General features: G+C 42.2%; 1 protein-coding gene across 18 annotated transcripts; it reads right to left on the minus strand.

The window, feature by feature from the left end:
• Nucleotides 1-1,271: 1,271 nt before the first annotated feature.
• Nucleotides 1,272-172,827, minus strand: neo1a (neogenin 1a). Of its 18 annotated transcripts, none has more exons than XM_030414312.1 (29): nucleotides 172,216-172,827; nucleotides 112,919-113,242; nucleotides 82,971-83,246; nucleotides 81,347-81,497; nucleotides 68,248-68,384; nucleotides 56,379-56,533; nucleotides 56,143-56,263; nucleotides 36,235-36,469; nucleotides 34,672-34,826; nucleotides 31,896-32,044; nucleotides 29,856-29,994; nucleotides 29,496-29,545; nucleotides 26,584-26,728; nucleotides 24,077-24,187; nucleotides 23,410-23,604; nucleotides 22,226-22,321; nucleotides 18,211-18,443; nucleotides 13,275-13,413; nucleotides 11,800-11,907; nucleotides 11,251-11,445; nucleotides 9,619-9,651; nucleotides 9,311-9,376; nucleotides 8,976-9,111; nucleotides 8,628-8,872; nucleotides 8,023-8,115; nucleotides 7,544-7,714; nucleotides 5,643-5,930; nucleotides 4,145-4,230; nucleotides 1,272-3,589 (listed from the first exon to the last, which is right to left on the minus strand). In XM_030414312.1, the coding sequence occupies exons 1-29, from the start codon at nucleotides 172,304-172,306 to the stop codon at nucleotides 3,437-3,439; spliced, it is 4,476 nt and encodes a 1,491-aa protein (XP_030270172.1). In that variant the 5' UTR covers nucleotides 172,307-172,827; the 3' UTR covers nucleotides 1,272-3,436. The 18 variants fall into 18 exon arrangements, with proteins under 18 accessions (XP_030270172.1, XP_030270170.1, XP_030270176.1 ...); XM_030414310.1 differs by having other exon boundaries at nucleotides 4,145-4,248; XM_030414316.1 differs by having other exon boundaries at nucleotides 4,145-4,281; nucleotides 36,235-36,403; nucleotides 172,216-172,826.
• Between the last annotated feature and the right edge of the window lie 79,602 nt (nucleotides 172,828-252,429).

Below are 252,429 nucleotides of genomic sequence, written 5' to 3' on the forward strand. Positions count from 1 at the left end.
GAGTATCTAAATACAGGACATAAAACAGGACTGAGCTGTGAAATAACTTATGAAACAGTCTTACCAATTTGTGTTGTGCAATTAACTTTAAGTTTAATTAAGGCAGTTCTAACTATCTATCTAAAATAAGCCTAATGTGATGCTTTTTTTTTTTCAACTGTTTGAGGCTGAAACACAGCTTTGTGTCCACATTCATGTCGACCAAATGTTTTAAACCTCAAGATGAAGCCTCAACTTCAGGAGTAACAATTCTTTTCATTACAAATTAATCTATTTTCAGTCAACTAGTTTGTTTGATCTATAAAACTAAAAGTCACTCAAGATATTCCACAGAACCTGTTTCAAGCGGTTGAGTGTAGGAACTATTTTGTTTGTACTGGGCCGGGACGACATATCGATACAGCAATATATCATGATACTTTCTCTTGAGATGCATTTATCGATGTGTTGGCACCAATATTTTCATTAAGACATGCAGCACACGTGATGATGACACACGTGAACATGGACACGCTGCAGTCCGTGTGTGATAAAGAGGAACTACGTCTACTCGTCTCATCTCAGCAGGTGTCAAATCCTGTGATGCTGACGACACAACCCAGAGAATGAACACATAATTCCTGCACTTTGCATTTTTAATATCAATATTAAATATATATATATCAATTACCACACAATCGCTGGATCTTGATACTATTGTTATTGTGGGCAACGTTTTATGAACCGTATCATATCACGAGTTATTCCAGCACCTACTTTCTACCAAACTACACCCACCACACATATCTCTGCACAGAATAAAGCGTGCATCTATTTATCTCTCATGGACTAGGGGCTCATGATCGTGACAGCTCAGGATGGAAGTTACTGGCGTATTCCATTAGCTAGCATAGTTGGCTTAGATAGCTAGCCTGTCGCCCATGGGCGTCTAAGGTGATGTGGTTGGAGGGTGTGGCTTGGTTAAGAGAAAATAGTTCCTACATGAAACTACTCACAAGGACTGTGGATTATCTTGAGTAACTAGGTCATGATTTCTGGATAGAGACATTGCTGTTCTTGAGAGAGCCATCTAGTTCCAATATATCAAAGAGAAGTCAGACATCTGTATGCACAAAATCTCCCAAACTCAGCAACTAACACCAAAACTATTCAGATGACTGCAGGTCAGAATAAATTGATTGTATTGATTGTATTCTGGATTTTTGTGTGAAGTGTCTGTTTAACAGCTGAAGGAGCTCCAGGTCACGTGTGATGAAAAGAAGACGAGCAGAAACATTTACTTTGTTAGTATTCATAATAGTTTGTATACACAATGTATAGGAGCACCAATAAAAAAACATATTTTTTTCCAAACCTTTTTTTCAACATTTTTTAAAAAGCCACAGATTTTGTTTTTTTTTCCTACAGAAAGCAAAGAAAGCTCTGTACATGAACAAGCAACAACAGAATTCCTCATCGTGAGTTGCGGAGTGAAACAACTCGGCACCTCAAATTCATATCATCTCTGAAGCAAAAAAATGAACATAAAAAACAAGACCAGCTGCCTGCTGCTTACCTAGGACACTACGTTACACAAACAGCTTCTGATATTTAAAACACAAGATATGTAAGAAATGTACTTTTCAAAAATTGTGAAAAAGTGCAATACAGGTTCAACTGTTTACAACTCAATAGATTTCCCAAATGGAGTTCGGTCCGTTTCTCCCCCGTTTGTTTTCAATCATTTTTTACCCCAAAACTTGTTCCTTGTTGAATCCATAGTTAAAATCTCTTACAGTTATATTGACATTCATGACGATGTACATTTATGAGAAACATGGTATTCACAAAAGTAGAGCAAATTACTATGATTGCGAATGACAAATTCTTTGGGTAAGAGGGTAATGAATGAAAAACTAGTTTCTTAGATGAACTTTTTTTTTTCTTTTTACATCAGATTTGTTTACAGAACAAGCTTCTTTTTTTTTTTCTTCTTCATACAAAAACTACCATGTAAAAAAAAATCCGGGAGTCCCATTCAAAAGGCCAACATCTTTGCATCATAGAAGATTTGTAAAAGAACCAGGGCGTCTGATGAAGAACAGCAGAAATACAGCAAACACACTCCGCTGTGGGGAAATGCACACGTGGTTCAGCAGTACAGACGTCTGAAACCAAATATTGGTTTTTTGGAAACGTTACACACACATTCGACCGAACTTCTCGTATAAAAGATAACTCGTCTGTTGCAAGTGATTGATTGATTGACTGGGTGCCATGTGAGTTTTTTCCTTCCTTTTTTGTGTTTTTTTTTTTGTTTTTAGGAGGGGTGGGGGTCAGCGCCCTGAGTCCTTGGTACCCCTGACCTGTGAGGAGATACTGTCAAGTCCCACAAACCTACACAGAAACTGCCATGGCAGTAAGTGACAGCACGACACCCGTGGAAAGTCGAGTCGTCTCGACCGCCCGACATACAAACACGTTGGTAAGGCTTTTAAAACGGAGCTCCCACAACAAAGAAAAGACTGAGAAAGAAGACGTTTTAATGTACAAAGCGGGCAACACAATGCCAGAGAAGAATGTACTGTAGAAACACATCGGGCTTCTCTCCCCTCGTGATATGAAAACTGAGCATCAGGACTCCCACTCGCATCCAAATAATAATAAATGAAATACGGGAAACATCAAAGAATGAGGCAGTTTAAAAAAAAAAAAAAACACAACATATGTACATGTTTATAAGGATATGTGTGTAAAAAAATAATACAATAACATAAAAAATAATAAAAAGTCATGGCACAATATATGACACAAAGGGGTAAAAACAAAGAAATGTTTATGAATAATGTAGGCTTGTAAAGGAGGGGGCTGATATCCAATGTTCACTTCACTGAAACGGCCCAATAGATATACAAAATGCACAAAGAAAACACTAATCAAACAAACACTGTGTGGACTCGCCGCATGAGCACCAACATCAAAACCAGCATATTTTTGGACTTTCTCCTTTTGACGTGACACCGAATCAACCGCCGTCTCATCCCGAACACAAAGAAAATCTATCGCACTTATTTTTGCTGAGGAAAAAATCTCACAATCTTCCGGTTGAAAGCGACCAATGTTTTAAAAGTTCATTGTCTCTGAGAATGGTTCTTCATAAAAAGATGAAGCGTGTCACTTTTTCTTCCCTCTCATGGCGATCTCCTTCCTGAGACTGAGCAAGGTGAGCCGGAAAAAAGTTCCTAAGTTTCAGTCTGGAGTTTTGTTTTTTGTCTGCAGGGGGACGAGAGAGTTTTCTTGGGCACAAGAAGCCATTTTGTGTCCAGCAGCCTCTGGCTCCCAGGGTTTATGTTTGGGTGTGTTTGTTTGACTTTAGAGAGTGTGTGTGTGTGTGTGTGTGTGTGTTTGCGGATGACAGAGACTGTGTGTCTGCGTTTGTGGAGGTGTGTGTGCATGCTCATGGCGCTGTGGTGATGGCGTTCAGGTCCTTCATGAGGCCCTCGAGGTGGGCCATCTCCTCGGTCAGCTCGTCGGGCTCGTAGCTCTGAGGGAGAGGAACAGGGTTACTGCGAGGGGCGGGGGAGGGGCAGGGGGGGAGGGAGGCAAGCACCTGGAAGGGGGGGAGGGAGGGAAGGAGAAGAGAGGAGAGGAAAGGAGAGGAGGAGAGGGTCAGTCAGGGAATCTCTCACAGAGGACGGGGGAGTCGTATGGGTGGGGGGAGTCGTATGGGTGGGGTGAGGCGAGCTGGGGGGGATGGGTCAATGGGACTGAAGCCACGAAAATGAAGCAAAAGCAAAACATCCAGAACCAAAGAGACGCCAACAGATGGCCAACAGCCAACCAAGGATTACGACATGGAGGTAAAAATCATTCCAGTGATGTTAAGATCAGTTGTTAAATGAATTGATCAAAAGGCAGCCGCCACAAATAAATGGTGAGATTTGAAATTGGAAAGAATAAAAAGAGAGAAAGAACAAACAGAAAATGTGGTTAAAACCAATTCAGTTTAAAGTGTATAATCCAGTGCCCAAAGGAATCTGACATGGATCTGGAAGGAGTGCGTGATCAGTATAATTCCTTAAGATAAAAATATTCCATGTTCACCACCATCAGGCCTAAACACGCTGCAGTCCTACAGGCAGCCAGTGTGGGGCGCTGTACTCACGCTGTCTACATCCTCCAACATCTTGCTGGTCTCTGGCACATCGGGGGCATTGGGCACAGTGACGATCATCGGTGTTCTTGTCCTACCTAGTGTTCCAATAGAGGCTGTTTTAACGACATGAGGGTGAGTGGGAGGCCCTGAATGTGACACACAAACATACAAATCAACAACAGTCAGTGAAGGCAACAGATGACACTGCATTTAACCAGATTATCTGATGAATGATTACCACATAGTGCATCATCAATCCTTTTCATCAGAGATCCTGGTCTTTGCCCACTCACAGTCTGAACAGTCTTGATGACCGTCAACTGTCTTTTTAAAAAAATATATATTTTATTTTTAATTTTTTCAAGAACAAAGTTACAGTTACAAACTGACAAAACAAAACCAAATCAAGGAAAAACTCATTATCCACAAGGTGGCAGAGTAAAAAATGAAATGAATTCACAATGACAGGACAATAGACAGTGGAAAAATAAAAAATAAAAATAATAATAACAACAACAACAACAATAATAATAATGATGGTAATAAATGAATAAATAAAATACAATATGCAATAATTGAAGATACAGAGAGAGACAGGGTAGCATCACTGCTCATAGATCATGCCAAGCCAAGCTCAAATGCGGGGAAATCAGTCAACCTGGTGTGCTGGTAGATTTTCCATACAAATTAAAAATGGTTGCCATATTTTGCAAAAAGTCTTACTTCTTTTGATTTTTTTTTGCTATTGATTTCACATAGACACATTTTAATTGGAAGGGGGGGCGTCTGATTTCCACTTTGCTGCATTACATTTCTTAACAATTGTCAAAAGGATTTCTGTAAGTTTCTTAGCATAATTTGTCTCAAGATTGGAATTAGTGAATTTCCCTAATAAACAAATTCCAGGGTCCAGTGGAAACGTAACTCTGTGGATGTTTGATAGAGTTTCACAGTTTAGAACACTGACAGGTAGAATGAAGGAATGTTCCTTCCTCCGTGCCACATCTAAAACAAAGAGGTGATATACTGGAGTTGTATTTATGTGGGGTAATATACAGCTGATGCAGGAAGTTGAATTGTATCAGCTTATACCTAGCATTTAAAGTAGAGGTGACCCCATCTCTGCACAAGTTCCTCCAGAACTGCTCCTCAATAGTTATTCCCAGGTCCTTCTCCCATTTAACCTTTGATCTATCCATAACTGGTATTGATAAAGTCGACATAAGAGCTGTATACACCCTTGAGATAGTTCTAAATAATGGTTGGCCAGCACGACACAGATGCTCAACTGGAGACGTGAGGTAAATTCCAGTCTCCTTTTTGATTGGCTCTAATAAAGTCACATAACTGGAGATAACTAAGGAAATCTTTATTTGTCAAAATGTAGTTTTCTAGAGACATAAATACTAAAGAAATCCTTCTATCTTAAAAAGTTCACAGAGTTTATACCAAATTGTCTGTCAAACAGTCTTGTGCGTGTGTTTCAGGTGCGTGTGTGTGTGCTCACCGGTCTGAGCCAGCAGGGGAGTGCTGGGCAGAGCAGGCGACTCGTACGTTGGATGACCGGTGGCTGGGATCGCAGGTACGGCGAAGCTCTTGAGCGGGTGGGCGTGGGCGTGCGGGTGAGCCGGGCGGTGAGGGGGCAGGTTGCTGGAGTAGCTGGGCTCCTCCTCCGTGGTGGTGGAGCCGTGATAGCTGCCCTCGGGGTCGGCCATGATCTCCGAGGGGCAGGAGGCCTGGGAGGAGGCGGTGGCTGGAGGGAGGGGCTCCGAGCTGGGGGTGTTCCTCACCGACTCTGGAGACGCAGCAGAGATGATGAGCAGATGAGTTTAAAGAGTCATCTTCAGCATCTTATGATATCAACTGTATTACAGACAAACCTATGATGTTTATAATACTCACATTGTAATGACTGATTTACTTTATAATAACCATCATTAAAGGGATATTCCGGTGTAAGTTTAATCCAACCGTGAAACTGTGTTAGACTCCCTCTCGAGAGATCAAGTTAGCAGACCGCGAGTTTTATCAACCTCAGAAACGACCGCACCACAACAATACACTACAGTAAATGGATCCAAATATAAACCGCCACCAAAAAGCCATAAATAATGCTCAGAACAGCACCAAACTTCAGCAACATTAGAAATAGGGTCTCAGCACATAGTCCGGGGCATCTAACCTCCGCTAGCTTAGCTGGATTTCTATTGGGAAGCTAAAAACAGATTTCAACTCTCCTCCATCAGCTTCCGGGTCGGGGAAGTCCCGACGCGACGATTACCGAGTGCGGTTAGAAATGCTCAATTCTGTTCTTTTCCCTGCCCGCTCTCGGTAATAACTGTTATAAACTGGCAGGTAAGACACATATGACCTTTGACTGCTTTTCCATGGAGTCATAATCATACATTTTCATCCATGAACCGCGGAACTCTACTGCACTCGGTAATCGACTCGTCGGGACTTCCCGTCAACAGGAAGCTGCTGCAGAAGAGTGGTAAATTTAGTCAGCTTTTCAGTAGAAATCCAGCTAAGCTAGTGAAATTTTAATGCCCCGGACTATGTGCTGAGACCCTATTTGTACTGTTGCTGAAGTTTAGTGCTGTTCTGAGCATTATTTGTGGCTTTTTGGTGGCGGTTTATATTTGGATCCATTTACTGCAGTGTATTGTTGTCATGCGGTCGTTTCTGAGGTTGATAAAACTCTGTAAATTAGCGGTCTGCTAACTTGATCTCTCGAAAGGGAGTCTAACACAGTTTCACGGTGTGTTAGACCATGGATTAAACTTACACCGGAATATCCCTTTAATAAATGGTTTATTTGTAGTTGATTAATCTTCGGTTAAAAGTTATCCATTCCATAATCCACTTATTCAACAACTGTACAGGTATATACACATAGTTTTAATGTTACAATCTAAATCATGTTTATAGATGAATACAGTATAAGGAACAGTGAAATAACTTAACTAAAGACTAATTAACAACAAACTGACCATTGATGTCTTCTTTAACTTCCTAATCTATAAACATAACATTTTTGAAGCTGCAGCCACCGAGAATGTTAACCTGCTCTTTACTTTACAAGCTATATAATCCATATTTTTGGGCCATCGATCAATCAGTCGTTGAGTCCCTAACTGTTCCTGGATTGTGAGGAAACAACCAGACGGCACAAAGCTTTAATGGTTGGCATGTCAACTGCATTCCTGATGACAAAGTTGAGTTTATGTTGTTAAAAGCCGAGGTGAGCAGAAGAGAGCGTCAAAAGAGAAGAACGGTTAGTAACACTGTGGAACACTAAAATATGAACATGGCAGCTTCATGTCGATGAATGAGGAAATGAGAAATCAATGAATGAATATGAGCCTCTGTCCTCCTCCTGTTGTCCAGCAGGTGGCAGTGTCTCACCTGTAGAGTCCACCCTGTCTAGATGGGAGATGGGAGAGGCGCAGGCGTGCGGGCGAGGGTGCCCGCTGCCCTGGTGGTAGAGGTAGCTGCGTGTTGGTGACACCAGGCTGCCCATGTGATAATGGTGGTGATGGTTATCAAGGGAATGGATGGGGTGAGCGCTAATCACAGCTGTGAATGGAAATGGATACATACACACACATACAAACACACACAGGACGAGATGTTAAACCGGCTGTAATGATGGAGATGTTGGAGTATTACTGGTGACACACACACACATGCAGTTCTCTTTAAACACATCTGAATTCTCTCTCCGTCTGTCTCCAGATTCAGGAGGGAGGACATTTAGAGAAACACACAATAACAGCGAACATTTTGTATGAAGAATGAAATGTAATTTAGCATGAGATATATTTGGAAATCCGAAATCTTTGTGCTCCTACAGTTCTACTCATCACTCACACACACACACTTACGCTGAGGCGGCTGTGAGTCAAACGGCATCATCATTTTAGGCCTCATCCCTCGTCGGCCTGCTAGTGTAGACATGCTGTCCTCTGATTCGTGGCCTAAAAGGTACGGTGGAAACCAGCCAATCAGAAAGTGCCGCTTCTCTATTAATCTTTTTGTGAACGATCCATCTGTAGATCTCAGGATCATCAATCAGTTTATATCACTGGGATTTGGTTGGATTTTTAAACGTCACACTTCACATTCTTTTTCTATGAAGTGATTACACTGAGTGGATTAACTGCACCTGCAGAAATTGCAGTTATGAGTATAATGTATGAAAAGCATGAAATGTTGTTCATGATTATCACAAACACCACAAAATTCTGCAGAACTCCTCCGGCCGTGCTTCTGGAAGCAAACCTGAGGTTTTAACACATTTCCTGCCTGAAAAAAAACAACAGTTTTCTTAGTAAAGCTTCCAAAATGTACTTTCCAGTCTGCCAGCCAAACCCTCGAAGTTTGCACAGTGTTATTATTCATGTAAGCTCAGGCAGTAAGGTGGAAATTTCACTTTGATCCCATTCCCATAACATCAAATTTTAAGTCTTCCCCCCTGGGCAAGACTGACCACGGTAGGAGTTGCGCCGCTGCTGCAGGTGGGGGTTGTTGTCCAGGCTGCTATCGGCCGGCGTGATGTCCTGGGAGGTGCGGGGGATGGGCGTTTCTGTCATGACTGGGTTGGGGTCTGGCGACTTGTCCATGGGCTTCAGTTCCAGCCTCTCGTGGTGAATCCAGAGATCCGGTGGCTTCAGGTCTTTGGAGTTTCCCTTGTATTTGTGGGAGCCGTTTGAGGACTTGGAGGCAGCCCGCTTTCTGCAAGAGAGAGCACGGAGGTAACGATGAAACACTGATCTCATTTACAGAGAGATGGTGGCCAAAGCAGGAGGAGGAAGCTGAGTGTGACTGAGCTTCTTACTTCTTCTGGTGGGACGTGGTGCGGCGGGTGCACAGGAAAGCCCCGACTACCACAACGATGATGGTGAAGGCTCCCACTGAGATGATGATGATGATGACCAGGATGTGATTTTCACTTCCTCCCACCCCTGATTTACCTCGAGAGGAGAAAGACTGGATTAGGCTCAATGCATGTGTAAGTACGTTTTTAAGAGACACCAACAGGGGAACACATCATATTTTAATACAACAGAAAATATGGAACCAAACTGGCAGGTTTCAAAATGCACAGAGGACAAGTCCAACTTTCATACAATCAGATCATGATTTGAGAGTCGATGGGTGGGAAAAGCTTACCAACTCCATTGACAGGGTCCTGTGGTGGGTGTCCCTGAGGCCCATGTTTTGGTGGAACATTTGAGGCTGATTCAAAATAGAAAGAAGACATGATCCCATGAAACTCAAGTGTTTTTACAACCTCTTCTGATGTCACATTTACTTCTCTGAGATATGTTATAATCTCAACATTTCTACAAGCACAAACAGATTTTGCCAATCATGCAGCCCAAGTTCTCCTCAGGCCAGGAGATGGAAATCTTTACAAAGAGAGAAACACAAGGTGCAGAGTCAGCAGTGGAAGACAAAAGTGTGGAGGGGGAATTTACCTTGGTCATTAGCCATTTTGTCAGAGGACTCAGCTTAACAGGCCAAAGGAGAGCAGGGAGGGAGAGACAATAAAAAGCAAAAAACAGGTTAGCTGAAAAGAGCAGCAAGGGAGATGGCGATAAAGCCAGAGTCGAGAATTGTGAGGGAAAGAGAAAAACTAGAAGATTGAGAAAAAGTGAGAAAACAGCAACAGTGTCCGACAGACCGAGCTGACAGCAAGAGCAAAGCTTCTAAATACAAGTTTTATACAACTAGTACATTAAAACACGCGCTGACTTTCTTTAAGACACCCCAGTCAACACGTTATATTAGAGTCCTTGTCCAAGACTACAGAAGTGTTAATACAAGCAATATAAACAGCTTTATTTTCAGATTATAGGAAACTTAGAAGATATATGTTGACTGAACATTGATAAAAGCCTTATGAGTTTCTTATAACTGTATAACATTACAAATACATTTAGTGAGTTTAACTTACCTATTATATTATTGATAAACCTCTACTAAGCTTTGGTGTTTCTTTTTTAAGACATAATACATCATTTATTATGCCCTTAAAAGCATTTAGCTATTGAATCTACTGAATCTAACGCATTAATTTCACACTAAACATGAATGTTTTTGGCATTTTTATTCACACTCAGAGACTTAATGTTAATAAGCAGCTCACAGGGACTTATACAGACCACATTAGCTCTTAAATACACCTGGTATGAGGACTTGAATGTAAAGTGCTGGATGCAGTCCTGTCAGAATATTTGGATAAAAAGAAAATTCAGCAGCTACAATCTGATCTGAAATGTCTCTTGAGGTAAAACTGTCTGACCAGTCTTGCAGTAAGTGTTTCATCTCCAACCAAACAACACGGCCTGGGAAACGATCAGTGTCTCCGCTCTCAGGATACTTTGTCACCTCATCACGAGAGTTTGCCTAAAGTGTTGACTAGAAAACTTAATTAAGTCAGGACTTCCAGCACTATATGTGGTTGTTTGCCATGCTAGAGAAACGCCACATTGCTAGAATTTGATTTGTGATATTATATAATGACAGGCTTTGTGTCATTAAACATTTAACCATGCAAATCCTCCACCAGGTGAGATATGTTTGAGTATGAGAAGCTTTGTTATGCCAGTGAAAGTCAAATGTTAAACTTCATTAGTCTATTCTTTTGGACAGTCGAGGGCAGAACAACTGTACACGCTGAGACCAATTAAAGCTCATTTAAACACATTTATCTGTTACTCAAACTGGACATTCTGGACTGCATTTCTTTGTCTCACTGGAACCTCAAACAACACACCTAACCCCCCGCAGCCTCCCGCAACCCCACGCAGCCTCCTGCATCCTTGTGCAGCCCCTGCATGATCCTAATGTAGAGCTGTTATCCTTCTGAATGCCAACTAATGACGCTGTTATGGCAGCTATGACATTTTAGCTAACAGCTGCCCATTTACACATTCAGCAGATGTCAACATTAGCATTCACTCTGAGTCGAATTTGTGGCAATCTGACTAATGTAGACATCCATTCTGTCTCTTTAGGAGTCCACCAACTCCTGGGAGGAATTTATGACTCGAATAGCAAGCTGTGATGATATATGTATAGTTATACTCCCATCTTGTCAAACTTACTCTTTGGAGTGCGGAAGTGTACGGCCTCAGACATCGGGCCCATGCCCTTCGAGTTGCGGGCCTGGATCTTGAAGTAGTAGGTGGTGTCCAGTGTCAGCTCCTGGATCTGGTGGGTCAGACGGTTACCTACCACCGGTTCAATCACCCAGTCGTGGACTTCAGCGTTTACATCTGTACTGTAGTAAATGATATAACCTACAGCAGGGAGAGAGATACATTTAACATTCAGTGCCGTGCAAAATAAGATCAACTATGATGTGTTGGTGCTACTTCTTCCAAGTCAAACTGCACAATCAGAGTCATGTATCTGCAATATATCTAGTTTTAATAAAAGGGCTTAAGTGCAGTGATCAGATGGAGCTTCCTCTCTGACCACTGCTGCATAAAAAGTCTTAAAAGTGCAAATAAAATACATTTTAAATTGGACATTTTACATTATTATCATTTCATATGGGTTGTTTTCAGTCCAGAATATTTTTTTGTCATATATTTGTTAAACGTGAGCAGAGATTCATTCATCTGTGCCACTGTGAAAGGGTTCAGACTCACCGGTGATCTTCCCGTTGGCCTCAGAGGGAGGCTGCCAGTTGACGATGATGGTGCGAGGTTTGTTCTCTTTGCTCACCACCGTCACGTCTTTCGGGGAAGAGCTGGGAACTGTGGGAGGGTTGAGACTGTTAGTATGTGATATGAGTAACCCGTGTGAGCGTTTGCATACACGCACATACTGAATACTGTATGTTCTCTCTATATGTGGCCTATTGTTTATCACTTCTTTATACTTGTGTGTGTGTTTTTATGACCTTGCAGATGTAATTCAGTTGCACGCAGACTCTTGCGCTCACACACAAACCCCTGGCTGGGCACAAATGAAAACGAGCTGTTCTCTCTTAAACATAAACAAAAGAAAACCTCTGCATCTTTGTAATAGTTTAATAAATCACAGTTCAATAATGCATTGAAGAAGCAGTTTAAAGGAAAATTAGTTTTTGTTTTCAATGCCTGGTTTATTGTCAGGCAACTTTTAGCTCAGCAATTACAACTTATAATGTCGAATGAGCTCCGACACTTTTCAGCTCACAAGTTCAATATGTTCAACACTTGGCACAGAGCGCTGCAGGAATTCTATACAGACACTCGGGGGATTGTATGTTCTCAACACAGGCTGGAGACGGATTTAAAAGGACTGTATGTTGCCATGGTGACAGCAGTATGAGTATTATTAACACTGATACAGTCAATTTGTGCACTTTTGCACCAGTTGACTCAGGGGAGGCTGTAATAATCTTTCCTTCTGTGATTTTTTTACTCTTACATGCCTGAAGTTAACACAAGTGCTTCTCTCCTTTACGTAAGCATTTACTGTCATTCCTCAGCTACTGTGCCGAGCAAAAGGCAACATAAAGTTGTGACCACTCAAGTTCAACATTAACAGAGTAATGACCCAAAACTAGAACAAAATGTTTTATGTTCGTTAAGCTTGAACCCCTAAAAGACTCAGGTCTCAGTCAGTATTCTCCTCAGGCCGAGACTCCGGGCCAAGGCTCTGCAAATCAAGAGAAACATGTAAACAAATACGTTGTTTTAACACAAAACCGTAATATTATTATTATCATTAATATCATTATTATTGTTGTTGTTGGTTCATGATTAGTCAAATCACATATTTTGCATGGAAGCCGAGTTAGTCCAACTTCCTCCTCAGAGCATAGAAGCGCTGAAATAAAATTCTGCAATCAAAAAATGTTGTGCTGGTTTCCTCAGTTTCACTTGCAGTAAATTTGAGTTAATCTTTTGATAAATACCTTTTTTTATTAATTGGCCTATATTAAACCATGAAGCCTCATTTCCTCAGGTGTGTCCTCACCTTCCCTTTGAGCTGTAAAAGGTAAAATGTTACTCCCAGCCAGCCAGGAGCTTGTTAGCCTCTTGATTTTTGTGTTTGTGATCGTGTACATTTTGTGTTTCCTGCTAAATGATCTGAGTGTGTGTCTTCATGTGTGTGTCTTCATGTGTGCTCCTACTGGTTTCAAAGGTGGTGCCCTGTGCAGTCATGCTCCACGTGCTGGTGCGGCGTCCTTTGGTCACCATGACGGAGAACTCGTACAGTGTGTTGGGCTTCAGGCCCGTCACCATGTGGTTCAGGCTGGTGGTGTTGGCCATCTGGGGGGAGACACACACACACACACACACGCACCCAAAAAAACAACAGTTCAGTTTGTTTGATGACACAATACATTCAGAATCACTGAATACTGATTAAGAGTTTCACAGCCGATCTCATATTATCTTTTCTAACACAAATGATTTTCTTTATCATCCGTTTGCCTTCTGATCATTTTCAGGATTAATCGTTTCATATTTTAGTCTACAAATGTGAAAAATAATGCCCATTACAGTTTCCTCATGCTCAAGCTGACATCTCTAAATGTCTTGTTGTCTCTGATTAAAACTAGAAACACTTAACACATTAAGTACACTATCAAATAAAGACAAGTGCAGGAAGTCCTTATAAGTAAGAAGCTGGAACACCTTTAAACAATTATTGCATCATCATTAATGTTTCCTCTCAGCTGATTGTGTTGAGAGTTCACATGACTAATCACAACTCTGGATTTTGTGCAGAGTTTAGCATTTCACACACTGACCACTGAGTGGAAGCAGAACCTTTTACATGTTGTGTTGTTCCATCGGGTTTTATGTGGAATACTTTAATAGTTACACCTGTACGATCTGGTGTCACAATGTCTGTTGCGTACAAAGTTTAAAATATTCCCTTTTTCAGGGTTTCTGCTTGTTTGAACAAGTCAGGTTTTAGACTTTTTAAGACCTTTTTAAGACCATTTTGAACTAAATTTAAGACCTACAGGAAGTACGAAAAAGTAAGGAAAAATGCAGTCTGAGAAGTGTCACAGACCTCCCCTCACATCAATCTTGAGGAGAGAGGTACAACTTTTTACATCCAAATCTGTTGCAAATATGTTTAGCAACGGTGTTCAAAATCCAAAGCACCTCAGCTTTCAAGGTCGGAGTTGAGCTGACGATGGTTTGAATGTCTCTTGACTGCGAGACGGCAGAGGCGCCGCAGAGCACGGGTCGAGCAGAACTAGATGAACTTGGACCAGGAACTGGTGACAAAGGCGCACAAAAGTGTGTGACAGCGTGACTTCGCTGGAGACATTCAGAAGCTAACTGGTGTTTTTCTGATTTTGTGTGTGACATCAGCGCTTTCACACTGAATTTGCCCAAGTTGAGGGTCCTCTTGCAGAGCGTACACTGCGCTTCAATTAATTTAAGACCTATACGCAAAATATGGACATATCTAAGACTTTTTTAAGCCTTAAATCGAGATTGTCAAATTTGAGACTTTTTAAGACCCCGCGGAAACCTACTTTTTGTTTAAATCATCAGAAATGTTCAATTCAATTGTATCTTTACTACTGAGGTCATAGTCGGTGATGGAATGTAACTACACTAGTACATTTACACAAGTACTGTAATTTCAAGGGATTTGTATTTTAGTATATCGTACTTTGACAGATTGCACATTTGTAAATGACTTTATGTTGTACGCAACCGTATGTGTTGGATTTACCTGTACTTTTGATAAATAACCATAATGACCACAATGCCAAATCATATGACAGAGTAAAAAACAAGTGTAGCCATTATGAATAAGCTGTAAAACTATATACAACAAATTACGACAGTGACAAGCATAACTGTTACACATCACAACACTCACATCACTACAGCGTTATAAACGTTTTTAGTTTTAGTTAATAATATAGTTAGTTAGTTAGTATCATAATTAGCCAGCACATTTAAAAGCTTGAGTTATGTAACTGTCTGTCTTGATCCTAGCTGGCCTGAGCCGGCAGGACGGGGTGGAGGCGCAGTGTTAGCGTGCTGGGGGTCATGTCAGGCTTACCAGTTCTCTAACAGCCCTATCTATAACGTTGCGTGCTATGACAAAAGTGCAGTCCTCCGGTGGGGGCTGTCAAACTGAGGGCACTGGGATAGGAAAAGAAAACACTCTGTCCTTTAGAAACACGCTGCCAGTTTGAGAGCAGCCGTCTATTCAATAATGTACGAGCTCGAAGAGAAGCGGCATTAGGGTGAAGGCATCCCTGTTGTTTAGACTGGTGCTGAGGACAGCTATACTTGTGTACAGGATTTACAAGATGGCCTCCACACTCCACAGATAGAAACAGCAGAAAGACGTCTCTAATAGACTCGTTAATATATTGAATTTGGTTAATAGGACAGAAACATAATGAGCCTGTGGAACTCTTTAATTACCGCCACAGTGTGAGAATAAAACCAATTTGAGCATCCACTCATGGCTGCAAGACGTGACTCTGTGTGTGTGTGCGTGCGTGTGTGTTGGCTCTATGTGGAATACACTGTAAGATTTGCACCCCCTTTTTTACTTCTCATTTGTCTTGTCCTTGTTGAATAATTTAACGGTGAACACAGGCCTTTATCTGAGCTCTGCTCGGTCACAGGTTCTCACACACACACACCCACACACACACACACACACACACACACACACACACAGACAGACAGACAGACAGACAGACAGACACACACAGACACACACACACAAACAGATTCAGAGATAAGTAATCATCATAATTTAGCTGCAGGTCAAGAATCAGAAGCTGAATCTCAAACAGCTTGTTTCAGGTTCAGCTCACCGTGACTCACTGCAAATATTGTAACTCCATCTAATACTTTACACTCGTGCAGCTTCCCTCTCAGTGCACTTTGTATCTGCGTGACACTGATCCCAGTGAATCGATGGAATACAACAGTGCCACTGTAGGTCTTTGTTCCGACTCTGAACTCCAGAAATGAGCTTGTGTAGACTTATAATTTAATATTTTATCAACTGATCATCGAATGTAAGGATAGTATAATCAGCATTTTCACTATTTTGGGATATTTTGTAGCCAACACTATTAATCAATTAATGAAATCTACAACAGTGATATTCAAAGCACTAGGGCTGCACACTATTAGATCTTTGCCAATATCACATTTTTGCTGATTGAGAAATATGAAGAAGTGAAAAGCTCTAGCTACACGCACAGCATTTAGAGAAACATACTTTTTAGATTGAGGCATTTTGGCTTGTGGCCTTCATCAGGATGACGATGACGAAGACCTCGAGCCTCTTATACTTCTGCCAGAAACCTACTCTGCTTTTGAATGCAAATTATGCACATGTTTTCTACCATCTCCTTATAGAGAACATCAAGTCTCTTTGCAGTGAAATTAATATTAATACCATCATATCTACTCTTACAGGTGAGGAAAACCATCAAGTCTACTGTTTGTATCTTATGGGCGAGGATGGGGAAATGTTTTGCCCTCACTGGACAGCTGGAGTTGAAAAGCTGGACAGGAGACACAGGTCCATGGCCGTGGTTGAACCGTGGACATCGGTTATATGTCATAGCCATTCAGCTACCAACAAACAGAAGATCTTTTTGTTTGTATTTCTAACGAAGTAGCTGTTTACTTATTTAGTGTTAGCTGCCGTATTACTGCATTTGCTGCGACCACGGTCACCATGGATGTTGTCAGATCAACACGGATGGAAATGTTTTGGGTTAAAACAGATGATGGAATTAATCCTTTGCTGCAGATTCTAGTCCATCAGAATCAACAAAATGAGAGCTCAGTGTATTCACCTAAAACATGTGTAAAATGTTGAGAGGAAGACTAATGAGTAAAATTTGAGGAAGAATTTCTCAGTTAAGGTTTTGAGCAGAGGGACTTCTTCTCTTTGTGGATGAAAACAGATTATTGCAAATGTCAGCATCACGCTGCCACAGTGCCTGGGAGCTGCTGTGGGAATACTTTGTTATATATCATCCTTCGACGCTGCTTTTATTTTCAGCACATCAATACCTCTCTCTGGTAAGTGTAGGAGTGAAGGGATGCAGAAGGTCCCACGGCACAATACGCAGAAATCTCGCTGTATTAAACGAAGGCGTATTGCCAAAGTTTGATAGACTGAAATTATTTGATTTGTACTTCACTGATTTACACCAAGTTGTAAACAAGTTCTTAAAAGTGTAGAGCTAAACCAGAACAAGGCCTTTTGAATCAGATAAAGAGAAACTAGCTGGACATCTGGTGGGTGGTAAGTTAATACATTCTAATTTTAGACATCTAGTTTATAAAGCTTGTCTTGTCTAATTTTGAATGTCCGAGGTAAATGTTGATATTCTACAGCCTCATCTGTTTTTTGCATTTCCTGCTCAACTTTACCTGCTCGCTAAATTGATGGCCTTGGCGGCTTCTAGACGCCGTTAGCAGCAGCGTGCTCACGACTAAAAGAGGAACTGTACAACTGGTAGTTTGTAGAAAGTAGAGACATTACAATTATTAAAAGTCCAGGAGACTTTAGGAGATCACTTTATTGTTAATAGGCCATTAATTGTGACATGCCATCAATACTGTTGTCGGCAGGACATTGTGTGAGAGGATGTTGCATCAGGGGAAAATGAGAAAACGTTCAAATACATTTATTTAATGGCGAATCAGATACCAATAATAGGAAAATGTTATTGCCCACTATAATTGGCCGAGGCTGATAATCTGGGTCTTTCCCCAGTAGAAAGCCTTTTGTGGCTCCAGAGGAAACTGCATGTAATCTGATAAATGTCCTCCAGTGATTTCACTCGGTGACTAAGTTGCATTGGGGGTAATACAGGTGCCAGGTTTTCAAAAGGAAGAAGAATGCATGGAATTAAAAATGTCATGCAACTTCCTCTGGAGCCACAAAAGACTTTATACTACTTATTTTGCAAAATTTATTATGCTTTTGAGATGTGCAGTAGCATGCTGCAAGACTTGTACACCCACTATAAAGTGTAAGATACCAACTTAAACACGACACATATCATGTACACAAACTTACAAGTTCCATTTTGAGTCTCTTACCTTCACTTTGGTGTTGGCAGGGATGTTGGTCTTCCAGCGCACCGTGTAGAAGCGGTTATCTGTGATCTTTTGGTTCTTGGGCAGCGAGTTGTCGGCCCAGGTCACCTTGATGGTGTCGTGGCTCAGCACAGAGGCCTGAACACCCACGGGTGGCATCATGGGAGTGGGGTCTGGTACTGGGGTGTATGGAGCATGGAACAGTTCGTAGAGGTCAACATCGGGGTCTATGGGATCTGCGCGTCAGGCAGAAAACCCGCATGCATGCACGCAAATTAAAATGACCAAAATTAAAACATAAAGAGAAGCGTGGTGCGGTGGATCGGACAGTGGAGTCAAAACAGGATGCAGGGAGGAACCAACAGGAGTAATTAAGGTTAATGAGTTAAAATGAAGGACGACCACGGGAACGAAGAAAAAGATAACGTGAGTGCAACAAGGATGGGATTGGGAGGGGTGAAGAGAAAGAGAGAGAAGATTCTATTAGAAAAACAGATCTCTACAATCAGACGGATCTACAGACTTGGTTGCTATACAGAAGTCACTATACAGCATGTGGTGTTCTATCAATGGCTACTGTGGCACTAGAAAGAGAGAGGAAGAGAATCTCCATTCATAAGAAAAGATTACAGTAAATGGAAAACTGGAGAGCAAGCAATTCTAAAGAAAACTCTTCAGACTAGCACATTAAAGATTTCCTATCAGAAGGAGGCAGTGCTGTAATTTTTTACACCGTGGAGCTTTTCAAAACATTTTAATGCACAGTGGATAAACAGAAGGACGCTGGAACAGTTCCCTCTTTTCAGAGCAACGTCGACAAGGTGGATTCTGTCCTTGAAACTGTAGAGAGAAATATAGGAAAATGTAGAAAGCAGAGCCTGCAGGCAGAGGAGACGGTCACGGACGAGTGGCGGCTGTGGTTGGATGTGTGTGTGCCGGCTGCTGCTTCTGATCTGAGGCTCAAAGGTGTTCAGCGGAGAGCTTGTAGTGAAAGGTAGAGCTCGGCCTCTCCCACTGTGAGGAGAGGAGCTACAGTCCCATCCTGTCTGGTTTGGTTCAGAGCAACTCGGTTTTATTGCTGTGCATGTTGTGTATTGTTTGTTAATGTTCACGTTCGTAAACTATTTCAATACATTTAAAATCTACTTGTATTTTGTATTCTGTGTCACATCTGATGCAAATGAGTCCTTTTGGATAACTTTAACTACAAAACAGTTTATTAATGTGAACGTCAAACAAGTTTAAGACCGAGTCTGTGGACTAATCCTCTTCTTACTTCACTCTGCTATCAAGTATAAAGGTTTGTGGAATGATGTTGTCCTGTGCAGTGAGATGTTTATGTGGGAATATGATTATCAGAGAGAGTTGGGTTAATCTAACAGGTTAGTGCGGTATAATGTCTGACTCATTTTACTAGAAGAAATTGAAATAATGACTTCTAAGGTGACTGTTTATACTGTTTTTACATTTTTGATGAGACACATTTAACATCATTATCAGATTTCATAATCTTTTATTAGTCTGTGTCAGTTTTTAAATCAATAAACTGTAAATTGTAGGTTAGTGATGTCTTTGGAAATTAGAAGAATGTAGTATTTGGATTAAAATTTCTTTTGGCTAATGCAGTGAAAAATACACCTGAGAAGTAAACATACTCAATCACACTTATACAACATTTCTGTTAATCCAATAATCCCAGAATTAAAACCTGCTTGTTTGCTGATTTGACACTAAATGCAGCAAACAGAGATAATAAAGGGAAGCTCCCTCAGCAGCAGAAGAAAAGCAGTCTCAATTCTTAGTGTCTCACTTTGTATTGTATTATCTATCTCTACAGGAAGGAAGACTGAATTACATATTAAATGAACGGTCTCTATACAAACCAGTCCGCCAGTTGAATGAGACACATAATATTAACAACCTCTGTGTTTATGTGAGAGTGTATGTGTGTGTGTGCATACATGGAGAGCACTCGAGTGTGTTTGTGTGTGCGCTGACTGCCCATTACACCCTATAAAGCCTTAGGAGTGTTTGTGTGTGGCTATAAAGGGAAAGAGGGGCTCAAACAGGCAGCCTCTGGCCAACAGTCTGAAGGATAAATGCTTCAAGATGGCCCTCTGGCCGTCAGTTTCTCTGTGCTTGGTTTAGTTGAGATGGCAGAAAAAGCTTTGGTCAGTCACCCGCGGTGACACTCCTCCTCGACCACTTGTTGGTCCTCTCCTCTCGGCCTCGCTCCATTTGACACCTCTTTGTGCAAAGCTGCCCTCATTATATTCCCAAGACTGAGTCGGTGAGTGTATGTGAGTGTGTGCGTGTGTGTGATGAAGATCTAAGCATTCATGTGGTTGTGGAGAGGCACTGAGGTTTTTGGAGTGGCATGCAAGCTGCATTTCTTCACCCGCTTGGAAGAACAGTCTGCAGTGTTAGTAGAAAACACTGCAGAGGAGAAGCTGACGTACAGACGGGGGTGCAATCCCCGCAATCATTTCCTGCTTTTCAGTAAGACGTCATCTTATTTTAACATATTCAACCTAGCACGCACTAAGCACAAGTTCACCAAGTTTCTGCTCAGTTTTTTTCAAAAGTAAAAGTACTATGTAGGTCAGCTCGTCTTTTTAATCCCGACTTGAACAAACTGGCAGGAACGGAACGCGCCCCAGAGGATTCAGCAGCAGACGATGGTGGTGGGCTTTGGTTCTGCTTTGAGAGGAAGCGTTTGGATCTGACGAAGGGTTGCCAAAGCCACCACAGGGGGTCTGAGTGTGTGCAGCGTTGTGGGTGTGTGTGTGAGGATGTGAGGAAGCATGAACTTCATACAGAGAAGTGTACAGTATGACAGTGTGCGGGTGTGTGCGCACTTAGACTGCCACCCCCCCCTCGAAGCATGTTGACGTGACTCATGTCATCCAGCATCCCACCCCTATCGAGCTCGGCAGTGCAATAGTGCTGCAGAAGAGACAAACTGGAGTGATCAAGGCTGAGCGGGGAGATTGGTAGCTGGATGGGAGAGGAGGCGGGGGCAGCCCACGTTCTGGGACACACCGGGGAGCATGGGCTGGTTGTCTTATGACACTGTCACATAAACTGTGTGAACTCAGCTGACGGGGAGTCTAACTGGCAGCGTGTTTGCACTTTAAGATCATCTGTCAGGCAGTGAGACTTCAGTTCTATGTCTAATTGTTAACCGGGCTGTGATCTGAGACTTTGAGGTTAACAGATCGTCAGGCTGATAGTTAAACTTGAGTTTCTATATTCTTTGTCTGTTGAAACAAAGTTTGTCTCATCGTGATGCAGGCAGATATGTAGAGATAACTCCATCACAGGCTGCTGTCTGTGTAATGCTGGAGTAATGTGGTGAGTACTTTTATTCTTGTTTCTAGAATCAACAACGTTTTTTTTGATAATCACCACACACAGTAACGGTTACTGTTACTTTATCTTGTTCTTTAACTTGGTATGTCCATTCTAGGCTACAGTAGAAACATGGCAGACTCCCAGGAAGAAGACGTCTGTAAATATAAATATTCCTTTACCATCCTGCAGATGGATTGTAATGTGCACACAAATACCCCTTTCTTCTTATCTCGTAGGAGAAGATTCTTCAAGAATCTTAACATCGAGACAACTGGTAATCTGAGGGCAAAGTGTGAGGATTTTGAACATTTGATTAAAAAGAGACTCAAGTATACTGGGGGCCATTATGGAGAGAGTTAATCAGAGCAGTGAGACACCCCGATGACCCGTTACCTCCTTGGTAATTTGGAGTCCCGACACATTCTGCCTGATACTGATCCCAGGTTAGAGCGAGCGAAGATAAATGTCAGTCGCAGGCTTTCCTTTTTTTTTTTTGGGGGGGGGGGGGGGGGGGGGGGTCTGTTGTGTACGAGCTGAAAAGATGTGAGTTATTCTATTGAAGACGAACAGTATAAATGCAACTACTGAATTCCTCCTTTGCACTGTCTACAAATGGAAGAAATTGAAGGATTTCCAGGTGAGCAGACTGATGCATGTTTCATACCTGACTGTGGTCTGGTGATGGCGCTCTCATACACAGGAATGCCCTCGCCGACGTTGTTGAAGGCCTTCAGTGTGATCACATAGTGAGAGCTGGGGTCTGAGGGCGGGAGAGGGAGAGAGAGAGAGAGAGAGAGAGAGAGAGAGAGAGAGAGAGGGGTGAAGTCAAAGTGTAGTAAGAGAGACACGACAAGCGAGATAAAGTGTTGCAGCAGCCCTCTAATCAAGATAAAACTCTCGAGACTCTTGGCTCATAATTGCGATGTTGGCCAGAGTAAGTATTTGAATACAATCATTCCACTTACTGTGATTGTAATGGAAGCTTCAATTATGCACATATAGATACTCTACAACAAACTTCTCCATTTCCAAGACTATTTCTTAACTCATAATCCATTTCTGTTCACCTTCCTGAAGCTTGAATTACTGTAGTATTATTGATGGTGATTAATTACACTCTTAATAAAAACCACCGGCTGAGTTTGACCTACGTAACAGACTCAGGAGGACAAAAATATAATTTCCTGTGGATTTGTCATTGTGTGTGTCTTCTTTACATGAGAATGAAATCACAGCCTGGTACTTTAAATCCAGAAGTGTTCAATCCAACTCCTCCACAATTATGAAGTTTGCATTGACAATAATCAATGTCATTGTCTCAAAGGTTTGACTGAGCCTTTGCAGAAAATTGCCACTCCTACAAAACATGTTATCTAGAAAGAACTTTGTGTTGATGTTTCATTTGCTTTTATGACAGCAAGAATTAAAATGACCAAAACAAGTTTGTTTTATTTAAACGTTTTTGACCTTTAATTATTGTGTCCCCATTAGGCTAATCTGTGTAATTAGTGGCTCAGGCGTGTGGTGGAGAAGAGCTCATTAATTTTCTACTCACTGTGAGGTACGGATGAATCTGCTTCATATTGTTTGTATGTGTGTGTGTGTGTGTGTGTGTCTGCTCATTAAATTTTATTTTCAAAGAATACTTCCAGTGTCACATCGACCACATTTATATTCGTAAGGAGGAAAAATCCCTGCACTGTTTTAAACGCTGACATTTTCTCATCAACATCCAACTGTTAGATTCTTTATATGGGTGAATCAGGATGCCAATAAAAACAGAAGCATTGCAAAGAGACAGAAACAAAATGATACACATGAACCAAACACACTGCGGTTAGTTCTTACCGAGGTTCTCGATGGTGTAGTAGCGCTGCTTGTAGTCAACTTTGATGGTCTGAGCGTGGGGGCTACCGATGCCGTAGCCGATGGTGTAACCACGCACCACGATGTCTTGGTTCTCCGGCGGCGTCCAGCTCACCACGATGCTGTTGACCAGTGGGCGGACGTGGAGAGAGCTGGGCTGGTCTGGTACACGAGATTCTGGAGAAAAGAATGCAGGAAAAACTCGAGCGTTACAGTGACACAACTGGTCAAAGATCTCATTTCATGCTTATCTTCAGGTTCAGACTGATGCTACATGCTTTAAAGTTCAATAAACACACTATCTTTCTCATAGTGTTCTGCTGCACCTCCATTCACCTTGTGTCTCAACACTCTGTTTTATTGCTTTTCCCTTTAATAACTCTTCACTGAAAAGCCCATTTTGCTCTCATTGGTCAGGTCTCGCAGGCCTGAGCAGATATCGCCCACTGTATAGTTGTGACATCACAGCCTTTCAGATGTATGTCCATGTACTGAGCCTTTTGATACTTTTACACTTTATTTGGCACCTAAAGATGCTAAAATGTTACTTTCAACAATGTTGGCTCTTACATGAAATGCTGAGAGAGAATAATCAATAGTAGTCGATAACACATCAAACACAAAGACAACTACAGCAGGGTGTTCGTACCATCCAGGTCGCTCTCAAATGTTTCTGCCGTGGTCCACTCGGTGGCCGGTCCCGTGCCGTTCACCGTCATGGCCGACACCCTGAAGGAGTACTCTGTCCCACGCTCCAAACCTGCCAAGCAAAACAAACAGGTCAGAGTCAAGTATTCAAACTGAGCCGTGGCTGAACTGAATCTTAAGCAGCAATAAAACCCTTTCATTAAAACTTCCCTCTAGTTTTACTTCATGATTTATCCGTGCTCTCCGCTTGGCCAGGTTTCTAGTTGCAGACACAATAAATATTTTGAAAGCGCAAATATCTTAAACAGATGCCCAATACTGCTCTGCACAATTTAAGTAGAAAATCTATAAGTCAGCCTTAGGGACGGATCAAGTGAAGGTTTCTGTGGCGCAATTAACTTTCTTTTCCACTCAATATCTTCAAGTGATTGAGATTTATTTCTCATCTTTGATTCATATGTTTTTGGTGGTTTGCCTTTAAGAAAAGTGTGTAATAGAAGCTTGCACTAAAAGTAAAACACTAAGGGACTAAAAAGCAGAGAAAAAAGACTTCTGGAGTCTGGATTCGTTCATATTTTAAAGCCATGTCTCCTTCAAAATGAGCCGGTTCACCGCTGGGTGCCGGCTTTGGTATTCAGAAAAGAGGCGAACGCCTGCTGATAAATGATGTGTTGCTGTATTAATTTTCTGTAAAATTTTTCATCATCGTCATATTGTCCCATTTGCACGCTACATGCTAATCCTGTGGTCTTTTCTCTCTGTACCCAGTATTCTGGGCCACCCTTGGGGGTGGCTTCTGAAGACTGCCTAACTATCCGTGCCTCCAAGCCTACAACATCTCCTTCTAAACGCTTTTGAACCAACAAACACCCCTCTGTTCACCCCCCAGAATGTTCTCAAAATCTACTTTTAAGTGTATATTCTCTTTGATGCAGTACACAGTGTGAGGCCGGGCCACTTGAAAGATGCTGAGACAACATCTAATATTAATCACCATTGCAGTGTGTCTCTGGTGATACTGTGCATATTTTTGTGGTAGCAGCAGGTAATGCAAGGGTACAGTAAGACATGCGACCACAGCTCACAGTGTTCAGATAACAAATCCGATGTTGACTAAATAAACAGCCTGACTGACTCCAAACAAGAACCTGAGTCAGTCTCAAGATCAAGATTTTAATATTGCAGCATGTCAGATACAGCTGACAGTATAGAGGACACAGCCAGCAGAGATAAACTGAGTCTGATAACATAAAAGCTTTACTGTCAGACCAGTGTAGGGGAAGAAAAGGAACAGAAGTCCTGAGAACAAAGAAAGCCACCTCTTTAAAATGATGTTCAAACACCATACTGAAGACCACCAAGGGCACAAATCAGTTTACAGTGCCATCACATTTTCAGGGGCCTGTTCACACTTTGCATCAAGACACACCCTCAGTGATCCGAGTGGACAGCCCCAAAACAAAAGTGTGAACACAGAGACACACTGAAGACACAGTGTGGCACAGTCACTCAGGTCAGGGAGGCTTTGGTCTGGGATTCTACATGCTACATACAGAAAGGCTCAACACATCAAGTCTTCATTAGTGGAGCCTCAAGTCCTTGTATCATGTTTGTCTATTGTCTTGTTTGTAATATGTGTGCTAGAAGAATGTATTATCTTCATCTGCTGCAAACTAAATCTACATACAGGTACAGATAAAGTAATCTGAGCCGGTACCTAAAAATAAAAAATCTAATTGTTTCCAAACCATCTGAATCAGGTACGATTCAGCTACCACCTGATGTATCTCTCTTTGCATTTATCACCCTATACTTATTCTGTGGCCATTTGCTGAATATATTATACATATTTTCTAATCTATTCTAACTCCCACACTCTAACTTGCAATAAAACATTTATCTGCGACACTCGTGTGCTAGACCTCCATCAGGCAAACCCTAAACTTAACGGTCCAACAATGAAACGTTACAAATAAATGTATTTCAGTCTGCAGGAGGTTTGACTGCATCTTTTGATCTTCTTGGTCCTCTCCTACGCAGCTGCCTCATGAAACAGATATATGAGCTGTTCTACTCTGCAGCAATCAAGGTTCCATCCTCCAAAACATAATCACAGTGAGTCAAAGTTTACCCTCAATACCACCAAATAAGAGTAGCGAGGTGAACTTTGACTGCAGATGCATTACAGTCCCACGTGTGAACTGCCTTTTCTGTCCTCTGCTGGATTAGCGTCCAAACCACCTGTAACCCGGCCTACAGCTCCTCTCCACCTACACATACATGTACAGTAATGTATGCATCATATTCATTCACACCCACCCGTAGGATCATCGGGAAGTCTTTCTACGAAACAACAATGAAAGACAACAGAGCTGGTAGCTAAATTCACATAATCTCTGTGGCAATACTAGTTATGAAATAAATCTGGGGCTGATGAAACAGCAGGGGCAGTTTGAGTCTGACACTGGCGATCATAGTTGAGCTAACTGCTGACTCAGAGGCCATTACCGGTGATGAGTTTGAAAAGCTGGGTGCCTCCGGTGATTTCGGATGTTTCACTCCTCCGGGACCCTTTCCGGTATCGGATCTTGTAGCCGGTAATCTCCCCGTTCTGGCCGCTAAGGGGTGGGGGCTGCCACCGAAGCATGATGCCCTGAGGATGGAAGAAAGACAAACTTACATTTAGCACATGTGGGACCATCTGTTTTTGGGCGTGCAGCTGTAGAGGTGACCTCATGGTTTAGCAGGCAGCATCACACCTTCCCACACACCTTGGCAGAGGCGTTTGTGTTAACGTTTCTCTGCAGGTTCACTGTTCTGTTCACCAGAAACAGTCTCACCTTCCCCTCCCTTCCTTCTGACACAAAAAAAGCCAAAAACAGACTTCTGCGCACGGGTGGTTCAGTTCAGATTGACGCATTTAGGAAGAAATAAACACATGAATAACAGAAGGAGGTGCACTGATGAGTGGAGTGTGTGGTGTGGGGACAGGTGACCCCTGCAGAGACACTGAGGCAGAGAGATGAATGAAGGACTTTAGCTGGCGGGCCTCTGCTGCACTGTTGTGGGACTCATGCGTCTGAGTTTTTGTGTGTGTGTTTAAAGAGATAGGTGGGGGGTAGCCCAGCGTGGGAGAGGAGTTAATTAACGCTTCCCCACTGTCACACTGATGCACAAAAGCCTCAATACACGCAGAGGGCACACACGCACTCCTCCCCAGCTGAGACAAGGGAATTGCACAAATTAAATTTGTGTTAAGTGTGTTCAATTATTCCATATTTCTTATTACACCATCGGTCCCGGCTCGTCTTGTGTGTTGCTTTTCCTCCCTTCTTCTCCCTAATCAGGAAAACCTGTTTAATTGACTTTTGGAAAAATCACAGGGGAAGGCGAGATCGCAGATGCTGGAAAATACAGGAAAACGAATAAGATCACAAAAACAGGAATTCCAGGTCGCCTCGCAGGTATTAGATGTGAGGTTCTGCTTGAAGAGGCCCAAAGAGGAGACTGAATATGAAATGCATGTTAATTAGTTTTTTCCCCCCCAGTTCCATTTGGCTGCGCGTAACTAACAGCTAATTGCATAAATGCTTTGTATCTATATACTTGTACTAGAATTACTGACATAATGACTGTTTACATTCAGAATTAAACAGAACGACAGCAAAGAAAAAAAAAAATGAGATGACTAATTTCAATAGTGTTCAGGAATAAAGGATGGCAGATGTTTGCTTCACAGCTTTAAATTGCCGTGTCTGGGTCTAATTGGGGAGGGACAGCTGGATGTACACTATCCATTCAAACAACCAGGCTGCTCCAATGTCTGTCCTTCCCACAGAGTGTCTCCTCTTCATCTCTCTCTTAACATTAGCATTAGAGTGTTTTCTCTCCACAAATCTCAGCTGAGTATCCCTCAGCATGGGTGGCCAGTTCTCACTCAAGCTGGGAGTGTGTGATAGGATTGTCTACCAGTTTTTTTTTTTCATTCTCTAGTTTGCTTTGACAGTTCTCTCTCACTCCGGCTCTGCATCGACCAGCAAAGGGCTGAGAGCCGGCTGCCGCTTTTGTAGTCAATGCACGCGCCCCGAGGTTCTTCTTCTCTTTGCTCCTCTCTGTTTGCACTCGCTGTCTCACGTGTCACGAGCGAGAAGCATCTTTTATCAAATTTAATCCAACACTCGGGTGGAAATATACAATAAACAGGCCTACAGCTCTCTGTTTGAAGATCAAATGGCTCAACAGATAGTCAGCCGTGGCCAGCTTCCTGTTTTAATCAGGAGCCTGTTGTGAGGCCCGCAGCCACCCCAGCAGCTTTATCTAATAATGAATGTCATGCAACAGCTACAATATGTTTAACTGTAATAAAGCTGATGAACAACGAACTTTAAACGACCACCAGGAGATGTCGCCTCGGCTGGGAGAAATTTGATCCAGTTATCGCGGATCCAAATTCAGTCGAGATAAAACAAATCTCACGTTCAAACACTTACTACGACTTTCTTCAATTACTCCTGACACCTTAAACACATGTTAACCAACAGGGTGCAAGTGCTGTTTCCAGGGTTGATCTGCACAGAGAAGCACTAGCTCTGCAACTGGAGCTGCAGCGATTGATTGCGATTAGTTGTCAACTATTTAATAAATATTCAGAGTATGATTGATTTTTTAAGAAAAAAAGGCAAAATTCAATGTGACTGATTTTAGGTTTTCCTTGCTACTCTGTAACAGATGACTGAATGTCTTTGGTTTGAGAACGTCATCTTGGGCTTTGAGAAACAATGATCAACATTCTAATCCTAATTCTGATCTTTTTCAACAAAGACAACGATGGTTATTTGTAGCCATAATCCCAAAAAGTATTGTCCAGGCAAGTTACAGATCAAAACACATCTTAGATCTATGTTCACGGAGCCTTGACCCTCATCTCACCTGCCTAAGTATTATTTTTTGTGTGCTCACATCTCCAAGGCTAATGTTTTCTCGTATCCACTTGTATTTAAGCCGCAGGCTGCTTTGCCAGAAACTGTACAGAAGGAAAGTGATATGGAGGATAAAATCTTCTGACAGGCGAGTCTCCTGCCGATGAGAGGATCGATGAGGGTTCACACACCCTCTTAACCAGCTGGAGCTACTGGCCTCTGACGCAGCTAATCACACAGAGAAACAACTGTTCTGGACTGCAGGCTATTTATTTGTTCAACAGACTCTGTGTGTGCACAAGTGAGTGTTTGTGGATTTGGTGAAGCGGCAACATTAGCTGTACGGCAAAGAGTCGAGCTCCAGGCAGTTTAGGTGCATTTATTATTTGTATTTTGCATCTGAGAATGTGAATGCAACAAACACTTTCAGGTCCTCGATAAGGCAACAGAAACATCTAGACTAGGTTCAGGTCCAGTTCAGTAAAGGCCGCTCAGTCTTACCTTTGAGTTCTGGACCTCCAGAGTGAGGTTCTGAGGAGGAGCACTCGGTACTGTGAAGAAAAGAAAACAGGTTATTTGCTTTCTTCAGTGTAACAGAGACCAGAATATGATCTGCTGTGAACTGAAATGATTTGCTGATTAAGCAATTAAAAAATTGGCACTTCTTTTGGTTGTTTAAGCCCTCGAACACATTACATACCATCAGCTGAACAATATGGGTCAGCATATACTATGTTTGCCGTAGACAGACATCGGTATAGACTGTGTCCTCTTTCTTATGTTTGTTGTCTGTTACTTTTATAAAATCAATCTGCCTCTGAAAAGCAGTTTGGTTGATTTGCTCTTCATCAACTAACTGACCGTCAGACAGGGTGCGAACTACGATGTCCTCTGTGGAGACGCCTGGACCGTGCTTGTTGTTGGCCACCACACGGAAACTGTACTCTGTGTTCTTCTTCAGGCCGTTCAGCGTGTACGACTGACCGTCTATGTCAACGTCCTGAGAGGGAAGAACGGAGGAAGAGATGTCAGTTTAAGTTGTGTGACAACAGCCACTTATCAAGGTCTTCAGCTCAGCCATTTTCGGATATAACAAATATATCTTCTTTTCTTCTGAACTGGAAATTAATGTGCTCCCTAACAATTAAGAATATAAAGACAAGATAAAACTGGAACAAATGCAAAGCTCGTTTGAAAAAGAAAGAGAAAGGGAAAGATTATCTCTAAGAGGAGATAAAGAATACATTAATGTGAGTATTTCACTCCTGACTCCTGTTTAGCATTAACCCTAGAGACGGCATCAAACATGTTGTAAACAAGACGCACCGACTAATTTACAATCCAACCCATCTCTCAAATCTGACAAAGCTACAAAATGTGATGGCTGCTTTCATCGTTTCATCAGACTAACGTGTCTATTTGTAATTCTGTGTAAATCTGTCATCTTCCACTGAGACACAAATTATGCTTTCTGTGATTTCCGACTTTTTGCTCTACAAATTGGGCTTGCTGGCACATGCCCAATTATTTCAAGTCAATTTGCATTCAGCTCTTCGCTTCTGACACTTGAAGTAAAGAGACTTTTTGGAAATCTAATCTTGGTTCGGGAGCGGTCCAATCTCAACCTCTGAACTCTGGTCGGAGGGTCGTCTGTCACCACGTCACCTTTGGAGATGCATCACAGGTTGTCCCTGATTTCTCTCTGTCCTTTAATATTTCATACCCATTCAGCACCGTCTCTTTCTAACTTCTAGCTCTGTTCTCCTTCCTTCACCTCTTCTTTCTTTCTTCTCGTCCCTCTCTTCATCTCTGGCCCTTTTCACCTCATCTCAGGCACTCTCCTCCAGGGAGCTGAGGCATCATTACTCAGTGTGCTGGCTGACGTTTCAACCATTATCATATTAAAGGCTTTTTAATGCCTCACTGGCTTGTGCACTGCTACTGCTGCGGCTGACTCAATATCTAACTAGCTTGATTCCACTCCTGTGACAGATTTAGACCCGCAGAGTAGAACTGGGTGAATCATATGGGCTTTATTTCTGCTCAATAGGTGTTTCAGCATGAGGTGTGTAATCAAGAGTGCAGCCAATAAGCAGTACAAAGAGTCTTTTGGCAAATGACTAGAAACTCCTTAGCTCATCATAATTTACATTAAACTACGCAGTAGTATTCTTTCTACTTTATCTAATGAACCCTGCAAAATCAAGCGTCAGCTACATGCAGTACTTCTCCTCTTACAAGGCAAAGCGTGAATAGTACCAGTAGAATAATGAATGTTAAGTGAATTCAATAATATATCATCGATATAATGAAGGCAAAGTACACAAGGAAATATTGAAAGGCAGGAAATGTTATAAATGCTTAAAGGCCGAGTCAGTACCAGCTTTTAAAAGGCATTCAAATGTGCTGTAAGAGATCCGGGAGAAAGAAAGTTGAGTCTCAATTCCTGTCCATCAAATACTGACTCTATGGACTGACGAGCTACCAACCAGAAGAGTCGGTGTTATACTTCCTGGAAACAAGACTCGGCAATCAAGAGTGCTCTGAAATTCAGACAACATGTCATGAAGCTGCTAGAGGCTTGAAGGCCGCAGTGTGTGCTGCTACACAGCTCAGCTCGGTTTAAACATGTGCCGTGGAATCTTCTTCTGTGAATCAACTGTCTTACTCGAGAATCTCTGACACCTAGAAACACCTTGAATGCAGCATAATAAATAGAAAATAATACGAGGCAGAGTGCAGGGTCCCTGCAGATACAGACACGGCTGAACAGTGGTTATAAGTGATGATTGAGACACATCAAACCTGTCTGGATATCTGAAAAGATTTCTGCATACATCTAAAGTGACGTAATTCTGTCTATATTTGGTGTAAACTGAGTGAGCAGAGACTGATTCCTACCTCTTCGTTGCCAACGCTTTTGTCAGTGTAATATAACTTGTAGGTGACGATGTCTCCGTTGCCAGTGACGGGTTTGTCCCAGCTCAGAGACACTGAGGACGGCGTGTTGGACATGGCCTGCAGGTTCGGAGCAGGGCCCGGCACTTGGACTGGTGAAAAAATGAAGCAGAAGAGCAGACATTAGAAAACCATCCACCTTGTTTGTTTCTTGAACCTTCTCCCATTTTTGGGTTAGGTAATGGGGATAGGGTTAGGGTTAACCCTAACCCCTAACCCATTTTTATGCATTTTGCTTAATCTGGATGACAGAAACGCAATTAAGCAGTGTCTACTGATCGCTGCCAAACACACATTCTTGGCTACAGAAGACACATTTCCCTGGTGTTGGTCAGAGCTCAGACCAGGAGAGGGCTCAGAGGCTGCAGCTCCGTCAAGACCAATCTGTCCCCTCTGGACTGGGCTGCCAGCCATGTTCATCTATTTCCTTTTGTATTCAACGTGATAAACAGTTTATTTCTGTGTCTGGTTAGTCAAGATAGGAATCAGAATGTATTACATGTGTCTGTTTATCAGCTCAATATGATGGCTGTCAGGCACATCTTTTGTAAGATAACCGAGATCGACAGAAATGTTAAGTGGACATTGTTAGGTCCGCTAAATGTGTTTGTTGTTGCCGCTGACAGGCTGAGGTTGTTACTCTAAATGTCTGGCAACATTACAGAAACAGTTCATTCAGAGAGACCTTTTTATGCAACAATAAGATCCTTTTTGTGACCAAAAACAGCATCTGAATCTCTTGAGAGGGGACTTGTTGCAGGAAGACGAGTGTGGAAAAGTGAGTTGGAGTTGAAGAGACAAGTTTGGAGTTTACTATCAAGAACTGCCAGCAAGAATATATTTAACTTAAGAATATTGAGCTGATTTATTTCCATTCTAGATGAAAATACAACTTTAACAACTCAACCTGGGAGATTTTAGAGCGAGACTTCTGTTTGTGGTTACAAACAGGAGCATATTGTTCTCTATCTGTAGGAATGGTTTCTTTAATGCTGTCAGACACTTTGAATAACAACCTCAGCCTGTCAGGGGTAAAAACAAGTACTTTTAGTGGACGTAACACTGACAGTGAGAGTTGCCCTTAAGGAATACTTTGCTGCCGTTGCAGCTGCGTCGCTGCTGCCAGCTGAGGCGATCTACTGGACTGATTTCAACAGTCTTTAGTATGAATCATTTACACAATAGTTTAAAAATACAGGAATTCCCCTTGAACAAATGACAACATAAAACATAAGATGTATACATTTAAGTGATGTGATCTTGTCCTACTGTATATCCATTAGGAATAGGGGATGATGGAGAAATACTATTTCCACATTGTTCATCTGATGCAAATGTAAACACACTTAAATTAAAGCTGACAGTCAGCACTTTCACCTCCAAGTCTATATTTCATATGTGCAGTGTGTGCCGTCCATTAGACGGAGCCAACATAATAAAATATGTATCACTGCCTTTATAATTTGCCACTGTGCTCTAAACAGAACGTTCTAAGCCGATGTGCAGGGACAGTCCTTGTTGTGTCTGTACTGTGGCAGATTGGATTTAAAATGAAATAAAGACTATGGGGTTAAAGTGCCGGCTGTCAGCCACAGATATAGGTCTGTGCTGTAAATATCTTGTAAGCCTTAGCTGCGGGTGTTCCTGACAGAAGAGAGGGGCTCCCATTTGTCAGCGTGCTCTGATGTTGGAGGTATGTTTGAGTGTGTGTGTGCAGGTGTATTAGGTTGGTCTCTGAGGAGAGGTGATACGAGGACAGCACTGTGTGCACATGGCTGGCGCTCAGACGCAGGTCAACAGTTTAAGCCCCATTTCGAAGCATGTTCTTACACTAAAGTGCACACACACGACAGAGATATACTGCACAGGTACAGGCTGCCCTCGCTGCTATCCCTATGGGAGGCTCGGCGCCTGCTGGCAGGCATTAAGGTGTGGTGGTGTGTGCATCTTTATGTGCACGTATGTCGATCCGTCCGCCCTCTAACCAAGGACACAGGTAGAGAAACAGTGACTGACCTACAAAGCGACAGTGACTGAGCTGTAGCCAAGTCTGGAGGTGAAGGAACATCCCCCCCTGATAGTGTGCTGGGAAACCCCCTGCACAGCACTTTCAAATATGGCTGAAACTAAGTGATCTAGAGGGGCGCACGCAGTCCAACACAGAGAGGAAACAAAAAGAAGAGAATCTCTTTGTCACCTTATTCATTCTTGTGTGTCCTCCAGCTAAAAAACATCTCAATTAACTTCTGCATCTCATCTCTTGACAGACTGGATGAGAGGCAAAATCTGGAATGCTAATTTCTGACATTCCTCACTCAGGTAGGTTTAAGCAACACACACAGAGGGCTTATAATAAATGTTGTGGAGTAAACAAGAAGTGGCTTATGAGAAGAAAAAGCTGCATTTCTCTGGTCCGCTGTTGGGTGGTCTGACTTAACACACAGCATCCTCCTTTATGTGTGTGTGCTTTGTGTAGAGAGGAGGGTGTCTGTTTGAAGTGCGCATATGCTGTATGTGAGGGAATATTTGTTTGTGTGAATGTTTATTTGCACATTTGTGTGTGCTTCTTTTGAGTGCATCCTGTTTGCCTCACTGTGCCAGCGTGAGCATGTTTCCAACAAACTGGCTCGAGTTCGACTTTATGTTTATGTGTCCTGTTTACTGAGCACATATGAATGAGTGTGTGTGTGTGTGTGTGTGTGTGTGTGTGTGTCTTTACCTTCAGCCTGGGTGGCCACTTTGAGCGCTGCAGAGCTCTCTCCTGGCCCGTTGCTGTTGTGGGCAACAACCCTGAAGCGATATTTGGTGTCTGGCATCAGGTTCTGGATGGTGACCTGCATCTCCCCTGGACGGCTGGTGTTCACTACTCGCTCCCTGATGTGGACACACACACGCACACACACAACATTTTAATTTACCAATAATTTCATTTTTAAAGTGTCAGAACATAATTAAAGGGTTCAGGGTTCGTGATCATTACTAAACTGACAGAAGGCAAAATACATACACAGGTAATAGACCTACATATTGCTTTCTTTATGCCTGATGTGATATTGTATCTTTTAATTATTTTTTTTATAATCAACACCCTCAGTGTTAGCCGAGCTCGGGGAGACATCTTTCTGGATGTGTCCAAGCATCAGACTAAAACATATTCAGTCAACAATAATCTAAAACGAAGCAGAGCTTAACATTTGAATACAGAACCAGTTAATACCAGAATACATTTGAGTACTGAACTAGTTAAAGTTTGACAATTTTGCTTAATAAGTGATGCAAATGACACATTTTCTGTCTGCCAGTTCATCAGGCAACTTCAGGGTTCAGCTTCCCACTTGGATTGTTGGGCCTGTGTTACTGCTGGGTCGAGGTGTTCTGACTGGGGGTCTCTCACTTTTTGATTTTCAAATGTATTGTTATATTTTCAGTAATTATAACATTTTAATAAAGTATGTCATCAATGACAGGGTATTGTCCCTGTATTTTAGTAATGATTGTGTGTTTTTGATGTGTTTTACTTTCTCACTTCCTCAGAAGCTGCTGTTTGTATTGTAGCTGTGTATGTTTCTACACACTGTGTGTAGAGCGGTGGGGGTGGGAGGCTTTGTTTTTTCATTGTTCTCATTGTGTGAAGCACTTTGTGTTACTGTTCTGTATGAAAAGTGCTACACAAATAAAGTTTGATTGATTGATAAAGATGAGCATATTAGTAGTCGTCTGTCTACAGTGAAATAAACTATGGTTAGAGAGAAAGATTCCACATGTCCACCCACACTGATTTGTGTACTGCTGCTTGTATGCCTTGTGTATTTGCACATATAGTGATGTATGTGTCTGCAGTATTTGCTGCTGCAGTATTTTTGGAAAATATCTTGAAGCTTTTCTTGTTTTTCTACTTTCTACAGAGAATAATAGCCACAATGCAAATGAGGAAATGTGCAAAATCGTCTCAGCCTCTTAAATGTACCTTTTAAGTCATATACAGTAAATCCTCCACAAACGAAGCTGAGGGAAATTTATCAGAAGGCTACTTGAGAAAATAAATTACAGTATTTTTAACTGATGTAAAAATATAATCCTTTGAGGAGGGAAGTTTGTTTATAATTACTGAACACTTACTGCTATGATAAGTGCTTTAACTGCTTTAATGAGATATTTCCAGAGTGGCCTGAGACTCTTGGCACTTGGATGTTTGTATATTAGCAGCCTGCTGACTCCAGCAGTAATGTGAGTATGAGAACGCTCATGGCAGTACTGCAGTACAACTGAGTGTGTGTACTACCTGCTAGTGCCCTCCTGGCTGTAGAAAACGGAGTAGGTTAAGTCGTCTCCGTGGGGTTCAGCCGGCGGGCGCCAGGTCAGTTTGATGAAGCGGGTTGAAACCAACGAAGCCACAACGTCTCGTGGGGCTGAGGGGGTGGGGCCTGCGGGACTGGCTACACCTCCGGAGCCTGGCGTTACATGGTCAGTAGTGTTAGGAGTCAGTGAAGGGGGAGGGAAAGAGGGCAGGGCTACGTCTTTGGTTTGGGAGGGGGAGGAAGAAGGAGGGAAGGGAAGGAGGGATGGCAGGATGGGTGAAGGGGCGAGGGGGAGGGAGGAGACAGTGGCAGCGTGGGAGGGGAGGGGAGAAATATCACGTGCGAAAGGAATAGGTCGAGGAGAGGAAAGGAGTTGAAATGGAAATGACAGTGAAACGAAGGAAAGGAAGGAAACAAAAAAAAGAAGAAAAAACAAAATAACAACAACGTAACAAAAAAAAGACTTTTGGTGTGACAAGGAACCACAGAAATAAAACACTTCTACTACATTCACAAAGCTGACAAATACAAGCACAATACAAGGGGACTACACATGCAAGTCTACACACAGCTCTCTAATGTCGGGGGAGTGGGGGCAGAACATACGCAGCGTCACACATTTCACTTTCACAGAAGGTCGTCCTGCCAATCATTTGTGGTTTAAAATGATTGGTTTGCGTTTTTTTACATTCTTGTTCATTAAAACTGGATTGTATTTGCAAGAAAACAGTGGTAGAAAAACGGTCTGCGCTCAGGTAATTAAACTGCTTTATTTCGGATGCAGTAAAAACAACTGAAGTCTAACCCCCTCCCACAAAAAGTCTCGATTCTCACAACAAACACACTAGATGAGTTTTTTTTAAAAACACTTCTGCTGTCAAATTCCACAGCCCCGCCACAGAAATGTTGGTGATTTCATTTGGTGTTTTTTTTTATCCTTTTTTGGAGGAACAATCTGTGGTCAGACTCTGAGAGATCTGCTTTCCATTTGCCTTGCAAGTGGGCGAAACGAAACCATACGGAAAGAATGTCAGTGCATATGACATTTCCATTTGTTGGCAGGTCATGGAAACTGTCTGCAGGGCAGAGCTGAAATACAGAAAAGCACGGCAAAATGAAGTGTGCAAACGGGCCATTATTACTGCAGAAATTGTTTTGAAATTCAAAGAGGCTGCTGGCATGTTTGTCTGTCATGGCATGTGCAGACACCGCTAACTTGGCTTTCAATATCTGCTTACATTTCCAATTCGCAGAGTTCAGTCTTTTCTGGTTGGAGTGATATGAAGGATCTGCTGCAGACAATTACATGGTGCAAACACACCGTTCTGTGTGCAAACACTCGCTCGCTCACACCGTGATCAATGTGTTTATTGAGAATTGAGTTTTTTGCAACCTCTGAAGGAGCTTGACATGAATGTCACAGTGTTTGCATGTGTGTTTACATCTGAACATCTGCACACAGAGTTCACTCAGCAGCCATCTGACATCTTTAATGTTGTGTTGTCTCTGCTCTTCAGTGCGATGGATTGAAATGGTGCAATGACTGTCCAGTTACAGTGCTGACTATAACCTTTTCAAAACAGCCTCGATAAAACATCAGATAGGAGGTTGTTTCTCAATAAAAAAGTAATGTATTCACATTAACATTAATCTTTTAACAAAGTAAGGTATGACTTTACTTCTTTGCACTTTGATACGCTACTTGTTCAATTACCCAATCTAACTTTAGACCTAGAATTGCATCTTATCAAAACAAACCCTTATCTCAATAAGGAAGATATACACAAGTCTTTTATGCTCTTTAACAAAGTAACATCACATAGCCAACTGCAAACCAGCCCAAAGAGCACAAAGAGAGAAATGTGTTGGCGAGAACAACGATGATTAGAACAAAGGCGATTATAACTGCCCCAAAATATAATACATCAATGCATAAAACAACGTAAAAGAGGTGTCCTCCAGACAGCACCAAGTACTAATATCAACTGCCTCAAAATAATATATCAATAACTAAAATGAGACAAGATAGACCTTCCGAACACCTTTAGATGGTAAGATGACTGAAGCTACAACTATGAGACGTCAACAGACAGTCGATTGCTTCACTTCTGCTTCTTCCAGGATGTTTCCAGCTTCAGTGTGGCCGTCAGAAATATTCAGATAGATTGAAAACAGGTGTCTGATGGAGTCAGGCCAGATAACTCCACTGGTTGGATCTAAAACACTCATTGATGGCCTTGTCTGGGAGAAATGAAGGGAGCTAACATAATGGAAAATGGGAAAGGACGACTATATTTCATTTCATTTTGGATGTCGACCACCTCAAACGGCTTCATCCTCAAAGATAGTGTTTCACCTGAAATCCAGTTCACTGGAATTGGGCCGAAAACAAAGAAAAACACATCATCATCCTAACAGTTTCTGCGGCAGTGTAACTGACCAGATGTTGAACAATTATCCTCATTTATAAAGTGACATACACACAAATTCACACACAGGTTTACACAGCTATCCTTGCTAGGACTTTACATTGACATTCATTGTGGACAGCCTAACCCAAACCCTAACCTTAATCTCACCTCAATTCACACCCCACCACTAACCTCAGCCGGGACCTCAGAATTGATGTTTTGCTGCATTAGCACCAGTCTCTGTTCCCCATGAGGTCTACTGGTCCCCACAAAAACGCAAACACACACAAAGAAAAAGTGTGATGTCACATAACACTGGTGATGGGGTTATCACAACATCAGCAGCCGGCCTGCAGGATAAACAGGAGCTTGAAGCCTGTCTGTTGATGAGGAAGCACTTCGAGCATATTACTAAAAAATACAGACAGGAGAGAAAACAATCCAAGGAACATGGAGGATCATACGCTGTGAGAATACACAGCAAACACTGCAAGTCACCTCGGCAGCGGGGACAAAGGCCCATTCATTATGAATACATAAAAGCCAAAACAAACACAGACAGAAACACTCAATCTAATACTGGGAAGGCTTGTACGTCTTACTTGGAGAGAGACTCATAACTGCAGGCAAAATATTCACATATATAACTGGTACAGTTAATGCATAGAGGCTTATACTGCCTGAAACCTGAAAGTGGACAAAAGACTTCTGCTTGCTTACTCATTGACAGCTGCTGTAACAGAACTGTTAGGATAGAACCACTTTCAACACATCTTGTGTTTCAATATCTATAAGGCAGATAGGGGTCAGTATCATCTAATAATGCTATCACCATTAGTCCAACATACTGTGTGTACAAGCAAATACCCAGATTTGCCTTTGAGGCCTGTTTTCTTTCCTTTAAATGAGCAAACAGCTTGAAATACTGAACTAGAGCAGTATGACGGGATCCCATGTGTCCAAAATATGCTTCATATTAGTCAGTTCTGCATCGTCTGGATTTGAGCCACTGCTTGTTGTCTGAGACAGAAGAATAAGTCATGACAGAAGTTGAGCCAAGCTTTGTATGAGAACAGATATTTAGAAAGAAAACAACCTTATCTTGGGTTCCTACAGGCATATTGTTCTGCAGAGGAGGAATCATGTTGGTGCAGAGAGACTGAAAACAGAAACAGCCTGAGTGCCGGGCTGAGTGAAAGGTTTCTCAGAGGGCACAGGCAGCAGCACCTTGCACACACTCTAGACACTGCCTTAATTCTCTGAGTGAATTTCCGTGTGGATCTAAGGGCAAAGGAACTGAAATAAGTGGTGGAATGTGTCATCTTTCTTGAGGCAGATGCACTGAGGAGTAACTCACTGAAGTTTCAAAAGAAATGCTGACATCAGTGTCAGGAGATGGACTGGAACTACAGCCACTTCAAAACAAGTTTAAAACAATGAATATGAGGTGTTTTCTGCTTAGAAAGAAGATAAGTAGGACTTAAAAGATAATTATTTATGATATATTTTACTTGTTTTCGGTGGTGTTATAGTAAAGGCAGTATTTCTTCCTGTCAAAAGTAGCCTCTTTTTTTAACGTTAATGTTTTGTATTTTCTTTTTAAGATTCTTTTTGGCTTTTAGTGGACAGTGTAGCTGAAGACAGACAGGAAAGAGTGAGCATGACATGCCCTGGGTCAAACCTGGGCCGCTGCGGCAAGACACAGCCTTGTAGAGCCTAATGAGAATTGCATTATGGGTTAGGAGAAGGAGGGGAAATAAAACCATTAGATGTAGTTTCCATCTGGAGACATCTTGTCAGCTGTAGGTATTTGACATGCTGGGCAGTTTTCGCTGTCCTCCTGACAATCTGTCTTGTACGTGCATGCCTAGGATTGTTACAGTAAGGAGGTGTCAGCCTCCCTCTTCCTCGTCGAACTCTATTCATAGCTGATTAATAGTGTCATTAGTCTTTGTGCCAGAGGTAATGAATGGCTGGCATTAACGCTTAACGAGGAAGGTTACTCCAGATCTGCATAATAAATCTGGGTAACCGATACGCAAAACAGTCACGACAAAGACATGCACTGCAAAGCATTCATCTTAATATTCAATAGAAGCAAAAGCCGTTTGTGAAATTAAAATAATCAGAGTGGCATTAAAGTTCTGATTAAAGCCTCTTGACTTAAACTTTTATCTTCTGTTGCTACCTCCATAATCCTTTGCTCTGCTCCCCGGTGAGTGCAGCTGTACAGGCTGCAGAGGTAAAGTTACGCCAAGTAGTTTTTTCATCATCTGGTCTGAGCACACAGATAAGAGGGCCTACAGTACCTCACCGACTCTGACTATGCACCTTCACCAAGAGAGCATAAATCTACTGAATTCAGATATCAGTCAGAAGCACCCACAGCACTGTAACTACAGATAGCCTCTTCAGAGGGAATTCAGCAGGCCATGCCAGGCTCTTGCAAAATGGATTTTCTCAGGGCTAGTTTCCGTGTCTAATGTGGTTCGGTAATGATGACTGCGTAAGAGACAGATCCGGCACAATGCTAATGGTCCATTACTGAGTCACTACTTTTATCTGCCACAGAATGAACAGAGCAGAGTGAACAATAGTCCAGAGTCTTCGGAAAAGCAACACAAAGCAGACTGTCAATTAAAGCTGCCGGTCTTTGTCATGTTTCATACGAACATGCACAAGTGGCATGATGAGGAAATATAAACTAAGCAGCACATATCTGGGCGTCTAGTTGAAGTGCTAGACGGTGATTAAAGAGAAATCATAGATTCCTTCTGAACCAAGACAAAAACTCATTGAAACTTGTGATAACTATGGCAGCTTTTTCCTCGACAGCCTTGTTTCACTTGCTTTCTTTCAAGATGAGGCTGGAAAGACGAGCAAGCCTTGACAGCTCACGACACTCGTGCAGCGTCTTAATGTGCAGACAAAGGAAACTGAGTCGGAAAGAGAAGACAAATGTTTCGAGTAAAGAGAGGAGAGAAGAAGTGAGAGGTGAAGGGAGAAACGGGGGAGTGACCGAGCAAGTGTTCTTTTGTTCTCTTCATGTCCTCCAGTACCTCTACCATATCAGTAACAAACTCCATTAACACCATCTTAACACGCTACGAGCAATGCAATGATAAACTGAATGCAATTATATATGCAATAAAAATGCGACATTTGTCAACAAAGGATAAAACTTCACCTTGTATTGTGTTCCACCTTATCAGTGGCCAAGGGGAAACTGACAGAGATACAGTATCAGATCTGTGGAGCATATCAGTAATGGCACACATGCCCTCTCGCTGTGATAATCAGAGACAGTCAAGATTAAAGTGCAGCTGAAACCTCACAAAGGCTTAAACTGACGAGGTGTACCGACTCACTGACATAATCCGAAATGAAAAAAAGTCTTTGTGTCTCAAACTGATTCTCCCAAAAACGTCAAACACATTTCCCCCCTGATCACTTTCTGGGGCATGTTAACAACGATTGGAAAAAGTTCCAAATATGAAACTTTACCCAGGAGAAAAATAAGCTTTTATTAATCCGAAAAAATACAATCCCAAAAATGAAGGAATTTCTCCTCATTAAATCTTCAGTGATTGAAATATCTTTCTGGAACCATTTAAGGGCGCTGGAGATGCTGATGGTGGAGCCAGAGGGGACACATCAAAGTCAGGCACATTAGGAGGAATAACTTTGAGAGGTAAGCAGCAATACTCAATTACACATTCAACCGGGCCACACACTTTCAGCAGCCTATTCAAAAACCTTCTCTTAGCTAATGAAACATTTTTAACCATCGCAAATTCAATTGAAGGATGTAATCAAACTCTGCATCTCAGTGTCTCTTTCTTCTGATTCCTCAGGTGCCTTTGAATACTAAAGTAGAGTAATAAAGGACATTTACTCAGGTACTGTACTTCGAGAAACAAGATTCAAAAACATGATCGTCCATCAACGCAATAATGGAAATCTGTCTTTTGCGGTTCCACGGCTCATAAAATATATATAATTTTGAGGTTCCTCTACTTTACTTGAGTATTTCCATTTTCTGCTACTTTACACTCCACTACATTTTGGAGCCAAATATTGTACTTTAACTCCACAACATTACTTGGATCAGTTTAGTTACTAGTTACTTTTTTAAATCAACTTGTTTTATTGAAAATCAGATTGAAATATCAAACAAAACACTGATTATCACAATAATGTTTAGGTAAACATTGGATCTGACAGCTGACCAGGCCGACACCAAACACTTACACAGTACATGTAAATACATTTGCTTTTACTTGTGCTGTCAATACTTAAGATTACTTTTGATACTTAAGCATGTTTAATATCAGGTGCTTTCACTCAAGTGTTACTTGGATGGCTGACTTTCACTTCTACCACAGGAACATAAACAAACTTTTGGTGAAGTCACTTTATGGTGAGGCATATGTGCATCATATCTATAAGCATTAATATGTGAGCCTATACACTATATATACTATAACCTATATGTAGTTAGATTAATGTGTTCACTTCTGGGCCAGACGTGGTCTACAAGCCTCCAACTGACTGGGCCGGCCGTATGTAAATGTACTGAATAGGAAAAATTGGACTTCATGACGCAGACAGTGTGTCTCAGTAGACATTCTTACAAATATTTTTCAGACAGCATAACAGATCTCCTCCGCCTCGATAAGCACAAACCATAAAGGTAAAGGGGGTTTGGAGTGGGCCACAGATGTATTTACGTCTCCACACTCCCTGAACACCCCTGCTGTCCTGGCAGAGACGAACTGAGATATGAGAGGAACCATCTGACAGATCCATGAGACTCCCGGATGCCATGTGGTGATGCAGCAAATACTTCAGGGATTGGCGGGGGGGAAATCTCTGTCTTTTCTCTTTATCAGGTGGCTAAAACCTCTGAAAGCCTGTGCATGTTCTTGTTTATCAACCAGAAAAGCTGTCCCTTTGAAACCCTGCAAGAAATTCCCTTTTAAATGGCACAGTTTGTTCAATTTTACATTTATCTTGCTTTTCATATCCAAAATCAACATTCTCAAATTCCCTGTGGGCCTACATAAACAAGGAGAAGGAATTTGTATGGGGTATGTTTTGGAGGGGATGATGGTATGTCTGTGTTTGCATCTACTCTTGGCCCTCCGGCAATTTACTTTCTGGTAATTTGGTTTTCACAAAAAAAGTGACAATCCCCGCTCTGGGTTCTCAAAATAAACACCAAGCAGGAGGGCTTAATGTGTGGGAATTTGTGAAATGCCACATACATCCTACTGAGACATAAAAAAGCCAGAGGGTCCACAGATTCCAACATGTGGGGGAAAAACAAACACCCCATTTGGAAATGACGAGAGTCATTGAATGGGGTGGGGTGTATCAATAATTAATAATTCAATGTGTGTACATACAGCGTCCCTTCATCATCAAACACATGTACCCCCTTGATCCGTGAGCCACTGGTGAGTTCATTTGGGTGTGATTGCTTTGTTTCCCTGAATGCCTTGCTTCATCACACACGCACACGCACGCACACACACACACTCGCTGAAACATGCACGATCATGAAGCCAACAGCTGCTTGCCCAGACTCGGTATGCAAATGAAGATGTGTGACTATGGTGTGCAATGTAAACCCCCCCCCCACATCCACAACCGTTTCTACTTCAACAAATCTGCATCATATGCATCACGTGCTCCACATGCTGGCTTGGAGAGGAAAGCAAGGCCTCCTGGGCTCGTCTTTCAAGCCGATCAAAACAGCCAGTGATGCTGCACGTCTCCAGAGCATTTCACCACCAATGCCCAGAGCTAGAACAGGCTTTTCTTACTGCACTGCCTGCCTTTGTATCTTATTACATTGGAGGTACAAGGATACAATTCAACCTTTCCAGGGGAACAGAGCAAGCCTAGAATGGAATAATTGATTTCAGAGAAAGCTCTCTGCAGCAGTGTGGATGTGTGTATACATGCACTTGCAACATTTGATGTATAAAGTGAGTGGAGCTGAACAACCAGGAACAGGCTGAAAAGGTCAAATGGTGTGCTGGCAGAAGTGGGAGCAGCTGCACCTCCCCTTGGGAGCCTTGCTAACAAAGAGTCGAGCTAATCAGACTCCCACCAATAAAGCGGCCTCCCTCGGTTGGACCCACTGAGAAGCGGCTACCGCACTACGCTAGCAGACAGCGGGGTGCCCACAACCCACTGTGATGTTACTATTCTACTTTTAGTTTATGGAAACTGGGAGGCTCAGTGGAGAGAAGAGGGTGGGTGCTAACAGGAAATATAAAAGCTTCAGCTTTGGTGGCGCCGCTCACAGGGGTCAGCTGCCTGCAGCTAAGGGAAGGGTGTGAAGGGAAAGTGGTGTTAGTGTGCCATGTGGTTCTTCCAATTACTGCACCCAGAGGACTGCCCACATCCAAAAACATCAGATCAACATCCTGGATGAGTGTGTGTTGGAGATGGATGGTGTTACATCCTAAATAAGGGCACGTGTAGTGAAGTGTGTAAAACAGACTGTCAGGAAAAAGAAGATCTCGCACACGTACGAATGCAGTCGAGCCTAAAACGGCTGTTGATAACAAGACTGACCTTAAAAAATAACCAGCACTGACGCAGGTACTGAAGCTATTTTAATCCTTTCTCTGCAAAACAACAGCCGAATAGGCACCCATAACATTTTGCAGTTAGCACTTAGGCGACAGACCATTTATAAATGAGGCTGAGCCTTTCACCACGCTTGAGTAAATACAACCCATAGAAAAGTTCAGCCCGTGCTGTGAGAGCTTCGGCTTGTAAACACACACATTCAGCAGCATCCCTCAGAGACCAAGCCGCAGCACAAACACTTCGCCATCAGCGTCTGGACTAACAGCAATTTGGTGGAGGCTGATTTCAGCTCTTCACAATCAATTTAGGCTACAATCCCTCTGATCAGCTTCCTGCAGCACCCAGTGGGGGAACGCATTCACTAATCACTATCACTAATGTAATGTGTGTGTGTGTGTGTGTGTGTGTGTGTGTGTGTGTGTGTGTGTACGTGCCAAAGATATTGTGTGTTCCAGTTAAGACGTTGTGTGCACACTTTAGGGCTTCATCCCCAAATCTGAATTTCAATATATTTTGCTATGAGGCAAAATTTTGTTGAATACATCTACATTTACATATAATTAATATTCTCCACTGAATGCTTCTGATTTGTTTTTATATTGCCTTTTAATGATCACGGCCATTTATAAATAACTTTAATGTTCTGAATAAAAAACAATATTACCGTATTAGTTTAATCAACCATAACCCACCAACTGCAAATAATAGTCAACACTGGGAGCTGAGATAAGGCACTTATTAAAAAAGCCCCCGTGGCTACATGTGTGTAATGTGAAAGTCAGCTGTTGGAGAACAGGTAACTCCGGTGCTTACTGATGTTCTTTAAAGGATAAAGGATTCGAATACTTTTTTGGAGGCAATTTTATCCCCCAGTTGCACTTAATTAGCTCGTGCTCAGTGCCAACAACACACTCATCTCCCCGTTTAGGCGTCTTATCCCTGTTTCTACTGCACGACTTTACGGGATGTTCATTATAATATAATGTTGACTTTTGGAAATTGCCATTTTGAAAATAAACAGCACCACCAACTGCAGCCTGAACAATTACCATAGATTTAAATCAACACCTCTCAACAGAGATTGAACACAAAGTTCATGAGGGAGTTAATTGTTACTCAATACAACAGACTGGATTCTTCTGTCATATAAAGGGAATCCATATATACTGCATTTTAGTTGTCAATGACTAATATTGAGCAAAATATAACTATAAATAACTACTAAATATCAATACTGAATATTCAAACTGTTTGAATATTCATTCTCCACACGATACTGATACCAGCTGTGCTCCATGCTCCCTCTTGTTTCTAACAGCGGGTCAACAAACACACTCTGACTCTTCTGACTTTGGTGAGAAGTAACGTTTTCTGAAATGCTGCTGTGCTTAAAGGAGAACTTCGGCCATTTTTAACCCATATCCCTGTTGATCGAGGTTACAGAGTGCAGGAAAAATAACGAGAACATTTGGCACAATATTAACCGAGTATCAGAATGGCAGCTAAAGCGAACCTATGGGGGCAGACATAACCGAAAGTGAAACTTAAGGATGTCTGCCCCCATAGGTTCGCTTTAGCTGCTGTCCTGATATCTGGTCAATATTGTGCAAAAATTTTACGTTATTTCTCCTACTGACAGCACTTGGTAACCTCGATCAACAAGGATATGAGTTAAAAACAGCCAAAGTTCTCTTATAACACACAGTACACGTAAGACCAACTTACAGGTAGGTGAAATGGCAGAATTTGAGAGATGGCTCCGTGAGGCTGTCAATAGGCTGCAGAACAGTAAAAAACAAACGACTGCTTTCTTGCAGATTTAACGGGACTCGATCAGTCTTCAGCACCTAAAATTCTGTTATTTAACACACGCAGTATTACGTAGGAAATGATTGTTAATATGTGTGTTCAAGAATAGCTAAAGTTCTGTCAATGTTGTAGAAGGCCATTACTATGACGCATAGTGATGCTGCCTGTGAATGTAGCTCTACAACAATTCAGAGTGTCTAGTCATTCTGATAGTCAACTTGTTGATTGCTTGGTTAATCCTCCACAGTAATCTGTATGTGAGTGCAGACACTAGCTCGCATCTAGTACAGACGGCATTGCCCTGACGTCATGTAACAGTCACTTCCAGGTAGACAACCGCCAGTTGACTTGTATCGCAGAAATACGAGAAATAGGCAAACATTTTATTTCTGTTGTAAGCTTCAGCCGTTATGGTAATATTTAATGATATATAGTTGAACACGGTGGTCCAACAGATGTTTCTGCTCTGCGTCTCAGACTAACTATGAGTTGTGGGATAGACTCAAGCTGTCACTTTCTTTACTCATCGGCATAAATGTTAAATCTAACATGAATGAAAGTGTTTGTTTACTGTAAACACTTTGACTAAAATCATGAAAGAGGCAGTCAATGTATGTAAGCTAGTGCATAATACAGGTGTTATTGTAAAGAAATGTTGTGATTTATTCTATAACAGAAGAAAAGGAGGGGTGAAGGAAAGCGAGAGCACCTGTGATATGATGACTGCAGGCCTGAACGGACTATGAGTAACAATTAAGTTGCATCACTCAGTGAACACAATTAGTCTGTGTCCCCGTGACCCCGTGAAGGAGTGTGGCCATATGTGTCCATGTACGTGAGTCCAAGCAGTACACGACATGCTGTTTTTAAGTGTCATATTTTCCCCGCTGCTGTCTGCCGTTGAAGGTAGACTTACGATGCAGCCGTGCCAACAGCAGACATGCTGCACGGCTCTACGCTGTGCTGCTGACATGTTCACATGCTCACAACGTTACACATTCACTCCAGCTGGCCTGGCCGTGACCCTGCTAGCAGATGATGGAGCACACCGTATTCCCTAAAGTGGGCCTGGACTTTTATTCAGTGCTGGTGGAGTGTGGCTGGAGGGGAGGGTCTTTTAGCAGCCTATTCTCACTTCTTGATTTGAACAGGGAATAAGGGTGGTGCTCCGATGCAGAGGAAGGATTCCCGCCTGTGGCTCGCCTGCTACAAATGTGTTCGGGGGATTTTTTTAAACGATCTTTTACTGCTCTGCCTACTAGAACTTCAGTCTGTTTCTTTGTTGTTTAATCATGATCCAGTTACATTTTATATTACATCAATTCATGATAAAGTGAGTTTCTCTCCTCAACACCAGCTAGAGCTCCACTGCAGCACATCACACTGACAGCAGTACTGGGACGGCAGGGACCTCCTTTTAAGAATCCCTCTTTATCTTTCCCTTTACTTTCACTTCCTTATCAATTCAAATACTTCTTGATTTGTATTAGAAGACTCAACAATAGAACTTCAGCATCAAGATATATTTGTACATAAAACCCTTCCTGCTTGTCTTGACAAAGCCACCACAATGGATCTAGGCTGCTGTGTTCCCACCGCTCGTGTGTCTCACTGATCTGTGTGGAAATCATCACTGTTGTGTTGAAATGGTAGTTTCAATATTTGAGGGTCAGTTTGCGTTACAAATCTGCTGCAGTTATGAAGTTATCAGTTATTTTTGGAAAATTCCGCTCTGTTAAGACTTAATACAACATTTTGAACAATGGATGAGTTCAGATATTTGTCTGCTTCTTGTTGTTCACAGTGAGCAGAATTGCTTCTGGCAACCAGGTCTGTCCATTACTACTTTGTTTTGCCAGGTCGTGATCAGTTTAGTCGGCCAGCTACAATAGCATCAGTCGAATACTCTGTATTTTTTATGATGTGGAAGATTCTTGCCAAGTTTTCTCATGGGTTAATATTTTCAGAGTCTGACTTTGTGGCTCCAGACAGATGAGCAAGCTGCTTTTTTAATAAGAGGAGTTGTGGTTCACATTCTTGCTCTGCATGTATTGTTAAGTCTTTTTGCTCAAGCTTAAAGACTTTACAGCAACCTAACTGCCAGTAAAAAAAAGGTGTTTCAGTTTGATGTTATGGCAACACGGTGCTCAAGTCTGGTGAGGTTACGGCACAAAAAGCACTTTGTTAAGGTTAGTAACTGGTACTAGAAACTGTCCAGACATCTCGTCATCTTTCTGTACATTTAACCCAAATCTGCTGGGTTTAACATTTAATTTATGCGACTGGCTTGTAACACAGACACATATCCAGATTAGCTTTGTCTCACTCGATAATTACTGTTTCAAATGTAGTTATTAAACAGGACCAAATTCTCCACGGTGCCTCTAATTAGTGTGTCTTCTGTTGTTTCACAGTCAAGGTTAAACTTCCACCTCATTTGGTTTCATGTGTTGTCAATTAGCGACATCTAGATAAACTTGTGTGGGTTTTCTTGACTTCTGGATCTTTTCTGGGGTGTAATCTTTATTAGGTGTTAAGTGTCTTGGCCCAGATCAGAGCCAATGGCATTCAGTGGAGATCAGTGGCTGTGCACAGTCATCTGCATATACAGTGGGAGACTCTTGGTTTCCGTCTCTTTTCAGAGGGTGGTCTGGTGCTCAAGTCTACCGTAATTAATGAATTTACTAATGAAGTTACGGCATGTGCGATTCTCTGCATATCCCTTGCAGTATCTCCTGTCACTGTGTCTGACTACAGCTTCAGGGACAGCACACATGTCAGTTTATCATGCCAGCACTCCTGGTGCCTGTGCTCATAAATACACAGAGTGATGGAGGGAGAGGAGAACGAGAAGGCAAAGAGAGCACTCAGGCAGTGATGAGGCATCTCCATCTCTCTGTGGGGGTCTGCTACCTCTGATGGGAGGGGAGGACAGGACTCTTCTGTTAGCTGCCACAGGTCTGAGAGGACGGGAGGGGAAACTAATGGCAGCACGGGAACATGAAGGGAGAGGAGGAGGGATAGAGGTAGAGAGAGGGAAGCAAGAGAAAGAGAAAGAGATGAAAGGGAGGGAGGGATGGAGAAAGACTGCTCGCCTGTTTAAGCTTTGATTCCAACAAAAGCTCGAACAAATACATTTACATCAGAAACAGTGTGTCATCTTTCTTTCATCATAAAATGACCTGAATAATGGTTTGGAACACTAGCCTACAGGACAGAGACGCTAAAATTGTGTTGCACAGCAGCAAGCATCAAGCAGCTGATGTTTTTCAATTGTGTTATCTCTTCCCTGAAACGTCTCCCTGTCATTTATCATGGAATTCACTCGCAAAAGTCAGGGTGGCTAAAACAGCCCGAGAGCTCTGAGCTCGTTCATCCAAACAAGCTCTCAGGCTCTCCAGTGAAGTACTTGGCTTGGGCACTAGGAGGCAAACACTCTGAACATTATTCCTGTGAGCTGTGGGAATGGAGACGGAGAGACAGACGGACTCACACAGACAGAGCAGCATTTCCATACTGAAGCCAGCATATGGAAGGAGCAAAATAAGTATTCACATGTAAATGGAAGTGCATCTCTGGAATTTATGCAAATATAAAAAAGCAACTGGGGGATAAAAAAAAAAACACTTAAGGGCAAACAGCAAAGAGTGCATCTACTTCTATTCTGTTTGCCTTTGTTAATGCAGATCGCGCTGCTCTTTCTATATCAAGCTTTTACGTGCTCGAATCTTAAACTTTCTATTTTTGACAAGTGGGCATCTGGTAAGAGTGCAAAGGCTGGACTGTGATTTTTCTTCCTGGAAAAAACAGGAATGCATAATGCCAAGAAACACGCAGGAGCTTTTTCTCTTCCCTCATGTTTCTGAAATCTAAATGCTATATGCAGCTCTCCACTCTCCAAAAAGTGCTTGTACTGGCTGTGCTTTGCATCTTGAAGATTTACCACACAGCCAAACCTGGGTATAGATTTTAGTGTTCCACATGATCAAACTTCAAACACAGCCTCAGTCTTTGTTCTGTATATGGAAAGATGACAATCACATAAACAAGTGCTTTGTCGAGGCGTGGGTCACAGATGTCAGCTTCAAAGTAAAAAAAAAAACGTGACCCGTTTCCTCTCCAAGCTATAATTGCCGCCTACTACAGTATCGGGCAAAATCCCGTCAGATAATCATGTGGATGGAAAGGGCCGCAAATTGTTGCAGCACATTGTCTGTAGATGACATGTGACGACAATCACTTAAATAGCATAGAATCTGCAGCTGCCTCACCTCCCTCATGATCACTTTGACAATAAGAGTAACACGTGGGCAGCATATATCAAAGCTGCCCGCAAGGAAACATTAATGATGGTGATTAGAGGTTGTATTTATAGTTAGGTGAGGACAGAATGGGCCAACCTGCTCGGAACTTAATAAAACCTCACGAACAGTACACACGTTGAGACAAATGTTAGTGAAAACTTTCCCGTGCTAAATGGTCTTTACTGGATTTAAAACAATACACTGAACTAAGTTCAAATCATTATTGTGGCTCTTTCATCTCTTATCTATAACTGCTCATCCTCTGGAGGGATGCAGGGGGCTGATCCCAGCTGACACCAGGCTAGAAGCTAACCCTGTACAGGTCACCAGTTTCCATATTTACCAGTATAATGACATTATTTTGCATTTGTCAGTGGGAAAGTCATACCAAATTAAATTACCTTCCGCTGCGGCCAAATAAAATGACTTACAACAGAAACCAGCACAACTGCACAATCTTCAGGCACTTCCAGAAGACGACAAGTCTGAATATGGCAGTTTTACAAGGGACATTAAGAGGCGCTTACTTCGTCTGCATTACACTGCATAATTAGGTCCCCTCGAGGTCCACTTCTGGCATTTGTGCTCCCATTTACCCACATCTGTTTGCAACTAGTTGACCCATGTTGCACATGGCTGAGGAATTTCCAGGAAAATAGTTTGAGACTGCAATCTGTGGTCCTATTTTTTACCTCCACTCCCCCAAAAATCTGTTCTTCACGGTGTTAAGAATGCTGAAGCAGTTTGTCTGTGTAGGTCTTGGCAGTTGATCAATACTACATCATTACTGTGATTTGAGACTACCATTATTTTGAGATACTGTCTTTTTCTGATTTAAAGACTGCATTAAAATAAAGTGAACTAATTGTCTTTGCCCACTTAGTATTTATATCCTCACTACTGATGATTATCAAAAAACAGCATATTCCTTTTGGATATTCAGAATTACGCCTTATTGTTATAATGTAGCATTTTCTGATGAAGACACGTCTGATATGCTGGTATTCTAATGTTTTTAGGAGCGTTCTACGACATGTTTGACATGCATTCAGCATGGAGTTTTTATGGAAGTTTGCAACACACAGTCTCTTGCCTGTTTACAGGATAGATTCAGCTTCGGGAAACAAGAGACAAACAAGAGCAGTTTTGCATAACTTGCATAAAGGCGACAAAGAGGTTTCACCAGGGAGCAACGTGACTGCAGTCTGAAAAGACAGAAGTAAAGCTGGAAGCAAATTCCTCCATAGTGCTTAAATACGACAATATAAATATGTCATTATGTTAAATGGAGTATGTATCGCTGCATATGAAGCATCAAAACACGCACCAAGAGGTTGATTCTCCTGTTGGTACCTTTGACCACAGGCACTGGCTGAGTTCAGTTAACTGCAGAGGATCAGTTTCACTCTGCTGTCTATTGTATGAAATTGATCAAACAAAGATAATTCTCTCCTCTTCTTTATTTGTCATGTAAACAGCTCGGTTGAAAACGTTTTTTTTTTGGGGGGGGGGGGGAAGGGCAAAGCATTGAATATTGAGTAGATGTTAACATAACAGGGGCATTGTGTTTTGTATAATTAGAGTAACTATAGTCATCACCAACATTGTTCTACGATATTGGTCGGTATTGATCAAATATTTGCTATTATTTGATTTTGTCATCTAGTCCTACAGAGTTTATGAAGCACGGGACTGTTATCTCCAGGAGTTCAGAGCCGAGAGTATTGATACAAAGCACATATCACTATGAATAACTGTCAACATACCGTACATATGCTAACAGCTGACCTTTTCCATTCCAAACGTCCACAAGTGGGAATCATCAGCGGAGCCACATTTAACTGCAGCTGGCAGTGTCAAGATCAAAGATTATGAGCACTAATGAATATTAGCCAACTTGCATCTGGCTGGCTGTTTAGATGCAGTTCGCCCCCATTGATTCCCCTGCTGGGTGAAGACAACTTTATCCCTGTGGCAAGTCCCTGGCTTATCTCCCCTGACTGTGAGGCAGCCGGCCGACAGACAGGGTGTTTTCCTGGCCTTGTTTCAGGAGGATTCATGCCCGGCAGGTGTGAGCAGGATACCTGACTGCGGCGAAACACACAGGGGCAGCTAGAAGCAGGAGGGGCAGTGTGGGCTAAGAAGTGGACAAAGATACCCAGCTGTCAGGGGGCAGCAGTATACTGTAGGGGGAATATTCAAGGCAGCACAATTAACACAAAGCCCAGTGAGTTGGATTATCACAGAGAGCAGGTGGCTGTGAAAGACAAGCGGAGAGAAAGTGAGAGGAAGTGGCAAGAAAGGTGGCAGATGGCCGTATAACTGAATGCGTCCATACCGAGCAGCACAGGAGGAAAGAGAGACGAGCACAATGGAGGAGACAGACACTGCTACTCTTACACAACTTACAGATTCATTCCAGCCTCACATCACAGAGCCAAACCCACAAAACACTAACATCCGTAAAAAATGAGCTGATTTCGAATAGGTTCTCATAGATTCACCGCTGCACCTTTGAGAGGGGAGATTACTTTGACACAGTAAAGCAAGCAAGAATAAAAAGAATCACTGCGACTTTACTTATTTTCTACTTCCATCATCTGACACTCGCATGATGACCGAATAATGAACTGACGAATAAACAGGAAGCCTTCTGCTGGTAAGTGTGTATGGATTAGCAGTGTATGGATTAACTGTGACCAACACCGAGATACTCACTCTCACAGTAACGTAAGAAAGGAAAAGATTCTGTGTGATATTTATGGATTAAACAGAGATTAATTTCTTCAAAGCTCTGCTCAGGGCAGACCCCGTGTACAAGGCCAGCTGCCTCAGTAATTCATCCCATTTATCTTCAACCAAAAGCCTTATCAATGGTGTCAAACACAAATACACAATGAGCTGCAGGTCATCATTATTTCTGACTTCATGTCCTCCAATCAGAGTGAGTGACACAGCTGGGGGGCCACCGGTTGGACCCTTCTATGCTAATCCATTAGCCACCTGCTTCAGGAGAGGGGGAGTTCACGCTTGATTAAATTCTGGCGCCTTCCTCAACAAAATGGGGGATTGTGAGTGAACTGTGAGCTTCCTTTTCTGTTGTATCAGAAGTGTTTTACCTTCACTCCCCTTGCCGTTTTATTGCTGCTCCATTTCCCCCTTTTCATTGTATTCAGATGATGTTTTTCAGTAAAACTGTGTCTTGTTCATCATCTTGAATTCCTTGTTGCTCTCATGTTTTGTGGGGAGGTTTTAACTTGCCCCGCGGGTTAGACTATGATTATTATGACTGCGCAAATGATCTCAAATCTAAGCTGTGTTACATTTTCTCAAATGATCAGAGGTAATGCAACTAAATTACCTCAAGAACTAGGATGTTAACACTGTTTTCCACATTTGATTCTATTTTCAGGCACTTAGTTTTTTGGCGCTTCCAGCCACCGTCCTTGTTGTTCCATTGTTGCACTCTGCACTCAGCGGCTCCACTCTGGGAATTTCAAACCTCGTCTTTGGCTTTAAATGGAAAATGTACAACAAGAAAGGCTGTGCTGCAGTTATCCAGGCATTTAATCAGCATACTGTATGTGTTCAAGGTAAGTGCAGCTCCCTGCTAAAGACAGCCTTTACATGTCTAATGGTGCTGCATCAAAGCACCGGCATTGTGTGAAGCAACTTCTCTAAAGTCTTCACAACATTTCTGTCACACTCAATGTGGAATGGACTGCAAGCATGGTTTGCCCCACATATAAGTCTGCTCCCTGTGAGTCACCTCTGGTCTAACAAGATCCCAGTGGTTTCATTTCACTGTTCACTACACACTCTCACACACTCCTCACACCTTCACAGATGTGCACAGCCTCCAGGATCCATCTAGGTGTGTATAAATAAGGCAAACTGTATAGAAAGCAGAAGATCCACCCTGTTACCAAGCTAGCTCTTGTTTTAAAAGCCTTTTATGAGCTACAGGCATCTACTACTGAACTGGATTTTAACAATGACAGCGCAATGATTATTTTGTTAGCATTCAACATCTCCAGCTCCCAACCTGATCCCAACTGTGATGTTCATATGAGGCTGTTAAAGCTAAGAAATAATCACCAGAAGCAATGTGTTAAGACTGTTGTGGATGTTAGAATGGCTGTGAACAGATGCTTACATTTCCAACTGTGATGTCTGGCTGTCTGTGCAAAACTGATTAATTCTGTGAGCCGTTCCTGACATTAATCATTGACAGATGCAATATGCAAGAATTCTAAATCTGTTGAGTTTGTTATCTAAAACAAAAAGGGGGCAGCGTATCAGCAGCATAACTGTATACTGTAGCCACTTTTGGCTAGTTAGCTCAATTAGCTGTGCAGCTAAAAGGGGCTATAAGCTGACTCTGCCCCTACTGGGAGCTCAGAGCACCAGGGGATCGATGGGGATAGCCTCTGAGACTGATTACGGCCAATCTGACATCAAAGAATACAGGACCAAGGTGATTTTAGTTGATAAGGTACAAAGTGGTACTGTGAGACAGGATTGGCAGGGGCTAGCTGGCTAACATCCTAACTTCAGTAGACAAAATACATAACTGTCTTTGAAATAATGTCAAAACTTGTGACATTTTCAACAAACTGATAGTTTTAGTTTTTGTAAAATTCCATATTGCACCTTTAATTAGTGAAGTTTTTGTCATCTTCTCAAGCAGGATATTAGCACCAACTAGTTAGCTAGCATGTCTAATTTGCAAATTAGTGGGTGTTGCTGGTGAGTGGCGTACCGTGATCTAAGATGATGAGCTGGGCACTGGACTGGATGTTGCCAGCATCGTTTTCCGCAAGGCACTGGTAGAAACCCTCATCTGACTTGACGAGACCCAGAACCTGCAGGTTGTGCTCCTTCTACAGAACAAGAAGGAAGGGAAAAAACCTGTAGTTAATAATGTTACAAGCAGCATTTTTTACCGATCTCAAGTACTAAAAGGCTGGGACAGACACGTGTTCCGAATGAACATACAATTATTTTGAAGTAGTCGCTGGGGATGACAGCATCTCCATTCTTGACCCATTTGACAGTGGGAGCTGGTGACCCTGAGACCTCGCACTCAAACACGATGTCCATGGACTCGTGGGCGTAGATGTTGGCTGGCCGCTTGACAAACTGGGGAGGAACTGTGGAAACCAGATAAGAAGATGTGTCAAGGAGGGTTACAAAGAAAAAAACATCACATTGATTTTCTTGTTAGAATTGCCCAAAACGAGTGAATGAGAGATGACTGAAACATTTTGTACGATCCATCTTTTTCTTATGAAATTAAGTAACCAATTTATTTATCAAAGCTGACCAGGCACATCAAACTCCAGCACGCTGGTCTCTGCCAGGACCGAATGATGCCAAGGAAGATGGAAAGAACAACAAACAGAACATCTAACAGCAACTTATCCAATTATCTTCTGCACCCTTCACACAACCATGACCTTTTCAGCACTTGGAATAATTGATATAAAGGTTTCATAACCTCTGTTCTGGTCACAAACAACAGTCACTTTGGTGGTGGTACAGCGTGTAAGCATGCTACACTAGCTAAGCCGAGCACTTGCAGATCTCCCCTGGTCCTGATAATGAGGGCCAGAAAGGAGTTATTTGATCTGCTGGGGAGATACAGTGCCTCATCAATCTGTCCTGGAACAAGGTCACTGGGAGCGCAGGGCCCAGGCCTCGTCCTCTCTCTATAATTGGACAGTATGTGCATGTGAGGAGAGACAGAGCAAGACAGTCTGTGCATGTGTGTGCGGGTGTGTGCCTCTGCTGCCTCTGTGCATTCTCTGATAAACGCCGACCTCGCTGACCACGGTCTAAATGACTGTATTGTTGGTGTGTCAGAGCGTAGCCATCAGCATCGTGGGCTCTGTGATAGCTAGTTATTAGCATCCATTTTGTGGCTATTCACACGGGCTGATTGGATATTAGGAGCAGTGGGTAGGTCCTTTCCTGATTATATTCAACAGAGGACCAGGTTGTCAGGTCGAGTCCCGCTCATTTGCTTGATGTAGCTGTGGCAATTTACTCTAAAATTAACCGATTAGGCAGGAAAATGAAGACTCCCAAATTATAGTTAAATGTAATTAAAACTGCTAAAGGAACCATCCTCTGCACACACATGTATCCAGCTATAATAGCCTCAATACTTCAAGAAGCAGCACAGCTCCAGGTCAAACTGGGCGCTCTGACATGTTTGTATTATCCTGACCTTAGAATGCACTGTGCCCATCTGTTTGGCATTTTCATGCCCTACACAAAGCACATGGAACAAAGGTGGGCGGAGAGGTGAAACTCAACAGAAGACATTTCCACGTATTCCTCCAGAAAATCCTCTTCGTGGGATAATTGTGTGGAACACTCTGTGCATGCAATCCTGTAAACAGCTAACGTTGCGATCATATGAACTATCAAATCAAAACGCTAACCCCTTTCAACACTGTGTGCCCCACATTTTTGAAAAGGTTACAGTATTTCTTTGTGAACACTTTACACATTGCAGTCAAAATAGAGATCTGTTCTTAAGCTTGGGGATTCAAGTCGTACACATGGCCCATGGTTCACTGTTTTCATTAAGCAGCCTTGTGAGCTATTTCTTTCTATGCCCGTAGGCTCATTTTTTTAATGACAGCTAAGAATTCATACATGTCACTCAGACTGTCAAAAGCTGTTCTTCAGTATAAACTACAACGCTTTAAACTTCAACAAATGAAACACACTCGACATTGTAGGATCATCCCAGGGTGCAGTTTCCCTTCAGGTTCTATGCGACAAGAACGTTTCAAAGAAAAGCCCGCTGTACAGTATCAAGCTTTTGTTCCGTGACTCCCAATTGCCACTTTTCCAACCATACAGTGCAGCAGAACCAGTCCAACACGAAACAATCGGATAGTGCCACAGTATATGGAAGCTTTCCCTCACCGGCTTTAATGAGTGTCTAGACTTTTCTGTGGCGAATACTGACGACTGAGACAAGGACGGAAATGAGGACAGTGATGCCTGTAGATTGTCAAGACAGCCATCACCTTGAGTGTGTTCAGGTGCTTGTGTTGACGTCTCTGTGCATCTGTGTGTGTGTGTATGTGTGTGTGTGGGGTGTGTGTGTGTGTACCGGTATTCCCTCCACGAGAATGTGTGAGCTGTGAATAATGCGTTTCACAGTGTGGTGTCCCCTGGATATCAGTTTCTCATAGCTGTGCAGCAGAAGCAGGTGGAATCTTGGTTTACTTTGTGTGTCAGGGACTTGGTGTTAAGACGGTGTGTGTGGGTCTGAATGTTTGAGTCGTGTGTGTCTGAATAAATGAGCCTGGATACATGTTTTGTCCTGTTATTACTGCTGCTACAGGTTTTACATAATTGTGTGTGTTTCTACACGTGTGGATGGGTGGATTTTGTTTGCATAACAGAAGTGGGTGTGTGTGTGAGTGTATGTGAATGTGTCTGTCTGTGTGTCTGTGTGTGTGTGTGTGTGTGTGAATGTGTCTGTCTGTGTGTCTGTGTGTCTGTGTTTGTGTGGGTGTGTATGAATGTGTCTGTCTGTGTGTCTGTGTTTGTGTGTGTGTGTGTGTGAATGTGTCTGTCTGTGCGTGTGTGTGTCTAGACATAAAATATGTTTCTGTACATTCAGGCTGTCACAATCTGTGCACGTTCACTGCATTTGTCTCTTTTTTAAGATAACATTCAACGTCTTTCTGTTAATATCTATATTTTATGTGCGTATGTGTGTGTGTGTGTGTGTGTGTGTGTGTGTGTGTGTGCGTGTGTGTGTGCGTGTGTGTGTGCGTGTGCTCAGGCCCCCCGGTGAGGTTTGTTTGTGACGGGATTTGATGGTGACTGGTACCCTGCAGCTCTCTTTATCTCTTACTCTCTCTCTGCATTTCACAACTCAGTCTCCCAGCTCTTAATCTTCCTATAACTCCCCGTCTATCTCTCCATCTCCAGCCCTCCCCTCCTCCCTTTCTCCATCTCGGCAGACATGCACCATTTTCTCTAAATGGAGTTCAGACATTTGGAACCTATTGGACTGGGCAATGAGAAGAAACGCCTAAATATACCAATAGTGCTGGGGCGGTGGGAGTGGAGGAAGCTTCAGGACTCAACAGTGTGACATGTGTGGAGGGCTGTGTTTGGTCTGATGACCTTCCTTAATTGGCTGTTTGTAGCATGAAACACAAATATGCAAAGGTGAACTAGAAGAAGCCAGCTGCCTGTCAGCCCTGATTTTAGTGCGAGAATATCTATACACTAACATCTATCTAAAAACTTAGTGGTCCACAACCAGGACTTTGGAAAGGACACAACGGTAGGGCTGCACAATTAATCAAATGTTATTAAAATCACAGTATGGCCAAATGCAATATTCAGATAACAAGAAGCTGTAATTATATGATCAAGTGACAAAACAGCATTATAACGAAGTACTGTAGTGCTGCAGAGCCGTTGAAAAAATACTGCTCAATACCTAAAATTGTGCTGGTGTGTAATGAAAGTCCACATGGTGCCTTTAAGGGAGTATTTTTGGATTGTATTTGCTTGATTGACAGATGTCTTAGCCTATTAAACTCTGCAAAGCTTTTGCTGCTCACATGTTTGTGATTAACTCTACCCCCCACGGCAGCATTTACCCAAATTTGGATTTTCTGGACCCAGTAACAGAGAAAAATGGTGATGAGTGATCAATCCGAATCCAGGGCCGAATATGTCCCTGCAACATATGGATGATGGTACAAACGCCAAGTCTATGTTTTTCTATATTTTACGGTTCACAGACACACAGATGCACAACTCTACCATCTGGAATGTCTCCAAATGGGCGGACTTGTTTTTGGAACATAAAAAATGCTCTAATGAAAGAAACCCAGTAGAGACAGAAAAACAACGAGAAATGCATACAAGCGTAAGAGGGAGAAAACAAACACCGAGACAAATATTAAGAGAGGAGCAGAGCTGAGGGAACTCTGATGCCAGTTCTCTGCGGATGGTATCATCTCTGCAGCCTGTAGCTTAGTAAAAGAAGCTTTAATGCAGACTTACACTGACTCCAGTGAACTACTAAAAGAGGGCCACAAAAAGGTCATGTGTGTGTCCCACTGTGAGCTTGTTAAAACAAAACCTAGGAGTATTAGAGGGATTCTAGGAAGATTACTGGAATAGAGACATACTGAGAGAAGAACGGTCCTTCCTCCGTCTACTGGTCCACATAAAAAATGGTGAAATATCAACCAGCTGAAGAAAGCAGCTGTTGTAGTCGGCGCACTTCATCTTTCTGGGAGGAGTCTAAAATTGAAATAAATAGATTGTAGACATACAGCAGGCATCCATTAAGACCAAGTATAAGATTGTTGAAGCTTAAGGATCCGAATATGAAAGACATTTTTCTACTTTGTTAGCTTGGCTGGAGTCCAGTGAGCTTCATAAAGTTAAACAATAGCTCTTGGGCAGCCAGGGGTTTACTCTGAGGGCAACTGGAGCTCGGACTGCACTAATTACCCACCCTGCTCTTCCAAAGATAACAGCTTTACTCTTAATCCAATCCAAAACAAACAGCTTCAGCAGTAAGGCAAGAAAGAGTCTCGGTGCTTGCTTTAGTCATTGAGAACATCAGGTTCTGTTGGAGGCAGCGTCACAGCAAGAGAGTTCAGTCTCTGGATGTTTTTGTGGACTCTGATGGGTCTAAAATGACTTGAACTGAAGAAAAGTAGAGGCCCGAGATCCTCCACTTTACGTTGTTTAACGTTATGAAACCATTTCAGCTCAATACTTATGCCTCTATATGACTGATTTAAGCAAACAAGACCATCAGAGAGATCCGCTTTTTCTATATGGTTATCAGCTGTCACCGGGCCAGATTCAGAAGATTAAAGCTATTTTTGGTGGCCGAGTCTTGAGGATGTCTCAGAGCCTGATGGCAGCAGAACAACTGGCTCATAACGTAGCATTTCATGTTGGACTTGAACTTGCTACCGATCTACATCTCGCTGTTGGCTTATTATTATTAGGAGACATAACAAAACAAGGACATTTTTAGCTAAAGCTATAGACCCTGTTAGCTGTAGGATCACATGTGACCTACGTGTAGGAAAGGCGGTGAAACAAAGTTCTTGTCCTTACACAGCCACAGATAAACAACCCTGAGCTCCAAGCATCCTGCAGACAGCTGTGTTTAAAATAGAGGAACAGAATTAAAACATCTTCTGTCTCTATCCCTCACTTAAAAAAAGCAAGATCAAGATCTTTAGACACAAGATGGTCGTGCTCATACCATTTTTGTCCACATGGGAGATTGAACTATGGAATTAACAACAACTAACACTGTCCTGTATAACACCAATATTTACAGTAGCTACATTTTTGTGGGTTATTCTTGAGATGCAACAATTTATAGTCTTGAATATTGAAACTGTAATAATGCTGGACTTGTATGTTAATGTAAACAAGAACAGGTACATTATTTGTACTGCAACAGCTACACAAGGAGGTAACATTTTCTTGCACATTGCCAGAATATGACACCTAAACTAGAAATGTGGTGATGAATGGCTGTGTGTTTGCATTTGTCCTATGGATCAGAGACGTGCGAGTTGAAGTTTTGTAGCTTGACAGGATGAGTAATGACAGTCAGAATCTGCTGCCCACTCAAACACCTGATAAGGTGGGCCAAGGTGGACTGGATGCCCACAGCAGATGAAGCAACATGGGCCAGACGAAAACTTCTCTCAAAACAAAGCACCAAACTCAATGCAACAGAACCGACACAGTATTTGTATGTTCCTGATGCAATTGTGTTTCCGTCTGACATAAACAGCAGAATGTGGTTCCCCTCAGGTGAATGCAGACACGGGGGAAGGTGTAGATGGAAATTAAACAGACACAAACCTCTCAGCCCACTGGTTTAGATAAAACCACGTATTTAAAAAGGGAAAAGTCGTGCCCCCGTGGGCGGCGCCTATTATCAGATCAGTGTTCTTTTAATAGCTAAATGGAAAGTTTTGTTTTTATGTCAGCCACAGAGGAACTGCCCTGTGACACTGGCGGGAGGCAGGAAGACAGTGTGCCGAAATAAAAGCAAAAAATATCCACCCGATCTTATCAAATCTGTAATTCTTCCACGCGTCATTTACAACAACTATTCCTGTCCTTCGCTGGAAAAATCACTTTGAGCACAGTTCAGAAAAAGAAAAAAAAAAATCCCTCTGCAGCATCCTCAACTGATATGTTAATAGACCGACTTTTGTTAAGTTACAGTCACATCTCTTTATTCTTTCCTGGTGGAACAATGTGAGCTGCACAAGGTATGTAGATGTGATATACAATCAATGTCTCACTTTTTCTTGCTACAAAAGAGCGAAGAAGAAAGTGGAACTGTGTGCTGAAATCTAGCATATCTAAGGTTTTTATATTTCTGTCTATTTTTGCCCATTTCTATAACAAGGCAAAAACACCCTTGCTGTCTGTGGATATAAATCTCTTCAGCTCATAGGAAAGGAATGAAACTTTTACAGAGGGCAGGGATTTCCTGGAAAAAACAATTAAGTTGATGACACGATAGCATGGGGCCATGATAGATGAGGGCCAATGACTGGGAACCACATAAAACTGGAAACATACATGTTTGTGGAGAAACTATTTCTGTCCTGCAAACATACAGAGTCCAGGTCTGGGTGGTGCCCCTGTCACACAACACCATAATCAGAAGCTGCTGCCTCCTCTGGCCTCATTTATCGTCTTGCCAGGTCTAATAGAGGGTGAGATGTCACAGCAAAGTCATACTGAACACAACACTCTGACAAACACGCAGCATGTCTGTGCTCCTAGATGTGATACGAGGGGAAGGGCGAGCTTAACATTACTGTTATCACTGTTGTTTAACGCCTGACAAAAGTAGCTGTCTGGAGTTTGACTCGTCGAACAAGTTTCCAGATTGTGTTTGTGTTTACACATATAGAAGCTCAAATCCTCTCTATCTCACTGGCACTTTGATTACATTTAATAAAAAGATATGGAGCACACTGTTCCTGGATACCTATTGCTTGTCCTTGACAGCTGCTGACATTATCTCAGCGGAAGCTGTTTGTACGTCATTTCACATCGCAAGGACGTATTGTTGTTTGCTCAGATGTTTTGTCCACACACAGATAAGTTCTGCAGCCAACACAACAGACATTTAACTGTTCTGTAAGGCACTCTTCACTCCAGACCTGTGTTGGAGCTTGGGGGAAATTCTCAGGGCTTAAAATATCTCACAACAGCAAACCTTGATGGTGAGTTTTAATGAACAGTAAATGCCTTGGTTATTTCTTGGAAACAAATTCCACCTCATAAAACCAGCTCCCAAAAAAGTTGGATCAAAATTAATTTGAAACAGAATAAAATCATTTGCAAACATACTAGCAGTATGCTTATGCTGTGTTCCTGAGCCCAGGCAGTAAAACCATTTACGCAATCATGTGTTTCACAGAGTGGTGAACCTCACCCACCCTTGCTGCTGAACAGCTAAGCCCCTCCAGGATGTTCTTTTCATACCCAACATAACACGGCCACCTGTTAACAATGAACCCGATTACCTGTGAAATGTGAGAATTCCACAACTTTCCACTCTTTTGTTGCCCTTGTCCCAACTTATTGAGAACATGACAAAAAGGATGAGAAAATAATCACATTCTTATTCATCCAACTTTTGTGAAACCAGGGCTGTACACTGCAGGTAGAGACTACTGTGGTCAATACTCATCAGATTCTTAAACATGTGTGACTGAATTGTGCCTTACTGATGGACAATAACATATCGTACTATGAAATCATTTGAGGGGAGAGAACCAGAGGGTCATTAGTCATATTTTGGGCAAAATATATGTATTGTTCATTTTACCTGAGTATGTTTTTCTCTAAGTGGTACTTCTGTCGGCACCGCTATTGCAATTATTCTGTATGTGATGTGCAGTGAATCAAAAGGTTCAAAAAAATGCATCGTTTTCATCTTACAAATTGTATAATATGACCAATCAAGGTCCATTGATTGAAAAATAAGGGTACAACTGACCTCTAGCTGGGCCGTAGAAACCAAAGACGTTGAACTGAAGTGCCACAAGGCCAGTTAAACATGTGAATACACACATGCATACTGGTATATAGAGTAAGTGCATAATTGACCTTGTGTGGCATCATTATGTATGCATGTTTGTGTGTTAATGTGTGTACACACACCTGCTGCAGCCCCATGTATCGCTCCCTCCACAGATGAGCACCAGCTGCATCACAAACCCTCGAGCCATCTCCAGGCGATTCTTAACAATGTTTTACCGTATCAAATCCCCAGCTGACTCTGTGCATCCTCTCCTCAGCACAAACGGTCCAGTGTTTATGAAAAGCCACTTGCCATAAACACACAATTTCTTCTCGTTACTGCAGCAAAAGAGGCCCGGAGGTGTTTTAGAAGAAGTCACTCAGGAAAAACACTTTTTTTGTGAGTATGGATTCACACCACTCTGATTTGTATGAGTGTCTTTTATGAGCGCAACTACTTCTTGAGGGAATCAATTGACCTTTCATGTGTCACTTCTGCTGTCAAGGGAGCAAATCAATGACACAATCTGGTTTCTTCATGAATCTGGATGAAGCAAATACAATAAGGACTGTGAGTCGACAGCACGGGATCTAATCAAACTATTTTATCGAATTATGATGACTGATGCCTTTCGACAATATTCCAAAATCAATCCTCTACAGTCTTGTCACATCAGAGGTGGAGGGCTGGCAGGGGTCGGGTCGGACACATGAGGGATTTCTGAGAGGCAGACTTGAAGACTGGAAACGAGTGAAGTCAGATGTCCTCCTGTGACCTGATCCGCTTTTCCATTACTGTCTCCTTTAATCACAGTGAGCGACGGGAAATGATGAAAGGGTGGTGGAGGGGTGTTGGTGGGATGAAGGGATTTGGGAAGAAAGGATGGGAGACGTAGCGTGATGCGGCTGCGTGTGAAATGCAATGAACCCGGGAATGAGCCTCAGGGTGTTTCCCCATTCTCAAATTATTTCACAGCAAATCCTGTTGACGCGCTTCACCTGGGAAAAGTACACAAGCACACTGAACACGTCTGTGTTCATGTGTGTTTGCCTCATCAACATAAAGTCTGACAACACCAATTACAACACAATTACTGTGGGTGTGCTGAATATTGTGTTTTTTCCCCAATATCCCAATGAACAGATGTTTACATATATTTGTATGTGATATCTATTTATCTTTATAGTCAGTTAGTTGGAACATCTACAGGATTTTTTATAGAGTTGAGAAATGATTTAATTTCATTAATGTTACCAGAAATGATATCACCTCATTAGAATCTGACTCCTGCGACTCCGGAGCTGATGCCCACAGTTAAAATTTCTTGTCGGTAGCTTTAACGTTCGTCGTCCAACTCCAAATTCATGAAAAATGAAAAAAAAAAGACCATTGGGGCGGTGGGCAAGTAATGTTATTTGTATTTCCCCATGAAACACTGACCGCTGCGGCAGGATCATGTTGTTCAGGTTTAAAATAAACAGGTTTCTTTTGACTTACAACCAAACGAGACATAGTGACAGCTGTGAAGTACTCTCCTCAACTACTGCACTCAAAATTGATGTTTCACAGTTTTGGTAGAAGAAATGGGGAAGATAATTAGTGATGTCATTTTTCTTTTTCAGCGTGACACAAAAACAATATGATGCAACGTTCATGGTTGCTTTGACTGAAACTTTTGCACAGTGTGAGGACAAGGTGTGCTTGATTTAGTTGTCATCACATGGGGCAGGGGTGGATATCGTGTCTGAACTGAGGATCATCACTTAGTGAACAAATGTAGACATTTTCCAAGAGCAGTTACTGTGATGGAAAGAGGGAGGCAGACAGAGAATGTGGTGAAAGAAAATGGACAGCATGCAGCGATTCAAAGCTAATTGAAGTGCTCCACGTTCTGCTTATTAACAATCTGTGATGATTTCCGGTGCTGATAGCTGCTTTGACCTCCACAGTGCAGAATACTAGTGACCTTGGTATGAATGTTTTGGGACACGCGACACATTTCAGCTCGTTTTCTTAATATCTTTCACGCATGAATTTTTCATTTCTGTACTGTGCATCACGACACAAATACAGAGCTTGTTTATATATTTATTATGGGCCAGTCTTGTACATATTAGGTTCTTACTTTAAAAATAGGACTTTGTGAAAACTGAAGATTAGCCAGCAGTCACTTGGGAAATAGCAGCTGTTGCTTACGAAAGACTGATAATTAATAGTCATTAAAAAATGTGTCTCAAACCCAATATGTGCACAATTCAAATTCACTCATCAACACTGAATTCTGAGTGAAAAACACCAGAACACCAGCAGTCTGGTTCCTCCACAGAACTGAACCAACATTAGAGGAAGACTGAATATTTCTACCCAGAGTCTGTTAACTGGCAGTGATTGTGTACAGTATAGAGTATAGACACAGCTTATGTGTAGGGATGATTCGTCTGAATCAATGTATGTGGACACACTGTGAGGAGTTTTTACCGGAGAGCTGTTCTCTGTTTGAATCTTCTCTTCACGTTGTTTGGTGTCTAAGAAAATGCCGTTTTCTTACCCTTTCAATCTCTCACAGTTCCTGTCCTTGACTTTTATCTTCCTGCTACATGTGCAACTCAAATCTTTCTGTAATTTCTGTGTGGGGTGAAGTTAAGTGAAATGGCAGATTCAGACAGTCCGTATGCTTCCTGCTAACACTGAATAGATTGCGCACTGTTAACATTAGACCTAAAAACACATGTCCCTCTTTACAGTGTGCAGCACATCTCAACTGTGCTGCGTTACCTGGCAGAAATAGACCTCGTTCATTACATTTCAAACCAAATTGCCAGTACCTAGGGGTGGGTGATAGATGATATTAGATCTACTTTTTAGAAAAATCACAGAGATCAGCGTATTTCATTACTCTGTCCTCTGTTTCCAGACCTCACATAACCTCACAGACTAATTGATCCACTCTACAGGAACATCCCAACGTACGGTAGTGATGTCGCCCGCTACGCTATGCTGATTGGCTGAATTACTTCACGTAGCTCTTCTTTAACTGAGGAACTGTAAAGAATTGGACAAAAGTTATAGCTATAATGCCATATTGTGCTGAAATTGTGCAAATACAGAAATAAGCAGGCTATTTCCAGCACAGTTGTTTTCTACAAACTGTGTTCTTCAAATTATAGAAATACAACCACAACTTAGATCCTCAATTGTGATTCGATTAAATATATCATGGTATTATGTTTTGGCCCATGCACCCTCTTCTATCTTTGGCTTTGTGTCAGGCTTGGTATATGGGTCATTTTTATAAACTCGTTCCCAAACAATAGTAGGTGAAATGAGACTGTTTTCAGTGATGAGGGAAGAGAGTCTGAGAGGTCTGAGGGTTCAGTTATAGTTCAGTTGGCCCTGATGACTCAGCTCTCCACTGCTAATGGATCCTCAACAATCTCCAGCAGCTCAGCTGTAGCTTGTACAGTCACGTTGTTCCTCATTTATTTAAAAAAAAAAAAAATCAGCCATGAATATGTTTCAGCTTGGCTGATTTGTAACTGTGAAAGCATAGTTTCTATGACACTTATGATTTGGAGCCTCCATAAATTGTACTCTACTGTATTTGCAACTGTATTATATTTTTCTTTTCTCTTTGCTTTTTTCCCTCTTTTCTTCTCTCCAGCATCGACTTTAAAAGCCTTCCAGAGGACAGTTCTGAAGTAGCATCTTGCTATCAGCAGTCAGTGCAGTGTACAGCACCTGTTCCTACAAGAGAAAGCAGACAATGTGGGTTGTTGAGGGTACCTTGTATGGTGAGGAGGGCCTGTGCTTCAATGCTTGTGTTTGCATTATCCGCCATGCAGGTGTAGACACCGGCATCTTCCTCTGTGAGATTGGAGATCTGGAGACTTCCTCCTCCCAGCAGCTCTACACGGCCGTCACTAGAGGAAAGACAGAATACTATTTAGATCAGACTGAACAATCTTTCATCCTGGTTCAGTATTAACGGCCTTTGGGGCTTTGCTGCATGTAACACTGTCAGCATCACATGCAAGAGACCTGGGAGGCTGCTCCTGACCTCACAGGGTCAGAGATAAAGTTGGATGAGTCATTTCTTTTAAACCAGACTTGTAAAATATGTAAAAAGTAATTATAGCTTATTTCCATTCAGCTCACTGAGTGATTAAAGGCTGCAGCCTCTGGAGCTCCGTGTTACCCTGCTGGCCTCAAGTTGACTCCACTTCTCTTCCTCGCCTCCACCGTTATGTCACCTTTCAGCAGCTCTCCGAATTAATAAAATATGCTTAAAGCAGAGTCAGCCGCCCAGAAACAAAACTCCTTTTACATCTTTTATATTTTATATATTGATTTATAGACATGAGACCATTTAGAAATCTGGTACAGTATTTAAGACAGAAAAAACAACTTGGTTATGAATAACTGATACTTTTGAGGAATACAAGAACTGTGTCACACTGAGGCTGCAGCTGGTAGTTTTCACTGTGTCACTGCAGCATAAACATCACCTCAACAGATCTTTTCATTTTCTTTCATCAGCCCTTAATTAACTGGTGCGACATGCGTCTATCGTTTATTGTTGCAGCAATCTGATAACAAGCAGAACTGGTGACTCCAAGAACTTTGACTGTTTTAATTCAGTAGTCATTTAGAGTATCTTTTCATATCCAGAGTAAAATCATGATATGATTATTGACGGGTCACAGTCTCAAAACATTTTGAGTATTTTACTGTTCAAATTAAAAGTCTTATACATCAGTTAACTCGTTATGAAAATTAATCTATTTATGCATGAATGACACATTTACATACTGCAACACAAAGTGGCAGCACATAGGACTAGCTCACTGACATCAAAGTCATGCTCTTCACCAAAGATTTCAGACTGAGCTAGCTTAAATATTTATCATTCTAAACTATTTACGAATGACCCAAAAATACAACCACACATCTATTTGTACAGCCTCTCTTTGAACTGGTCACCCTCCGCATTTTAAGCAGTCCCAACTTTGATTTTCCCGATAGGCCCAGGGGGAAGCAGTCTGTGGCCAAGCTCTGGCTTGATTCAACAACCACTGGAGCTTGCGAGTAGGAGGAGGCTGAGAGGAAAGAAAACAGAAATCAATAGCCGACAGAGAGAAGTCTGCATTCAGTGAGAGGGAAACAGAGAGGCAGGGAGATGAGCAGGAGCGGCGGGTCGGCTCAGGAAGATAAAATCCAAAGAGAGCCACAGCGAGTGCGATGGAACTGAGCAAAGCAACATCAGTGCATAATGTTTTTTGCACAGTGGAGTGAGGATACACGCAGAGCTAAAGAGTGCGCTGAGGAAAACAACCCTGTGCTGCAGGCTGATTTAGTTTTAAACAAACTGCTGACTAGCGAGGGCTTTCACACCAGCTCCTGTTTCCCTTTCCCTGACTACTTGTGGGTGTTGGCAGCAGTGGCCTTCGAGACCATCTGCCTGTCTGTCTGTGCCGAAGCGGAGCATTCGAGTGGCACTTGACCTGCTGTCACCAAAATGACATCACTGTTTCACTTGTAATGGAGGGATAAAATAAACTATTACCGTCGGTGTGATCCACAGTCACATTCAAGTACATAATAGTCAGTTAACACTTTAGTTTCAGGTAAGCAGATTGAAACTTAAGTGCCTGGAAAATTAGAAACTCTGATTGCATCATGATTCATGTTGAAGATATAAATGCAATCACAGATCACTGCTTTGTAACATTTTTGTACATTTTCTTTACTGACGGTAACGGGTCACATCAATTTGCCTAATACCACCCTCAGATGGAACAAATGAACATGTTCAGGCTGTCTTCAGGTATCAGACACTTAAATTATGTGCTTTTAAAGAACATTTACAGATCATTTTTGGCCAGATCTTTTGACAAATCATAATTTTCTATTTAAAGCATGACAGATAGTTAATTAAGTAGCATACATGGAGAGTAGGGCTGCACAATATGGTCATAAAAATTCATAATGCGATTATGTTATGATTCCAACATCATTCATGATTAGTGGGGATGATTAGTTTTGATTGTCCATTTTAATTTTCACAGAAAAAACTCTTAAAATCATTATGATGTGACGTTCTGTTCGTCTCTCCATTCTGCTTTCTCTCTACCAGCAACATCATGGGTATCCGCACAAAATTGCACAAAATTCATCGCAAAAACCAGGTGCAACTACAAGATTGTAAAATACACTGGCATAAGTAAGCCTACATTAAACAGGAGAGGTGGCATCACAATCACTGCCTACAGGTGGGATGTAACACCAGAGAGCGTCTTTGTCTGTAAAGAGCATGTGTGATTGACAGCAGCAGAAGAGTGCAGACTGTCCACTACTTAATCCATCGTGGACGCCGTGGTTCTCTCAGAAGGATAAAACAAGTGAAAGTAGAGAATGCCAAAACAGGTCAACAAATGTACTTGGGTAGCCGAGAATATACCTGGCAGACTGTCCAAGTAAAATATATGTGTGGGAAACACTGTTAATGCTATAAACTGTATAGAAACACGAGAAAACCTGCAATTACTGTTACGAGTGACCTGCTGTGTCACTCAAGCCAGGAGTAGGTTTATAAAGTCAGGACAAGAAAGCCACTTTAACCCGTTCAGACTGACAGGTAACAAGTATTCCCATATCACCCCGTCAATCTAAAAGGAGTATCAAACAGCACACTAGGCAGTTTCTGACAGAGTGCATACTAAATAAAAATACACACCAAAGCCGTACTCAGCAGAAAGCCTGACAGAGAATGCCCCGGGTCTTCAAGGTGGGAATAAAGGGGAACATAAAGCAGGTAGCTGCCTTTTCTTTTGTTCCCTAGAAAGCAGAATACAACGCAGGACTAGTGAAAATACCAAATGTCTTGCTGTACATTGACTGCTTCAGCATGCACATTAGAGAGTGGCTGACTCTGCTGTGAGGCTCTGTGAGTCATGTCCCTGCTGAATGAAAAAAACCCTCCTGAATGACGTCCTGAGTTCGTTGTAGCAGGCATCCCCGCAGTTATCTCACCAGGACAACTATTCAGACTTTTGGCCTTTAGTGCACCATAAAGGGCACTGACAGCTTCCTCTTGTACGTGAAAGAGAAACATACAGCATACATCAAACCACCATATCTCATTCTGTTTCGAGCGAGGCAATCTTAGCTCTTACTGCGGCAGCTAAAGTACTCTGTGAAACAAGGAATGTGTTTCTGTTTATAGACCAGGAGGGAGGGGGATGGAGTAAATTAGCTCGCTTCGAGCTGAATGGGCTCAAGACACCTTGCGCTGCAATTGTAAAAGGAGCTTGCTTCACTTGTGTTCATTTAAATTAAGACAAGGTGCCTGCTGTAAGGATATGGAGACACCTTGTGCATTAGCTGCAGGTCCTTGGTGTGAGATACTGGCAAGGGATGGCTCTAATTAAAAGTGCAATAACCGCATTCACCTACCAAGAGCTGGAAAATTAGCTCTGTGTATCCACTGTCACTTTGTATCTTGTAACAACGCTGTGGATGTGCACACACATACAGCACAGGCAGAGTAAAGATTACAGGGTGAGCGTGTCAGGCAGACTAGGTGCAGTGATGCTAACTGGCCTCGCTCTCTTTCAGGTTTTGTGTCCATGTTGTCACTAATTCCACTTCAACGGCATCAACTCTCCACATGTTTCTGTTGTTCTGTGGTGACAGATAATGTTGTTACAAGTGGTTCACCAGGGCTGCAAGATACGCAACAACAACAACAAATAAAATCATAATGCAAATATTTAGATAGACATTCTGATGATATGAGTCATGGATCTAGTGGAAGTGGAAAAACTGCATTTTTATAATCACTGAAAAAATATAAAAATGATAATGATGTAATTTTTGCTCTCCTAGAAGCATCATCTAAATGGCATGTTGTGGAATATTCTACTGTGTGTCATGTATCATGAATTAGTCTGTCTGTGACAGCCCCAATCCAGAAATAAACAGAAACAGAATCAACGTGATGCTGTGGTGACCAATCACACTAGACCAGCTGGTCAACAATATTGCCACTTATAATAATCTACATCATTCATAAAATTATATTATCAATAAAGGCTACCACTAGAATACTTGTAATGAAAGTTTTCAGGCTGCCATGACACCTTCAACATATACTGTCATATAGGCCAAAGAAAAGCGCATGCAGAAACATTCAGAGAGACGCCAAATTGCTCAGAGTTTCTATTATGTTGCTTAGTGCCTCAATTAACATCCTGCTGCCAGGAGACTGCACCAGCAGCAGAGGAGAAACACTCTGCTAACGTGTTGCAGATGGAGAAAGCCTCTCTGGAAGAGTTCTTGCTCCCAAACAGGGAGCCGCAAACCGGGTGAATCCAGACAGAGTTCACAAAACCGATTATGATACTTTCCCAGTTGTGTCCCCCAACACTGCTGCACAACCCTGTGCTAATTGATGCAATGCCTGATTTTGCCTGAGCAGCACAGGGCGCCCATCAGACCCATCGCTCTGACAGCTCTCCACGTCAATCACATCAAGGTTTCTGTGTGGGCTCAGACCTGTCTGTGTAAAATTAATAACGGAGTGAAATTAATTACCCCAAGGAGGCAAATAAAGCAACAATTCCTTATGTAACATCATCTATCAGCTGTTAAACGACCAACAACATCCTCCTGCTTCAGATCCTCTCCGGTGTGTACCTTGTCCAGCGAAGGTGTTGAGAATGTCCCGTCAACATGTAGAGGTCTCTGCAGCCTTGTCCCCTGTTCTGCCATTCAGCTTTGAAGGCAGCGACAGCCACAGAGACGGCTTTAGAGGGAAAGAACACATTTGGTATGTGTGAGTGGTGACTCAGCCTTCCGTAACAAAGACTAGTGGCAAGGTCAGTACACCTGGGCAGGGGGAGCGGCAGATCACTGAGGAGGTGTGGGTGTGTGAGTGTGTGTTGATGCAAGCAGTGCAGGACGCTGTCACAGAGCAATCGGTGCTGCTGTGACAGTAGTTGGGGACGGGTCATGCTATCTGCAGCACAGGGGGGAGGCAGGTGGAATCACAACTGTCACAACAAAGAAGGGATTCATTATTAATGGATAGGGTGGGAATCTCCAAACTTTTTTTTTCTATTATTTGATTATTTTTCACTCCCTACCTTCCTCCTCTCTGAGACTACTGAGCCCTCTGCCGACTTAACCATCTCTACTCCACCATGCAATATGAATCCAACTATTCTGCCGTTTGCGGTGCTGTGGTTAACAGTGAACACAATTTGAACTTCCCCTCTTCCAGCCAGAGCGAGATCAGAACAGTCCCATGAATTTTGAAACATATTCAAGGTGTGAATAAAACAGTGGGATCTCATTTGTGCAGACAGCAGATTGGAATGATTTCTCCTGCTTCACACAACACATTTTGTTCTTTACATGGTCAAGTCAAGACTTGACTTCGTGTGCCTTGTTCTTTTCAGATATAAGCTATTGTATAAAGGGAAACAATTGTAAGACACAGAGGAAAGCGGAACGAAGTCAGACTATCTCAGGAAATAAATTAATGAATAGACTAAGAGAGATTAATGTAAGAAACAACCCAGTGCCAACAGCGCAGGCTTGGGCTTCTCAAATGACTCAGCCATGAAAACGTTCTCGTTTTCCTCTCGCTCGTAATAGAAAGCCGCAGGGCCCTTGAGACAAAAACAACTGCTGCATACCTGTCTTTATTTGTTTTTTTCTACCCTACTAGGGTCCCCAAGAATAAACCAATTGTTTGATTAATGCATATAACAATGAAGCCTGCAGCCCATAACTGGCATAACATACTTTTAGATGGCTCTAGCGGGCCCTCCAGGACGCTTGAAGCCACGTAAACCCTGCGTGTGCCATACAGTGTTACGTCCACAAAACCACAGGACTTCATGATTATAAAGCCTTTAAATAGAACATATTCCCACAAAATGTCTGGTGAAGAGCCACAGTAAACAGTGCAGGTGAGCGGTTTAATGCTGAAGAAGTCAATGTGCAGGTCAATGCCACTACTGAATAAAGATTACTGTCGGTTTGGTTTCATCTGAAGATGTTGCACAGTTTTAGCTTTAAAGCAGAACACCTCTTACAATTCTGGGGTTTTAGAACAAACAAAACATGCAACAGACTGGATTCAACTATTCACTAAAAAACAATGTTTTCCCCCTATCCTCACTTCCTACTTGACATTATGACCAACATCACTACCAGAAAGCAAAGACAACCAGGAGCTGCTATGACAGGAGACAGTCATGTGTCTGTGATGTCCTGCAGACTGAGAGACATCCTAAAAGGAGATTTCTGATGCTCCACTGTCAGAGAGCCATGTTGCCTGTCTTGTTTTCTCCCAGCCCCACATGCCAGCAAAAGCTCTCAATTACGTTAACCCACACTGCTGCTGCCATTTATCATTTTACTGGAATTCTTTTGAGTCACACACAGAGCTCTAACCATATGGGTTAAATCTGTCTGAAAGAATGCAGTGTTCTGGATACCTACAGTACATGTCAGCCCCTCAGTGAGCAGAACAATTCAAGCTTCTATTCATACTCACATGGATCCTATAGATTCCATTGATTTGTTTTGATTCCATAATGATTTCTAATCTAAAATTTTTGAAGAACATTTTGGAACGATCGCTTTATTATGATTTCAAAAAAGTATTTTGTCCCAACAGTCATAAACTCAAACTTGAAATATATATTTAAAAAAATATATATCTATACTAATACTATGGTAGATTAATTTGCATACATAAACAAATGTATATAGTATAATAAAGTTTTATAACACTTAAACCTTGACACCCGCATATCGCTGCATCCCTACATGTACAACACAAACACTGATTACAACCTCTGGAAAGTCTGAAGACAAACGGAACATTTTAAAGGAACCATCTCTCAAGATCCGTTTCATGCTCTTTGGCGACACCTTTTTCTTTGATCGGCCATGGTAACCATTTACCCACAATGCTAATGGAGAAAAAAATACAGTATGCCGTTTCACAACAGTTGCACTATGATCAATAACAGTGCACTGCCTGAGATTTCTCCACAGACATCCAGCTCATAATACTGCAAATAGAAGCGCTATCATCACTGAGCGATAGTCACAGTCAGGCTCAGTTACCATCGTGATCGCCATCACTCGTTCAGCGAGAGATAGTGACTTAAGAAACATTTATTTAAATAATTATCACTTGAAGCTTTGTAAAGGAAGAATATGTGTAGAGTGGTTGTACTGTAATGCATTTGACTGGATTCTATACTCACATTCTGATGCTTAGACAAGAAACTACTCTTCTCCATTTATCATCCTTAATAATAATCTAGGCCGAAGCGGTCTGAGTAGGTTTTGTATTTATCAGCCAAATCTAAGCTTTCAGTGTCATGTGAAACACTACTAAGAACTGTATTATTTGGTGCTGCAGGATGCGTAAAAGCTCAGCACGGGGCGGACATTTGCCATTAACCTCACTAATAGTTACTCTGAAGAAAGGAGCAAGTGAAAATCACAGGCCATTAACATTGATAGGTTTTTATCTCTGACAGGCTGAAAGGTTCAGCTGCAATACCCATGTTTTTATTGCAGGGGCTATTCTCTGTGCTGTTTGAGACAACATGTAAAGAGCAGAATGGTGCAAAATGTCTCAAAATTGGTATGAAAACGGCTATGGTGTATTAAAAAATCAATGGCAGCAGCTGATGGTGTGGGTGTTAGCAACGTAACTGCACTTAGAAGGACACAGAGAACAAAGCAGGTTAAAGTTCTGAGTGTCACTTTGTGACTTCACTCAGAAACACAGACAATTACAGATGATTGCATCTGAAGGATTGTTAGCTCAGATGAAGATTTAAATTGCAGAGGCATTTGCTCAGCCATGCTGTCTTTTCAAGAGAAGCACAACCAATTCGTCGGTGTGTACATGCACCATTGCGAGGGCTATCACAATCTTCACACCAGTATAAAAATGCTATGACATTTCTGTTGTAAATTGGCAATTTCATATTGATACACAGTCTTACAATAATGCTCTGCTCTGGTTCCTAGGTTCTGTTTCCTTTGTGTCATGTTCTTCATTCTTTGTTTTCAGTTTTATTTTGATATACTCACCTCCCCCCTCTTTTTCAGAAGGTTCATTTCCTGACTTTATGTTCTTCCTGTCATTTTGATCGTCTGCCACGGCCCTGTTTGGTTTTACCTGCACGCTGTTGTCCTCCCGTCTCTGTGCTTTCTATGGTCAGTTCCAGCCTTTCTTAGTGTAGCCTGTCTAGTGATTTGGGATATTTTGCCCTGTCTTACCTAAACCTTGGCTGTTATTAGATTTTAATTCTTGCCAGCTCCCTGTTGGAGTGTGCGCCTTATCCAGTGTTGACCCTTGCCTGCCTCACCATCTTTTAAGCTTTTTGTACCATTTCTGTCAATAAACTCATCGAACTGCACCAGTACCACCTTCTACGTCTGCATTTCAGGTCCAATCCCTTGCTGCACATGTACGGTAAGCAACAGGGAGTGCTTATACTGTTAAACTAATATACTGTGGCATGGACAATTGTGTTAAAAAAACATTTTTAATAGACGTCATGTGGCTCTGGCTCCCACAGCAGCTCACTAAAATAAAAGACTTGCCATGGATAGAAGTGTGTCTCTGCATTTATGTGTGTGTGTGTGTGTGTGTGTGTGTGTGTGTGTGTGTGTGTGTGTGTGTGTGTGTGTTTGTGTGTGTTCCTCTCAGACATACGTGTTAGAGGGTTACACTACAGTCCAATTGCAAACAAATTTCCCACACCGTGCTTCACTCTTCATACGCAAGTAAATGCATATATACATAATCATATTTAAATGAGGGTGGGTAGACAGGGGGAGAGGAGACGGGGGCTTGGAGGCTTTGGAAAGGGGGGTTGATTTACATGCTCTGTCAATTCCCTGTAGCTGGCCGACATGCATAATTCATCCTTTTTATTGACTGCTGGGGAATTCTATTAGGCGATAGAGTGATACTTCCAAGAACAAAAGATGACTGTCCTTTTGAGTGTCATCAGGACCAGTGTGTGTGAGAAATCCAAAGACCTATCTCTTGGTCCATACAGATACCTGGGGATGCAGTCGATGACACACAGGGCATTTGCTAAGAATGCATGAATTCAACATGTTGACTGAGCAGCATCAAGTGTTACATGTGCTGTCATGGTGCTGCTGAGCTTAATCAGAATAAATAGTGAGGTTGGTGTCCTTGGCAAAAGAAATTCTCTGAGCCAGAATGAATCAGGACACTGGAGAATTCATAAACGGCATGTTTCAGTAGAGGATGATAAAGCGTAATTGATGCCGCAATATCAATCTTTCATTCAAGATAGTGTGTGGAGTGGAATAAATTCACATAAGAGTGTATAATAGCCTGAGCAGTGTGCCCCACTTCTCCACGTAAACCTATATCGACTAATAAAGAGCAGGTACCAGGTGACTGGAGGTACCTGGTCACACACAACATATATGAATTCAATCACTAAAAGTCTTTGGATTATTAATATATATACACATGTATATTTATCAAATGCGGTGATCAGATTACACAATATCAACAGGATCGGCGTGGTATAACCCGACAAACTTTTCAATCAAACAATTTCTTGTTCTATATAACGTACAGTGACATCTCAAGATGTCCCAACAAAAAGACGGGTTTGGTAGGAACCCTGATCCCTGATGAGCCTAACGAGGCCACAAGACGACACGTGTTGGTCTATCAATACATTTGTTCTATATACTACAGGTCTTGCTGGAGATTTAACCTCTCTTTTATTTTAATTCTTTTGAATAATGGATTAGTCCTGAAAATAATTGGCAAATTAATCGATACTAAAAATAATCATTAGCTGAAGGAAAATCGAAGTCATCCCTGCACCTCCTTCCCAATCACCTAAGTGTATGGACTGTATAAGACCGACCTGGGTCCTACATGACAACTTACACACTGCTGCCAAGTCTCACCAAGAGTTTACGACTGTGAAAAACAAATCTGACAGCGTGACCATCTAAAAGGACCAAAACATTGTGCAGTATGATCCCAGCATGCTCCACTGGTAAGAAACACATCCAGTAACCCAACAGAGAAAAATCTACCTCTCAACAACTGAGAGTTTGACGACCACCTGTTCTAAATTTTCACTTCCAGATCTTTGCTCTGTCCCCATCTGTCATCACCGACATCAAAGACTTTTATAGCAGCTGTAAAGTCTTACAATGGAAATATGGACAGGTGATACAAAAGAAACAGCAGCTTTTGTCTGCTGACAGGTTATGAATAACATACTAATGAGACTCTTCAAAGAAATCCAACTTAAGACAAAAATCCTTTATATGGCAGACTTATGAAGGATTCCACTGTTTTTAAAAGTAACCTAAAGTACTTCAGACAAATCAGTCAGAGTGTCTAGCAAAGAATAACGGAGGAGAATTAGACATCCAAGAATCAGCTTGTCTGAAACGTCTAGAAATAGTTTCATATGGCACTCTATTTGACTCACCTACATTTTTGTGGCTCAAGATAGAACTGTCTTTCTGCTACTGTGAACAAAGAGACAAACAAGACAAATGGCCACATTCAAGCTTAATGTGATAATCCCTGCTGTCGAGGAGTCACCCCGCGTTCAGTTGGTGGCTCTGACACTTCATAAACCTTCATCTCATGTCTGCAGTTTCGACATTGCCTCTTCCCGTCTGTGCCATGCACCAAAGACCAATTAGACATTCTTTGCAGATTCCCCTTTCTCCCTCCCTTACACTTCATGCCACACCAATTTTTAATTGACAGCAGCTCTACTATCTCTCATGTAATGCCTGAGAGGGACAGGAGACTCTCAAGGAGAAAAAAGAAAGTTCCACTATTATTCTTTTTAATTGTCAATGTTGTATTAAAATCTAAAGAATGGTCTCCGTAATGTATTCACCACACAATCTGTTTCTGCTCTGAAGGCAGGAGCGTGGGGGTCCACTTCAATTTCGCAAAGACTTCCCTGGTTGTTCAGAGTGCGCTTGCTAATTACCAACGTTGACACCCTGGAGGGGCGGGTGTGCACGCTGGATGGTGTTTAGTAATTAATACAAGGTAGATTAATAAGTACCTTTTAGCCAGCTCCCACTGGAGGTCAGAGGTACTCGTGGACAATTCCGTAGGTGTTTGAGACATTTAGCTTGAGATGTGGAGCTCGGAGCTAAAGGTTGGAGAGTCTAATGATATTCTCGCTCACACCACACTGGAGTCTTGTGGTTGCCGTGTGATGACCTTACATCTAATTTCGCTGAAGGTAGAAATCCCTCTCTGCCTCTTGGGGTTGGATTTAGATGAATGAGCGCTATTTCAGCTATTTTCTGTCGACCCCACAAGTCACAAAGTTATAACTCTGCAGGGCTGGTACACAGGGGTTAGATAAACAATGTGCTTTCTTAATTGGTGAGAATCAAACTTCACATGTCCAATGCAATTCTCTCCAAGGGATTTGAGCTGCTCTGGCTGAGCTAATGAGAGCCAGAGGAGTGAGAGCACAGGAGCTGTGACACTCTCTCATGGCTCTTAATTTGCGAACTTCCCCTCAGCTGGCAACCCTGCAGCCTCGTCTCCCAGCTGAAGTGGCTCCATTGGCACGTCCAGGTCCCCCTCCTGGGGCTCTCTGGGTAGCAGTGGCAGAATAGCATTAACACCTTGGGGAGCAGGCGCCAGGACTAACAGGTTAGCTTTTGGAGGCCAGAGGCATCTGGTACAAAGGAGTAGTGCATTATGGTCTGACTTGCTTTTCAAAAACTAGGAACATATCAGAGCTGGGGAACACTGAGCACAGGAATGTAATGATTTAGGGTAACTACAGGTGACTTTAGCCCATTTCAAATAGAGATCCTGCAGTTTTGGTGTAAAGACGCCATGTCATTACGCCAGTTTTGCCTTTAACTACTGAAACAAACAATGTTGGTATAGTGTTGGCTCACTGTGTCATTTTAGATCTTGCCAGTGATCCAGAAGCAAAAGGGGCATGGCATGTAACATGAGTGTGTCCCATCCTGCCACCTCAATTTACACAGACATTAATTCAGTTCTGTTACTGCTTCCATCAGCGTTTCTATCAGTGTGTCACTAGCACAGTGGGCCACCGGGTTGAGGTAAACCCCCTGCCAGGCCTGAGCATCAGGAATTTTGGGCTAAAAAATAACCAAGCAGCACCCAGAACATCTACGACGCACACATAAAAGTTATCTTGTAACTGACCTTGAAAAGGCAAACAGTGGCAAGAATGTTTTAAATTTTCAGTGACTCAGTAATCGTTAGGTGATGAGCGTAAAGTGTTTGTGAACATTTTTTATGCCGTCTCTCAGATACTTAGTGCAGCAGTGTACTCAAGTGTAGTGACCAGCTGACCAACATACACTGCAGAACAACTGTAACCAACTGTGAGGCAAAGAAAAATAGATTGGTGTGTAGTGTGTTTCTGCACCCAGTGTCTGGGACAGCAGTGACATTCCCTTGGAGTTAACAAAGCAGCAAAGGTTGCTCTCCACTGGAGACAGGATGTTAATAACACAGCGAGCGCTCCCTGTCACAACAGCTAGTTTCTACACAAGTAAGAGCAGAAACATTCTCCAGGAAAACATACAGCATTTTAAGGCTTCTTAAAGGAGAACTTTGGCTGATTTTAACCCATATGGTTCGCTTTAGCTGCTGTCCTGATATCTGGTCAATATTGTGCAAAAAATTCACGTTATTTTTCCCACAGACAGCACTCGGTAACCTCGATCAACAGGGATATGAGTTAAAAACGGCCGAAGTTCTCCTTTAAATTCCTGGGTTGATCAAAATGGCCTGAACTCATGTTCATACCTCTCTTCTAGCAGCTTGTCTCCGAACATCCAGCGGACGCGCGGTGCAGGGTAACCAGTGACCATGCAGGGCAGCAGCATGCTGGCGCCTACCACCTTGGTCACCGCCGCAGGCTGCACCAGGAACTCCGGCTTCCTCTCTTCTCCAGTTTCTAAGATAGGAGAGAAAGGTCAGGGTTAAGGCTGAGGTTAAGGCTGGGGTGAGTCAGTGAAGCAGAGCAGTGACCTTCTAAGTAACAGGAGTCATCTATCTTAAAAACCTCAAAAGAACTCCTGTCTGATGGGCAGTTGTTCCTGACACCCAAATCAAATGAATAATGTCCATGTTGATGTCTGAGATGGCTGAAGTCTCAGCTCTTCAGGAGTTCAGAGTGATCCCATATAACTCCAGCTGTAACTAACTGCCCGAGCAGCATCCTGCACTGAACCGAGGGTCATCTGTAACCCCAGCACATACTCAGGACTTCAGCAGAGTAACTGCAAAGCTCCATCTTTTAAATCATTCTATGAGTTGAGCTTGGTTATTATAATCGTTAAAATAAGTTCAAACAAGGACTTAAATTGAATGTATGAAATCATTTTCATCGAGCGCCTTTATTCAACGCTCTCTGGGAGGTTACTTTATTCTCACGCTGATTTGTTGTGACTTCAGTGAAACCGAATAAGGACAAATGTTTTTCTGTCGCTTCAACATCTGGTTACATCTTAACAAAATTTCTTTCAATTTCCTTTCACAGCTTTATGATTTATGCTTCTGTATGCATCTAGCATTTTTGCCACTCCAACACACCCTTGGAGGAGACATACAGAGATAAAGACCCCCACTGGGGTCTTGTTGGAGTCTGATTTATGACCTCTAATATCTTCTCAGTGCTGCCAGGAGCCTGGTGCTTAACAACTCAGTAAATAAAACTTCTGGAGGGGTGAGGCGAGACACTGCCACAAAGGAATTCAGCCCCCTTTTGAGCTACAACTGAGTTACTGTTAGCATCAATGATAACCCCAGTGGGAGTTCCACCACTCGTTCTGGCATTCACCCACCTCTCACAACACTACAGATTTCTTCGAGCTGAAGGTAATGAGCAACCCAGAGCGGACACCATGTACCGCTGTAATCAACTGATGCACTGAGCTAGATTTTAATTTTAATTTACTGCATAAGAGCCTCAACAATAGAAACATAATTACACTGAACTCAAGGATGGGAACATTTTATATAACAGGTGCAATTAAGGACAGGCTGGAACAATGTCAGTATTGGACAACAATGGAAGTGTGGTGCCCAACAAAGCTGAAATAATTCCTGTAAGTATAGTGACAGAAATTATATTTGTGTAACTATGTCAGGCTGCAACATTCTCCAATCACAGCTTCTTAAATGTGAATATTATCTGGTTTCTTTACCGCTGTATCTCTGGGTTGTGGACAAAACAAGACATCTGAGGATGTCATTTTAAGCTATAAGAAACACTGGCTGATATTTTTCACCTTTTTCTGACATTTTTATACAACAAACAACAAATCAATTAATTGAGAAAATGGTTAATCTTCAATTAAAATAATCAGTTTACAATCAGATCGATATTTTACCCGCTGTCTGACAAAACTTAATTTCCTTAAATCACCTGGCACTATCTGCAGCTGGGCCTCATCGCTGGACTTTGACGACCCCACGTTTTCCACCAAACAGCGGTAAAGGCCAGCATCAGCCTCTGAGGCGTTGCTGATTGTCAGGGCTCCACTGGGCAGCTGGACCAGCCTGGTGCTCAGCTCCAGCGGCTGACGGTCTTTCTCCCAACGGGTGAACGGCACCAGATCTGAGTTGACTTCACATGCCATCACCTGGTTGTCCCCTTGATGAGCAGTGGCTGCTGATGGCTGGCTGGCGAACCTGGGCATCCCTGAAAGACAAGACAAGACAAGCATGTAAAACCAACGCTCAATCCTAACATCAACAGAACAACATATAATTCTGAAGTAACCCCTCTATGGTTGATGCTCTCTGGAGCCTGTTTGGATTGTCACCTCTGGCATACAGCAGAAACACGACAGAGGACCTGCTGCCTCTGTAGATACAAAAGTCTCATTCTGAGGTCACCAGAACATAATGAGTCTTTTACACTAATGAAAACATAGTTATGTCTATTATATTTAATTTCTGCTCCTCAATCCCACATACTGGACTTTTAACTTTGGTTGTTGTTAGTCATGTATATTTAATGTTAAATATTCAATATTCAAAATTGAGTTTTCATGGGCTTTTAATTAAGACATTATAAGTATCTGCTTTTTAAAAATCCACCTCTTTCAGACTAATTGCAGTGAGTGCATCTTAACAGATTTTACGTTGAGAGAAAAAAGCTAAGATTGATAATCAAATAAACTTATTAAACTTTTAACCGCATTCATTTGGAAGAAAGTCACACTTTTACTGAGTCAGTTTGGGAAAACCAACAGATTGATCCTGGACCTTTAACACAGCAGCTTGGGAAGTTATAAAAACTTATTTCAAACTATGACAAGATCTAAACATAACAGCATATTGGACACGACATCTTGCAAACCATATTCAGAATAGATTCTCAGGAGTGGAAAGGGCCAAACAAATGTAACCCCACCCACCCCCAACCTCCTGCGCACAAATCCTCATTTACACACACAACCACCCACACACAGTTGTGTAGCACAATCACTTATCCTCGATGGTGGATGTTAATTTGCCATGCAGAGCAGGAGACACACAGCACTAATTAAAAAAGGCTGGATCCACAGGCTGTTTGCGCTGCTGTAGCCAGACTTTCATCTCCATGCAAAATAATTATTTCCTGCGTTTGAAGCCATTGATCTGAAACCAACACTCGCGGGCTGCGTTCGAAACAATCGCACACAATGGCTTCAATTAAAAAAGAACTTACAATGTGTAAACTGCAAATAGTATTCTTGGGTTTATTAGTGACGAAGGAAGGTTCGTTTTTAAAAAGTAGGAAGGCCACTCCATCCACGATGAAGAACATCATGCTGTGTTATTACCATGGAGGGCCTCTTGTGCTTCTGGGCTGACTGTGTTTGCCTCCTTGGTAACGTGCGTGTGTGTGTCTGTGTGTGTGATAAAAAGATGTGCGACTAAGGATGAAAAGGCTTTCCTCAGTTTATCTATTTATGAATGCATCTTTGCCTGGTGTTGCTCTGCTCTTGCGCAGGAAGTGATGCTGAAGACTCGCTGAGTGATGATTTGGTGTCTGTGCCCTCTCTCACCTACTGACAGCTCTTCAAATCCCCTGCCAACAGCAGCTCCACAGTAAATCACACTGTGAGATAAGGCCGCAACAACTAGGGACTTTCCCCTGGCCCAGGCCAACGCACACCGCTCCTCTGAGCATATCTCAGCACAATAGTTCAGCTAATATGCGCTTAGCTGATTCCAGTGCTGATATCGAAGCTGCCAATCATTTCCTGAATAATCATGCCAGGGTAGGAATAAAAAGGCTCATCTGAATGATTTAGATTAGACTCACTGAAGCTCTACACTGAATCAAATACTTCTTTTATAATTAGCAGCTGTAGTGATGGGTGAGTAATCCGCCTAAGAAACGTTGGGGAGGATTCTTGGATATACATCAGGCGTTCAGTGAAGATAAAATAAATGTATTGACTAAAAGAAGTCAATCAGTGTTTCCCTGAGCCTGTGGAAGAGTTAGGTGTACATATTTGTTCTGGGAGCCTTCTCCCAAGAAGAAGATGTGCAGGTTTTAATAAAAAGAAATATGCAATTTTACATCATATTGGACCACTTACACTATCTCTCTATGAACATGTGGAATGGCTAGAGCAGATAATAATCAAACAGCACCCAAAAACATGGACGTTATATTGTTAGGTTTGATGCTATCCAGATTGGCTTTTCATTCATTCAGCTGAGGTGTTGAGTGCTGAGTGCTGCTGCGCCTGAGCTTTATAAAGATAAGATAAACCCGGGGTTGTGTTGCTCTGTGTGGGAAGTCACAATGCTAGTTACTTTATGTTGTTTTTTACTTCCATAATGAATCCACTAAATCTAGATTTCATGTTTTTTTACACCATCAACTGGAAACGCTTACAGATGGTCTTTTATCTTTCCAGTTATGCTGATCAATATCATGATCTGATCTCTCCTTCTTTTGGCTGCTCCACCGTAACGAGTCGTCACAGAAAATAATCTGCCTCCTTCCTGCTGGCAAACCAGGCCCGGGCCAACCTTGCATGGAAATCTGATTTGCATATTTGATTTGGCATCAGCTTTTTATGATTCCTGACGCAACCCTCCACATTTATCCAGGCTTGGAAGCAGCAATTAAGAAAGCACTGGCTCGTGTATCCCCAGTGTCTGGAGAGCAACCAGGGTTCAGCGTCTCGCCAATTGAGGACAGCTCTCTATTTGCACTATGTAGTTTGACGTATATCTGCTTTTTGAAGCGCATGTCCTTGTTGCTGCAGGTGCTAGTTCTACAGAACACGTCTACAGTTATCTCAGCGCTTTTTCATCCATGACTTTGCCAAAATAACTCACTTTTCGCAGTTTGCTGTAGTTTACTGTTTGTTTGGTATACAGTGTTTTTAGCTTTTTTGATCATTTAGATAATCACAGATAATCACATTTCTTAACCAGTGAGGTTAGCCTGACCCTTCTCTCGGAGTTGTGATTTAGAAATTACATATCTAGTGTTTGACAAAATGTACATTATCTAAATGTGGGTATTGTACTGTCAGTAACATGCCAAAGCTTCACTAAATGAAGTGTTTGTACAGTGAATTGGTTATTGTTTCTTTTTGTGTGCATCAGGTCCTCAGCATCCTTTTTACTCATCTACCTATTTTTTGTGCTAAAGACTGATATATTAACTTTTAATTCTCAAAGTTGACATTATATGTTCCAATGTTGCTCAACATACACACAAACTGATATGTTTGCTCTGCACTCAAGATACAGATTCAAATACTTAATATTCATGTGTTCACAAACACTTGGAGTCACTCCAAGCAAAGATCAAACAATGTTCCCCCTGACTCGTTACCAGACTGATAAAGACAGAGACACTTGGACTGGACATGGACTGGAAATGCTAAATTTTAAAAGTTCTCTCTGCACAGGAACAGAATTCTTTGGCCCGTGGAGCAATGAGATTTCATAAGATGAGGTTGAAGACGATGCCCTGAGTTAATGTGGCCAGGACTAATAGCCAGAGATAAACCCACAACGTTGTCTAGCAGCTTGAGACTTGACATTTGGGCCAAAGAGGACACAGGAGAGAACCCCTGAAAGTGATCCACAGACCTGGACCGGAATTATATTTCCACAAAGACTGAACCTTTGCAGAGAGGAGAGAAAAAACCCATCACAACTCATATGGTTGTGAGCACTTTGGACTCAGTCTGCAGTGACTGCTTCCAGCTCTCAATCGACTAATCCTTCGTTCCTCCAGCCTCATCACATCTCTCCAGGATGAGTTCATCACTTTTCTGTGTCTTTAGGGTGTGTGTGTGTGTCTGTGTGTGTGTGTCTGGATCCTAACTTGCATCGGCATGAATTAAGATGTAGCGTTGCCTTTATAGTAACAGCCAGTGTTAATGAAGTGGATGCTCTGTGTTATGATGTCTCGAATATGTGTGTGAGTGTCCATGCAAGTGTGTGATGTCTAAGAGCTGAAGTGCACACAAGCACATTAAGTGAGCGTCCAGGCAGAGCTTTGTAGCTGGGAAGTGGTGAGTGTCGATGCTAACACTATCGATTCCAATTAATCACAATTCTTCATTTAAATCGACTGGAGGGGAGCTTCATTTTCCACACCCCTGCTCAGCACCATCTATTGAAGTGCTGTAGTGCCAATCGCAACACTTATTACCCGCGTGTGATAAGACCAAATGATTCCAAGAAAGCAATAATGTCTCAGTGGTCAAACACCAGCATGGATAGATTTTTATCCTAATAGAAAGCGGTTTCTTTGTTCAGTTCAGTCGACATAAATGACTCGGCTGCTATCATTGTGCCTCCGAACAACATTTTCATAGCCTATAAAGGGGGTCACAAAGTGACGGAAACAAATGCCTCCTCTGTAAAGATTGGTTGGTTGAATTCACCAAACCTTACATCATCTGCTTAACTTTGCAGCAGAGCTTATAATCATATGAATGCTAATGAATGAATGTGTCCATCAACGGATGGAGATTAGCAGAAAAGAATTGTGCTGCAGAGAGCTACGAACAGGCGTGACAACGGTCTCCCGTACCTCGGAGCAAACCCAGAGTACACTCGCATGCACATACACAGACACACACTTGAATCACACAGTTGGATTCCTACTATTCTTAATCAGAACCAGGTATAGAATAACAATGAGCAGCTTAATGAAATATGCAGGCGGCTTTAAGGATCTCCCTCTAGATTCAGCTGAATTAGCAACTGGCTGCAGAAAGGCTGCCGTTCATTTCCCATCAGAAATGCAACATTGCTCTATGTCACATGTTTTAAAGCAGACTCAGTGTAAGTAATTAAGATGAAAAATTAAACTTGCCTATGTCTTTGAGCTCACTGTATATGAGGCCTGACAGTGTTTAGAGTGGACAGGTGAAATGACCCTATTTCACTATTAAATGTAAATAATACTTGTGTGTTTGAAATAAACCTTTATTCAAGAATGGTCTGACATATCAATGCAATCTGTGTAAATATTTAATGTAACATTTCCTTCAACCAACTCTAAGTAAATAATGATTATGACATTACATCGTCAAAGTTGTGTCAGTTTTTCCCTGTGCTATCCAACATCGAATATCAATATTTTTCAAGGTAATCAAATTAAATAATTCCAGTATCATGATAACACGCTCCCACAGGCATGATTAAGAAAATCCATGTGTAACCCAACAGTCTGCGTCAGTTCACATTTATCTCTAAAACAACATCTGTATTCACAAAGGGGAGGGATAAAACACAGAATATTGGAGCCCTGGTGCTAGGCAACAGTCTATATGGTAATTCTTCAAAGGCACAAATCAAAACACAAAAGACTACAATATCCAAATGCTTAACAAGATAACTACTCAGAAGCTGTCCTGCACAACAGCAGTCATTTTAACTTTCAATTTGGAAGGCAACACCAGAGCACTGTTAGCAATCTGTGGCTTATGCCCCCTGCTGGCATAGCAAAACATGAAGGGGGAGCATGATAGGAGATGAAGACGGAGTGTATTATATGAAACACAGTCAAAGTTACTGAAAGCATTACGGCTGCAGCTAACACTTGTCGATGAGTCTGTTGTATCTTTTCTTGATTAATTGATGAGTTGTTTGGTCCATAAAATAACAGAACTGGTGAAAAATGTCGCTCAGTGTTGCTGAAGCCAAAGACGACGTCTTCAGAAACCCAAAGATATTCTGTTTATTGTAATAAACTCTAACTCTGAAATATAACTGGACTGAAACCAGAAAATATTCACATTTAAAATCAGAGAATTTCAACCTTTTTTTCTTAAAAAAATGACTAAAAATATCAAATCTATCATCAGAATAATGTTGATTAATTGTAAGAGTGATAATGTAAAGATGAACTTTTGGTGATTATTGATCAGAAGTCAACCATCCTGTGGAACATGTGACATCATGTCATAATCCTTCCAGCACAAATATAATGGAGCTTGATAGCAGAAGATCAAGAGATCAGCTGTAAATGCTTGTGTTTGGATCGAGTCGTGTCCAAGAGCAGCAATATTTTGTAATTGTGAACAATCAGATGAGAAGAAATACATGACAAAAGAGACAGAGACCCAATTTCTACACCCAAACCAGAACCAATGGACCAGAATGTAACACAAGCTCAACCGGGACTCTCATTGTTATCACGCCATTATTTCCACTACTTCTCTCTCTTTCTCCCTCTCTGAATGCAACAAGTTCACGCCCGTCCTTTGGGGGTTGGTGAATATCATTCTGGGAAATGCAGGAAATCAATACCTGAAATTGAAGTACACAAGTCAGGTTGAAGAAAAGTGGGTACACTAAAAAAAGCAAATGAAAGACCTTCATGTCAGAATAATTTGTAGCATGCACTGACTGTTACAAATTGATATTTACTGGTGTATGACCATCAAAAGGAGGAGAGTTGCCTTTGACGCACAATAATGACACCTTCAAGAGCTCCACCTTTCTCTGCAGCATTGTCCTCCCTCATCAATACATCTATTACATGCACAGGAATGCAGAACGACAATATTATGGCCAACGCATCATAGACAGATTTCACAAATCCAGACACAGGCAGATTGAGGCTTCTGAACCGAAAAAGACCAACTCCAGGCAGCGTGGTGAGGAGTAAATTACACCTTGTGTGGAGAGAGTGTGAAGACTTCCGATCAATGGCAATGAAAATGTGAGACTCAGGCTGAATGGGGGAGTGGCAAGGTAATCAGGTAGTCAAAAAAAAAGACAATAATATCTATTAGATGTAGAAGTGCGTGCTCAGGCAAGGTCTAAATGTATTTCCCCACTGTAGAATCCCCCTGAACAATATGTTCTTTGCTTTATTCAGTTCAGTGACTCCTTTATGTTCACACTGCCTTCAAGGCCAGCTGTAGCGTAAGTGATAATTAATTCCCTAATTGAAGGTTTCAGGGCTTTGGGGGGGATATTTCTAAGGGCTTCCTCCATTAATCATGCCATTCAACCTACACACTTTAATTCTTACAGTGGAGTATTCAGGCCTTTTTGCCACCTTGTACTCTGAGGAGATTTCAAATGCAGAATTTAAACAGAACTCCACCCAATCAAACACAAAGGGAAACTCTTGAAAGTAAAGAAGATATCACTGTCACTTTGTGAATAGTCTCATCCTGTTTTTGTTCAGACACATGCTTTTATTCTGGGTGTCTACTAGATGCTTTAATGTAAAAAAAAAAAGAAAAAAAGGAAAGCACATTATTGTCCTTATACTGTCGTCTGTGGCCTCAACACCTCTATCACTCTCTATCTGAACATTCAGTTTTAGCTCCTGTCTCTCTAAGGCCCCCTCCCAAAAAGCCCAGTCTGCTCTGATTGATCAGCTCAAACAGGCCTGACGAGCTACTGTTCACCGTATTTCTGCCTCAGCTCTGCTGCCGTTCTGTAACCACGGTTGTGAGCACAGACTTACATTGAGACCTCCCTGACAATGTCAATGTAGACTGGATATCAAAACATTACAGCAGCCAGATGAGTCGTGGGGCCTTTAGTTTTGGAGTTTTTGGTAGTGCCAGTGATCATTACCAATTGATATATCAGTGTCAGTTTGAAAAAATGCCTGATAACTTGTTCTGTAGTTGCGAGGAAGTCAGGATATCTTCTTCAGAATCGTCTAATGCCAGATAGAAGCTTTAAAAAGAGCACAAGACCTTTCACTGAGCTGAGTGTGAGGGATCAAGTTTCAGGGTCTACATTTTACTGAGAAATTGGATTAAAAAGCCATTGGGCCGATTACTTCTGGGGTCCTGAGAAAGTACCGTCGGCCAAAATGTTCACAGTGTTTAGTGTGAGAAAATAAATCTGCCATTGGTAAAGCATTGGTTATGTGTGGTTATTAATACATAAATGCACTCTGTGTGTGTAGGTTGATGTGTGCAACAACACTGAAGCTGACAAGCAGTGGAAAAAAGTTTCATGTCTGCTCTAAGAGACAAATTCTTCCATTTCTCTTTCACTCTGTATTGAGACTTTAATTGGACTGTACTGCCAAACCCACTGAATCACATCCCCTCCAAACAACACAGAGACAACACTGCCCACCTCCCGCTATCACTCTTAATAGAGAGGCACGTCAGGGTTTATGGTACACAGCAAAAAAAGGTTATTCCCTCCCTCTAATGCAGCCGAGATCATTGTGAAGTTTAGCTTGGACGGTTGGTGCTTCAGTGACGTTCTTAAGTGGCTGTGCATGTTACATGAAAACCACAGCATGAATTCTTTATATCCTTCACCAACAGGGAGTTTGCTTTTGCTTCTTTTTGGTTTAATATGAATTTTTTGGGATGTGGTCAGAAATGCGGCTGATTTTACAAAGAAAACCTCAACGTTTAATTGGAAAGTTTGTATGGGCTGGTAGAGGAAGATATAACAGACGTATAGCCACCAATTAATGAGGAAATAGTGGGTGTTCATCTAAAAATACATAAACGAAAGGAAGAGAGGAAAACAGTGTGCTCTTTTATGGTAAATAAATCCAAGAGAAGTGAGGGAACAGGAACTTTGATGGCCCTGTCATTCTTTGAAAACATGTTTGCTGATGTCGTTCACGCCCTCCACCGTAAAAATGTAACAGCAACCTTCATCCTGTCGGGGGGTGACGGGTGGGAGGTCTCCCAAGATTGACAAGAATGAAAACAGGATTAATTAATGACTGTGTGTTGGAATCTAATAAAGAAGTCACAGAGGCACTTAATCATGCATGAAGCCTGACAAGCCTGACACATAGTGCAAATGATGAAATGCACCGTCTGGCTGTGTCATCACAACATATTTGTCTTCCTCACCAACAGGGAGAGGTGACTACCATTACAGAATTGATGTCGGGACCATAAGAACTGTCTAAATCTTCACTCCTCAAATTTGTTGAGTTTTCATCTGATCCAAACAGCTGCCTGTCAAGATACACAGAGAACAATGACACCAGTTTACGACTGAGCTAAACATAGAGCGGCTCACTCCATAAACCTTTGGCAGACTGAAAAATGTTGTGAACAATCAGCTAATCAGTGGAAAGACTGTGGCTTGAAGATGAATCAGTACTCGGAGCTCTATGATATGTGTGCAGAACAATGGCAGCCATGACAGCATACACAATCCCCAATCTGTTGTGTAAACACATCAGAAGGACCGGCCCAAGATGAACGGGTGTCAGTCCACAGGAGTCACCTTCAGACGGGGCTTCTTATTTTATCTACTGGGCTGTAAAAATGCCTCTGGGGTGCAGGAGATGACGGAAAGAGCATAACCTGACCTTGTATCCAGTCAGAGAGAACAGCAAAAACCTCACAGGACAGCTGGTGTCCAAGAGTGACGCAGCAGCCTGTTGTTAAATGTCCAGTATGACAACTTGAAGACAATGATGGGAGGAGATCATTTCACTGGTGGAAACAAAGATGCAAACAGAAGCCTATTGGAACAGTAGTCTTGTATTAAAGTCATTGATCCTCAGCCAACAAACACCTTTCAGTATGTTAACTCTGCAGGGCTTAATATCTCTGATAGCTCTCAGCCAAGGGAGGGATATTTTTAACTGCTCAACCACTCTGGGTGCAGGCCAGATGTTGTGCGAAGAACACCCTTCTAAACATTTATGACTATCAGCGGATGGGCCGCGGGGCGCAGCTGCTGTTACAGCTGAGGCGAGGAGAAGTCACCTCTGCCTGATTACTACATTTCTCTCTTTACAGGAGTGATTTCTTGCTTTGTTTTTATGACCACGCTTAGGAAGATAGGCAGCATATCGTGCACTTCAGAGCACAATCACTGCGGAAGGTCTGCTCTAAACAAATGTAAGTCAAGTTGTTTGTTCCAGTGCTCAAGTCCTTTTCTACTTCCATAAATAGGAGATAAAATCACACACCATTAACTGTGTCTAGATGGGAAGTGACACATCAGGATGAGGCACAGTTGGCACCCTGACAGCTCCTGATTGCCTGATGTGGGAACAGACATGAGGAGAGACGACAAGGAGACTCATGGATGGAGATGGAAGGAGACGGACACATGACAGGGCCGGGTCAGTTGCCATGGGAACATCGACCAGAAGGAGATCAATATGTCCTTTTCTGAAAATGTTGCTTCAATTTCATGCCTTTACTGGGAAATTACTTCATATACTGTATATATTGCTACATCACCCATCCAGATCATGTTTGGTAGCAACATGTATGACAGCATTTTCACTAGGTTTGAGTCAAGTCAAAGTCATATTCCATTATGGGTTACTAACATTGTGTGGATCTTTAATTTTGTTAGTTTGTGTGATGTGTTTTTTGCAAACTCATTTTGGTTTAATGCTGTGGTTAGCTCTAGAAACCACCCTGTTGAAGCTAACAGTTACAATAGCAACGTAGCCAAAATCAAAATATTTCTTTGGGGAAATTGGCCATTTGATGTCCGGATGCGAGTAATAAATCAGAGCATCATTATGTGTCCAACAGTCCTGCTCACTGATTTGGATAATTACCACGTTATTAACAGGACAGAAGAACAGCTGACATGTCACAGTACATATCGCGCGACGATAACTTTTATTTACTAGAACACTTTAATCACGTATGTGTCTGCTGTAATAAGCAATACCATGAAACCTGGAATATAAATTGGGTGTGTTTCTGTACAGTCCTTTGTCTTCACGCAGACAAAAACTGTCAATAGTCGTTACGAACCATCCAGCCAGAAACTGCCACCACGCGGCAGGGGTCATTTGTCAGCCTTTGTGGTGTCACTGTGCACGTCCTTGAAGATAAGAAATAAATAAATAAATAAATAAATAAATCAACCTGATAATTGTTTTACCACTCTCATGGAGTGTTCGTACTACGTTTCTTTGAACTGAGGAAGCTGCGGCATGTGACAGTATCTCCATACTGGACTCTAAGACTAATAGTTCTGCATGACCCTCAGTTTGTGAGTCGGCATGTAACCATTTAATCTCTCCTTCCTGGGTGTCACATGTCTGCTTCCCATGTGCGTTTCACCTGTTCACAGTTAGACCTCCAGCCAAGCAAACGCCCCAGCGTCTAGGGGAAAGAGAGCCCTTTTTCATTATCGGTAATTGAGTTGTAGCTGAAACAATACTGATTGCATTAGAGCCCTTAATCACGTTAAGGTGTCTTATTTTATCACTGGGAATTTAGCTCATTCATGGCCCATTTTGAGGCTAACCTTCTGCAGAGGTCGTTGCCATGAGAGACCGTGGCTGCTCCCATTACCCGAGCACAGATAAATGTGTTGGCACTTCCACCGTACATCCCTTTGCTCTTTATGTTTCACCTCCCCCCTTTCCCTCGCTTCCTTATCAGAGAGAAGAGGGGAGGCGGAGGTGAGAGGAGGAGGCAGAGAGAAGCTCAGCAGAGTGGCCCCCGATGTCAGAGGACTATATGAAGGAGACGTCAATCAAATCCAACACAGACAGGTGCCACAAAGAGCAGTGATCACTGGCCCGTCCTCACATCTTTCGTCAAGTGCTTGTTTCCTTAAGGCCCCGTGAAACGCCCCCCCTCCACTGGAATGAAGGGCCCCTCCACTCTCCACTAGCTCAACAGCCATCCAGATAAAGAAGCCAAACACACCCCTGCCCTGCTGTTGATGGACACAAAGATACGAGCTGAAAGGATAACCTCACCATATGCACCTCTCTCTGCTTCATTTTCCCACTCACTCCCTCCCTCCCTCCCTTTCTACACCACCATCCACCTCTCCTTCCAATTTTTCAGCCTCTTCCCTGCAACTGTGCTGTCTCCTTCACATTACTCACTGAGACGCATTCATTCAGTCTCCACCCGCTCCCATCACCCCTCCCCTTTCCTCTCCATCTTCCCTCCACACATTTCAGTGGGAGCTCTATTGTTTGCGAGAGAGGGGGCATGCTGCTACTGGTTCTTATCTGGGGATGTTGGCGGCACATCTGTAGATGCTATCAGTGACTCTGTTGCTCTGTTTATGCTCCAGCCCAGCAAAAGCAGCTAGCCAGGGAAAAGAGATAGATGGAGGATGGGGCCAAAAGAAAATAAGAGCATCTTTCTCAGCAGAACTGATGGAGTCTGGGACAGAGAGGGGAGAACACGGACAGATTTCCTAGGGTTTGGAAATACAGCCATCTTAGTCCTCTACGTAAAGGTGGTGGTAGAGAAGATTTAAATATTCACCACCCCATCTCTAAATTTACCTGCTTTGCAAAATTAAAACATCTTTTCTTGGATGTCAACTTTATGTCCATGTCAATCTGGATTTAGAGCTCATGAAAGCTCCATTTCAGCATTTACTTTAGCTACAAATGATACAATGGTTGCATGAAACAATAAGAAACAATGCGTCGCCTTTTTGTACGTCTTTAGAAAAGCTTTAGATCATGCTCATTAGAACGGCTCAATGTTCACAGCAAACCACATTCTATGAACAGTACAATTATTAAGTGTATAACTTATTTTACAAAAAGGCTGACTATTAGTTATCATCATGGCCCAATGATGCAAGGGCACATCGTTTCTCACAGAACTCTCTTCTTTTTGCATTGATCAATAGGAGCTAAATGCAAATGTGCCAAACGTTTCATAAAAGCACTGAGCGGACTTGTTCTACAGCATAATTCAGCACTTATCTTTAAAACTGCGCACGGGTGTTTGCTTCAAATTATACCCCAATGAAGCTAAGGTGGCGCCGAAGAAGAGAGGTGTGCTTCAAGAGGATGGTTACAGTGGTACATATAGTCACCATATGAAGAGGCAACTCATTGTGAAATATCTGCAGTTGCTGTTTTGGAAATATCAGCCTGGGTTTTGCTGTATTGTTCATAATGAAATGCGGCACAGACAGAAAGAGGCAGCTCAAGCAGTCACGCGTGCCGTTCACAGCATCAGCTTGTCTCCTGATATGTCTCTCAAAGTGTAGATTATAGAGGCTGCTAACAATCCATCATGAGATGGATGGGCTTCTCTCAGACCCACTAATCTCAAATAGGGACCACGCCTGTATTGAGTATGTATACATGTGTATGAGTATGGCACTGGCAGCTTGGGTGCAGCAGATGTTTCTGAAACACAGATGCAGCACAGGGTGATGATGTCACTCAACATGGCGAGGGGCATTCATCATCGTTTACCTCGTCGAGGGGTGTGATGGTGTGGCAAATTAACGTCAGTTAGCAGTCCTCCATTGCTCCCGCCCACCACACAAACACAGCCGTAATATTGGATTCCAGATTAAAAATACCTCATTATGTTTTTGTGCAAATAATATGGCTTTAATGCAGGATCGACATAATGCTGACAGGTTAAGGTTTAATGATGAAACTGGAAAACAGACTTGGACAGCTGAGTGACTGTTAGAGTTTGATCATCCCGGAGGAGATGAAAGTGGAGAGCTGAAATTAAAAGTGAAAAAGTAGCAGAAAAAAAAACAGAAAGGTTGAAAAGCGGTATTTCTTTCTGGCACTATAAGTTGGATCATTATAAATCTATGTTTAAGGCGATGAAATTCAGTGAAAATATCTGAAAACTTGTGCCTGTTAAGATCTAAAAGATCAGAATCAGGTAAACATCTTTCTGAGGTGGTCCAGTGAGCCCCAACAACAGACCAAGCAGAGGGATCTGACATAATGAGATGACCGATCTGTCCATGCAAACATAAAACACAACAGTTTCAAAGTTCATTAGTCTTGTCTGGTGAGATGCAGATGCCATGTATAATACAGACTGAACAAACACAGACATCAAACACTGTGGAAACATACCGTACATACTGAGCAGGCACCAGAAGGGCAAGATTTATATTTGAGTGAGGATCACACAGAGTGCAGCATTTAAACCCTCAGTGGCAAACGACACATATGGATCCAAACAGTGTTTATTTATCTTAGCTAATTAAATTGGCAAATATTATCTGGATATATTTACTGAAGTGCAGCAGTGTCTCTTCTCCAGATAGCAAGAGGAAAGCAAAGCGGAGGTGTTGAAATAATCATATCTGGGACAGTGAAGACAACAAAGTCTCAATGAAGGCAATCTAATCAATCACTCAACCTGAATGGAAAAGGATGCAATGGATCTCTTAAACGCCTGGACGGTCTGACAGTGGCATTAGCAATGACTCCAGTCCATCTGCAGTTCATTGTCTTCTCATAGAGCAGATGCTATGCTGGGAGCCTCTGGACCTCAACCTCTGATGAGTCTTAATTGTTTATATTTGAGCATTTATGGGCCTGAGATAATAACGTGTGTGAGTGTTTGTGTAATCCATATTTCACTGAGGCATATTTCTTTCCTTTTTAGCACAGGATTGCACAACTCCCCCTGCTTCCAGAAAGACTTGATATGTATACCCTCAACATCATGACAACTGCTTTGATGCAACAGCCAGATCCAGGCTGGCTTTATGCTCCCTGGCTGTAGATGTAACAGACCAGAGTGTTAAATTGCAGCAGTAAGATTCAGGGAAGCTGTAAGGTGAGGTAGAGGAAGGATAAAACCAAAAGTGTGTGCAGTGTGTAGGATAGAAGTGCTGTTTAGCCTCTTAGGACTGTGTGTGTGTGTGTGTGTGTGTGTGTGTGTGTGTGTGTGTGTGTGTGTGTGTGTGTGTGTGTGTGTGTGTGTGTGTGAATAAACAGTAGGGGAGATGCTTATCACTGACCTTGGAGCAAGTTATTCTACAGCTTGGATGAATTCTTTTTGGTTTCTCTCGTGTTTCAGAGGATTTCTCAGGCTTCAACTTTTTCCTGCTGTAATTTGTCTTGTACACAAATGACTGTCAGACTTATCATGAAGTCAGTTATGTTCTGGTCTTAGTGGATGAGTCACAGCCCAGGAGCAGGGGAATTATTCAGTAGGTGTGAAAAGTCTCTCTTGCAACCAGAGTGGAAGCTTCCGCCGAAGACACTGAGGTCATTGGCAACTGTATTTCTTTCTGGGAGTAAGTGGGTTTCAGCAACCTGGGGGTGAGCTTATGCTCTACAACTCAAAGGGGAACTCCACCAAGTTAAAGTGTGTTCACAGGTTTTGAGGAGTACTGCTGTACATGTAAACAAGGTTGTATTGAGTCTGTTGTGGCATCGGAAAATCTGATAAATTGCCTCAAGTTGGTTTGGGCTCAGGAGCACAAGTTTGAAAGGAAAGAATTCTGACGGCCTCAATGAAGTGTCAGTGGTAAATAATAATAATAATACTTTATTTTTGGATAGGGACAGTGCACATTAATGAACACTGAAAACATCTCTGTTGTATTGTGGGTAATGTAGGTGCCATGTTTTGACAATGAAAAATAATGAATGGAAATATGAAAAATATTTTTTGCAAGGGAGTGCTTTCTGATCTTAGTATATGGAAATTGTGACTATGCATTCTTTACAGTTGAATCTGTCAAAGACCAAAGAGATCTTCACTGACTTTTGAAAAAGACCTACTCCTCTTGCTCCTACCATCATTACTACAGAGTCTGTGACTGCATTCCAGCAGTACAAATACTTGGGAACCATTTCTAGATTATAAACACAGATTTTATAAATGCAAACCAGAACCATAAAGTGTCAATGCCAGAAGTGTTTTACAATTCTCTCATTGAATCAGTTCTTGCAACTGCTATAATCTGTTGGTTTTGACTTGACTTCACCCACTGGTTCATAAACTACCATTTTGAAACCAAGAGTTTGATATTTTGGCCATGAGCAACTTGTTTTTTGTCAGAAGTGACAATATTTGGACCAGAGGATGGAGCTGGGGAGGATTATCCTGATTGGATCTGACTGAGAACCAGAGGAACATTTCATGGTTGCAACTAGTCAATCACAAGATAACCACTACCAAAAGCATAAAATGACAGGGTTCTCCCCAGATGGTGGAACAGCGGCGCTGCGCCGCTCTACCGCTCGGTCAGCGCCGCTATACTCCGCGCGTGACAGTGTCGAGCGTCCGTCCGTCCGCCGTCCCCCGGTTGACGGCTAGGAGCTCCCGGCTGACGGCGATGAGCGTCCGTCCGTCCCCCGGCTGACGGAGTTGATGACCGGCTGTCCGTACGTCCGTGTCTCCCCCCCGGACTGACGTTGACAAGCGGTTGCCCCCCCCCCGGACTGACGTTGACGAGCGGTCGCCCCCCCCCCGGACAGACGGTGCGCCGCTATATACAATAATTAACTAAATGAACATCATGCTATATTGAAAAAGACTTGAAACTAGAGATTGAGAGCATAAACTCTTTTAGCAGCGGATGACGGTGACAATGACAGATGTTGGCATTAACCCGCGTACTTGTGTCTATTTGTGTATATGCTGTCTGTACTGTATGTTTGTACTGAACTGACTGCTGATTTCATTCATGATTTTATTTGCGAACATTGACTGCTGCCTATAAGCCGAGCCAAGAGCTTCCCTCTATGATACAGCAGGATGCAGTAACTGGTACAAAAGGCAATTCCATAATACCACACATCAACAATAACAGCAGGGAGCCTCTACTCCAACGCTGCACGCCTTGATATTTTTTCAATCATCAATCAACCCCCATCAGACTCAACTCAGTGAATCAAATGGCATCACCACGCCCTGAAATCATGCGTTAGCGTGCACGTAAATACACACACAGCTCCGAATTTGATGCCTGCACAGCTTGTGCCGACCAATCCAGAAGTGTGAAGGCACTGCATAGTGTGGACATGAGAAGTCTGAACACCCTCCCCAGGGCTCTGACTGTACACTCAGAGTTCAGGACAGCTCAGTAAGAGGAGGATCCACGCACTCACACCCACACACACACAAACACACACACTTTGATAGGTTCTTTGCATTCCCTGCACAGATGAATCACTCATTGAAAGGGGGTATCACTTTCATGCTTTCCATCTTCCTTGTTTATCACACTCTCGCCTTTCTCCCACTTCGCTCTTGCTCAACCAAGTCTTGCCTGCATCACACATGTCATGCCCCTGCACATTAAGACTGAGTGTGTCTTCAAGCAGGCCTGTACAAGCTCCAGCAGCTCCCCAAACAGTCTTTATTCAAGATTAGAAACACGTACGGTGCCCCATTCATTCTCAGCTTTTATTTTCACCCCTGTTGCTCTGAAGAACCCACAGACAATACTTGGCGAGTAGCACCCATCCATCCTGCACCCTCCAAACCCCCGTTTCCGCCTCATCTGAGCTCTGAGCGACACTGAGTGAGGAATGCATTCTGTCTTTGCTTAAATGCAACAAAATAAATGCAAATGAAGTTTTCATTAAGAACTGTCAGCAAAATGAAGATGTTCCCAGGATAAAACCTTTTTGTTTGTGAAGAAAGAATATCAATGAATCTAGTATAATTAAGGGAAATGGGGAACTGGTTCTTCTTCCCTTTTTCCCACCAGCCCAAAAAGCATGTTGGACACATTTAAATCCAGTCAACCGGAAGACAGAGTTTGGCATGTGAATTGAGTGGAAGTGGAGCGAAATGCTTTTCTCGGTGTCTCCCCTCACACCTTGAGTGTGCCCCTTTCAGTTACAGCCCTGTCTCTTCTCTGCCATCACAATACCATCAACGCTTACAGAAACCTGCTCAGATGCAAGAAAAAGAATAAAAAAAAGTAAATCCATAAATAACGTTGGTCTCTGACCATAAGAAACCAAGATGCTCACCAACTGAGCACTTCACACTTTGGTTTCTTCAGTATTCACTCCATCTGTGCCCAAGGCGCAGAATATGCAATGAAACACTCACTGTTGCACCATATTTCTGCCTCCTCAGCACAAGCAGAGATGAGTAAAATATGCATTTCAAACATGTTTTATTTACATCTAAAGTAGCAAAATCATATTCCACGTTTCAAAGGAAATCCTGTAAAGAAAATATGAAATGCTTGTCATCATCTAGTGACAGGGACAACAGAAAGACTTCAGGACACAAGAGGCTCATGGACACATCGATATTGGAATAAGCTTTTCTGAAGCTGTTCTCTATGCATCAAGATACATGGCCTTGAAAAGCAAAACTCAAGACGAGCTAGACCGTAACAATCTGGGATAAAAACTTTCAGTCCCACTTTTTCTGCCCAACCCGCATGTCTGATGAATACTGAGGTGCTTTTAAAAATATTTCCCTGAGGCATGGGGAGCCATCAAAATAAAAAAAAACTGAGTCAACTCTCTTTCAGGGTTCAAACGCTCTATGAAGCCCAATTTAACTTTGAAACATGGGGACGTTTTAATATGAAAACCTAAAAACTGCCTCGTGCATGCTCGCTGGGACGAGCAGCAGCAGATGAAAGGCCGGTGTGTGGAGCACACTGGTCCCTAACTGCTGCCTTATCACTATCTGTAAAACCGCAAGCAAGAAGGCATGGACAGTGAATGTCAATGAGGGAGAGGAGGACAAACAAAATGCTCTCAAGTGCATTCTCACCTCTTTTTCATGCAGATTGAGAGAAACTGCGAGCGTGATGGACTGTCCACTGTAGAAACCTTTCAGGCCCTTGAATGAGGCGCTGCCCAGGTGGTGAATCCCCGGCACAAAGGAGCTATTTTTTGACTAAAGTGTGAACTTTGCCATGCACACCACCCTGAGAGGCCTACATAAGGAGTACATACATCACATATCCTCAGGGTAGGACTGAGTAATACACATTGCCTTTTGGAGACTTTCCACATCGAAAAGTTCTCAGGAGTATTTTACTCTTCCAAGCTACCACCAAATTTCTCACTATAAATTGGCTGAATTTAACACGGAACCCAGAAAATTGTGCATTTTTTTTACCATTTTCTTGAAAAAAATCTAGATTAAAAAAACCTAACAAAAAATAAAGATAACAGACAATTCCCCTCCCTGAGTAAAAAACAAACGAAGGACACAGTGCAGCCACACAGAGTATTTATCTTCTGCTGTAACGTATTATCTCATGGGTCTAACATGGTGCTAGGAAGTGTATGGTCACCTCTCTCACTGCTGACCTGATGCAGTTGCTGCTTGCAGTGGCAGGGAGGGAGAAACCACTGAAAGCAACCATTTAGGTTAGATTGTTCCCTGTTGTTTGGTGCAACGTGAGTGCTCTGCGCTCAGTGCTTTATCTGCTGAATCCCCCTTTGCACTGTGACTTTGGGGATAGAGGCTAGCATGCCTGATAATGTGACCTGGATCAGTTTTAATAAGACTCAACAACTACAAGAGAACACAACCAAAAGTGACACAACTAGACTGCAGAACTGAGCCTCTTTTTCTGTTTTAAGATTTTATTGTCAGTCGAGAACGGTACACTGCTTACACACAAACAAGAAATTTATACGAGTCAAAAGTTCAGAGTTAAACCAAATCGGTTTAAACCAAGTCGTGTTTGGTAAGATCTGGCTGCTACGGTGAAAGTACTCCCCTCCCGATCAGTGGTTCTGTTTAATGCAGAGCTACTCTTGTAGTGAGCATTAGATTATAGTTCCTGACAAAACACAAGAACACAACCATCATTACCATGCAAGCGTGTTCCATACTGTGAATAAGTAGAGTCCAGAAGCATTACGGGCTGCAGATGATGCACATGTGCCATTTTGTAATTTTGACCCGTTACATTCAACGCCACACTGGTTTAATGCAAATCATGTATTCCACCTGACTGGTGTAAAGGTTAACTGTTGCACTATTTAACATGACAAACACCACATTAAAAAAAAAAAAAAAAAAAAAAAATTCAGTCTCAGGAGGCTTTGACATATTTTTAAAGTAAATCCCACATACAAGCTGTAGTTGTTCAGGGAAATTCAAAATTTTATGAGATCCTAAAATGATGCTACTCACGTACAAGTGTATACTTTAGAGCAGATGGTAGCAAGGCATCTATAAAAACAGAACACTCAAGCTGATTAACATGTCATGCTAGCGGCCCCATTCTCACTGCAATGTTTTTATCCTTCGGGTCCAAAATGAAAATGAGCGCATTTAAAAGAAATCTCTGAGGTTGTGTACGCCCTGAGCAGTGAGAAAACATCAGGGGTGTGCGGATGCCTCACAAACACTGGGAGATGCACTATGTACAGAAGTTCAAGTAGTGGGGGGGTGGGGGGGGTCTGAGTGCAGGATGGGGAGCAGTGGGCTCGAAAACACAGATGAGTTAAGCGAATTGGGAAAGTCATTATGCACAAAGAGTTTATCTTCATCTGCTGACTCCAGCAGTCAATTATCACTCTCATTAGAACACAGTAATTGCACCAGCCAAAGCACAGTGCTGAAACAGGCTGAAAATGGTTTTGTACAATTGGACAGTGCACTTTAATTTGAATTTCTAAATGTAGCTTCATTGTAGTGAAGAAAATATCCCCAGGTATTTGGAGTTATTCCAAACACACTGAGCAGCGGCACACAATCTGGCATAGAGACAAAGAACACCCTGTGAAGACATGTTTGTGCTTCATATAACACAGTTACAGAATTCATTATCGAGGAACGGACTACTTCCTGTCTGTATCCACTAAACAGGTATTCTAATAAGTTATATGCAGGTATGGGTACAGATTTACATAAGCATTCATATGGTGAGCAAATAAAGAAATCCTATAAGTTACAACACATGTTCTACCTTGGTGAATCTCCAGTGTAATAAACACATTGCAGAGATCATTTAAAGGAGATCTAAACAAAAAAAACCCTTGTCAGTCAAACGCAAACCTCCAGGGATGAAAAATCAAGCCTACCTACAGATGCCAAAAACAGCAGTTCCTTAAATGGCCACTTGAGTCCAAAAGTGAGTCCATTACACCCTCAAATGCCCATGAATTGATCTATAGAGCCAACTTCCCCGTCCTTTTTAGAGGGGAAATGTTTTTACAACTCGCTTTTTGACTCATTTAATAGATATCTACACAGCTTTCATTGCAAATTGATTAAAACTCAGTGTATTTCAGAACGGCTGCATTGATGAAAACTAAGCTTTAAAGTTATGCTAAATTAATTGTGTGGGCGCTTTGAGTGACAGCTAGCCAATAGCAGTCTAGCTAGCTGTCAGTAACCAGGCTTCCTTCAGCCTGCATCAGTTCCACCCACGCTACACCTCTTTGGAAGATTGGCAAAGTCAGGCACTGCCAAGATGGCAGCTACCACACTAGGACTAACAAAGGGAGATGGCAAGTCGACGACAGCCATGTTTTATCCAGCTCGGATTCAACTGCATCAAGTACTTGTAGTAAAATGAAGGATTTGTGGAAACTGCAACAATTTCATATTTCTATATAGACTGGTATCAATAATCAAACATGAGTTGGAACCTTGTTTCAATATCCAATATCAGGGGCATGTGTGCACAACTTTTAATCTATAGTCAGAATAAAAGTCATGTTGAAAGACCATGTGTCACAAACACTAGATGGATTCTAGAAACACACAAAGACAATTAAACGCTTGGGTGTACATTCCCACGCACACACAAACACACACCAGGCACTGAGGTGTCTGGAGAGTAGAGATAGGGCTGTCTCCATCAGCTCCTACACCCACCCAGAGGACCTAATCAGTCAGTGAATACACGTAAAATGCAGGCTGTCATCTACCTCCAGCCCAACAGACCCCCTGCCGACACTTTTCTCCCGCCGCCGTCCTCCTGAGAGAAAAAGAGATGGATCTTTCTCTGCAGCTCCATCTGCAACCAACATTTCTCACATCATATTTTCTCAGCCGTTGCTCTGGTGAGTCCTGTTTTTCTGTCTCCCTTACAGCCTCATCTTCGAGCTGGTTGCAGCAGCTCAAATACAAGTCTTTCTTTTATGAAATAGCATTTTTAGTTATTTTCCTTTTCCATTCCTTGTGCTCTGAGGAAAGCTGAATGTTTTTATTTTTCAGCTCAACATATGATTAATGCACCACAGTAGAAGAGCAGCCCCCTTTCTTTTATCTGCAGCCTCACAGCTTCCATTCCTCCTCACATGTGCCAGGGACGGATGGAAATCAGGGTAATGGAAGAGCACTGTGACCCTGACCCCGCTTCCAGGTCAGAACCATTCGTCATGGCAACTACCCTGGCATTCAGCAGCAAAGCAACACATAATTGGTCATAAGGGGGAAGCGCCTGCACCTGGCCATGTGCATACCGACATGGGCTTGGTTTAAGGCAATGCCTGCGCGATGGTGCATACTGTAAATCTAAACAACACTGTTTACTTTTCGACATGGTGAATAGTAAATGGACGTGCATTTATGTAGCACTTTTCAGTCCTCTGACTGCTGAAGGCACGTTACAGCACTTGTAACATTCACCCGGCCTGTATGCCACGAGCAATCTGGGGTTCAGCATCTTGCTCAAGGATACAAACTGTGAGCTGAGGAATCAGATCAGCAACCTTACGATTACTGGATGACGAGCTCTATGTCCGTATTCACATTCACCTCTATCTATCTTGGCATACTGGGGTAATTTCTTTTTTTTATTTTATTTTAGAAAACAGTGACAAATGCCAAGTTGATCAATTCCTAAAGCCCAAGAGGACATCCTCAAATGTCTTGTGTCGTCCTCGATCCTAAGATATTCTGCTTACTATCATAGAGGAGCGAAGACACCAGAAAATATTCACATTACAGAAGCTGGAGGCTGATCATTTGACTCGTTGGCTTTAAAAGAAAAATCAAAACTGACTAATTAAGTGTTTAAATAGTTTGCAATTAATTTAAAAGTTGGCGACTACTCAATGAATCTATCTATGTTTGCAGCTCTATTATAGAAGTCACTGTGTCACAATTGGGCCTAAAAGCTTGTTACTGAGTTAAACAAAATAAATATTTATTCATGGTTGTTTCTGTTGTGCAGTGCAGTGGTTTGTTCGCAGGTGATAAGTGCGACCCGTTATCCTCGTTGAGCCATAATGACTGAATTCTGCAGTGAGACAGTGGATCAGACCAGTAACGTCTGCTCATGAAAACATCTTGACAACATAAACATGAGCACGGACAGGAGACACATGTACTGTGTGACAGGCATTACAAATATAATACAGTGGCATTCTCTTCACATTATTCCTACGCCGTACCTGTGTATCTTTAAAACATATCTATTCAGTCCAAACTAAATCAAATGAGCAGTTTTTTAGAAGAGGTTTGTATTTTAGTTTTGGGAAGTGTAAAATGTGGACTTACTCTTAAAGGACAGGTAATAAAAAGGACAGAAAAAGATTTGTTTGTCCTTTTTGAATTTCACCATTTTGTTGCGGACACAGAATTACATGCACACACTCACAAACAAAAGATTACATTTTCTAAGAGATGAACAATGACATGGTTGATGCATTTCTTTCTGGGGGTTCCTTGGAGAATGAGGGAGATATTTTCTGTTGTTTCTGAGATTTATTACTGTTTGTTTGGCATTTGGGCACTTTATGACTTGGATTCAGCCACTGTGGAACTGCAGAATGGGTGAGCGCAAGAGTGAGCGTGAGTGCCAGTGGGTGTGTGAGAAGTAGAGGGGTGGAGGGCCGAAAGGATAATAAAGTGAAAATGGAGGGCCGAGAGAGGCAGTAATAGACGGTAAAAAGAAAGGACAGGGGGTTGATTAAGTGAGAGAGAGAATATAGAAAGAAAGACAGCAAAAGTAGCAGTGTGGTGTGAAAAGATACACTGAACAAGAAAGATGAATGCATGCAGGTCAGTGAGTGGTTAGACATCATCTGATTGTAGCTGGAACCAGATCAGCCTTTGAGATAAGAGCTGTTTTGTTTGCCTCGTCTGTGTGTGTGTGTGTGTGTGTGTGTGTGTGTGTGTGTGTGTGTGTGTGTGTGTGTGTGTGTGCGCGCGCGTGTTAATCAGGGTCAGTTTAGTACACTGACACAAGGTGACATAGACTATGTGTGCAAGAGAAAACCTGTTCTTTCAGATGTCGGGGTTCGGGGAGGTCTGGGCTCACTGGTTTTACACCCCAATAACCTCAAGATTATTGTCTTTGGTTCCTAATTGTGCGTGGGAAAGCACATTTCACATAATACTGAATCCTCCAGAGAGTGACATTTAGTTCTTGGTTTGTGAATTTTGTGATATAAGCAGGATTACAGTAAAGGTTTTTTCGGTGAGGCGTTTTGCTGCCGCTTTCTTAAATGTCTGGATTTTATATTCTCATGTTCTGCTGTTAGAAATAATGTTATTTTGTTCTTGTAAAAGGTTTTCAGGTTAATCTAACTATCATGGTTCTTCAGTTCTGTTGTTGTAAAAAAAAAGATTTCTTGTTAATATGAAGTGTTAAAAATCGGCTAACTGCAGGAAGCTGACAGTAACAAAGCATAAAGTCGTACAAAAGTGATTGTTCCTAATCACTTATAAGCCACCTGAAGTGTGTGACTGTGTTTGTATCTCCAGAGACTCTGCCCTCTGCTTTATTACTTTTTTTTATCAATGTGCTCGGGACGTTTTCTGGCACCGGCCACTTGGCAGTGTGTGTGCAGCCCTCAGCCTATAACAGTGAAGGTGTGAGAGCTGGACCAGTTGCCAGGTTGTAAGTTATTGATATCGTTAGGAGGCCGGGGAGGGAGGGCCTACCTCGACTCTTGCATTTACAAACCACAACCAACAAATCCTACTTGTTTTTTGCCTTTGGCTTCATGGAAACCTTCTGATTCCAAATCCTCAACTTTAATTGGCGAATGAAAGAATCCTGAGACTGAGATTTCTGGCCAACTGTCTGAGCGGGAGACTGGAGCTTTTGTTCTACACTCCATGCTCTGTTACTTTGAGCCGACAGGTGTAGTCATTTCTATATATCTTAATGCAGAAATGTTGCATACCATATTTTCAATTTGATACAAGACAATTCAAAAGCACCACAAACTACAGCACCTCTTGACACTTCCCCAAAGAAACTGGTTATGATGAGTTGAATCTATTCAAGTCCACAATGATATATCTTAAATTTAACAAGCAAAACCAAGCAGCCAGTCAGAATTTATGTAAGATTTTGTCATTGCACAGAAGAGCGATGCTCCCCTCATCAGTCTCCCTAACAGGACTGAAGAGTGACTGCTTGTGCTTCAACTAACTCATTGTTTTCTAATCATTTAGAAGTTGCTGCATTCTGATAATATCCAATTAAACACTTACACTGTAAATGATAACAGTATAGGGCATATTACATTACATATGCATTAAAGTTTAGGCTGTCTTGCAGAATTTACATTTCCTTTATCTGAGTCACTGGAAGAAGAATCCAATTAGTGAGGCAGAATGTGAAGTCATGCATAAAGTAGCATTTTCAGAAAATCAGGCTAACCATGGCAGCCTCAGTGCCTGTGGACCAATAGGCTGTTTTATCCCAGTTGGACGTCTTTATCCACGATGTGGTTGACGTCCCTTTCATGTTGCCAAACATAGCTGACGTTTGAGTATTTGCAATATGTAAAGATGCCAGATGAATTAATCTACTGTATGTTCTACAAAGTGTCACAGACAATCACACAACAGGCGATCCATGCAACAGTGACGCAATGATCCCTTTTCACATTTTCAGGCTGTCATGTCCTTGGGGGATGCAACCCCCCTCCCCCAAAAAACAGATTAAAATACATCAAAAAAGGGATTAAAGAATCTGCCGACACCCCTAAATCCTTCAAAGGGCGTCCGACTCTATCAAAGGATGAGCATGCTTAAATATGAGGCGACACACACATGACACATGAGGAGCGCGGGTGTGGAGTTTATAATTATTACTACTGTGTGGAGGGAGAAATTAGATTTCAGTGAAACACGATATCAAAGCAAAGTGATAAGTGGCTTTGGTTATCTTTATATTGAACAGCAGCCTATAGGTGAGAGAGGCAGAGGGAGGAAAACAGACATACTCTGAAACAAAAAGCTGATTTATTTGAATAGAGAGTTGTCTCATCTACATGTGGAGGGGTCTGACAGGAAACACAACAAAGAGACTGATAGATAGTGGCAGAGAAGGAGAAAGGGGACAAATGAGTTCTCCATTTTCTCATTTGGGGGTTTCCCTGTTAAGCGGTGGTGAGGTGGGGCTCACCTCAAGCAATTCTTCAGGAGTTCAAAGCGTGTTGGTGGGAGGAGGGACGGCTGTGTGGGGGCACGGCAGACAGTTAAGATGGGATTTCTCATTACTCGCGTCTCGCTCCGTGTCCTGGCTATCACTGCTGTATACCGCTCGCTCGCTCTCTGCCCTATAATTTTTCTCCCCCTCCTTTTTTCCTTACAGAGACTCAAACTGAATACATAAGATTGGGCCCAGTGGGCCACACTCCCCCTCCTTTTCTTCTTAGTCTGCTTGTGTTTCAACAGTGTCTGACTGTGCACACGGGCTAAAACACACAGAGGCAGAATGTATGACAAAGCAAGACCAAAGAAGAAGCACAAGGCAGAGAGAGACGACACCATGTGCACATGAATCAGACTTCAAAAGCTCCACAATGTAGATAATAATTCAAGTCCACAACCAGAACACCTTATTTTAATAATGGCTTAAAGCATAGAGTATTTTTTTAAAACGTATTAATCAGAAATTAAGGCTATGTAAAAAAAAAAAAATTATAATAGTAAACTCAAGAGTTATTTGTTTAATCTATATAATGACAGACAACAATAAATGTAAATCCCAGTTTTCCAGACTCCAGGCTCATGTCTTTTTACTTTCTTTTAGATTTGCTGATTCAAGCTTCTTCAACGTGAGGATTTGCAACTTTTATTTGTCATGTATGACAGAACATGAAGAGTCTTTGGGTTTTGGACTGTTGGTTGGTCAAAGAAGCCAATTTAAAGATGATGTCACTTTGGGCTGTGGGAAATTGTAAACAACATGTTTCACACATTTTTGACATTTAGAGACAAAATTTGTAATCTGGAAAATAATCGGCAGATTCAGGGGTAATGAAAATAATCATAAGCTGCACCTCTACAACGGTCCAGAGCAAAGACATTAAATGTGTTACAGTGTTTAGTCAAGTACACATTACAGTCTCACATTTGAGAACCATCAGATTTTTGGCATTTGTTCTTCAAAAATGACTAGAAAGATTCATCTACTATCACAATAGTTCCAGTGTGCCCTGTGTAAAACTTTTCAAGACAACTAGAGTGAGCCGGAGCCTGGAGAGGCAAAGAAGTGATGATGATCACGAGTGAAGTGGAGGAGTTTCCTCGAGAAGAATGAGCCACACGTCTCTACGCAATCAATCCCAGATATTACCCCGGTATTTGTCAGATATGCTCTCTGCCACCCAGCCACCCGTGACTCATTCCGTCATTACATCAGAGAGGTCACGCCCACTCCGCCCCCGCCTGCACCGCCGTTCCTGGGTCTGATGGCGGCCTAATGGCCTGCTCTCTCTACACTGCAATTAACCTTTTTATTGGCCACCTGCCAGCCAGCTGGAGATACATCAGTGGTTGTGCATGTGTGTGTGTGTGTGTGTGTGTGTGTGTGTGTGTGTGTGTGTGTGTGTGTGTGTGTGTGTGTGAGGAGAACCATAAACGCAAAAGCTTAATGTGTTCAACACTTGTGTGTGTGTGTGTGTGTGTGTAAGCATTAGCACAATGGTTGAAGCTTTTACATCTATGAATTTCAATGTGAAAAGTGTGTCAGTGTGTGTCAGTGTGTGTGTCTGTGCCTATAATAGCTAAGAGATTTCACCTGCTCCCCTCTTCAAGTAGAAATTGATTGGATCCAACAGCACATCATGGTTGACCCAGTCAGATCCCACTGGCTGTGAAGCCGTCTGATAGCACAACTCTTATTGGCAGAGCAAGTGAAACAAGTCCCCTCTGCATTAGATATCGATGCAACTTTAATGACACGTATCGATGAAGCGCCAGGATGGATTGAAGATACGTGCATACTGTATATGCAGGAGTAGTGCAGGGTAGTTCTGTGAGAATGATAATTCTGATCAAATGATAAAATACTATAAAGATATGTTGTGGTTCAGAACTCACACCAGTTACTGAACTCCCTGTATTCAACCATGTGCTTCTGCTTGAGGTGGTGAAATAAGTTTGTTGTATTGTTAACTTTTGTGGTTACGGTCTTCTTGCACTTGTTACAATTTACTGTGGTTTATTGCATATCTGATCTTTTGTAACCAAACCACTTCCACATTAGAGAAGTCGCTCCCCTTATTGGAACCGACTCCTCCACCCTGGAACCCGAAGCAATGACACTTTCGTTTTCAGGCATGCTTGTTTTCTTCTGTGTGTGAAGGGTGTGACTTGCCATTATCACAATATGAATTGTTTTTTATCATATTAGAAAATAAACCTGTGTTATTGAAAAACATATGGTATACACTAGACTTCTATTTTTGTGTAAGGTCAGGAGCGTTGCCATGGTAACCATGGGGTCTGCCATCACTAAAGATAATTTATGGGAAGGCTGAAAATAGGAAAAAAACAAATGCAACAAAAGCTGCAACAATAAATCAACTAATACATGAATCGCCAGCTATTTTGATGATCGATTAATTAGTCTGAGTAATAATGCTATAACAAACTAATTATTTTTGTGTTGTGGACATAACTAAGTTTCTGAATATATAATCTTGGGCTTTGAGAAACATTGATCAAGCTTTTTTCACCATTTTCTGACATTTTCTAGAGCAAACAACTGATCAGTGACACCAGAAAAAGAGTGACATATCAATTGACAGTGAAAGTCATCATTACGTGCAGCTCTTTATTATTCAAAAATTAGAACAGGCATATATTTACCTCTCTGTTGCTGCTGGATCAGCAATACGTGAGGCAGCTGAGTAAACAAGTAATTATTACATCTCCAGGGTCTTTGCAACGGTTAAACTTTACCTGAAACTCTAAACACCTCATTAGGTCTGTAAATGCTAGACAGAAGGCATAACAAGTCTAGTCATCTCTCACAGTTTAATCAAAGCCTGTCCACTGGTGTATCACAGATAAATAAATTCAAATATTATTTGGTCTTTCTGTTCTGAAGCACCGTGTACCTACTGTATGCTTCCAAGTTCTGAGAGATCACGTCTCCCGTGCAGTTATAGACAACTGAACTCTTTGAGGGAAGAAGCGAAAGAATCTTCTCAATCTATGTGATGGTAATGTGCTGGCTCATTAACTTGTAATTCAAAAGCTATGAAAAGAAACAGAATCACAGTCAGACAGTTTCTTCACACAGGCACTCAGTATCAGAGAGGCTTATACTGTACTATCCCATTGTCAACAAGAGGCCTCTCTGGAGCGTCTTAAAACCTGGCAGAGCACCGCTGAGCAGAAGAAAGCACACAGTAAATGCATTTTGTGACTCCTCCAGCTGCAAATTGAATTTCGGGGCACGACTTGACTCAAAACACCTAATAATCCCACGTCACTTGATGTTCCCCAACCGAACAAGGTCACATTGTAGGACTAGTGATGAAAAAAGAAAAAAAAAAAAGGCCCTTTTACAAGCATTTATCGAGTAGGGCGAAGCATTCAGGCTCTGGCGAGGTGCAGGAATTTACAGAAGCAGAAGTACAAATGGTTCAAGCTATTCAAGGACAAAACACAATCAGCACGGGAAAGCAACTACAGAACCTTTTCACACCTGTTGTGCGGTTGCACATTTGCAGTGGAGCCAAGGAGAAACAACCATTTCAAGGAAAGAAATCTTTTGTAAAAACAGTAAATTTTCTTTCATTCAATCATTTCTGAATAACTGGAAACACGGCGAGGATGAGAAGATGCAACAAGGATTGACAGAGAGGCGCTTCACAGTTGTATGTATGTGTATATATATATATATATATATATATATATATATATATATATATATATATATATATATATATATATATATATATATATACGCGTGTATGCGTGTGTTTTGGACAGAGATGATAAGACAATACAAGGGAAAAATCAATCAGTAAACTAGATTGATAGATCTGGCAGCACTTACCTGCTACAGACAGACGGGCCGTGCGGCTTGAAATGGATCCCAAGTTGTCTATAGTGGCGACGCACTGATAGGTCCCCTCGTCGGGCTTATTGTGCTTCGAGTGGACCACGTGGTTGAAAAACAGCGAGCCATCGGGAAGTATGTTTCGTCTCTCGTCTGAAACCAGGCTCATGAAGGTGCCGTCTTTCTTCCACTCGATGCGTGCCGTCGTAGCTGCGTCGCTGTGGGCCGAACAGTTGAGCAGTGCCGAGTTCCCCCGGATGGCCAGTGTGTCCTGTGGCTCCACTGTGAACCAGAAGGGGCTGAAGGGCTGCGCTGCTGAACCTGGAGGGGTAAGGGAAGACAATAGAACAGAGACATTAGTTGGATGTGCTACACAGACTATATGTCATGTTTTAGAACAGGAGCACTCAGTTAGAAAAGCAGTAACCAAAATTCAATTCTTGTTGCTGTCAAACAACTGATCTGTTCCATGGTCACTGCAGTTGATGCCAATACTGATATCAATAGTTTTTAATGTGATGCCCGCACATGTCTTCTTTTCACCAGTTTCAACGGTCTATATTTGATGTTTGCTTTAGACGCCCCAATCTGAAAACCTTCATCATAACATGTTGTGAGTTACAACCTTAGATCCAAAACACTGTGTAAAACATAAATAAAAATAAAATGCAATTTTTTGATGATCATTTTAATGAACCGTGTTCAGCAAGTGTTACCAAACCAATATGGTAACATCCTTCATGTGTTTTACAAATGATGAAGCTCGGCCCATCCTGGATTGTGAGCAACTAAGTCTTTCAAGAATGCCCCTCGCATATCCGATCATGAAATCTGACCATACGATCACTTGTTAACAATGACTCCGTTTACCTTTGAAATCAAATTTTGCAACATTCCCAGTCTTCTGTTGACCCTGTCCCGACTTCTTTGATACTTGTTGATGGCATCAAATCCAGTATTAGCATATATCTTTAGTAATCTATGACGTTAATGATGCAAAACATTAAATATCTATATTTTTTACTGCTTTTAATTGAGAACATGTCAAAAAGCATTGGCAAATTATCACATTTAGTTCTGTGTACTGCCCCAACCGTTAAGGAATCGGGGTTGTACAAAGAAAAATGGCCAGAGTGCATGTAACTGCTGTAACAGATGAGTATTTGATGAGTATTTTTAGGATTCAAGAGAGCTGTAAAATGCTGACTATTACCCTGGAATACACGGAACTACCACTCTCAGAGTTCAACCACATGGAAAGTGACAGTGAAATCACATCTCCTCAGACGTCATCGACTTCAGTGGCACATTCTAAGTCACTCTCACAAAATCTGCCGGTGGCTCAAATGAAAGGACACTACAGGACTCCAAATGCTCAATGAAATGTTTCCCAAGCAAAACATCTTTTTGTTCATTCCATCTTTTCAGCCGCTGAGCCTCAGTCTATCCCTGAGACTCTGAGAGGCTTTTCATTATGAAACCACAAGCCCCGATGGAATTGGACGAGAGGAACTGACAAATTTAACCCAGTCTAGCCTCCCTTGCAAGTTAATATCACGTCTTGCTTTATTATAAGTAGAGAGTGCAGAGGAGGAGTAAACACTTTGGAACGCGGTTGCCGTTTCCTTTCCTCGAGCATAAATGGCAACATCGCACTGACATGGATAGCGCCAAAGTAAGTGCAATTGCTTTGCATTTGTCCTCATCCATTATTCAAGCGCTCCAACCCTAAGAGTCACACAGTAGTATTGTTTAGATAAATAACACCAATTATCAGTTCTACAGGGATGGAGGGGAGCTCGAAAAATAATTAAGAGGGTATGAAGGTATTTTAATAATGCAGCGAAAGGAGTGAAATAAGTGGCTGAATGTTAAATGTAGTTTAAAATATGCCTGCTCCCTTCCAAGGAAATGGCAAGTCTTCAGGGGGGAGTGGAAGCAGAAAGACACAGAAAGAGAGGAAGACAGAATCAGAGAAAGAAGGGGTTGGAAGGAGAGATACTATGTCAATGGTTCAGCTATTCAACTACTCGGGAGGTAATTTCTCTACCTTTCGGCGGCAAGTCTCTGGTGTGATATCCAAAGAGAAAAGCAGCGTAATGCGTGGTCCATTACATTGGCGATATGGCAGCTTGTCCTCAGTGCACTTAGTTCTCTTGAAAGCGCAAACAATTACAGAAAATGACTGAATGGAATAAATATGTTCCACTTCCCCATGCGGGAATAAAAGGTAAAGCAGCACAGCATTCCAACGACGATATCCATGGTATTCACACTTCTTCACCAATGGAGAGCCGAAATAAGGGAAAGGACTGCACAATGGACAGTATTGGACCTTGGACATTCTGATGCATCAAGAAGACAAAAACAATAAGCATGGTCCCTTTCAAAAAGCCATAATAATGATTAGGAAAGCTGTCTTACATATATCCTTGTGTGATTGCTAAGCGCCATCTTTACAGAAGGCACACTGTTAAACTGGAAAGTTTCAAATCAGATCTTTTAATGTGCAGCTAACAAAATCTGCTGATGCTATGAAGCTCAAGTACTCATGCACACAGTATTTTATTTAGAAAATCCCATCAGGCAGAAGTGGGTGCCAGATTCAATTGACTAAACAGAGGAAGTAATACAATATACCACCTCCTAAGCCAGCACAACATTTTGGACGGTAACTCTTAGCAGTAAGCGAGGGGCTTTAAATTAGACGTAAGTAAGCAGCTGATTTCAGGAAATCAATAAATTCAGAGGGGCCTAGTGTACATATTGGGCAGTAGGTGACAACACCAGCTAATGTATTTTACTGATGGTGTAGATGACAGATGGAGAGAGACCAGAGTGGAGTAGCAGTGGGGGGAATTTGTCAGTCCTGCAGACCAGAGGCACCATGGCATGCTTAATCATCTCTGCTGGAACAGTGGGTGTGTGGGTTGGGCAGAGCTTCCAGACCCTCATCTGGCTCTCTTCCAGTCAAAAGACTATCTTCAGCTGCTCTTTATCTGAGGAGAAAACTGAATGGGCTTGAAGGTCCTGCGGTATCCTATCAGAGCGAAAACAGCCGCCTTTAGCAGCTTTTTATCCCCATCGTCGGAGCAGTAGGGGAGGGCTTAGCTTCGGCTCTACTGTCGGTCAAAATGGCGAACCATCTGCTTTCAGTTGCAGAGACAACACACAGTCAGCAGCGCAGGGCAAGGGAAGGAGAGAAAGGTGGAACGGGAGATGGGGATACGGTCAGGGGTTATGATGTGTTCCTGAAAGGCTAATGGGGCTATCTGGTGACCAACTACACTTTCAACTGTTTTACCATTTTTACACCAACACTGGCTCATGTATGCAGTTTTTTTTAAAGCAGGTCTACCCGCTAAAAAAGGCAACTGCCATTGGAAGAGTTTGGATGAGGAGTGAAACATCATGCCTCTCTCATCTCTGTTGAGAGTTGTATGCACAATACCGATTGTACAGCTGACACAGATCGGGTATTGCCATGGAAGTCAGTGACAGTGTTTCCTAGTTACTTTTTACTTTTAATTCAGTCCCTATTTCAAACTCAGCGCTGACCGAACAATGCTCTACCACTGCTTGAACAGAGAGATACAGAAAATGATTTACATGCCAGCGCCCTCACATGAAAACGTGTCACAGCATTGCACCCAAAGGGAGACGTGTTTCCATCACAGCAGATCAGTGCTGGAGCCCATAAACACCCATGACTACAGCAAAGTCATTTGACGTGTGAATGAGTGCAGATTGTAGCCTTTCTTAGTGAGGTCAGAAGCCAGATGTCTGAGGGTTTTTGGTCCATTTTGTTTACAACCTTTCCCTAAAAAATAAACTGTATTAATGCCACCAATACAAGTCAAACTGCAGACAGAACACACATTTCAACAGACAACAGAGCAAAACAATGATTCCACCAGCAAAGTCCAAACTCCAATAACACAGTAAGGTGGGTTGGTGTAATCAATACTGGACCTACTACATGTAGACTAAACAAATATTATGAAAAAGCGACATCAGCTGCCAAAAACCTTCCAAAGTTTCAGAATCTTGTAGAGAAACTACAAATCTGAAGAAAAGCTTTCAGATAAGCTTAAACTTTTAGCTTAAAGCCAATAAAAAGTTTACTTTTGGGAACTAATAAGCCTGTGTGTGAGTTTCAGGCCTGGAAAACATTTCTAATGAACACCTACAGAGAAAGCTTCGCTCTCTTGATGTATTCCAAGGTGTTCATCGACAGAGAGCTCAACAGACTGATGTTCACACGCATCATTAAAGTGCAGGAGACAAAATCTAACCAATGCTTGCTGCAACAGAACAAAATGAAAAGACGGAGAGGAGATTTTTACAACAATATGGAATGCTGTATCTTGTATAGAAACTTTCTCATGTGGTAATTTATTCATCAAACCTATGCATCCAGATTCTTTTCTCCAAGTAACACAAAGTACACCAGAATGAAATTACTTTTCTCTAAGATGTTTCTTAGAGTTGCAAGAGAGAAAAGACACACATCTTTAAACCAGAATGTATTAGCACAGAAACACTGCAGGCTTTTAACAACACAGCTGCTGAGTTAAAGAAGGAAGGGGGTGTCAGAAACCACATTACAGCGTGGAAAGTCCAATCTATTTGAGCCTGGCAGTGTGGGAGCCCCCGTTTTTTCTTTGAAAAATAAGAACCGCCGCACCAGGCGACCAGTAAGAGGAGCGCAAGGGGCTAGAAAATGAGGTTGTCTGCTTGATAAGTATGTGCTGTTACCTCTGTCCCAAATCCACTTTGCTCAGCAGTCATAAAAGGTTTGGGAGCCCAGCTTAAGGTGGTGCCCTGATATGCTGCCTTGCTCTCTCCCTCCACAGTTTCTCTCTTAGATGGGAGACAGAATGGAGACATAGAGCTGAGGCTGTATTTCCCATCTTGAGCCAGTGTTGCAAGCATATTTGTAGATTTTACAGGGCTTACTATCAGGTTGAGGTGTAGGCAATGTGTTCGCAGAACAGTAAGCTGTAAAAACTGGATAACTCACTTGTGCAACATATATTCTGTTTTCCGTACCTGTAAACGGTCGCTTTACAATTCCTGCAGGAGGGTACACGGGCCGTCTCTTTAACGGAAGGTTTAAGATCGCAGAAAAGGCAGTAAAGAGGAGTGGCTGAGGGTCTGCTCTCCACACAAAGACCCCCTGTTCTCTCCTATTCTACCCTCGGCTCAGCAGGAAGCCTCCTCCCTCATTGACCCACCGTCTAAGAGAAGCCATATTGACTATGCTCCTCATTGAGCGGCTCTTGAGGCAGAGCAGACGCTCTCTGAACCAGTCACATTTTCAACAACAGAGGCCCCTTTTATGGCTCAGACTTGGGGACAAGGAAATTCTGGACATCCTGATAAGTAAACACACTTGACAGGCATTTACAACCATTGGAAAATTGTAATTCCACTGTAAAGAATAATAGAGATTAGGAACCGATTATCTTTCTAGGTGATTATCAGATCTGATACGCAGCATTTTTCCTGATTATCGGAATAGTATCTTTTTTGTGTGATTGCTGAATAAATAAATCTGTCTGTCTGCAGTCACCAGCCCGTGGTCTGACTCAATGCCAAGCCCACGAAACTCTCTCACTGGTTACACATCACAAGTAATAGCCTATCAACACTGAATAAGCTGAATGCAGTGCAGTAAACCCTTATTCTTTATTATCTCGAGGCATACATTTTTCACACACTCTTTGTTCTGTTTTCCTGTTGTAGAATGTGTGTCTGTGTGCGTATTCTGTGTGTCTGTGTGCGTATGTGTGAGTGTGTGTATGAGTGTGTATGTATTTGTGTATGTTTCTGTGCATGACTGTGGGGGTGGGAGGGTTGGGTTCTTTTAATTTTCTTCTCTTGATTTTATTTGATGTTTCTCTTTTTCTGCTGTTTGTACATTTCTGTAAGGCACTTTGAGATAGTTTTTTGCGCCATATAAATAAAGGTTGATTCGATTTAGGTTGATTTGAATGTGTCACTGGATCTCTAAGACTTTTATAAAGGTAACAAGCTATGGTACAAAGTCATCAACAGCACATTAAGGATGAATAGAAACCGTCCACGCAGGTAAAGGTGGAGGTTGAGTAACGACAACTTGTAATGAACCTGAGCACTTATTCACCGAGCTGCTGCCTCCCTGTTATTTCCATCCCTCCGCTGTTTGTCCTTCCACCTTCAGCATCAGGGTCTTTTTAATGACACTAATGGAGAGAGTTGTCTCAGCTTCTCTCCCACACGCCTCCCCGGCTTCTATTTTGTCTTTACACCTCGGCTCTGTGTCTCCTTCTCTCTGCAGAATCCTTCATCTCCCCATCTCTCCAAACTCCTTTCTGAAGTCCATCTGTCAGCATGAAACACCTCAGGGAAATAACAACCGTCTTGAGACCAAATGCGGAGGGACAAGGTGTCTTTCACAGAGCAGGAGAAAAAGCTGCAGCCAACTTGTTTTATTCGAGCTATGAATCTATTTGGGGAAAAAAGAAACAGTGTCCTTTTCTAATCAAAGGACGAGTACAGAGGTCCCCTCAAGGATTCTGTTATGGAGTGGTTGCAAGTTTAGGCGGCCAGCTTTTTTCCTTTCATTTTGTTAAAATCGACATTCGGGCACTTGACTTGAAATGAATCATGAATCAGTGAAGATTTGAGTGAGTGGAGACACCCATTTCATTAACAGGTAATAGAAAAGAAAGGAGAAGCGGGCACATTCATTGTGTTTTCAATGCAATGAAAGACTTTCATCGCCTGCCATTAGTCTTGAGTGCTGTTGGTTTTCACACATATAAGCAAAGACTAAGTACCAGCTGAAAGGTTCATCATTAAAGGTTAAGAGTCACGATGACAAAAAGTAAAGGACGAGAAAAAGTGCATCTTGTTTTTTACTCTTTTCACGATTTGTAACAGATCTAGTGTTGATGCCAGGGACAATGCCCAACATGCCTGAGGGAGATGGCTATGATCTGGGATACCACAACCCACTGATTCTGGTATTCTTAGCGTTCCCCTCAGCAGTAGATGAAATGAAGGGGTTGAGGCCAAGCCATAAAGGGATGGACAAAATGACTGGGGTGCCTAGCGCACACTGGCTGTCCTGCGCTGGCACCCGCTCAACTGGCAGATTAAAAGAGGAAAGGATCCAATTTTTTCAGCTCACAGTTCTCTGTCATCCTGTCTACGCGATGCCATTGTAAAACTCTGGAGGCCCAGAGAAAACATGACAGGGTCACAGGCGAGGCTGAGTCACTGCGACGGCATCAGCCTTGAATTCACTGAATACTGCCAGAAAATGCCATTCTAACACAAATGTCAGTCTCTGTTTAGGTCAGATGAAGACAGATCCCACTCAAATGCCTGGCTGGTTAATAGGATTAACAAATGCATTCAGTGCAACCGGTAAAATATCAAAAACAAACGTGTCCAATGTGCAGAAAACTACGGGGATTGTCGTTCTCTTTTTTCTGGTACTGCGCTCTGACTCTTCAGTGATGGTAACATGCAGCAACAGTAATTAATGCACAAACTCTCCTTCCAAAGAACCACACACACTGACCCCTATTTCCTGTTTTGCAGTATGAGGCTTGAGCCAAGACCACCTTGGAGACAGGACTAATGCTGCAGCCACTACAAGGCTTCTACTTAAACCAGTACCAAATCTGAAACTGCTCCTGGTGACTGAGTGTGGAAGCTCAAAATATGCAACGCTTCACATTTCACTTAATTTCTTTTGTCCTTTTCATGTCTTTACTAGACAGCCCAGAGAGATGACAGGAAACGGGAAGAGCGATGGCGGATGACATGCAGCAAAGGGCCACACTTGAGACTCGAACCCTGGGCCGCTGTGGCGTGGACGCACTCACATGGAGCGCACACTCCAGCAACCCAGCCAGCGGGGCCTCCCAACGTTTTTGACCAATGAGACGAAATAAGCAAGCATCACTTTGAAGTCTGTGATCGTCATTCGTCTTTGCTGAATGCATTTTATGGAGAAATGCTCAATGTCGACATTTTTAATCAAAAATGTCAAACATTTGCTGTTTCAAGCTGAATCAAGACAAGATTTTCTGCTTTTCTTCCGTCATTTATAATTTATAGTAGTTGTGGTGGGAATTTTTCCACATGTTTGACATTCAATAAACTAAATGCCAGATTAACTGATAATGGAAATAACAGTTGGTTGCAGCCCTACTTAAAGCATTGTGCCAATGAATGTTAGTTGAAGCACCGGTTTAAATGAGAGCACAGCTCCAAATCTCCCACGTCACCGGGCTGAGCTTCTTAATAACCCACAGTGACCTACAGAATTCAGGCCAAAACTAATTATTCTAAGTCAAAAGTCATGACTGGAGATTACAATTAGAGGGATTGTGGTCATTTGTACTACTTTTTTCTCTAAAGTTTAGTCAGTCAAACTCATGGGTTCCTTTTTTGTACGTCTCTGCATGTAGTTCCTCTAGAACGCTGAATGCTGAGATGACAAATGGCTCCTCTGAAAAGCAGGAAATAGCCCTCCAATGCCGAGTGATTCATGCTTTACACTCATTAGCATTAATTTTTAACAACGTTTGCAACAATTACATTTGGAACCGATGTTTCTAAAATATGCATATTTGTAGTCTTCTGCCATGTGGCTGTGCATGTAAACAGGATGTACATGCAATCAAATATGTTCTTAATAATTATATTAGACACTTTACAAATACAGAATTCTTCATTAAACTTGATCGTGCTAATGACTCTAAATGCAATAGGGCCAAGTTAGGTTACCATCACTTTACAGCATTCCTTTAAAGGTACGCAGACAAAAGTGTATCCATGCAGTTGTTAGGAAAAATAGCATGATTGCCTCCAACCCCAGTGATGATCAAGCCTTTATACTGCATGCAACTTGCAAAAGTGCATCAATGAAAATGTCACCAAAGGAAACATTCACTGTTGTAGTAAAGCCCTCTTATCAACATTAATGTAAATTGGTACAATAATAACTGAAGGCCACCAAACTCTGTCAAATGCTTACAGCTCACTGTAAGCATTCAACACATTATTCCATTATTTTCAGTATGACCGGGCAGAAATACACTGGGAACACCACAACAGAGAAATTAGCAACTGAAGAAAGGAATCCTTGACAGAGCTCCCAACAGATGAGTGTGTCTGAGGGGGAGACAGAGATCCTGAAGGGATTGGCGAGACGGGGGAACCTCTCTCACCTCCCCTGGTTGTGATAATTAACCAGCACTGATTGAGGCTCAAATTCCCCCTCTTATCAGACTCCCCACGGGCTCACGATGAAGGATTGGCCCGCTGAGACGACAGCAACACAGACGAGCATACTGTGAGAGCTGGTTTAGAGATGGTGCGGGGGTACAGTGTGAGAGAACGTCAGAAACACGCCTCATGGTGAATAATTAGAAAATAAAATAGCTAGAAACAGCGTGTTTCCTGGGCTAAATGGGAACACACTGCGCAGCTGGACCAAAGGTTAAAACCATCACTTAATGTTCATATTTGAGAACTGGCATAACCTTTCTTTGGTTGTTGGAGAAAGCCTAGTGAAAATCTCACTAGATGCCAAATCGAGCCCCTCAAGCAAACCATCCAATGCTGAGACCTAAAATACTGCTAGGAAACAAAACACAATGCCGTTCAGTTTTATAACTCGCGTTTAAAGCTCTGATGTGGCACTAGATAAAAAAGAGAGGATATGCACATCTCCCTTTGACCCACAGCATCTGTCAAAGAAAACAGGAGCAGACTCAGAGATACTGCTCAGTGTGTTCAATGAAAACAGAGCAAGTGTGTGAAATACAAATGAGGTGATAACGTTGGGAAAATGCCCAAATCTGCTCGAGACCTTGCGATTTCAGAAGTTTTATTCAGCTCTGCCACACAGGGATGAGTCATCCGATACGTAACATCAGCGGGCAGTGGGTAAACATGGCCAGGAAGTAGTCGACATACTGGTCAGATTGAGCAGAGTTCCTCCTTTCTCCGTGAACGACAAAAGATGAGATAGTCATCTGAGACAGGAAAGCACATTCATCTTGCCACCCACCAGCTCTGCCCCGTCCCCACTAACCCTGATACTAAAGAAAATCATGTGGCTGTAATGAGATATCCTATAGATTTTTTAATGAAACACAATATTGCATTTTCTTGCCCCCGGTTTTTTGCTATCACACTCACTCACACAAACACATGCACACACACAGAGGAAAGAAAATCAATATAATCCAGTATGCCTCACAAAGTCAAACACCCGGCAATTTATCAGCATTGGATTTCAAAGTCTGGGTCTTTGCCTATTTCGTCCTTGACTGCTGTCATTTTTTTTTTTAATCACAAGAGAATAGAACTGAAACAGCACAGTACAACTCACACACAGGATGGATGGTAACAGTCAAGTCTGAACTGCACTGTAGTGTGGTATAAAGAGCTGGGGATGAAAGTGCAGTGCACAGTGGACAAGTCTACTGGAGGTCACATCCAAACGTTCAGTTGATCACAGTCTCTTGCTTGAGGTCCTTTGAGCGGTCAAGTGTGGCCAATCTGCCTCTGATAAGCCTGCTGCCAATTACCAGCCCCAGACACAAAAACATTTCAAACTATCTTAGTTCCTGCCCCTGTTAAGATAAGAATCTAGATGCAAATTTAGCTAATTACAACAAGAAAGCTGAGTCACCCACTTTCAAATTCTAAATGAACATTCACAGACCATTACACTGGCCAATTATTGTCATATAAACATTAACGATATAATTCATTTTCCTCTGAAAACAGAAAGAAACCCAAAAGTCTTGACACGGTCTCCAGTTCCTATCCTCTCCCCTCATAAATGACTCGACATCATTTGTGTCTTTCAGCTTTTAAGCAAGAACACGACGCCTCCCCTTAAAAAAAAGCCTTGTATAAGCAGCATGTACAGTACAGCAGGACTTCTCCTCCTTCGCTTCTTTTTGTTTGTTCATAGTACGTTGCTTGTGGCTTCAAAGTGGTCGGCGTGGAGGTGCTGTTAGCGGGCTGCTGATAAAAGAGCAGCCAGTCGCTGCATGTTCACAGCCATTTAACAGTGGAGCACAGGAGGGATCAAAGCCTTCAAGCCAACAATGGGAGAGAGACTCAATTACTATTTTACTTGCAACGGATGTTCTCCGTCTCAGAAAACAAAATTAAAATAAAATAAAAAATAACTCTGAACAATATATTTAAGTCAGAAAAGTGGGGGACCAGGAGAGGAACGCCATCTACAGACAGTACAGTTATATGGTGGAGTTAAGAGTGGTTACAGGGGTTAAGTGTTTGCACCAGGGGCACAGTGCGATTACAGAACAAAGAGGCGCTGTGATGCATTCAGAGTTTGAATCCTCATGTAACCTCTTATTCTGTTCATGGTGAATCGATCCTTAGATGGAGTTGCAATTCTCTAGTAAAAGATTACGTCTCAACCAGTAACTCTCAACAGTATGATCGCCGGTTTACAAAAGTCCTCTGTTTAACTTCAATATGGATCATTACAAATACACTATGTTTTAAACCTAGTAGGTTGTTACACAGTGAGAACAAATAAATCATGTGTTGAAATCTAAAATTCTGATGCAATTAGGGTTGTCACGATACCAGAATTTCAGTAGTCGATACCAATACCTGTGAATTTCCACGATTCTCGATACTAATTTGATACCACAAATGGAATTCTCTAAACAAGTCGGGGTGCCTGTCTTTGAGGTGTTTGGCCAGGTTTGACCTGCTTCCTCCTTTCGTTTGAAAACTTCTGGGGCACTGTTTGCATGTCGGCTTGTTTGAGTCTAGAATTACTCCGTATTTATCCGCTTTGAATGCAAAATATTTCCACACGCGACTCTTAGTACCTGTCTTGTCGACGAGCCGACGTGTTGTGCTTTCACTCTCACTTGCTGAAGCCATTTTTTTCTAAGACGGCAGGTTTTCTTCTTCAGCACCGCTGACTGCTCTGTGCTGCTCACACGCGTATACTGCCCTCGTCAGTTCCACCAAGAATCGACACGGCTCGCCGAGTGAAAACTTGTATATTCGGTTCTGACGGTACCAGAAAAAAGCAAGTATCGAATTATTTTTTTCGTGTCGGCATTGAATTGGTATGGAAGTATCGGTTCTTGTGACAACCCTAGATGCAATGCATCAACAATCATTTATAAAATTGCACCAAGCCTCCTGAATCAGATCAGAAAAGGATTGATTTGTGAGGTGGCTAGACATTCCCACCCCTGTGTCTGTCAATTTCCAATAAATAGCAAAGAGAACAGGCTATCAAAAATCAATTCAGGTGAGGAGAACGAATATTTTCTTCTCACTGCATAAAGCTCAGAAATGAGGAAAAAACCTGGTGTCTGTCCAACCACATAAGTATCTAGATGTACCGTATTTAGAATGAATTTGAAACATCTTTTGAAACTGACCGACATGCAGACAGGCGTTGCTGAGGTGACTGGTGTAAATGAGTAAACTCAGCCTAATGCAGAGTTAAATTAGTCTAAATCTGAGCCAAAAGCAAAATGACATGCAGCGAGTAATGTGTGCTGATGCAATCTGCTGATCCTCTCCTTCTTTAGGGACCGTCTGCTGTTTCGTTCAGCAGGTTTGCTTCTCCGACATTCATGTTCATACCGCTCGTCCACTTCTGTTCAACCATCACACTTCTTTGTTTGGACCTTTGTTTTTTTGCAATCAGCCTCTCTCTTCTTTGTGCTCCACCACAGAATGTGAAACCTGTGCCAGTCTCTGAGGGTGCTACTACCACAAAAGAGCTCGGGGGATGTTGTGGCGCTGGTGGTGTAAATGGGAGGTGAAGTATGGCATAAATATCACCATCTAACAAAGCGTCCCATCACCACACATCCTCACAAAGCTGCATTCTTGGTCACAGAGACTGATTTTGACATAAATACATGCATGTGACCTGTGTTGATACCCACTGTTACACTGCAGCATGAAAGGGCCGGCCTTTCTTTTTCCTGCCCAACAGAGGCTGAACACTCATTACGCAGCAAGCTTATCTCTGCTCTCAGTCCTGTCGGCTCGGACGGCAGGAGCTGCCCAGGCTGTCGGATGCTAATGCGGATCATATTGCAGGTGAGGGAGAGGCGCAGTGATGTGGCAACAAGACAGAGTAATGGGTTTTTTGTTGTGCAGTCAAGACATCAGGAAAAAATCCAGCAGGACACAGCAAGGTGAATGTCACTCACTGTGTGCACATCGAGAGAGAGAGAGAGAGAGAAGAGAGAAAGAGAGAGAGAAAGAGAGAGAGAGAGAGAGAGAGAGAGAGAGAGAGAGAGAGAGAGATCAACTCATTTGTTTACAAAGAGAATTATGGCTATGTGGCCTCAATCAGTCTGGCTTAGATAAGGGCTGAATGAAAACAGAGCCTTGTGTCCCAGCAGCAACAGAAAGACGGCGCGACTCAATCCCAGTGGGTATTATTCTCACTGTCCAATCATTTTTACAACAATATCACGATACACAGTGTATGCTGTGTGCTTATTCTTCAGTCTAAACTTACAGCCAAAAGGTTTTAGATGGCGTGATATTGAAAGGTAAAACCAGGAATTGAATCCAGAAAGAAAATGTCACACTGTCCTTTTAGTCAACACACAATGACTGTGTGTCTTGTGAGGCATTTCCATTAGCACTTTTGGCCACGCTGAATCAAACCACACCGTGTTGATTTGCGTTTCCATTGCCAGTTTAAATGTGCCGAATTGTGCCCGAGATGGTCTTTCTCTGGAGTGTCCAACCGCCTGGAAGCAGGCTGTGGTGACATCACTGCTTTGTCATCATTCTGAGACTGAAGGTAGCCAAGTAGAAGTGAAACAAAGCAGGCTGAGTATCCATGATGGTAAGCAGCTGGCTACCAACAACCACTGTACAGTGCAGTATTAAACAGGGTGCTGCTTTAAAGTGTCATGAAGTGTGTTGCGTGTTAAAGACACACCTTCAGGCAGGTAATGTGGAACAGGGTGTTCCTGAGGTCAGAGATGGAGTAGTAGTACCATCCTCATAAGTATGTTAATTCAGGAGCTCTGCGTTCATTTGCAAAGTAAATACTGGTTTGCTTAAGAAAACTGGTTCACTAACTAGCTGTAGTCACTTTGGACGTATTAATGGCTGTAAGCCATGAGTCTGAGAGTTTGTGTTTAAAGAACGTGATTGAAAGCAACAGAAAGACATCACTCGTTTCCTCTGTGGTTGCTCATTTGCAGCAATTAAACCATATTATCAGCATCACTTTGGCAGCAGTCAACGGTTGCAAAACAGTGCTATCTGTGCAATTGCTGGTGCTTCAGCAAGTTAGATAGATAAGTCCCATTTCCTGTACGCTGACGGATTGTATCTAAGCACCATTGTGTGATGTGATTGTCTGCGTGTGTGTGTGTGTGTGTGTGTGTATAACCGATCACAAAGCAAGGAAGACATCTAGCCCATCAGAGGGAGTCCCCCTCACCCTCCCACCTCTCTGTCTGTATCTGTCTGTCCCTCTCGCAATAAAAACACAGGAAGCGGAGACCGTGAGCACTTGACACAGGCTCGTGTGCCGTGGCAGATTTGATCAGAGCGCAGCTGAATTCGCACTTAAGTGTCAGCCAAGGTGTGTAAACAGACAACCACTGACCATGACGGGCTCGTGTACAAGTGTTTACAGTATATCATAAGCAGACGTAATCTCTTCAAGAGCAATCTGGTCCGAGTTGCCCCCCACCGGTCCTCGCCTCTGAAGAAAAATGAATCATCAACGGGGCTTGGGTAAAGTTTCATCACTATTGGCTCAAATGTGGCAGTCAAATCTGCTTACTGGCCTACATATGAAGCTTCCTTATCAATCCTATCAGTGAGGCTTGTATCAGGGAGCATCAATAAAAGATGAGAGGATTATGTATTTAATATGCTACATATAGCTTACGTGGTATGGTGGTCATAAATAATTCACTGCAGAGCTATTGGACTGGGGCCTGTGTATCGCTGAAGCAACACTTTTCTGTCATGTCGAGGCTCACTTGACAGTTTTCTCCTAAATGAAAACTGCTCACTGATATCAGCTGTGAAAACTTCACTGAGAACGCACTTTGAAATTTTGATGAATTGTGATCAGCGTGAGGTATTGACCCACTCAGCGGGCACAAACAACAACACACCCTCCCCCAGACAAAAGTGTTTCTCAATCACTTCTTCCACACAATCCTGATGTATAATGAGGCATGTTTCTGTGAGTGTGTGCCTGTCTATCCACATCCCAGCCAAACCAAGCTGTTGAGTAAATAAGTGGCTGAATGGCAGCAACTGATGAGCAGTCATGATTTGCCGTCAGTTCCCCCCCCCCCCCCCGAGGGTTTCATGCACACCCCAGGCAACGCTAAGGCGAGAGCTGCAACCACAGGGGCACTCTGGCCCTGAACCCATCTAATCCTCAACACAGGAATAAGGCCCCTGTGTGTGTGTGTGTGTGTGTGTGTGTGTGTGTGTGTGTGTGTGTGTGTGTTTGTGTGTGTGTGTGTGTGTGTGTGTGTGCGCGTGCGTGTGTGTGTGTGTGTGGTTGTATGTTCATGGAGCATGCAGCAGCACCCCATGAATGTATAAATATACAAGTAGCTGCTGCCAGTGTGTGTGTGTGTGTGTGTTTGTGTGTGTCATTATATACTAGGCTGACAGGTTAAATAGAGAACACATCTGCTTGGACTTATTTGTTTCAGTCATGCAGGTTAGTCATGAAGGACAACGACCAGTACAGTGACTGTAACTAACCATTATATGCACTATTGATTTATCTGCAGATTATTTTCACACTTTATCAACTATAAAAATACCAAAAATTGTTTCCCTGAGCGCAAGGGAGATCTTTAATTTGCTTTCTTCTATCCAGCCAACAATCCAAAACCCTAGGACTCTTCATTTACCATCATAAATGACAAAGAAGAGCAGCAAATCTTTACACTTCAAAGGCTGAATTGAGCAAATATTTTACATTTTTGCTTGAAAAATGACACAATTATTTGATTATCAAAATAGATGCCAAGTGGTGTCCTTTCATTCAAATAATCGATTAATCGTTGCAGCTCTACAGTCAACTACACAAAGAGATACCAATTACAATCAACATAATGTTATAGTTAGGAACTGATGAAACCATGTAAGGTACACAGTGATATCAAACAGAGAGTCAATTTACACTCAGACTGCAGTCACGTCCAGCCTAATCTCTTCTGATCAAACAATTTACCGTCTTCGTTGGCCTGAAGAAGCGATGCTACAGTACGTGAGACTTTAAGCTCTAGGAAAACAAAAAATACTATTAGTCACCGCAAATAGTTTTCATATTTAATAGCTTCTCTCAACCAGAGTGCTTCTCGCTGGGTGTCCTTGTCCGCTCCATCACGTCTGAGTGTTTGGTTGAATTATTAATGCTGCCCCTGCAGACTGCAGGTTAGCCAGCAGGCAGGACGGTAGTATGTTGTGTGCAGAGGCCACTTCAGTCCTTGTTTACATGCTTGTGGGGATTGTGATTGAGTGTTCACCTGCTAATCGCCCACAGTGATGTCAGTTGTGCCAACACAGTTGCCATGGATTTACTCTTATACACAAAGCATTCAATATACATACCTGTCTCCGTATATGGGGAATAAAGGCGTTAATCCACATGCGGCTTGCACCCAAGTGGATTGGAAATTCATGGCTGTGGCTTGCAGAGGTTCTGTGATTAAACAGAGCACTGCAGGAAAGCTGGAAGTGCACGTGCTGGGACCAGCTGTGCTGCAGTGATACGGGGAGCCGTCTGCCCATTGGAATTAGCTCAGAACACAGAGCATAATTATCTTCACAGGCAGGTAACAGCTCCACTTGGTGCTGCTGGTTTAGGCTACTCAGACAAAAGTAAACAAAAAGGAAAAAAGCATGTAGAGGAAGAGGTAGAGGAGGAAATGAAGATACACTAAGGAGCTCCCACCGATGCATCCCAGTACGTCTTCATTAGCATCCAAGTTCAGTGGGTTCAAACTAAGGGCTCAAAATGAATCCGATAAATATCGAGATCATTATTTTCACAATTATTCACTGATTTTACCGTCCAAATATTTTCATTGCACGTTCAAATTGAAATGGTTTTAAAGTCATTGATCAGTCCTTCTCTGGGGGTTGGATGATGTAGTGACGTGCTGTACAGCAGAGGTGTCATGGATGTCCGAGTGGACCCTGGACATAGACGGGGATTCAGTGAAGTAACCTTAGCAACGAGATTCTTTTTGGCCTGCATACATTACTTTTCCTGTATTAAGTCATATTTTATCACCGGGTAACTGAATCCTGGGTCTCTGAATCCAAAATACTGAGTGATGAGCAGTTTTGAGCTCGAGCTCTTCGCCTTCTGCTCCAGATTTTTGTTTTTCCTGCATGCACCCTGTTGTATAGCACTCTTCTATCGTTGACTTCACGCACACTATTCAGGATTTTTTTTTTGCCTTGGCTGTCGCTGCATGGTGCACACGCAGCACCAAAACAGCTCCCCGAAAGTGAAGCCAAAACAACATGATGGCCCCCTGGCGGTCAGCTGTTAGTTTAGGAAGCACTCGATTCAACATAAGTTTCTTGAGAGAGGAGTGCAAACTTTTAACGTCAGTTCCCCAGAAAATCGTGTTCATTTCATTTTGGGAAGCCTGAACCTTGATTGAGATGGAAAAGAAAAACTGAGAGTATACATGCAGGTTTCAGTCGAACCTTTACATTCTCCATTCTCGTTATTGCCTCTCAAATGTCCCACATTCTGACAACTCGTCTACTCTTGGTTCAAAATGATGATTTGCCTGAGGAGTGGACCATTTTTACATATCTGTGCTGTACTTTGATAAAGGCCACACAGTTATTACAAAGAGAAACAAGGCACCCCGCTATATGGAAACAGTCCATTGAGTTGCGACATGAATTATACGTTGCCTTTGCTGTGCAAGCGAGAGCTCCATGCTGCATACAAAGGGGGAAAAAGTGAATGTCAGGGCAGTGGAAAAAGGGATTTTAATGGCTTCATTTGACTCCTGACAGGACTCTGGGTTGACTCCAACTCTGCCTTTGATGGGTGGTAGAGATCCAGGGGGCACCTTTGTTCAAGCGCTTAGGCTCTGGCTTTTTAGAGAAAAGTGAAACTATGAGAGTAATTTGGCAAAGCAGTGTGAGTGTGTGTGCGTATGTGTTGTGTGTAAGTATTGTAAGATGGGGAGGGAGGGGGTAATGGGGACTACTTTTATCCACATCCATTTAGTTTCCTGTCATGAGCACAGACAGCACAAAGGGCGAATAGAAGGCCTGCTCTGACGGGGGATTATGGTAATGGGCACCTAAGCAAAACGGAGCAAAGCTAACTGTCGCTACGGTTACCCTGCACACGGTTCGATTAACAGCATGCAGGAAAACCCAAAAACTTGCCAAAAAATAAAGCGACGAATATTCACGAACATCACCTGCAGGCATGGTATGCTTGTTTTCAGTTACCCTACTCTTTTTGACTGCCTTAGAGCACTCCACATTTTCTGTCATACGAACCTGTTTGTACAAGCCTCTGGGACTGGGATAATTAGCTCTGACGCTCAATCTATTTTAGGGACTAGCTAAAGCAGTGGCAACTGTGCACCATCACTGCTAATACTGTACATGAAAGGCCTGAATGAATGATGAATCCATCCATTAGTGTGGGGCTTCTGGTGTGTTACAAGACGCCCAGGCTCTGTTTTCTCCTTTTCTTTCTACGTTTGCGGGGAGGGAGGAGGAGCGGCTGTCGTGTTGAAAGGCAGGGGTGATAATTGGTCCTGGCTCTTTTGATGTGCAGACAACGCCATAATCCGTCCTAATCATATTAAAGGGACCCTGCTTGGCCGGCAAGGGCCAGCCAGCTATAGCCAAGATATAGGTAATACTCCTCGGCTTCCTTCTGAACATGTAGTAAGAAGCAACAAGCTGCCCTTCTAATTAACTGTGATTAAGAAAATTGTCCTCTGTTCTGGCTCTTGGTTACTCGTTATGTCTCCATGCCCATTACCCCACAGGTGTATTTGACTCATGCCTGACATCGTCTTAACTGTTACCTTCCAGCATTAATCTTTGTGCTTTGGTGAGGAAAGCCAATCAAAGGGAGGACATCAATCCTAAATTTGAAAGGCTTGATGAAAAGGTTCAAAAGAAATCTTAGAAGTGTACAGCTTGTCATGTCAGCAGGAGGACAAAGGACTGAGACTGGAGAATGAGGCAGTCTGGGACCATGTGTCCACACCCTGGGGGCCCAGCTAGTGATCTCACTGTCCTGGGAGGCCAATATGGCATTTCCTGCTGGCACCCTGCAGCTTGGCACCGGGCACGCCATAGGATGTGTTGAGGGCATATGGCAGTAGTATTTTCTGTTTAGCATGTTGAGATTCTCCTATTGATTTTCACAGCAGCTAATCTTTCAAATTAGTTGTTGGTCCCATTTTCTGAGAGCACATTACCACTTGCAATTATGATTCATCAGCTCACAAGGGGGAGAGACATCTAACAGGCTCGATACGAGTAGTTAGCAGACATGTCATGTAAATGAATCTGGACACCTGGAAGAGATTTAGACCCATCAAACGCTGCTGTATCAGCTGTTTAACAACAGAAACAGTACAACTTATCAGCTATAAAGGCTTGCCTTTCATAATATAGTTGTACATTATTAGAAAATGGGTACAGAAGCTGTCTCGGGGCACAGTGGTGTTCATCCCGTAACAGTGAAGCATGCAAACAAACAGACAATGAATTCTTACAGTGAGACATGATTGCTCTCCACCATGTGTGCCGTCTCAGACAGACAATCAAGCAGCAAAGTCCTCTATGTTCTTTATTCTGAGACAGGCACGGGCAAACACACACACACACACAGCTTCCGTAAAACACACACTTCATGCCTTGACATCTTTTTCTTCTCGCAGCAGTATCCACCAACAAACATTTACACTGTCAGTGGAATGACTGTCTGTTAGAGTCTGGTGTAACAGAAGAACAGACATGCTCTCTCTCTCTCTCTGATCTGATCTCATGCAGGCTAACATGTTCCTAGAGTGTTTTAATACTGTTGGAGGGTTTAGTGATTGATTGAGCACCTGGCTTCATTCTCCAATCAGCATCACGACAGAGCTGCTAAAAATACCCCGTTTTCTACATCTGAAGGATAGAAAGACATGAGAAATGTGAGCGCATTACTAGGAGTCCGTCATTGTAGATCTTTCAGAAGTAATTCTCAACAACTTAACATTAAATTTGATTATTTACTCATTTAAAGAGCTTTACGCCTCTAATTCAGCCAGTGTCTTTTTAACTGCCTCGCTGTTGTCCAATAACTCTCCGTTAAGTTGTTGATCTGACCAGTGCAAGAGGTTGCAATGTATCAGATATTGTCACTTCCTGTCAGATGCCATATTCATTTCCATTAAATGCTGTTAAAAGATGCTCGTCCTCCAGTCAGAGTAAACTCCAGTGTGGCCCAGATAAGAATCCAATCTCAGTTTTTGGCTCACCGGTGCAACTTTGTTTTTTAATTCAACGGTGGGTAATAGATTAAATGTATTATGATAATCAGGATTTGTGTTAATTATGAGAATTTAATTAATTTAAAGACAATATTTTAATCACACATGAATATCTTTTAATTCGCATGGGCATTGTCAGTCAGCCTCTTCTTAATCCACCATGGCTACGGCCACTTTGGCGTGATACCCGACGCAATCTTCCAATCATTCAGACCTTGTGTGTAACTGTGTGTTTGTGTGTGTCTGTGTCTGTGTGTGTAGCTCAGAGATGGAGGAGGATGGAGAGGGGGAGTGGTGCTCTGGCATTGTTGTAGGAATCAAATAGCGTTGCCATGGCGACCCTCTGGCAGCGGCAGCCTCTTTGCAGTAACCAGAGAGTAAAGACCCCTCGGGACCCCCTTACCTCCCTCCCCTCACCCCTCTCGCCTCCGGCACGTTTGTAGAGGGGTCGAAGGGATCCAACCGGGGGTGTCTGGCATTGGTACGGGGGGGGTGTCCTTTGAACAGACATGCACATGCAACCAATAGACCCTCTGTCCAATTGAAAGCAGCCATCATCTCAAAAAAACAGTTTCAATTTTCATCTCCGAGTTTGCTTTCAAACATCAGCGTCCAACACAATGAGCCAAAACAAGAGCTGGAGCCTGTTGATAGACATTTGGAGAGCTGGAGGACGGAGAGAGCCGGGAGAGAAGGGAGGAGGAGGAGCCACTCTGGCTGTGTGAGCGCAAAATAACTAGCTACGAGTGTGTATGTGCACGCGTGCACACACACACACACACACACACACACACACACACACACACACACACACACACACACACCAACCCCCTCCTCTGCCTAACACAGGTGGGTATTGTCTGCAGCGTGGGGCGCTCCTGGCAGTCAGCCAGCTCGGCTCAGTCACTGGGCTAGTCCTGCTTCAGTCGGCTGGCTGCGCAGGTCCACCACGCCAGACTAAACGCTCACTCCAGCAGGTTTTAACTCTTTCCAATCCGTCGGGGCTAGATTGTGAAGACTTTCAGGCTTCACTTTAACGTTTGCACTCAGGTCAGAATTAGAAAGGGAAGCCTGTGCTGATGCAAAAACAGTCTTTCAACATGTGTGAGATCTAAAAAAGGGCTAAAACAGCCGAGGGAATGCTTATTACTTCTGAAAATAATCAACCATCTCCATGCACAATCACTTTCTAACAATAGCTCCACAGTGGAATCCCAACAACAATAAATAAGTAGTTTCCTTCCAGACTTGCGCTCAGACTGGTTACCTGGGCAGAGCCTCACGCTCCCCAAAGAGTCCTCCTGGGTCTTTTGATTCACCAGACTATAGAAAGCATCTTCAATGCCCTTTTCTTCTCTTGTGCCGATGTCAGGTCAGTATAATAAAAACTAAAAAAAGACAAAGAGAGGCCAGCAAACAGCCAAGAAGAACGTAAAGTGACATAAAAAGAAACCTAGATGAAACAGGTCTCTGATTAAACCGTTAAGATCCCAGTTTGGTGGCACCAGCACAGATGATCACAAAAAGGCAAGTTTAAACTGCTAATTTGATATATAACTAATGTAATTATTCAGATTTTCTCAAGGAGTGTATTTGTGAACCATTAAATGAGCAAAGCTGTGCTTGTGGGTGGACTGTGTATCTATGTCAAACACATCTTCAGGGGTCTACAAGTCCAAGGAATGAACATGTCAGAGTCGCAGTGAACAGTGGTGCTATGTTCTCTATGCTGACAGGCACATTAAATAAAAAGGCTCCTGTAATGATGAAAATAGTCATTAATTAACAAAATCACAGTTCAGAGTGAGACTTCAGGCACCCACCGACAGTAAACCTACAGCTCTGCTGCCTGGTAACTATTGCACACTAAATGTGCTTACATTCATGCATCAATAGTGACTTTTGAAATAAGAGAAGATGAAGATAATGTTGTCAGACAGTATTCCAGCATAAACAAAATATATCATGCTGTATTGCTGCGTACTGAATTTACACTTTAAGCCTAATATAGTGTTGACAAAGGCCAGCATGGAGTTTGAGAATACGAAAATGCTTACGAACATCACCGAGGTCTTGGCAAGTCAACAAATAAACTCAAACAATTCAGGGAAATAGAAATGGGTGTCAAAGGACCTTTCCACTGATTTATTACTGAACCCAAAGACCTGCAAGCTGTAGCTCAGGAGCCTCAGGGTTTCTGTACGGAGAGGTTATTGATGGAGGCATTGATTAGCTGTCAAATTTAAACGTACAAGTCAGTCAGACCATAATTTCAGATCAATCAACAGGGCTCAATGTCAGTCTATAACGTGTAGTGGTATGTGGCCAGCATGGTGATGATACAAACTGCTACATGAGCGTTCAAGACGCTTCAGGCTGAAGTCAGTAACACAGCAACAGAAAAAGAAAGCGAGGCGACTCTGGTGACATTTAACAGAGCATTTCTTTTTACAAACAACATCCCACTTAAAAGCAAATAACATTTACTTCATTATGTTTATTATTCATTCACAACGGTCCCTGGGGGTAAAGTCTGAAGTTGTAGGAGGAGTAGAGTGCGACAAGAAGATGGAAAAGTTTTTTCTTCCCTCAGCTCTTCCAAAAAAATAGGACGGGAAAAAAAAGACTCTGGAGGGAATTTGGAGAGGTTTTTTTTTCTCAGCTTTAATTACAGGCCTCTTGTCAGACAGATCTCTCTCCAAGAGCTATAAATTGGAGGGAGGTGGTTGGAATAGAGACTGAGCAACTCTTTCCCAGTCTCTTAGTCTCTTTCACTTTTCACTTCACAAACACGAACAGGCAAAAGCACGAAGAAAGCCATACACTCACACACATGACTGGAAACATGTCCTGCATGCAAAAAACAAAAGTGACATAACAGAAGGGCTGCAACTGACAATTATTTTGGAGGAGTAACATTCAAGGAAATCTATTCCATTCTATTTTCACTCTCAGTTGATCTCTCCATCATTCTCTTAATTAACCAATAAGTTGTTTTGCGCACAAAGTGTCTGAAAATGATGTCTTGTTTTTTGTCCACACCCCAAAGGTCATCAGTTTACTGTCATAAAGAGAAAAGAAACCAGAAATTATTCACATTTAAATCTCAAAACATTCATTAATTGACTATCAAAATAGTGGCAATTAGTTTAATAGCTGGCAAGTAATCGATTATTCTATAATTATTCTATCCAGTTCTATAACAGAGAAGCTGCTGCTTCACACTCAAAGGGTTAATGTTGGTTCAGCAACCAGCTCCGATAACAAAAGCCTTGGTGGAGCTTTTACTGAGCACATCTCACACATGCACCCACACAGCTACATGTTCCATAATCAACATTAATTAAAATGGATTATAATTGCTCAAGACACAATGATCAGCTGAGAGTGTGTGTGTATCCATATATACAAACACATATCCATTTCAATATGATGAAAAAAAAAAGGCACAATAGTCAATAAGAATAAAACCGCAATAAAGATCTCATTTAGATTCCCTATGTGGAGCCAAATAAACACTCCTGACATTCACTCTGACACAGCTCAGATCAAGACAAATGTCCAGACTCCCGCACAACATTCGCCCCACGGGACCCTCCGTGCTCCTCTGTTCCTTCAAATAAGGCTGCAAAACGAATAACAAATAGCCGCATCCTGCTATTATATGTTCCAACAATTTATGGTGGCATCAGAGAGTGACACGGAAATGTCTGTTCAATTTTCAATTACGCGAGACATCCCAGTGTGGTTTAACAATTTCTTCTATTACTTGCGTCCTCTGACATCTTTTATGCATAAATGTGACTGATGCTAAGGTCAATATAGGACGGCAGCTGTAATGGGAAACGTGAAGATAAATCTCATATAAGCTATTTTGAGAGAAGCAATGAGTGGAAAAGAATAGGTTGACCCAGTGTTGGGGAGAGAATGCTGTGTGACTTGGTGTAGTGTGTGTCTGAGGTGTAGCTGCGCCTCACTTGTACTTGTTAATTATTTGAATCTTTTAAGCCGATAAGAGAACAAAAGTAACAGCGAGGCGATGACAACACTTTGAAACTGCTGCTGCTTTGAGAAATATTGAAATTATCAAATTAAAAACAATATTTAAAACGGTTTCACATGATTCAAAAAGTAACGACAATATGATGCTATTTTTTTTCTTCTAATTATCATGCAGACCTTCTTTACAGGTGTAAACTGTAGGTGACCACAGAACAAAATCAGCAGCAATTTTTAATCAGATCTTCTGATACTACTGCCAAGATGTCAGACGAACTGTTCGATGGTTTATATGCAAAATTATGGCACATGTCTGCTAAGATGGTAGGGGGCATTTTGGAGTCCATCACAAGATTATGGTTGACACAGCGTGCCACAGTCCATCCCCTGAATGCACCGTCTGCCACTACAGTAGGTCCCAAAGCACCAAGCTGCCAGCCTGTTTCTACGCATGCATGATGATGGGTGACACTGAAAGCCAAAGGCCCCGTCGCACCATTACAGCCATTGTCTGGGAGATTAGATGAAGTTAACTTGTGAGCCCACACAACTGACACTTGAATGTCAGTGTGTATAAACTCGGGCAAACAAAGAGGGTTTTTCCGACATGTCAACACTTCTTCAGGGTGACTTCTGAAGTGTTTGTGTATGAGTATTTATTTTCTCTGTCACTATGAGGTCTGTCACTAGACTTTTCTTAGATATTCTATTTGATATCATATTGGTTCAAAACCAATTCAGTCCTCAGAGTTTAAAGAAAACTGGATGAATATGGATGGATGTCACTCATCCAGATCCAGCCTGGACTGTAGGGCTTCAACTGCTGATTATTTTCATTATCAATTAACATTAACATTTTACAATTACAATTTCCAAAAGCCCAAAGTCACATCTTCAGATTGCCTCTTTGTCCAAACAACAGTCCAAAACCTAAAGACTCTTTACTAACTCTGATAAATGACAAAGGAAAGCAGCAAAACCTGAAATTTAAGAAGCTGGAACCAGCAAATGTTCGCCATGTTGCCTAATAACAATGACTGAAAAAAAAAAAACTTTTAATTTGCTGGCAATTAAATAATTGATTTTTGGTTGACTGGTTAATCAACTACTCATTGCAGCTCTACTTGACTGTTGCCTGATATTGCATGTACATGCTGCCCATGCAAATCTATTCAATCTCCATGTGTGAAAATCAGTGCTTAAACATTCTGAATTCATGCTCGACAGTCTCTGATTGCATGGTGTCTTGCTTTACTTGCAGCTCTTATCCCTTTCTCTTCCATCACCCTTGTCCTCATATGAGGAAACCAGCATAGAAAAAGCCAATATCCTACTTAGAACAACCTGTTAGCCCGCAGCTACTGTGTTTCCACTAAAGAAGGTGACAAGCCTTCTACTTGCTCGGTGCAGCGACTGCCAAGGCTCTCATAGCTTCCCTGATTATACCCTCGGCTACATCCACAATAGCACCAGAGAAGCAGGGACCCAGTTATCCCAGTCTTGCATTGTAAGGCGTGGAGAGCACCAAGTGCCACCATGCCTGCCCATTTTTCCACCAACAGACTAGTGCGATATGCCATTTTAGCATGACACCTTTGACACGTGGTGGTGTTCGCTGCTGTGAAATCTGTTTGTCTGCTGGGTTTACCGCCTAAGAATGTCCCACCGTGCAAACACATGTGTCATATCCCTTCCCCCTACATCCTCTCCTGTGGCTTGGGGTCCCCAATCCCCCATGCATGATCATTTGCATCTCATTACCCGATAGAAAACAAACACTGTGCATGGTGGAAGTGTGTGTGGTGTACACGTCTAATTTCTGTGACCAAAAGCGTTACGTCTGAGAGCAAATTGCATATAGTGGTGTGTGTACAGGCAACGCTACCTGTGTCAATGAGGGTTAAAGCACCTGCTGCGCCATTGATTACAATGTCCAACCGCAGCTCAGCGGGGCGTAATCAGGGTGGTGGAGGATGGGTATGCTGGTTGTCGTTTCTTACTTCAGCCAAGACCCCATCTCCGATTCACATTCCGTCTTTTACCTGGGTATGTTCTTTGTCTTTTCGCAGCTTGAACGCTCGCTTTGAAAACTGTCTGTCCAACTGAGAGGCAGCATTATGCATACAAACACCGACATGTGGGCAATCAGACATAAAAAGTACGTGTGCTGAATTCAGAACGCAGGCGCACAGACAAAGCCATGAACACACCGTACAATAATAAAAGCAGGAAGACACGGGAGCTATGTAACACATGACTCCCAACAAGGTCACCTTCTGAAACATTGACAGAGACTGCCTCTTGCCATTTTCCCTCCTCACCAAATGTTCAACCAAGAAAATGGTGTTGGACATTGTCCAGAGGGTCAGTGAGACAAGGATACCAGGGACACAGGATAAAACCTGGCTGTCTGTATGAGAACACATTTTGTTTAATATTCAGTTTTACCAAAGCAAGTTTGGTAAAGCATGGCAGGCATTGTGCCTTGTGGATGCCACAAGGGAGCTATCCTGGCATCAGCATGCTGCATGCCGGTTACAAACCAGACAATGAGAAAAGGCAGAATGGCGTGTGGGGGAGATAATCCACCCTATGCACAAATAACGCCGCCCCTCCGGCTTCCGGGGCCTTCCTTTTGTTGACAGGGGCCACAATGTCGCTCAATATTCGACCTGACAAGCACAGCAAATCACCGCAACGGAGCTCAGTGTCAAGAGGAAGTGGGTTTGTTTGCTTATTGAGCTGGAGCAAGCAAGGTGGGAGGGAATGTAAGAAAAGGAATGAGAAGACGAGCTGGAAGAGGATTGGGCAAGTACAGTAGAACAGAATGGGGTAGCAGAATAACGCATACAGGCAGAATAAATCAAGTAGCACACAAACAAACAAACAAAGAGGATAAGGGAGAGTGCAGGGAGAGGGGTTTTGTAACTCAGTGGGTCTTCTGAGATCCAGAGAATCTCGGGGGTAATAAAATCTCCACAGTGAGGTGGTGACGATCTGAAGAGGAGCTGTGAGGAGACGGCAGCTCCTGGAGAGCCCAGCCAATATCTAGGGAGGTGCCTTAGACGCTGTTTTTACAAGCCGTCTGGTTGTGGGTGGGTGTATATGTGCTTAAGAACAGGGACCATGGATTTCTTTGTCACTGTGCGGTCGGGAGCTCTACGTTTCATTTCCTGTGATGTGAGGACCACAATCTCTTCAAACACCCTCACCTGTGAGGAGGGGAACAAGGCGGGAGCTGCTGAGTGGAGAAGTCTCCGAGGCAGACAAGTCCGCACTCTCTTTTTTGGGAAAGTTTCTTTGTCTCCCACCTGTCACACACAGCTGTCAAGTCCCTGAGGGGGGGGGAAGGGATTGCAAAGCCCAACGGGACCCATCTACACTCTCAGCGAAAAAGGCTAATCACTTTACAAGAGTGTCAAGACATCCAAATACCCCTGATAGAGCAATGATGACTGCCTCGATCATGGTCATAATCCTTTTCTGCTTACAATAATTTTGATGGTGTCATGGCATCAAGAGAAGACCAAAATCAATAAGAGCAGAGTGTCGTAATCACAGATGCGCTGGCTGGATTCTGCTGGCTGCTGCTGCTCTTAACTGTCTGACTGTTATGGCACCCCCTTACACAGTCAATTAACCAGATTCATTAGCCAGCCGATATGTCTCGTTCAGAATCAATTTGGCCCTCATCTCTGTGTGCCTGTTTCAAGCCAAATAAAGCCTGCACGTAAAAAAAAAAAAAAAAAAAAAAGCTGACACTAATCACACATAAATAAATGGCATGCATTAGGTGGATATTTCATGGTCTATGTCAAACCATTCATTTTCTCATTTCCCGGGCAGTTATCGGTTGCTTTTTTTAGTCCTGTCTGCTCACCAGCTCAAAAGGGAAGAAGTAAACGTACATGTTTCTTTGAAAAGAAGCACAGTTTGGATGCTACAAAGCAGGGAAACAACGGTTCGCCACATGAGGAAACAGTTAAGGCTACAATTAACAATTAATGCCAAAAAACATTCACATCACACCTGAAGAGGGCTCGTGTGAAGCCTGACTTAATTTTTCCATCATCATCTTCTCATTAGAAAGCAAACAGATCAACAAGAAGGATCACATTTCTTTTCCAGACCTTTAACAGTATAACTGACGCTAGTTGTACTCTTCAAGTGCTCTGGCTCAAACAGGAGGTTAGTCACATATTCATTCACTTAATGTTCATACCAGGTTTACAAAGGAGGAACCTCAGGAATAGCACAATACAATATTTCAAGGTTAAGCACGCTATCTCGTACTACCACACTCCAGCCTTAGCTCCTTCCTCTGTGCACATTTTTAAACTTGGCAGCTAGGACTGTGATGATGGAGCCTCTCCAAGCAGTAATGCGATGGTGGGAGACACTTCCAATTTGATAAGCATTTATCACGCCTCATATCCTCATCTCCTTCTCAGCACGTTCACTGAATGGGGTAGTACACGTTGCTAAAATTATCTTATTATATTAAAAGCATAGTAAATAAACATAAGAATGGTGAAATACTACTAGACTCTCCCAAATGGTAGCACGACCGGTAAACCTGTGAAGGTTACAGGATAATGCGCTAATGCAATAACACCCAGATTTGTAGCCTCACATTACAGTAACTCTGATTGTGCACCAATCTGTTTAGCCCATATTACCTTGCGAAGGCTTAGAACAATCCTTTTTGAGGATTAAGTCAAGGCCTGTGGAATAGCATTATTCTGGCCTACAGACGCAGCGCTCCACACTGCAGGAGGATAGAGTGGGGTCAGGGAGAAACAGCAGCAGATGATAATAAGAGGAACAAACTCGAGCAATTTCTCTGAACTCCATTCCACGTTGGCCTGCAGGGCCGAGGCAGACTGCTTAGGTTGTTTTGCCATCAGGATGAGAAAAGCTGCTGGGCCAGCCAACCCTGTGACACTACATATGGCCAGTCTTTGTGCACAACAGGACACACAACTGGCCTACATGCAAGCCAGTCCCGAGCAACTCAACTGAGCCAACGTGCTTGGGTTCTTGTTTCCCTTTGAATAGTAACAGGGTCACCTCAATAGCCCCACACTACCAGCATCCTATATTTAACCTGCCGCTAGCCGGTGGCCAATAACATATTAATATAACTCTGTTGAAAGCCGATTTGCTTAGGTGTTAAACTGATCCTCTGAGGGGCTGTTCAGTTTTCGTGTGACATCAAGGTGACTTACTGTCGTCCAGGGAGATTTTATCTGAGGTTAGTTGAAGAAGAAATACAGTAAATATTACAGATACGGGCAGTGCTGTGTTAGAAACTCTAACATGGTGCATCAGTCTCAGTCAGACCTTCTGTTGTCCACCACTTTGAACCCATAAATCAATGTTGCTGCATGTACATGGATACCATTAATTTTAGCCTGATCAATACGTTGTAGGATATCTTTCGGCCGATATTAGCCCATCACAGATAAATTCAACATGAAAAATTATTTATAATTATTCAATATAGTTTACTGTTTCAGTGGACTGATGTCATTCTGTAAAGTAAAATATCCTGCCTTTATGTGTTTAATAACTAATACAACACAAAAAACGTGGGTTCATATATCGATATCAGAATTGTTTTTCTCTCTCATATCTGTTTTGGCATCAGCCCCATAAGCACAGTGTCAGTCGGGTCCTATCTTAGAGCTCAAAAGCCAAGCGGAGGGTGTTCTTTAAAAGGCATATTAAACTACTTAAGAGGCTCCTCTGCCTGGATCGACAGCGATCGTGGCCCCACTGGTGTGAAAATGTGTTCTTGGATAAGGGATAAGAGCGGGCTGATGCAGAGACGCTGAGAACTAAGAGATTAAAAGTTTTAGAACATTTTCAGAGGAAACCTTTAACAAACTCCCTCAGTTTTGAGATCAAAGGGGATTGGCTTAAGTAGTATAAAGCTGGGGATAGATAGTTTCTGTGTGCAATTTGCTTTAAAATGAACTGTTGAGGGTTGACTAGGCTCCTTTTCCATGCAAATTAAACAAGTAAAATAGACACGTAACAGTTGTTCTACCTGATCCATTATGGTCTGACGCCATTCACAGTCACAGGAGATGCAACAATAGCATAGAGCAGCACAGTAGCACAAAAGACAGTATCTCTCCACTGTGCCAAGATAGCCTTCCCCCCTACACTCAGTGAATGCTTAACAACAGTAATATCCACCATTATTATAGCTGTAAACATCAACCTACATCCTGCTAGCAATGGAAACATCACGCCCATTATCCTCTCCTATGACAGAGACAATAGTGCACGGGAGGGGAGCAAGGATTGAGCATCCTATTTTCTGGCAGCCTATTACAAGGGACTGTTTGGAGCTTGATGATGAATAAATCATTTCAATATGGCTTTGGTGGAAGGGGCAATTAGACGCTGCAGCTTGAGGCTAATCAAATCCAAGACTCTCTCTCCTTCCTTGGCATCCATTAGAACGGGTGGAGGGCGGAGGGTGAAGATGAGATGCTAAACATTAGTGGCCTCTGCCTTCCTGCAACCACAGTGCAAGTCAGTTCTTCCTGCAGCCACATTGTTTACAGCAGCTCTGTGGTGTGAGTGGGCCTGCAGTGTGAGTGTGTGTGTTGTATTGGAGTAGCACTCATACAAGCTTCAGACAAACAAGGAAACACCATTGTTAGCACAAACAACTGGGCCAGAGAGTGGCGAGGATCTTGAGATAACAGGGGCTGCTGTAACAGAATCAAATTGTGAGATAGCAGGCTCAAATCATATCTTTAAATGGATCCACTGGTAGCCAGGCTTTGTATGGTGGAGTTGATGAAGTTGTACAGCTGTCCTGATGTTTCATCAGGAAGACCACTCGTCAAATTGTCTTATCAAAACTCAATCTCAATCTCGATTTAGCCTCTACGGGCATTGGCTTCTGGTGTAGCCAGAGGATATCTGGGACAAGACTTCCTCTTCTTTACATGTTTATTGTATAAATGCAGATAAATACAAAAAATAATAACAATGAAAAGTTAAAAATCATTGACAGACAAAAGGCCAACAGATAAGTAGATGCCTCTTTTTGCTGTTTAAGATGGGGCTGCAACAAAGGATTATTGTCATTATTGATGAATCTGCTGGATATTTTCCCAATTAACAGTTTGATCTATGAAATGCCAACAAAGAAATCTCAAAATGCCCAGCACAATTTCCCAGAGCCCGGGGTGACTTTACATTGCTTCTTTAAACCCAAATACTCTTCACTCACTGTGATAAATGATAAATAAAAGAAAAACAGCAAATCCTCACTTTTAAGAAGCTGCAACCAGCTGCAACACTGAGCTTCACAGGGAGGAGGAAGACGTCAATATATTTGGAAAGAAATCATAACAGTCCTCGTTAGGTCGAGGGCCAGGTGAGTAAGCAAGTGAACACGGATAAGAAGCTCCTGTCAAGACAGTGTGAAATAATGCCTTGAACATACACTGCTATAGGTATACACAGCCCTGTAACCCACAGGACAGTCAGGCAGCAGACACACACATACTGTTCATCTCACAGCCTGACAGAAAGCGCAGTTTCAGTGACTACATTCCTCCTCAATCTGCCATTCATCTTCCTTTACACTACCACGCATCCCCCTACAGTAAAACATCCAACAACCAGAATGAAAAGTGTCTGTCAGTGTTTGCCAACTCACACCAGAATTTGTCTGACGCCGACTGGTGTTGATTTCCAACTCTTGAGTCGAAGCTTCCACAAAAGCCCACTTACTGTCTCCTCCACTGTCTGCCGCTCGGTCCTCAGATAACTGGGAGGCTCGGCGCTCATGCCAGCTCAGTAAGCAGAGAGGAGGCGATTGGCCTTAATAATCTCAAGCATCATTAATAAATCAGGAAACCAGTAGTTTAAGAGGGCAGGTGATGGTGCGTGCACAATCCCCCAGATCAACCTAATTCAGCATGCTGTGAACGACGCAGGAAGATGGAGCAACGAGGGGGGAGGAGAGCAAAAAGAGCAGGTCTTCAGGGCTGAGGAGGGCTGGAGTGGTGTGATGTTGGGTTATCACTTTTCCAGACAGAACTACTATATGTATGATCAATGGATGAGTGAGGAGAGGCATCTTAGTTTGCATGACCACTCTCAAGCGAAGCGAGCTCAAGGCTGAGAACGCCACAACCTCTGCTAAACTATTTCAATTCTTTGTACGCAATGAATTGTGTGTTAGTATTCAGAATATGTTGACTCTGTATGTCCAGTGTGTGTTATCACCACCTCGCAACCCCCCACCATCACCACAAGCTCCTCCACCCTAACATACACAGACTCATGCTGAATTCCTAAGCAGGGGAGTCTGCCTGCCCTGCACCAGGGGAGTGAATTATTTATCGTAGGCCCTTTGCAGCGTGTCAGCGGCTCCACGGGATGAAATGATATTTATGGAGCCCCCTGGGCAAGGGTGGGGAGGACAGAGGAGACACAGAATTAGGGGTAGGGATGGGGGAAGAAGGGGTGAAGGTACTAAAACACACATGTATATCTATGTAGCACACAAAGGGTGAATGGTAGCTGATAGTGAAGGAGAATAGTTGAGTTGGAGAGATGAGAGAAAAAAATGCATGCTAAGAATAATTACCAGTCGCGCACATGGGATAGGGATGTATCATCAGTGGGTAAAAGCGAGCACACTGGGATATTATACATGTTAGATCCATATGAGTCAGCATGGATTAGGGGATACTTTGAGTGCCCATTAGTACCATTTTAACACCAAAATTACAGCGTTTACACATGTAAACCTACGAAAAATTGTCGATTTCTTTTCCTTTTCCCAGTTCAGTTTGTTTTATTTCATTTTCTACGGTGGTCACTGTTTTTTAGCATCTTTTACTTCAGTCTCTCTTTCAGATCTAACAGCGACTCGGTGGTGTGGTGTTAAGCTCTGCTTAAAAGGAGACTGATGAAAACTCATTTTCGTGCAAATGTCTGGAGCTTTCAAAAACGTCATTGAATACCACTGGAAAAATGGCACAAATAAATGTGTCCACTTTGGTGTTGTGTTTCCATCACCGCTGATTGGAGCTGGAGTGGATAAATACCCATGACTACTGCAGAGGCATCTGACCTGACAATGAATGCTGATCTTACACTTTTCTACTGAAGACAAAAGCCAGATGTTTGTGAAAGTAAGTGGGGTTTTTTTTCCAGTGTAAAAGGAGTATAAATAAAATAGCAGACCTTCTCTTAACGTCTTTTTTAAGCATTGTACAATGTGTTAGAGGGGAATTATCAGCGCTGTATTAGACAAAATGATTCTACATTGTTTTGCACAGCATTTTTGCTTATCATAATATTTGATACCAATTTCCCATAAATCACACAGCCCTAAAATGCAGGATATAGTTCAACACAGAGATGTGGAAGACAGAGAGGCGAGTCATATGACAGACATCCTGGGTCGGATTCAAACACCAGGGGTCTAAGAGCATATGTACAAGCCTGAGCCAAATGCACCAGCGGGACACGCCAGTATTGTATTATTTCCAGTATGATGCGGGGATAATCTAAACAGCAGTGTAAGCTTTGAACCAGACTCGAACCCATAAGCCACAAGCACACAGTACCCAACGCACACAGCTCACTCAAACCCACAGAATGCACCGCAAGCAACTTTTATTTGCAAGGGGACAGAGAGGAGGAAGGAAAATACAAGTCTTATGTAAGATGGGGGGAACCAACTCACCAAGGCCCGAGGAGAAAAGACAAACAGAACTGCAGTGTAACATCAATTAGTTTCTCCAAAACAATAACAAAATCAGCACTATTTGGGATTCAAACTCCGGAAGTTTGTACTCCCCAGACACAGAGTTTGTCTCTTTGTGCCCTCAAGCCAAGATCACTTTCTCCATGAGCCAGAAAGTCAAAACACCACCACTTGGGTTTCAAAATGGAGTCGGGTTACTCTGCACCGCAGCCTGCTGTGGCAGAGATCATTGTGGTGAGAGGGGGAGAAGAGCTACAGAAACGGACAAGGGTGAGCAGCAGGAGGGAAATCGGTATAAGGCATGAGAGGGGCCGGGCCACAAGCAGTTCCCTCCAAAGGAAATGAGCTGGTGAGTCTAGAAAACAGCTTCACCACCACTGGTCCCCATGTAGCCTAGGGGCTGCAGCAACACATCAGATGCTGAGGAGGTCAAAACACAATATAATACAACAACTGGAGATGTGTGAGGATTCCAGCTCCATTTCTCTCACCTCGTCTCTGTGCAGCATGTGCTCTCTTTTACTTAATAACCCCCCCGCTTCTCCTTTCTTATTCCAGCCCTGCTCCTCCTCACCATGCCTGTCTGCATCTGTATCCATCACCCCTTCCCTCTCATCACTCCATGTCTGGTGGCAGATAGGCTGCACAGACCTGAACATGCCCACAGTAACTGGCAAGGAGGGGTGAAAGGTCACATGGTCACACAGGGGATTTACTTCCATCATTAGGATGTAAATGGATGTCAGTGGGAAAGGACAGAATGAAGCATCCATGTGTGTTAGGCTGTCTATATGTGTGTGAGAATAAGAGCATAATACATGTGTGTTGGCAGTGTCTTCCATCCGAGAGGGTGAGACGTCATGGCATTGTAACGGCAGTGGGAGTAATGGGATTCAGTTAATGACAAAATTAATTGAGGGTCTGACACCAGTGGGTGCTGATAAGGCTGCTCTCTCGCTCTGTGTCTATATACAGTATCTGCATTTTAGTGTGTTCGTATGTGTGCGGTCGGGCTGCATTAGCCTAGCCAAGGGGAGGATGGTCTCTAGGTGATAATACTCTCCACTGCCTTTGCAAGGCAGAGAAGAGAGGGGGAGAGGAGGGAGTGGAGGAAAGGTAAGGCAAAGGGAAATAAGAGGTGCAGCCAAGAGTGAGAGAGGAGGAGAGAGGGAGGGAGGGATTAAGAGAGTGGGACACAGTGTGTACATGCATGCCTGTGAGAGGCTGAGCACTGATAGCGCCTGTGAGATGAGTCGGTGGGTGACAGACATGCTAGAATCGCCGCCATGCCACAGAGGATAATGCATCCCTCAGCAGGAATGTCTAGAATATCAACAACTACTGCCTGTATCACTAACTGGACCTGCTGAATGTAGACTATGAACTGCAAAGGTCTTAAGGGTTACAACGGCAGAATACTATTTAGTTTGGTTCACTAAATGGCACTTTTAGACTAATGAATAGTCTAAAATATACAAAAGCTTTGCTGAATGCTCAATTTCAATTGAGCCATGAATGCATTCAGAGTTCTGATATTTTTGAATACAAAGACGGCCATTCTACATCGTTATTCTTCCCACATTTTTCACACTTTGAGAGTCAAAAGGTCCATTAGCTCTGCTGCAGCTTTGAATCACTATGCATAAAACACTGGCATTGATGATTTAAAACCACAGAATTGTGTAACGTTAATCCAAATATTACAATTAACGGCATATCCTGACTTAACATACCGGATAGTAGAGGCATGTTCTGCTCTAATTCTGATAAGAATTACTGTTGTCAACAAACATTCTGAAGCATTTAAAGCATTTGATGTAAATTCAGTTGTGTATGGATAATTCATGTCTAAAAATACCATTCAATCAGTTTTAAAATTGACTGCAGGTTACGAACTAGTATTTCAATCTGTAGATCTGGTTAACTCCTGTTTGCTTTGGACAGTATCTGGTAATATCAAACCTCTTTGTTAATTTAGCCAAAAATAAAATGGAAGCCTAAAAACTGAAGCTTTATCCAGCAGTTTTATGTATCTTATTACTGGGTAGCAAATACTGCACAACAAGAATAGCCTAGGATAGAACCCATTGTTCAAAATGCCATTGAACAACCAGCATACCTGTCAACACAACTGTCAACCTTCCTGTCAAATCATAACCTGTCAAGTCATAACTCATCAGTTTTTTTGTGAAAGAACATGGAATACCTGAAATAAGTTCAATAAATTCACCACTAGGCTTTATTATCCCAGTAGAATGTGTCGTCAGGTGAGAATGAAAATGTTGCCTCACATGTCTAATACTTTGTCTCACACAAATCAGTGATTTTCAAAAACACCAGGCCATTGAACACTGTTGCAATCACATCCGATTTTCCACATGCACATCAATCTGGCAAAAATCCTCTTAATCTGTCCAGTGTGTCTGTGTGATAAAGGGGTGTGTGTGTGTGTGTGTGTGTGTGTGTGTGTGTGTGTGTGTGTGTGTGTGTGTATGGCCAGACAGCATGTTTGTCAGGAGGAGCCGCGCTGGCCCTGACTGAATGGTGTGGCAACAATGTTTGTCTGTGTGCCACCAATTGTTCTGGCGTAAGTGCGTGCGTGCGTGCGTGCGTGCGTGCGTGCATGCGTGCGTGCCCCATGTTATTGTCTATGCCCAGCAGCATGCTCAAACATGGGCATCTGTGTGGCATTTGTTTGCATTTTTATTTGCCCACAGAATTGCTTTTGTGTCTGAATGTATGCACATTTGGTTGCTGCGGCACGGAAAGAGCGATCTGCTTGAGGAGAGAGGGGAAAGATGGGTAGTTTGGTCTGCCGGCACTTCAAAGCCGCTGTGGCTGGCTGATTGGCTGCCTGGCTCGCCAGTTGACTGAAAATCCCCTAAGGGCAAGCAGACCTCAGATTTGATTACAAACCCAATAATGTGAGCTTTATATTTGCAATGTGAACAGTACTCATAACTCGATTAGACAAGTTATTATCTTAGTGCAGCCAGATAGACACCAGTCAAAGGTGTTGAATGTGCAAAACGTGGAATGAGGCGAAGTTCTTCTTGTCAATTACTCTGTCATGAATAACAGAAGACAGACGTGTGAAGAGGGACGCTTATGCAAATATAACTTACTCGCATACAATCCCTCCCGTCCATCATTTTTCCCTCCTGTGCAGGATAGCTTTTCATGGCATCCTGTCACCATTTTCCAACCACAACAAAAACCATCTAAGCTCCCCTCTCTAGTCCTCAGACATATTTCTTGCCGCTGTGACATTTGTTCTCAGACAGCGAGCTCTGTGTCTGTTTTTCCACCGACCCTGATTTTGAGCCAGTGGGATGATCATTAATTACCATGGAATGGGCTGCTAATGGTCGTCTGCACCGCTCTCCAACCCCCGACCCCCACCCAACACTCCGCTCCCTGTCCTGGGTCTCCATGGCGACCTGTAGCTGAGTGGCTGGGGGCCTTTTACTAGGAAGTGGATGAGGTGTAATGATTGGAAGGCGGGTCTGACCCCTGTGCTTCCTGTGCCACTTGACTAGGCATAGTGCTTATTAATGGAGCATTTCTCTGGCACCTCACAATGGCCATGATTTACTAACAAGTCCAGGAGGGCTAAATGGAGAGATCCTGCCAGACCATCCCATGCTTAAGAAGCTGGAGTGTATTCTGGGGCGTGCCAGGTAAACTTTGCTGTAAATTAGTGTGCATAGTCCCTTGATTGTGCCATTGCTGCCCAGCAAGTGCCCAGGACTGAGTCTCCAAGGACATTGCATTGTCCATCAAAACTAGTCATTTTTACCTCTCATTTACAGCTTATTCATGAAGATTTAGTGACAAGACTGGATCGTGCCAAAAGCTCACTGCAGTAGCTTGTTGCTCATTTTGCGTGACATTTTCACATGCCATCCTTTTGTTCTGAAGAACAAAAATCTGAGTTTGTTTACTTGAAACACCAGTGGAAATCCAACATATTTACATCTCTTTGGTCATAGTGAAAACACACTATTTAGAATTGCATTAAAGCAATTCTGGAGAAAGACAATGGATTACTGACTCTCACTCCCCGGTCATCAAACACCAACACTTTGAGTTGGTGGTGCACGGCATCAGTAGTCCCTGTGAATTGTTCTTAAACTCAATAAACACTGTTAATATGTGACTGGAATTTTTCCCATTTGTCCAGGAAATTGAAATCTTGCAGCACATGTGGACCAGCACAATTCTTTTCTAATGGAAATCCAACATTACATTGAAAGAGAACCTGTGGGCTGCTTCCATATGTCAAACCAAAATGGAAAAAGGAAAATGTTACCATCTTGGTTTTTATCTAGCATTTACCCACCGCCTGAGAAAGGACCTTTCATCTCCTTATCTCATCATTTAAAACAAACACAAATGAATGTGCTCAGCTGCCTCCGAAAAGGAAATGATGAGCCTGGCCTCTGTATCCCATGACAACGTCAGGGAGCATATGGCACACAACAAATTCAATATGAATGTAAATGAAGCTCAAATTAAAGGACAACATTGGATGGGAAGAAATAAAGAAAAAAAAAGCACATGTAGTTTTCCCAGAGTGGATTTGAAATATGTTTAATGTTCAGCTGACTAAACAATTTAGAAGCCGCCACCCGCTCCCATTTGATAAGCAAAATGCAAAGGGAGAGCGTCCTGCAGCTTGATAGCAAGCTGACATTCTCAGCAGTGCCACTTGATGCTGGGAGATTAAAATCCTTGTTTCTATGTACTCTGCTCTTGAACGGGATTTGTCATCCATGTGCACAAGGTCAAACATCTCCACCAACACACCTCCGTGGCTGGCTGTGCAGAGATGATATTTCAGTTTTATTTACATTCTCATATCGCAGTCTCTTCCCTCTGAGGGAGACATTTTCAAGGCGGAAATAGAAGGTATAACAGCACTGAAAATATAATTCTGGTCTTGGTGAATCATTCCCCTTATTCCATTTAAACACCTTTGCAATGTCAAACAACAGCCACCCGTCTCCCAACGCGAGCTCATTGGCTCTTTCCCCATATCAATGAGCGTTGAAGGGGATCAATAGAATGACAGGAAGACAGATCACCTCGGGTGGAGAGAGGAGGACGCTCCCTTGAGGAAAAGGAAAACAAATTCCGATAGGCAATGCTCCCAACTAAAGCCTGAAACCCCCAACTGCTGCGTCCCGTCTTCCTCTGTGTGGTGTTGGCACATGCACACATCTGTTAATCTGATACACAGAGGTTTGGTCTCCACTGCAGTCCTCAACTTCCCTTGAAGAAAAAGTCACCAATTATTTAATGGCAACTGAGCAATTGTTTGTGAATTGCATGCCTAATACTGCTCAATACAGATAGAGTGAGTTTATATGGTTAGCAGTGTGAGATCGCTGACTGAACCCAAAACCATTAAGGTCACAGTTATGTTCCTTCCTCTATACAAGTCATCCCTTTAATGGCGATGGTGTCATACTACTTAGCAGCATTAAGGCATGTAGCGCTTTAAACTACATTAACACTGTCACAAATATAGCAGGGCATGTTTACAGCTACAGCAGATAAGGATAATCCCAGAGAAGTAGACAGGAAATATGGTTTCTCCACTATGAGTGATGTAAACCTGTCCTTATTCTGTCAACTGGGAGTCCTTCCAACACCTAACCCCCCTTTATTCATTGATTTTTTTCTTTATTGTACTCTGGTTTGACCGTGACAATCCATGACCAGGTCCAGTTTCTGACGTAATGGGCCCAAAGTGTTTGGTGGTGTCTCTGAAAGAAGATTTACTACCTGCCACAGAGACACTCAAAACAAAACATGAGTGACTGGAGACACACAATTTGCTTTAGAACACATCTGCTGCTATCGAATGTGAGGATGCTGTTGTCCGAGCATTACAACCTGCCATCGTAAGTAATCATTCGTCAGTCATCGAATGGATGGAGCTCGCTGAAGCTTGCATAAAATAAGGACCAACAACACCACCCACAACAGGTCACCATGACAAAATAATAATAAGCTGAAAGGGATTTATGTTTCTTGGATGAAAAGACATATCTGCTTGTACCTTTTCTACCGAGAATACAAACTGTTTTCATACCGTTTTAGTGTCAGCCATAACCTGAGACAATGACGTCGTTTCAATCTCAAGACAATAGGATTTCTGAAAGCCATCAGTGACACCAGAGACCATGGTGCTACACATCTAGGTCCCATTTGCTTATGTATATGTTTCATTTGCCACGGTGAGAGGATTAGTATGCCATTAGTGTCTTTCCGATGTCACATGTACTCCGTCTGTTGATGATATTATCCATGATCAGTCAGACACGTGATTACAGTGTCACATGTGCACTATTGAAAACGGGTATAAAATCTGACAACTTTTATGCCATCCAATGACAAGTTGTCAGTGTCATATTTTCCAATACATGCTAAAAATGGTGATTTAAACCAGATTACTTGTCACTGTTAATCTTTGGTCTGGAAAGGTCATTTTCCTCATCAGTGTGTGGTTTACTCATTTAGCCTTCTGTTTAAACACCAACATGATTAAATACAATATCTATGTGGCAACTATTTTGCCATGTAGTGCAAAAGCTGTAACCATCAACAGACAAATAATGTGGCGAGCTGACAAACCCCGTTTTCAATGGACCTACTATCCAACAGATCAGTCAGGTCTGGTGAGTGCTGTTAAAATCGTGTCGCTATCAATCGCAAGCTATTGTGTGCAGTTATGGATTTTTCCTTTTGTGTTTATTCCTGGGCTCAGAGATGTAGATAAATCTTAAGATAAACTATGAAAGTAGGATGTTGCTTCTTTACATTGTAATGTGAGGAAAGAACATGAAAGGGTTAAGTCTGACAAGCTTTTGTTAAGAGACCGTTATCTCGGATCAAATGACAGATGCAACGCTGAAGTGACAATCAATCAGGAAATAACATTAATAAAACAAGCTTTTTCACATTGTGCATGCAGAGGATTGTCAAGAATAGCTTGGATACACTCCATTTTGTTCTGAATATCTCTACAGAATGTATTTGTCATTCATTTGTCATCATCTGTAGGTTTCTGTCAGGTGAAACAAAACAAGCGCATGTCCACCAATCTGAACACCAGCTGCTAAAAAACGGGAAACTAAACACACTCAACTATTCAACAATGTTCTTTTTCCGGCAGGTGGATCTGTCTGTCTGATGATGATGGTCTGGAGGCTGCAGGCTGTGTGGCCAGTGCCATGATGATGTATGCACACCTGCCGTGGCTCCTGGCTAGCAGTCTCACAGCTCGAACAGTGGGGGGAAGGGGGTAGGACAGGATGGTGGCAGTGAAGGGGGGACAGGGAGAGAGGGTAGACGCCTTAAGGGGCAGCGCTGGGGGGAGGGGAAGAGAAGCAAAAGAGCTAGAGAGCCGTATCCATTATTGATGGTAGTTTGGTGTATGGAGAAAGAGATCTAATGTGGCCGCCAAGGTTGTAGTGCGTGTGTAATCGACAAAGACAGATTCTCTCACTGCGCCTCTTAAGTCTTTCCCATTCCCCATTCTCCCTCCGCACATCGTCTTTCTCTTCACTTCCCGTGCATCCTCCCACTGCTTCTCAAAAAACAACAAAGGTTTGGTTTCGAGATTATCCTTACTAAACAACAGGTTGCACAGAAGAGCCCCACAAAGGAAAATGACGCCTGTTAGTTGATGAAGGGATTAGATGAGACAAAGGTGAACACAATGAAATGGGATTGGAGATTTATCGGTAATGTTTCCAATAAAGCACTGATTCCAGTGTAAGAATACATCTGCAGTTTATAACATTGATTTTCAGAACTAACACCTAAGAAACACACCATACCTGCCGAGGTCTGGTTTTCAACATTTCAACTTTAATTAGTCGATCAGTGATTAGAGAAAAATTAGTTGCCACTATTTTGATTAATGACTTCATCTGTTCAAAGCTTAAACATAAGGTTTTACTGCCTCTGTTTATTTTGTTATCTCTTCATTCAGTATAATAAATATCAAACAATCATTAGTTGCTGCCCTGGTTCAGATTCACACAAACATACCTAACAACAGATATTCAGTCACTAATGCCAGTTTCTCTTGTGGGGGCAATAGAACTTGTAACTGTGAAATATATTCACACAGAGCACATTCTTCTAGAAATAGGCTGCTAATGAGCACAAGTTGCACAAATGTCCAATACATTTTTCAAGAAATATTTCACAGTGTGACTATGATGCAGAGATCTTCACCGTCGTCCTCCACAACATGCCCGCTGTGGGGTTTGATTTTTAAAAGGAAGCTCAACACTTAACGCCTCACTGGATTTTGGGAACAATGGAGAATCAGGAAAAGGAAAACAGGCTTTAATAAAGGATGTAATGTACCTTAGAGTACTGGGGAAGCTGTTGAACCAAAACTGCACAACGTTATATGGAAATTAATTAAACACTAAAGATACTTAAAACTCCGGTCTGGGGTTGCAGGTACATGGGGGGCAGCCCTTCGGCCCAGTACCAGCTGGGGCGGGCTGAATAACCGCACCACCATGACGAATCTAATACAATTACGCACATGGAGGTGTTAGGGGGCTGACAAAGAATGATGAAGCCAACATCAAACACAGTGTTGATAAATGGAAAGCAGGGAACGGCTGACCAGAGGAGGAGTCGGAGGGGGGAGGGCAGTGGAAAGAGAAGGAGGGTGAGGCTGTTATTGATTGTACTGCCTGTGTTCTCGTTGCGAGGATGACGAGGGGAGGGAGGGCGATGTGTGAAGAATGAAGGGCAGGGTTCGCCCCGCGGGCAGCAGTTAAAGTATCGTGCCCCCTGAGAACGCACAAACTAGCCTCCAACAAGCTGCCCATTGGTCACGCTGAATATTTGATTGACACACACAACCAGTTACTACTTCTAACACCCTATCTGAACCATCCCCCTCAAATAAACACAACAATGCATCCTAGGCTGATTGAAATTCAAAGGCGAGCCTCGACGCCACAGGCATAGACAGTGACGGGCAGAGGGGGGGGGGGCAGTTGTGGCTCACAAGGGTCCTATAAAAAACAGATGCTAAATCACTTAACAACTCCTAAATTAGTTGCCTGCAAATCTGCTGGGACATGGGGAACCTAACAGTCTGTAGAGACCACATGAATGGGCAGCGTAGTGCAAAGACTCGTGGTGTGAAGTGTAACATATCAGTCGACACTAAATGGAGTACATCAAAAGGAAGATGGCCTCACTGGAGCACATTTCACTGCTGCATCCAATATCATTAGAGACAAGAAGGCCAGTATAAGAAATGCACGGCCAAACTGACAGCAGCATTAGCTAACAAAGCTCCACTCTGAAGGACTACCCCACATCCCATCACCTGAACACCCAAAAATCAATGTATCGAAAATGAGGACATGAGCGGCTGGTGACTGACGAGGCCATGTGTGCATCTCATTTTGTCTGAGGGAGGCTTTGCTGCAGGATTTATCACCAACCTTGATCTCATTTCCTTTTCATATGCTAGTAAATCCCAGGTAAGGCAGACGTTTGGGATGATACAGGGAGAGTGGCCAGGGGACTAAGATTGGACTCCTGGAATTAATCTGGGAAAATCCTCAATGCTAACCTGCTTAGTTGTCACTTAATCTAGGGTAAAGCAAGTATCAATTACACCAAGCACAAAATGTGGGCCAGATAGCCACTGATCCCTTACCCAACAATGAAAACAGAAAGGCAATTGGAAACTGGTTCATTTGATTAATTTGATTAATTTGATTCTTACTGAGTAATTGGCACACGTTACCTAAAAGCAGATGCTCAAGGAAGTAAAAATGGCTCAGCTGGGAAAATGGGCATTGCTGCCGCACACACACACACACACACATCGAATTTGGTCTAATGAGTAGAAGGATTGGTAGTAGACAACCTAAATCCAAACTACATTACCAATCTTCTCTGAATGCAGGTCAGCTCAAATACGCTTATGGTCTACACTCAAGGACAAAACAACTTTCCCCTGGAGGGCTTCTCAGGTGACAACTTAAGTAACACTCTGTCTGGCTTTAAGTCACGCCTGCATTCCATGGAGAGAAATGAGCACGTTGAAGGCATGCTAGGTTAGCGAATAGTAAACAGGTTGACACAGAGGACCGCCACTGGTCCCACACAGCACATACAGTACCACAACAACAGGTGATGTGTTTGTCCTCTCCTGTACTCAGTTTTTCCATCACATGCTCGCATAAGCGTGCTATATATTGCGTGTAAGAAATGCAAGCCTGCATTCAAACTGTGAGCTCCAATTTCACTCAAACTAGGTCAGTTCTGACGTGACCAAAACAGCCCAAAAAAATTCTGAAATTATGCAATGAAATCCTGCCTCATTAGCTGCTTTTTGACCACACCTACTGTGTGCCGCAACCTTTGAGCTATTTTCGACTAAGCAAGAGAAAAGTCTGCTTTTATCACCCAACCTAGTTTGGTCAATTAGAGACACAATGAGCATCCTGCACGCTCCTGTGTGAGTACAGTTCATTTCCTGCCTTTATTGTTACAAGTGCTGGGCTCATTCAAAAGTGGATGAAAGAGGGGGGTTGAGGGGGCGGAGGGGTAGACACTATTTACTCAGCAGGGAGAGACATGAGTCCCTGGTTTCCTAATAGCTTCCTGCATTTCACACAATTGTTTCCCCTCAGGAAATCTTATCGATACAGACTGCCGCCGTGTTGACCAGAAAACCCACGACACACAGATACTGTGCTTTAATTAAGTGTCTTTAAATGGGAAGATGACTTGTATTTCTTTGATGATCTTCCCATTTTTTATTTCCAAAGGTGCCTTGTTTAACCTCGCTACCATGAACTGCAAACCAGTGAAGACATTTCAAAAGGAACTTTACAGCTCCAAAGCTGTCACATTCACAGGGTGAACGTGTATCTAACACACCTCTCTATAAAAGCAAGGAATCTCTGTCTGTGTGTCTGTGTGTGTGTGCCTCAAATATCTCTGCAGATCAGGATCAGACTGCCCTGAGATTTTCAACATGGCTGCGTGGTTGAAGGGTGTGCAACCTCTGATTTGTTTGGACTACAATAATACCAAAAATTATTTAATAAATGCTTCATGAATTCCGCTAACATTGTCAACCATAGCCACCATAGCCACGTGCGCACCAGAGCCACTTGTGGGAGGGACGGCGGCAAAAGAATGACAGCAGCAGTGACGGTGATAGAGACAGCAAGTTTTGGGAGTTGAGAGATTTGTGACATACAGCGTGTTCGGAGTGTATAGTTAATGTGTTATGCAGTGTTTGGTGTAGTGTGTTTGGTGTGTAGTGGAGTCAAAACAACGAGGAGACTGCTGAATCTGGAGCAGGCAGTGCAGCTGGAAGGAGCTGAGGCATTGCCTGCATTTAAATATAAATAGTTACATATAACTTTGTAAATTTCAAAAACTTATGCACAAATTTAGCAAACAACAATTTATATTTGCATCATAAGTAATAAAAATGGTTCGTTAAACATATTTGTGGTTTTCACAGTGAAAAATCTAACTTTTTCCTACTCTGATTTTGTGTTTTTTTGGGATTTTAGGTCCATTGTGTTAATACAATACGTTAAAATGAAACAATAACGGTACAGTCACACATGTGAGGTTGTGCTGAAAATAATGACACCAAACAAGACAAGGTAAATACTTTTTAAGCCGAAATACCACGAATGTAAAATCAAAAGTAGTCAAAAAGGGCCAATTATATCCCTGACGTCCCACCTTCAAACACAGCCTCATTTGGCCATCCATGAAAACGCTACTTAACCTCCCACTTTTCTATAGGGATACATGCTTCCTACGGGCAATGCACTAGTGCAGAGAAAGAAAACAAGAAATTGTATGTAAAAGAGCAGTGAACTAACACTCAGGAGCAACAACTGGACCCAGAGGCCTGCACTCTGCATCTGAGAAGTTTAAAGTTGCCAGCTTTGACACATTTCTGAACCGCTGAGCTAAATGCGCTCAAGTCTTTGATGTGCCAGTGACCACAGTGGCTTTCTTGCTAAAAATATACAATATGCTGGTAAACAAGACAATTTTAGAGTTGCTGGGTAGCTAATCCTTTTACTTTAGAGAGAGACTAACTGTTTCCCCCTGCTTCTAGGCTCTCTGATGAGCTGAGCTGAATGCATCAAAGCATTCCCTCCATATTAAATGTGCAGAAATTAAATTGCTATTGATTTTCAAACTCAAACTCTGAAAAAGACAACATATAAATGCATTTTCCAAAATGTCAGAGTATTCCTTTAAGACCACTTGAATGGCCTGACATATTAGATGAGACCTAGAAGCAAAGTGTGGTCATGGAACAAAACTGCAGTTAAGATTTCCTAAACACTGGCTGATACCGTATCTTTATCAAGGTCAAAAAGCCTCCCCATCTCCAGCTGTATCCTGACATAACATGTGGGAAGGGGTTAACACTGCTTAGCTTCTACAGCATGCGTATGAGCCACAGGTATGTGTGGGACTAGCAGAAACACAGCCCATAAAATCCACACTCAACCTCCATCTAGCACGCAAGGAATGTTCTCTGAGCACTTCACTATCAGCGTTGAGCCAGGAGGGGCTATCCTCGCCTGTCCTTTGAAGTCTGTGTGAGAGAAAGCCAAAATGGGAAAGGGGCAGTAATAGTCAGCTAGAGCCAAGAGGCTGGCTATTGCGAGGTCAGCCAATTTCTTTCTCATTAGAAATTAATTACAGACGTAGCCAGTGTAGGGGCCGAGCCACAGCGTCGCTAGGCATCCCATGCATCGCCCCACGGGGAGCACTTGAACCCCTGACCCCCCCACCACGGTCGTTTGGGGCCAAAGGGGGTGCGTGACATGGCCCTGGCCCAGAGACACTGCCCCGCCAGGCTGGGAATGCAGTGGCACTGTGGGGGGATTGGGAGAGGGACAAAGAAGGGGAAGAGGGGCTTCACTGATTCAGGGCTCATTGGGTTAGAGAGCTTCATTATTAAGTCCCCTGTCAGTCTGCAACAAAAAGCACCCCACGGACTAGCGGTGGCTAATAAAACCACCACTCTTTATAACTCAAGACCACTTCTGACATCTTCTTTTGAGGAGAAATGAAAGTGTGCGACTTGGTCCCCAGCTTAATGAAAGTATCCACATCTTTTCAGCTGAATGAACTGTTGCTTCACGCTGAAAATGGACCAGTGGGTAGTGCCAAAACCGACTTGAATTAAGCTGCTTTCACACCTGCTTAATTAGATAATGTCGGGTGAATTTTCATTTAGACTTGCAACACTTCACTACAATATTACACGGCATATGGCAGAAACAGACTGCAGGACATATTTGAGGATCTTGCTCTGCGCGAGTGTGTGTTTGTGCTGTGTATGTGTTGCTCTTTGAGTGAATTTGTTCAGCAGGTGTCCTGAAAGCATGAATGACATGCTTATGCATTCAGGACTAATTCAGACCACTCCAGGTAAATGAAGTATGAAAGCAGAAAAAAACATTTTGCTTTTCTCCCAAACCAGCAATTCGAGCACTTGGATTGTTGGTTGCAGAAAAAAATGTTACAAAAGAACTCATTGTCCTTCACAAGAGAAACATCCCATTTTAATGGTTCTTCCTAACGGTTATGGCACAACTCCACAGTCTGTTACTGATGTTAAAAAGGTAACGTTTGAACAGCAGAGTTTCACACTTTGCATAAGAAGAACACTTACGCTGAATCTGGGATCTGCCCAAATAAACAGGGCCATTCATTCAGCTGTTACTTCACTCATCAAGCGACGGTGCGGCTTTATTTGTTCATAAAGGTCAAAGATTCTAATTGTGTGCAGCCACAGAACCTGATTATGACAATCACGCATCTCACACACATCCACACTGCAACACCTGTCAACTCTCCAAGTCTTTGCACTCCCCGTTTGGCTGATTGCCTACTGACAAGTGCTGAGATAATTAAACAATTTGTCAACAATTTTGATAATCAATTACTCATTTGAGTCATTTATCAAGCAAAAACAACAACAGCAAAATAACACTGGTTCCAGCTTTTCAAATGTGAGGCTTTCCTGCGTTCCTTATCTTTATATCACATTAAATTATCTTGTGTGTTTTTGTGTTTTATACTGTAGGTCTCACACAACAACACAATGAAAGACGTCACCTTAGGCTCTGGGAAATTCTGGCTGTACGAAATAAACAATTAATCCACCAATTAAAAAAATAACAGATGAATCAATAATACAAATAGATGAACTCACTAGAGCCTTATTACAGAAAGGGCATTCAAATGTGGCTTGGAAGAAAAATCCAATTACCATGTGCCCAAACATGTCATTCACCTCATAGTAGTGTGATTGAATGGGGGGGGGGGATAGATGAACAGACTAGTTTAGCTGTAGTCATTAATGTTCCTCTCCCCGTGTTCTTGATGGGACACCTCATTAAGAATCTGTTGGTAGCAGCTGGCTTGCTATCCTACCCCATTACTGCCCCACCATGCCAAAACCTCTGCCACTGGCCCTCGCACCCATCCCCCACTCAAACATGTCCCTCGTGTCTCATATGACATCTGTGTCTCGAGGTCCTGTGATGGAATGCTACTCGCCTGCTATGCCTCCGCAGGTGCTCCCTGCTGGCTGCCATCCATTTTGCAGCCATGATGGTGTTGTGTGCTGTGGCTGAGTGACCTGTCGCAGGCTCAGAAGTAGGCCGAGTGAGCGGAGTCAAGGTTCAAGGGACAATGGTTAAGGAATCAGAGGGAATTGATGCAGCTGCCTTCCATCACTACCCGTTGTGTACACTTCAAGCTGGATGAAAATCCTCACCTCTGGAAGCTTACTGCCCTGCCTCAACCTGCTTATAATTCTTCACCAAGCTCTTCCTCCTCCATATCAGGCAGAGGAAGGTCATGTCTGTATTTAGCCACAGCTCAGGAGACTGTGTCTTCCCAGATGCTGCTCTCAGGTTCTGTGTGGCTTCAGCCAACAGCGATTGAAACCCAGCTGTACTCTATGTGGGGTGAAAGTGACTACGGTATGGTAACCAACAGAGGGAACAAAATGATCCTCAACATAATAGCCCAAGAATGTCATCAATTGTGCACTTAAGAGAAATACATTATGAGTTACAATGTGAGAATTGTGCAAACTTCTGCACCACGTCTCAGAATCTTAGGTTTCATATCACAGCCGAACCCTGTCTTTATCTGCCTCCATAAAACAGACACTACCAGAAATTATCATCTTCCCAAAAGGTCAAGGACCGGGATCCACATTAAGAAACAGATGGTCATAACTGAGCAAAGGGATTGGGGTCCTATTTTATAGCTGTCATCAAAGCTGTCAGGGTGCATGGCCACATAGTAATCATAGCACCACTTCACAGACAATTCCGCTTAAAACAACTCTGCCATTTTAAGAAGTTGAACAGAGGATAGTAGGTGGCCTGTCCTCATCCAGGTCACTACTGTGCAGAGGACAGCGTACGGCGCAGCTGCTACTTAGCCACACCACAACCTGCTCGCTCGTCGTCCTGGATCCACGTTCTTCACACATATTTCATATAATTCACTTGTATCAAATAGTGGAGGGAGAGGGATCCTTCCTCTGGCACTCTGGAGTAATTTTGGAGGGAGTTTTTCCCCTAATCAAATCGAGGGTCACAGGACAGATTGTGTTTTATACTGTACAATCTGTACATCCCTCTGAGGTGTTCTGATTATTATTTTGGGCTATATTGGGCTTAAGTTGACTTGACGAGGTTCTTGATCAAAAGCAATGAAAAACCATCTAGAAGATCCTCTTTTTCTAATGCTGTAATAAAAAAGAAGCACCACAACCTGCATTTAAACCTTGACATTTTTATCAACAGTAAAACTTATTTTCCACAGTTGTAATGTAAATCAAATTTAAAAAGGCACAATTAGCACTTTCTATGGCTAAACTCCACATGTTTTGTGTAAAAGCTGCATAACATTTATACAACAAGGAGAAAAGCCATCATCTCTCAAGTAAGTGGTGCTGAGGGTCACATTTGTTCAACTGTGAAGAGCCAAAATAGCAGAATAAAAAGACACTGCCAATTCCATTACATCATGTCAATGTATCAAAAAGGCTTCAAGCAGTAATTTCACCATTTTAGCTGACCTCTGTTAGCTTCAGATGAGCTCAGGGCTGAGGAGAAACTGGCTCCAATAACATGGTAAGTCGCTGCAGTCAGTGGAGCGCCATGCCAAAAGGGAGCTCCCAACGGCACAAAGGAGCCTCTATCTAAAACTGAACTTTTTCAAAGAAGCGTTTCAGCTTGGTTTTAGCAGCAAAAACGTCAGCTAATACCAGGAGAATTTTTCCAGGGGTCACCATAGCAGCAGGTGAAATCAAAATAAATCCTGTGAGGTTGGCTGGAGAGGCCCCAAGAAGACCTGAGACACTAGCTGATATATACATGACCAGCACAGAGTCGACGCTGGTCTTAACTCTAAACCCTAAATTGTTGAAACTTAACGTCTGAGACTCAACAATCCATCCTCAACACTGCTGTGCTTTGCATGCCATGGAAAAGTACTGTGTAGGACTAAAAATGACACCTTCCTCTATTCTTGCTGAGGTCCCAACACACTACGCCTACTGTGTTTAGAAGTCAAGTGGTTTCTATGGATTTCCACTACAGAAACCAGATAAATCTGTTCTTGGCTTGTAAAACAGACCAAGAAAATTGTGGAGAATTACAGCAACTTCAAACAGAGTTGTTGCACTACTCACCAAAGTCGCAGCAGCTCATTATCTATTGCAAAGACAACATAATTATAAATCTTTGTTGGAGCACTGGAATTGAATTGGGTTACGTGTGGCATCTAAGAAAGTAAAAAGTTGTGAAACTCAGCAGGGTTTGCCAGTGCACGTCAATATTTTCCACTAGGAAACATCAGCTAATCATGTGAACCTTTTAAAATCTTTTTTTAAGCACATTTTTAGAAGTCAAAGTTCTTTGAAGAACCAAAACCACACAACTACCAAGGTCTTAGCAATTCACAACCATGTGCAAAGTTGTAATTTTGTTCTAAACTGAGCAATCACAATAAAAAATATGGCTTTAACAAGATAAATAGTATGAGATACAAAAAGAGGGTAAGGGATGTGTTTATTGCCAAAGTCACCACATAATACTGGATCAATGCTGGCTGCTAGCTGCTATACAAAATCAACTCTAATTTCTTCCCATCCTCTCAGTAAAAGTAGGGAAACAGTTTTTTCAGCTTGAGAGTGAGTTCAAGAAGGGAAACTCTCTGAACCTTGTTGATAAAAACAGCTGTTCAACCCCAGATGGGTGGCATACGCCTATACAAATACCCACCCAAACATACACTCACACATCCCACCAAGTCCAAAGCTGCCAAGAGACACAGGCCAGGCACAAGATGATGGCAGGCAGCTCATTTGAGCGGCGCTCACAATCGTCTCTCTGTGACTGACTGCCCCCACACCCTTCGAGCACATGAAAAGTTTCTTTGACTGAATGAGGGCTGAGAGGCTCAATGTGTACATGGGTAATTGATACGTTATTAATGTATATGTAAGATATCTTCCACACACACTGGTTAACCTAGCACCAGTAACATGGAGAGTATATAGAAGGTGACGACGTCTGAGGTTAGAAATAAAATAGAAATCAATTTGCTGAATGAAACAGATCAGCCTCAGTCTGAACTGAAGGCCACAGGATCCATTAAAACAATTCTGAGTTTGGAATACAAGATTCAAATTGCATCATCCTCACTAGACGATTACGATGAACACAAATCATCATATTGGCAAAGCTGCATTGATTCTCGTTTGCCTGCATTCTCTTTGAAGCACAAGCTACTTAACAACTGCACTACACCATAATCTTCGCCATTGAGAAGACTTTCAGGTTAATTCATCACACCCTGGACGTCCTCCAAAGAGACGGCAGAGAATAAATTCCTGTCTGAGAGCTGCAGGATGTTGGAACTCCAGCAGGTACAGTGCATCCAAATGAAGGTTATTAATCAGCGTTTCAAGAGGAATATCAGTCGCTCTTAATTTATGACACGGGCGGCTGCCAGGAATGAAACCCGCCACATCACAATTGTGTCAAATATAAATCATGCTAATTATATTTATGTTATGAGTAACAGCTGATTGGGGAAGGGTTGCAAAATCGTAAGGAATTGAAAAACTTAATTTTCAGTAGTTTCACTGTGCAGCTTACACTCATCTGTCATTCTTATCATGCTCCAACTTCCTGTTCAAGTTATTACACTTCATTTGTTTCATGCTTTTCATCTTTGAGTATAACAATTTTTCTCCAAATGACTGTGGCTTGTCATTCTTCAGGTTGGTGTAGCCGTTATGAGATAGCGTTGTAAGATGATGCCTCCAAAGAAAATCTCTGTCAATATCTGAACATCCCACAAGACATGCAGCATCAATTTTCACACCATCAACACAAAATGCTGTATGTCTGCTTTGAAAGCTCAAAATCTGATTTCAAAAGATTTTAACCAACTTAAACAATTCCAACTGTTCATTATTGATTTCAAACTTTACGGGGGTCTGCTGGTGAAGACAAAACGATACAATAAAGCCAGCCTTACTCTTTATCTGCTTGTAATCACAAATATGTCATTTAGGCCCTGCTTTAGGAATGTAAAAACAAAAAAAAATAAGAGGATTTAAAATGATCTTATTTTAATAGGAAATGTCTGTAATATGCCCCCCTGGGCTTGAAAAACAGTTTCATGTATAACAGAGCCTTGCACTCATTAGTCCAGGCTCATCTGACAAGCACAGCTTGCATGTGTCATAATCCTATGCAGCTGCCACGACTGCCAGGAGACACCACGACAGGAGCTCGGCAGAACCGAAATAGCCAAAGTTTGAGGAAAATTTTCAGGGGAAAAAAACCTCACCATCCTGCTGAGCTTGTATAACGATTCCTTTGGAATGGCCACAATGCCAATTCTTTCAAGGTTTCCTTGAATGTCAGGCCAGGGGGAAATAATTCTTACTTAAATCTAACACACTCTGCCATTTGCTGCTGTCATGCTGCAGTTTTAAAAGACATGCTCTTGAAGCGCGGCAGCTTTGCTACTGTAGTTTTTCTGTAGGCAGTGCAAGACTGGACAGTGGCACGCTGTCCTGAAGAACATGACCAACTGTGACTGCAGTGTAGCAGAACATAAATATTATAGAACGTGTCAAGCTGCAACACTACTACTTGCTATTCATACAACTTTCACTAAGTTCTTTTTGGAGACTGTGTGCAGCTCTGGTAAAAGCTTCAGGAACTGAAAAGACTTTCCGTGCAGCTTCTCACTGAATCAGATGCTTTCAAGGCTTTTATGTTGGATCTTTTTATATTGACCGTTATTATTGCTACACACCAGGGCTGCAACTATTGCTGACCTTTGTGTTGATTAATCTGTTGATTATTTTGAGTGAGACCAGTTCAGTTCTCTGTAGCACCTCTGAAGTCGCTTTATACCTGAAGTGCTTCAGAACATAATGACAAATATGATAAACTACACTGATATTGAAGTGTAGCCATAGTTTCCAGTCTCTTCTCTGTATGATTTCCCCACACTCCGCTATGTACGTTAGCGCCATGGAAACCGAAAAGACTCTGCTCTCCCAGAGGTCATTAAGCCCAAGCATCATTCAATCACAGCAGAACAGAGTCCTGGAGAGCCCCACAGCACCATAGCGAATTAGACATTTTGCATTTTTGTTCTGTTTTAGAAAAGGAAAGTGGAAGAAAAACTAGAAAACAGTGAGTGGAAAATGTTTGTGGGAACATCTCTAGATCTTTTTTTTTTTTTGTAAATACCGTTGATGTAAGGTCCCTCAGGTTACTATAAAGTCTCAGAGGAGTCATCACACAGGGAAGTGTGGACAGCTTTATGGCCTCTTGACACAATTCAACTTTTTTTTAAAGTTTTTTTTTCAGCTTTTTTGTTTTGACATGAAAGGACTGGCAGACACAAAGAAGACACACAGCAGCCGGATTGGAGAGGTGCTGCGTCTGACATTGCTTTAGTCACAGCAGGAACACCTTGATGTAAGCTGCTTTATGTGAACCAACCAATCATAACACTGAATAGGCTGGCTTTCAAAGTACAGAGAAAAGTGATGGTTCAGGACAACACCTACTGTATACCCCTCTGCACCATACTGAATGAAAGGGTTTCCCCATGTCCAGGGAGCAGGGCTTCCCCCGGGAAATTGATTATTGAAAGTTGTTTGGTGTTTTGTTTTTTTCAAAGAAAAGCCTTTACTCTTTACTGGCACATACAAAAAGTCTTGCGGGAATTTGTAAACCAGGAACCGCTGCTAGTAAAAAAGAAATGTCTTCACATTAAAATGCAGGTGAATATGACTTGAACCTGAACCCTGGGTTTGAATGGCAGTTTGCCTCCTAGAATTTCCAAATAGTAAAAAAAACTTTAACATAATGTTTTTATTCAATCATTGTGACTTATTACCTTTATAAATTGTCATCATTAACTTCTGCGGTTAATTATTACCAAGTTAATGTTCAATCTGTAGATGTGATTGAGAAATTGGTGTCATCTACTGAGCTTAGTATGACAGATTGTAACGTGAGCATTTCTTTTAGAAAACATTTGCAGCTCCTTACAGCTGCTGCTTGTGATGTGAACATCACCTAGTTTTCTGTGCTGGAGCTCAGTGGATGCATTAGCTTCCTCAGAAAATTGTAAGAAGGATGGTAGGTATGTCAAAACAAAAAAAAAAAAAAGAAAAGGAAATTTCAGCAGTGTGGAGAAATTCATCACACTCCACCTGTGGTGTCGCCGACAACAACAACCCCAGAGAGCAGAAACACACTGATAAAAGATGAGAATGCACTTGGTGGGCTGGACAATAAGGGTGAAATTATTTCACAATATCAATATTTTTGCAGTATCAGTATGAATGAAAATCAAAGTCACCCTAAAAACTGATTTTGAGTTCTCTACAAAGTTGATTGTTTAGCTGGTGGTATACAAGATAAAAAATAAATACTGCAGCAGAACCAGAGCCTCAAAATCCAAACAAAGGAAAAACACACGACCAGATGAAATATTGACACTGACACTGTATGTGGGGGGAAAATTCCAAAGAGCCCTAAGAAAGTAATTCAAGGCCACTCGATGTGTACCAGAATGAAAAGAGCAGGGGAGGCTGATACACCGGCTGTAGTAGAGAGACAGAAAAAGGCAGACTTAAGTAATGATCTTCTGAACCACAACACTAGCAGCAGCTCTGATAAAGCCAATTTCATCCTAGCAGGGGGCCAGCAGAAGCTGTGGACTTGCCCCTGATCCGTTCTGGGTTTTAGACTCCTCTCCACTTAAAACAACCCCACTTTCACTGCCACGAGACAGCCAGCCCAGTCTGCACCTCGAATACACAGGGGGCTTACAATGCTAGTTAAAGAAACGGGTTTAAACAGCATGCCGAGTAGTGATCAATAAACATAAGGAAAAATGTTGGATTAAAATTCATAGAGCATGGAGAGAGAATTCATGTAGCTTCAGTCTGGTGTACAAGCATTAAACATCCAGACTAACAGCTGATGTGTGAAACTTTGATATTGTGAGAAATCGGATTAAAGCAGTTAAGGTTTCAAGGGGGGTATTATTACCTGCAGGTCAGATTCATCTGTATATGAGACTATATATCATGATATGGAATGTGTTGTCCTGTCCTGGTTTTAAAGGCTGCTGTACAGTAAAGTGATGTCATTTACTGGACTTGTTGTAATACTTGTCTTTATCCATTCATTATATTCACATTACTGATGATTATTTATAAAAAATGTCATTGTGTTAATATTTATGACAGAGAAGATTTAAAAATGTTGACATATATATTGTTTATTGGGATAAAACCTAAAATACTGGAATAGTATTTTAAGATTTGATCACCTAGCTCGATAATGTCGTCACTGTTTGAACAACTCATGAGCAAATTAAACCTGAGATCCGTGTTAGATTAAATAAAAGCCAATAGTCTTAAAAGCCACAATAGTCAGCTAAAAGCGGGTGATTACACTGACCCCAACCACCCAAAAGATGCAACAGCAGATGTCAAGGCATCTATTCAGAGGTTATTGATCAACACCCCCCCCCCCCCCACACACACGCACACACACACACACACACACACACACACACACACACACACACACACACACACAATTTAGTGTGATTAACTGCTGTGACTGTTAGGTCTAATCATTTCAATAATAGCTACCATTTAACCCCTACAAACCCTGGACAAGCAGATGTAGCTGCTGTGAAACCAAATTGGAACAAGGCACAATAAACATGTTATTTTCAACTGTGATCTCAGAGAGGTGACATCTACACGCCACCTTTTACACAGGTGCAGAAACAAGCTGGGCCTCCACATCAACAGCCATTGCAGATCAGTAGCATTTCCTAAAAGGGGTGGTTTGCATTAGTGAAGCAGATGAATCCTACACTTGGCCAAGTGTGCAATTATTCGTCCCTCAGTGGATGGAGGTCATTAGGACTTTATGAGCGATTGAAGCCCATAAATAAATGATCAGTAAACAGCATACTCTATAGAGCAGAGACAGCAGGTGACGCTGCGTGACGCCCCCTCACATCTCATCACAAGATGATGTGATATGTGGAAAAGATTCTGCTATTTTTAGCTGAAGATGAAGTTGTAAAATTCACGTGTGTAATTGGCTGGAACAGAAGCCTTTTACTGCATGTTGCATACAGATTACACTGTGAAATGAGGGCGGTGATGGAATTGTTCTTGAAATTCAGGATGAATAAAATCCAAATTTAAGCTCCCTTACTTATCTTCACTACAAACTGGGGTGTGGGACCACCAGGGCTTTCCAAACACAATCACACAAAGGTGGTAAATTATGTTCTTAGCAGCAGAGTCCACGAAGAAGAACTTAAATGCGCCAAAGAAAACGACGGTTGTTTACAAAGTCTGGGCGAAGCTGCATCTGAGGTGGTCTGTGGGGACAGAGCCCTGGTGAGTGGTCTGAGAGGAGGGAGGGTTGCCAAATGTTTACACATTTCAGCAAGTTATTTGCATTGTCCGCTGGGAGACAATCAGCACACAGCTCCCTCCCGGCAGGATTACAAAGATAAGATAGAGCCTAAATGGCTTTTACACTCCTCTAACAGGGATTTGTTTACAAAGGGCAAACTTTTTCAGGCATTTTTTTAAAGTTCTAGCAAAAGAGGAGGAAGTGGTTAAAAAAAAGGCAGCACTTCTCACTCTTACAGGTCGTATCTTTTATATCTGCGCCCGCACCAAATGACACAGGCTGAAACTCTTTAGGTTCGGGCTGCAACTCTGCCAACTTTGATAAAGATAAGTTCTGGCCACAGTCAGGACCTCAAAGAAATGTGTTTTGAATAAACAGATATTTTCAGAGAAGGGGACCCCACAATTAGTAATTTGAGACTCTCTCTGCGTGTGGGTCCCAGTCCAATTCTCTGGAATCAATCAAAGCTCCCAAAGGAACTCCCTGGTCCCCTTAATCTCCTGGTTTTATTACTTTCCAGACAGTCGGCCTGTTTCACCCTACCCCCATCTCTCTCTTTTGTACTGATCTCCAGCAAAGCCAAGGAGGGGCTTTTTTTTCTCCCTCTCTCCCTCTCTCCCTCTCCATCTCCTCTTCCACCACTGCAGAGCTCTTTTCATGCAGGAGAGGGTCTTTTATCAGGCTCCACACGAAAGAGAGCCAAGCAGCTCGCTCAGGCCTGTCACTCCGAGCCTCGTCTTCTTTGCACATTCATTCCTTTTAGAATAAACAACAAAATTTCAAAAAGGTGCACAGGCTGCCTATTCTGACACACACACACACACACACACACACACACACACACTCACACTCACAACTAGTTTGCATATCACGAGAATGAAAAGAAACTGGGCCATGTTGCACAAGACTTGGTTACATTCACAATTTTCCAGAGCACATGCTGCTGTGTGATGGTGTCTAGCAGTTTAAGTGATAAAAGATATGGCTCGGTCACGATAGGGTTTGTGATAAGGGCTGGAGCTGTGCACTCCAGTGACTCCCTCACTGCTTCCAAATGATCCCAGGCACTCATGGCTTGGAGTGCTTATAGCAGATTGTGGTGGGTTCTGCTGAAACATACAGACACCAATCAATACCACTAATATCAAGACATCACCTGTAATACCAGTGACATGTCTCAGTACTGAACACCACCAGCTGGAGTGAGCAGTGCACACTGCAGTGCAGTGTCCTCACTTCAAAACAATTAACAGGAGCAAATGAACTGGTTCTGTTGATCCATCAGCTAAACGTGTATTGACGCCAAACTAATGAGATGTCTGCTGGACTGATGACGGCAGCTTATTACCTGACACTGAACACTAATTACTCTTTGCATTGTGGATTTTTTTCATCCTGCCATTCTTTTTCAATTCCATGATCACGGGGCCAGCCGAGCCTAGATAGATGGATGGATCTCAGTTTAACACACACATGTGGTATCAGTCCAGAGACAGAACCACACCGCATGTCTGGATCTCTACAGACACACACAGAGGAACCAGGGAGCAGTTCTGCCTCTACAACCTGTATGCAGACAAAAGGACGGGCTGGAAGCGTGTTGCTTCACAGCCTCGAACAGTGCTGTAAAGATCTTGTCTGGGTCTAAATGCCTGTTAGGAGAAAGTCTTTTGGTTCTGGTTGAAAGTTGTGTAAATGGTGGCAGAGGATCTGAAGAGTATCTGACCCACACAGGGCAGAATTAGCCTCCTAGCTACCCGTCTGATCAGAGCCAGCATTCCGTTTGTTTCTATTCCTCCCAACTCTACCCGATGAAGGTAAGTTAGTTGGATCGAGGCGTGAAGCCGCAGACACACATGAGAACGGCAGCAGTGTCGGTGAGGGTCTTACCTTTGTCCACATGCTTTGACGCGGTGGTCTCGGTGTAGAGAGAGGTGAGACAGAGGAGAGAGAGGAGCGACAGAGCTCCCCGCTCGGCCATCACTTTTTTACGAATAAATCTTTGCAGGCTTCAGGAACCCCGGAGAAGATTTTTAAAAAAGAAATCCTTACAATCCCCGGCCGCCTCCTGGAAATGCACAATGGGGGTAGAAAAGTTCAGAGTCCTAAAATGTGCAGAAACATCGGGAGCCAGGTACTTTTAAAACTGGCCGGATGAAACATGTAGCTGGAAAGAGAGCCGCAGGTTACACAGACTGTTTTCTCAACTTGGTCGAGGCAGAGGTCGGAGGAAAAACACTGAAATCAATCCATTGCCACGGAGTCGCAGCGCGAGACGACGAGATTTGCGGGCGACTAAGCACCAAGGCGCCGACTGAACTACTCCGATGTGCGCCAAGCGCGTAAAAGAGCAGAAAGAGCTCAGTTGGAGAAAAGATGAGATCCGAGCAGAAGGAGAAATCTCCGCCGCGGCCACCTCACTGCTCACGGACGGGACGTAAGAGAGCAGCGTGTTGAAGGGCTGGATCTCCACTGGCTCCCCGGAAAACAGGGCGTGGAGTCACACGGAAGTTTGGATCCTGTGTGCTCAGGCAAAAACCAAACTGTGGTGTGGGATTGAGTCCGAAGACACCGGCTCGTCTTTCACACCACTGACGTATGTTGTAGTGCGAAAATAACGTGCATTATTCAACATTAATAACAACGTTAATACAAACTTTAAGTCCAGCACACACGATATATATTTCCATAAGCTTTCGGTCTTAATATAAGTTCAGTAACACAATATATATTCAATATTCACATTAAGATAAATACTGTTTGGGACGGTTTGTTGCTAACGTTACTCAGGGCTAACATCTAGCTTTAGTTTCAACCTGCGCTCTCAACTTGCTTCTATTAGCTCACTGTTTTGTTTTTTGACTCACCTCAATAAAGCTTAGTGGCCTAAAATGTAGATCGTAATTTATTTTAAAAGTTAGCACTGGTGATTAGCTAGCCTCTAGTTAGCTAGCTCAACTTCCAAAGCTAACATTAACGCCAATGCAGGATAACTTTTTGAAACATATTTAGCTGGAAGCTTGGCAAAACTTACCCCGCTTTCAAAAAATATTCCCAGTTTCTCTAAATACTTTTCTCCCCACCTTGAAAGAAAGATTCTCTGACATTTAACATCAACTGACATTTTTGGATTTATCCCTCCAAAGATTCTTTTTTCGTGACCCAAACAAAGATGGCTGCCGGAAGTGACCCATCTCCTCCTGTGTTTGAAGCACTGAACAACTAAAACATAGGATATGATATAAGACAGTAATAATAAACTAATAAATAGAATAACTTTTAAACACTTCTCATATCAGATAAGCAAGTAAACAGTTGTATTTTCCATAGACAGTCCCAATTTTTAGTGGCTGTCTCAGGATATGTCCCCATTTTTAACTGTGTTAAAAACAGACAGCAAAGTTAAATTATATGCTGTTTTACAAGGCCAGCAGATGGAACGAGAGCAAACAGAGGAGACAGATCCAGATCAGATACAGAGATGTCTCTGTCCATCACAGTTTCTGTGTTGTACATTATATTAAACTTTGATTTTGACCATGTTCTCTAATGAGTGTTCCATAGTTCAATATCAGTGGGCGTGAATCATTGTTGATTACAGTACAACAGTTACCAAGGTCAGAACACATGAATCCTTATTTATTTCACACATATACAAAACACATATTGATATTTTTCTCATTTCTCAACAGGAAATGTTTTAATTCCAGAACTCTGGTCACCTTAACTCAAGAGACCCAAACTGACCAAATTCCCCAAATATTACAAGTCAATCTAAACCAAAAGCTGATCCTGTCACTCAGATTGTGTTATTCATCAATGCAAACCTCCAGAACGACGCTCAAATGTAATAACTATGATGTGACAAGTGCAAATGGAGCTACAAGCTAACTGTCTGCAAATGCATCTGCAAAACAGGAGAAAGTTGAACTGTGAAGGAGTTTTCTTCTTACTTAGACCTACAATCAAAGTGTTATGAGAAAAATAATTGCAAGTTGTCTTTAAATGTGTAATGGTTATATCTGTAAGAGCGCTTTGCTTACAGGTTAGTCATAATAATTTGCCACGCACTGCTTAATGACGATGTATGTTTTTATGTTTGCCTGATATCAATGAGATTTTCATCGTACCTCACCTTGCTCTCATCTGCCGTATTAGATCCTAGATCAGTGATGTTTGTGTGGTGTGGGCTCACACAAAGTATTCTGTCAATAAAAAAGAATTCAGAATAAAACCGTGAACGTCCCTAAACTGCTGTAGTCTCATTTATTTACTGACACCTCTTTGACATTGTTTAGTACTGTATATTTTATGTTGTAAATCTGGGCCATAAAAGTTGATGTCAGCCGATGTTTAGCAAATAAAAATGTGGATAAAGTGAATTTAGGGAGGTTTATCCTTCACTGCTCCTGAGTGTTCATGACTCTCAAGGGGACACAGAGAGGGATTAATCTCAAAAGCAGTAGAACATGATCTTAATTCATGCTGCAAGAGTCTTTTATATCCAGTTGTTGTGAATTCAAAAGCAGTGAATCTAGAAAACAGCAGATGACATTTCTGCTCTTTATTGCCTGATACTTGAATAGCTCACATACAGTAGAGCCAGCTGCAGGGACACGCCTATGCCCCCTGTAGCTGTCCTCATAACTAGTATACATGTAGCCCAAATAATAGCTAAAAAAATATTTTCCTGTTTATAATGGTCACTGAAATCCAAACAGATGCAGAGGCCAACATCTGTAACTCTCCTCCAGCAGATGATGTCACATGGTGGCTGGAAAACAGAAGATAGGATCAAGTCCTTTAAATTTCAGATTGAGTTGCTTAAAATAATCCAAGGGTGGTGTGTATTGTTATAAAACAGAGGGATGAAGGAGGAGATAAAGCATACATCCCTGTTTTTCAAACCAAGGTGAAAATCTGCTGATGTCTGCATCACCTTTCATTTCCTGAGGAAGATTTGTTGGTATGAAAAGCAACTGCTTCTTTGTCATCAGATGGAGCAGACAAAATAAGTGCTTTATTCTCCATCAGCTTGTGACCTGGCTTCAGGGAGAAGTGAATAGGGAAGCCTGGCCTGTTTGGAAAGTGAAGTGATATCCCAACACTGCTGTGTCACCCAACAGGACAGAGTGTCTCACTGAGGTCCATAGAACAGCTCCCCCCACTGGTCTGACTCATCAATGACACATTAATCACGACCATTTCCCCCCACGGGCCCAACAGAGCCTCTTTCTGTTGTGTGTCTCTGACTGCTGCTGCTCACTTTAACCGTCAACGTTTCACAATTTCACTTTCAATTATTGATTCTCAGCCTCTGCTCCACTGACGGAGTGGAGTGCCTCAAGGCTCACCTCTTGGGACGACGTGTTTTTCTTTATAAATTTGTCATTTTATTTCTCAGCTCTTTTCTGTCACAGATATAGATATATATTAGAAAGATACTATTCTTTCACTGAGCTGTGATTTTTTCAAGCATAAAAGGTTTGAGAAATTCCTTCCACGCACGTCATACAAACCTTTAATTGACCTTGGACACGTTTCAGTAAAACAAGAACACGCAGCACAACACAGTTCAGCGGGGACGCAGAGGAAAGAGCTGCTGACTGATTCATGGTGTCATCTGTAGATACTGCAGTGTTTTGTAGTGTCCTGGTGAGAAGCAGGCCAGGCAGGCTAATTATGACTGACTGAATGAATTAATACACCAATAAATCAAAGTATTTGTAAACAGATTAGTATTTACTGTATGTAAGTAACATGTTGAATACACAATGTGCTCACAAGAATACTACTTGTATTAATTGTTAACCACTAAACAAACATAGATCATTTGGATGGCACAGTATTGTGTAATGGTGTGGATGGTGTCACATACATATTACATACATGTTTACTTCAAGATACAGAACATGGTGTTACACTCAGAAACGATGGGGGGCGCCATTGCATGAATGTCAATTTCTACATAATGCTGCTTTGAATAAACCTGCTTGAACCTCAAAGTGAAGTGACCTTTGTGCATCAGGTTGAATTCTGCCATTTATTAAGTTTTTTCACACTGGTTACCATTGGCGACATAATTTAAGAATCTATTTAAAGTAAAGCTTGATAGATATTTCATTGATTTTTGAGGGGCGTTGCTAATACAAATATTCAGTAGAAAAAAGATATCCATACATTAACGACTATACTCAAATTATTTTCAAGTGTTAATGTAATTGAGACAGAATATTTTACAGTTAAACAATAAACTTTATTGTCTTATATGACATCAGTGAACCAAAACAGTACACTTTAATAGGAATTTAGTGGTTATTAAATCAAGCTATGCTATCATTTTCTGCATTATAATCTCTGAAAAAAGTCTTCATATAAAATCAAAGATGATAATAATCGGTAATACACTTAAATAAATCTGAGCAGGTCCAAGATTATCATGCAAAGACAGATACTTTAGCTGAATAGAAGATGTATTTTATATACCAGTGTTTAATCCTTCTTGGATATGTTTTGCTTTCTAAAATTAATTTTTAAAAGTAGGAAAACATGATTGTACACATTATTCATTACTAAATTTAACCAATAATGTGTGTAGTTCTATCAGCAAGTCACTTTTTAAATTAAAGTTGTATTTCTGTTCGGTGGATCTGAGACAAAAACATCTCACATTCTCAAAATGAAGGAAACCTTTTCATTTCTTGCTCCAAATCTTGAGATTTTGTATTAAACAGTAAGTGCAGCTGTTTTACATGAAACATGATATTTATGTCATAAAGGTTACAGTCAAGACATTTTACCATCCATTGTGACAGACAGTCATGGCTTCAGCTTTTAGCTGGCTTTAACAGCCATGATAATGTAATTGCCGACACTTGTTCCTCCACAGGTCACTGATTAGAAACCAAAACATTTATTCCCACATGAAACACAGATTTTTACTGTGTGCTCTGCTCTTTATAATGAAGCAGTATATTCCACAGTAGAACCTGCCTGTTAGAGTCCGTTCACATCCACGGGCCAATTATATTATGTACATGCACACAGCTGGGTTCAAACTGACCTCTGCTTCTTTAACAGTCCGGCCTTTTCTTTTTTTTTCCCCACAGCCTGTTGCTCCATGTTCTGGGAACATACTTCCTCTAGATTAAAGAACAAGGTCATACCAAATCTGAAATCTCTAACATTAAAGAGATATACACATCATGAATCAAGTAATGGCAACCGTGTAGTCCAGGAAATGGCCATTAGATTACCGCACGGAAAGGATGGTGGATTAACTTGCACTTGAAGCAGCTGCTGAGCATAATATTTCAAACGTTTCTAAATATTTTGAACTCTGCTAAAAGCATCAACCATATGTACAGTAAAACACATTCAGGCGTCATTAAGCCTCCTGCATGTGTGTTTGTTTGAGGACTGTGAGGATGAACAAGACTGCTGTTGCCATTAGTTAATGTCTGGAAGAGAAAAAGGCTGCTAGTACAGATTAAAAGGAAATCCACTCACACACTCACTCTGTTTTACATTGTTTTTTACATTTAATCACTAATTATATGCCACAGCATCTTCTCTTCAATATCAACTCTAATAATGTCCAAAGTATCACCAATTCAGCTATTCAGATCAAACGATCGGTGTGGATTACAGATTCTGGCGCTGACTTGAATGCGTTCCAGCATGATCCTGATCTCATTTAGAACCAGATTAAGAGGCACGCGGCTCAGCTCATAGTCAAGCCGGATAAGGCATCTTTAGCAGAGCATTTAGTGCATCCTGAGGATTATTTACACTCTGGATGGAATATCATCCCATCCACTGAAAACAAAGGTTCAGCTCCAGAGATAAATTACAGCACAAGTTCAGTTAAGAAACCATTTATTGAGCAGGTTCGACACAGCAGTGTTGGTGTCTGTGCTGGCTTAATGTGTGTCGTTCACAGTGCTGTAACAAGTACCAGTCAGGCAGTACTCGAGTAAATACAAGATATTGTGTTAATATGTTACTTTATCTAAATTGCACTGAAGTAGAAAAGTATTTTTCTGGCAGTAAATGCAGTTTATGAAAAGAAAAAAGAAACAGAAACAAAGAAATTAGACATATATTTACACGTCTGCATATATTGTATGCTCTGGGTTGGCCCGTTGATGCCAACGATGCCATCCTCAGCCCAGGTCAGGGCAAGGTACACTGCAGCTCTTTGCCTCCATGACCAAATATTGTCACATCACACAAACACACACACACACACACACACACACACACACACATAAATACACACCTACACACCCATGCATGTTAGTCAGATTCGTCAGATTAGAGGAAATATCACTTCAGGGTCAGGATTGAAATGCCATCCTTTTACTTGGACCTTTACTCAAGTACTGTCTGTGAAGGTGCAAATAGCAGTTCTGGAGAAAGACTGTCAAATGTTGAGTCTTAATCCTAGGTTGTCAGATACTGACGCTTTGGGTCGGTGGATCAGTATTTTTACTGACCTAACGATTCAAAGCGTTGTACTGATGTACTTGTACTTTGCTTGAGTACTTCCTCTTCAGGGTTACCTTATATTGTCACTCCACTATATTTATTTAGTAACTTTAGTTAATAGTTACTTTGCAGATTGCATGCTGCATCAGAGCAAAGTAGTATCTGATAATCATATGGTTATCATTGGATCATATTCAGCATTTCTATTTTAAAGCAGATTGGGAATATATGTATTTATAGATGTGCTTCTTTGGCTCTGATACAGAATTCAATCCACAAAGTAAATAATAACTAAAGTTATAACTAGTCACTAAAAGTATAAAGTAGCAGAAAAGGAAGTACTCAAGTAAAGTACAGGTATCTCGGTTCATTGCTTTGTCTGCCTCCAGAATTGCCTTTTGCACCTTCAAGGACAGTACTTGAGTAAATGTACTTTGTTACATTCCATCAGTGGTGGTTCATTATCTGTGTCCAAGCCTGTGTATTTAAGTTTAAATCTATGTTCACCTGGGGTAATCTCATTCACCCCAAAGTAAAAGGATGACATTTCAATCTGGACCCAGGCGTGATATTTCCTCTCATCTGACACATTTGACCGACATGCATGGGTGTGTTTTTGTGTGTGTGAGACGGTAATTTGCCCACGGAGACAAACAGCTGCTGTGTACCTGGCCCGGACCCAGGGCTAAGGATGGCAGCGGCACATGGCCTCATGGAGCATTCTCACCTGCCACTGCGCAGCACATAACTTGGTGGAGCAGGAAGCAGCCGGTGTGCACTCAGAGACCCCCATCATACATGTGCTTGCCTGGGCACATTTTCAGGGCCTGGCACAGTTCATCTCACACATGTCAGCATTTTCTTTCCCTGTCTTCGGTCTTTTCCTGAATGCTGGCAATCATTGTTCTAATTACCTCTCAGTGTGCAGCTGAAATATCGCAGGGTGCAGCCGCTGAAACTAGTGGCCTGATTGACGTTAAAAGTCACGGAGAGGACGAGGATGGAGAGGAAGAGGTGCAGATTCACACTCACCACCTAAACTGGGATCTATGACAGCCAGCTCGTATTAATTCAGGTAATGGTGGACTTTGTTGGATGGCTAAAAAATCCACAGTGCTGACCTCCGTCTGAAGGGTTGGTTTTAAAATAGCCAAACCTAATGTTACATTCTTTTGAAACTAATTAAAAATGACAACCTATGAATATAAGTGAGTGGAGGTGGTGGTGGTGGGGGTGGGGTGGGGGGTGGGGACTTAGAGGTTATCCAGTAAAACACGTCTGTTGACCTTTATCCAGATTTCTAAAGGTTCAAAGATTTATGTGTCACACTCACACAATGCCTGGTGGTTAGCTGTCGTGTCCACTGAATGTGTTCAGTGGTAATACAAGGCAAGTTTATTTGTGGAGCACAGTTCAGACTCAAGGCAACTCAAAGGGCTTTAAAGAGCCACACAAATGACATTAAAAGACACCAGCGCTTTTAAAATACACTAAAAACAAGAGGGAAGACATCAAGGAACATAACATCAGAGCAAGTTAAGAATGTAAGCTAAAATAGAATAGATTTAAAAGAGACAAGACTAGACAATTAAACTTTCAGTGCAGTTCAAAGCCTGGACGTGGACTCAGTGAAAGTCTGTGGCTGTGAAACAAAACACACAGACTTTGTTTGAAAAGAAAATAATAGATATGATGAGAAAAATATGAGACAGAGGAAACAGAAAAGCAGAAGTATGCACAATCTGAACAGAATCTAAGAAAGTTATAACAAGTGATTATGCAACTCTGGACACTATTTATTGATCATGAGACCAATATGGAATACTGTGAATCATAAAGTTTGACGTCTACGTAAGCCTCGATTCCATTTTACCAATTCAAAGATAATATATACAATTAAAGCTGTAAGCAGCGATGAACAGGCCCTCGCAGTCCACACGCATCAGGGCTTGCTGCCGTCGGGGCTTGTTCATGCAATACCTTCCATTGAGGAAGTTGTTCCTTTATAATTTGGTGGCCTGCTCCTGCCAGTATTACATAATGTACACTGAAGTCAGAAGAAGTCTCTACAATCTACATAAAAACAAAATGGACTACAGGTAAAAAAAATCCCTCAAATGAATTTGTGGTCAGTTGTGTTTTGATTATTGAGTGGCTGTGAAGCTGTTGTAGGGTGCACTCACCTTTTAGTTGCATGTCATCTTGTAGTGTATGATATGGAGGAAAAAACCTCTAAATGTCATGTAAATAGGATGTTTGTCTGAATTCCTATGTCTAGTAGGTGGTGCTATGGATATGACACAGATTGATGCATGAAGGCATTCAGGGCAACTTCGTATACATGTGTGATGAATTTAGTGTGCCTGGGAAATTGTATGGTGAAGTTATAAGGACTTGATGCTTTATGGCGAAGCATGAAAATGGACCGCACCATGACACCCACCATATTTGATGTAGGCGAAAGCTTTTGATAAATTTTCATGTTCAAGGTCTGAGGATGATACTGAGTGAATTGGAGGTCTGTGGTGTTCAATCCGTAGGAGGAGTTACATACGAGGTACAAGGTACAAGTACGAGGTATGGAAATGGATCAAAATGGGGGTGAAATTGGAACTTTAAATAAAAATGGCCGACTTCCTCTTGGAATGACAGTTTGGTACCCCAATATTTTTTGTGCGTCTGGTCATGATACATATGCATAATGAATGTCATTCATGTATATGCATGTAGGAGGCAAGGCTTGGATTTTTAATATTCCAGGCGGCACTATAGAGTCTGATGGTAACATCTTTCGTCAGCTATCATCAGGAGGGCATTGACAATAATTGTATCAAGTTTTGTGCTAATCTGAGCAACCGATGTGGAGATTTAAAATACTTTAATTTAAAGAACGCCACCTAGTGGCAATGGGCCAATGGGCACAGAGCCTTAGGGGGTCATGGGGAAGTAGTAACCTGAGTTTGATGTCATTCGGACGCACCAATGTGGAAATATGCAACACTTCCTGTTTTGAGTAAATTGTACAGGAAGTTGTTATTTAATAACTTGAGTATTGTTTGAAATATCAAAATTATTTTAATAACTTTAAGTCAGCAGGGTCCACAGATGCTGTGTGCAAAGTTTCGTGCAAATCAGCAAAATCGATTTGCGATTTTGGAGTTTGAAAAAGTAGGTTTGCGACAAAAAAAAAACGGAGGCAGAAATGGGCGTGGCCTACATCACAAGACTCAACACAATTTAGGGAATGCGTGGATATAAGTTTTTGAATGTGTGATAAAGTATATGGAAGTTCTAAGGCAAAACGCACTTTCCTCGATTATAGCGCCACCTAGTGGTGGAAATTCAAAATGACAATAGATTTTTCGGCAGGTGTGACCTATATTCCAAGTTTGGTGAGTTTTGGGGTATGTTCAGGCAGTGGAAAATGTGATCATTTGGGACAAAAAAGTCGTCACTACAAAAACAATAGGGACCTTGCAGGTGGAGACCTCCTCGGGCCCTAATAATCTTTGTCCTCATCAACTTCATTGTTTTTTGTAAATATATGTTTGCTCTGACTTTAGTACCAGTGACACATTTCAAACAAGTTTGGACTGGAACAACAGAAGCAGCCCAGCTGCCAGCGTAAAATGTTCGCAGTCTCTGCAAATCTTTTATATGTTCGCTGTTGTATGTGTCCTAGGTCTAAGAAACATATCAACATGTCTTCAATGAATGTCACATCACATTCACGTGACATATTTTTGACCTGTCTCAGTGAGAAGCCTTGTGACCACAGCTCGAGCCTGTGCTTCAACATTTGTAAGTGTGAAACCACGGGATTTTGTAAAAGAGACTTTAAGATTGGACCTAAAAAATGTGAAGTTCAACCTATCCCTGGTTTGCAGAGATGCACCTTGTTAAAATGTGCTCTGGCGATTTTGTTGACAAAAGATTGGGCGAGTCGTGGAATCATCAAAACAGGCTCATTGGTAACAGGTGATAGTATCATGACTGGGTATGAAAGGGCTATCCTCGTTGAAATGTGAGGATGGGCGAGGAACACTTCACAAACTGTTCTGAATTGAGGTTGTAATGCACATCCACAAATATTTTGCAGGTGTGCGCAATCACAGGAAGGTGTCGTCCTAGTTAGAATGATGTTAGAACTGTAAACGGGAGGGCGGGTGTAATTGTGTGAGCATTCTCCTTTTTCTGCTGAACTGGAACTTAACCTTGATGGTAATTGATGGATAATGCTGCTGGACACATTTACAATTTAGTACATAAAGAATCCAGCGAGCAGACCCTCAGGCACATAGTTGGCACAAAGTTAGTGATTTTGAAATGTGTTCACCATATGTGATAAAGTCAAATCAGGGGAAAGTATACCAACAGTTAAGACACACAATCAGAAGCATTTCAGCAGAGGTGGGACATTAATGACATGCAGTTGTGTCAGAGGTCTGGACATCATCACTTTGTTATGTGAGTTTTCAAAGCAACATGAGCTCCAAATTCTGTGCCACCGACCAGCAGGAGTAAAAGTGTTTTATATGTCAAGAGGAACAATCAGCTTTGATGAGCCTCAGTTCTACCACAGACTTAGACTGTGAATTCCAGCGATGCTGTGGGGAGACAGGGGGATAAATCTTGACAGCATATGCCAAATAAAGTCAGACTGCGTCAACAAGGAGGGGCAGAATCGTGATGCTGAAAGTAACCAGCAGGGATGTGAGACATCCTACCACTACACTACCAAACAGCTTCAAACCACACACGAGCTAGCCCTGTCAGCAGTGTTGACTTCATTACATCAAAAATAAAGTCCTCACTCCATGAAAAATGGCTCTCTTTCATATTTATCAACACCATGTAGGTCTTTTGGGACCATAAGTGCTACATATATGATGAAGTTTGCAATATTTAACTGACATACTGTAAAGGTACGACTGATGCTGCTTTGAAACACCAGCATATGTGAATGTATGGGTGTTTACGGGCACGTCAAACATTTGAATAAACCCTTGAAAGAATGCAATTGTGCAAATCCTAAAAATCCTAAACCCTAAAAATCCTACAGGCAAACCATTTATTTTTCTTGCTTGTGGGTGCATGCAACACAATCACCTGATTAAATGTTAGCTAGTTTAGCTAGAGTTTTGTTTGTGAACATTTCTTTATGTCACAACTTCTAAGTGTAGTTTGAATTTTCTATTTCTCTCTTGTCACAACATTTTGCTTATGCTCTGTTTAAGGTTAACAAATGTCCACCTGGGGCGTATCAGTGGTTTACAGAAACAGTGACTGCTAACATTGTATCCTGGTGACTTGGCTGGTGCACAAGCTTGACCACCTTCAGTTTCAGGGCTTCCATAGACTTGGATTACGTTGGATGAACTGTTTGGAGCCTCTTTGTTCTTTATCTTCATGTTCATTTATTTGTTTTAAAACAAGTCCCCTACTTCAGCTGTTCAGTGCTGTTCTGCTGAAAAGCTCCAGAATTGTGTTGTGGACTATGAGACATTGGGGCTGAATCGATAAAGACTGAATTTTCATTTTAGGTTGAATTTACCTGGTGAGTTGTTTTCCTAATTAGGTGGATTAGTGTTGTGGCTGTAACGCAGACTGAAAAGGAGAGGGTGTCACCATGGGTTTTTCTCCTGGCTTTTGTCTCTTCGGAAAGACATCACTCTTCTTTTTAAAGGTTAGTCAGTGACAGCAGCATATAGGTGTGCTTAAAATGTCAATGGTTTATAATGAAAGGAATAGAAATTCAAATCAAAGCCATTAAGCCCTAAAGCTCTTGGTTGGCTGGATCTGTTCACCCTGTTACGGCTAATATGCACAATTCAGTCTTGCAGGCATGAGTGACTCAGTGTGCGGTTCATTTCTGAATATAGACAATTCTTACATTCTAAAGACACACATGTACATTCAAGCGCAGTGCTAGAGGAAAAAAGCATTTACAGGCAGATGATAGGTTGAAGGACGGTGTAATTTGTCAAATCTGGCATTTCAAACGCATTGACAGAAGAGGATAATGCAGTCTCGAGAGTCTGCTGCCCATCTTCAATTAGACTCCATCTTGTGAAGGAAAAGGCTTCATCCCAGCAGGAGCCCTCTGCTCGGAGGCGCTAGGCTACCAAACCGAGCAGCGTAAACATCGGCTTCAAAACGAATACTCGATGCTGTGTGGATTTTGTGGTGGTGCCCCACTTTGAGTTATAGCCATTGAAATATGTTTAAAGCGGCCAACTGCAGAGGCACTTGAATGTTTTTTCTGCTCCATGAGTAAATATTTAGTGGTTTTGTGGGAGCCCTGTTGATACATTATAATTCAGAATATGCTGCGGTAATTGTGTCACCAAAGAGTGAAGTGTGTAAAAATTAGAGACCGATCCAAAAAGATGAGCTGTGCAACCTCTCGACCATTCACAGCGCCGTACACAACCCAATCAATTTTGCAGGCCCATGTTGACACCCTCTTGTCCGCTCTCCAGATGGGGCTGGTTTGTTTTATACTGCTGCCCTGAATGGATGGCTTTCTATCGCTCGTAATGAGCACCATTGAGATGAGGTGAAGTCACTTAAGGGGCTGTCTGGCCAACACATGCAGTCTTCCCAAGATGTACGACCGCAAGCTGCCTTCCTCCTGGCTCACCTCCCACCTCTCCCCCTCCAGCCCTGGCCCTTGTGGTTAAGGGCCTTCTTCCTGCCAGAGGAGGTCCACTGTTGTTGTTGGAATTGCCACGGCCACTTATAGAGGCTCTCTCAATCAACAGGGACTGCAACTCTTTAAATGGGGCTCGGAGATCACTGGAAAATATAAAACAAGAAGCAGCAGCTAGTCGTGCGTGCTCCACGCTCTCTCAGTCCAGAAAAATGCATTCAATTTGACCCGACAAATAGGCTGGAGGTTTCCTTAAGTGTTTCATTTTGATAGTAGGTGGCCAATTTTAACTCACATATCTTCCTTGCTTATCCCCCCATTTCCAGCCTAAGCAGGAACTTGTGGCCACATGGGTGTAGCATAATGTTTTATCCATGATGGATGATCATACGCCTCCACCAGGGAGGTGGGCAGCGGGCTCGGCACAATGTAAGAGTCTATGCTACAGCCGCGCTGCCCAGACTGACAATGAAATGGAGAGTGCCATATTGCAATAATGGGAAAAGGGGAGAGAGGAAACAAGAGAGGGAGGGAGGGAGGAGAAATATACAGCTCTCCAACAGGGAAGCAAAATACCGCAATCTGTTCTGGCAGAACAGATTGAAACGATTACAGCGAGAGGAATATTCAGTTTTGGGATTCTTTTCCCTCCACTCCACCTCATCTGTCATGAAGTCCCTGAATGCTCTGACCAGACTGAGAGCGAGTGAGTGGCGGCACAACAGTCACTGCCAAAACATGCCTTTATGTTTGAAGCATCTCCGATCCATCTTGGTTTGTGAGGAGAGCAGTGACTGACGAGAAGGTTCATACGAAGAGAATCTCACACGGAGGCACAAAACAGCTGTTAGAGACGACGTGTGTGTCAGTCGTCTGTATGGTTGTTAGTGACTGAGCTTCTCAAAAAGATGATGGAGCACATTTCTATGTTAAATTAAACTGATAAATATATTTTGGTGTTTTATGTAAATATGTTTATATTTTAATTAATGTTTTTTTTGTATCTCTGAATATTTTGTATCTTTTATTCCATTTTAAACTGTTACCCAGTCCTCACTGATCTTCATGTTTAAATAAACTTAATAATAATTATAATTATGATAATTTTCCATAACATGCAATCAAATCTCCAGAGTAAATACTGGTATTGTACGTTCTGCTGACAACAGATGTAGTGAAAATATATTCTTGTTTGTTGTGTTGAAATGTTACATTTCCTTATGTCTGATTTTCAGAACCCACAGAATCCACTTGGTCAGCATTTGGAAACATTGCTTTTATGGTTTAAAATGCCCGCTTTTGTCGCCATCCCACAAACGCGGCCTGAAATTGTCCTGATGTTAAGAAACGACAACGATGACAACTTTGTATTCATGCAACGGGCTTGTAGAAAGACTTTGTAGTTGGACCTCATGTTGAGAAATTTGCTGTTTCTAAGGTCAAGAATGAAAACTGTCGAACTGAAGATGTGACTGCACTTTTTCCAAAGCAGCAGAACCACAAAAGACCAAACTACTTGTTTTTTTAAATTAAATCATTTTGAGTGTTTGTTGATCTACTTATCTTTGTTTTTTCTGCTGTAATTATGACTAAGAAACCTTATAAACATGGCTATTATGAGTCACTGTAAGGAGAAGGACTGTTTCAGTTTTCTGTGGTTTGTGTTTGGGCTGTAAAAAATAATGTAACATGGGAAAAACAAACATAACAAAGGAAACAGTTCAGTTGAACCTAAATGTAACTGTGTTTCCACTTCAGTTGGCTCTTTCACCTGAGACATCACACAGAGGTTGAAACTTCACATGACATGTTATGTTTTGAGTGATGGGTGTTTCTGCAGCGACACATGTATGTTCACATGTTGACCTTTGAGTAACAACAAGGGTAGACCCCACACTGGATTCTGAAAGACATTCTGGGAAACAAGTAGAAGTGAAGGAGGTTATTTGAGGTTGGGTGGCTGCGCTAAAAAAAGAAACTTCACTGGACCTGAAAAAACGATGATGATACGATGTATCTGGGATGCACCCGTCTCTTATGACATGCCTTCTTCCAGAAATGCACAAAAGTGAAAATATTTTCAACGGTTCCAGCGCTTATCAGAGTGACACTTGGGCCAGACAGCCCCGGGCACACCCAGACGTTTTGCTCCGCCATGGTATTTTTAAGGCAGATGCATCTACAGCCAGACATTTCTGTGTTATCCCCACTTAAGGGTGTCCAAGGGCAAATGTTTCCAATGTCATATATTCAATTTTAAACAACAAGGTTAATGTGAATCGCTTTATTTCGAACAAAATGTTGGCAGGTCAGGTAAATTTTATTTAAACAGCTCAAAATCACAATAACATTTCCTCAGTCAGCCTATTATCTGTACAGTGTATGACATCGTCTGTCCCTCAGCTCATTAAGGAGACTCAAAAAAACAAAACAGAACAACAGAATCACAGAATATACAGATTTCAGTGACAAAATACCAGAAACAAGTATATACAGGTGAGAAGGCTTCCATGCCAATGACCACTGTTCAGGACTGTGTAAACGTTTTTTTTTAAGGAGACCTTTGGAAGATATCCACTTTTGGGACAACTTAAGCCATGCTTGTGTGATCAAAACAGGTATTTCAGGTCAAAATGATTTTTTCCTAAACCTAACAAGACCAAAAGCACAGTGTTGTCACAAGAAAAAAAATAACCAAAACAGCAACTGGCAGAAGAAGATATTAGCAAAGTCAGTTTCTGCAAAACCACAGAGAAATTAAAACTTCTTATGATCCACTTATGTATCATTAGGTTAAATTCTATTTAATTCTCTTGTCACAATGCTGTGATTATGCTCTGGTTAGGTTTAGGCACAAAAACCACTTGATAAGGATTAGAAAACATTGTGATTTTTGCTTTAAACACCTCTCTGGTCACCATAAACATAGCTGGAAATGGTCCTGTGGTCTCATTTCCAGTGGTGTCACGCTTACAAGTGTTGAAACCAACACCACAACCCTCCCCCTCCATACATGAAAGTCTCCTAAAAAGCATGTACAAGTTTCAATATGATACTTAGCCTGTGACACGTATGTATGGATTTATCTGTGGTGTGCTGAAACAAATGTATAGTTGTAACATGAAGAAATGTAAAAACCTCAACATATCCGCAGTTTGCAGAAAGGTTTGCTGCCAACATTGATACTGGCCTTTGGATTTCAGCAATGTGTGGTCGAAATGAGCCTGGCAGTTTGTCTTTGGCACATACAGAACAAATTTAAAAATTAAAAGAATACAGAAGTGACTGGAAAACAATCCGTGTCACAGCAGCATGCCAGAGCAGCTAAACATCTGTATGATCAGAGAAGCTCACTGTGCAGCGAACGTGCCACAGCAACATGTCAGGCAGAAAAATGACGCATTAACTCCCCACGGCCCATTACAATGCATTACACTAGCGTGCCTGTCTGCGCTCCAATAGTTATTTATTCCTGCCCTGTAATTAGGCCTGCCTGCAAAAAAAAGTCGATTTGTTTACCCCGATGTTTCTTTCTCATTATGTCTGGAATACATCCCCCGGAGGATTACTCTGCATGTAGCCTACGGTGCACAGGGGGAGCCACGGTGGTTTTCAGCAGTGATGGATAGTTCTTCCTTTGTTCTCCTTAGGTAGCTATGTTTTTTTTTTCTATTTAGAGATAAGTCATGCAACTAAGGCACAGCCATTTGCATCTACTGTAAGTGTACTACCTGTATCTGAACAGTAGAACATGGGGAGGCTTATATAACGGGTGCAATTTGCTTTTGGAGCTTAGCAGCTGCTGCTGAGACCAATGTGACTGACTGCATGTGTCAGAAGTATAATAAGTGATGAATAGATGTAAATGTGTAATATAAACTGTACTTGAGACCAGAAGCTCAACAAAATATATATAATACAATATAGCGTGTACCTGTATTGTTTTAAAAGGCACAGCTATACATAGATTTATACCACACTTCGCACAGCAACAGAACATCTGTGAAGCTGCATTTAGCTCACAATTAAAATGCTAATGACATTAAGCACATTGTCAACATCTTAGTTTTGAGTGCTAACGTGCTACCATTTGCTTATTAGCACCAAACTTACGGCTGATGGAAATGTCTTATTTTTTGCACATATTTCTGACATTAACAGGACATTTTCTAAATGTAGCTGCTGGTGGAATTTGATGAAAGTTAAGATGCCACCGACTTTACTGCAGTTCTTTGTCCTGTTTGAGAGTGTGTGCCAGATATCATTACAGTCCAGTCAATAGTTGTGGAGATATTTCACTAAAAAACAAACATGTCATCCTCAACAAGAACCAGTCAGAAAAGTAAGGAAATAACAGTCTGGATGAGAAGTTGGCACTTCATGTTCCTGTAAATTACTGATAGGTTCACATCTGTACATGTCATCAGCCACATAGGCTACTATGTTGACGTTTCTACAAAACGTGTCATCTACCATTCACATTATATGGTTATGACCTGACTGTCATATCGGGAGGTGGAGGTGATGGTGGTGCAGTCACAGAAAGCTGCCAAGTCCTTCAGCGCAATTCAAGACTGCATATCAATACAAGTTCATATGAAACCACTGGATACTTCTGACGAGGCACCATGAGGCATTTCAGCATCTAATAGCCTGACACAAGTGAATATATTTAACCCTCATCAAGTGGTTTTGTGCCTAAACATAACCAGTTCAGAAGCTCAGCATTAACATGAACTGAAAATATAAGGTGAAGAGATACACTGTCGTAACATAAAGAAGTGTTAAGAATCCTTTGTGGACAATGAATTTCATCCAAAGAGCCATGATGCCACATCTGAGCTCTGACTTGGTTGTTGAAGTCACTGAAAGTTGTAATAGTGAATTACACAAAACACCAAGACAGTCAGGTGAGCTGTGATGATCTGAGGCTGAGGTCCATACGGCCAAAATCCAGAATACAAGCAACAAATGTCAGGCAACATAATGAAACAGTTCCAAGAGCACAAAACTGAACTGGAGGTTTGGTTTAGTTTTAAGGCAGTGGAAAGTATAAACATGACACATGAGGACATAATCTACAAAATGAAACAGTAAATCACTAAAACCAAAAACCCAGACCATGACAGGAACAGCTGATCGGGAACAGCTGATCTGAATTAGAGACATGAGTGTTATTCTGCAGGGTTGCCAAGGATTTCATCTTAAAACTAATTCTGTTCAGAGCTTCATTATTATCCTGGTAAACAAACCAGGGGGTTTCATTTTGAGGTTAATAAGGCTAATTAATGGAACTGTTATTTTGTAGATTATGATTGGGGTTGATGAGCAAAAAAGGTCGAATCACCATGGAGACAGAGAAATCACTAAGTATAATGAACGAGTCGATCTCTGTTAAGCTTCCTTCAGCAAAAATAGGACAGAGGACGGCACATAAATATCAACATGTTGTCTTTAAAACTAAAGAATCAAAAATCAACTCGGAGACTAAGAAACTCAAAAAATGAGCATCCACTTCTCATGTTGTTGTGCTTCCTCAGCTGAAGCAGTCTCGCTCTCCTTCATTGTCACATTCAATAACAATAAAAGAAGAACGTGGTACGCAGATCACCAACTGTCTGGCACGAGCAGGCCTCGCTTCAAATCACACATCTCTGCGCGGTGTTGCTCGCAGCTTGTCTCAGCAGGCTCCTTGTTAACAGGATAGCGCCTCCAAATCTGCTCCCGTAACACCTCCCAGCACAGGTCATTACTGCAGGAGCTCGGTGCTGATGCCCAAAAAATCAGATCGTAACACAAAAGCATTTCCTCCAATCAAGCAGCAATGCACCGAGGGAGAGCGACTCACATGCGGGCAGTGAGCGGCCATTATAACAATACCCTTAAATAACATGCAGACGGACTGAGAGGCAAATGGGAGGTGGTGGTGTGGCGCTACAGCAAGCATCATTATCACATGGACTGCAGATGAATAGATTTGGTGTGATACTATGAACACACCCGAATCCATGTGTGACTGTGCAATTACAGCACATTTACTGCACCAGCTGCTGTATAAATCGAGGCGTTTGTGCAGCGTGGTGTGACAAACGCTCCCAGGAGATTGAGCGGTTGGCTTTGAAGGTGAAATACAGCAGAAATATATTCGCACTTGAAGTTGTGTTAAGAGAATATTAAGTCACTGGTACGATCCGACGACACGCGAATACTAAATGAAGACACATCAGGCTTGTAAATACAGTGGGATACATGCATCCCCACTACATACGAGGCTGGTTAACGTAGACATGAACTCAATATTAATGCAGCACTCAGTTAAGCACTGTTAGTTGCTTCAGAAGGGCCGACAGAGGACAAACTAAGCATAAAGAGTGAAGGATCAGACAAGAAGACGAGGTGTGTCCACTGGAGGAATTAAGGTCAAATGAGGAAGATAATTAGTTTGTATGTTGAGTTACAGGAGATGGAGCTTGATAGAGACTTTTCCAGGTTAGGGTTAGTTGTAGTTGTACGGCACCTGTAACACAAGTAACACACACGTTCTGCTGTGACTGCACTTATTGTGTATTTGTTGGAGCACATCACGATTGTGGGGGGCGGCTGTAGCTCAGCGGGTAGAGCAGGTCGACTAGTGATCGGAGGGCTGGTTCAAATCCCGGCTCCGGGCTGGGCTGAGCTGCATGTCGAAGTGTCCTTGAGCGAGATACTGAACCCCACCTTGCTCATCAGTGAGGGCCCTGCGATGAGCTGGCGACTTGTCCAGGGAGTACCCTGCCCTTGCCCTGAGACGAGGCTGGGATTGGGATTGACCCCGCAACCCCATGGAAAGGCATAAGTGGTTACGGACGATGACATGACATGACATCTTTGGGTAGCACCAAGCTCAGGATGCAGCGACCGGGACCCTGACCTACAAAATAGTGATGGGGGGACTTGACATTGACATTTTCAGCATGTTGGCTGCCAGCTGCAGGTAGTTTGTGTTTCCTGTAGTGATGGGGATTTAACCAACACTAACATGCAGATAGCGTGTTATATAGCATGTTAGTGTGGGAGCAGAATGACAGCTACGGTAACACTGAATGTGTGGCTGTGGGTTCTTCACTGATGTCACATGACAGTTTTTCATGTACATGTACTTGAGTACAATTTGGAGGCAGTAGTACTTTACCTGAGTTTTTCATTTTATTTTATTTTATTTTTTTCATTTCATTTATTTATTTAAAGGACAGTGCACATTGATCAACATTTCGTAAATGTGCCAGTGTTAGCCAGCAGGCTAATTTTCAACTGTAGTCCTTTGGCAAGATGTTAAGCTAGGCGCAGGGTGGCTAACAAATAAAAACATATTAAAGAATACACACAGCAACAGATGATAATAGTATAACATGCTGCCAAAAGACTGGCTCCATTCAATTTAAGGGTAGTTTTGGAGAAGAAATTAAAACTCAGAATTTTTTTTGAAACAAATTAATGAGGTAATAAAACAAACTAAAACATGTATTTCATCAGTGAATAAACCAGCTGTTCTCAGAGGAAAATAAGGTCCCAGAACACTGTTTGAAGCTAGAAAGGTGGCAGGGTCTGCCACATATAAACAAAGTAAAAGAGTATAAACTGTGTTGTCCAGTTTGTTTATTCAGTCATGAGAACAAAGAGAGTTTGATCATTTAGTTTGTTTAGGCAGAAAAAGAAATCAGTCAATGAAGATCTTTCTCTTCTGATTTAGATTTCTTAAAGTGCACCTTTAAAGCAACTTTTACAACACTACACACAGAGCTTTCTGAGAGCTATAGCAACACACTGACCTATAGAATTTAAAGATATAACTACACAACAATATTTAAAGGTGAGATACACAACATTCAACCTGGATGAGAGAAGAGGAAGGCTGGGTGTAGGGCGAGCATCTCTGCCCCATAAAAACCTGACTTGCTACAGAGACGAGGCTACAGCCTGTACTGAGGGAGGGGTGTCAGGCTTAAGTAAGTAGTGCCTCTACATATCACACAAGACCACCAACCAAACAATACATAAAATAAAAATATAATATGAAAGAGCCATCTAAAGACACACCTCTCACAGAACTCAGATGGAGCTGTTAAATTCGGCGGAGCTGATAAAATATGTATGAAGATCCCGTTACTTCACTGCCTTTTTCTCTGCACAGATGCTATCAGAAACATATTTTAGTGTACAGTTTCTTACCAGCCACCATGTTGAAAAAGGACGTGGGGAGAACAGAGAGTGACTCGGACCTGCCATCACCGCAACGAACAGAGACGCTCAGATCACAACACACACAGCGAGTGTGACGCCATTCTTGGGCTGCTGGTCCTCCGCTGTGTCTTTAGTGAGAGAATAGTTGTTATACATTTCTAAGATTTCACCTTAAGGTAGCTAAAGAGAGTTCCACTGTGAACAATTACAACACTACATTAAGACGTCTCCCCTGAGTGTTCATGGGTAGTTGGAGAGCACATGTAAGTTGCATGCAGGTGTAAATATGAGCATGAATGCTTTTGTGACTAGATGTTTCGACCCACTGAGAGACTGTCACCTGTTCAGGCTGTTCCCTCCTCACCCAATGTGTAAGAACAGGATCTCGCCCCCCCCCAAACCCTGCCTGGACATAAATAATGGATGGATGAGTTGATGCGGCACTAATAATAATCCAGTAACAGTGGGGTTAAAAGTTCATTCTTGAAAATGGAAACAGCACTTCAACGAATCAAGGTCATGTATTTGTCATTTTAAATGCACAGTAAGTTTTAGCTCCTCATGCTACGCAAAACAATCCTTCATCTTAAATGCGTGTTTGTTACTTTCTTATCTCATCAATAAAAACTTTGACCTACGCCAGGTTGGAGACCTAATCTGTCTGATTGACCACAGACAACAGAACATGACAGCTGGAGTTTACACAAAACTAGCTTTTCATCAGGGCACAAAGGAAGTCATCATGTCATTGTGCAACCAAAACAGTAAGAGGCACAGTTTCCCCTGGTCACAATCCCAGGTAACGCTGGGACAAATGAAGCAACATCTGCAAGCTGGATCAGGCAGACAACTCACGCTGCACTGCTCACACATGACAAGCCCACCGGCCAACCACACCCTGTCAGTTTGTCTATTTAAACTGCAAAACTCTCCCATCTCTCCCTCTCTGCCTGTTGATGCCACCGCTGCCCCGCCTCAGTGCTGCTGCACACTCTTTCCACCCCACCACCGAGCCAGCATCCACCTGCAGGCTCCAACTGGGCCGAACAGATCTCTACATAGTGATGAGGTCGGAGCCTAGACGTCAAACTCTGACCATATTTGTTATCAACAAGTAAATAAAATGATCAACAGAATGTGAAGAAATAACAGTTCTGACATTATGTCTGCTAATCAATCAGCCCCAGGCCTGAAAACCTCCTTCTCCAAAGCTCCACCAACATTCCTCTGTTACTCAGTTAGCTGCACGGCTAACTGAGCTAACAAGCTAAAGGTAGCACCAGTCATGCGTGTATAAAAATATACAGTTAGTAGCAGTTACTCTGGTAATATGCTGCCCCTATTTGTCAGGAGTATGAACACAAGGTGACTGAGTGTTTAACTCTTTCACGGCACTAAGATCAGGGTTTCTTGGTCCAATCAGGATTCCTATGGTTGTTTTTTACCTTGCTAGCAGTAGCCATATTTGTTTTCTATCCCTGAAGTAATAAGCTACTGAATAGACCACGTGGAAAGATTATTTTCTCAAAGAGCCCAGTGTTGGTTTTTATTAATATCGTAGTGTTTTTTATTGTGTTGTCTCTGCTTTCACTGAAGTGGAGGACCCTTCCTCCACCCACGAGTTACTCTTGAGTCTTTTTTTCACCATGACATGGGTTGGAAAGTAATTATGTGCCTGTGATGACAGGAAATCAACCTGCTCTGTTCTCTGAAACCTCACTTACTAACTGACTCACAGAGCGCCTTACAGCGACTCTCTGCTGACACTGTCACTACACTGGGGACTTTGTTCCAGTAGCCTCTCTTTCACTGCTGACTTTCTGTGTGACACTCGCGGTGCTGCTGCCAATTAAGCCATTCATAACCCTCCAAGACAGTGAGCTTGGCTGATAGAGCTGGATGCTGCAGTCACTTGCTGGAGGACACATTTCGCTGAAGTATTGAGGTCTTTTAGGAACATTACTATTCTTTCTGTTCCGTATCACCGCGATCAGAACAAAAGATCCTTCTTGTGACTGCTGGATTCATTCCAGCTTTATTGGAGCTGTTATCAAAAGCATATGTATTTTTAAGATCAGTTTTGCTAATTCATGATCTGGAAATGTTCAATTATAGAAGTGATTTTCGGTGAGAGTCATAAACACAAGCCACCATGAGGGAGAAGATAGAAGTTCAGTTCAGACATTTATGTGAAGCATAAAGAGAATATTTCAGCACACCAGTCTGATCTTTTTAAATGTCAGTGCTGCTCCAAAATGTAAGACAGAGTCTGTCAATGCTGTGAGAGCACTGAAAACCAACACCATATGGTATAATTTAAGTGAGGTCAGATGGAGGCAAAGTGACAACTTAGTCCTGTGTTTGAAGTTACATCTTTACCATTATTATTTGATAAACTATATATAAGACGACAGTATTGTGCAGCATGCAACCAAGACTTCAAAATCACCTAAATGCTTTATTATAAAATATGATAAATATTCCTTTTACTTAATTTTGTAGTCAAAGTGGGAGGGTGACCCAAATACCCGACTGAAATGGAGTCACATCATTTCTGTGCTGATCTATACATTTTCTGGCAGTCAGGATGTGACTACATGAGCTTTCAAGCAACATGAGGAGGTTAATAGAGCTCCAAATAGTCCCATTCATCTGTGCCAAAATTCCTGGTGCAGCGCTTAAAAACTGCAAAATATTTAATATGCCGAGGGGAAACTGGAAAATCATTACCATATGTGCCAAATACATTCTGAGCTGACAGAACAGCAGAACAGCTGCAGTCTGTGACTCGAGTTAGTTACGAGGTAAAGTCAGCTTTTGTGCACAATTCCCTTTTTCTCTATAGTTAACACGGCAGGTGTTAATGACAGAGTGAGTCAGTAAATATTAGTCATTTTCCTCGCTGGACACAAACAACCACTCAATGATTAATAATAAAATGCTCCTAAAAAGTGTTGCAGATTCTGTCAGAGGGGCCGAGTTAAGAGAGCAGGTCTCAAACAAACAGGATCACTGAGTGAAGCGTCATCAGGATCATTCTTTTATTATATTATAGTGACTCACTGTAGAGTAGCGTGGTGAATTCATCACTTACTTTTGAAAACTGATTTAATAACACGTGTCACACTGGCAGTCGCCAGCATATAATGTCAACAATGACTGTTTCTGCAGACCACAGATCAGTCCAAGGTTGACGTTTGTAGCACACATGGCATCGTCACACATCAGGAGGGGACAGTGGTGATGTTAGTACAGCCAGTGGACATTTCTAAAGACACCTCGGGATATTTACATTTGTGTTTGTTGCGTCAAAAGCTTGTGTCTCTCGAAGGCAACCTGGGGATATTTCCAGCGATTTCTTAGCTTTCTTAACGGCTAATTTTTTACAAAACAGTTTGACCATCTTCAACCACAACTGTTGCAGCCAGAGCAGGTATTTTTCAAACCCTAACCAAGTGTTTTTTGTGCATAAACCTAACAAGAGCATAAGCACAGCATTGTGACAAGAGAGAAAAAGGAGATGCAACCTAACGAGGCGTCAAGTTGGTTTTACAGAAAGGTACAGGCTGTCAGGCTGTCTGCCTGACCTGGTAACTCCACTATCATAAAGTATTTGTGTTTATGTTGCTTGGTCAGTGAAAGATATGTTACAGAATATCAGCAACAGTGATGTTAAACTACATCACAAGTGTGAGACTTTAAGCATCCTAACCATTATTATAGTTTTAACGTATTGAAATATAAACATTGCAGCTTTAAGCAATACAGTAACACTACAGGTGTAAATAATACAATGAGTGATGGCTTAATTCCATTGAGCTGCTTTAGTTTCAGTATACTGGTAATGAACATGCTGGTGACAATGAGGTCTGGCAGCAGCCTCCTTATTGAGTCTCAATGACTGAAATCACCTTTTTTAGTGTCCAAAATTACACCAATTAATATTAAGAAATGTCACATAGATATTCTCCTCGTGTGTTTTTGCTTCAATGACATTATTTTAGTACAAAATCGTCTACGATCAGCCCGGTCGCCAGAGTAAAACATTGGCAGTTAAAGTTCACATTTGAATGTGTTGTAGGATATGTACCAAACCGACGTTTCTACAGTATGCATCATATAACATCACATGTTTATGACCTGATTGTCTTATCAGGAGGTGGAGGGGATGGTGGTGGATGGTGGTGGAAACTGCATTTCAACATTGTTAACCATAAGACCAGTGCAGCGACGCCCGCACTGCTGAGGGGCCAGTCTATTTAACGAAGCTACTGTAAATGATGCTCAACATTTATGTTATTTCTATTCATTTTAAATGAACAAAAAAACTAAGGGGAAATACTTTTTGACAACAATTTCCAACAATTTGAGAACATTTTTCACTACAACATACAGTAAATTAGAGCACCAACATCCTACATGTTATACATAAAGTCCTTGGTGTCTGTTTGTTTCAGTGACACGTGTTTGACGTAGAGAGATCCGATGCTGTCCCTCTCGTGACTGAATCACCAAAGAACATGTAAATGCAGACAGACAGCCTCGTAGGTCATAATACTGCAGCGCAGTGAGGAGACAGGCGTTGACTACAGGTGAGGAGCAAGAATTGAACACACATTGAAAAATGTTTTTAAATCCTGTGGACTCTTCTTGTCTGCTGTGAGTCACTATAATCAGTTGATGGTCTTCTGATGCCTCTTTTCAGGAGGAGCTGCAGCACTCTCAGCACCCCTAGTCTCAGCAGAAATGCACCAGGGGATGATTTGACGGAGACCTCAGGGCAATATCCAGCCTTCCTGACAAATATCTGATATTTCGGACAGGAAGTGGAGGTATCGCCAGCTGCATTTGTGGAGATTAAAGTATTTTAAGATTTAACCCTGTCTTTTCCTGCAACTAACCAAGTGTTTTTTGTGAACCAGACCACAGGCTCTGTGTTGTCACAACATCAAATAGAAAACTGAAGAAAAAAAAAAAACTTTATGAACATTGAGAAACACACATTGCCGACATGTATTCCGGTAATTGGGTTGTCTAAGATGCTGCTAATGAAGACTCACACGTCAGTGCCGTGAGTGGCTGGTGTGAATCTGGGGGCCATATGGAGGCCACTGGAGGTACACTTCAGGTTCCCACTGAACAGGTGGAACAGGCCCCTCCGGGCATCCTAAGAGTGGACATCCACAATGACCAGAGGAGCCCCAGTTGGCACGGTGCCATCCCTCAGTACCGCAACCAGGCGAAGTGCCAGGGAGATGGTACGCTCCATGCCAAGGCACAGAGCCATGCCTCTGACAGCTATGCCAGGTGGGATGGTGGGGGGGCCGGGGAGGGGGCCCTCAGAGAGGCAGCGGTGTGTGTCTGTTCTATTACAGAACACAATGTATAAGAAACAACACAGTAGACACACAGGCAAGTCAAGCACTCAAACCAGCACTGATCACTGGAATCAAGCCCTGTGTGAAAATGGTGCTCCCAGTACAGACAGCTGGTTCCCATACAACACACACACACACACACAACCACACACACAACCACACACACAGATCTGTGTGAAAGCAGGCGTCCAGAGATTTTATTTAAATTTACATTTTTTTCTGGTCACTTTTGTGATAATGAAGCACTCAGTCATCATAATTAATCAGCTCCAAACTTAAAGACGCAGCGTCATCGAGCACCTCAAGATGTTACATGACAGAGACAAGCATCCCGTTCTGACCTCGTTCATCAGTCAGTCAGTACTGTAGGCTCAGCACTCATCAGCATGCTCCAGGACGATGAATCATTATGAGGATTGAGAGGAAGAAGAAAGGTCACGCTCGGAGCCGGATGAAGTCGCAGAAGCCTCGCCCTGTTCTGACATCCCGGCCGCCATCAATCAAGAGCTGGAGCCATTCAGTGATCACAAATCTGTCACCTGCGTCAACCTCAATCATTTCTTAAATAAGGCTGCAAATTGGTGTATTTAAGAGGGATTCATCACCACTGATGCTATCAAATGCTAACTATGGGTACTGTCAGAGGTCCAGTGCATGATGGTGGAGCGGTGCCCCCTGTTGACACATCATATCTACACCAGTGGCTTTGTTGTCATAGTGATTGATTAAGATAAAAATATTTGATCTGCCAAGACGGTCTATATGATGACTGTATGTTCCTGCCTGCTCCTGCTGGAATTTACCTTGGTGGCCACTTGGATTACTCCAGTTTGGATTACTCCTGTTTGGATTACTCCTGTTTGGATTACTCCTGTTTGGATTACTCCTGTTTGGATTACTCCTGTTGGGATGAATTACTGTTGGACTTGTTTGTACGTGGACCAGTCGCCTTGAGTTTTTTTGTGCTGCTCTCCAGCTCCAGTAAGTTTATTAAAGTTACATTTTGTTTATTCTATTTCCTGCATTTGGGTCCCTTCACTAAATTTGCGACCTCATTGTGGCCTCATTAATATTAAATATATTTGAGAGTGAGAACTGAAGTCAAGATCATTCCTGGATGTGTGCTTATGTTCGATTAATAAAAGATGCTGAACATGAAAACTTTATTTAAGCAGGTACTAAGAATCCTATTTGTAGTTTCTGCACCTGTAATCCATTAAGCTCATCAGCTTTGATTGACGCGCCTGCCCTGTGATTTCTTCTTATGTAATGCCGCACAAATGAGGCTTTAGTCAGTAATAAACGGGGACGAGAAGAGAAAATCTAACATTTTTGGAAGCAGAGGTCACAGCGATGGTAGAGGAGATTAAAACCAGGCAACATGTATTATTCAGCAGACTAAATGGGCTGACAGACGAAGACGGACACACAGCTGGGGAGTGTGTCCCTGCTGCACATTGTTTATAAAGCTCATGCAAAGTTCACCACAGGCTCTGATGCACATGTGTCACAAACTGCAATGCCTCAAGTGTCGACTTTGAGACCACTTGTGCCAAACACTTGGAAATGGCAGACAGACGACCTAAAGGCGACAAGAGTTCACGTGATCATGATAAAAGTGTGGCTCTCCAGCCCGGTCACCAGGATAAAACTTTCTGCAAACAGCACATACATTCACTTTAGTAGCTCTCATATCATGTTCACATTGCGTGTTTATGACCTGACTTTCATATATAAAGGTAGAGGGGATGGTGGTGGAGTTACAGAGGAGAAGGCTGCCGAGCCAGTGATCTCGGATGGATGCTGGGTTTCAACATTTGTAAGTGTGAAAAATCTGGATCATTTTAAGGGGACATCACGGGTATTATAAAACCAAAACCTAACCAAGTATTTTTATTTGCCTAAACACAACCAGACCATGAGCACCGCGTTGAAGACTGAACCTAAAGAAACATAAAGATTCAACATGAAGAAACAGAAAATTAAAAGCAGTAAATTACTGACATGTGCCGTATACAGTATGTTGTATAAGTGAAATATACTGTATATTATTGGACTATAGACTGAGATACAAATGTGTATAAAATCCTCACAAAAGAAGGCCACATCTCTGTGTACCAGGAGCATTGAAGGGTTCACACAGCATCCAGTTTAACCTTGAACACAGTGAGTCAGCCACAACAATGGAGCAGACGTCAACCAAACAACACAACAATGGTTTATCTGTATTTTCTCTGCTCACCACTGACTGTTTTCCTTCACTGTGGCCAGATTACATTGTGGAGAAGCAATTAACACATGGATTACTTCAAAAGCTTTTCATGTGCACGCTCTTCACAAACAAAAAAGGAAAAAAAGCCTTCTGGACGTGTGTGTGCTGCCTTCGCTGTAGCATGAAATCTGTGTTCTGACTCTGATATGGGCGGAGGGAGGCTGACGTGATGCACATGCACACATTTCAAAGATTGTTGCTCACTTTGGTGGATTATAAGGGTTACACTTTTAAAAATAGAAGCGCGGCGACGCTTCTTTAATCTATGTATGAGCATCATCGTGGCCATCAGCGTTAATCCCACTGCAACAATACATGTGCTTCAAGCTGAAAGACCCGACAGCTTGAAGTTGTGGAGCCATCAGCGGCACCGTCCAACTGCAGAGAGACGCTGAGAGGACAGAGAGATAAAAAGAGAGCGAGCCGGAGCTGAGCCAGAGGAGCTGTTCATCTTACAGACAGAAGTGGAAGAGGAAATGTGCGCCTCTCCACTAAAGACAGCCATGATGATGAATGGGACTGTGAGAGAACAGTTAAATATCTTGTCAGTGTGTGAACAGAGGCGGCGCGGCGTGTGTGCCACTTTCATATGATAGTAGTCTGCAGATGAGTTAATGATTATGGACCAGGGTTTATGAATGATATGCTATTACAATATTACAGTCGGTGTCGGAACAAGTCAGCCTCAAACAGTTTTATAAAATTCTATATGCTTAAAAAATACAGTTAACCTCATTCCCTTTATTCCCCAAGCTCTTATATCTGCTCAGTCCCATCAAATGGACACATTAGTATTTTGTGTCCTGATTTCATCCCACTGTACAGATGAGATGTGCTTTAATACAATAACAGCAGACACTTTGTGCAGCTCTTAGCCAAGAAACTCATGTCCTTTAATGTTCTGTACTGACAGGAAATGATGCAATAAACGCAGTGACAGAACTGGAGTGCAACTGTCAGCCTAATCTAACAAATGTTTTCAACCATTTCACGCTTTGCTTTTGTTTGTTTGTTTTCCAAGATCATCCTCAAGCTGTCTCTCTTCCATCCATCCATCCATCCATCCATCCATCCTTCCATCCATCCATCCATCCATCCATCCAGTCAGTCAGTCAGTCCGTCAGTCTTTTTAATTCATTTTTGTACAATATACTTACTCACTCTTTTAATTATCACACTTTAATTTGGATATTTTGTTTTTGTTTCATGGTTTTTGTGATAAATGATGATATAACCACAATTCCCCAAAACAGCTGGGATGCTGCGTGACACGGGAACATAATGTGATGCAAATCTTTTTAGACCTGTTTTAAATCAAAAAGAGCACAAGACAAGAAATTTAGAGTTTTCTGCAGATACATAGTCTGAGTTTGATGTATGTATGTAGTATATTTATTTGAGGGCAGGACCAGGCCTTCATGTTCGGTCATGAGACAACGACTGACAACAAAACTTACTAAGAAGGTCAGTTTTATTTAAACCACAATTATGTCATGATTTGAACATTTATTCAGCTATGCATTCCCCGACACAATCACCAAAATGACTCGCCAAATACGTTTCTGCAAAACCACAGATAAATTTAATTTAATCTTTTTTTTATGTTGCAACTTTACAATTGCTTAGAAAGTTTTCTCTTTCTCTCTTGTCACAAGGCTCTGGTAAGGTTATGAAAACATCGTGGTTTGGCTTAGAACACCTCTTTAGGAAATGTCCATAGGTCTGCTTCAAAATGTTGGTTCTGTCGACACAAAAGAGACCAACTTTGTGCGAAAAATATTTGGTTTTGGTCAAACACAGTTGGAAATGTCTCCAAGTCTCTTTAGAAACAGTGGTGTCATGCTAAGTCTTTGGTCATCTGTTTGGCAGCCTGGTCGCCTGTAACTCCATCTCCCATAGTGAAAGTCAAACATGTCATGTGGACGTGATGTGGTATGGTACGGTACGTAGCATACGCCATGTAAATGTTACCTGCTCACATTATATCCTGATGACTAGACTGGCCCACACCCACAATGACTGCATGGCTGGGTTAAACATCATCAACTAAACTGGACGTTGACCTGAATCCAATTTCCACATTGGTCTCTGTTATATATCTGGCAACTCTCACATCAGACAAACTATCTAGTATCACAGCATCTCTGTGTCACAGTGGATCTGAACAGTCGTCGTCTCTTCTCTCCTTATCCAACTCGTTCACTGTCATCTTGTTCCTCTTGTCTGGTTCCAGACTGTTTGTGGGTTTCTTCTCATATTCTCTCCTCTGATGTCTGCTGTCCCCGCTCCACTTTTGTTCTACTGAAGGTCTTTGAATCCTTCTGTCTCCTCATTCTGTCTCTCCTCTCTCTTAATACACAAGACTCTCCTGCTTTCCTCCTCCTGGTTACCGCCCTCCTATCATCTACAACATCATCATCATCATCATCTGGTTCCCCAGACTCACTTTACTGCTGCTGCATTGTGGAGGCTCCTGGTGACCCGACCTCATATCTCTGCTCACAGCCCTCCCCTGTGTCTGTTTGCGTTGTCTTTGTCTGCCTACTTCTGCAATTAGAACAGGTTCTGACCAAACACTGTCACGAGGAGAGAGGAGGGAATCTGCCCCTCCATCCTTTATTTATCCAACAAAGACATGAAACGCTAAAAGCTAAATACTGGAAGAAATAACACGCCAAAGACAAAAGAAACTCATGTGCATCAAAAATCAGTCTAAGATTAGCATGAAAATATAAAAAGAGATGGTTACAAATCATAATAAAGAACAAACTATAAATACACAACTCAAATTTTAGTTTCCTGTATCATATCAGGACAACAAAGTCATATCAGAGATTATCCTGGTGAATCATGATGTCCTGTAAATGCCTGAAGAACACAATTCACACATCACTGCTTTCATATGTTATTCAGTCTGCACATTTGGTGCTCATGAACCCCAAACATCTGAAGTATGAAGGTGGAGATCTTTTTCACACTTCTAGTCATTTCTTCACTGAGGCCACACAGAGCCCAGGATATCATAATATTGACCAGCTATTTTTCGGTCGGAGCATATCCAGGCATCCAAAACGGGTATTTTAAGCTAAACGAGAGAAACAGAGAATTGATCCAAAACAAACATGAAGTTCCAACATGAAGTAAAATTAAAGTTGAACTTCTCTGGTGTTTGGCTGTGTGATACATGCACCAGTAAACATGTTAGCAAGCACATTTCTTCTAAAACACTGGCACTTGTGAAGATGTTGGGACATTTTCCTGCCATGTTTGTGGCAACAGAACCAGAAATTTTAAACCAAATCATGATCTTTACTTAACCAACTGTTTTTCAGTGCCTTAACACAACCAGACCATCAGCACAGCATCATCACAACATTAAACTGAACCTCAGAAAGTGTTTAAACGTGCAGCTGAACACAGGTGGAAAAATTACACACACAGATTCTTAAAGACTATTGAAAAGTGTACTCATTCACAACTTTACTCTAGTGAAGTGATAGAGTACAGGCTCTGAAATGTACTCAGTATCAGAGTAAAAAGTCTCCCTCTGAAGGACATTTGTGATCAAAGCTAACTGAAGCTCATGTCACATCAATATCATTCTAAGACTATCAAAGTTAAAGGTAGAATCAGTAGGATTTGTCCCAGCTGTTCCTGAAAGCACCACAAAGACAGTTGATTGTTTGAGTCTCATTCCCAGGACGTCGAATCGACACATGTTGGGTTGGTAAAGCGTCCCGAGCAGCATTCCAGTCTCCCTCTCTGTCTGTTTACATTGTTTCGTTGCTACGTTTGCCGTGCATGACGTGCACAGTCAAATAAAAATAATTGACAAATTCACTGAACTGCATTAAAACTAAAGTAACAAGCCTGTTTGGAAAATGTCAAAGACGTAGAAGAGTACAGGTGCTTGTGTTAAAATGTAGGAAGCAAAAGAAATCTTCTGAAGTACTGTAACAAAGTATTTGTACTTCTGGGGGTAATAATACATTTGAACTAAACTGTCTCTGACCTTACAGTTTCCTTGTGTCCATTTAACTCACAGTTCTTAAAGATGTGACATGACTGACAATAAATATCACAGAATCTAACTTCTCCAGATGAAAACAGCAAGTTTGGTTAAACTCAGCAGATGATGATTCATGGGACTCCAAACAGAAAGCACATGGAAACATTCAGACGATGTTTAGTGATAAAACACATGAGCAGAAACATGTCAGCTCGTTTTCAACGACTCGGTACCCACGGAACTGAAGTCTGATTGCACTGCAGGTGAAACCACTTCTCATGCGGTTGTAGAAGCCATCTGGCACAAAGACTCACCACAGTTTACATGAAAGAAGCCAGAGTACATTTAAGTGACCTTGTGCAGTGAACTAAACATACACAGTGAATCTATGATGATCGGCAGCACGACTTCTTTCTTTCATTTGGTCTGAAGAAGAAGAAGTACAGAAGCCTTGAGGGGTAAGAGAAGACTTGTTTTTTCTTGTGCTGATCAATTTTCTGTGAGTCTGATCTAAATTGTTTTGTCTGCTGTGTTTATGACTCGAGAACTGGTGAAGAAAAGGTTTATGAGTCTTTCATTTGTTTTCCATCTGTGAAAACATGCCAGGAAAAAATATTTTTTCAGGAATTTTTCACAAATTTGAGAAACAAAAAGAAAAAAAAGGTTTTGGCAGAAGAGATTTTCTTTGGTGTCTGTGGTCAAAATGGGTATTACAATGACACTCACTTACAATAAAACTAAAACTAAAATAATAATCCTTCCCTTGCCCCTCAGGACTTACGTAAAGAAGCCTACAGGATGTCATGTGAAATGATTGGCTGCTTCAGAATTGAAGCTGCGACTGGCCAAACGCTTGACCAAGCGAGAACCCGTCTCTCAACTTCTCATCGACCATCTGGACGTAACTCAATATGAGGCGCAGAGCCAAATTTAAACAATCCGTCCTCTGGGCTGCTGGGCTGACTGATGAGGTGCTACGCAGCAGCCATGACCCCGCTCAGCTCTCTGCTTTTTCCAATAACAACATACACTCATAGTGGCATGTCCGTGCTGCCATAGGGCATTGCCTCTGATATAACCATCTCCATTACACGACGCGTCACTGTGGCTACGTGTGAGTGCCTACGTGGTGCGGAGAGGGCGTTACGGCACATTCCACAGTGGGGCCCATTGTACGGACGCCACAGGGCCGTAATAAAAGCCAGCGGTTGTAAAACATGACATTTGACAGTAGCAGAGTAACCTGAGAGATTTGACTCCGGATCTCATAAATGACATGGCTGGAAGTTATGTCTGTGCACTGATGAATGCTGCTGTTTATTCTAGCTGTTTAAAGTGGTAAAACAAACACTTAACCACCGTCCCGCGTGGTTACTTTATATCTCCAAGTCATAGTGCTGAGCCGTTTTCATGATGTTGCTCAGAATGGTAAAAGTAACACAGAGCTGGAAGAGCTGTTATATTTCAACAGCGTCTCATAGTAAATTTGTCTCAATGACTTCTTTCCCCAGTCTGCACTGCTGACCCCTGCTTCTCCCTGCACCTCTATTTGCCGTGACCTTGAAGACAGCTCACCTAAATCTGGTTTAAATTACCCTCTATGACTGACTGAAAGCCACACAACCCCCCTCTCTTCTCTGCTTCCACACCCTGATTCCTCAAAATCACCAATATGAGAAAGCCTCTCAGTATCTCCGGCAGGCAGCGCTCCCTGTCCTTGCTCCAGCCTGAAGGACTGCCTCTTCCTATACGGATTAACACAGCCATTTTATTCAGGGGAATCAGCCCAAAGCAGGTGCTCTACTGATCCAATAATCTCCACGTCAGATGGATTACCTGGCTCTTAATCAATGATACGATTGACACATCCACATCAGAAATACAGTTCCTATGAGCAGCTGCGGCGTCTGCTTTGAACTGATAAAAGAGTTTCACAGTCACGCACATTTAAGAGCGCCTTTCTTTTGCTTTCTCCAGTCAAAGAGTCAAGGATGAAATGATGATCTGCTCCGTACTGAACGGCACTTTCTGATTCTGAATCTGGGAACACAAAACTGCTGGTCATTAGGAGCACATTATAAATCCATCCATCATTCATGTGAACAGCCTCAGATCACCTAATTTTTGGCAGGTTATTTTTGGATCCCCCCCCTCCCTCTATCTCCGCTTCCTCTGCCCTTATGCCTCCCTGCTGCCATAATGACAGCAACCTGTGGAGCCATGCAAGACGCTGATACGTTTCCAACCCCTCTTGCTGGCCCTGGCAGAGGCTTTTGTGTGATAGGCAGGAAATGATTAATGAGCAGTCTAAATGAAGAGCAGGAAATTCTCTCAAAAATGTAACATTTTCAGAAGCTGAGAGAAAATACAGACGTCCAACGTTAGAGCCTTGAGGGACTCCCCCCCTCTGTCTCTGTGTATAGATTCATCTATAGGGATTAATGTCTTCCTACACAACTAAACACTGATGCAAGATGCATCCTGCCGCTCCTGTTCACTGCAGTGAGCTCTACACCCCTCTGTGACTCTATTAATACAGTCATCGCTCATCAGATAATTACCGCAGATATACATCTTCACTGGTTGTGTTCATGCTGCTACTTCTGGCAATGGATTATTTAATTAAAGGATCACCTGCAGAGTCTTTTTGTCTTTATGCGTGAATGATCACTGGGGCAATAATAACAATAACAAACCTATTATTATCTATATAATGTTTACAATCTATTTTCTATCGTGTTATATATCGTGTTACAACTATCTGTCTGATGTATTTATACTGGCTACAAACTGCTTCTAAAGTTAAGATACAACAAACAATAATAATTGTATACGTATATTTACTATATAGTCCATCACAAGTCTATCTATAAAGTTGCAGCTGAATTTATTCCGGTGCTAAACAAATGGTTTATGAAGCATTTCATTTGTTGCTAACAGTGAAAAAGTATAAATAGAATGTGAGGGCTGGCATCTAAATTTAATGCACCGCCCTGTCAGGTAGGGTCAGAGGTAGCTCCCCGCCTTTATAAGGACAGGTGAGGGCAATTAGTGCCTCTTCGTTTGAGGCCTGTTTGTGAGGCAGGATGGCTGTGTCCATGAACCCTTTAAGAATTGTGTCAACACTCAGATGGTTGGTGTCTAGGGCTGGTATAGTTCTATCGGTCCCTTTCGTAACCTGGGTGGGGTCACAAGAAGTTTAGTTAAAGGTCCCATATTATACTGTTTTTCATCAATTTCACACAGCTGTCAGAGGTCCATCAACACTGTATTTGAAATGCATTGCCCCAAACCCATCTGTTGTCCTGAATTTCAGCTGTCTATAAGTGGCTCAAGTGAGCTCTACTGAGAGCAGGCTGTTTCTGTGCCTGCACCTTTAAATGCTAATGAGCTCTGCCTGTCAACACCTGCATTGCCTGCTACAAGCCCCTCTCAGGGAGATGATGCCGCTTATGCTAGCGCCAGCATGCGCTAATGTTTACGGTGGATGTAATGCTATGGCCCGCCGAGATGCTCTTGTTCAACCATACCAGTTTGACCCAGAATCGGACCCAGAAGGAGAGGCTCCTGAAGAAATACAGACTCTGCGGCTCCAGCAGGACGCTTCAGAATGGTTAGTGTGTCTGAATATGTTACTTAGTTTGTTCGTATGTGTTGTTACTAGGGATGTCACGATTACTCGATTTCACAATTAATTGCGGTATTAAGCGCTACGATTAATTGATCGTAACGTTTCCTGAATACCGTCAGAAAATATTATGCTGGAACCATAGTTAAGGGCAACTCAAACGTAACAAAAACAAAGTTACGCAACACCGAAGTGTTGCCGCCGGTTGCCGCGCCCACCTGTGTTGCTTTGTTTTGGTCCCTGCAAGTTGCAGAAGAGAAGCGTACCTGTGGGGAAAATGGCAGAAGAGTTATTCCCCCCGACCAAACGTGTTAAATCAGCCGTGTGGGAATATTTTGGATACAGGAAGAACGACCAGGGTGTCGTTTAAGCGGACGGCTTGCCAGCATGTAAATCATTGCAGTCACAGGAGGAAACACATCTAATATGTTTCACCACCTGCGGGACAACCACCCGACTTTGTATGCCAAAATAAAGATAAATATACAGTAACATTAAAATACGTCAATGTTTTCCTAACGTTGCATTGAATAAGTAGGAAATTAAATGTTAATGTGTCATTTGCAATTAATTGTGTACGAGTGCGACACGGGTTCGCCTTTCAGTGCAGCGTGAGGTCGATCACTTTTTTTTTTTTCGTCGGACAGTCTCACTGTCAGTGTGCAGTGACGTGTAGAAGAAAACGCCATGTAGTCAAGGTCCTCAGTCAGTGAACATTTAGCTTACCTCCTTTTGCTTTCTCCCATCTGTGCATAAACGTTGGGCTTGTGCTTCCAGCTCGATCCAGTGCTTGTACACTTGTGCTTACAGTCCGTTTCATGTTTTACTAATTTGTTTATGTCATTGTAATTTAAACATAAAATAAATTAACATAAATAATAGATAAGTTTCATATGTGGCCACGTAAAATTAGACAAATGATTAAAACAATTTAAAAAAAAAGGAAACATCTGGTATAGATAACAATTGATGACTTTAATAATTTAAACAATTCTCCTGGGGGATTAATGATTGGTCCTATATAAATAGATACTTAAATATACAAATACAAATATTGGTTACTTGACTTTGTTGCTATATATTTTTGTGATGTTGGCATAAAAAGATAGCAATAAAGAAAATTTTAAGACCTTCAAGGAGTGTTCATGTGATTTTACATATGAATAGAGTTGTGAAATCAATCAACGCATAATAATCGTGATTATCGTAATATTGTGATAAATTCTCTGACAATAATCGTACTAAGGACAACTGTAATCGTGACATCCCTAGTTGTTACATTTACTACCATGTAGCTAATGGCTAGCGAAAGCTGTGTTTGTCTCCAACAAGGTCTCCAAACTCTTGGACACTGTTCGCATGGTCTCTGTCTCCAGTCTGCACGTTTCCAGACTTTTTACTGTGATGACCAAGCTTCATCGTAATATTATTAACATTAAACTCACTTCAAATGCCATTGCATAGCAGACCGAAGCGAAGCTAACTAGTTAGCCAATTTCAAGCTGACTTCACCATACTCGTAGGCAACTGTAAATACTATCAAAACGTGGCAACACTTACCTGTGGCTCGGGTGCAGTTGCTGGGTCCAGTATGGTTGGGAATGATCCTTTTACAAGGGTCAGTGTCGATGGCAAAGCCAGCTTTGTACTGACCCTCGTTACTGAAGCAGTCTGACGTGAAGTGGTTAGCACACACATACAAACTAACAGAAAGCGCAGCTGGCATGTTGTCGTAAAAAATGAAATGCAACCACTGTCTTTTCTGTTGCTCTGTAGCTGGGACAGAATATAGGCACTGATGTTGATTTTTACAACCAACAACAGAGCAGGTTGCATGTCTTTCTCTGAGCGACGACATTGCGAAACACTGCTAGCTTACCGCTGGACATCGAACTTCACCTCAGGGATGGACGCCCCCCTCTCGGGTATCTCCTATCATCGCTCAGAGAAGGCCGGCCTCCTGAAAAACAGGAGCTGAATCCGAACAGCCTGTAGGAGCACCGTTTCACCAGTGGGTGGGGTGCAGGACTTGTTTGCTTTCCTCATTCTGGGAGTTGGTAGACTCAGGGAGGACCAGTTTTTATATGTAGACACCAGAGAAAACATGTTTTTCATAATATGGGACCTTAAACTTCACATTTTTGTCTTTAAGAAGATATGAAGACATTGCATTGACAGTGTTGTACTGTATAACAGTATGTTATTCACTGTTATACATAATACATTATCTGTTTATACAGCAGTCACAGCACCATTATGTTATGGAGGTAATACACATAATGTTCTCATATCTGCTTAAAAATACATCATAGTCAACTTGTATTCTGCTCACAAACGCCTTCAATGCTATGATAGAGTTACTAAGTGTTTCTGAATGTTAATGTATTGTTTCCCACTATCACTGTGACCCAACTGTCTCTGTCATCAGCGACATACATCCTGTGTCAGGTTTAAAAGAGCCTTCGTCTCCACGCTACATGTCTGGTTAGAGGTAAACTAAGAAAACGCACATAACGATGCCGTGAACTAAAGAAACACATGAACCGCAGCCCACAGAGCAAACAAACTTATTTTCAGTTTTCTTCTACGGGTCACAAAGGCCAACAGCTCAGAGGAGACTAACTCCTCTTTGGTGGGGACATTTTAAACCCGGTGTTACAGTGGTACAGCTCTGTAGTCGATTGACTGTCACGTCTATCAGCCCAACACCAAGTGACATTTCTACAATAAACATTTTTTAACCACATTCACTTTACATGTTTATGACCTGACCTCCTTTCTGGGAGGTGGAGGGGATGGTGGTTAGAGGAAGTGCAGGCGAGAAGGCTGCAAAGCAAGAGACCACAGTGCAAGAATGTGTTTCACTGTTTGATAGCGTGAAACCATGGCAGAAGACCTCGGGATCATTTCCAGACACATTTATGGTGACAACAATTTGTGTTTCCAGCCAAAACATGATATTAATGAACCCTAAACCTTACCAAGTGTTTCTGGTCCAGAGACCTCACCAGACCATAAACACAGTGCTGTCTGAACTGAAAACATTTACATTAGGTTTACATTTTAGGGCATTTATCAGACCCTTGGGTCCAAAGCGACTTACAGTAATTCATACATACATTCATACACTGATGGTGGTGGCTGATCAGCACACCAGGAGCAGTTTGGGGTTCAGTATCTTGCCCAAGGACACTTCAACATGCAGACCAGGGGAATTGAACCAGTGACCTTCCGATGACAAGACCCTGGCTCTACCCCTTGAGATAAAGCCGCCGAAAACTGAACTTAAAGAAATGTAAAGTTTGAACACATGTCTGGGTTTCAGAAAGATTTGTTCTGATGGATTGAAATCTTTTCTTTTCATTTCTAACTTCAGCCACTGAGGTGAGAATTCTTCTGTCTCCTGAGATGTTTCACAGCCATATGTTTCTGTCTGCGAGCACATTCTCAGCAGCTCAACACGTCGGCATCATTAAAATCTGACACTGACTACTTGTGTTAATGCATCTGCTAGTGTTAGAGAAACCCGGGTATTCTTCCAGCTCCTTCCTCTTTCTCTCTTTGTCCTGACCCCCCATTCCTTTTCCTCAGCGTTGCTACGCAGCACACGCAGCACATGCCCTCACACACACACACACACACACCTACACGTACCTGCTGGGCTCAGATTACAAAGCCTTTGCAATGGAAGGGAAATGCCCCTCAGGACAGCTGTGTGTGAGCTGGTGTTCTGGCTGCCTCTCCAGACCTTTTCGCTCCACTATACAGCTGTAACGAGCTGCAGCAAGGGCAGCGATGGTTAATAAAAATGTGAAGCACATGGGAATGGGCATTTTGCTCTGTTCCCATTTCGTCTTTGTGAGGTTTTGTGCGTTCAAACAAGTTGGAAAAGATGTGTTTGTAGAGATATGTGGACTCTTAAATAAAAGAACGCCGGCTTCTAGCATGTATGGATTTTTCTAGCAACACTTTATGTTTTCAGATGAATCTCAGCTTTAGCTTTTTCTCTTTCTTTTGACTTTTTAAGAATCACAGCTTCTCCTTTCTAACTTTGAAAACATCTCCACATGGTTAAAAATGTATTTAGAGCACTGTTGTGTGTTTACCGTCAGTACATGACTTCATCAGGTTCCTCGCTTTGTTAATGCGGGAATTACTGTCAAAGACCAGAATAACAACAAGTAAATGAATGTGTGCATGTGCGTATGGGAGGAGAGGTGATTAGAGATAAAGAGCCGCAGATAGAAGGAGAAAAATGTGACCCTTGTGGCTTTGACCTCCTTTCATCGTGATCACAACACACCATCAATCACTACCTCCTAACCACCTTCTTGACGACTGAACACTGTTTCTCTACTGATGAAAGCTGCACAGCGAAGAGAGAGGAGGAAAAACACCAGTGACCTCCAGAAATATGTGTTATTACACGAGGAGTCTTTTTAATCAAGAAACTCGAAGCTTTGTGCTCCAAACTTTTCATTCATTTCTGCAGCACAACATCGCCATATTCCTCCGACCGCCTCGGGGCTAACAGGCTTAACAAGAATCAATCACAGCTTGTGGATATAAACATATGTGCCCATAATTTAGCCACCAGAGTAAATCAGAGATACGTTTCCAGATAAACAGGATGAAAGAGCGATTTAGACATCTGTGACTGTTGTTTGATATATGGCAGGATGTTTGCAGGGTTTTTGCCGTGAACCGTGCAGCGAGAGGAACAGATTGTTTCATAATCAAAGCCATTCAGAGCGCCGGGTACACAGTATTCTCTGGTGAATAGATTCAGCTCAGTCATTCACAATCACGCCATGCCCGGGTCGCCTAAATACTCTGCTTTGTTCATACAAACAAAGTGATGTTTACAAGTGAGGAGGAGGGAGATTTGAAGAACATGTTCAGTTAATGTATGCAGAAGAGGCCGAAATGTTGAGGGACGTGCAGCGCTGACAGCCTGTTCCCTCAACACTGACGACCAAACGCCACCACAATAATTTGCAGTCTGACTAACTGCACCGGCAGTTTTCTTGCACGACTCCTGACAAAGCTGGCAGGCAGGGCGGGAAAGCAAAGGCTCGTCAGCGGGGAAGGAGGAGATGTGTGCAGCCCCCCGTGTGGCGCTGCACTGCTTGGGGTTTAATACCTGTTGAGTGGACAGAGATTTAGTGAGCTTGAGCTCCGCAATCCAAGCTTACTGTTGTACAGGTGCAACTCTCCGCTCAGGTTAAACTCGCCTCAGGGCAGCTGGCAACGTTAACTGGAGGAGCTTCAGCTTGCTGGAGTCTGCTGGGGAATCAGTTTGACACTGTGGCAGAGGAGATCTTGTACAGATGGTAGAAACACACAGCAGAAGAGATATGAGACATTCATACATTATATATAGAGAGCCAGCAGATATATGTCCCTGTGCTTATGTGTCAGTAATATGTTACAACACCAATACTTTCTCATATCTGCAGTAAAGCATTCCTGCACATGGTCACCACAATACAATGTGGGCTTCACACATGTCTGCAAACCAGGGATATGTTACATTTGTAAATAATTATTTCATTAATGTCAAATCCAACGTACGAGCTGACTCATACCACAGGGTTGTGGTGGAGGCGGTGGTGCTGCTGGTGGTGCTGGTGGAGGTGGTGGTGGGGTTGAAACCGCTGCCAAACAAGAGAATTTACAGGGACATTTGAAAATTGCTAAGCATGAAACCACTGGATATTTTCAACGAAACATTGTGCCAGCTGTTCTGTTAGTCTGGCAACAGAACAGCTGTTGCTGGATATTTCTGATGAGGAACCACAGCTTTTATATTTTTAAGGCTACCTCAGGACAATTTAGGGATAGTTTTGATGGGAGGTTGGGACATCTCCAGCTGTGTTTGTGGTGATATAAGCAGGTATTTTTAGGGAACATTCTGATATTGCGAGTCATGTGTCAACACAAACAGAATAGTCTTGATGGGAAGCCGGAACACATCCAGCTGTGTTGGTGTTGATAAAAGCAGGCGTTTTCAAGGAAACCTTCTGATATCTTTTGAAATGCTTTAGGCAACATTAACAGAATAGTTTTGGCAGGAGTTTAGGATCCCCGGTCGTGGTTGGGGGGACCAGAACAGGTATTTTAAGCTGAAACATGATCTTTTTCTCAGCCTAACAGACCGTAAACATGGTGTTGTTACAGCATAAATTGAAAATTGAACCTAAAGAAAGGTTCAGCTTCAACTTATCTGTGATCCACACAATCGTACATTAATTCTGTGATTGGGTTGTGGGTTCAGCATAATGGAATACAGCTTTATTTCTGTATCTCTTTCAGCTTAATTGCTTTGATTATTATGTATTTTAGCAAATGTGAAGGTAGATATCGTGTTCGTACTCCTCAGGGGGCCGAGCCTGGAGAGGTCACGGATATTATTATTTTGAGGCTTTGTTTTGTCAAGAAAATAAAATAATGATTTCATGATCTTGGCAAAGCAGTTGTCCTGAAATATTCTGATAAACACGGAGGGTTTAATCTTGTGCCTGTAGCAGTCAACAGCTGCATAACAATGTGTTGAGATTAGATTGTAGCTAGAGAGCAGCTAAAAAACGGTCAAAACCGTTCAAATGTGCATCAAAGTAGCTGCTCGTCTGCTTTGGTGTCAAGTTGCCAGCGGGTAGACATCACTCACAACACAGGAAAGGTGAGATTTCACATCATTTTCACATAATTTGCTGTTTGAGCTGCATCTGCGTCAAACAGCGTCATCTTCTCAACCTTAAAACACAAGCAGGTGCTGTCACGAGGGTAATGTTGCTAATTAATTAGTCCATGTTGACTGGATGCGTTATGATGTGGTCAATGGTGATCGCATCATAATGATTCTTTTACCTAAAAAGAAATAGAACTCAACCCAACCTGTAAAAGCTGTAAATATTTCAAGGGTCTAGCACCAAATTGTAAATGAGTTGCCACAGGGCGTTATGTTTTATGAAACTAACTCATTGAACCTCTCTATAATTTAAAACTCTCTGTGGGCTCCTTTGGACTCAACGGTGCTCCGGTTTTGCCCTGGACGCTGGTGAAGAATCACACTTCCACTGCAGCACTATGTGAGGTTGGTAATGGAAATAGTTCTAACTGCTGACATCATCAGAGCAGACAGGCCCGAATGGTCGACTGTTCGGGTCGGGGAAGCAGAACCGCTTTGTGAGTGACTCCGCCTGTTGAAGTGAAAACAGAAGCTTTACAAAGTCTGACAGGTTATCGATTTTGTTTCTTTTGCTCCGTTTGATGATACCACGTCTTTAATCTTCACAGGTTTCTCAACCTCACATGAATCTGAATGCATTAATTGTGTTTGTGTGCACCGCAGCTGAGATGGAACAAAAGACTTTGGAGGAAGCTGGGGCTCCTTCACCCACTTGACCTCTCTCTTCTCTCTGACCCGACCTCTCCTCGCCCTCTACCTTTCAGTGGAGCTTCCTGACAAATGTTTACACCAGTCTACTAGACCCTAATGAAAGGCAGCTTTTTAAGGGCCAACTGCTTTTACTCCATCAATACTACAGAGCCACACTGAGAACATTGTAACACCATGACCTCCTCGACAGTTTGTCCTCTTAAGAAATTCCTCTGGAAAAGTCAAAAGCAAAGTTTACGCATGCCTCTAACTGGCTGATGGGATTGGTAACCATGAGTAACAACATACACATATTTTCAAGATAGAGAAAATGTTGAAAAATGAAAAAAAAAATCAGCAGAATAAATCTTGGTATGTTTCTGCAAACATATGTTGAAACCCAACGAGGTACAAGATAGATTTAATTGTTCAAAAACAGAGAAATCCTTAAGTCTATTCTAAGCAACAGTGTGCACATGGTGAATTGTATTTGGTTACCTGGTGCTGTAACATCCAGCAAAACATCAGGGGGGCAGAGGGTGAATGTGACTAAACATAATGTGTGAACAAGTTTAATGCATTACCTGTTCTGTTCTGTCTGTTCCTGAGAGTCGTGCAGCCTGTGTGTGGGAACACAGACGTTGTACAGTTGAGGGAATGTCGTGCCAATGTAAAACGCTGTGTGACGGCAAAGTAAGGCCCCAAAATATTCAAAAAATAGCGAACACTTTTATGGATATGATTTCTTTTAGGTGTGCCTTCTTTTAGGTGACTATAACACATCGTGCTGACAGCCGTCTGCCTCTCTGTATGTCCTACATGCTCCTTCTCCACACAGGTGGAGAGCTGATGGTCATCAACTGCAGTAAAACACTGACCAGGGATCAGTAATTCATACACCACATCAAGAGACCTGAACTATCCCTTTAAGAGACCGCTCACATCGACACTGACATGCTGTGTGTTTAAAACAGTGCCGTTTCATTGGCTTTAAAATAATATCTCATTCTGTAAAGAGAGAATCAACTGCATTCATGAACCAAAAAAATATCTTTCTTCCTTAAGGCTCCTGTTTTTGCTTCTCAAAGAAGAACATGTGGTTTGATTCCAGTGGGACTTTAAAGGGATATTCTGGCGTAAGTTTAATCCATGGTCTAACACACTGTGACACCTAGAAAACCAGCCCCTTGAGAGATCAAGTTTTCCAACCGCTAGCTTATGTAGTTTTAGCAACCTCAGAAAAGACCGCACGATAACAGTACACTGCAGTCTATGCCTCCAACAAGAAACCGCCATCAAAAAGCCACTCATAGCCACTCAAGGCTCAGAACAGCACCAAACTTCAGCAACAGTACAAATAGGGTCCCAGCACATAGTCCGAGGCATCAAATATCTAGCTTAGCCGGATTTCTACTGAAAAGACAACACAACTCACCACTCTCCTGCAGCAGCTTGCTCGATGTGGGGGAAGCCCTGATGAGTCGATTACCGAGTGCAGTAGAGTTCCGCAGCTCAAGGATGAAAATGTATGATTATTACTCCATGGAAATGCAATCGAAGTTCATATGTGTCTTGCCTACCAGTTTAAAACAGTTATTATCAAGAGCTGACAGAGAAAATAACATAATTGAGCTTTTCTAGCCGCACTCGGTAATCGACTCGTCAGGGCTTCCCCACGAGCAAGCTGCAGGAAGGTGGTGAGTTGTGTTCACTTTTCAATAGAGATGTTTGATGCCTCAAACTATGTGCTTAGACCCTGTTTGTACTGTTGCTGAAGTTTGGTGCTGTTCTGAGCATTATTTGTGGCTATGAGTGGCTTTTTGATGGCGGTTTCTTGTTGGAGGCATGGACTGCAGTGTACTGTTATTGTGCGGTCTTTTCTGAGGTTGCTAAAACTACACAAGCTAGCGGTCGGATACCATGATTTCTAAAGGGGGGTCTTACTCATTGTCATAGTGTGTTAGACCATGGATTAAACTTACGCCCGAATATCCCTTTAAGAGAACGATCCCCTGAGACTTCTTTGTTGCAGTCTTTAACAATGCCAATGTGGAGGATCAATAACAAGGCCGAACGTGACTGTCATTCCCATTTCTCCTCCATGAATTCATTCCAAGTCACTGGGAGATATGGAATATTGGACACAGCTAACAGAGAAAAGGTAGAATGTGAAAAATGGAATGAGTCAGTGGTGAGTTCACACAGAGATAAATGCTTTGTGCACGAGCACTGTGGCTCAGTCAGTGAACTGAATTTCTCAATTCAGAGGATTCATAGTCGTCTGTGCTTTTAATTAATGTCCTGATAACGTTCCAGTCATCATTATTCACACAGCGCCAAAAGAATTACATGCCAGACATTTATTTAAAGCTACATCAGTGTTTTTTAAAAGATCAACAAACTGGAATAATGACGATGTACCTCGATGTCATGACATTATAATTGTGTTATTTGTGTAGATGTGTGTGTGTCAGGCTGTGTGAGTGTGTGGCAGCATGCTGGGGTTCACTCAAGATGCTGTGTGAGCTGTAGCGCACATGATGTGTAACAGGTGGGAGGCGGTGAGGAGGGGAGACGTCCACAGCTGTCCCTGTAGACACCGGTCATGTCCTTCCCCATCTGCCTTCCCCCAACGTTCCACAAAGCCCCTAAAAGCCTGGCTTAAGTGTGTGTGTGTGTGTGTGTGTGTGTATGCGCTGCTGATTATCTCCTTACTGCAGCCAAGTGTCATCACCTTTCCATCCAGCATCCCGCAGCCCCTCCCCCCTGTTCAGCTCCGATACCCCGCAGGTTCCCGTGGATCCTGGACACATGCGGTTCTTGGCCATGAGTGCGTTGAACAATGAATTATCACGCTTCATAGCTTCAGCCAGCAGCGATCCAACCTGAGCGCGGATCATTATGCCGGGGTGAAATTCAAATGATATGTCTCCAAACGAGCACTAGTCTCAGCATGTGAATTAAAACCACTCGGAGGGAGAAATGATGAAATTAAAGGAACGCTGTTACATTTGCCTCTTCTTTATATGTTTGAGGTGCTTGACTTTCATGATGATTTATTAATTCTCTTTGCCTTTCACAGGAATGTGAGATTAAGTTTATTATCTGCGATTCACATGGAATTCGAACAATATTTGACCGGCAATCAGGTTTTCAGCAAATGGAGATCGTGTATTATTAGTCATGCTCGCACCATGAGTCTGTGGACGGCTGTGTCGGTCTGTTGTCAGACTGAAGCATCTCAGCTGACTCTGGATGGATAGTCATGATATTTTCTATGGACATCTGTGGTGCCCCAAGTAAGAATGACACTGATTCTGATGGCTTCTGGACTTCCTTCCAACACCACCAGCAGGTTGACATTTTGGCTTTTTAGTAATGTGTCTTGACAACTATCCGGTGATCCCTGAACTTTTGGGTTAGGCCCCATCGTCCACAAGCCACAACAATAAATGATGGCAATGTACATTTCTGCAAACTAAATGTTAATACTTGACACTTCTTTTGGTAAAATTGTCATGTTCATGTTGTGACAATGCTGCGCTTATGCTTTGGTTGGGTTTAGGAACAAACACCACTTGGTTAGGGTTAAGAAAAGATCATGTTTTGGCTTAAAATAAGCATTTTGGTTGCCACAAACTCGGCCGGAAATTGGTTTGATATCCAGTCATGTCAAGCTTACAAATGTTGCAAAGCCGTCTCAAAATGTGTCACTGGCATGGCAGCCTCGTCTTCTCTAACTCCACCACCGTCTCCTCCATCCCCTGATATGACAATCAGGTCATTAACATGTAATGCGAACATGACATGACATGTTTTATGATGAAATGTCACTGTGATATGACAATCAGGTCATTAACATGTAATGCGAACATGACATGACATGTTTTATGATGAAATGTCACTGTGATATGACAATCAGGTCATTAACATGTAATGCGAACATGACATGACATGTTTTATGATGAAATGTCACTGTGATATGACAATCAGGTCATTAACATGTAATGCGAACATGACATGACGTGTTTTATGATGAGATGTCACTGTGATATGACATGTACAACTGTGAACGTGTCAGTGGTCTGCAGAAACATTACCTGACTGGGCTGTTACTTCAGTTAATCACCAGGTTTACTGGTTAGCATGGTGGATCAGTGCTTCAGAGCTCCAAACGTATGTCAGGAGGATATAACAAGCTATAAACAAAGGGATTGTCTTAATCTCCAGGAACACAACTGTAGAATCAAACAAAAGCAGATTCAACAACTGCATGTAAATAACACAAATAAACTTTGTGCACCTAACCAAACTCAGTCAGAACCCAGAGGAGGGCAATTAGGCCGACTTGTGATATCGCAGAGAGAGCGAACTATGGGCGAGACATGTGAAGCAGAGATACTGTAATTTATGTCTAATATGTTTCCCCCTGCTGGGAGTGAACACTCAGTCGAACATGATGGGAATGTCTTTAGCTTCAGGTGTGTTGATGTTGACTGGAGGTGTCACACTTCAAAAGTGTTCGAGGATCATTTCCTTCATTCCTGTTAAAACCTGGTGCATGCTCAGCCATATAAAATAAAAACCAGCTATACTGACACAAACAAATAACTCAAACAATAAGATATAAATCAAACTGGTGTGAAGATGAAGGGTAAGCAGAGTTTTAATGACCTGAGACGCTGACATGTAATTGGCTCTCATCCCACACACCACTGAGTGTTTTACATTTCCAGTTCGTTTTATGTTGGTTCAGTTTGCACCACAGCATCATAGGCTCTTCTTTTCTTTTTAATTCAGACCTTCTGCATTTAAATCAGAGAATATTTTTGTTCTTGTGTTGCATATGCAGCGTTCCAACATCTGGCCCCAATTACATGAAAATATATACAAATGTGAGAGTTGTTCCCTCATTTTTGTTTTCTGTCAACAGCAGCTGAAATATCTCATCAGTAAGCTTCCTACAGGCTTCATTTTGTTTTCCCCACTGTTTTGCAAAGAGAATATTGTGTTTTCCTCCCTTGAGGGCGTCCTGATGTCTGACAGGAGTTTGACTGACAGTTTAACCAGATAATTATATCCCGAGTAGATGTCTGGTGACAGATTAGTAAAGCAGGTTACTTGTCCATGGCAACACAGTGCCGCCCCAGGTAATCCTTAAATGGGATGTCATGAGGAGAAAATGAATCCGCAAAACTTCCTACTGAACCATTACTGTCAGAAGAGCGAGCATGATTTAAAGGTGACTCGCAACACAGTGAACAACACGAACATGGCTGAACGGTGAGCTTTCACATGCAGCCGGCCTCATTCTGATCCAAGACAGCTGCTCAGTGATCTCTCTTCATGGCAGTGAGTTTACACAGAACTATGAAGGAGTCCATGTCTGTCGATTTGTTGTTTGTTTACACAATTAAAACATTCCAGTAAAAGACATACAATAGTTAAATTAAATGGATTTATGGAAAGAAGTAAGAAAGCCAGAGGACTTAAATATCAACCTTCAAATACAGATAAGTCTTCAGCACAGCCAGACAGGCGAAACAAAACAGCTCTAACAAGCGTGCGACGTCCCGAAGCACTTTTAGCTTCAGTCCAACATTTCTGCACATCATCCTCTTCTTCTCAAGGAGGAGGAGAAAGTGAGTAATGGTATTTGGCTCCGTCGGTGGAGATGGTTCTTAACAGGAGAATAAAAGCAGCACCTGTGTTTGCGTTGTTCTGATGAAACTGCTGTGATGGTGAGACAAACAACATCATTTAACCACGATCACAGTCTTTACCTGACCTGAACCAAACATCTCACCTCCTGAGCTCACACTTACCCTTCAGCTGTCCTGGTTTCATTGTTGGTTTTGAGCATTTGATTTCAAAATGGACATTTAATGAAAACAAAAGAGGCAGTAAAATGAATAAAAGTCATTTAAAGAGTAGAGTATGAAACAAAGTGATTCAAAACAATTTAAAAAGACATTATAACATAAAGATGCACGCATTAAAATAACTGGGTAAAATGATGTTGTCAGTAACTTCAGTATTAAATTAAAGTCCATAAGATTCAGGGCAGATACCAATTTTGATATTAATGGACCAGTGTGTGGGATTTATTGGCATCTGTGGTGAGGTTGTAGACTGCAACAAACTGAATACCACTCACTTTCCAATCATGTAGCAGAACCCACAGTGGCCTTCAGGTAATGTAAAAAACTCAAAGGTTCTGTCCTGAACCAGTGTTTGTTATGTCCCACCTGGGCTTCTGTAGAAAGAGGAGCTGCTCCCTCTACAGACATAAAAAGCTCATTCTAAGCTAACAAAAGCACAGAGATGATTAGGTTGAGGTGATTATACACTAATTAACACATCATTCTGTGTTTTATATTTGATAAGTAATTAAACAATTATAGAGGGTTAAAAACAAATAACCAGGGTGGCGAAACTTTATCCACTGGCCTGACTACTTTCATTAGGTTTTTAGAAATAATTGCCATGCAGAATTTCTCATAAACGCAAAAAATTCAATATAAGACATCTGACGTCATTTCGAGGTAATTGATATAACTGTGCTTTGGAGAAAATACTGAGGTGTGTGATCACATGAAGAACTGAAACACTCGTACCAAATCTGACTTTTTTAATCACTTTTTTTTCCTCAGTTTCTAAAAGGATCATGTATAGATTTCTAAAGAACAGTGAAAGGATACGTGGCTCTTTACCATAAAGTCACCAGAGCAGTAGATGGAGACTGTGCATTAAGAGAAACCATTACCATCTTTTAGCACAACCTGTTCTTAAATATACATCCGAGCCTGGCTTAGGCCGTCATTTGTCATGACTAATACATGTTTCCAGACACTGATGTGATGTGCAGTACAGGAGCCGCTGCAGCTCCAGTTCATTATAGGCCCACCGGGTTTACTGCATTTTGATGGATTTCCCCAGGACGCTCCACATGGTCTCTGCTGCACATCAGGTAATTGCTGTTAGTCTAAGTGCACTACCACCAGTCCCCAGACTAAAACCCTCATGGCACATTGTCCTTCCTCCACTGTGTGTGTGTGTGTGTGAGTGTGTGTGCCTGAGAGAGAGAAAGACGAGGGGACGAAGAGAAATGGAGATGGAGATAAAGTGTGTGTGTGTGTGTGTGTGTGTGTGTGTGTGTGTGTGTGTGCTTTTAAAAAGGCAGAGTGAGATTGGCTTTGTGATAATGATGTATGAAACATAAACCCGAGGTCATCTGTTCCAATAAAGCCTGCAGTCTGTGGGCCGCTCTCTTGCATGCAGATGAACCAATATAAAGGGCGCGCTTGGTTTCACAGGTTACGCTCTCATTTCTCTGCTACACAGACAACTGAGGGGTTAGTTTCCCGTCTGTCTCTCACATCGAGATGATAGAGGAAAGGGAGACGGCAGACACTGAGGGGGAAGAAGACGAAGAGGAAAAAGAACAAAGGAAGTGTTGAAAAAAGAGAAATCATGACAGAAAAAACACAGGGAGGCTGCAGGTTTCCAATTAGTCGGAGGTGATATAGAATGTGGAAAGTATTGGAAGGACTGTCCGGGGCTAAGTGTCACTGAGCAGGGCGGTGGTGGTGGAGTCGGGGGGTGGGGGGTGGGGTGGGGGCTGCAGGATTAGAAGGAGATGAGATGAGAAGCGCTGCATTGGCCTCCCTTCCCAGACAGCTCATCTCTGCGAGCTGCTGGAGGCTGGCAGAGAGAAAATACGCACCGGGGGGTCCGGCTTTAGAAAGTTGCTGCAGCTCGTCTACTGAAATATCTGACCTCACTGCCGAGTTCTTTCTCTGCTGCTCGCGCTCTCTTGTTCTCTGCTGGAACATCAGTGAAGAAAATATGTGATAGTTTTCACCATTAATTTATAGACTAATGATGTTATGCATTATCAAAGTTGTCACCGTGAAATGCTTTGAAGAAATTCATATTTCAAACCTGGATTTGATGTGATTCATATGTTCATAAAGTTCTGTAAACATGTTGTGCTTTGTGGTTCAAGTCTTTCTTTACACTTCCAGTATTTTACCAAAATAAAGAATTTAAATCTCCTGCTGCTGGATCAAAACTGTGTTCAGCACAGATTATCTGGAAATGTGAGGGAGTTTCACACCCAGCCTGATGCCTCCTGAACTGCTTACAGATCCATCGAGGCCGTCCTGATAATCTCAGACATGTTAGCTCTCGAGGCTAACGGTAATTAGCATACAGTTCTCACTGAAGAATAGAAAACCTGTGTTGACCGACCTTCCCCACTCGTCCAGACTAGTTTAACCTTTTTCCTTACTGCAACACGTCACTATAACTTATTCCACCTCACTAATCTACATTTTGTTTAGGTCTGCTTCCCCATGAGATCACCTGAGAGGGATGAGTCACCAGGTGGTACAATAACCTTAACAAAAGACATTGTAGTGTATCAAATTAAAATGAAAAACATCCTCAGTGCACATTTCGAACGCATTTTGACAGATAGCCAACATTAATGAATAACTTTTCTTCAGTACAATGACAGCAACATAATCTGGGCTGCTTTGGTTCCTTCAAAATGTAATTGAAGAAAAAATCTTATTATTAGTTTATAAATGTATTTTCTGGATGGCTTTTGGGTCAAAGCAGCATCTTAGTATGGAAGTTAAATCAAGTCATTAATCAAGAGCATAGATTTTCAGTTTGAGAGCATGATTTCATTCCTTTTCAGTGACACAGCTCCTTCGCGTGCTCAGATTTTTTCTCCTCATGCTCACATTTTGTGCTCGCACTTAAATGTCTTCTGCTTTCTTTCAAAATGTCTGCTTGAATTCAAAAATCACATGCCTGTGTTCACATTTCTCCTTCTTGCACACAAAATTGTCGCTCGCATTCAAATGTGCCCTCTGCGCGCTCAGGTCTAAGTGCACACACTCAGAACACACACCTGCTCACAGGTCAAGTTCTGCTCTCGGATCTCTCCTCTGCTCACGGATTTTTCTTGTGTATCAACACTATCAACCAATAGAGGGCTGGCTACTGTTGACCAATCAGAATATCCCCGCTTCTTTGCGGATGCGTTCGCTGTACTTCAAGGAGCGTCGCATACGGGCGGGCACTGTTTCTACCGGGTTTATCTACTTCCGTCCTCCAGGCTGTTAAATGTGGTGGTTCCCTTTATTTATGACGACTTTTGGAATAAAATATCAGTTAATCAATACACGAGCGCCCGTGCTTTTCATTACAGTAGCTACATCAACATAAAGTAGAACAATAGCGACTCTACTTTCGCCATATTAGCCAATAGCCAGCTACCCAGGCAGCGGGATATGTTATATAGTATAAATACTGAATGGTTAGTATGTTTGAGACGAAAGTACAGCGGTTAAGAACTTCATTTTATGATGCTTTTTGCTTCATGGGACGCTGGTTCGCATCCCGGCCCGGCGTACAGAGTTGGGTGTAAATGTACCGTATATTACCAAATAATAGCAGCGTGTCAATTAACCGCAGGGTCCCTTTAAACGCCGATGCAGGGGTATATTTTGATAAATAACCGCTGGTTCCAAATAAATGCTGGGTCTAATTCATTTATTCTTTTTTAATCAAGGAAGAAGACGTGACCGCTGACACTGCACGTTTTTCTTCTTCGCCTTTTTCACGCGTTGTGCTGCTTTCTGTCAGTCAGTATCACACTGATGATCGCCATGGCTCCGGTGCAGCAACAAAATAAAAAGTATGACTTGAAATTCAAACTTTCTGTCGTAAAATATGCAGAGGAAAACTCGGGACAACAGTGAGTGACAGACAGCAGAAATGAGGAGTTTGCAGCGAGTGCTAGTTGGATGAATCGTTTCCTCCGCCGCAACTTACAGGAGGATGCCAGAGAATTCACAGAGAAGCTGGCGATTCCGGATTTTGAGAGGAAGGAATCAAACGCCTGTCCCAAATAAACGCCTGGTCTGTTAAGTGATTGAAACAAATAAATGCAGCGGCTATTATTTGGTATTTTACGGTATGATAGCTCGCTTTGGCTGGGGAGAGAGACATGGATCACAGTGCTCAGCTGCAGACACAGCAGAGAGGTGACGAGACGCTACTCATCATGACTGACAGGCATCAAGGCCACTCAGCGTTACCTTACTGACCCGCCCCCAGATATTTCATTCACAAAAACAGGGCCTGTGGCAAGTCTGGACAGCTGTTTTTTTTTTCTTCTTTTTTTCTTCTTCTTCCTTCATGGGCCCCCTGACAAACGCTTAACAAGAGATTACACGAGCGAGGGTGCCGGCTGGGCCGGGATGCGAACCAGCGTCCCATGATGCTAAAAGTAAGATGAACTGAAGTTCTTAACAGCTGTACTATCATTACAATCACACTTATTTCCCACCATTTATACTATATAACATATCCTGCTGCCTGGGTAGCTGGCTATTGGCTAATATGGCGAAAGTAGAGTCGCTATTGTTCTACTTTATGTTGATGTATGTACCTATTGTACGGGCGCTTGTGTATTGATTAACTGATATTTTATTCCAAAAGTCATCATAAATAAAGGGAACCACCACATTTAACAGCCTGGAGGACGGAAGTAGATAAACCCGGTAGAAACAGTGCCCGTCCGTATGCGACGCTCCTTGAAGTACAGCGAACGCATCCGCAAAGAAGCGGGTATAATCTGATTGGTCAACAGTAGCCGGCCTTCTATTGGTTGACGGTGTTGATACACAAGAAAAATCCGTGAGCAGAGGAGAGATCCGAGAGCAGAACTTGACCTGTGAGCAGGTGTGTGTTCTGAGCGTGTGCACTTAGATCTGAGCGCGCAGAGGGCACATTTGAATGCGAGCGACATTTTTGTTTGCAAGAAGGAGAAATGTGAACACAGGCATGTGATTTTTTACTTTAAGCAGACATTTTGAAAGAAAGCAGAAGAAATTTAAATGCAAGCACAAAATGTGAGCATGAGGAGGAAAAATCTGAGCACGCGAAGGAGCTGTGTCACTGAAAAGGAATGAAATCATGCTCTCAAACTGAAAATCTATGCTCTTGATTAATGACTTGATTTAACTTCCATATCTTAGTAGACATCCACTGGATGTGGAGTAGTTGAGTGCAAGAGAAACCAAAACAGTGCTGAGAGATGCTGAGAAGCTTTGTGGAGCTGAGAAAAACTGTAGAGTTCCACACGCACTTTCTACAAAAGTGAAACTTCTGCTGCTTTCCTCACTTTCTTCCACATGTACTGTACTGCATGCTCACATGAAACTTCATCCTCAGTTTTATCACTCCAATCATTTTTGCTTGTGTGTTCTTTTTCATGTTTGTCTTTATTATCTTTGTCACATAATGTAATTAGGTTATTTAGTAATTTAGTATTTATAATTAAAATGTTTACTGTAATTGATATCAGCTATCAAAATGGAGCTACACTGTATCAGTTGCAGGGATTGAAAGTTAAATATAATTAGAACATAAAACCCATTTCATCCTGGTCCAGTTTAATTGTGGTGCTGTATGTTTAGGGGACCTTAGCGGTGGGGGGGGGGGGGGTTTGTCAGCCAATATTTACTGAGGTCTAATAAGGAGTAAATGAGGTGTGGGGATGAAATTATAGTCTAAAGGATTCTTTGATTCCTTTGAATTTGCCTGACTAGATAAGCAAATGAAGAAAATGAAGAGTATTCCTTTAAATGGACCCATTCTCTTTCAGTCATTGATTCCTATCCCCCAGACAAACAGCCGGGCCGATGAATAAACATTGGAGCATTTTAGTGCGTAGAAACAGTCTGAGAGCAAGAGGCCTAATTCAAGTAACATCCTCTGTGAGGGATCGATTCCGTGAAGAAGCATAATGCTATGCTTGGTTGTTCAGCTTGTCTCAAGAAAGCAATTCCAGCACCACTGGAGGCATTTGTTACTGGGCTGTCTTAAAAAAAACGTTGCGGCAAGAAGTTATTGTGCTGCCATGCTATAGCGCAGAGGCATTTAAAACAATGGAACGGCTGCTCGGGGGGCAATTAAACCTAGGTCAGGGCTGATTTATGACCTGTTTGAATGACATGACAAACTCAGTTGTTGGTGCATATTTGTATGTCTGCATGCACATGCACACAGATTATCACTGACATTTTCACACTTACGTCAGATTTATCAAGGCCATTCACTCCTGTAGGAGAGCTGCAGGTAAACACTGGCTGCTGGAGGTTATTGTTCAAGCAAAGGTGCACACGTCTTCTAGTCCATCCTAATGCAACACCCACATACCTCCATGAACAGTAAAGAGCTGTGGGTCGCTGAATTGTTCCTACTGTCCACAGTGGCCATGAAGAGAACCCCTGTTTATTGCTTTGTTTATTCTTTGACAGTTTTTATGTTTCCCTGAAAGTCAAAATGAAATGACTTCTGATTGTGTTGCATTCCATTTTTCCACACAGAGGCAAATAAAGTTTCAGTCTATTCATCCTTCTGAAGTCATTTCAGTATAAGCAAAGGAGGAAAGAATCCATAGTGTGTGTGCAACCTCAGCTGGAGTTTATAGAAGACTTTGGCACCAGGATCAATCTAATTAAGGAAGGATTCTCCACAGTTACAGTCTTTTTAGAGCTGAGTTCCCTTTTTGTTGCTCCCTTGGACAGTGTGCTGTTAAGCTGTATTAGAGGGACAATAAGAAAAAGACGTCTTGGCACAAAACAAATGCAACTCTGGAAGATAGACAATTAATTGGCCTATAGATTGCTGAACCATAGAGCAAGGACAGTGAATGTATTGTACAGGTGTAACACTCATTTTTTCAACCGGCCTGAGTAGAGAATTAGGCAAATATTGGAGACGAACAATTGGTAAAGAAATGGCCAGACACATTAAAACATTTTGACACATTAAAAACCTGAACTTCTACGATCAACAGAATGTAAACAGTGTTGAGGTCACATCATAGATGTCTCGTTACTGTCCTATAGAGATGTCTGCTGAAGTTAGCATGCTAACCAGCTAGCCACGGCTGAATATTTTTACACCAATTCTCCGAAACCTAAACGCCGGAATAAATGTTAGCTAAGTACATTTCTGCAAAACCACAGATGATAAAACTAAAATCTGAACTTATGTCGCAACATATTATTCCTTTAAGTACAATTTTTTTTATGTCTCTCTTGTCATACTGATGCACCACTTGGTCACATTTAGGAAAGCATCATTGTTTGGCTTAAAATACCTGTGTTTCACCCCAAAAACAGCTGGAGAATGTCCGCCTTCCCCAAAAAACACTAGGTTTCTTTCCCTTGCCTGTTTTGCAGCCTTGTGGCTTACAATAACAATCAAACGAGGCTGCAGAAGAGGAGAACTGTCTGTCTACTGTTTGACCTGAAGCCCCTAAACTGTCTCTATTCTTCAGGCAGCGGTTGGCATGTCGCGGTGTCGAGGGCAGTGAGTACATATGAGAGCTGGTATCAGCACAGCCGAGTAAAGCCATGTTAGGTATATAGGTCTGTACTGACTGGTCTCAGCAGTGAGTGAATACAACATGTCAGTCAGTCGCTACCTGAACTGCTAAGAGCTCAACTTTGTCACACAGACCTCAGGTGAGTATTTAAGTTTAAGATTAAGGCTGCAAAGCTTCGACTCTGATAGCAGACAGTTAGTTTGATAAAATGTAAAAGTGGTATAGGTGGAGGAGGAGGCGGCGAATGGGTGCAAGGCTGTGGAGATTTTCCTGGGGCAATATGTATGCAGTTAGATGAACAGACTGAATAAGGAGTGGATTAAAAGAACTGTGGGCTTGTTCATGGCCAGCCAGGGAAAGATTAATTATTTCCACAATCAATAACGATTCAAGGTACAAACAAGCGTGTGAATGCTGTTTTCCACCGACATGAAGACGTGAACTTATCCTTTAACCTTCAGACAGGACGTTAACAAACCCGTCACAGTACGCTTTCCAGAGGAGCCTCCTGTGTCACGTCACACTGACACAGAGCCAGTGATTGATCTCAGCGCAGGAAACAACCTGACCAAGACTTTTTCAATTATTCACTGGCCCTCGCCCTTGGCCTGAGGCTGTTCAACTCTTTTACTGTTGCTGTCTCTATACGCTCATCACTTTCTGTATTCATGAATGAAAAAAACATCATCCACCTCCACAGTTATCAGAATTCACCTCACGGATTGTAAAAGTTTCCCCTCTCTCATGCAGCAGTCATCAGGAGATTATAATCTACAGCTCCTGGTCTAACCTTGGCCAAACAAATACTGTGATCATCTTTTACGGCATTAGGATTCACTGCAGAAATATAAGTTATAAAAACTGTTCCACCGTCTGAATGTTTTTGTCCTGAGATAAGAGGTGTCATCACAGTGTTTGTGTGTGTGTCACAAATCAAAAAAACACCGTCTTCCTCTCACCTGTGGACCCATTTGTGCATCTGGATTGTTTTGGTGTGAGTTTGTGGAGTTTTTGGAGATACCGGCTGAAGAGATGTCTGCCTTTCCTTCAGTCTGTCGGAGAGAAGGCAGCTTGTGCTGCAAAAAATATATTTGAAAAACTCAACAGCAATGTCTCTTTCAAGAAATCCAGACACTGTTCAGCCCCGAGCCAAGCGCCAGAATAAATGTTAGCCAAGGTTTTGCAAAACCACAGATGAGATAAAACAGGACATTTCATAAAGTTGCAACTTTCGATTTATGAAGCAATGTCTCCATCCAGAAGTCTTGACCCGGTTACTCGAGATATTCCACAGACTTCACTGTGTCCTTGCAAAGAAGGAAGCGTGCATCTCCTCGTGGACGAGAGGCTCGTGCTCGTGACAGGCGGGATGTCAAAATGAGCCGCGTCTTCCTCAGCTGACCTGTAACGTTTGCTAATTTACATAGCTAGCTTAGCTAACTTAGAGTAGATACACTCGTAATTCAGAAGGAAAACAGCTCCGACATGAAACTGTTAACAGCCAGATCTGTGGAGGAGGCAAACAAATTGCAAAAAAATTTTTTAGCTCGTATCCAAAAATGATACGATTTTACCTTTGTTTGGGTTGAATTTAAATTTTTTTCGCTTGTCATAAATGTTACCTGCTGACATTATATCCAGGCCAAGATATTATGTTAGCAGTTAATGTTATGCAAAGCACAATAACATCCGAGGCTGACATGTGCATCAGACAGAGCAGGTCGAGGGCTTGGAGCCAGAGGGGTGTAAGTGGCATTTTGGGCAAATATGAGTTCTTATATCAAAATAAAGGTCTCGATGAGCTCTATCCAATGGTGCCAAAAATACATGTAGGACCCACATGTTTGTTCAGAGCCAGAAGGGCGTAAGTGTAGTTGGTGCTCTTAAACAGCATTCAAAATGGCTGACACAACTGCAGACATGGAACTGTCTGAGGCAGAAAAGATTTTGATAAATATTATGAAACAAACTAATGAATCCAATATTGAAGAAGTTAAAGATGAGTCAGAGTTGTTTTTGAATGTATTTCCTCACAAGAGTGATGACAGTAAGATGCCTTAAGAGCCTTTAGCACGATGTGCCTGCATGCAGTCAGCACATTGCCCCTCTCCACTACTGACCATAAGTACATGGAGTCTGGTCACAGCCAGATGGAGTGTGACAGCGTGCATGCTGCAGTGGAAACTGGGAGGAGAAAGGTGCCAATCCACTCCCCTGAAGGCTGCTACACCCTTGTGAGAATGGCAAGAAAGAACAACCCATACACCGTACATGAGCTTGGTCACAAGGACTTCTTGGACTTCAAGTCTTTCTCCAATCACGTACTCAAAAACAAAACCAAAGATGAGGAGGGACAAGCAGTGACATTGGCAGAAGATTCAATTGTTTCGCTACACAAAAGAAGAACCCAGAACAATCTTCTTCAAGTATGATTTCACCGACCCAACCTTCCGTGAAGGTGGCAAAGCAGGTAACCAGGGGCACCAGAAGAAACCATTCTGTGTCCAAACCAAGCTCAATGTATGAAAGTCCTCCTGGGATCAGTGCATTAAAGAAGAAAGATCTACTCACCCTGTGCAGCAATGGGAGTATTCCTCACACATATGCAGAGTTCTACAATGCTCTGACAGTCGACAGCGAGTAGAACTAAACAGACTACTGAACAGAAAAGCAAATAGGACGCAACATGATACTTTGGATGTGGTCAATGAATAGACTCACAGAGTAATTGAAATGGTTGAACAAAAACGAAAAGTGAAATGAGTAAAAAAGACACGAGAGAACAGTCTATTGTATACAGTTTTTGAAAAAAAATGAATGAATGTAATGAAATAAATTGAATCACTCATGAATTGCCAATCAGAAGTGCGTTTAGCAAGTTCAGTGACTTTTGTTACAGTCTGAACTGTTCAGCAGATGCCCAGAATGGAAAAGTGAAATGAGGGTTAAAAATTAATGAATGAGTTAAATGAAAATGAATAACTTATTCAAGTGTTATTCAAGTGTTAATTATTCAATCAATTCCCCTTTTGACCAGTTATTTTCTACAATGTTCAGCAGATATGCCCAATATGTCCATAGAAGACTTGGAAATGTTTGGTGCCAAAAATTGTGTTAATATGCCATAAGTTTATTACTTAAATACTCATTTGTGTAAGTATGTCTGTGGTTGCAGTGTTGTGGTTTAAGGCTGATAATACAGTTGATTGACGTATGGTCAAAATGTTATTTGTCTCTCCTGTAAAGTTTGTCAAAAGCCACTCAAGCCCCTCTGGCTCCAAGCCTTCGAGATGCACATTATATGTTTATTACCACCTGTTGCAGCAGGAGGTGGAGAGGAAAGTGGTGGTGTTAGAAGCCAATAAGACTGCCAAACTGGTGACCAGAATTTCAGTCACACCACTGGAGACTTTTCCAGCCTTTAGGTGGCAACAAAACCAGGTGTTTTTAAGGAGAGCTGTGGCATTTCCTGTGGTGCTTGTGGTGAACAAAACCAGCATGTAAAGTCTGATCATCTCCAGCTGTGAGTCTGGCCACCAAAAGAGGAACTGTATTCCAAACCATGAAGCTCTGCTTACCCTAACCCAGAACTTTAGTCCAAACCACGAAGCTCTCCTAACCATAATGTTGGGTGGAGGAGGTAAAAGAAATGGGATGCAACTAATATTACTCAACAACACCACCCTGGGAAATTCACCCAGGGAATTATTATCAGACACAAGGCACACAGGTTTGTGGTTACTCAGAGAGCATAAGACATGGTTCAAAGTTTAAAAACACTTTAATATTCAAATGTTCTAAAAAAACTCATTAAAAAAAACTCATTCACACAAAGAAAGGGGGCAAACCTAATCAGGTCTGAGGCTGAAGAGGATGGACGAAGGCTAGTGCAGGGGAGGGATCCACCAAAAACAAAAAAAGAAACAAACTTAAGTAACTGGGCACACGTGGCAGACACACTCTCAGTGAAGAAAACCCACTCCCATGGACACAGCAAGACAAGACGGGAGGATGCCACCACCAGGTCACCAGCACCACCACCACCGGCCTACAGTAACTGAAAAGGGAGGAAATAAAACAAATTAGTGGGGTTGCACACACACACACAAAACGAAAGAAAACCTAACAAAACCATAAGTAATGGACAGACCCCAGACTTAAACAATCAAATAGCTGCCAAATATGACCAAAGAAAAGAAAAATAAAGAAAAGAAAACTCAATTAACCAGTTTACAAAACAACTCTCAATTAACTGAATTAACAAAATAGAGCTACATAAACAAAATCCAGGATAAACCCAAACAAATACTCAAAAATAATAAAATGGGACCCGCACGTTCATACGTTCATTCACTCAACATAAGGGTAAAAAAAGAGTAATCGCGCCCAGCCCGCAGCATGCAGCCGAACGTTTGTCCTGCACAAAACTAAGTGGTGGCGAAACCTCTGACGGCCACAGGACAACGCTGTAAAGGCACGCAAGCACCATGCGACCATACCTGTCGGCCACACATCCTCTGACCCGGAAGTGACAAAGGTGACGATGGGAGCACAGAGAAAGAACTGGTGGGCGGACTACCGTTTTTATACCGGCCCACTTCAATGAGTAGCCGAAATGAGGAACTGAAACCATAGTAACCAAATGTAAACAAAAAGAGCAAGGGGGAAAACAAGACAACATTTTCATCCTGCTACACTAACCCAGAACTTTAGTCCAAACCATGAGGCTCTCCTAACCCTAACCCAGTTGTTTTTGTGCCTGAACCTAAGCAGAGCTGAAGCCCAGTGTTGTGTAAAAAAGTAAAGTTGCAGCTCAGTTCTGACTGATCTGTGGTTCAGCACACACATACTTGATGAACATTTATTCTGGCACTTGGGTTTGGGCTGAACAGAACAGGGACGTGTTTCTGGAAAAGGGACATTGCTGTTGAGCTTTTTAAAATACATTCTTTTAGTGCTTTGAGCACCACAAGCACCATCTGACATCCAGTTTCATAATTTCAGAGTGAAAGCAGACATCTCAATCACTGATGTCTCCAGATCTCTGCAGCTCACACCAGATGGATGAGTAAAACCACAGGGGAGGAGAAACTATGTACTAATGGCTTTGTGTTGCACTGTCCCTTTAAAGCCATTATGCATAAATGGGAGACTCCTAAACTCTGCACCATTTTCCTGCCAGCAGTCTATTTTGTCTTCTTCTAACCATGACCTTATCCACATGTTTATTATTGTAGCCATGACAACCAAACTCCCCCAACTGTGAGTAGTAACTTTGACTGAAACCACAATGTTTCGACCTCATTTGACCCATAACAGGTTGTTTCTGTTCCTAAATCTGACCGAACCTGAACCACAGCCATGCCAAATCATAATTGTGGCACTTCTTTCCACAGTAGTGTCAGATGAGAAAACACTTTTATGAGATTAAAGTTGAATTTGGAGGACTTGTTGGCTGAATTCCGTCACATAGACCCGACCAGTTTGGCTGCTTTGAATATCGCAGCAGATTCAGCTGTGATGACAGTCTGTAAAAAATAACCTTCACTTTCTGTGGCTCCAAACATCAGATTTATCATAAGATTTTCACATTTCACAGAAAGAGACAGACAGAGATAGATAGATTAAACACCTTTAACTTAAGTCTCTGTTTAAAACACGTCATATCATCAGCCTGTGCACCAGGGTGTTGTGTTCGCGTCCCAGCTGAGCCGAGCCAAAAGAGATAAATACCTGTGACTACAGCCGGGTCAGTTAACCCAGAACTAGTCTGACCATTTACATTCACAGTGCACACAACAGTTAGGTGTGAAAGAAGTATAAAAGGCAAGTTATTGCAAATATAAGATGTTTTCTAAGTGAAACAGTAGGAAAGGTGCAGGGATAATGATCGAAGATAAATGTTTTTCTGTGTTCTTTCAACAGTTTCTGTCTAAAGAAGTTCTGGTGTTCTAAGCCAGAACTTTAAAGTTTAACAGCGGTTTCAGAGTGTGGTGCTGAAGACACTGACTGGCCTGCACAGAGCCCTGACCTCAATCATCAGACTCTTGGGACAAACTGGACAGTGGACTGCGACCCAGAACCTATCACTCACCATCAGTACCTGACCTCACTGATGCTCCTGTGGCTTGAATGGAGGAAAAAAATACTGCAGTCAGGTTCTAAAATGTGCTGAAACAAGGAGAGTGGAGGCTGATGGAGCAGCAGATTAATGTCTGTGGCTGTAATGAGATATTCAACAATCACATTGGGTGAAGTAATTGACTGTCCAAAGAATTTTGGCCATCTAGTGCAAGTGTTCTACTGCTTGGGAGACAAACTCCGGGTTGATTTCAGACACATCAGGCCCACAGCAGCTCACAGTAAAGACTCATGTTTATGTTTTTACTTGTTTAGTTACTTTTGAAACTGTAAAATAATAATTTCACTGTTCAGGTATTGCTCAACTGCACCAACGGTATCACTGAGGAAAACGTGTGTCCCCCCTGTGCTTCATATCTCACCGTTTCAAAGCTCTCCGTCTCCATAACTCAACGTCCTCTTCCTTCATGGAGTTTCCCCTCTCGACCGCGACGAGGCTGCAGAGCGGTGAGCACGTCCAACTGAGCCTCTTGATTACAAGCTCTATTTATCAGCTTCCCCAGGACTGGTGGTGGCCATGTAGGAGGCCTCGCTCCTGTGTTCAAAAACATTTTAAATGTAACCTGCTGCCGAAAGCGAAGTTTCTGACTTTGATGTGCTCAGGTTGAAGATAATTTATGCAATCTATAAGTTACAGGAGGTGGATGTGATGTGGTATCTACCATCCTCCAAACTAAACGCTGCTGTGCTGTGGGAGATGTTGTTTCCTGTTGAGCTTATCGCAGGTCATCTGAACATAACTCCGCTAGAGTTTCTGCATATTAGACCATCTTCATTCAGAACTTTACAAGTCTCAAATCTCAGGTCACTCCAGCCTTTGATTTAATTTTCGCTTTAAGTTAAAGACTCTCTCGTCTTTCTGTGGAGGACATTTTGTCTCTGATTCACAGTTCTGACTTTCTCCCTCTCTTTTTTTAAAGATGACAAGACGTCATCCTTTGAAGAGCTGCTACTTTGATCCATCACTCCAACTTCAGTTAACTGACTTTATGTAACTCAGGATTTTAGTGGATTTGCAGCATTGCTGTGTTTTGATATCCATTTAAAAGGAAAGAAGACTTTAATTTTCATAGAGGATATGGCTTTTATTCCACGAAAATACAAAGTCAGTTGTTCCAAACAATGCTTTACATGGTTGAAAGAGTCTGAAAGAGTCTGACATGGCGTTTTGAAGTACACATATCTCTCTATAAAAGCAAGGAATCTCTGTCTGTCTGTCTGTCTGTCTGTGTGTGTGTGTGTATGTGTGCCTCAAATACCTCTGCGGATCAGGATCAGACTGACCTGAGACTTTCAACATGGCTGCTGCGTGGTTCAAGGGTGTGCAACGTCGCATTTGTTTGGACTGCAATGATACCGTGAATAAATTATATCAGAAATGCTTTACGAATTCCGCGTATTGTCATTGTCCACCGGAGCCACCACAGTCACGTCCGCACCAGAGCCAATCACTGCAGAGTCCACCGCCACCCCCCACCTTAAGAAACAAGCGGATTTATATCTGCAGCGGGGCGAACTGGACCGGGATTTTGCCAGCGGTCCTGTTCTGTTCTTTGCATCTAAACTGACTGTTGTGGATTAATGAGACTAAACGAGTCCGGACCGAGTCTGTTCGGGTCTGAGGAGATCCGGAGACGCGCGGACAACAAAGTGGAATCGGAATCTGTGGATGTTCTTGTGTAGCTAGCTGCTAGCTGCTAGCCCGCCCACACGGCCCACCTCCCGAGGCGACGGACCGGACGTACCAGCCCGTCCAAAACCGGACTTGTGTCCGCCACACTTTTTCGCGAACATTGCCATCACGTTTGCTTTGTGTCTGGTGCAGGAAGAAATGGTAAAAACAGGCTTTTGTCATGAAAGTGTCCAAGCAGCAAGTTTGGTTGTTGAGGAACGGGAAGTTGTAGGAGGGACATAGGTGGATGACAGGCAACAACGGTCAGTGTAGAGACAGCAGTAGAGACAGCAGTAGAGACAGCGATATCGAGAGTTGAGAGATTTGTGACATTTAGCGTGTTTGGAGTGTGTAGTTAGTGTGTTATGTAGTGTTTGGTGTAGTGTGTTTAGTGAGTAGTGTAGTCGGTTTTTTGTTTAATGAGTCAAAACAATGAGGAGACTGCTGAATGAGCATTGCCTGCATTTAAATGTAAATAAGAAAAAATGGTTTGTTAAACATATTTGTGGTTTTCACAGTAAAAAAATCTTACTTTTTCTACTCGGATTTTATGTTTTTTTGTGATTTTAGGTCCATTGTGTTAATACAGTATGTCAAAATAAAAAAATAACTGTACAGTCACACATGTGAGGTTGTGCTGAAAATAATGACACCAAGTAAATAGTTTTTAAGGTGAAATATAATGGCAAAATCAAAAATAGTAAAAAACAGCCAATTATACCCTGGAATATCGGATTTCACAACCAACCTAAATATCCCTGACGTCCCACCTTCAAACACAGCCTCATTTGGCCATCCATGAAAAAGATGCTTAACCTCCCACTTTTCTATAGGAATACATTTTTCTTATGGGCACTGCACAAGTTATTTAAAATGGGGGAACGCATACTTGAAACATTATGAGGCTCATCAAACGACCCTACTTTAACCTGGTTTCAGTTTTTAGCGTCAGGTGAGGACCCAATGGCCGTTTCTGATTTCTCTGCAGTTTGGAAAGAGCTACAAAAAATATAAACCTGACGAGACGAGACAGAGAGACATCACAGCTGAGCCCAGCTCTGAGCCTTCTGAGGATACACTGACATGAAATCTCAGTAATGACCAAATTCAGCTATTGTGAATATCCCAGGTCCGTAATGCTGAGGGGAAAGTAATAATGTTGTGTAGGAAGAGGAGATGTGAGGACCTGATCACACAGAGCCTCATCGCTACAGATGTGGCCGCTTCAAAAAGACCTTGGCATATGAGGCAAACAGTGTGGTCCGGGCCTGTGAAGCCAGAAAAATACATTTAGCTAATGGAAAAGGTGTGTGACTCTGCACATTGCGCTGAAAAGTTGAGAATATTTCAACTTCAAAAAACCCTGGAAAGTGTGACACGAGGCTCAAGACATGAGTCTGTACCAGGTGCAACCAGAGGAGAACCATGGTTCTACTGCCGACGTGTCTTGGTGAGGTCGGCTGTTTGAGTCAGAATTTTTGTTGTTTGTTTCGATATGGATGCTGCTTTATCGCTTGTGCTCAACTTACCTTTTTCCCCATATACCTCTGGTTCTGTGGTGGTGGCATGGCAGTGACCACTCGAGCTTTATACGACGCATGTTAAATGAACCTCGTAAGTCATTACCATCAGTGACGCTTCGATCAGACCAACTCAACCACACAGTATGTAATGTTGCATCCATGGCTGGTCAGACGTTGATATTTCCAAGTCAGTATTCCAGAATTCCTAAATGCAGGAAAACATGGACGCCTACAGCAAACCGATGTTTATGTTTATGTTGGCAAATTGGGCTATGTAGATCTTGCCCGAGTTTCTGACTTGGAATGAATCACACCTTTAGATTTCGGTGGTTTAAACATTGTTGGAAACATGTGGGATAATGTAAATATGCAACCACAAAAATCTGCAACAAAGGTCCGGTTGTTTTTGGACATTTCAAGGCAGAAATGTTACATATTGTATCTTTAAGATCTGCCACACAACAGAGATTCTCATTCATGTGAACAATTTCAGTCTAACGGAGCAAATGAATGCAGAGTCTTGAACCAGGCTCAGTCATCTGGTAATTTATCTGTTACGCAAACTGGACTTCCTGGCTCAAATGTCATTGTGTCATCACTACGACCCGCCTCCACCCAACACTGTCCTCGAACAGAGCTGGTTCTGGTCTAACCACAGCCTCACAGGGCTGCTGGCAACGCTCCATGTTTATTGCACTTCTTTTCACCAAGTCCCAGTATTTGCCACTTCTAACCTAGTGCCTGATTTAGAAGTCACCAGGCCTGTTTGATCCCACTGAATCTGCCCACGCTGTAATGATGTTCATGGTGAGAAAACAGCAAATACACCAGTAAAACATCCATGACAGGAAGTGTTGTGTTTAAATCTATTTTAAATGCGCTCAGCGAGGAGGCGTGGGGTTTATCGGATGACAGGATGGCTGGCATGTTGGTTTACGCTGCAGCAGGCTCGACTACCTGCCTGCGTGGACTCTGCGTGGAAGACAATCTCACCACAGGGCTCGGATAGCTCCACAGATCAATACTGCCAGAGAGGAATGAAATAGTTTTTCTTACCAGATTACTGCAGTGACAGTATTTTGCTTACATGAGTAAAATTAATTCTCCCAGGCCGCTGGAGAGAGAGACGTGAGAACTATAAAGTAGGAGATTGTGAGTGGACTCATAAAAATCTGGAGAAATACATGGACAGGATTGGGATTTAGGTGGAGGAAGGGAGGGTGGAGTGTGTGATATATGTTCAACTCCTTTTATATGACTCAGCAAACCAGCTTCATCCAGTGAGAGGACACTATTTTATTCTGTAACCAGCTTATGAGAGGAAGGTGTTTCTTTCATCGGCAGTAAACAACACAAAGCCTAGATGTCTACTTTTATAAAGGGAGTCTGGTTCAGCTTGTTCGAGTGGAAAATTACATTAGAGGCTGTTGTAATGCGGAAAAACTGACCAGGGACTTTACTCACATTTCACATATTTATCAAGGCATAAAAAATGGCACCATAGCACATAAATAACTGAAATGTGATAAACCTCCAGCGATTCCTTTCCCCTATTTTAAAAAATGCCTCCTCACTGGGTTTTTGAATCGTCATATTGGTTTGTTTTGGATCAGCACTGCAGCAAAAAGGGAAATCGGCTGTTGAAGCAAAATTCTTTGCCTCCCAAAGTATCAGAAATACTTTGAAATCCCACTTGGAGTCGACGCAGCGCCAGTTTATTTTAAGACAGGTAATTATTGGGATCTGCAAGGAAAGTTTTCTCAAAGCAGTCGAACTCATGATAAGTTTTAAATTGTAGTTTGGGGTTGAGGAGAGAAAGGAAGCCGTTTTGATTTTGTATTTGTACTAAATGTTAAAAAATGCATGCGTGCATTCATAATTACTGTGTAGAAGCCTTCAAGAAGTTGTGGGTTTTTCCTAGAAACCGGCGGAGGATTAGTTTGTGCAAACAGCTTCTGTCTTAATGACGCTTGTCAGGACTTATCACAGCACAAAGTGCTGTTTCAACAACACGGTTTGACATCAGCAAAGCCCAGCCTAAAGCCTAATTATTAGTTCATGAGGGTTCAATTAAATTCTACTTCTCACTTGGCTTCAAAACTACCCCCAACCATGCTTGTGATCAGGTTCCTTGGACTCAGCAGCCTTTGTATTAGCATCGTAATCTGAGTTATCCTCAAACTGTCATCAAACACAAACCTCTTCGCAGCCTGAAGAACAACTTTCCTTCAGAACAGCTGGATTCATGTGAACAACAGAGATCTGAACAAGCATTCATCTGGGAGTTTCAATCTAAGGTGACATTGAAAACATAAACCGATGTGCTTCACCGGCTCGAGTGTCGAGCATTTCTTACCCTTAGTGTAAACATTGTACATATTTTACAGCTATGGGGAAAATATTACTCCAAGCTGTGTGTGTACACAACATTTTTCAAAGTATCCCTTTGAAGAGATAACTTTGAAAATTATCTCTGCTCTGCACATAAATTCCCTTAACTGTTGTCAGCAGAACATCCACTCCTCTCTCTTTATTCGTATTAATTTACATGCATATGGAGCGATGGGAAATGAAACAGTGAACCTTTGTTGAGGGAGCTGGCAGTGATGCTCTAATGAATGGCTCTCTCATCCCTGAGATGCAGTTTGTGACTGTGACTTGCAGCTTGTGGTTGACACATTGGGGTGATACAATGAGACGAGGCTCGCCGAAGAGACGGGAGAGCGGAGAACCCAGATAAAGCTGCTCTGCTGAGCTGCCGGCAGGGGGTCTTTGAGTTGTCTCCAGGAGAGGGGCGGAGGGGGAGAATTTTGGGAGGCAGAGCTCAGAGTAAACAGTATCTGCCGAAAAACAACAACAGCAACAACCGTACTCCCTCATCAAGTGGCTTTATTGAAATGCAAAGCCTTGCTCCTCCAGCGCCTCACGGAAAAACCCTGAGTGATTAAAAGTAAAATACATTATATGCACCATTACTCTACCTAAATTACATGTTTAAACAACAGCTAAGAATTTACAACATCATATAATTAGGCATTATTAGTGTCATGGTGAAATATGGCATGAGTCTAGTGGAGCTCGGCAGATTAATTACATGAAACAGCACCTCACCCAGACAGCAGTGGATCTGAGGCTCATCTCTCTCTCTCTCTCTCTCCGTTTTTTTTCTCTCTTTATGTTCTAATCCATCTTTTGCGGCCCTAAATCCCAAACACTGGTTTCTGCGTGAAGCCAAGTGGAATTATAGAAGGGCAACCATTGGAGGGAGCAAACAATGTCATGTCGAACGATTCTCAGATTCACTTTTCAAATCTGAAAAGCGAAGTGAAGTGTCCACACTGCTCGCTCTCACTAACCTGATCAACGTTGAACATGATCACTGAGTGTCTAAGAAACACATGCAGCTGACTGCATCATACAGGACCTGCATTCTCTCTCACAGCCAGAGGGGGGCGACTACATTGGTTCTGATCTAATGTAAGCTTATGAGAAAATTACCCCCTTCTCACATGATTTATTATTATTTACCTCTGTAAACAATTTTTTCAATGAGTTTATGCTCTCAGTTGTACTCTCAAGTTTTCTTCAACACAGCATGCTGCTCATTTAGTAAATGATGGTTCCCTTCAGAGTAGAACAGAACCAGCCATCTTGGGATACCATCCTCAGCTCCACCCTATCGTCCCGATGTGGTCACTTCTCGCTCCAAACAAAGAACAGATGCTTGATGGCCATTGTGCCAAACTTGAGGCTGTAAAGCGACAACCACCTCAGAAAACATTAGGCTCTTTATTTCCCATCATTGTGACAAACACTGAGTCATATCTGCTCACCATGTTGCTGATAACATAAACAGGTGCCATGAAGGCATCAGCGACTCTGCTTAAGTAGCACTCATGCTAGTTGTTAACTAGCGTTCATGCTAGCTGTTAATTAGCATTCATGCTCGGTTCACTGTTAACTTTAATTTCAACATGGCGGCTCAAATATACGCTCCCACTGCTCCACACTTCTCTTCCTGATAGTTCCTGTTTGTAGCCACGTTTGTCGTGTTTCTGAACCCTCATTTTACTATCTGCCATCACAGTTTTATTTCTGTTCATGACTGATATAGGTGATTTATGCATGTTTGACCTGCTAGAAGACTGAAACAGTAAATATTCCACAATTAAATGACAGTTCAGTTGAAGTGTTCTTACTTGAAATAATGTTAACGATTGACAGTGTGACATGTTTTAACCGTTTTTCATTTGTAAAGATTATTTCTGGGATTCCTGCGTTTACGACCGTTTCACCTTTATGTGTATGAGGTGTTGAATCTATGGTGGTCACCTGTAACCTCCCAACAGGACTCCAGGACATCCAGACATCACATTTCTACACCTCAGTTTTTGTACAACTTAAACTAGATTATTAAACAAGTTTAATAGTGAGCTTTAGGGAGGCTAGCAGGCCTGTTTTGTTGGCTTCGGACAGCTTGATGTTTTCCCCTGTTTCCTCATACTAAATTAAGCTATTTTTTCATAATCACTTCCCCAAATCCCAAATTCCTTCAACTGCTCACCTCCTGAAAAAAACACGAATGTACATGTTTTACAGTGCCACACTGTTTTGCAGTGCCACACGCTGGAAGCTGAGTGCTGGTGATACAGTATCAGACCTATTTATCATTTAGGCTCATCCTTTCCTTTGAAGCTGTGGTAACAGTAAAATGAGGTCAGATCTCCCGGCTCAACTCTCACACGATGAAGTCCAACACCAGCACTGTATTTCACTGAGATAGAAATATTATGCTACATTTGCCGTACAGCACAACTGTAAACAACATATTGTGTTTAAAGCCTCAGCATGAAGTCTTATTTCACCCGTTGGCTCCAAATCGTCTCTGTTTTTTACAGCCTGCCAAATCACCACGGAGAGGAGGACCAGCACTCCGCTGGGAAATGTTTTCTTACAGCGTTAGTTGTCCCTGATCACAGACGTGATGCAAACATCCAGAGCAAGCGAAGCAATTCAGCCCGTGCCATAAAGATGTCTTATTGGAAGGAATAACAACCATCTAAATTGGACACCAATGAGGAAGTGCTCTTCAAGAAGTCCAAAAACACACTTGATTTAGTGAGTTTAATCATCTATTGATCATGAATTTGCAGAGCTGTAGTGGGCTGTAATGAATAAAGTCTTGATCTGCTGTGCCCTCCTAATAGGGTTTGATTACAACCCTTTATATGTCTGCTTGAAAAAACAGATTTATGCCCCCCGCTGCTTTGAAGGCTCCACCCAGGCACAAACCGTAGTTACAGGCTGAAGGTTACAGAGAGCACACATGAATTAATAAAACAGGCTCTGTTTCAGTTTCTGGACCTTGATGTGGACAGCAGGCAGAGAGATAGAGTAAAGACGATAGCTCAGATCAGTCGAGGAAGTTCTCTGAGAAACATGTAGTGTATACGTCTGTGATCCGTATCGTTGCCTTTGTAGGTGTAAAATTAATCTACAAGGCAGAAATGGCTGCACAATCTGATATTGCCGTGTGGTTTTTGTCCCCGAACATCACAACTACTGTCGCTCTGCACTGTTCCTGCAGCTGACCAATCAGGTTTGGTGATGTCACAGCCTTCCAGAAACATTCACACACGGGAGAAAATTACAGTTTGTAACTCATGTTCAACATTTGAAAGATCAAGTTGAGTTCTGTACTTCTGTACTTCTTTGAGGTACATGTACTTTACTTTAGACTTTCACTCCACTACATTTTGGAGACAAACATTGTACTATTTACTCCACTACATCAATTTAGTTACTTTGCTGAGTTGTTGCTGCATCAGAGCCAAAGAAGCTCATTTTGCAATCAGATTTTTAAAACACAATGATTTCGATAACCAGAAAGATTATGAATGTCATCAGACAATTTGTCAGCGCATAGAATATACATTTACATATTTATTTTTTATTTTTTTTTTTTATACCAGAAAACGTTTTGTACTTAAGTAGATTTAATGTCAGATACAAGTTTAATGTCAGATTAAAAGTGAACACGTTAGCACACTTAGCCTTGTTTCTACATCCAGCAGACACTGAGCAGCATTAGCATTCATTTGGAGTCAACATCAAGTCCTCATGACATCGGATTAGAGGAAGCAGCGTCTCACAACTCTCTGAAATCTTCAGGCTGACTTCCTGCTGTGACTGGTCAGCGGTGTGTGACAGAAACGAGCCAGGACTTCAGGAGAGACGTGTGACGTTATCCGTCTACTAAAACAACTAAGAATACATCAGAGTTCAACCCATGACAGTTTTTAATTTGCAGAAGAGCCCCAGTTTAATATTTGATCTGAAAACTTATGCAGGAAAAAACTCTGCAATGCATGAACTTGACATACATGAATTCCAAAGTGTGTCTCTATCTGACAGAGCACATTACTTGCGTGCTGTGCTGAGGTTTCTTCAGGCCTGATGAACCCATGTGAACCCAGCAGAGAGCTGAACGCAGCCTGCATAAATATTTTGATTCAAAGTCGCCAAACATTTTAACGCCACTAGTATTTCTCTTCAAAACAAGCTTAATCTTTGAATAGAAATTGACGGGTTTGAGATTGAATGCTCAGTTTCTACATCACATTACATTAAGGTGCCAATGGTGCTGCATAAAACTGTGTGAATTGATCTGTGAGGAGTGAGAGGGGAGATTTATTGCAATTCCCAAAGTGGTTTGTCTGAGACAGGTGCAGAACATGTTGTCTAAACGGGCCTCAGCTTAATTCACATTATTTCATTCATCAAACTCTGAAATAAACTGAAGAATGATCTCAGGCTCCTGTTAAAGACTCATTAGAGCGCCTGATTTTTATAAATGAGGGTTCAGGTAGTTTCTGCACATCCTCTCAGTTTTAAGGACATGAATTCAGGGTATGAGATTAAAAGCTGATTACTCCTGTTGAGAAACTGATCCTTCATCTCGCGTCAGCCTAACAGGTGGAAAGAATTACTTAGTAAACTTAGAGAGTGACCGCGGAGATATCAGGGATGCTTACTCTGATGGAGTAGGGAGGATGTGGCCTCCACCCCACACTCAGACTGACTCTCATTCTGCAGGTATCGTCCAACCTCCTCTTTCATCATCTGAATCTATAATCTCAACAAAATCTGGACGGATCAAAACAATCCTGCTGTACCCGTGTTGGGCAGCGGCTTCTTCAGATAAACAGCCACACTGATTTACAGTCAGTGTAACTGAGATGCATTTTGATTCTAAAACATTTTGGAGCGCTGTCTTTATGTGACTGTCTTTTTCAGGAGCTACTTACCAAACATGCATTGTGCAGCTGCCTTCTCTCCAACGCTTGACAAAGAAAATCTGCTACAAATAAGGTTCCTTTCCTAAAGCTCAGCTCAAGGTTTTCAAAATCATCCAACCAAAAGAAATGAGCATAAACAGAGGACGTTTGAGTAAAAAGTATGTTCCTTACATCGGCATGGACGGGACAACAAACACAGTCTGTCCTCTTCCGTGGCTGCATTAAACCTGCTAATGGTGATGTTTCTGAACGCAACTCTGCACATCGAGATCTTTGTCTTTTGTTTAAATCATACCTCACACAGTTCCACAGTAAAACTGTCCCACATGAGAGAGGAGCTTCATAATTTAGCTTAGACCTTAAATCATTGTTCTTTATACATGAGAAACATCTTGCTCCTGATCTTCTGACCATCACAAAGAAGCCAGCTCTGGAACCTGAATGTCACACAGACAGAACAAACAGAGCTGGAGGGAGTCCACCATGTTTCTGTTCTCAGAGGCCTTTACGTTTTCCGTGGCCACGAAAGAAGCTGAGGCAGGCAGTATATGTTGGTCAGCTTTCTGCCACTAAATCCTACACACTGGACCTTTAGGTTGGTGTAATGTCCTTAGTTTAGCATGTCAGCATGTTTTCTGTTCCAGTGCTGCTGGGTGTTGAGGTTTTCTCACATGTAGTTAACTGTTGTTCAGAGACACGTTTGGTGCCACCTCTGTATATATTTTGTAACTTGTATTTTTTAGATAAGTAAGTGTGGTCCTTATTTCCTTTTGTTTCCAGGGATAGGGATTAATCAGGCCTATATTGATTCATGTTCAGAACAAACACTTTGTCTTGTCCTCCCCCACATTTTGAGAACTTTGATGTTTCAACACAGAACATAAATAGCCTTCATTTCCACTTCTACTTTGACTCCTTCAGTTTCTTTGCTCGTTTTGTTATTGTCTGTTTCCTTTAATTTTCACATTGGAGACATAACACAATTACCAACTGCTGGTTTCGATATAAACACAAGACTCAGGGTCATAAACCAAAATATTGAGTCACATGATGTCCAAAGATATTTTGATTTGTCCTGAGAGGGGAACATTTCCAAATCTCATCACACTCTGATACTGTTGACTAAAAAAGACTAATGTAAACCTTACAGTGGCACCAGAGGAAAGTCAGAGGATCTACAAATGAGTCTGTCTGACTGATATTTCAGTCAGGACTGAAGTGTTGGACTGACCAACACACAAACCGCAAACCAATAACACAAATTACAACATGTAATAGAATCAACGTCAGGTTCAGTAAGCAGGAGCAGTGTGAAGGTGAAGTGTGCCTGACAGTGCATGTGTTGAATAATTTGTTTGATAGTAACTGAAGAATAAAACAGTCGACCATAAAGATTAGTACATACTGCACATAATAACTGTAGCATGTCCAGTGGTATGAAACTGGGCCACAGCTTGAGGAGAGACTGAGAGTTCAGAAGAAACTGGACACTAATGATGTGAAACTCAGGAAACTGAAGAGAAAGAAGACGGAGGAAGGGAGGACGACGAGTGTGTGGAGGAGTCGTACTGAGCTGGATACTCGAGACCTTATTATTATCTGGGGACCCGTTTAAAAGAGCCAGACGAGGGGCAGACACTGCACGAAGAGCTGCTGACAGAATTACAGTAGTTTTATGTTAGGTACGAGTTAAAAGCAGAGGTTACGGAACTGCAAAGTAGGAAAATGGAGGGTGAAGGTTAACAGCACAGCCTATCGAAAATCCAGACAGGCTGAAGAATCCTCAGATATCAAAACAGCACACGTTAGTGGACTTTAAAAAGAGAGAGACGAGGCAGAAAAAGGATATAAAAGATTTCTTCTTCCTTGTCCAAGCAAGGCCTCCGTCGGCTCCGTGCTGCAATGAAACAAACTAAAAATACAGCTTGCCAGCTGTGAACGTCTTGGCAAACAAGCCAGTCAACAATCGAGAGAAACAGCTGCAGCAAACAAAAAAAGAAAGCACGAGCCAAAACATTAGAAATGTTATATAAAAAAACAGACACCCTGGACCCAACTCTAGAAATAAAGTAAAATCAACACTCTTATTTCACAGATACAGTTAAACACTACTATAAAGATTCTGGATTTATTAAAGCCCTTCAGTACAAGTTACATCCTCAATGGTAAACAAAATCTAAATAAATAAAAAAAAACCAACCATGAATAAATAGGTCAAGTTACCATTCCCCGGAGCCAGACTACTTTAAATGAGACTTCCACAAGGCGCTGAGAAGCTTCCACAGGCGATTTGAATTGTAGAAAGATGAGAAATGGAAAACCAATCTTCCACAGCTGCACTGAAAAATAACTGCAGCAGGAGCAGTAATTTACAGGCCATCAGCCGGCCTGTAAAACGAACGACCACAGGCAGTCCAGGCAGGCACAGTTTAACGAGGGCCTAATGAAAAAACCTACAGTCTCTTGGCGATAATAGCAGCACATGTAGATGTTTTCCTCTATTATAAAGGCATAAAAACTAAAGAACAGCAACAGTGAGTAATCAATGACCCTCCTCCTCAGGGTCCAGCGACTGGAGTCAATCTTCATGCATGTAGACAACATGTAGCAGATCAGGAAGACTTCATCAGAGCCCGTCTCCAAGAAAACACTTTGAAGATAGTTGCTATCTCCATCAGGGAGGGAGGATCAATGTGTTTATCTTCATACAGCATCAGATTATTTGTGTCTGTGCAGTGATGTGGTTGGCATCCCGTAGCAAAAAGTAGTATACTTGAAGTTCATTTTATTAAGTATGCTTGAGTATAAGTATAGCAAGTATACTATGGACCATGTACTTGCAGCGTACTAGAAAGTATACTAATTTAATACTTCTTCGGACTAAATTGGAACATTTTAAGTTTATAAAAGTATACTTTAAGTATACTTTATAAGGTCATTTTGAGTTTACAGAAGTACACTTTCAAGTATACAACAAGTTCATCTATACACTACTAGTGTACTAAGTGTATACTTTTTAGTTTATTAACATGTAAGTTTATCACAGAGGTAATACCTCAATGCAAATGCATGTAGTGAAAAATATTTTCACTCTGTTAACTTAAATGTAAGCACAAGTCAGTGACTTGACCTTAAAGGAGAACTTCGGTCGATTTAAACATGCAGCTTCATTGCTCAAGCTACCCTTGACTTGCCAGTACCGAAGACGCGAACAAATTTGGTCCAGCCATTACAGAGCTCCGTGAACGGAGACTTAGCATTGAACGCTAACAGCATGGGGTCAGAACTTTACACTGTGTTTTAAGCGTCTTAACATGCTCCACATCTCACACCGAAAGTTATGCAACATCAGCAGACACCTTAGCACACAGCACTGTAGCGTGTATGACTCAAAATGAATAAAAAAGTAGTTAAAACAGTGTGTTTGTGCAAGCAGCTACTTACCTGTTTGTTGACATCCGTGTGTTCCGGTAGCTAGACCAAACTAGCATATCCATCGAGTGTGCACTTAACAGGCTTAACAGGCTATTGTAAGGCTCATGGCTCATGACAGGCTGTAACATGGACATGTACATTATGAACAGAAACACGAAAATGCTGGATTACGTTTCCGTCTCCGCCAGTGAGGGAGTAAATGCACGCTCGACGGATTGACTAGTTTGGTCTAGCTACCGGAAGACGCCGATGTCAACAAACAGGGAAGTAGCTCCTTGCACAAACACACTGTTTTAACTACTTTTTTATTCAGTTTGAGTCATACACGCTACAGTGCTGTGTGCTAAGGTGTCTGCTGATGTTGCATAACTTTTGGTGTGAGATGTGGAGCATGTTAAGATGCTTAAAACACAGTGTAAAGTTCTGAACCCATGCTGTTAGCGTTCAATGCTAAGTCTCCGTTCACAGAGCTCTGTAATGGCTGGACCAAATTTGTTCGCGTCTTCGGTAAGTCAAAGGGTAGCTTGAGCAATGAAGCTGCATGTTTAATTCGACCGAAGTTCTCCTTTAATCTGTACTTACATCAAGATATACTAAGTATTAGTACTTGTAATTTGGCATGTTCTAACCAGAAATTCACCGTGTATCACCACACATACCAACTGCTTAACAGACGGGTAGTCTCTCCCAGAAAACACCCCTTCACTCACGGTGCCAACATTTTTATCATCTTTGTTAACTCGACACAATTTAACCACAGAACAAGGATGTGGATTAACCCGCAACCGTCTTACACATCATCTTATTCACAACCACATTCACGAACCATAATTACACCAACAACAACAGAATACCCAAGAGTCTTTGCGTATACTAAAGTACAAGTATAAGCTTTAGTATTAAAGTATAAGTGTAAGTCTAAGTATTAATGTACTTAGTCTTAGACTATTCTTTATACTTTTCAGTATAAGCCAAGTATACTTCACTAGACTATTCTTAAGTATATAAAATATAGTATATAAAAAGTACACTTCAAGTATACTGACTCAGTTTTAGTATAAAATAAGTATACTTGTTGTACACTTGAATAAACTATTTTTTGCTAAGGGATCTTTAGTTCCAGCCTAGTAATTGGGTCAAATGTTGGAAGTGAAGGTTTCTAATGTTTCTGACGTGTCATATCATGTTCACATCACATGTTTTTGACCTGACTGTCACATCTGTGGATGGAGAGGATGTTGGTGGAGCCATAGCAAGAAGGCACGAAGGCAGTCCAGCCAGTGACATCAGTTTGAGACTGTGTTTCAAAATGTGTAGGTGTGACACAACATGAAGGAGTCCTCAGGAACGTTTCCAGCATCTGGTGACCAAAGAACAAACGTTGGGACGTCTCCAGTCGTGTTTGTGGCAACCAAAACAGGAATTTTAAGCAGAATCCTGATCTTTCCCTGACCCTGAACCACTGAGGTTGTTTACGACAGCATAATCACAGAATTGTTATACCATAAAATAGAAAAGTGAACAACGTTTATTCTGGCAGTTGTTGAGGTTTGGCTGGAAGAAATTAGTTCCTGCATGAAACTGCTCACAACGAGGTCTGTTGCTGTTACTTTGAGGTCGTGACTTCAGAAAAGAAAGATTGAGTGCCATCTCGTCCCATTAACATCAAGAGAGACTACAGGGAATAACAGTTGCATCACACAACAGTTTGCAGCTGTAATGGTGCTGCCTCTAAGCTTCTAAGCATTTACTCGTTTGCCAAATGTTATGTTCGCATCGTATAACTCAGCTGGTGGAGGAGGAAGCAGGAGCAAAACTGAGGATAATCACAGGTCAATGAGTTATACCTGTATACTTATATATCTTCACTTGTTGTAGAATTGTTCAGTGCAGTCTTGGCTGTATACAGACACATCAGTACGGACTGTTGTATAGCAGGAGGAAAACTACCCCTCCCATTTCCGTCTAATTGTGTAACTCTATTTCACGACAGCGTACAAAACTGGACGAATTTCCTGTTTACGAAAAACTGTGTAATATCACGGTATGTTGAGGAAACTGATGCTGGGGGGAAAGACATAATGTGAAATGTAGTCCAGGCTGCTAATCAGCAGGTTCCATCAGTTCAGTCAGAGCATGTAAAAGGATTAAAAGAGAGATACACACACTGGGAGTGTGTTCAACACTGCTCACACAAATAAATCAACTTTTGCAGAAAAAAACAGCACCATTAATATTTTAAAACCAAGGTTCTAAAAGCCTTTTGTATTCAAGGAATCTCAGTAATTCCATGTTGACACATTCATGGGCAAATCAGTCATTTGCCAAAATATAAACATAATCACAACCAAATTATTTTGAAGGCAAAAGTTAATATCAAAACAGCTACTGAGGATGAACAAGGTGAGGCAGAACAGTCTGTCCAACACCTCTGTTATACAGAATGCTCTCTCTGATGTTAAAGACCTTCTTCATTGGTTGATGAGAATTTCAGTGGCAATGACTTCAGACCCTTTGAGTGCATGCAGAGTTTTACAGTGTTCTGTATCAGACTAGACATGAATTCAGAGTCAAAGATCTGAAATCAA

The sequence above is a fragment of the Sparus aurata genome, chromosome 4 (assembly GCF_900880675.1).
Source record: "Sparus aurata chromosome 4, fSpaAur1.1, whole genome shotgun sequence".
Taxonomy (NCBI): Eukaryota; Metazoa; Chordata; class Actinopteri; order Spariformes; family Sparidae; genus Sparus; species Sparus aurata.

Bases quoted from the DNA above. Each gene is read 5' to 3' on its own strand.
- neo1a (XM_030414307.1), bottom strand. From the start codon at position 172,306: ATGGCCGAGCGGGGAGCTCTGTCGCTCCTCTCTCTCCTCTGTCTCACC. The intron at 68,385-81,346 runs GTATGAACATGA...TCTTTCCTCTAG, and splicing joins GACAAGCTGCTAGAAGAGAG to TGACGGCCGTGTAGAGCTGC. The intron at 13,414-18,210 runs GTAAGAGACTCA...GTCTCCCCCCAG, and splicing joins CTGCCAACACCAAAGTGAAG to ATGGCCAACACCACCAGCCT.